The sequence below is a fragment of the Limanda limanda genome, chromosome 2 (genome assembly GCF_963576545.1).
Source record: "Limanda limanda chromosome 2, fLimLim1.1, whole genome shotgun sequence".
Taxonomy (NCBI): domain Eukaryota; kingdom Metazoa; phylum Chordata; class Actinopteri; order Pleuronectiformes; family Pleuronectidae; genus Limanda; species Limanda limanda.
In genome coordinates, this window is record NC_083637.1 from 23603798 (window position 1) to 23878506 (window position 274709).

Consider the following 274709-nt stretch of genomic DNA (forward strand, 5'->3'; position numbering starts at 1 on the left):
TATTGTAAACAATGTTCGAGCAAAGCTTGTATCAATAAGGGATTAAATTTGACTCCGCTCCGTGCTTTTGTGTTATCCGGACCGGATTGAGATAAAGCGGGCTCAGGTTAACTTGACACTGCCCCCTATAGGCCTGGCGGGCTAAACAAATGCACGAACAATACTGGAAATACATTTATATATTTATTTGAGATATTTGGTGGTTGACGTATCTTAACACATTATAGCCTTTGTTCAGTTTGAATCAAATCCTTCGAGTTTGCAACAAAACACTTGTCGTTAAGGTTTTAGTTTAATGCCAATATACTGTATATCTATATTTATAGATTTATATATTCAATAGTATGTTCAATAACAGTACTGCACAACAATAGACAGCAGATATGTCACAGCAGTTGTCACAGCAGGAAAGGTGCAGGTGAAACCAACAACAATGATGATAAATCTTTTATAACTCAAATATCAGTGAGCTGCCATACCTCTGAATTGTGACACAAATACACAAATAATCATAGTTCTACCATGTATGCATCACAAATATGTAAAATACGTTTTCAAATATTCCATCAATCCAATTTTGTTTGTCTTTTTGTTGTTAGTAAATGGTATTTTTTTTTCCTTTTAATGAGAAACATTTTCAATTAAAATTATGTTGCGTTGAATGTGACTGATTAAACTCAATAAATGACTAACTGAAACTATGGAAGTTTGTGACATTGGTTGAGTGAACATGATACATGGATGTAATGTATTTAGTCCCCCCCTACTTTTTCCCGTATGGTAGTGTTATAAGACTGGTTTGGGTTGCTATACTCTTTTTGCGTTGCAGAGGGTTTTTTCATGATAAAAAAGAAAGAACATAATATGTCTAGGATAATAACAATAATGAAGCATTTTTGAACCTACCAGCACTGAACTGCAGAGACTGCTAAGGAAGATGGAGATTAGTGAGATGGTGCAAAATTACATGCTATCCGTGCGGAAAAACTCTTAAACAACAAAAAGAAGAGAAGGAGTGCGCAGTTGACAGATAAACTGCAAATGGCACAGCTGGCAGCGCATCAAAACCAAGGGAATGGTCACAGATGGAGAGGAAGGGGACGGGGAAGAACTGACGCCTGTTACAAATGTGACAAAATTGGGCATTGGGCAAGGGAGTGCCCTGGGAATTGACAAGCAGTGGAGCTGAGGACATTGAAGGATTCATCTGGTGCGGAGGCCGAGATGGAGAGTTTCAACCGAAACATCACTATCACTATGTCTGATTTTATAGTAGACAAGTATCAGAAAGTTTTACAGACAAATTTGTGTCGTGAGTGGTGTTTTATGTGGATATTTTTTTCCTTTAAGAAATATTTGTAAACCCCACAGAGAGAAATCACATTTGTGAATTTGAGCAATGCAAATAAACTTTGATTGATTGACTTAATGAGTGATGCTGTCTTTTTAATACTAATGTGTGAAGTTGTCGAGCTATTATTTCAGGTATCGCAGAAAAAAACCATACGAAGTGAATGTGATTATTGAAAGTTTATATCTCCATTTTGCATGTTAAAGCCCTCAAAAAGCCAATTCATTTGCCTGAAGAAGAAGAAGAAGAAGAAGAAGAAGAAGAAGAAGAAGAAGAAGAAGAAGAAGAAGAAGAAGAAGAAGAAGAAGAAAAAAACAAAAAAATAAAGTTTCCTTTGATCTAGGAAGACTGAAATCAAAGGATTCATGGTCCATGTATGTCCGCGTTACAGAACATCGTGTTTTAATGGCGTGTAATCAAACTTTGACGCCACGCCGCGGTCACACCGTGTGATTAAAAAAAAATCCGTCAGTCAGTTTTTATCTCCATCTTGTTGTGATGACACTCATCTCAATTTGAAGTTGATCCGATGAAAACCCTGGTACAAGTGTATCAAAGAAAAAATGTGGAATATGGCCAAAATGGCCACTAAATATAAAATAGCAGGCTTCCTGTTTTGTTTTTACAATTGCACCCAGAGACTTTTTTGTTTGTCTGGTCATGATACACATGTGTATCGATTTTTGTGAAGATCGGTCAATGGGAACACCTTCCGGGGGTCTCGGGCTGTCTCGGGGGGCACCGTTGAGCCATTTTGCGACGCCCATTGAAAATTCCTTCAGAATACGTAAATTTTCACCACTTTCTAACTTTCTGCAAATTTTGGTAAGAAGTTGAGCATGTTAAAGCCCTCAAAAAGCCAATTCATTTGCCTGAATAATAATAATAATAATAATAATAATAATAATAATAATAATTATAGTAGACAAGTATCAGAAAGTTTTACAGACAAATTTGTGTCGTGAGTGGTGTTTTATGTGGATATTTTTTTCCTTTAAGAAATATTTGTAAACCCCACAGAGAGAAATCACATTTGTGAATTTGAGCAATGCAAATAAACTTTGATTGATTGACTTAATGAGTGATGCTGTCTTTTTAATACTAATGTGTGAAGTTGTCGAGCTATTATTTCAGGTATCGCAGAAAAAAACCATACGAAGTGAATGTGATTATTGAAAGTTTATATCTCCATTTTGCATGTTAAAGCCCTCAAAAAGCCAATTCATTTGCCTGAAGAAGAAGAAGAAGAAGAAGAAGAAGAAGAAAAAAACAAAATTAACAATATATATACAAATATATATACAACTAAAATATATGAAAATATAAAATTTTTAGGGCTGCAAAGCAGCACTGGGTGGGCCCGAGCACATCCATTTTGAAGCGTTGCATGCTTTTTGTCTGAAAAAACAAAAATAACCAGTTCTGAGAGAGAGAGAGACGTAACCTTTGCAAGACATAAAGTTTCCTTTGATCTAGGAAGACTGAAATCAAAGGATTCATGGTCCATGTATGTCCGCGTTACAGAACATCATGTTTTAATGGCGTGTAATCAAACTTTGACGCCACGCCACGGTCACACTGTGTGATTAAAAAAAAATCCGTCAGTCAGTTTTTATCTCCATCTTGTCGTGATGACACTCATCTCAATTTGAAGTTGATCCGATGAAAACCCTGGTACAAGTGTATCAAAGAAAAAATGTGGAATATGGCCAAAATGGCCACTAAATGCAATATAGCAGGCTTCCTGTTGTGTTTTTCCAATTGCACCCAGAGACTTTTTTGTTTGTCTGGTCATGATACACCTGTATATCGATTTTTGTGAAGATAGGTCAATGGGAACACCTTCCGGGGGTCTCGGGCTGTCTCGGGGGGCACCGTTGAGCCATTTTGCGACGCCCATTGAAAATTCCTTCAGAATACGTAAATTTTCACCACTTTCTAACTTTCTGCAAATTTTGGTAAGAAGTTGAGCATGTTAAAGCCCTCAAAAAGCCAATTCATTTGCCTGAATAATAATAATAATAAAAAAAAATGTGGAATATGGCCAAAATGGCCACTAAATACAAAATATCAGGCTTCCTGATTTGTTTTTACAATTGCACCCAGAGACTTTTTTGTTTGTTTGGTCATGATACACCTGTATATCGATTTTTGTGAAGATAGGTCAATGGGAACACCTTCCGGGGGTCTCGGGGGGTCTCGGGGGGCACCGTTGAGCCATTTTGCGACGCCCATTGAAAATTCCTTCAGAATACGTAAATTTTCACCACTTTCTAACTTTCTGCAAATTTTGGTAAGAAGTTGAGCATGTTAAAGCCCTCAAAAAGCCAATTCATTTGCCTGAATAATAATAATAATAATAATAATAATAATAATAATAATAATAATAAAAATAAATATGCTAAAATATATGAAAATATAACATTTTTAGGGCTGCAAAGCAGCACTGGGTGGGCCCGAGCACATCCATTTTGAAGCGTTGCATGCTTTTTGTCTGAAAAAACAAAAATAACCAGTTCTGAGAGAGAGAGAGAGGTAACCTTTGCAAGACATAAAGTTTCCTTTGATCTAGGAAGACTGAAATTAAAGGATTCAAGGTCCATGTATGTCCGCGTTACAGAACATCATGTTTTAATGGCGTGTAATCAAACTTTGACGCCACGCCACGGTCACACTGTGTGATTAAAAAAAAATCCGTCAGTCAGTTTTTATCTCCATCTTGTCGTGATGACACTCATCTCAATTTGACGTTGATCCGATGAAAACCCTGGTACAAGTGTATCAAAGAAAAAATGTGGAATATGGCCAAAATGGCCACTAAATGCAATATAGCAGGCTTCCTGTTGTGTTTTTCCAATTGCACCCAGAGACTTTTTTGTTTGTCTGGTCATGATACACCTGTATATCGATTTTTGTGAAGATAGGTCAATGGGAACACCTTCCGGGGGTCTCGGGCTGTCTCGGGGGGCACCGTTGAGCCATTTTGCGACGCCCATTGAAAATTCCTTCAGAATACGTAAATTTTCACCACTTTCTAACTTTCTGCAAATTTTGGTAAGAAGTTGAGCATGTTAAAGCCCTCAAAAAGCCAATTCATTTGCCTGAATAATAATAATAATAATAATAATAATCCTTACAATTTCAATAGGGTCTCACCAGACACCTTTGATGTCTGTGCTCGGGCCCTAATTAAGACATACAACATAGGTGGCTTTCTTTTTTAGCCAGATTTACGGCATGTTGCTTTATGATTATAAAATGCCCCTTATATATTCTTAAAATATTCAAATTATATTTAAGTTCACCATCATGTTAATAATTGTTAATAAAAAACAATAGATGTCAGAAACTACTCTTCCTGTATTTCTGACTTGCACAAGACACAGTAGAGCTGTTTCATTTTAAAACATGTTTATTGGTCATATACAAAATAAAGTAAGCTGTTTATCAACAAACATACAGTATATACATCAATAAATTAAAAGATGCATCAGACCGATGATGAAACAGTTAATTTCATGATTACCAGTACCTTGTCATCATCACTTACATATCTACAAATTAAAAAAAAAGTACAATAATTTAGTCGAAGATAAATACTTACAAAGACCGTCACATTTTAAGTATTTTCCCATAGAAAGTACTGTCGTAGAATAATTTATTACACCCCATACAGAAATATTACAAAACACAGAATTATCCTATAACAAGGGCTTTTCTGAAAAAGCTACGCCATATTCACACAAACTCACTACTTTCCTATAGCTTTAAACCGACCGTTATATACTTTTAGAAAAACACAAATATATTCCAGCTCCCCGGAGCAACCTAGCCGAATGCTCACCTCATTAAGAGAAAAAGAAGAATATGATGTGATACCTGGGTAAGATTTTATATTAGAGGTTGGGACAACAGATGAGGGCAGGGGCAGCAGAAGGGGGTGGCAAATCAAATCCTTTGCCTCATTCACACTCAACAACCTGCAGCATAGCTGGGTCAAAGGACCTTTAGAACCCGGTGGTGTGATCCACTACACAGAAAACAACCGGATGACTTCATACTGATCGGCCGCACAGCAAGATAAGGAGTTAATGATTTGTATCTTCCAGAGGATTTGGGTGTTTTTGAAGAAGCACTCGCTCCAGTTCATTTGCAGACACTTTGTAAAATAGGGATGGGATAAGTGGGGTGGGAAGTGGGTAAGTGAGGTTTATCAGATGTTTCTCCACCGCTCCTCTCTGCCGCTGTAAAATATTTATGGATGTGGTTTAGGAGTGGTTGCTCGGGTTTGTGATGAAATGGTCTTTTCATAAGGAGGGTATGACCTCTGTTCAGGCAGCGGAAACAAAATAAGGCCAGCGGGTCTTACAAGCTCATAAACTCTGTTATGATAAGCCACTAAAGCTAACCCCTGCGTGATCACTATATGTCCCTGCTGTCATCTCCTCATGTTTGCTGAGTGAAAATTAGGATTAAACTTCTGCAAGAGACCCGACACACTAAATCCACAAGATACTTATATCTGGAAGACAAAAATAACAACATTATTAAGTTGGACTGGAGGCATTGCATGACAGCTACAGTATATTTTTGCATCCTGTTTTCTTCTCAGTTGGCAAAAAAAGATAATTGATGATTTCATGTTTTTCACAGTTAACTTTTAAGAGACGGTAAAGAGTAATACAGAATAAAACAAGGATAAGCCACAACACATAAGCAAGATTTAAACATAGACAAACTGGCGCTGGTATTTATAACAGAGTATAAAATGCAAAACACTCTGTATATAAGCCTTTTAACCTTGTCACATCCAACTGTACCTGTGATTATAAGACAGACAACTTGACACAACGACTACGATAGCATCACTGCTCCTGTGTGGCAGGAGTTCTAATTTTGCCCCACACAGTTAGTTGCATAATTAGAGATGTCCATTTAAGAGCGGTCACCATGTTGACACAGTACACGTCCTTTTAAAACTAGAGAAGCATCAAAAACACAAAGAGGGGGAAACATATCTGGTGACAACACGTACAGCTTGACAAAGCACCTGTAGGTTTCATGTTTTGCATTGAGTTGTTACAAACCTAAACATCAAGTGCCTTTGTATTTTATACAACACACCACAGCCCTACCAGGATTTGCTGGTTAATAAAAAACAACTGGATAACATCATTCAACAAGCAAATGTAAAGACAGACAGGAGGCCAGAGAGGGACAGAAATAAAGGATATATGAAAGAAAAATAAACAAAACAGGTAAACCTTTTCAAATATAAAGAAATCCATGAATACAATGGGTGCAATACCTACTGTATAGTCCTGTGATAAGACATTTTTAAATAAATGTATTGGAAATTTTCATTTGACATTTGTAGTTCTCTGGTTTTACGCTCGACTGAACATGCAAATGGTTATCAGTGGAACGATTATAGAGAAATAACATTATTAATATCTCAAACCCGTTCCCTTCCGTCAGTGCTCAGTGTTCACCTGTTTGAATCCCATTTCCTGTTAATGTACTGTACAGATGAGGACACAATTTACTAATCTTAATAACTGCACAGCAGTAGGCTCCATAATCCTTTTTCTTCACAGTGGAAAAGTAGCGGTTCAGGTAAAAAGGCTGCATGGATGTTATGTTTTTTATGACATTGTAAATTGCTTCTCGTACAGTAAATGACTCAATTTAAATCTGGGTTCCTACGTTGAAAAAAATGTTTTTGAGGCAATCATACTTCATGATGGTAAACCTCACTCTTTCACAGGTTAAATGGCAGAATAGATTTTCTTTGCTTCATAAAACACTAAATATAATAACAAATCTTATTTCACTTCCCTGACACGTAACAACAGTTCAAAAGCAAACAAAACAAGAACAACAATAAATATCGATAACTATATAAATGTACACAGCAAAAACAAATACCTTGATCACACACTACAAAAAACAACTTAGTGAAAGAGAAAGGGTGATGCACAGACTCCATGTTTAACATGTCTGTTATCAGATATCCTGAATACACATGTTCTGAAGCTTGTGAGGTAAACCAATAATTGGTCATGTTATTAGCGATTATGAGCGTTGAACACTGCAATAACCAAATCAGCGCCACAAAGGCCTGTCCAGAAACACGGGGGGGGGGGATCATTTCCTAAAATTAACAAATAACAGCTTCAGACCACGAGCAGATTAACAACAGATGAAACCCGACTGCAGTGCTGGATAACATGGCCAGGAGGACAAAGATTTCATGATTAGAGTAAAGAGTGCAGTTACCAACGGTGTCATCACCCACTTCGGCCCGGAAATCAAACAAAGATTGAAAGTCTTATCCAAGAAATAGCGAACATCATAGTTACCTCGTCACATACCTACACAGCACACACCACACGCTAGTTCACGGTTACACACACGTGCCTAGTCACTAGAGAAGAAACAAAGCTATTCAGTAGTTAAGCCACTTTTGGTACAATTGCAAAATAGAGAGATACTGTATATCAAACAGATTTCGCTATACCTTTTTTTTTTAAACAGGTCGTTACAAACAATGCAAAGATAATTTGTCTTTATAAAACTCCAGACTCTACCATACATAGACAATGATTTTTTATAGAGTATAGAACACCACATAGGACAACTTTTATGGCAAAGCTTGTGTGAGATGCAGCTCATTTGTGTGACTGGAAGTTCAGAGAAATACCTTTTTTTTTTTATCCTGCTGCACCGTCAGTAATCACATGTTGCTCTTGCAGAATGAGCTTTGTGGTTAAAAGCGAGAGGGATGCAGCATAGACCGTAATCACATTGCTGTAGGCGTAATAACCTAGATTTTATATTCATATTCGTAAAACACAAGAACAAATTAACATCAAACAGATATGGGTTCTCCCTAATCACAGAATATAACCTTTCCAAAAAGTGTGCAATAAAATCTAGATAAACATAGACTCCTAGGTAAGTAATTGAACTTCCAAATCACATAAATGGCTGTTATTATTATTATTATTAATCCCGATGGCTATGACACAGCTCATATAACAACGCTTGGCGAATGTCAAATGTTAACTGAGTCCTGATTGGTCAGTATGTCCCAACAAGCGCAGGTATAAGCAACCATCTCCCCTCAATCTCCATCGTCCTTCCACAGTTTCTCATGTCCTCTTGACTTCATCTTGATGCATATCATTAGGAGACCAACGCACTTGCCCGTCTAAATATCCCAACTGTTCTGAGAGGAAATCATCTTCATCCAAGTTTATCTTAAACAACCATTTTCCTACAAACTCTTACAAACTGAGACTTGTAATACCGTCGTCGCCCTCTTTCTACAGTATGTTGCTTTTTCCTATTTTTTGGTAAATATCTATTTATCTATTGTCTTGTCTCTCCTCTTTCAGATAAATCCAGGAAATACTGTACGTAAACCAGTCGGAATTTCAAATAAAATGGAAGGACAGAGAAATAACAGAGATAAAAGAGAGAGCGAGAGAAAGAGAGTCGGACATATAGAAAGTGAAGAGACCGTAGAAAAAATACAGCTAACTAAATATAGCGATACCAAAACGAACACGCGTCACAGAATTTCACAGAATTCCTGATATATAACAATTCACACACAGAGAATACACTTTGGACCTCATGTGAATGACAACACAGTACAAAAACAGTAGAAATACAGTTACCACCATTGTGTAATATATATTTTACTATAGTACTTATTCTGAAAAAAGTTCTTGGCTAGGTAGAGCAAGATGGAACGTCTCTGCAGCCACTGAAATCCGCAGGTCACACGAAATCTTGGTTATTCTTTTGGAGGTCAGGGAACATGTGGTTTTAGAATATGTTTGTTTGTGTAGCTGATTTAAATCTCGTATTAAGATCTAGTGTGCAAATGTGTGACAGGATGATTCTGCATTTACAGATATTTAGATCCACCACCAGTAAAACCTGACACTGAACATTTGCATGGTTTAAATGGAAGATGAAGAAAAATTGCATGATTTTTCCATAGAAATTGGGGGGTTTTGTTTTTTCCCCACATTAAATTCTCAGATTCCCTGACTGTACCAGGTTTTCAGTGACCATAGGAACCCTGTCTATCTGTGCTGTGCTAAATTATCTTTCGCCGACCAAGGGCCTTGCATCTGTGTAGTCTCAATAACCGTCCTCTGCCTCCCTCCTTTCCTTCATCTGCACTGATCTGAGACGTACTGAGGCGAAGTGATGGAGATTGCCCAGCTGTTTTGGAGTCAATGCAGGGGTGGGGGGGGGAGAGGGGGACGACAGAGAAGAAGAATTACTGGGATGCAGCTGAGCTCCATCCCGACACACCCTCATCTATCTTTCCCTCCCTCAAGACCGTGCATCTGTTTTTGACTTTACTATTGTGATTACACTCGTCCCTGTTGCCACCTTCCCCGGTATGAGCGGACCCATGACTGATGACGCCATCCCTCCTCCGCCCCCTCCGGCCCTGACCCCGACCCCGACATTAGGGCTCCGTGCCACAGTCCTTGCGAAGGTCTGCAAGGCCTCATACTTGGACCTCAGAGCGTCCAGCTCAACGCGCATGGAGGCATTCTCGTTGGCCAGTTTGTCCACCTCCTCCTGCAGCTGGTCCTTCTGCTTCTCCAACTCCTCCTTCTGGGTGACCCGCTTCACCCGGCAGCTGGCGGCGTAGCCCCGGTTCTTCAGGGTGCGTCGCCGCTGTTTCAGCTGCAGGATCTCGTCTTTGGTGAGACCCCGGAGGTGCTGGTTCAGCTCCCGCACCGACATGGTCACCAGCTCATCGTCTGTGAGGCTGGTGCCATTCTCCCCCGGCTCACGCTTCACCTGCAGGAAACAGGGAGGAGGAGTGAGATAAACAGGGCAACATATCAGAAACAGATGCTTCAGGTTTAAAGGTGCACTCTCTTACCTTCAAGGCTTTATTTCCTTTGTTAGTCGTCGTCATGCCACAATTAACTTGCTGTTCTGAACAGACCTGCGGAGAAGCAGGAAGAATACAGAACATAAGCAGACAAAAATGACAAAGAAAGACCCTCCTTTGTTTACGCACAGTTCTTTAAAAAAATCAATATAAACCTATTCATTAGAGATCAGTCTGCTGATAAGGCACTCCTGTGAGAGCATGTTACAGTGCCAAGCATCAGTATAGTTAGTTGTGTATCAGAGTGTATGAGTGAAAGGGACTCAAACATTTCTTAGAATTTCCCTGACTTCCTGTTTCCTGGTGGTTACACAGACAGTGCCCACCACCTTTGTGTTGTTGCACTCTTATTGGCTGGCTTCAGACCAATACTAATGAAACGAGCGTGAAAGGAGGAAGTGGTAAATCTGTGGGATGAACTCCAGGGGAAAACCAACAGTTAGAGTTCACACGCACACACACACACACACACACACACACACACACACACACACACACACACACACACACACACACACACACACACACACACACACACACACACACACACACACACACACACACACACACACACACACACACACACACACACACACACACACACACACACACACACCTCCCAAGAGACTGCAAAGAGAATGGTGAACAGTGGGAAGACAGACACAGACACCAACTAGTGATACAAAATGAATACTCCGCAATGAGCACAGCAGATAAAACGATGCACCAGCGTGTTAACAAAGAACAAAAGGACTGACTGAGTCAACAAAGAGGCAGCGTGGTGCAAAAGTGCAAAAGATGAGATCAGTCCTGAGAGCACACAGCTCCACGGACGAGCATCTCAAAGAGACGCTTTGTGTGGTGGTGCATTGGTCTGGCTCCCATCTCTCAGACCTGTGTGTGTGTGTGTGTGTGTGTGTGTGTGTGTGTGTGTGTGTGTGTGTGTGTGTGTGTGTGTGTGTGTTCGATAAAGGGCGGCTATTGTTGCTGCTGCTGAGCGATCATCATGCGACCAGTCATGATGACTCAGCAGATTCCTCCTTTCACCCCCCCAACACCCCTCCTCCTGCCATGCTAATTTCTGCTCTCCTCTGTCACTTTTTATCCCCCTCCCTTTCTTTTCTTTTTTGTCTTACTATCCTACAAATGTGACAGTATGCTCAAAATATAGACAGAGGCAATGGATTGACAGTTAAATGCGGTTGTAGTCAAAACATTTAAAACCTGCCTCACCTGATACTGCTGAATCAGTGTTTAGCTGAGTTAAACCAGAGGCAGCCTCTTCTCTTACTGTGCACATTTATACTCTCCTGTGTATTTCATAAAAGGACAAGTTAAGATATAACTAAGAGACAGATTTGGGAGGAAGTTGTAGTCCTTTAAACATTTACAAGTTCTGTGATTTGAAATAGCTGCTTATTTGAGGCAGTGATGATACTGAAGTGGCGACGCGTCTTGTTCATTCTTATTCTTTTCTGCTATAGGACACATGCCAGTGAGCCTCCCCCACAATGAACCTCTAGTCTGTATGTCTGTGAGGCTGTGTGAATGTGTGTGTGTCCAACAGTTATAAATAGCTGTAGATCAAAGCAAAATATACCGTCAAGCACATGCATCCTGTGATGCACAGCACACGTGAAGAGCACAGCAACTTAAAAATCCTGCCTCGACTCGGTGTAAAGATGAAGAGTATGGGAAATCAGCATGGCTACACTTGCTTTGATAAACCAACCGCACTGCTTCCTTCACAACGTTTAGTTTCAGCGCTTCATAGGTCAATAATAAATGCTCTTTCATTTAACTGTGTACATAAAGAGCTTCTTGTAAATACTCGTGAACCACTGCGCTCTCTTGTTTTGTTTGGATGCAGCCTCCCACAGCTGGAGGTGCATCATCGCACAATAGACGGATCAGAGAGAATCTAGTGAGGGTGGCTGCTGGGGGTGGGGGTGGAGAAAAAAAACAGAGGGGGCAAAAGGAGGTTGTTATCCTGCCAGGCACTGGTTTATTTCCCCAGTGCCACCCCAACCCCCCATCTGCATACAAACAAAAAGCATGACGGCAAACACACACACACACACACTTCCCCTGCCACCATGCCAGTGGGGCACGATAAAACACACACGCAAAACGGTTGACTGCAAGTCCGCAAATGTTTAAAGGGCTCAGACAGTGCGTGATACATGCAGAAATAGAATGCATATTAGGGATTTTGTTTTCTTAGATAAAGACAGCTGACAAACAAATTATTGCTGCTGCACAAACGGTGATGCAGCTCCTCTTTCCTCTGCAAATGGTTCAGTGTCTGTGGTTTGTAATACATTTGTTAAATGAACTTGAGAAAACTGCAGTCAACAGGATGTACCAGGTTTGGTTGTAATCAAGGTAACTGGATCTGACAATAACTGAACTGGTTATCATGACCACTTAAGAAAAAGATGATGTTGGTATATTGCTTTTATCTTAAAAAGTCTTTGTCTTTTTAAAACTGCTAATATAAACAAAATGTATTATTGTTGTTGTTGTTATTATTTATTATTGAGAAGGAAATGCTTAATAATAATATTATTAATTAATTTACAAGCTGAATATACCGTAGTATTGGAATTTCAATTCTGAACAATTCTTCCATAGCACATCCCTTTCTATCTCTCCATGTGACCTGTTTGGTCCCGAAAACAAAGACTAGCACTTAGTACAGCACACACCTCCAACAAGGCCCAATAGTCTCCTTAAATTCAAACAAGCTGAACCAATTTTCACAAACTCCTAGATATCAGCTCCTAAAATATGCCTGTGTTACTTCATCGAGATCCATCTGATTTTCTTACAGAGGAAATCTGTGAAAATGTTAAAAAAAACTGCCCATTTGCAACACTAAATGTCTGCACCCTGATCCCGATCCACACCAAAAGTTGTGACCCATACCACAACCTTCCACCGAATTTCATGGAAATCCATTCAGGTTTTATTTGCATTATTTGGCTCCCAAAAAAAAAACAACCAACGAACAGACAGGGGTGAAAACATAACTTGCCAGAGGTATTAAATGCCTCAACACCAATTTATTATAAATCTACTGATTAATGATTTACCTGTAAATTGTCTGAAAAATATTACATTTACCCATCACTATTTGTCAGAGCCTAATGTGACATCTTCAATGCTTCTTTTGTCCAACCAACTGTCAAAAACCCAAGGAGCCCAATGCAATTAGAGTTACCGGGTTTTCAAAGTTTGAGACTGTCGTCCTAAACTCAGGCAGCTTGGAGAAGGAGTCCTCTTTACTCCACTGTATACTCTACTTGCTTAGTGTCACTCATATTCTGGATGCCGATATGATCATTATGCTTTTTGATCGACACTCCACAGTTGAGCAAAGAGAGCCTAACATTGCTGTTTGACATAACTTCAGGCTATAAGGTCCTGTCCTAAGACATTTATATGTTTCTGACTCTTAAACAGTAAAAATCCCTTAAACTACTGTATCAACAAGAACAATCTCTTTCACAAGATCACACATATTTAAGCTATTATAATATTTTTTGCGTTTTTTTGAGTTCAGGCCATGTGAAGGTCACCCAGATAATCTGCTGAGCAAAGGTATCGCCATTTATCATGGGCACACACACACACACACATACACCCTCCCAGTGCCAGAGGTGTCCTTCCCATAATGCTGGCAGGTTGGTCGCTGCAGTGTGGTCAATGCCACAGCCACTGTTGCTACAACAGACAGCTTTTTTGCTGAGGCAGGCAGTATTTTTATGGAGCAACCGAAAGAACGCTGACGACTCAGGAGCAGAGATGCTTACGGTTACAGTGGAGAAACAACACTCACAACCACGGAGAGGATGGGACACGGGGACAGGGGTGGAAGGAGAGGTGAGAGGCAGTGGAGATGAATAAAATATGGATGGAAGAGGAGAAAAGAAAGGGAGGAGGGCGAGGAGTTGGTGAGATAGCAAGGTGAAGAACAACTAGGTAAAAGGAAGGGGTGGAGGGGGAGCCGGCGGTGGTGGTGGTGGTGGTGAGGGAGGACTGAAAGAATGCTGACGTCTCCAGAGCTGATTAGCGTTACAGCAGAGACATCACACCCACAGCCCAGAAAAATGCTGAGTATGTATGGGAGGACGGGGCGGGGAGTGCAAATGACAAGGGAGGAAGAAGAGAAGAAAAAGAGAGGCAAGTGAGTAGGGGGGGGAGAGGAGGAGGAGGAGAGAGGTGAGGAAGGAGGGAGGAACACTGATGAGGAAGAACAGGAGGGTGAGGAGGGGGGCAGAGACAGAGGAGGAAGAGGGGGTGGGAAAGCGTTTGGGTGAAAATGCATCCTCAACACATTTGTAAGAGCTTAGCTTGTGTGTCTGTGTGTGTGTGTGTGTGTGTGTGTGTGCGCATGGAGGGGGCTGGTGGATGGAGGAATGGATGGAGGGGGATTGGGGTTGAAAAAAAAAAAAAAGCCTGAACTCAGCAACGACCAGGACTAAAACCTCCAATTAGAAAAGTTCTGAAGCTGATCCAGTGTAATGAAACTACTGCTGACCACCTCTCTCTCTCTTTCCCCTGCAACCTTCTGCTCCCTGTCTCTCTCTCTCTCACACACACAAACACACACACACAAACACACACACACACAAGCCTCGCATCCTGTCATGTTGATAAATCAAGTCCTGAAGAAGGGATGAAAACAGGAGTAATGGCGAGGTGGAGGGTGAACGCAGAGATCATGGGGTTTATAAAGATAGATTAATGAGCACAAGAAACAACACAAGTCATAGCAGACTTTTTATTCACGTGCATGTGCAGACAAACAGGATGATGAAATCTGTGTGTGTGTGCGTGTGTGTGTGTGTGTGTGTGTGTGTGTGTGTGTGTGTGTGTGTGTGTGTGTGTGTGTGTGTGTGTGTGTGTGGCTGGCCCTCAGACAGAGCTCTAATTAATCTTGTTTGAGAGAACCTTTTGCTCTGGCCACAGAGAGAGGGAATTTCTTAGAAAGAGACTTCATGCTTAAAAGCTGGTGGCACACAGACACACAAACACACAGGAAAATAAATAGCCCGATTAGGCGCGTACAAAAGCGACCTGGGGGCTGGTGTGTGTGGCTGTACACGAGCACAAGAGGGCCAGCGTTCAGAGAACGACCAACAATAGATCGTACGAGTCACAAGTCATTTGCGATCCAAGTCTGTCTTTATTGAATAATCCGACCTTAACAACTGACTTAACTGCGCCTCCTCCCTCAGGCAACTCTCTGAGCAATAATGGAGAGCACAAAGGATGGCAGCAGCAGAGTGAGGCAGTGAAGCCACACAGCAGGACACAGTGCGGACTCGATGGAGAGGCGAAAAGAGATCAAAATATGAGGAGTGTGAGTTAAAACCTCAGAGCCCCAGAGAACTGAGCTCCTGGTCGGCTGTCCACCCTTCATGTCTCTGTTTAAAAAAAAGAAGACGGAGCAGTGCTCAAACTCACTGATCTACTGAGGGCCCAGGGTGCTGAGGGAGTTGGTAAATAATTAAAGATAAGCACCGTTTGGAGGCTCATTGAGAATTAGGAATCAGATCAGCGATAATGGCAACCTGTGTCTGCGAGGGGGAGACGTACAGTCCCAGCAGAGATACAGGACCATGGAGAGAGGAAGTGAGGGGGGAGAGAGCACACCAGTTCGAGGATCTGTGTGTGTGTCTGTGTGGAGAGAGAGAAGGAAGCTATTAACTGGGAGGTATGCAGAGCGTGAAATAAGCATGATAACACAGACAGAGAGGAGAGGAGGGAAACACAGGGGGAAGTGAAGGAGCAGACATGCAGGAGAGTCGTAGTCTGGCCCCTCATATACAGTATCATAAGCAGAGGGACAAGTGAGCGCTTTTAAACTGTTGCCAGAGTTCAAAAAGGAGATCCTGTGTGTGTGTGTGTGTGTGTGTTTGTGCGTGTGTGTGCTGGTTAAGTGTGCGCGGCACCGTGTTTGTGCAAGTGTGTTATTAAAGGCGAGAAAAAGTCCTGGCGTCGACACGTTTTTCCCATTCCAGGTAGTAAGTCGGGGTGTGATGACAAATTTTCCAACACAAGCTAAAAAAACTGCACTGTCAGGCAATTGAGCTCTGGCTCCTTTTTTTCTCTGCCCTTTTTGAAGAGGAGGGAAAGCATGTACCGTAGGTTAAGTTTGTTCTCACTTTGTGTGTGTGTGTGTGTGTGTGTGTGTGTGTGTTAAACGACACCTTAAACTTTATTTCCCCCCAGACGCAGCACATGCCTCCCTGGTCAGCAGTACTAACCTGAGACAAAGACAAAGGTCCAGTGCAACAGCAAAGTAAGCACTGTGTGACTCTGCAGAGATACGGTCCTCACTATCAGACACACTAGTGAGGACAAATCATCAGATGCTCCTCAGCAAACATTTTGACAAAAGGAATACACTCACACACACACACACACACACACACACACACACACACACACACACACACACACACACACACACACACACACACACACACACACACACACACACACACACACACACACACACACACACACACACAGCACATCAAAAACACTTCTAGTGTTGTATGTAACTACAGATGCCTTTACATTTACACAGTTTATGTGGAACTTTTCTTAAAAGTTTATGCTAATGAAAAGGCATTTAAATGTTTTTTATGTAAATAGAATTAACTGATTTGACTTTCGAAAATTTGGTGAATTTTTATTTTTCTTTGTCTGTTATGAGAGAGAATCTGTTTGTGCTCTACCAATCTAAAAACCGACATTTTTGCCAAAAATTAAAATAATCTTCATCTAAATTGTCAATAAAGACAGACATGTTAATGGTAAATGAATATCCTCTTTTTGCATATGTTAAAAAAGCATCAGAGACAGTCAACATGCAGTGTTACACAACAAAATCCAATCAGGTGTCATGTTTAAAAATGGTTAATGAGTAAAACCTGTTGCCATTTATATGTATATATATATATATATATATGTTTAGTTTCTAAATTAGACTTTCATGTAAATAGAGAAATTCAAAACTCGAAAACAAACACTGCACGGAAGTGATTTCATGCCACAGGTGAAGTCAAAGAGCCGGTGCTACACTTGAGGCCCACTCTTATCTTTGTTCCCCCTCGTTACCACTTGGCACCACACGTTGGTCCGCGTGTCTGTGTGTGTGCATGTGTGTGTTTCATTTAAAAGGTTCAGAAACTCATACCGCAATTCTGGGTTCGTCACACTGCAGCTAAAAAATGCGGCAAGTTTGCGCATATAGATGATGCAACTGGTAGACAACCGCTGGTGTGGATGCCCCTGTTACCAGGGCCTTGCATCTCCACAGCTACCCGCCATTCTCAATATCTTAACATTGCACGCACACACAAAAAAATCATCACTATGGGTTAGAGTGTGTGTGTGTGTGGGGGAATGAGTAGTCTCCTCAAATGCAGCCTTCTCAAACCGCTCCAAAATAAACCCACCGGTCCTCAGAGGAACACAAGGATTTGACTGTAAGAGAATCGATCAGATTGATTATCTATAAGGACGACCAGCTCGCTATTTCACCACATAACAGCCCTTTAAGGTCGCATGGGCACGTTCAGTCATTGGAGCCACTTGAACTAAACTTAAACTTTTTTTTTTTTAATTTTCTAATCCCTTTGACTTCTTGCGGCTGTTGCAGTGGGATTTATCTTGATTTCATACATTTTCCGCTTCTCAGGGAGGTTATGTAAATAAGGAGTCAAGACACTTGTGGAGGGGGGGGGGGGGATTCTACACACATAAACACACACACACATACACACACATACTATCTCAGAATACACAAGGACAAGCAGCACGCTCCCACAGAAGTAGAAAAAAAACAGTGGAGCACAGCAATGATTATGCACCAGATCTGCTTACACCATATTTCATCATTACTGTGGAGAAAAAACACTCAACTATTGATCTGCCCCACTGCTTCCTTTTCTCTCCGCTGCTCTCTCTCTCTCTCTCTCTCCCTCCCTCCCTCTGATTCCATCTTTTATTCCTGCTTTTACTTCTCTCTTTTAACTCCTCTCTCGCACTCTGAAATTTGCAAGCATAACAAGACTTTTCTGAAATGGATCCCAGTAGTAAACAAGATCATAAACATGCAGACGGCACTTTGGAGATTATTTCCCAATGTTATCTCTCCTACACACACTCACACGCACACGCACACACACAGGAGGTGGACACAATACTGTGAACACCTGTGCAATCTAATGCAATCCACCACCAAAACCCTGCAATAGATGCGGCCGCTGTGAACCATGTTCAGGAGATAGAGGATTATGGAGCGAAACTACAGGAGCATGTTTCAATGTCATGGTGCATAATTACAAAACGTGATTGATAATTAAAAACCAGCTCATAACAATAGATTTGAATGAACACCTGCCTGATACTTGTGTATAATGAATCTTAGTCAGTGCATTTTTGCTAACGACTGCAGTACCCCAAGTCTAAACTCTGGGCTCACTTCATTCTTTGGTCCTGTTTGAATATTCCTTCATCAGATATTTCCGGGGTTATATCATAATTGTTCTTGTTTTACAAATAAAACCTTGTCATGGTGTGTGTATCAGGACCGAAACTCAGGTCAAAACAGAATGAAACTCATCCACAGGAGATAGACAATAGAACATTATCCCCGCCACACTGGTAGGACAATGGTATTTTCTTGTGGCTAAAAATGCCAAAAAGAGAAAGGTGCTCCAGGAAGTAAACAGTGCCAGAACACCACGTCCTGTTTAATAACCATGTCTGGCCCACGTATTTCAAAGGCAACAGCAATATGTTTTTAGAACAATACACGGAAATATGCATTTAATCATCATTTTAATCAGTAATTTAATCTGTGATTTTACAATTTCCTTTGACCCAAGCTGACACTGTTCAAACATCTTGTTTTGTCGGACCAACAGTGCAAATCCCTAAAGTTGCACTATAATTAGACTCCCTTTCTGAGTCTTTTTGTGTTAAAAAAAAAGGCACTTTATAGATGAAAGCTCTGGCCGATTGATTCTCCAAACAATCAGTTTATCAACACAAATAATCTCTTTCTTCTTGAATACACACCTATTCAAAAGCTTCTGTCCTATTCATCCTATACCCCTAATGCAGGGAGTCAAACAAGGATCCATGAGACCAGAAACACACACACATAGACACACACACACACAGTTTTCTGATGTTGTCAAACAGACTTATTCCTTCCTCTTGAGGATCGAGACTTCAGATGTGAAATGAAAGAAAGGAAACAACTGTCAAGTGCAAAATGTTGAAATGGCCAACTGATAGTAGAATCATCTTCCTATTGCTATGTCTACACACACACACACACACACACACACACACACACACACACACACACACACACACACACACACACACACACACACACACACACACACACACACACACACACACACACACACACACACACACACAAACACAAACACAAACACAAACACACACACTTTTTAACCTTGGTGCTTACTTTGCTCTCCTACTTGCAAACCCTACAGCAACTAGATCTTTATAGGTGGTGTATCTCTTACACTCTTTGCACACCGACACACACACACTCACACACGCTTACACACAGTCTCTCTCTCTCTCCCTCACACACACATACGGCAGAAGAAACTAGCTGTGGTAAGTAACAAGTGAAAACGCCATCTGTCAAGCGAGAGCGCATTTGCTTCGCCTCAGCATTTTCAGGGGAATGCCTTGAAGACAAAAAGGTCCTTGTTCTCAATCTCTCCGCAAATCCCATCTCTCATTCTTCCTCCCTCTTCCTTCATCCCCGTTGCTCTGTGCGCCTTGCCGCTCCGCCACCATCAGCAAAGTTGCACACATAAGCATTGGTCAGCGTTCAATTACCATGAACACCAGGGAAGTGGGGAAAGTACTTGACAGAGAAATGCACTTCAAGCACTGATTAAATACTGATACCAAGTATAAAAAGCTTAGCCCATAGGTTGTGTGTGGGGGTGTGTGTGTTGGCAAAGAGAAAGGGAAATTGGGAGAAATGTGTGTGTGTGAGTGAGAGAGAGAGGGAGAGGGAGAGAGAGTAAGGGGGGTAGGAGGGGTGCTCTTCTCTTCAATACTGATACAACTGTTTCATCATTATGACCCTCTATTACAGTACTTGCCAACTTGCTTACTACATACTTTTGATACTCTCCGCAGAGTGCTGACTGGAACTAAAGCTGCTGATATGGAGTCATTAGGGGGGTGAAGTTTCTGTTTTTCTTGTGCCCACAGAGCTTCCCTATTACTCTTCAGTGTTTAAGAGTTGCAACGCTCATAGGTTACAAGCGGGCGAGCACATAATGGCCCGGCTACAGGAGATCAATCAGAGCAGCTTCTGTTGCAGAAGGGCGCTATATGGTTCAATGAGGTGCTGGCTTTTTTTTTAGCACATGCAGTGGGTCCCTGTGTGGGTTCATGGGCAGTAAGTGTCCAGGAAAAAGTGTCCTTTCCCCCCAGCTGTCATTTGTGTTTGACCAAATTTTGACCAAACACACAAACACTTGTCCCTCTAAGGATGTGAGGTCACTCATTGACATAATGCATGTGGACTAGTGGAAGAAACTTGGACTATGGGCAGAAAAGGTCTCTGGTTCGACTCTGGTTCGACTCCACGGAGAAACAACAAAAAGACGAACCTGGATTGATCTGTCCAAAAATCCAAGAGGATTCTCCCTACCCTGTCTAGTGCCCCTGAGCAAGGCATCTTATTCCCCCAACATCTGCTCCCCGGGCGCTGTACACGGCTGCCCACTGCTCTGTGTGTCCTGCACCAGATGGGTTAAAAGCAGAGGTTACATTTCCCTCCTTGCATGAGTGTGCTTGTGTTTGGACAAATAAATGTATCTTAATCTTAATCTTACCCCATTAACCATCACAGCTAACCCTAACCCAATTCAACCCATAACCCCAAAATCAAGTCTTAACACTCACACAACTTTGAATTTGTGAGGACCAGCAAAAATGTCCTCACAATCATGGTATTGAACCAAAATTGACCCTCACACACACACGCACACACACACACACACACACACACAGGCCAATGTTAGATCTCGCAGCCGTACACATTTGGTGTGAATTAGAAATGAGCCCATCAAGGGAAGCAGGTGCTTTGTCTGCTTGTGACGTTTGTTTTACTCCACCTCTTTTCTCTCCCCTCTTTCACCCCCCCCCTCCCTTTCTCTCCTACCGGTCGAGGCACATTCACTTTATACACATGTTCATCTGTGAGTGTGATGGTAGTGATTTGTCCCAATGCAACTGTAACTGAATTGAAACGAGACCCCCCCCCCTCCGTGCACCGTCACCCCGCCGCCACGCGCACATGAACCGGGCCCGTGCACCGAGCTCTTCCTTCCCTCGCGCCAGACCTTTGTCCCCCCCCCCCCCCCCCCCCGGTGGAGCCATGTTGCCATGGCTCCCTCGTTCCTCCGCGCCGCTCATAACGACGATGTGATGAATCAGCATCTCTGCCGCCGGTGCACAACACAACCAGAGACACACGCCGGGAAATAGACCGGCTCCCCCCCCCCCAGTCTCATAGCGAGGGGCTGGTCGCTCCGTGTTGCCGCGGAGGGATCGAGCCGGTGCAGCGGAGGCCCGGCTGCACACAAAGCAAATGTCAACACGGTCCCCGGCAGCAGCCGCGGGACGTGGAGCGGTGTCCGCCGGCTCTCACAACACAATGACATCTGGGGGGGGGGGCTGCTTCTGTCTTTACCCCCCACACCCCCACATCACATTGTACTGAACCGAACAAGCAGCGACCGGACTGTCACCTCCGGAGCCGGAGCGCAGATTAAGCCTGAGTTTAACAGACCAGCGGCTGACCGGTCCTCTTCCTACCTGACCGGCGGCGGACGGACACACACCGGGAGGCAGTGAAGCGGCGGCTCCGGAGCCCCGTGCAGGCGGAAGCGCCGAGCTGCTCCTCCAGGGGTTCCTCTCCAATAAGTTGTGACTCTCCGCTCGGGTTCCTACTGTCGCTTCTCTCTCTCTAGACATTCAGTCTGCTAGTCGTCAGACACCGAGGGAATCCCCGGAGCCGCTCGCTCCTCTAGCACCGACACATGGCTTCAGCCTGACAGCCTACACCCCCACCCCCCCCTTTGTCTGTGTTGTTATGGAATCACCGGCTGACGAGTCGGCTGCCGAGCGACCGACCCCCGGTGTCGGTGGAGCACGTCCGGGTCCGGGTGACGAGCCGGGATCGTGATGACTCAGCAGAACCCCGCGGAGGCTCGGACCGGACGGGGCGGCGCAGCGGCGGCGGCGCACACCGGGAAGCAGCGGCAAGGTCCACGCCGCCGTCAACCCGTGCACACTCAGCAAAACAGCGCGTCTCTATTCAGCAGTTTTCTTCTTCCTGCAGGTGAAATAAATAAAGAGTTCTGCGACTCACCCAGAAGTCGAACCGGCGCCGCAGCCTCGCAGGTCTCTGGTTCCGCCGCTCGGTGGGTCGACCCGGGGAGGAAGAGGAGCCGAGGCAGCTGGAGGAATGTGTCTTTCCGCTCACGCCTCCTCGCAGGTCTTTAGATTCATCCACCGCTTTATGGTCGGAGGCGCCAGACGTCAAATGATGTTTGGATCACATGGTTTCATTCATGAAGCGGCTACGCAACCCGCATTTAAAGAGACACGAGACGCTACTACTGTGTGATGGAGCTGCTTCATCAACACGAGCCTGAGAGGAGACGTGGCACCAGGACCCCCCCACCCCTCTGAGGGGCCACACCAGGCCCCGGGTCCCCGGAGAGGGAATCACACAGGACACGATGCTCTCACCGTTACTGAGTAGCAATAAACTCAATTTTATACAGCACCAGATTTGACTGCATTTTTTCCATCTTGTGTTTCTTTTATTTTTTTTTATGAAAATGCACAAATCCCCTCCTCCCCCCCAAAAAGGACAGCATGAATGTGCAAAGACAGACCCCAAACAAATAGAAGAACAGATACATTCAATCTGTATCCGCACACATGGACAAGAGATGCACTAAATGTGAAGCACTTTCCACAAGGATCGGTTGATACGTCCAAACAATTCTATATATTGTTGATATCAGTTGACAACAATAGTTATCATGACAAATTTCACATTATTATTTCCGTTAGGTTTAATAGAAGGATTTTCTCTTCTTTATGGGAGGAGACTCACAAACACGGGACAAGGAAATATTTTTATTTTGAGATTAAATTTACAAATCTGAGGTAGAAATATTATACCTCCTCAATGTGCTTAAACAATAGATCTATCTATTAATATATATTGAACCTTAGTTAAATTGCTGCTGATAAATATGATATTGAGATAATTGTTGACATTGTTTTATCGCCCTCCCCTACTGTCTGCACACACACACTTTTCTTTCTTTCTTTTTTAAAGCTGTTTACCGATACAGAAAACAAGACAAGTGGATTTTTATCATTGTCACTTCCCTTAAAAGAACATGAAATGAACATATGAAAAAAATCTCCAGACTTCCACAAAACAAACCATCACTTTTCACATTCAAAAAAATGTGCCACATAAAAATGTAGCCTTTTCCAAGTTGTAAAGAATTTTACTCTGGAAATAATTTTTTCGTTGATTTTGCACTTTTACAGCCAACTCAGATTTTTATATTTTGTTATCTGAATGCATGACAACTGAAATATTTCCTGTTTTTAGTGGTAAAGCTCATTGATAGACGGAAGAAAAGCATGAACCTCTAGAAGCAGATCATTCATCATACTCCATCCATCCAGATTTACAACACGATTTAAAAACACATCTCAACAATTCCGACTAATTATTTATCAATATTCTATTTCCTTTTCTCAGAAACTAATGACTTCCCTTACAAGAAAGCACTCAACCAATACCAGCAGCCTATTACCAGATAATGCCACACAGTTGCTATAGAGTTGGTGGTATTACATATTCATTAACTGATCAAACTCCACTTGGACGTCTTTGAGTAAATCTCTGAGAGGAAAGATTCTTTATGACATATCACATGAATTTGGCTGAAAAGGACGAAGACAGGGGCAGAACATAATCACACAGCATTTTAGGAGCAGATTTAAAACTCTTTCCTGGATCTTAATGGCAGTTTTCCTCGGAAAAAGCATTTTTGGCAATTTTCCTTCCGGAGGACCTCCAGACGTTTCATCAGCAAGGTCTGGACTGTTGCGTGCAGAGCTTTGCCCTGAATACTCTGTGGAAACACCTGGAGTATAAATATTCCATATGCTGGCAGTTTTGAGTAGATGCTATGTAGGGCTATAATGAAGTACAATTTGAGGTTATTAAAAGGTACTTATTGTTCTAATCTATGTTTATTCTATGCTTCTTTATTGCAGATAACTTCAGAGGCCAATGCTGTAATTTTAACACCATCATATTCTATTGACAGCTTTAGTTATTGTGAAGATTCAGATTATTCTTTTAACAAATAAATACATGTAGATATAATGAGCCCCAACTTTAACTACAACATCAATATTTATATCCAGTATTACAAATACATTTTTTTCTGAAATGGGCTATTATGCATAATGATTACTTAAGCTTTTTGTATATTTTTATACTAATGTTTCTAAGATAGTATTTCTACATTGTGGTGTAGAAGTGCTGAGTTCTTCCTTTCTTGCCTTATTGAAACTAAACCCCACAAAAACTGTTGGGTCAGAAACACAGTGATGCAGTGAAAACTGGAAACTGACCACATTCACTAAAGTGCTGTGTTTAAGTAACACTTTGAGGTCAATTCTAGTATTATGAGCTGAGTATTACAATTTTATGCTACATTGCATTACCCTATATTTCAGACAGAAAGAATGTACTTTTTACTCCAATACATTTATCTGAGCTGAATTTGAGTTGTCTGGGGGAGATGGGAGGGGATGTGGGGGATAAACAGTGGTTGCTTTTTTTCTTATTGGAGAAGTAGAAGTTACAGTAAGGAAACAGACTCAGAAGAATATAAGCAGTATAAAAAACTCATGTATATTGAGATTGTTTAAGTTTAAAAGGTTATTTTCACAATGCATCGCACAATAATTCAATCTCAAATGTACTAGTGATAGTTAGCCTCACTGTGAAAGATAGCAATGTGGATTTTAAACAATTGAATTCTTAATTACATTTTTTTAAATTTTCTTCATTCTTCTCTCCTCATTGGCTGCCAGTTCAATTAAGGTTTGATTTGTAAAGCTCAGCACGGTCTGGCCCCCAGTTATGTTTCAAAGGAACTAACTCCCTCTGCTCCCGGCAGTGATCTAACATTTCCCAACCAACACTTGGTAGCAGTTCCAAAGTCAAGCCTGGTGACTCAGGCTTACCAGGCTTCTGCCATTAGGGCCCCAAGACTCTGGAATTCCATGCCAGGAAGAGATTAGACTTGTCAGCAGTTAATTCGTTTTTTAATAATTTCTTAAAACTTATTTTTAAAGGAAAGCCTTTTACTGCCTGATTTTAAAAGATGTTTGTTTTTAATATTTTCTTTTAAGTTATTTTATTCCCATAAATCTTGTAAAGCACTTTATAACATTATAAGTGCTATAGAAATAAAGTTATATTATCATCATTACTGTGTGTAGACTGATGGGCAAAATGGCATTTACAATAAAGTATGTAAAAGGTGATGTGGTCTGAACACAGGTGTGTGTGTCTGAGTGCACCCTGGAGACCTGTTCACTTCACATTGACACCAGACAGAAGCACAAGCTGCAGATTCACTGACTATGTGGTAACAGTAAGAGCTTCCTCTTTTCCGCAACCGTTTCGCCAGACAGCTGCACCAGACTGATACTGTATCAGCCCAGAGATCACAGCTACACACACACACAGACACACACCCACACACACACACAGTGCAAAAACACTGAAACAGGAACATGGACGACTGCCACCACAAACAAACACCTCTTACTTGTCTGTTTTTCATCGTAAAGAGAATGAGGGGGATGTCCTGTGGAGGTGGTGATGGAGGAGACAATCAAATAGCAAAGAAAGAGCCTTTCCATCTCTGTACTCATCTTGGTTTCTGGCTCTCCTCCTGGCCCTGATACCATATGCAAACAACCATGTTGCAAAGGTCAGTGATTGCATTGATTGAATGGAGATGACAGGTAGCATCTGGCCTACCTGTGGACAGAAATCCCATGCTGGGCTGGATCAGCACGTGCTCACACAGTCACAGAGACACAGACACACACACAGACACCAACACACACACACACACACACACACACACACACATTCACAGTCCAAACTTTCCAACTCTAGGATTATCCGCCACTGAACTGCCATCTAAGACGCTCTGCCAGTGTCAAAATGATTGACACAGAGAGCAGCCTCCTCACCTTGGGTGGAATGGAGGCACTTAAATCCTCCGCAACAGAAGTCCAATAATGAGAGGCAAATGGAAGTCTCCGCGGGAATGGCTAATCTTAACGCAGAGCGACAGGAGCAAGCGGAGAATAACCTTTTGGCATAAAAAAGGGATTAGCAAGACACTTCAGTGGCGGAGGAAAAACCATTGCACGCACAAATAAACAGCCCAAGAGCACTAAGAGCATGTGGGTTGCAACTTAATCAAGGGACACTGGTGTGTGTGAGTTTAAGAAAAATAAACTAATCCTACAATAGGTACTGAATAAATTGTTTCGATAATAATGTGGACATGGCTCTTCACAAGCCATCACTTTTTCCTTTGCCATTATGCACCTGTGTTTTGTCATTCCAACACAGAGCAGCATCTGTTCATCCACAATGTAGCAGCCTGGAGCATATTGGACCCAAATATTTCACAGACTTCATGTCTGCTGGAGCTGCTGCATCTTCATGTACCTAAATGTGCCTGCACTTCAGCCCTCTACTAACTTACTGATATTTAGTTTGGAAGCTCACAGTGCTCATTGGTAAACACTGAGCTTAAATACAATTTAGTACTTAATGCTTTTACTCGGCTTAATTCATGAGAATTTGTTACTTTTAGAAATGATCAGATTATCAATTAATCCATCCATCGTCTATTGGGCTTGTCCATTGAGGGTTGCAGGGAGGAGCTGGAACAAATTCCAGATAGTGGGCGAGAGGCAAGGTACACCCCAGACAGTTCGCCAGCATATTACAGGGTCAACATACAACCATTAACACCTACGGTCAATTTAAAGACTCCATTTAATATAACCCCCAACTGCATGTTTTGGACAATGGGGAGGAAGCCTGAGTACCTGGAGAAAACCCACAGACACAAGGAGAACATGAAAACTCTACACAGAAAGACTGGGAACCTTTTTGCAGCGCCATTGCTGTCCATTTTAACATTTTGTTTGTATGAATAAAATGGTTATAGCTCATAAAATCAATGAATGCAAAAATAAAAGCAACCATTTTGACTCGTGATCATTTGGAAAAAAGCAGTGGCTCTTCAGGGCAGCATGTCACGTTTCAGATCTGTTAACATTTCCACTAATTCCCCTCTCAATTGCCCATGTTGTTTTACTGAGTAGCAGCTATAACACTTAAATATGATGTATAAATATAACAATCTAATAATGTCATATATAATATTAATCTCTGGGGCATTTCTGTTTAGAAAAACTGCTTTTGAGACTTGAACAGTGTTTTTCTATTTATATTTAGGACCTTAAACAAAGTACTTTTATTCACTCACATATTTTACTTAAAGGTTACCTAGCCATTGACAGCACCCGTGTTTCTAAACTGGTTAAGTAATAAAGACATGAACACCTCTGAGGAAGAAGAGCAGAGGGAAATTCATGTTCGCTCACACACTGGTCATATGTCCTGCTGACGGAAAGCTTCTAAAATTGGACTGGGCTTCCTCTTAGCACAGCCAATCACAATGCATCTCCAGGCCAGCGAGGAGAAACACCTTCACCATTCATATTTATGACATATGCAAAATCTGACTTTGTGAAGAGGCAGTGACTGACCAGCGGAGACAGAATAAGACAGTGGGAGTGTTTTGGATGGACAGAAGGAAACATGCAACTGTAGCGCTACAGTTAATGCTTTGAACCAATAAGTGACGTGGTGTAGTTATATTTGATGTTAGGCCAGGGTCAATTTAGTCCCTCTGAACTGGCAGCTGTGTTGAGCGTAATGTGATCTTCATGAGCATGTGCAAATGGTCCATGATCACACAGCACCATCTGCAGGCCAGGGTGCATATTAATGACTTCACTGACAGAGCAATCTGGTTCATTCTCGTGCAAGAGGAACCTTAAACCACACAAAACATGTGGAGCCAGTAAAAAGGAAGTGGACACTTCATTTTTGAAAAGCAACCCAGTAGAGTTCGTGTAGGGCTTTAAGAGTAAAAATTGGTATCACATTAAACTCAGTCCTGGACAAACAGCTTAGGAAATATGTAAGCATCTGTTTCTTTAATATCATCTTTCTGCCAGGCACACCAATTCAGTGGTTGATATGCTGAACCAATGCGCACATAACATCTAGCATTGATGGGGATAAAAAATATACAGAACACTACAGGACGGATTGATGGCTGATTTTACGCTTTCATTACCATACTTAAATATTCTTCAGCAAGCGGTTTGAATGAAATACTTTCTTTCAGCAAATAACAGAAAACTACCCTGTGACAGAAAACACAAAAAAGTGGCTTCATGGTGAGAAACATTTGAAGAATCAGGATAACAGGTCAAAACCCACAAGGTCCTTAAAGCGCAACAAAAACATATGAAACGTTAACAGAAGGATCCAAGGAAAACTTTTGACATCAGAGGTTTAAAGTTTGGAATGACATTAATGTTTGAGAAAAAAGTTATGGGTCTAAGGCACAATATTATTAATGTGCTAAAAATCCCAATTATAAACACAGGGAAGGTATTTTATCCATGAGGACCATAGTGTTGTTATACGATAAGAAAAATGAAAAGGTTGATAAACCCATATTCGGTCTTTAACAGGACAATACTGTTGGCTTAACAAAGATAACTGCACCAACTAAAAAAGGATAAATGATGATTAACATTGTAGCTTCATGTTTTTACAAGATAGACATTAAAGACATACATTGACATTAACGGCTTGATGATTCCCAGCAGCCATCTGCTGCCTGGTGCATACTAGGAGCCCATGTTGGCCCACTGGGTCATTATCGTTCAACTGCCCAGATAGCAAATTGTAAATGCACTTTTGCTCCTCAGTGTGTGTCTGGATTTGTGTGTTTGTAAACAGTAATCCTAAATCACGACATAAGGCTGTAACTGTGAGCACCCAGAATACACTTGTGCTTGTGTATAAACTGGTGGTGACACCATCAGGTCCACTGTCCAAAAGTCATTTAAGTATGAATAAATTATTTAGCAATTTGAATGTGATTTCAAGACCAGTCCAGAGTCTGTTTGTTTAATTCTATGGCTGAATAGTATGTGTTTGTTTACTCCATGTGTACAAATAGTACACTTAATCCTGTAACATGTGTGTGTTTGTGTTTGTGCCCGCCCCTATGTGTACTCAGTTCTTCTTCTTGACCCCAGAGCTGCGATTGTTGAACAGGTTGAGCCCCGACCTGCCGTTCCCATTAGCTCCTCCGCTGGCCGTGACTCCAGGCTGCTGGAGCACCTTGTCCAGTGTGGTTTTCTTAATGGCTGCTGGAGAAATACGCTCCTGGTCTGCCAGGAACTGCAACTCCCTGTGAGAGGAAGAGAGGCCTCACGTCAGCTGAGCAGTACACATGAAGGTTTGAGTGTGCATCACGTTTCATTAAATTGTATCAATGATAAGCAAGAAGATACCAACAGCCCAAAGTCCTTTGTGACAAAAGAGTAGGATCAAGAGAGAATTGTATTGTATGGTGTAACTTTGAAATAAATCAAGTAATTAGGAAATATGCAATTGCTTTTATATATATATATATATATATATATATATAATGTATATTTTAGCTTCTCTTCATGGTCTTTAAACCAGAATATAAAAATAAAAATTATCATAGTAAGAGCCAAACAATGATACAATGACTTGTCACTTGTGAAAAAGTTCAGTTTTGGCTCCTTTAACCTGAGCATTTCCATAACTACCAGGATGTTCAATTTGGCAAAAATGAAATCTGTAGACACTTCTCATTATTTTTGATATTTCATAGACAGAAAAGTGTGACCCCGACTGAAAATTGATGGGGTTATGCAAATCTTAGTACCCAGGAGCAAAGAGATGGTGGTGTTGTACATGTGTGATATGCATTTTACAAGTATCTCACTTTGTCCTGATGCACGAAGCTTCCACTGCGTTGATCAGGAGGCTGCGGAAGCCACCACTCTCCAGGACGTGCAGGGCATGGATGGTGGCGCCCCCTGGTGAGCACACGTTGTCCTTCAGCTGGCCAGGGTGCTGATCCGAGTCCAGTAACATCTTTGCTGCTCCCTGAAGAGAAACGCAGGAGATGAGAATTTGTATGAAGGAAAACTCTGTTGAGGAATCCATCCTCAACAGTGGAAATCCCTCTGTCATCAAAATATTGAATAACCGTTCCTCCAGGAAATCAAATCCATCGAATCTAAGAACATTTTAAGATTTTCCAGGCAACATGGCAGTAGAATGTGCCAACATGACTTTACTACTACAGTGCCTTCTGTAAATGTTTCAGACAAATGAGCAAATAAGAGGAGACTCCCGGAGCATTCATCTTCACTATGTAACAACACCTGAAAGAAAGCCAAACCGAAAATACTGCTCCCAAAGATGCAGAGAGAAGCTGGATACCGAGTCTAAAGAAGCTACCACAATTACAAAAAACAGTGTGCTATTCTAGTTGTTTTTTAAGGTCAGGACTTCTGTATTTATTTTGGCTATTCAGAATAACGGGCAAGCTTTGATATATAGTCACATCATTTTTAGTAGCAATTCAATCCTAACACACAGATGGCCAACGACTCAAGGAGACTAAATTGTAGAGAATCAACACACAGACACACACACACAGACACACAACTAACCAATAGGGCTTGAGCTCCAAGTCTGACAGCCAGTCTCCTGGGCAGACCCATCTTTACTCCTCCGTCTGCGAGAGCATCCAGGGCCGTGAATGCCTGTGAAAAGATTCATATTTTTCTTTAAAAGCAACGTGTCAAATCTTCACAAAATGTAAAATATAGAAGTCTGTTCTTGTGCTTCTTGCTTCTCGATTACTTAACTTTCAATCTTCATAATATAAAGTAGAACAATAAAATTTACTTTTAAAAACCATCATCCAAAAATGTCCTCAATATTAATTAAAAAAAAAAAACAACTGTAAATCTCAAGCTTAATATTGAAAACAGAATAAAACCTGACACTCAATAATTTTACTTTACACAACCACCTGGCATTTACTGCAGGGGGAAAAAACAAAATGAGTTGTTGTTTAATCAACTACATCAATCCATACAAAAAAAAGGTGACTTGTTAAATACTAATATTATTTATTTGATAGCTAGAGTTATGAAGATCACTTATCTGGCTCTCATTATGAATTTAATACGTTGATATCTTATAGACAAAATAATGAATCTAAAAAAGTGATAGATAACGAAACATTGTTACTTTTATTTATACAGATAAATAACGGAAGCTTATCAGATCCGTCCTGCATTAGTATAAATAAGTGACTTTCTTAAAAAAGAGTTTGGAAAATTATAAGACAGCCTAACTAGAATGGTACAAGATTTGAATAAACTGTGACGCTTGACATGACGTAATCACCGGCTGAGCAACTTTCCAAAAGGATTACATGGATTACTTTCTGCATGCCAGACCGCTCAGTCACAGCCAAAATTGTTTATCTTTGACACCTTCTATTCAGATACCGGGTGGGTCTGCTAACCTCACATACTGCACTGTCCTTTCTGACAAACACAGAGCAGTCAGTCACTTACGTAGGCTGGTCCACTGCCACTCAGCCCGGTGACGGCATCGATGAGGTCCTCCTCCACCTCGGTGCAGTATCCTACACTGGACATCAGCTGCTCCAGCAACTTGCCATCCTCAACCTAAGAGGAGGAAAAATGAACGGCAAAATGTTCATATGTCATATATAGTATAGTCTGAGTAAAGACTGAATAAAAACAGAATAAATAAGTCCTTCCTATTAAGGGATTCATAAATAATTTGACTCTTAAAGTCTCTGTTACCTCTGCATGTGTCCCAGTGGCGTACACTGTAGCTCCCTCTTTCACCACCACTGGAGTATTCGTCATACACCTCATGACTTTAGGATTGGAACGATACTGAAGCAGTTTCTGTGAAAATTACAACAATGGAAACAGAGGATAGGTATTAAGAACATACATGGTGTAAAACTATTTCTACTCCAGGATTAATGACAAACAACTTCAACAAAAAGTGTCCAAGAAACTTGAGCAGATTACAGAGCAGCGACAGAGAGAAATGGTGAAGGAGGCCGACCTTCTCTATGGAGCTGATGGTGACACCTGCAGCACATGACACAATGAGGTGACGGTCCTCGATGTCCGGCCCGATCTCATCCAGAACGAAGGGGATGATGTGGGGTTTCACAGCCAGGAAGAGAACATCGCTCTTACTGACGGTCTCTTTGTTGCTTGTGGTCAGGTTCACCCCCATTTTCTGCAGAAGAAGAAGAAGAACATTGAGGAGAATTGGTGATGGGAAAGTGAGAGGATGTTGAAAGGCACTGAGAAAATAAACTGATGTTATTACAGCTGCATGCACAAATGATAACCTTTCAGACACGCCCCTCATTCGCACACCACCACTTTTCATTTTCAGACAGCCCCCTACAGCCATGCAGAAACGTGTCCTCTCACCCTCAGCCCTAAAACCGTTGGCAGGTCTGTATCTGGAGAGCTGGCTGTTATCCTTTGTGTAGCAATCACACCTGTAGAGGAAGTGGAGAGTGAGGAATGAGGAGGTAAACTGAGATGGGAAATAACACCTGTCTCCTGATCCCGAGCAGGAAAATTCACATGTTGCAGCAGTAAAGAGACAGGAAGAGGATAAGGACTATAAAGTAAATAAACAAGTCAAACTAAATAACATTCACGTTTAGTAAGATCATAGATCATTATTTCAGAATTGTGGAAGTACATATATTTGGAAATCACTGGTCTACGGGTGCAGCCTTGTTTTATAACTAGTGTATAGATGTGACTGCTTCCTTTTTCTAGAGCCTGACAGATTCATCAGTTGGTCAATTGAATCAAAAAGAGCCTTTCACAGAAATATCAGTGTTTATGTTTAATACTCATCTTACAGAAAAAACTATGTAGGAAAGATGCAAACTTATGTCTACATTTTAATTTTTTTTCTTAATTTAATTGTATATTTTTGTGTGTTTTCATATTAAGTTATTTATAATAGAAGTGTATAGTTAAACTATAATATCAAGCCCCAGAACATATTTTTTTAACCAAAATTTCGTTCATTGGCATAAAAAAATAGAAAAGTATGTGTCTGCAAATATATTGGTATTAGAAAAGTTTCCACCCAATATAGCTATTGACGTAAGCCCTGGTAAATCCATATTGCTCAGGCTCGGATGTTCCCCTTGTCAAAGACGGCTGATGTTGGTTTAAGATTTCCCATCAGTGATGCAACAGTCAGTGCCTGGTGGACCTTGCATAATCAAGAAAGTGGCCTCACCTGCAGCTGTGAACCCTTTCACCAGGGCATGAGCCAGCTGGCCTGCTCCGATGAATCCAACACTCATGCTGTCAGATGATGTGGCCTCTCCGTCCTGCAAATAACAAATCTGTTAGTGACAGCCATGCATTTCAGTAGACTAAACTTATGAGCTGAGTTATGTGTGTATCCAGTTCTGATTCAAAGCGCACAGGCAGACTCTGGTGATGTGGAGGAAAATGCTGGAGTGGTTCCAGAGAGAGCAAGGGGAGGATGATGAAACATCCCAGAAACTCTGGTTTAACTGGGATATGGTGGAAATCACTGCTCTTCAGTTGGCAGGTTTACATTAATGGGAAACTCAGTCTTTGTTTGAGTGCAATTAAATGTCACTTCAGGATCTTAAATCTTTGTTTTCCATCATAGTGAGAAACTGAGTTTGTACTTTAATTATCCAACCGTACTGTGGGATAAGTGTCAGTGCTGATTTCCCATTGTTATTGTCTTAGTAGATGCTAACTAGCTCTGCTCGATGCTGTTCTGATGGTAGCATGATCTAGCTAGCTAACGTCCACCTGTCCTGGGCTAGCGGCTCTGGGAGCTAGCCGCTGTGCTAGCTGATGGAAGCGACACGTAACCATGGCCCTGTGCTCGTTACCTTTCTCTGGATGTTTCTCTGGAGCTGCCTGAGTTCACGGATGTTCACCCGACGACGCGACCGTTACCTCCGGAGGACACACACACAATCTCCGGCATGAAACTCCCGGTCCGTGTCAACGTGGCTTCCTCTCTGCCCGCTGCGCTCCGTAAACTTGTGACGAGCGGCTACATGGGCCAATCATGGCAGGGGCAGCCTCAGCGTCTGACCAATGGGAAAACTAGATTGCGGGATCTGGGCGGGGCTTACAGGTTGCATCAGTTGTGTGGGTTCATGCAGCCAAATCAGAAGAGAGGTAAAGTGTTGTAAGGGCTGAGACTGACAGTATCTATTCATCCCACATCTGACTGAGTCAACACGGGCTGATCAGACCTGTACTGAGGTGTTGTAGTCAGCAGACTCCCAGCTCCTGTGGATCCAACTATTAAAACCACCTAACTCATGGCTGCAATGTGCTTATATACAAGGAAGAGATGTTCAAACATCAGATCATGATATACAAGTTCATATCATTGATGATTATCATAATACATGTCTCATTATTATTTATTAGAAGTTGTTGAACTCTTTTAATATTTGTAAACAGGATCATGTTCTACACACACACACTGATTACATACAAATGTGTATCGTTTTACGTTCACATGATGTGTAAAGAGCCACAAAATCATGAGGATATAAAACATGAAGGCATGTGCAGCAAGATTTTCTGAACACTGTGAACACAAGATGGTACACGTGAGTAACTCAAAGTATGAGCCTGTGATCAATAGTCTACCAGGTAATCAATAATACATCATCAGAGATGGTAGGGCACAGCTTGCATTGGATACAGCTGGGATGGAGCAGGTGAAGTGCAAATACTGTGTGGGCCATCTTTTTCAGTATATTTACTTAATACTGTAATCATTTTATCTGAGTACAGTGTTGGAGTATTATTTCCATTTGATGCTAATTTATACTTACATAGACCACTAAGAGGAATCTTTTTTTTACCATGCAAATGTAAAACACACAATCAGTTCATGAGACATGACACATGGCTACAAATTGAACAAACAAACAGTTTATAAAGTATTTCTAATTAGCTACACTTAGTTAATGAATGAATAATAATACTAGCTGCTTATTACCACATCGTGAATGGAGGAAGTCTACACAATGAGTACTTTAAATATATTTAATATCATAATACTTTTCTAACCATTTACTTGGTGGAAACAATACTTGCAGAACATTTAATAGAGTATTTTCTTTACTATGTGTTATGAGAACTACTCGATGAAGACGCATGGACATGATGTAAAAGTGCAGAATAATAGGCTAATAATAGGGTTTCAGCATTTACCTCTTTATATAATGTTTGTGTATGTTTTTTATTACATTACATTACATTTCATTTAGCTGACGCTTTTATCCAAAGCGACTTACAATAAGTGCATTCAACCCCGAGGGTACAAACCAAGAACAACAAGAATCAAGACAGTACAATTTCTTCGAAATAAAGCAAAACTACAAAGTGCTATAAGTAAGTGCCATTTTAGTGCTACCAAAGTGTCAGTTTCAAAAAGTGGTTAGTTTTTTTTTTTTTATTCAAGGTACAGTCGGAAGAGGTGTGTTTTTAGTTTTCGGCGGAAGATGTGTAAACTTTCAGATGTCCGGATGTTGAGTGGGAGCTCATTCCACCATTTAGGAGCTGTCTTGTAAAATCATGTATAGACATGCAGCCGCTAAATTAGTATTTATTAACTTTTACATTAGTATTGGTACAGGTGCAGTTGTCAGAATTCTTTTCTTTTCATGGTTTTGCACATAAAAACATCATATTTAATTTTCGTATTCCTACAAACTAAATCATCCACATGAATAACCCAGGTCCATGCTCAATGCTGATCATGGTGAATGCAAATACATTGAGCTTCAAACCTGAATCAGGGACACATTTCATGAAACCAGAAGAACCTGAATTTGAATAAGGGATTGTTATTCTAACAGGTGACTGTGGACTAGTACTAGATTTGACAGAATCTGAAACAAAGCAGACTTGGACCCCAGATACACTAATGAGCCTGGCATGGGAATACGGTTTGGCCTTCTATCCCTGAGCAATTCAATGCATATTCTGAAAATCTGCCCTGGACTCGTCTTGCTACTGTCATTTTAATGCTAAAATCTGCCCTCTGCATGTTTTAATGGGAGCGACCCTCCTCTTGTCCGTCCGTCTGCCTCTTCCTTTCATGTGTCTCCGCCATGCCAGACTAAATTTACACTGCAGCATAGGTCCTGCATGTCTCCTCTGAGAGGCCACATTCCATCTATTTTCCCACAGTGCTGCAGGACTGCCTGAGGGATGGCATATCCTCCTGTCTATATATAGAGCAGAATGCATGGCCTGAGGTTGGGCTTCAGCAGCGGCAGCTTGACAAATTGATACATATCCTCAGTTATCTCTCTACAGGTGTCTATGCAAACACCTTTAAATCAACATTTACTTTGCTCAGAGTCTTTGCCAGTAATTCTAATTGTGGAATTCTAGGATTCATCAATTTTATCTTCTTCTATGATGGTATGAATGCTGACTCTCTGCACAGCAAGGATGTCATTCAGATGGATTAGGATGCATTAAGTTTAGCATCCAATGTTTTGGGGGCTGGACTCAAACAAGAAATTGAAAGTCAGGAAATATCAGTGACTCCCTAACCCTGACCCTGACCCTGACCATGACCTTGACCTTGACCCTATGTTAAAGAAAGTGAAAACTAAAAAATTCTAAATCTGCTCCCTGATTCTGATCTGGATCAAATTTAATGGGGTTTTCTGTGACCCATACAACATATTTCCAGCAAGTTTCGTGGTAATCACTCAATTAGTTTTTGCAAAATCCTGTTGAGAAACACACAGACAAACAAACAAACGCTGATGAAAACATAACCTCCTTGGCAAAGTTAATCATTTGATATGTGTTAGTGCAAATCTTCCACTTCTCCTCTGTCAATATGAACTTTTGAATTTCCCCAAACGACACAAAGGACGTGACGCTAGTGTCGTCACATTGTAGCTTTTCCCCTGTTGCTTCGGTTTGTGGAGTAATTACCCACAAAACAGTTCTTCAAACCTAATCTCAAACAAGCTGAAAATGTCTGTGATGTATCCCCACAGCTCTGCCTACATACACACACACACACACACACCCACACACACATACACACACATACACACACACAGTCAATTTACCACCGCCTGCCTCTGCTCTATCACTCAGTTTGGGCATGTGCGCTCAGGCGTGACAACACTCATTCCCTCTCTTTCTTCTTTTGACAATTGACAAAACCCCGAGAGGTTTATTAAAAAATACCAGAACTCACAAATCTGTGTTTTGCTCTTTTTTTTTTTTTCTTCTTCTGTTTCTTTTGGGCACACAGCGACAGGCAGATCTTGCTGAAGCGTTCACAACAATTTGTTGCTGGCAGTGATTACAGCCCAGAGCTGTGTTTTTGTGTCTTGGTGTGAAAGACTGAGAGAAAGTGCTCGAGAAAATCCAAGAGAGAGAAAAAAAAGCAGTTTTGCGAAGTAAGAGAAGATGTGCATATTTAATATCCCAGACCGACAGACAATCTCTCCTGAGTGTTTGTACGTCTCCCGCCTGCAGTCTGAGACAAGACTGACGAAGACGGAATACAAAAGAAAAGGCAGAAAATAAGTTAAGGCTTCCAGTGTAGCCTCAGCCGTCAATGTTATGTCAAAGCAAAAACTAATAAAGGATTTCCCACAGCGTTTCACAACATCGCCCAGATCGAAAATCCCAAAGGACGCTGCAGTCGGAGAGAAGCAGCAGATTAAGTCATATACTTCTGTATCTCTTTCTCAGTTTGCCAGGTGTGCAGCACAGAGTGATGATAAAATGAAGTAAATCAATCAAAGAACACAGCGTTTCTTGACAGTGTTCTTTACTCCACAAACATGTTGAGGGAACCAGAAGTATCAGGGTCATAACTCTGACAAGGAGGTCACAGAGGGAGACTTGTTGATTCCTCATCTTTCTGATGGTTCACCGGTGTCCACCAACACTATAACTAAGTACCATAAAAGTTGCCAGGCTGCTCATCTCTTTTCTTTGACCCTCTAATGGAAAGGTGCCTGCTTCGTATTTAATAGGCAATGAAGCATTATGGGGTATGCGTGTGTGGAGGACAACAATTTATTTTTTTGCTTTCTGCAAAGAACCAGTGTTTGAAATTATGTCTTTTGTTGACCGGACAAGATAAAAACATGGAGAAGACACACAGCAAAAGCCCAGGTTGGAACCAAACCTGCGGCCGCTGTAGGGGGAGTCAACCCTCCGTAGGCAGGGTTCCACCATGCAGGCACTACCTCACACCTGAAAACTAACCTTTGAAAGATACAGGCAACAGAGAAGTAATAAAAAGCGAGAAATCGATGCTTGAGTTCGACTCAAAAATGTCCATAACAAGCTCATAGAAAAACATGCAAAAGACTAGTTTGAGCAAAATCCAGAAATAGATCAAAAAATAATCAACCTTAATATTCAAACCAACGTTTTAAATGTTACACTCAAATTAGCACCCGTATTGTTTTATGTACAGACGCTTCTTACAAGATGCCAAACCATTGATTCAAATCCTCTGGGATCAGAGATGTCTCACACAACATTTGGCAAAGCAAGAGTCAAGAGATGTGAGGGGAAGCTGACATCAGCAACATGTGGCGTCAGAGATAAGTCAGGACAGAGAGCCAGCCGTCCCCCGACGTCCCCCAAGCGGGAGAATCAGGAGGGGAACGGTTGTGATGGACACCTGTCGCAGCTCATCACTGTCAGTTCATACACCGTGGGCTGTGTGTGTGTGTGTGTGTGTGTGGAAATGCAGCTATGTTTAAGACAGAGGCCCACAGGGAGTGAGAAGTAAAACGAGTGCCAGACATGGAACAGCTGCTAAATGGGGATCTGCAGAGGAGCAGGGAGTGCACAGGCCCGGATGGAAATGTCAGTGAGACAGAAGAGCTTAAAGAAATCATATTGAATGAGAAAAAAAGGTTGTGCACACTCGCATTTGTGCAAATATCAGTTTAATTTGCAAGCTTTCAGTCAGAGACCCTCTTCGAGGCATAAACCTCATTCACTCAGAAGAATAGTACAGGAGATGTATATCCAACCAACAGATGTATATTCTGCAGGATTTATCAGAGGATTCATTTGTTTTCAAACCAAGAAACACACACAAGAACAGCAGAAAGTACATTTTTGCAGCAAAAATCACCAACAGTTTGCACAAATCCACTTCTAAACCAATGCCCATCTGCTCCTTCTCTATGTTCACTGTAGTGTATTGACTTAAAAATTAACTCAATATGTGGCAATGGATGAAATCACGCTCAGTGACGTCCTCGGCGGTCTTAACACAGATTTGGATACGAGAGGAGCCACCTGGTGTTGGATTTGCTGCTGAGCACTGTGACAGGTTCGGTAGACGTATGCTGTGGTACAGTGGCTTCCCAAGGACTTATAATAATACATCCACAGCACTCAGAGACGTGACAGGGGAACACATTGATCCTGGATTAGAGAGATGACCAGAGATCAAAGCTGAGAGGAGTGGAGGATGGAGAGAACCAGGAGGAGGAGGAGGTGGGGACTGAATTAAAAAAGAGAGGGAGACAAAAAGTCATCGAGGGAAAGAGAACAAAGATAGACTGAACGGATCAGATCTCCTCCTCTGTTTTATTTCTGGTGGCAGCGAAAGAGGCCTCCGTCTCTCCTTCTTCATCCACAGAGGGTACAGGGATAACGGGATAGAGAGTCACACTGTCTCACAAATGAATGATGGTTGACTCGTCTGATGATGCATTGCATCGTGCACTTAAATTGACCAGACTCGTGTCCTGAACCTGAACCTGGTGGATGTGGAAAAAGTAACCATAGAAACTTAATCAAGCATATACACGACACAAAGTGAACCAACTGTATCAAGCATGCACCTTCTGCAAGGTTCAGGGAGAGGATTCAGAGCTGGGTGAGGTGACGGCTTCTTGAAATATATCATCGCCTGATGAACGAGATAGAAAACACAATGATGAATGGGGGTTGTTTCTGCGATTTCACTCAGGAAAGCATGAATACAACTTTAATATATTTGTGGTCTGTCTGTGTTTCAACATGTCAGTATTTGCATCTGTAGATACAACGCAGCTGGTGGCAGGAATGAATGTGAGTGTGAATGTGAATGTGGATGGGGTGACGACACACACTTGAACACATGGACACGATTTTAATGTTTATTCTACAAGGACAATTTTTCATGTGATGTTGGACAGATCTGCTGGACATTTCAAATGTTCATGCTCATGCTCATGTCTTAAAATGTCTGGAAATATGAAAAGTAAGACCACTTAAATCATTAAAAAAGCATCCACCTTCTGTGTATAAACAAAACTCAGTATATAAGATAATATAAGAAGTAAAAAGAACACATACCTCCCGCTGATTAACCATGTTAAATCAGATACATAAACCATATACCTTTATATTTTCCCTTAATTAAATCTGATGCATAAGTTAATGCTTCCTGGCCCATATCACATACCTCCACCAACTTAGAACTGAATCAGTAGTTTTTGTGTAATGCTGCCAAGAGTCAGACAAACACCAATGAAAACACATCCTCCTGGCAGAAGTCATTGCATTTCAAAATATTCTGTCTCCACACAGGTAACAAATTATATCATAATATAACATTATTTGTGTGTCACAGGCGAACAAAATGAATGCAATTTGCTCTCATGTCTGCAGACTCAACAGATTTACTTTAGGCAGAACTCAAGCTGATCTGAATTCATTATTCAAAGCTGCTAAATGCTCCACTGTGTTCACCAGCCAACTCAGTCTGTGTGGTGACGTGCACAGCTGATTACATAAGAGCATCTTCAACAAACACAGCTTGAGGTGAGAAGTGATGTTGGTGTGAGTCTGTGTGTTGCAACTACACAATGAGCTCAAAGATATAGATTAAAGCTGCTTTATGTCAATAAATGAACTCAGCTTATTTGAGTGTAAATCATTTCAGATCTTTTTTAACTGCCAGTGTAAATGTTGGGAATGGAAAGTAAATATGTTTTTGTTTTACATCAGACCCGTTGGTTATAGACATGTCAGGTCACATTTATCTTCTTCTGTGAGGGCAGGCAAACATTCCTTGGTCACACTGACCATCATCAAATTATGCAACTGTGAGTATTGACTTGAAAAACTTTGGGTCGGTTCAGTATTAGAGAGCTATCTGATTTTTGACATAGTTTGTATTTTTTATCATAGAGTGACAGAAACATTTCGTAGAGAGGCTTTCAAAATGTCAGCCTCTTATAAATGCTGTCTCACAGCTCCAGTATGAGAGCAGACAGCTCATGTTTATTTTTGGCAGCCTGGGTAACGTCTGTAAATCGCTGGTGGGGGGTTTGCAGATGCCACGCATGCCTATATCAGATTTGCTGTTAATATTCGAGACATCTATGTAGTATTTTGAATGTAAATACAGTATAAATAGCAAGTTAATGTGTTACTCCCCAGGTCAAGAGCACAGGAAGGGTCTGGTGTTATGAGGATTGGGGCCTGGCTGTTTGGAGGAAGATGGTGGTTCTCCCTGGATTTCTAAGAGGGCAGACGGGTCAGTCAGCAGGATGGGGTGTCTCCTCAGTGGGGTGTGGCAGAGGGGTCATAGTGGCACAACTCATTGTTCACATTCCACAGCTCAGATTTAATTTGGGGTCTCCGGATGCCTCAGTGGCACCACGTGCAGCACCAGTGATGTGCAGGGCCTCGTATCTATTTCTCCCCCTCAATCCTTTCTGTCTTTTTCAATTTCAAACATGTGCACTCGCAAAATCACAAGGTGTGAACTAAAGGAAAAACCTGTTGAGCCAGTGTTGGAAAATAAGTTTTCCATGTGGTGCTACGCCCGTGAGAAAGTGGGCACATGTGAGGAGACAAATTTTGTCCTCTGAGAGTAGATCAGGTCCACCAGGTACAGAACAAAGTTGACGAAAGAGAACACAGCCACCACAACCTTGCTGTCCCACGTACACTTCCCCCGGGGACATGACGACGGTCTCCATGGCGACCCGTATTTCGTGTCAAAGCAGAACACGGGCCACACCACTGATGCACTCAGGTAGAGCAGAACCTCCAGGAGGGTGCACACCACTGTGAAGCGGTCAAAGGGCATGCAGCGCACGGCTTTGGTCCGGCCACACACGGTCATGATGACCACCAGAGCAGTCAGAGCGAAGCAGAAAGCGTAGACTACCACGCAGTAGATCGTGGCAGCGTAACGGGAATACTCGCTCCCGTTGGCCAGAGCTCCGAAGATGATGCAGGTGACGAAACCCTGCACGACTTTGAGGAGGCCCGAGACCGTGGCCATGTAGCCCACAACAGCCTGGCCCGGCCTGGCCCGGCACAGAGCCACCTCGGCCCCGTAGGCCAGAGTGGCCATGATGGAGCAGACGGTGACGGCGATGCGGAAATCTCGGACTTCGCAGCCGGCGTAGGGACACTCGATACGAACAAAGAAGAGAGGGTAGACCACGGAGGCTGTAACATACCTGCAGGAGGAGACAGAAAAGGATGACGTCATCAAATATATATGATGGAATCAAACCAGAGGGAAAAAGTTTTTCTACCATTAGTAAAACAATAATGATTACACAGCTGCTTTAATACATTTCTGGACAAAGTGTGACAAAGTTGCCTCTATTTGAAAATGAACAACCAATGAAAATATGGCGATAACAGCTTTTTATCAGGCTATTGTTAAAACTTATGTAGGATTTTGAGAAACTTTCTACACTGAATCAGGTTGTCATTTCACAGTACCACAATATAAAATGTGAAACATATATTTCAGTTTAAAAAACAAAGAATATTCCAGGAAAATTATTGCCTTACATAAGGTTGGTAAATATGACACCAAACTGATTTACTTACTATTGTCACGTTGATCCAACTGGTAAGTGAAATAAACTTACTCTTTTAATTTGAGTGAAACCAATTGGTCTGACTTAACTAAATAGTTCAGTCCAATTACATAGAAATATTCGGACTTGGCAAATATCTTTAGTTTAGCTCCATACTGTTCAGTATGATACTGTGGTGCACTGGGATTTCACAAATTCAAAGTCCCACGAGGAGAGAGTGCTCTCACAGGAGTTGAACATTTTGATTGATACACTGAAAAAATTAATAAATGAAGTTTGTTCATCTTTAAGTTATATTAACAATATTTCTGATTATATTTGAAAGAAACTTAATTCATTGGTATGTTTTAAAATTGGTTAAATTTTTCCCATCACCATTAGAGTCAATTTGTTTTCTACCCACACCTTTTCTGGATGTTAACCGTGCACAAAGTTTCACTCATGGTACCAAAATCCATCTTTAATAACAGCAACTGCACTAACCATAATGAAAAAAACTTAAATTCTACTGGTAGGCCTATATTCCAAGTAACATAGGCTGCTGCTGCACTTTTCTCTTCTTCTTTTAAAATGTTGTATTTAACATGTTTTAGGTGCTGATGTTATTCCGTCTTTACTTCTATTTATTATTTCATCATAGTATTTTATTATTCAGTGGTCTTATACTTCAGTCTCTTATTCCTTCTCACGTTTTACTTACAGGGATTGATTTCCATTCTTTATCATTACTTTTCTACAACTGTTTTCTTGTTCATTCTATATCTTTATGTCTTTTATCTAAATTCATAGATTAAAAAAACCTTAAGCTTCATCAAAGGTGCTTTATAAATAAAGTTTATATATAATACTAATACTATTTTTACGTTTACAGTGCACGTGCATTAAACACCTCCTACTGCACTGACAAAACGTTTGGTTAATAACAGAAAATGGAAGTTTTAATAGAAAAGTGTAACTTCTTTCACGTAACCTTTCTGTTAATGCAACCTCAAAGACACAAACACGCATCCTGACTTACACCTCAACATGTGACTTACATGAGCGTGGCGAAGGCGGCACACGTGACCGTCAGGTTGTCCCAGGATATGGGGAGGCAGCTGTGGAGACGGGTAGCATCCAGAAAGAACACCACCACCGTCATGGCGAAGCAGAAGCACCACGCCGCCATGCAGAACACACCATGTGACCCGCTGTAGCCGGCACTGTGGGCTACCATGGCGATCACAGCACAGCCCAAGGCCAGCTGGCAGAGGCGGGCAGCACCCAGAGGTGAGCAGAGGGCCTTCTTGTTGAGGTACGGACCAGCCAGGGAATCCATGGCTGGGTGAGTGCAGGAGAAATCCAGAGGTCTAGATTTAAGAGGTGACTCAAGGCCTCAGAGAGCTGTGGGTCGGCAGTAGTACCACAACAGAGGATGATGTGGAGTCCAACCAGTTCAGAGTTTCTAGTTTTGACGTATTGATGACATCGATCAGACAAAAGCAGACAGAATTAGCCCTGGTTCCTCTCACCCCACGATGGAGCTTCTCTTTCTTCTTCAGTCTCTGTGTGATCTCCTCATCAAGTTGAAGATGAAGTCACAACACTGTTTTAGTTTTAGTTTAGTTTTTAGTCATCTCCAGTCATGACTGAATGACTCAGCTTTGCTCAAACAGCTTCCAGTGTCTTCAACGGACGTGTTGAACGATAAGCAGGGAGTGGGCACCGAGGTCGTTGGTGCACTGTTATGCTCTGTTGGGTTTACTCACCTTGTGGGGACTCTCCGATACTCTATTTCTGTGTTGTTGATTCAGAGCGAAGAATTTGAAACGCAGAGGAAGAGAAATCTCTGGTTGTGATGTGGGATAGCTCAAGCTGTCCAGATAGGCACACTGACCCATCGGTCACAAATACCCACACTTAGCACTGTGCTCCGAGCAAACCACATTAGACGGGTGAAAAGTTGTAGATCCTCTCTAATTCCAGGATGTTTGTCCAGAAGTTGTCGGTCGAGTAGAGTTTTCCAAACACCTCCGACAAAACCAGATCAGAACCTGCGGTGCTTCGACTGGTCCAGGCTCAGGATCACCTTCATTTGTCCAAATATGTCGCACACCCACGTGTGAGCTCAAGACGCCATTGGCCCTCCTCCGATATCAACTCTCATCCTCCGACTTTCTCCCCGTCTCGCTCACTCTTTCTCACTCACTTTCTCCGTCCTCGCCGTCCCTCCCTGTGCTGTGAAGTGGGGGTTCGTCCTCTCAGTCAGACCAGAATGGAAGTTATGTAGGGTTGGGTCCTCACACCCATGTTGTAGTGAGGGGTGGGGGGTGAGGGGTGAGAGCAAGCAGACATATATTCAGACCCTGTGGAATGAGGTGAGATGTCTGACCCCCGTGCTTTCAGGAAAATCTGTCAGCACATCCAATAATCAATAACAGTAATAGATAATGAGGTTACACTTATAGGTAATATAGATATGTTTGACTCCTGGGAGAGTAGAGAGTGTTCAACAAAAACTGTAATAAACTGTGTCAGATCCTTAACCCTCTGATACACAACATGGGTCAAAAGTGGTCAAAACCCTTATTTAAATTTTTCCCTCATTACTTTGGATTAAAAAAATTTTTTTGATAAACTTTACTTACCCGTAAAAAATAACTTATTTATTTACTGTGTTATTTCATGCATTAGTGTTTCTTTGCTCTATGTTTGAAATAAATTAATTTTTATCATTTAATGTTCCTAGTATTCATTAAATATCTTGTTTTTGATTACCACAAATCATTGATTTCCTTTCTTACTTTATAAACAAACTTTTAAAGTTTGTACTTCTACATCACTTTTACACACATGGGTCAAAAATGACCCATACAGTACGTATTCAATACGAAACACCTATCATTCAGTTCACACAGCTGCTTTTACACATCATACTTACGTCATCTTACATAATAAGTCTTATTTTACAATCCCTTGCTGGTGAGAAAGGTAAATATGTACAATACTAACTTAAGTACAAACATTTTGATTCTTATGTACTTTTTTATACATCTTTATTCTCTTGTCTACCTAATTTCTGAGCTGCTGCTGTAAAAGTGAGTTTCCCCGGTGTGTGGATCAATAAAGTTTTTTGTATATTTGGATTGGATTGCAACTTTATATTCTTTCCTGTTTTCCTTTAAAACCTCCTTTCTTTGTCTGGTTTCCCTCTGTTTTTCGTTTACCTCAGGGCCAGTTTATCTTGTCAATTCTTCTGTGATTATTCCTCATTTGTATATCAAATGCAAAAACCAAATCAGAATTGTAAACTGGAATCCACTATACAAGTGGCCAACTCTAACTAACACACACAACATAGAAACACAGAAGGAGGAACAGACAGACACAAGAGGAAACAACAGGAGATTCTGGATTTTAATCACCTGAAGATGGGCTGATGACAGCGACTTTGATCAGAGTCTGATCAGCCGGTTTGTTGCAGGTTTAGAAAACTGTACAAACTGAGCTGGTGAGGTTTCAGTTGTCCTTTGTATCTGGTATGTTTTGGTATGATGCCCCAGGTAAAGTCTTACACCTCGACCTATTTGTTCATATCTGGTAGCTAGATTGTTCCTTTGTGATCTGGAGTGCTGGTATCCATCCTGTGTGTCTGGATGCACCATTGTTTATGTCTGGCTGTAAGTACCATCTTTTTCTTTTCCTTTTTATCGTTAATTAGAAGACACTCGTAAATGCATTTTATAGTAGATGGATGTAGTATGGATCATAGAAGAACCCAATATATTTTTGGTGCTAATCCAGAATTCTTTTGCACTTTCTGTAATATTGAGTGTTTTTACAGATTTCCCAGGGAATAATTGATGGATCTTGATGAAAAAATTAGTTACTTAAGTAGTGTTTCTGCTATTTCTCAATAGTCTATCATGTGAGTACATATACTCTCTGAATAAAGGTGTTAAAAACAGATTGATGGACCTTCTCTCAGCGACTGAACCCAAAAAGAAACTAGAGCTAAAAATACTCGCGCTCCAGGAACTAAGGCCCATTGGAATGTTCTTTACAATGACATCGACACTCCACTGTAGCAGGTGTGTGTTCTGTAATCTGTGGTGTCTGTCTGTTATAGTGAGCGGTTTTAATCCAATTTGAATTAAACTTGTTGAACTTGTTTGGGGTAAGGTCAGGATCAAAGTTTTGGCTTAATACTATTGAATGGGAAATAGATTGAAATCACATTTACATAATTGAGACGGCCTGCAATCTATTTACAGGTTGTATAAATACATATTTACACATTTTTTAATGATGTGACTTTTTTTTAAACATTAAAAACATGAAACAATACAGCATTGATATTGATACAAAGCATTTATACAAAATTATATATTCTGTTCATCAGGTTTTACAACCTCCTTCTGCAAAGACATTATAAATGTATTATTATTATTCAGGCCCGCATCCTTCATATTTGTAAAGTTAAAATTTATTTCATGATTTGCAAAACCAATAACATTTACCTGGGCTTGAAAGTTAAAAGTTTTGATACCTTACCTATAATATTGACTGTTTTATGTATTAATTATAAAATGTGGTAACAATTTAATAGTGTAGAAAACTGAATATTAAAACGCAGGTTAAAACGCAGGTGAAGAGTTTTTTTTATCTCTCATTTCAGATTTAATGAGCAAAATCTGAAACATGCTTAGAAACATCACATTGAACATCAGGTCTGTTTTTCTTGTTATCGAAGTTATGTTATTGGAGCAGTTATAAATTGCAGAGGGATTTGTACCTGTGGTATAGACACTGTACAAACTCAAACAGCTAAACTCAAAATCAGTTCTATCCCTTCATGTGGGTGTAACACCACAGCAGCAGTCCGCTCACAGCTCCATATCCATGTATGTTAATTATCTGTTGCTGTGCTCTGTCTTGATCACATCACTCCTCCGGTCTCTGTCTCCACCTGCAGGTACACTTTACACTGACAGATGTTAAAACATCTGCATCTGAATCACGTCACCAGGCTGTCACGTGTTCATGTGATGTGGTCCAAGACTCAGGCAGGGATATAGAAGTGTATGTATGCCCCAATTACTAACTATATACTATTAAGTAAGTCCATCCATGCATTATCTATACAGGATGTAATTTTTAAAGGGGTCTGCTGACACTGGGCGAGAGGCGGGGTCCACTCTGCACAGGAACAAATCAATCAATGTGGAAATGTACAAATAAATGAGTCAATACTTGCAATTTCCCTGCCTTTGTCTCTGCTGAGACAACACTGATAAACAAGGTCTGGCTTCAAAATAACTCGCATTCATTCCTCGACCTGCAGCTATTTTGAGGGCCGGTTCCTTCCTTCCCCTAGAAGGGGGGGCTGGCCACACTGGTTATTGATTCAGTGTGGTGTTCCTGTAAAATGTCCAGATGAGTTGCCTCATCTGTGGGTAATGAAAATTAAATGAGCTTTGTGAGTTTCCTCGTGTGCACATGTGCAGGACATGTGTGTGCACGTGCATCTGTTTATATTTATTGTGCATGCTTGAGTGTGTTGTTTGTTTGATATGCACCTCTTTTGTAACAGTAATTGTAGGTCACACACATGAGTTTCACACTGTGCTGTCACGGTTGAGTTTTTTTTATTCCAGTTCTCGCCACAGGCAAAGCAGATTTATTTGTGCCGAGCATTGTCCTAGACAGAGGTCGTTCTCAGCACTAAAAAGCATAAAACACAAACAACATTGTAAATAACAATGTTGACACAGCTCAAGAGAATAAAAAAGCTGAATCTCAAAAATCTTGTGAGTAATTGTTCCCTGGCTAAAGCTACAGACGTCTCAGCAGAGGTGTAAAGTAACGAATTACATTTACTCACGTTACTGTAATTGAGTAGTTTTTTGTGTACTTTTGTGTAGTTTTTGAAATGGGTAATTTTAATTTTACTTTAGTAGATTTTGACTGAAGTATTGTACATTGGAAATTACATCAGTTACTGAGTAAAACAAAAAAAAAAGTTCGTAAAACAGGATTTTTATCTCGGAAAAAAATGGGGGGGGGGGGGGGGGGAGTTCGAAAAACAGGGAAAATCCTGTTTTTCGAACTTTTTTTAATTTTTACCCAGAGCTTTTTTTATTTTTTTCAAGTGAATGCAATACGCTTCCGTACAAGGCAATTCTCAGCGCAGCAGCGGTAGATGCGGTTGAGTGGATGATGGAGTCGATGCGAGATAAAAACTCATCTTCAAATCTGCGCAAGCATGTGTTGGTAAGTACAGTATTTGTCCCTTTCAGACAGCGTTGTTGTTGTTTAGTGAGCTCCATTAAGCAAAATATGCGTTTCATGGCACTAGTGGCCTTATTTTGGCTAGCACTTGCAACCGCCCTAGTATGCTAACGTCAACAATGACGTGCCTGCGTGCACTGTGATGCTGTTGTGCACATGCGCAGAATAAACGGTCACTTGAGTTCAAACCAAAGGTTCAAACCAAGGAGACGAAGGTGTGCTGTCCTTTTTCTCCCGTGAATATTAGCTACTAGAAGAAGCTACTCGCCACTCTGGTGACTGTGATAACGATAGACTGCTGCAGAAATGTCTAACTACACACACCCCTCGTGTCCATCCTTCTGTTAACAGCCGTCATCCAATAATAATTCCATTCCTGTCTTCCATTCGTTTCAGGTCATAGAATTATTATGTTCAGTATCTCATATTGTGTTAAAAACTGCAGATCAGTCATTAGCAATGAAGTACACTACACTACATAAACTGATATAAGGCTAATCCTTTGGCTGCCTCCCATGCCCTGAAACAGGAACGATGTGAATGCACACACCATCGTTGTCAGTCCGTGGACAAGTCAATGTCAATGTGTATGTCGTTATCTGGAATTTATCACGATGTTTAGTAAGATATTGACAACAATAAGTGGTGGCTTTACAACGTGTACGTCTTTCATGTTCATGCTCATGCTCAGGGGTCTCAGTTAGCAAGAATTGAGGATTATGATTTGTGATGGATGTAGAAATAGAAAACCTTATGTCAATCAGTTTTAATGTCAGTGTGTTAAATTAACACCACATCGGTTTACATACTGATGGAAACATTTTCTTTCTTCACAGAGGAAACATCCAACTAAACTGACGGAATTCAATCAATCTGTGATCCGCGAGCAAACCGCAAATCCGCCAGCAGCCACCTCAAGCAAGCAGGTGAAAATAAATACTGGATTATCAATGGGTGGCCACATACGTGTGGCACAGGGAGAGATTGATAAGCTCCTGGTTAATTTAATTTGTGAGGGTCTTCATCCATTTTCTTTGGTTGAACAGCCAGGCCTGCATTTAAAAAATGAATATCAACCCTCAACCCCCAATGTAAGGTCCTTTCCAGACCCACGCTTATGAAGAGAATAGAGGGAGCTGTCAGCCACATGAAAACTAACTTGATATCTCACCTAAGTAAAGTCAGTTATGTTGCCACCACCACAGATTGTTGGTCTGCGCACCGGCAAAGTAACATAGGGGTTACATGTCATTGGATTGATGAGGAGACTTTGAAGAGGAGATCTGCTGCACTTGCATGCAAGAGGTTAAGAGGGTCACACACCTTGTGTGCCAGTCTGAGGATGCAGAATCAGATAAAGACCAAGATTCTTCAGATGAATCCAGTGACGACTACCTAGACACATTCAGCATCCTAGAACAAGATAATGGCTTTGAGTACCAGCTTCCCACACACCAAAGGTGTGCATGCCACTTGTAGAATTAAGTTGCCACGACAGATGCTGACATTGCAGAAGAGAAGAATGACACCTACAAGAGGCTGTCACGTGCAGCCTTTGGGAAATGTCAAGCCATGTGGAATAAGTCAGGTCGCTCATACAAGGCAGCAGAAATTGTGGAAGATAAATGCAGTCTCCAGCTCATTCGACCCAATCACACGCGATGGAACTCAACATACATGGCCGTGGAGAGAATCATACGGATCATTCAAGAAAAAGGGGAGGACGCCATCAGGAATGTCTGTGAAGAATTTAAACTGAAAATGTGAGTTTTAATTTGTATTCCAAAAGTATGAAATGTTAATAACAAACATTACTATTTAATGACAGATATATAACAGTGCCTGATGCTACAAGTATATTTTGTTGTGTGTTTATGTGTATATATATATATATATATATATATATACATATATATGCAATCATTAGAATGCACTTCTACTCAGCTAAACCTTCCCTGTAGGAAATGTATTAACAGTTTCATGTATTTGACTTGTGTTGTACAGGTTGTGTCCAGCGGAAGTTGCTTTCCTGACCGAGTACTGCTCTGTGATGAAACCTGTGGTAAAGGCCTTAAACATTCTTCAGTCAGAGACCAACACACACTTGGGGTGGCTTCTCCAAGTGATCTTTGAGTTATGAGCAAAACTCAGCAGGCAGGAGACATCCTCCAAGATGTGCCTGCCACTCATCAGAGCGATTCGTTAGGGTGTCCAAAAGCGCTTTGGAGAGATGATGGAAGACCCAGAGCTGATCGCAGCAGCAATCCTTCTACCAAAGTTCAAAACTGGGACTGAGAGGACTGATGTCATAGAAGCAGGTATGATTTCATTGTTTAATATCATACTGCAACCAATCGTTTACTGTACTTCTCACCTTCTTCAGCCAATACAATGTTATAAATGCTATAATTCTGTATATACTGTAGGTATGTCATCTCAAGTAGCTATTTATAGCTATTTCTGTGTTATGATGCACTCTTGATGGCAGCTCAATACTTAATTGTCAGGAATGTTGTTTGTCATTGAACAGGTCTAGTCTATGTCAGACAACACCTTGACCAGATGGTAGAGGCTGGGGTGGAGCAAGTTGGACAACATTCATCAGATGAAGATGATTTCTTTGCCTTAATGAGGTCCAGAAGGTCAGAAGGTACATGGGAGTTAGAAGGGTACCTAGCCTGTGTCTCAGTCAATATGGATCTGCTGAACTCCTTTCCGAATATCAAAAAACTGTCCCTGAAACTCAATACTGTCCTACCTGCCTCGGCCACCTGCGAGCGACTCTTCAGCTGTGCTGGATTGCTGTTCACTGCAAAGCGAGCCTGGATGACCTTGAAAACCAGCTGCTGCTCAAACACATTCAAGTTGTTGGAAGTAACTAAGTAACTTTTACTTAAAGTACATTTTAAATTAACTACTTTTTACTTGAGTCGATTTTTGGATGGGTACTTTTACTTAAGTAAAATTTCATCAAAGTAAAGGTACTTTTACTTGAGTACAATATTTCAGTACTTTTTACACCTCTGCGTCTCAGTGACATAGTGAAAGAAGATAATTTTATTTCCTAGTTCAAATCCTGTGTTCTCATATTAACTGTCTTTCTCGTCTGTAGGTATTTATTCTAAATATTTGTCAAAAACTATATCGGAGTGACTGACTCAGTGACAACATGACATTAGTGCATTAGTGGGATGAAACAGAGTACATTTACTTTAGTTCTGTACTAATGTTATATTTTTCATGTACTTTACTTTAGTAGATTAATTTTCAGATCGTTTTCACTCGACTACATATATCAGCAAATATCTTTACTTTCTGCTCCAGCACTAAATGTATCATGTTCACATTGTTTTAAATATCTTTTTAAATAATCAATAATGAGAGGGGAATTGGTCATATGATCCAATCAGAGTGGGCAGGTAACATTAGGTTTTTTATTTTCAGGACTTCCTTGAAGGAACGGGCTCTTATTACAAAAACAAATTATACAAACTGTACTTATGACAGATCCGTAATAATCACATGAACTGATTCAAAAAACGTCCCTTCTGTTTATCCCTCAGCTTTATAGTCCTATCGGTCTGTCTCTCGACTCACAAACCCAACGAACTCTTCACAGCAGCCACCTGTCGTTGCCACAGCTACCACCAGAGGGCGCCATTGTGGCAAAGCAGACGCTCACTGTGCTCTGACGACAGCTTGTCAATGTGGGTGTAACTGCCCCCTGCTTCTCCATACACAACGCTGAGTTTCTTCACTGATGTTTACACGGCTCTTTATTGTTCACATCTGACTTGCCAATTTTACTTAAGAACACTTTAGTTTATTTATTTGAGCTTTTACTTAAATATCTGAACACTTCACCCACTGAGTATTTGTCCAAGTACTGGACCTTCCAAATAGGCCGTTGCCACAAACAGTAACATTTTCAATCATCGGGTCAACACATCCTGAATTGTTCACATCTGGCTTGCCGTAAATACACCGTAAAACTGAAATAACAGTTACAAGTACACTATTTTATCCATAAAACAAAACACAAACGTTAAAATACAATAAACAAACAAATCACCACGTGAGACACACCTGATGACTTAACGTGACATAGAGACTCCCTTCCGCGCTGTGTCCTTTGCTGCAGGTAATTATGCGAGGGGAGTCGCTACCTGTTAAATACAACAAAATAAAACTGAAACTAACACAAACCCTAGTTGAACATAATAACAAAATAAACCCAACCCTAAAATAAAAGAATAAAAAACAGTCTGCATAAACTGGCCGGTTTAGCTGACAGATACAGTGGGCTTTAGCCAATCAGCATAGACTTCAATATTTTTGACTTAAAAAAAAATAATGGAAAGATAGTTATAGATAGCATTAACTTAGATGTCTTGTTTTTCAAAACAATTTCTCTGTAATTATAGTTAAGTGGTGTATGGCAGAATTTGAGAGTAAAGTTGAAACAGTGTAAAAGCTCCGTCACTGACACACAACCGACACCAGGCCTATAAACGGCCTGTGTCAGTGCCCATCGCTTTATTTGGCATCAAAGGCTCCGGGGACAGTTGGAAGTAATTAATTTGCAAGAGGGAGAGAGTGTGTGTGTGTGTGTGTATGCGTGCGTGTGACAAGTGGATGGAATGTACTCCTCCCTCACACTCCCACCACACACACACACACACACATATGGAGAGAGTCCTGCTTCCCTCTGCGTTTGGCCTCTTTTGAAGTCCCTCCACGATAAAAAGTGAATGAGGGGCAGCAACGTGTTTCGTTGTGTGTGTGACGTTGACAGCCTGTGAAGCTATGGCCACATGCTGCTTGTTGACTTTTACCTTTAGGTGCCCGGATCAGTTGGGGCATGTGAGATGTGTGTACTATGAGGTGCATTGTGTCAGATCAAAGCTGTGGTCGCCATGGATCCAGGAAGGCACCAGAAAAATGTTGCGCAGCTCTGTATTGCTGGAAACACACACACACGCACACAATGCCTTTGTTGAAGCTGCAAAACCCTCTTCAGACATAACCTCGCTTTTTTTTTTTCTCAAACTTTTATTAGAACAAGTACCTTGACAGTGAGTCTCACACAGCATGTCATGCAATATTACAAGTGAAGATAAAATAAAAATAAAACACAATTGACAGAAGAGTTATCCCAATAGGTTCACATAGTTTCACATTCAGTCTAGCTTGTCCAGTCAAATGTCAACAGAATGTTCATTTTAACAGATACATTATCACAGGTGTCCACTTTGCAAAGTAAATGTCCATCCGGAGTCGTAGGCTTGCAGTTAAACTTTCCATGCAATCCACAGCCTGGAGCCTCTGGACCCACTGGTCCACGGTAGGTGGGTGGGGCTTGAGACAGTTTACTGTGATCATTTTGTGGGCAATTAGCATCATAACTCTGATCATATACAATTCGTTTTTCCTTAGCCCCCTTGAAGGTGTAGTTCCCAACATCAGCTGCTTTGGGTCCATCGAGCTATCTCACGTATAGTTCAATAGTAGTTCAATAGTAGCTTTATTGTCAATTTACTTTACATGTTCATACATACAAAGAAATCGATAAAACGTTTCCCTCTCTCCCACGGTGAAACGTATAAAGTGCACAGGCACAACGGATAAGACAGCAAGACATTTCCTAATACTAAATAAACATACAGATAAATAAACATACAGATTCTGTTAGGCGTGTTCGTTTATCCTTTAAGAGAAGATGAGCCGAACTTGGTTATTTCAATCAAAGTATTTATTTAGGAGACAATGAACAGGTTATGGATCAGCAAAACAATGGGCTTCCAACACGTTAGTCGTATTAGAGCGCCACAAACATCCGACGCTTGTCCATTTTATAACAGTAGATCTTCGTTCCTCCCTCCTCGGAAGTGTGCAGGCGTAAGCCATCCTCCTGGCATTTGGAATACGGAAGTAGACAGGGAGACACTCCCAATGACGTTCCTACTACTCTGATAGTTGCTAGGCAACTCTATCCTGACAGTCTCCTAACCAAGCCTTGAGTAGAAAATGTCATGCTCCTGCCATCTTGGCTGCACAAAATGAGCCATAACAAACTCTCTCTAGACTCTCCTATCAAGACAGCTGTGAGACTGACCATCGTTGTGACGCACACACATTTGCTGCTATGACGACTTAATTTCCCTTCGGTGATGAATAAAGTAATCTATCTATATGAATCGGGAAACCAGCCTATCTACGAGCTTAAAAGTAGACACCGGGACAGCAATAGGAAGAGAACAAAAGAGAAATAACAGCCTTGGCAGAACATTCATCCTAATGGTTTCTACCCTCCCAACCAAAGAAAGGGTATTGGATAAAATGTTCACTCTCATTGTCCTGGAAATCTAAGCAGTTTGTGTATATAAATTCATATATTCTATTTATACAACCCTAAAGTAGAGGGTAGTAACTACAGTACGGCATTAGGAAATGTTGTTATATCCTTATTTCATCTGCTTATTCTCATCCCAAATATCAGCACAGAACTTAAATACCAGTTGGAATAGCCAGTCTGTTTATAGAGATAGACGACAGATCTCCACTTCCTCCTGTTTTACAATAATAAAACAAAAATATCTCAGATATAGATACTGTCATCTTGCTCCATCTTCAACCAACAATTTCAACCAATGAATATTTCAATTTGTGGGAAAGCTGCTTTAAAGTTTCAGTGTGTAGAGCTTAGTGACATCTAGTGGTGAAGTCGCATCTTGCAGCTGAATACCCCTCACCTCACCTTCCACACCTGAGAGAGAACCTGTTGCATTCAGGATTATTTTGTATTTAATATCTGCCAATTAACGTTGTTAAGCTTGCTCTTGCAGATGTCTAACAGAGCCTGTTGACTGTACTTGTAATCCGACGCAGACAGACGAGACGAACACGACAAACTTTCGGACAAACACTTATTAACGAAACAAAACACAGCGTATTTGGAAGCGTGAGTAGCCGCTGCGTCTACACGCGCCGCCATCTTAGAATCTCCATACATAAAATGTACAATCGACAAGAGAACAGGATTCCTAATCTCTCTGACAAATGTGATTTATTGTGTCCAAAGGTCAACTTGTATAGCCATCTCCCTCATTAACTCCTCCCAGAACTTCTGCAATTTAGGGCAATCCCAGAAAATGTGAGAAAAGTCGCCTATTAGACCACAACCTCTCCAGCAGAGAGGGGAATACTTCTTGTCATATTTTGCTATTACTATGGGTGTTTTAAAATATCTCATTCTTAGCTTCCAACTAAATTCTCTCCAGGTTGGACTACTTAAACATTTGTGCCAGGACACCCAAGAGCTTTCCCATTCATCATCTGTAATAATGGTATTAGCTTCCAATTCCCATTTACCTTTTATATCCAATGTGTCAATAGCTGTATCCATATGAATTCTTGTGTATAAACAGGATATTCTATGTTTTGTTTGAATTCGATACTCAGCTATCTCCACCCAATTGCCTGGTGTTTCCCTAATTTTGTCCCATTCCTTGTGTGTGGTCAAATAGTGCCGAAGTTGGAAATATCGGAATAGATCCTTAGCTTCAATACCATACTTTGCTTGAAGTTGTGCGAAAGCCCTGAGAGTAGTTCCTTCAAATAACTGACTTATTGTTGTAAAACCCTTCTCCGCCCATTTACTAAAACCACTGTCTAATTTAGCAGGCAGAAAATCACTTAGAGCAGCTATTTTTGTTGCCCTAGATACAGATAACGGTAGGTTTAATACCTGTCTTATTTTCTTCCAAACCTTTAATGTAAACTTAACCCATTCATTTTGTATCTTGAGTTTACGCCATTCATTTGTCGTCTGAAAGAGGAGGGCTGTGAGTGATGTGTTTACTGAACTTTGCTCTATATGTACCCATTTTGTATCCATATCCAATCTCATCCAGGAAACCAGTACTCTAAGTTGTGCTGCCCAGTAATAACTTCTGAAATGAGGCAAAGATAAGCCGCCCTTCTCTTTATGTGAGCAAAGAGCTTTGAGTCTCACTAAAGGCCTCTTGTTCTGCCATATGAATCGGGAAACCAGCCTATCTAAGAGCTTAAAAGTAGACACCGGGACAGCAATAGGAAGAGAACAAAAGAGAAATAACAGCCTTGGCAGAATATTCATCCTAATGGTTTCTACCCTCCCAACCAAAGAAAGGGGAAGCATCTCCCACCTTTCCGAGTCATTTTTGATCTGGGAAATAATTAACCTCGCATATTAGAAACTTTTTAATATAAAATGCTCACTCTCATTGTCCTGGAAATCTAAGCAGTTTGTAAATATTTAATTTCATATACTCTATTTATACAACCCTAAAGTAGAGGGTAGTAACTACAGTACGGCATTAGGAAATGTTGTTATATCCTTATTTCATCTGCTTATTCTCATCCCAAATATCAGCACGGAACTTGAATACCTTGAACAACCAAGAGAAAAAAACTTTGATAATCTTCAATGAATGAATGAATGAACACCATTTTTCCCATTGAAACCTCCATTGTTAAATTTAAATGAAAATTTGTCTTGATTGACACTAGTAAGCAGTTTGCTATAACCACACTTCTTCTCGGCCTATGCCTGACACGGACCAATGATATTAACGTCATGTAACAAATCAATTAAATGAAAAATATTAGTTGCTCCAGGTCATGTATGTGATCCTGAGGTCAGCCGGACCAAACGTACAAACATCAAGTCTCATGGACTGGGCTCAACATCACCACTCCAGATTCTATGTGATAGCTAACAAAACTTCCCATGTAAGAATAATGAGCTACTCTCTTCTCTTCCTGGTGCCATGAAAACTTGTCAACTTATTTTCTTCAGTTGGAATACCCAGTCTGTTTATAGAGATAGACGACAGATCTCCACTTCCTCCTGTTTTACAATAATAAAACAAAAATATCTCAGATATAGATACTGTCATCTTGCTCCATCTTTTGAACAACAATTTCAACCAATGAATATTTCAATTTGTGGGAAACCTGCTTTAAAGTTTCAGTGTGTAGAGCTTAGTGACATCTAGTGGTGAAGTTGCATCTTGCAGCTGAATTCCCCTCACCTCACCTTCCACACCTGAGAGAGAACCTGTTGCATTCAGGATTATTTTGTATTTAACTTCTGCCAATAGATCCCTTTCACCTATATTTTATACACTGGACTTTTAAAGTTAATATTTTCTTTGTCAAGAATAAATGTGACTTTAAACTTCAAGCTAAGACAACGTGAGGCACATTTTAATTCAACAATCTTTATTCACTTTCTAATGTTTTCAGCTGCTGAATAACCGCAGCCTCTTCAGCACGCTCAACCGGAATGAAACAGCATTAAACTTCATGATCATTTCTCTGTATCACTCAGACACTCAGTTCATTACTTTGACTTTATGAAAAATATTAAGCGCAGGCGTCAGGATTAAGTCCACTGTTGTCACAATGTTGAGCCTTTGTCATGATCTCAGCAAAGGTGGAAGTGCTTCTTCTCAGCCTGCGAAGCGGAGCTCGTCAGACGTATGTAGTCGGTCCTCACAGTCTCACTTCTTACCTGTGCAGGAAAAACAAACAAAAATGAATAAACATTACAGGTGGTTTTTTCTATGTAGAGTTTGCATGCGTCTGCGTGTCTCCTCCAGCTTCCTCCCTCAAAACATCGTCCTAACATTAGGGTTAGGACGATTGGAGACTCTACATTAACCGTACGTGTGAATGTGAGTGAGACTGGTTGTCTTGTACGTTGACCCTGTGATACACTGGCGACCTGTCCAGGGTGTCCCTGCTTCTCGCCATATGTAAAAAAGATAACCGCTATAGATAATGGAGGGATAGAGGAATCATACCAGGACTTGACTTCTTTGTAGATTAGCTAGAAACCAGACTCCATGGACAATGGCCACATATTCTGCTAAATTGTTTGCATCCAGCCAATGTCTTTTTATTCAATAAACTCCTCTGTACAATGGAGTATCAGGGTAATTCGGGAACATTTTAAATCTGAGATTAAGAGAATAATGCTGTGATTTTATAAGAAAAAAGTCCTATTACAAAAATACACTTGTTATTTAAAGAAAACAATATTTTCTTAGGAAATAAGCAGCAAGGAAAACCTGCGCTTGCCAGGAATCAACTCCTGGATCAAAAATCTTGAACCGATCTCATTGTTTGTTTAGAAACTATGAAACCCCTTCGAATACCAACAATAACCACACCACCAAACATTTCCTCCTCCATATAAGACACATTTCCACTAGTTCACTCTGCAGCTCAGTGACGGAGCGGCTCCATCACTGACCGCCAGCGGCGTTCACACACGCGCACACAGTCACACACGCGAACACACAGCCACGCACACGCCGACAAACATTTTCACTCTTCCTGTTACAGTTCCTGGTTGATCACTATCTAACCATCATCTATTCTGTTTAGCTGTGGAGCGACCGAGGGTGCCCACTCGTCAGCTCCGCATCTGGCTTACGCACACACACACACTTACCAGCAGCCAGGGAAGCAGCGCATTCAGCTCGCCGTCAGCGTAAAGCTGGATGGGACAACCCGGACACAACTTCCTGTCCGGTTAAGTAGCTTCCGGTTGGTTTTTGTCTTAAGATAATTAGCAAGAGTTGTACTGTTTATGTTGATACCGTTTTGTTTAGAAAAGTCATGTGATTTGTTTAAAGATGTTTTATTTTGGTGAAATGTAAAGAGGTCATTGTAAACTCGTAATGTTTGTTTCAAGCACTAGCTTTAAGAGAAATGTGTTGGAAATTGGTAATTAAGCCGGTGGGAGGGGCTACAGGTTTAAAAGGGCAGCTCAAAGCCCTTGAGTGTGAGTTACAGAGAAGGTAACATCAGAGCTCAGGAGAGCATGGGATCAAGACTTTTTCCTGTCGATTCGATTTGATTTAAAAGTATTTTCTTGTTTTTGAGTAATTCTTGTAAGTGTCCACAAGAGCATCTTGGAGCCGGTTGAAATAAATTTGAAACAACACTATGTTTGACTACGCCTGTGTTTTCACACTCTTTTGAGGAGTTTTTAAGAGAGACCCCGCCACAAGCTCTTTCTCCAGAATAGAGACAATTTATTGCACAATCTGTTCCAAGTCCTGATATTTATGATGATGTGGAGCTGAGGAGCCAACAGATAAACTTAAGAGTAACTTCAGAAGTTAATGCAGGCGACAGACTGATTCCACATCTAACATGACAGGAAGCCTATAATTATGACTTAATTCTTGCAATCTTTGATTAGTTTCATTTTATGTGGCCCTAACACTCTTTTGTCATACTTTATGTGTATAATACAAAAGAAACAGCTATTTTCAACAGGAACGTTTATACTTCTTGTATGCAATGTATGGTACAGGAAAATCCTGTATATACTCTGCGTGCTGCTTCATAATCCGTACTGAATTTGAAACACCGACACTGGATATCCATTAAAAATCATTTTGAAAACAAGCACTGTATCATACAGAGACGGCTGCTTTTAAAAAAAAAACAAAACACTGCAACACGAGATGTGTAATAAATCATGTCATCACAGCACACACACAATAGCCATCATCATAATGCAGGAAGGAGCAGAACGTTCTATTCGGGAAGATAAGGAGCGTTTTTTGGTTTTGCCAGACGGTCAGCAGATGGTCCTAGAACAGGAGTGTATCAGCTCAAAGCTCAAATCCTCCAGTGCACGTCATTTAACACAGGTTACACTGCAGGACAACTTCAGGGAAGGACAAACAGTCTCAGATAGTGTGTGGAATTCTGTTGAGTGCGGGCGTGTGTGTGTGTGTGTCATCCGCAGGGTTCCACACATGAAGTCCGTCATTCCAGATTCAAACCCCCCCCCCTCAGCCTTTTCCTTTTAACTTTCCTCATGAAAGAAAAAGTAACCACAACTTTCTTGAGAGGCGCACACACACACACACACGTGCACACACAGACACAGAGACACACACGGCAAATTGAGCAATATTATAAACAAAACCATCAATAGTGGCGACTACAAGAAACGCTCCAATAGAACAGCACAGCAGCACCGTGCCTGAACAGACCACAGGGGCTCGTGCTGTGTGATGTGGCCGGAGCAGTGAGATCTCTCCCTGGGCTCCGAGTGTGTGTAGTGGTGTCCTGAGCCGCAGGGGATGGCCATCTGAACTAATCGGTTCATCCAAACACGCATCCTTATCTTCTGAGTCACGAAGAATTCTGCTTTCAAGAGGCCTTTTCTCATGAACCGTGGTTTTGGGGTTTGCGTGTGTGTGGTTTTTTTTTTTTTAACCATGACAAGAATCGCGTGGTTTAAAGGCCTTCTGTTCTTTCTCAACAGAATAGATCCGTGAGGAGGAAAGGGATGATAGATTTGTTTCTGTGTTGTGTGTCTACAAGTGTTTTTAAGAGCTAATGAGTTTTGTGTGGTTCAAATGAGGTCTGGTGTGTTTACTTCTTTGCTATGTTTGATATATTCGGGCTGGTGGGAAAGCTGTCAATCACACAGGGGTTCAGACTTAACAGCAGGAAGGAGAACGCCTGAAAAGGTGGGTCCTCCGGTCTGGTGTAGTTTGTTTGAGGTTGAAAAGGAAAGCAGAGCAAACACTTGAACTATTTGACCCCTGAACCTTGTCCACATGTCCTCGTTATATTTGTATTCTTCATCTTCCCTGTCCATCACCTATTACAAAACATCATCAACATGAACTCGCTCATTTAAAATTTCCTAGAAATGTTCCTGCTGTATTCTCACATGGGCATTTTCCAAATATTTTACATGGGGACGGTTTCAATCAAACCATTTTATCTCATTAAATGTGATTAGTTTTTTAAATTGTGAATCTCTCAATAAAGCAACTTTTACTGAGAGCAGAGTGTGTGTTGCATTATGGGTTGTTTGTCGGCCAACTCTTCTTATATTTTTTGTGTAATGTAGTCAGGTATAAAAGTGTTACTGATGTCTAGTATGAAGGTTCGTGTGAGACGTTTTTCTGCTACAGAGGAAATAAACGATTGACATGCAAAAAACATCTCTCGCTTTCACTACAGAAATTGACCATGCACCATATGAAACATGGCGTGGGGAGACGTGAATTGACTTGGTGATGGTCTGACACTCATATGACTTCCTGTTTACACCTCGCACTTTGGAGAAAGAAACAGTGTGAAAACGAGCTGGCAAAGAACCACATGTCAACATTTAACATCACGTGTCCTGTCCTCACCTGGAAGCTTGAGCCACTTGGGCACTTTCCCCCGGTCAGATTTGGTTGTTTTAGCCGCCTGGGGGGGTGCGGATGGGTCTTGCTCATCCTGTGCCGACCCACTGGTGTCTGACATCTGCTCAGGGGAAGGCAGCGGCTCCTCTGAGTCCACAGAGCTGCAGGAGGGGGTCGAGGACTGGATCATGCAGCTGAGGTAGAAAAAGGGATAAAGAAAAAGGTGGACATTTTTAAAGTGTCACAAGGAAAAGTAGTTTTGAGAATTCCAGGATATTTTTCAGTTTTCTTTAAGTATTTAAAGCAGCATTATCTTTTGGAAGAGGAGCTGAGCCAGAAACTGAATAACAAAGTGAGATAAAGATCTAAGAGCGAGGAGGAGTGATGACCTTGTTAAAGAAGCAAGAGAACGACAGGTGGGGGGGTCACTTTAGGGAAATGGGCTCTATCTTTAGAAGGAGTGGAAAACTGTGTGTGTGTGTGTGTGTGTGTGTGTGTGTGTGTGTGTGTGTGTGTGTGTGTGTGTGTGTGTGTGTGTAGGAAATGAGGGTGCATAGGGACACCTGCTGTTTAGGCAGAACCTCAAAGGCATTCCAATGATGACAGCTTTGTGACAGGAAAATAGGCCGGTTGCCGCAGGCTACAAGTGCATATATAAATATATATTTATATATTTTTAAAAATATAAATATACACACATGGCCAGGCGCTCGTTTAGAAATGCATACCTCGCAATGGTCTCATTTGCTTGCAAGGCTGAGACAGAGGATTGAAGGAGTTCCCTCTTTATGTAAAAATCTGTGGAGGAAACAAACAGGCACAAAAACAACGTTAGCTATTGTTCTATTATATTACATTCCTCTGTAATACTCCAGTATCTAATTCAAATCAGCATGTGACAGAAAAGAAGAGAAGAGACCCCCATTAATGACCTGTCTTATCGTCGGAGCCGAAGTAAACCACCGCACCAGGAAACAAGTCGGCCTGCAGACAGACAGAGAGAGAGAGAGAGAGACAGAGGGGAGGAGGAGAAATGAACAGAAGCCTTCAAAAATGTTTGGCATACAAGTCAATTTATGCAAAACACAGAAAAATCTGAACAAAAGTGGCTCCTGCTGCACACAAACCAAGTGCCGCCGCCACATCCAAGACAAAGTCAAGTTGATTTCTGGGGATGATTCATTGCTCGGGGATAAAAAGCAGAGACTGTGGTTCTTTGAAGCAAAACCACAAAATGAGCGCCAATCAAATGGTTTGTGAAAACACTTTCACCCCTCAAGCACAACACTCCTCTGCAGTGATAGTCTTAATGGTTATAATGGACCAGTCGCAGGCTGATATTATCAACCGTACAATTATGAGGTAGAACCACAGACAGACAGGCAGGCAAGAGGGGCACATGTCTGATTTAAACAGAGAGCAGACAAACAAGAGTGGTTCAAAGACCAACTTCTCCTGCTCATGCACACATTCAGAGTATCAGGTCAGCAGGAGCACAATGTTGAGTGAATGTTGTGGTTAATACAAACACTACGTTTCAGCTGGTGGTCTCCATGTGGCCAGAGACAAAGCTCAAATTCATTGCATTTAGCATTCTTTAAATTGTTTTTTTTTTAAATGTCTTCATGATGTAAAACAACCTTAGAACAAATAGGCCTCATGATGATGTTTACTATAAATTACATTTAAATATAGCAATTTAAATTCTATATATTTTGTGGAATATGTATTATATGTGTATTTATAGCTTGTGGTTACACTGTAATATGTCAAGGCTTAATTCAAGTTCTATCAGAAGAGTTTGATAACAACATCTTAGCATGTGGGCAGCTGTGGCTCAGGATGTAGAGCACTAACCAAGAGGTCCTGTTGCAGGACACTGTAACACAAATTGCCCCTGACGGCTGTGCCAGCAGTGTGTGAGTGATGTGTGATAGAGAAAGTGCTGCACTGTATATATACTGTATAAATGGCAAAAGCGTCATGTTAAGTGCTTTGAGTGGTCATCAAAACAAGAAAATCTCTGTATAAAACACAAACCGTTTAGCATTTGTAAACATTGCCATTTTTTGTACTGATGTTTGTTACCTAATCAATACAATGATGGTTCTCACAGACACTCTGGACATTGATTTGTCACTTTAACAAAACAGTCACCTGCCCCCGAGTCCCTGTGCATTAAACTGTGTATTAAACTTCACCCATGTATCTTTTTTTTTGTTTGATTGATGACCTCATGTTAGCAGTTTGATGTTCGCCGGGTGCTCTTTCAGACCTTTATGATAAAACACTTTTTAACAGCTTTTCAACAGATGTCAAACATGAGCTGTTGAGTTAGTTTCTGCTTGAGAAAACACCAGCGGACAAAATACTTTATAACCCTCTTGGATGTGGTGCATCATGATATACTCTCACATGGTTCTATAATAATGTATTCAATGTTCTGGTAATTTATCAATTAAAAAGCCAGATGTCTGCTTGTAGCTGAATGTCAAATGATTTGCTCTCTTACACTATCACATATGAAGCCTTCATGTGTTCATTAGAGACGACATTTACAAGATTCCTGTCTCTAAATCAGTTGGCTTGAAACATTAAAGTGGCCCTGAGCCTGCGTTTGGAACCATCTCCTGGATCTAATGTTAGCTTAGTGACCTAATACATGGGAGCTGCTGGTGACGGTGAGCTACAGCATCATTTGTCTTGTCGGCCGACAACATCAGAAGTCGTTGGGACTGTAAAGCCGGTGAAACATTTTCCACGAATCTTATCCCCACGCTGTTTCTAACCGGCAGTGTAAAAAGAGAAGGTATGACCGTGGCTGGGATTAGGTGGGTTTACCCTCCGCCACAACCTGGCATGCAGGCACGCACGCTGTCCTTTCTGTCTTTGTCCCCCCTTACCCTCACTAACTGGGTGCTAAATTGGGACGTGCTGGCCTAATTGCTATTATCACAGTCCTGTGAGCAGGAAACAATGCGTTACAGTGAAACTACGGACATTCCTGATAACTCTGGCAGCCACGCTTCCAGTCGGGATACGACAGGACAGCAGGACAAGATCTGTGTGTGAGTGTGTGTCTGTGTGAGAGAGGGGGAGAGAGAAAGAGAGCATGATATATAAGAGAGGAATGAAGAAAGAAAAATAAAATGAGGCAGAGCAAATCCTTATGGAGGACAGAGGGAGACACGGATGAGGGAGGGGACGCCTGGTATCAAAGGGCTTCTGGGTTGGGAAACATTCCTTTCTTGACATGATAGAAAGTGATTAGAGTGTGTGTATGTGCGTGTGTATGTGAGAGACAGACATAGTACATAAGCATGTGTTTTTATGTAAAAAAAAAAAAAAAAAGATTCTTTGAGTGTGTCAGAGATTGATGTATTGACGAGGAAATGGAGCCAGACGAAAGTGTGTGTGCACGACATGACACCAAGTGGAATAAAGATTTTGTTTTCATGCAATTTAGTGCTTTTAAGTCCCTAATGGCCAGAGACATGGTGGGGACGACGGGAGGGGTGGAGGGGGGCTGGGGCACAAGAGAGGGATAGTAGGGGTGGTGTGGTTGGGGTACAGGAGAGGGGCGTGTAGTGAAAAACAGACACGGAGGGTTCAGAAAGGGACAAAAACATGAAAAACAAAGCGACAGATGACTAACATCACAGCATCAGATTGGATTCAGAAATGGTGGCTCGAGAAGGACACACACACTAACCATATTTCAAAGTGAGCTTTTCACGATCATTATCTTTTTTCCCTCTGAGGAGCTGAATTTTACTTCGACACGATACATCACTTCAAACGACTCGCTCTACCTCCCCCTCATTCCTCCACTTGTGTGCTTCAGGTTCCACGATATAAAAAGGTGGGACTCGAGCTCTTTTTAAGCATCAGTCAATGTTACTATTAATTATGGCATTTAAGCAAAGATCAAATGCAAGTTGACAGTCCATGAATAGGTTATTAAGGTCATGTTAAATTGATGCATCTTTGTCCCCTTATCTCAATTTGATGTGATGTTGCAAATTAAGCTGCCGTGAGGCCGAAAAAGTGAGTGTGTGTGTGTGTGTGTGTGTGTGTGCCAGAGAACAACTTTTTATGTTTTTTAATTTGTATCTCTTCGCTCTCGATTCTAACTGTGCAGATCGCTCTGAACTAGAAAGCAACAAAACATCAAGGCTGCCCATTGCTCTGGGTGTATGTGTGTGTGTGTGCGTGCGTGTCAAGATCAAAGCGGGGCCTGTATTAACCCCATGTGCCAGCCTGGGAAAAATCAAGCCCAGCTGGGGTCAAGGACAGTGGAGAGAGGGGGGAACAAGTGTGAGAGTGTGTAGGAGCGAGAGAAGAGGGGGAGAATGGGAATGTGCTGGGGCTTTGAAGAGGAGAGAGCGACCAGCAGATACATTTTACAGTCAGTCTGTGCATGTGTGTGTGTGTGGATGCATTGGCTTCTTTTACTGTATTCATCAGGTCTAAAAACCAGTAGCCTACTATGTTTGTGGGGTCCAATACCCTTTAGGAGACCAAGTTAGAAAACAAAACAAAACTGTGAGTCAAATAGTTGTCTTTTGGAGTTTGATGCTACATCCACATTACTCTGTTTTAATCTGAAAAAGCATCAACTCTGCTACAGATACGCCTGGGGTCTCCAAAGTATTTGAGCCATTAAGACAGCTGCTCCCTGATTTAGATGGAAAACTCCAGGGCAGCACTTTAGTCTGTACGTTCAGAAACTAAGACGATTGAAAACAATGAAGTAGTCACTCACAACAACTTGCATTAGCCTCGGCTACCATTGTAGAACACAACATGGATAATCAGTTAGAAGCCTTGCAGACCCTGTTGTCTTTGCTAACAGCTGTTGTTCGGTTAAATTCTGAATTTTACAATTATTCAAGCAATCTGGGACAATTCCAATGTCCATCGGGACACACATGCCTTCCTGTTTGCATGCACATGCCTAGCGCATGTGAGTGGTCATGCGGATGGGAGCTAAAACTGAAATGCTGCAAAAATGCTTTTGTGGAAAGAGATCATTTTATGTGCTAAAGTGATGTCTTCATACTCAAAACTTCAATGTGAGGACTCTTACCTGGTAAAGTGAAGCTGAAGGGTCGTCCAGAATGGTTTTTGGGGGTGTGATGACTGAAACAAAGTTTTAAAGCAAAAACAGGGTTAATTACAGACTGGGAACATTCTTACTAATGAACACGTATCCTAGAACCAATGGAAATGTATATTTGTCATAGTTATTAGAAAATGGACAGAAATTATTGATGTAGACATGTATTATGCCAAACTGCAGGGTTTCCCAAAACAATATGATCAGTTGTCATTTAATATAAATGCTGAGGAACATTGAACAGATTGAACTTCTTTTTTTTAGGAAACGATGACTAAAAGCAACCCAGAGAGGAACCCATTAAACTCTGGGGCAGATCCGGATCAGGAGGCTGATCCAGGAATTTTTCTATTATTTTGTTCAACAAAAGGCATTTTTCAACATATTCAATTATTTCTTCATTATTCATTGATAGTGTGGATAATTAATTTGCTTGTTTAAAACCTGTCTGATTATCCGACTGCTACTTGCTGCAACAGAGCAATTATTCTGATGGGTGCAATGTTATCACAACTGAAGAAAAGTGGTCAAAGCTATAAGTACAAGACCTGAGTTAATAAACCCGGATTATCCTGTAAATAGACAAAGTGTTAATAGAGAGAAATATAATTCAATGACACGCTCAAACCTATGCAACATGGTTGATGCTGGTGCTTAATGATGTTGTGAAATGAAATGAAACTTACACAGGTAGAAACTAAGCTGAGGATTTTCCAGATGACTCTTCACAAAGCTCCTCACGGTACCAACTGGAAAGAAAACACATGGGACATGCATCATTATGCATCAACAAACAAACTGTGTCGAGAAAAATATATTTTTCTGATGGAAATTCCCATCAATTTGTTGTTGTGCTGCTTGTCTTGTTGCTGTTGGGGCTGAGATGGATCTAATCCCTGGAATTACAGACCTGTCTCATTCTTTCTGTCTCTCTGTCACTCTGGTGTGGCTACACTCATACATGTGGTGGGGAGGCCGCAAGTAGCTTGAACATTGCAGCCATACCTGTGGCTAGCCAGCTGAAATGAACACTCTCCACATGGCATACACAAACATACACAGACACACAAAAGGAAATGCACACACCTGTCTCCAGGGGCCTGAAGAAGCCTTGTAGGACATGTCTGTCTGGAAACTGGACCCTCAGGACCACCTGGAGGCACATGAGTGTTCATTGTGAAATCGGTGCATTTCACACAAGCAAAAGACATTGTGGTTATTTGTTTGTCTCTTTCTCACTTTGGGATATCTGTACATCTTCTCGTTCATCTGGTTTTCTCTTTGAGATTTAGTCATCAGTGGAGCCTCCTCCAATACCTTCCTACAGAAAGAGACGGACCGGGTTACAATGAAATGAGCTGTGAGACACAAATGCAGGTTTTAATATCAGTAATATAAAAGATGAACAGAGAGGAGAAAGAGAAAATATTTCTTCTTCTGCCTTGACTCGTGTGTGGCCGGATATGTGTGTGTGCGCGTTGGCGGTAGAAATGAATTGCTGTGGTCGGCTTAATTCCCCCCTTGGTAATTGTAGTCACTGAAACAGTAGTAGCATCGGCATGATGCAGCCAGCTAAGTCAATATAGATGGAGATTAAAGGATGTACACGTTGGGGTCTCGACCTGACGGTGTTTGGTTGATGGCTGGAAGGTAAACGTCTACACACAACAGGCTTATCAATTGCTCCCTGTATGACATATTTAGACTCTTTTGTAGTGTGCGTGGTGTCTTATAAATGAGAACATGCTTGAAAACACCCACACACAATGTTTCAGCAGCTGTGGTCTACAGCAATCACGTCCAGAGTAAACTGGCCTGCATCTGTTTTGAAGAAGCTCTCATAAATAAATAAAAACTTCAAACTCACAATAAATAAAAACTTCAAAACACACACAGCCATGCCCGACACTCTCCCTGCCTATGGCCTCTCATCATCATCGCTATGGTATTCTGCAATTAAAGATTATACATGGACCAAACACCGCACGACCAAACGCCAAACTGACTAATTATCTGTTACAAACAGAGCAGGATCATGTTTTATCTTGATGTGTTTCTGCAGCAACAAATTATTTATACTGACTATCACACACAGCCCTCTGACCTTTTATCAACAACCTCCATTCAAATCCTCCTCCTCACCTCTCGCTCTTCAGCTGGGCGAAGCGCTTCCGCACGTCATCCACTGTTATTTCAAAGAACTCGTCTGGCAGATCCCTATGGTCCGCAGACTTACGGGACATGGAGTCCAGGTGGTAGATGAGAGGCTCCCTCTCCACTGGCTGCAGAGGGAAAGTGATAGAATGAAAGGATGGAGACTGAAAAAAGACGACACTGACGGTTTCATGTAAAGCACCCTGAAATGTCCCGGTTATTTCTGTAATTATAATAAGTTACAAATATCAATCTATGTCCATTCAAGGTGGAAATCCATTAAAACGAGAAGTAGATAAGGAGGATAAAGAGCAGAAACTTCTGACACAAATGTTTACCTCCAGGAACTCCTCCCCATGATCCATGTCCTCATCTGGCTGGTTGGCAGTGCCATGACCCTATGAAAGGAACAGAAAAGCCTAGAAGTTTTACCCAGTAACATGTGCGGAGACCTTTTTGTCTTCTCTGTTCAAAGGTCAAATATGAACTTTTAATCCGCAAAAAGTAATCTAGATAAATCTGTCAATGGGAAAAAGAAAATTAAACTTTTTTAAAGTTATATTGATTCAAGCTGAGCTTTATTTGCATGGAACAACTCTATCCCCTCATTTCCTGTCTATTTCTACACTGTCCACTATTAAACAGAAAAAAAGTATCTTTCGATATCTCAGATATAAGCGATGACACTTCAGAAATTTAATAACTAGACGATTTTTCCTTTAAACTCAGTTTTAGATACGATTTATTTTGTTGTTTTGCTATGAAGCTGTCATGCTGTTAGAGTATAACACCCTCAAATTATATGATTATATTTGCATTGTTCTAACTGGTTTTGGAATCGACCTCATTACTTTAATAAGGAGCTTTGTGCCGAGTTTCACTTAAAAGATAACTTTGATAATTTGGGAAAACAACGTGTTAAAACGCCATCATTGGCTCAGAAAACAGAAATAAATCATCCTAAAACAAGATCGTCAGATTTTCTTGATTTGCTCTACTTGTAATGAGAAGTCTCACCTTGGTGCCCGAACCGTGGCTGGATTTGGCTTTCTTGGCTTTGGGTGACTCCACTACCACAGCGGACAAAGAGGGTGATCGTCCGACTGCTCCTCCCGCTGGACCCCCGAGGCGCTGACCCCCTCCAGAGAAGGGGATGAATGGGGCTAGGGGAGCGGAGGACGAGGAAAGGGATGCATGAGAGCTTAGTCCTGATGGCCCTGCTTCCTCGCCATCGTGTTCTGAGACCCTTCTCTCTACAGGGGGGACTTTTGGCCGAACTGCATCCTTGGGGTTCAGAACCTCTTTCTGTTTTACAGGAACTTCCTGTTGAACAGGAAGTGAGCTTGCGACAGAGGCAGGAGTTGGCACAGGCCGGATATCCATTGGGCTATCAGGCCTTGAATTTTGAACTTGCTGGTCTGCTGTTGACGTCGCTGGATGTGATGAAGCAGGATCGAATTGTGATGATGTGCTATGGGTGGTTTCCTTGGCAACAGGGGTGGTTGGAATAGCAGCTGTTTTAATGGCTTCTCTGTCATCTTCCTCTTTAGGAGATTTGTCCTTTTTGAGTAAAAACCTTAAAAAGAAAAACATCAGTCGGTTTACATGATAAGAACCCACTTCAAACTTGACTTAGTTTTTTCAATAAATCATTATTAAAAGCACACAAAAAACATGTAAAAGATTTAAAACAAGCAGGTTACCGGACAATGGCACTTCCTCCTGTGAGACCCAGTGACTTCAGAGTGGTCTTCTTTAGTGCTTCTTCCCCACTCACCTAAAACATGTACACACACACACAAACGGTTGTCTTACCATAAAACCCATGTTCCATGTCTTGAAAAGAAAGTTAAAGGAACATTCCATACCTCATCTCTCATGTAAACACAAACAGGAGTGGATCCTGGCTCCGACAGCCCTGAAACACTGGAATAGGTTGGTGACAGGAAGAGAAAGAGATATCAAAATTAATGGTGATTGATTTTTATGTGCTTAAGCTGTGAGTAAACAAAACCCAGGAGTGACTCTCTTGTTGAGGGAAATCAATCTCTGTGATTTTACAACAAAACCTCATGTGTAGCAGTGGCATGCTGTTTGCATGTGTAAACCATGTGTGCACAATCTCGTGTAGAAACTAACTGAACCATAAACGTTTTACTATTGTTTCTGAAACATCTAAGCTTACCCCTCTGCTTCACAACATTCCCAGAGCTTACGCTGGTGTGGAGCTAAAATTAATTTCATGGAAGTGTAACTTCCTTGGAAAAGGATTAGGATACGGAGTGATGTCATTTAATAGAGATGAGATGAGGGCTGGACAGCAATTGAGCACCTGGGACCTCACAGCTGGAACTACTGAGTAACAGCTGCATGTGTGTGTGTTTAAATGAGCAGTGGTGATGTGTGGGAAAGAGCAAACTTCAGAAGAGGAGTGGTGAGAAGAAAGGATGGTATCTAACACGGCGTTGTCTCTGAACTCATTCCTGCACAATGACCACCTTCACCGGGCCGAGTGGAAAGTCAAGGAAACTCGCAAAGACACACACACACACACACACACACACACACACACACACACACACACACACACACACACACACACACACACACACACACACACCTTGGTCCTCATAAAGACAGAAACTTTGCACATGCACATGACACACACCTAATGGAAGGGAAATGTGTGAGCAGCTCCCACAGACTTTGTCCACAAGAGAAGGAACCCTGGAGTCGAGAGCCGTCCTCCATCTGAAGAGCAATCCGCACCTGAGGGATATGAAACCACAACTGTATTTTATATGTGAAAGACAAAAATAGACTTTACAGATGGACACACAGGTCAAAGTGATCTCTTGAGCAGCGGCTCTAACTATAACTACATCCAGTGTGTAGGAACTGTAATGGTGTGATAAAGATGTGACACATGTGTCCTGAATAGATCTGATCCAGAATCATATAAACGTTTAAGAATCCAAGGCCACAAGGATTTTCTGATTTTTTATCCTTCACCAAAGAGGATATGCTTTGAACCTAGTCTGTGGGTTAGTTTCTCACCAGGATTACTAAAAAAACGACTACATGGATTTCTACGTTGTTCGAAGGACGGGACATGTTCTAAGGAAGAGCCCAATTCATTTTGGCGCACGGCAATTCAAAGGGGCAGATGTAGAAAAAAAAATGTAATCACTTCTATGACATAAGTTTGAGCTTTTTTTCTGACATTTTCACTGATTTTCAGAAATGATTTATGAATCTTGAGACAAAACAGGCACGTTTAGGGAACTGACATATGATGCAATTTTATTTGAGGGGACTCTTGAGCCTCAGTAGAGGTATTGGCTCTGCTGAGTGCCATAGAGATTCCATTTACCAAGAGACCATGGAAAAATATTCACTGGAAATAACTTATAAAAAAGTAAATAAGAAGAAAAAAGCTAAACACACATTTCAAACATATGTCCAGCTGAATAGAACTCAATAGAAATGTGGATTAAAAAACTGCTCCTTAAACCTTTCTTATTGTAGGATTGTGTGAAGGAAGTTTCCTTAAATACAGAAAAGGAAATGCACTATATTATGCATCAAATCCCTATTTCAAAGCTCTTGGCTCAACAATCTCAGTCAATTATGCAGGAGAACAATTCTTTGCAAATCAAACTTGATTAAGCTGCACATCTGGACCTGTCTCCGTCTGACGAAGAGCAACCCCAGACATCAGACATTTTTGGTGTTGTTCTTTCTTTGTCTGAGTCACTCAACAAGTTGTTTGTGTTTACTCAGCAATCATGTAGTCCAGCACAGAAAACCTGCTGCATGTCGGCACACCGGGAGAGATGAAATGAGCGCCATGGCTGTCAACGGCCAAACATGAAACACTCTCGTACACCGGCTTGGCTGACGTTAACACTCTGTGTGTGAGGATGTGTACGGTGCAAGGGTGAGAAGTCTGAGTGCATCGTATCTGTGAGGTATCAATGCTCAACCATCCATTAAATGAATAAGAACAAGAGATCAAACCCAGCCGGGATTTTACAGCTCAGATTATGATGCCATGATGTCATAGGAAACTACAGCTCACTACAACAAAGTGTTTTTGGATGCGAATCAGAGACAGAGAGCACAGATGGAGAATTCATACATTTTCAGGTACTGACCAAAATATTGGAACAATATTGATATTGAAATTGCAGGATACATATCATCTGGGATGTTTTTTCTAAGAGATAATTATGGGTATTATGTGCGTTATTGAAGAAAAGGAATTTCCTTTCTTTCCACAGTAGGCACACGGTTTGACTGGTGATCTACACACTGTGGCGTTCACAGCAACAAGATCTTAACACATCACTACAGTGCTCTTAACTACAGATGAAACAGTTTGAGGTTTCATAGTGAAATTCTCTGTTGTAAACTGTAATGTTTCAAAGAGAAATTATCATCAAAACTGTGTTTAGTTACTAAATAAAAATAAAAAATACTGCTCAACATCCGCCAAATTCTGTGCATCCAGTAATGTGGGCTTATTAGCATTAACTGAAAACATGGTGGAAGGCATTTACACCACTCCAGATGTCTTTCAGCCGTCGGACTAGGTCTGAAGTGTGATCATATTTTGCTTTTACAAGAGTCCTGAAAAAAACCCGATTGAAGATGGTCACCTTGTCTGCAGAACATGCAGAAAGATCCTTTCAAAACACTTTGAATGTAAAAGAGGTAACTATCCTAGTCAGTCTGTCTAACATGCTCATCCCATCTTGTAACTACACTTCACATATTTGTGCTGCTGTGATTAACCTGTGACTTTACTCACCCATTACACATTATCCTCATAAAAAATTCCAACAGTGGATTTTTAAAGTTTTTCAGCAAGAGAAACATTGTAGTGTGTGTGCATGTGTGTGTCTGCCTGTGTGTCTGCCTGTGTGTGTGTGTGTGTGTGTGAGAAAGAGAATAAAAATATAAATAATAGCAATCATAATTCAACAACACCACTTTTGCAGCATTTTCTGCACAGTCTAATAATAGTGATATAATATTGATAGCCATGATATTGTTTGGTCACTATGATCATGTTATACCATTTTTATTCTATTCACCACCATCATCAAAATACCAAATAAGTGAGTAAGTCTTCAGGAAAAATGCTGTTCATCCCTCCAGCAGCATCCAGAGACTTGGAGTGTTTTTCTTTTGTTTGCTGGTCCATGCTGACTCAGTCAACTCATCCAGTATTTCAAACATATTTGACAGTTCTACATCAATATATGACACCTAACAAATGGACTATGTATGGATCCATCTCAATGCGAGACATGTGCTAATGAGGAAACTTACAGTTTCATGTTTTACTAAATCAGACCTGGGAACCAGACCTCTGTGCTCTGACTAGCAGAGACTGTTACACATTGTACTTCAATAATTCAGTTACTACTATCATATGTAATTATTATGTGGTAAGACACAACAATTTGACACTTCTATCATACTCTCTGTCCAGATTCATCACTCTTTCACTCACTCACTCTCACTCTCACACGTATTATTGGAACTAACCTGGCTCTCGGCTGCAGGTTGTTTCCTTGTAGTTGTAACCATTTCCAATTTAGCATTATTGGGCAGGTTGGCAAACCTCAACGGCAGCGTCAGGTCGATGAGAGTCCTCTGAAACCTGTAGGATGACAACAGAGGTGAAATGTGTGAGCATCACTATAAAATACCTTTTTTATTTTTATTCTTTTTGATAATCAGAATATCCAAAATATCTCTCATCTAATGCTGCTGAAAGCTTAAAAAGAAAAAGAAAAGAAAAGGATCCAGACACTGAGAGCAAGTTAGGTCAGTGCATTAAAAATAAGAAACACATTTTGCATTATCCAACATAACATCTCACACGAGATACTAAACCTGATTCAGTTCACATGTGGTTTAATATTTTAATAATGTATCTATCACTGCCTTAGAGATATTTAGAGATATATTGTTTTACAGTCATGGGCATGAAGTAAAATAACAGAGTCTATTGACAAGGAATAAATCACATTTGTTACCTAATATATAATATATCAGCTGCCAATGAACATAGAAAACAATGGTATTACCTATAATAAAGTAGTCTGAATGTTTGGCCTGATCATGCTCTACACTACAAACACTACGAATGAGGTCATTTGGTCACAAGAAACATTTGATTTTCACAGAGACATATATTTACTGTCACCAGGGACATAAGAGTTACGTGTTTGTTAACGTCATGACTGTGACAGCAGCTCTGGACGTATATAAACCATACAGCTTTAAGAGGCAACCAGTCCATTACACACTGGAGACTGGAGGCTAGCCCTCTGACAGCTACACGAACCCAGTGTCAGCCTCACTCACTTCAAACCGTGATCGTCCGGGTTGAATCCATGTTTCCTGCACACGTCCTCCAGCACCTGAGGGTGACACAGAGCAACGTACATGACACAACGCAGCTACATGCTGTGGTTTCATCAGAAACTGATCTGTCACTGGCTAGCTGCTGCTAGCCGAACATGCTAGCTCAGAGGAGACCAGTTCGCCCGCAGGAACACTAAAGGACAGACTTTAACCACGTTGTAATGCCAGACTACGTGAAACGTGCAGTAAACTGGAGTTACCTTCAGTAACGGGGTGTTTGGAGGCACTTTAAATGTTTCTCGTCTCCCATTTGGAGTGAGGATCGTCACAGCTGTACCGCCGGCTGCCATTGTGTGTCGTGACGTCACAGTGTTTGTTTGAAAAAACTTTATTGACCCTACGCCGTCACAATGCTTTAAAGGAGCAGTTCGCCAGGGAGTAAGATGAGGCTTTGATTTCCCATGCGATCAATAATAATAATCATCATCGTCATCATCTATATTTGTAGGTCACTTTTCTTGGTTACAAAGTTACTTCACAAGAAAATAAAAACATTTAAACAACAATACAATTAAAAATTAAAAATGATGACTAACAACCCAAGGAACAAAAACTATTTATTTATTTAATTTAATTTTTAAAAGAATTTTGGAGACTTTGTTCAATGAAAAAAAATGTCAACGTTCACTTAACAAATTTATGATGAAAAGTTTCACATATACTGTATATATATATATAAATGATTCTCTCTCTCTCTCTCTCTCTCTCTCTCTCTCTCTCTCTCTCTCTCTCTCTCTCTCTCTCTCTAGTATATATATATATATATATATGGCTAAACAAGCCTTTCCACTTCACGCACAGTGACCCACACGATAGAGCCTGTCTGTAAACTGGCCAACAACATCTCCAATCTGTTCCCCATATGGAGGACTTCATACATGATGTGCCATATGCAGCTCGACAGGCAACCTTTAAAGAAATGTACAGAATCATGGCTGTTTTCCCTCAGAAAGATTCCAATCAGATCAAAGCTGGAATCAGAGCGGACAGACAACAGGACACATGGTGCCAACAGATGGAGAGGTGTGAGGCCTGAGCTTCAGAGCGCCTGCAGCTGACCGATCGACCACCTCACATACAGTCCACCTTGGAGTGAGAGAGAGAGATGTGAATACAGCTCTCAGTTCTGGGGAGAAATAGCCGCCGTCTGAATAAACAAACAAACAAACAAACAATCTGTTTCCTTCCTTACTCAGCGGGATAGGAACTTCAACAATTTGCCTGTATGAAATTCAAGCACATGAAGGCATCTGTGCTGGGAGTTTATAATGTTCCTACACGTTTTCACAAAAACAGAATTCACAGACCAATGAATGGCAAACAGATATGCATATTAAATAGAGGGTTTTTACTTACTTGTAAAAACCCATAAGAGTCTGGAAACAAACTTTTAATGGCAGCATGTTGCTGAATGTCAGACTTAAAGTGGATGCTGAAAGTGGTTATGATCTTTTATTGCCTCAATCAGAACCATTCGAGTTCTTCTTCATAATGTGTGTTGTTGTTTCAAATACACTAATAAGGCCTTCGATGAGGATGATGCAAATTAACTTCAAAAAGACAAACCGTCAAAAGTGTCTGGAAACGTTTTACCAAACAACAGCAGCCAGCGCCCTTCCACCATGGTGCTGGCATGTGTGACGCACCAGTGTATTATCTAATGAAAACATTATCACACTTCTACTGTCATACAGAAGGTTCAGTGATATCGCCGCACGGAAATAATGACTCCAATGAGATACTTCATTGATTTAATGTTGCTCCTCCTAAAGGTTCAGTGTGAGACACATATTCAAAATAAAAATAAATAAAAGAACGCTCAAAAGTGAGGCAGCAGAGGTAGAGAATGACTTTTACTGTGGCTAAAGGTCAAATCCACTCTTAGGGTATGGATGAGATATGATGCAGTTCATTGAGTGGTGAGTTTGTGTGTGTCCACGTGCATGTGTGTATGTGTGCGTTTCTGTCAGTGTGTGTGTGTGTGAAACTCAAAGAGAGAAAAAGAAAGAGAGAGATGATAATCAATAGCCTACATAGTTAATTCCATGTGTCGGCACACTACCACAACTTGTATAAGGACACGCAACTCATTCCTATAAACATATCTTCGCCAGCCACAAACAAAAGCCACGATGCGGATTTCCTTTTTGGGCGCATTCCTCCAGAAAACCGCAAAACATGCGCCTGATCACAGTCTGTGTCTGCAGCGGATCCTTATGTCCAGCAGCGACACTTCAAAGGCAGCGTGGCCATTTGATGAGCCCAACATCAAAGGGATCGAGTGTGTGAGCGAAGCGAGCGCAGGGGCGTGCCAGGCATACGCGCGCTCTCTCTCGGTGAGAGACCGACGCCCCCCCCCCCCCCCCCCCCCCGGGAGCATCAGCCAACGATAACAACGATTGGCCCGCGAGAGTGAGAAGCACGGGGCAGGGAGGGGGGGGGGGTTGCTCCAAATAAAGCCCCTTCTCCCTCCGCTGCTCGTGAGGACCAGACCCCAGAGGCAGCAGGTCGACCACTGCGCCGGTGCAGCGGGGTTAACGACGGATTTACGCGCGCGTAATTACGCATTCCGACTGGATGAGGCGCAGACAAGTTTGGGACATGAAATGATGCAGGAGCTCAATTTGGGGTGAATTTAAAAACAATTTAAAATACGGCTGTCAACACGTTGAGGCCCCATGGAGAACTTTGACCTGCCGTCATTCAGCACACCTTGCGTGAGCGATCGTTTCCAAGAGGCGTCCGTGCGTTTTCAAACCTCTCCCCTCCTCTGCGTGAGGACATGCTGTGTCTGATCCGGACCCCTCGCAGCCACTCGAGAGACGCTTTCCAGTAATAGAGATGCAGGGCCAGCGTGTAGCGAGAGGCTTTGCCGGTCTGTCCGCGGTGCGCTCCTGCAGCCTCCTCCTCCTCCTCCTGCTGCTGCTGCTGCTCCACCTGAGCGCACCGGTGGAGGCGAGGAGAGTGCGCGGCGGACGTGCGCAGACTCGCCGGCTGCAGCAGCTCCAGCAGCAGCAGCTTCAGCAGCTTCAGCAGCAGCAGCAGCCGGCTCATGCGCACAGGGAGCGGGCGGAGGGGGCAGAGAGCTTCCCTTTAGACTTCACAGCCGTGGAGGGGAATATGGATAACTTCATGGTGCAGATTAAGAACTTGGCGCAGTCGCTGTACCCGTGCTCTGCGCAGAAACTGGAGCAAGACATGAAGCTGCACTTTGTCAAGAATGCGTCTGTGACGTGCAATGATGGGTCGCCTGCAGGGTAAGTGTCTAGACCTAACACATGAGTGTTATTTAAAATCAGCTGTCACTGTAAGCCTATCTGGAGATTTATTTTGGATAAACCATACGGAGGCGTTACCCAGAACCTTAGTTGCGCTTCTTTGCACCAAACATCCCACCTGTACTGTGACCACAAAGGATCAAGAGCTCCGATCAGAGAGAGAGAGGGATAGAGAGAGAGAGAGAGAGAGAGAGAGAGAGAGAGAGAGAGAGAGAGAGAGAGAGAGATAGAAAGAGAGCAGTGCACACTGCCAATGAGCTATAGACTGCAGAGATGACATGTTATGGGTGGACCAAACATGGATTGAGAACTAAAGAAGTTTTTGACGTTAATCATTTAAGATCCTTAAATGATTACGGTATAGTCCACTAGATGGATGCGCGCATGCAGTGCGACCAAAGCCACAGACTTATGCGTAACGCAATCTTCTCTCTTCAGACATTCGTAGCTTTGACAGATTTCTGTTGTTATTCCGAGCAGCTAGAATACAACAAGGAGGAAATTACTTCTAAATAAACTGGCCCATCCCTGCAGTATTCCTCTGCATCAGTAATAAATAGACTAATATTACTTTTTAAATCAGACACTGGGTTCCCAATTGTGTTTTAACTACTGTACATTTAAATCATGAATCAAATGAACCGTTGTGATATAGTGTGAATAGGAGGATCCATCTCACCCAAGCTGTCATTGCTGTGAGTGTGTCTTCTGCCAACAGCATCATCACTTTCCTCTCCCCATGTTTTTATAAGCAAGTACAGCTCAGAGGGGAAACAGGATCCTGCAGAGAGTGATCAGAGTCCAAATCTTTCTTATGAGCATCAAACATAGCATCCCAATCGCAGCACTTGTGTTGGGCTTGTTCTGTATATGTCTGTGTGTGCATGACACAGACACACACACACACACACACACACACACACACACACACACACACACACACACACACACACACACACACACACACACACACACACACACACACAAACACACACACACACTCAGTGACTCGTTGTGGTGTTCTCTTGCAGGTACTACATCAAGGAGTCAAAAGGAAGCAAGAGGTGGCTGCTGTTTTTAGAAGGTGAGAAATAAAGCCGATACTGAACACCAGAGAGTGCTCAACGCAGTGACAGATAACTGTCCCTAAACTGTTAACAAGCTTCTGTGTGTGTGTGTGTGTGTGTGTGTGTGTGTGTGTGTGTGTGTGTGTGTGTGTGTGTGTTGGTCAGGTGGATGGTACTGTTTCAACAGGCAGACCTGTGTCAGTAGGTATGAGACCATGAGGAGACTGATGAGCTCCACCGAGTGGCCACAAACCAGAACAGGTAACAAAGCAGACACATTATTGACTGCATAATCATTGCACTCTGTGTCATATGCACAAACACACATGAAAGTGTTACACATTTGTGCAGCTTTTGAAAAATCTCCTCACAGCCCCTGCAGGGCTTTTGCCTTCCTCTGGAAAAAAGAAACATCCCCTGAATGGAAGAGATTCATAGACTTATTTATGTTTCCTTTTAAGCTGAGCTTGCGTTAATCTTTTAAAGTCAGACTCTCTGGTTCTTTTCCCTCCGTCCATCAGGGAACCCCTTGTTTGTTTATGACTCCTGGCCTCCAGCTCCCTCTCTGTGTACACTTTACACTGGTGGCCAGGGCAGCAGCCGCACAGCTCTTCAATGGTTGCATGTAATTGCTGACCAGAGCAGAGAAACTTAATGACTTGTTTACCACAGGGAAACACACACACACACACATCAAGGTCTGTGGATTTTAACAAGTAGCCTCAAGCATTTGAACTCCTTTCTCTCTTACTCTGGCTTCTTGAGTCTGTGATGAGGACATTTGTGCAGAAAGTAAAATTAAACGTTAGATCTCATGTGTTTTTTTCACAGGAACGGGAATTCTGTCTCCCCAGCCAGAGGAAAACCCGCACTGGTGGAACGCCAACATGGTGTAAGAGCTCACTTCTTCAGTTTAGAGTTTATACTCTCCTGTGTTCTGCTTAGTTTTCTCAACTAATCCAGTTCTCTCACATACTGCAGTGATAGTGTAGGGTGCACATACATGGGAAAGTACCACATGTCAATCTTATTATTGGCCAACATTAACGTAAAGTGTTTATGTTCATGTATTATTTTCATTTTTTCACATACTGCTGCTTTATAGGACTATTTCCAATAGACTTTCTGTACAGCTGTGTTATGTTGACTTTACATCTGATTCCACGGCGTCTGTGTCGCTGTCTCTCTCCTGCAGGTTCATCCCATACTGCTCCAGTGACGTGTGGAGCGGAGCCACCCCAAAGACACATCACAGTAAGAGACAGTAAATGAGATGACACGTGACTCAGTGTGTGAGCTTGTGTGGCTCTGGTTGAAGATATTTATAGAAAGAATGATCAATGTCTTGGAAATGACAAGGCATAGGAAATGGGGAAATGAATAGAAGAGTTAGAGATCAAACAAATCCAATTTATCTCTGTCAGACATATCCTTTGGAACTTCCTCCATAACTTACTTACTGAAATGTCATAAAGTGTTTTTTTTGGGATACTAATGAATAAAATAACACACACACAATATGCTTTCAGCTGAGTCAGCTTTTGATTATATGCTGATAAATAAACAATATTCTTACTGACAGGTGACTATGCGTTCATGGGCTCACTGATCATTAAGGAGGTCGTGAATGAGCTTCTGACAAAAGGTCTGGACAACGCCAAGGTTCTTCTTCTGGCAGGAAGCAGGTCAGTCCTGGACAAACTGTGTGTGTGTGTGTGTGTGTATGTGAGTGTGTATGTGAGTGTGTGTTGTTACCAAAGATAACTGCTCAGGTGCACCCCTCTAACCAGACTCCTCCTGTCACTAGTGCGGGCGGCACAGGGGTCCTGCTGAACGTGGACCATGTTGCTGAGCAGCTGCAGTCACAGGGCTACACGGGGGTGCAGGTGAGGGGCCTGGCGGACTCCGGATGGTTCCTGGACAACAAACAGTACAAGTTCACAGAGTGCCTGGACACCATCAGCTGTGCCCCCACTGAGGCCATAAAGAGAGGTGTCAGGTAAGGCAGAGATGGTGACGGATGGGCAGACTGGTGGAGGGACAGAGGAGGTCAGGATTCATGTAGTGATACTTTGGGCTTGTGCAGGTACTGGGGCGGGCTGGTTCCTGAAAGCTGCGGACAGGCCCATGTTGGAGAGGAGTGGAACTGTTTCTTTGGATATAAAGTTTACTCCTCGTTAAAAAGTGAGTGAGAAATCACCCTGAACTTCTCCATAAGCCTGACGTAGACATTAAAGACAAAGGCTGGTGAGTTGATAGAAAGTCTGACCTGCGGAGACGTCCTCTCTCCTGTCCAGGCCCAGTGTTCGTGGTGCAGTGGCTGTTTGATGAGGCCCAGCTGACTGTGGACAACATCCACCTGACGGGACAACCCGTCCACGAGGCCCAGTGGAGGTACATAGAGACCCTGGGGCAGGAGCTGAGGAGCACGCTGCGGGACGTACCGTAAGACTGACACACAAACACACCCAGCTTCACAAGCACGCACATATTCACACAAAGAAGAACATTAAATAAAGCTACTTCTGTTAAATGTGTGTTTCTGTTTTGATTGGTAGGGCGATGTTTGCTCCGGCCTGCTTGTCTCATGAGCTCATAACCAGAAGGTGAGTGAATAAAACTATACTAACATTCTGTTATTGATTCTATACACACAGCTTGTCAGATTAATGAATGGAGAACTGTTACAACTTTACTCATCCCTATTTAATAAAATATAAAACATATAATGAATATAAAAGATAAAATATACTATAGAAATAAACTATAGGAACTGCAAATGCTGTCAAATGCGTTTGTTGGGCCTAGGTAAGACATACAGCCTTTGTGATGTCAACAAGGGGTGTGTACTCTACACTCATAGTAATTACTAATATATATAATAGCGCAAGATCTATACAAATATTTTGGTTCAGTATTTTTTTAATCAAATTGAAATGAAACACTATCTATAGAGAAAATAACAGATGGTTAAGTCTGTCGTGGCAATTTCTACAATCCCACCTTAACAAAAAGGAAAAGAGACACAATTCTCTTACAGTATTTTCACACTTTAATGCTCAGAGCATGGTGCATACCACAAAGGTTAGTTTGTGGTACAGATGGAAAACAGTTATTTGTCTTTATACATTTGGCTAATCCCTCCCACTCTGGTTGGGGTTGTTACAAAGTCAAAGGTTGGGATCTTTGATCACATGAAACAACAATGCCTTAGTTAAAGCAATAAGTTCAAGATTCATTCAGTAGTACAGGATACAACATGATCAAGGTTACATTATATGAGATTCAATCATGATCAATCAAAGGGGAAATAAACATGATCATATTGTGGTCACATGTTACATTTCCCTAACACACCCATAGATCTCAGTTCCCAAAATGTAATGGGTCTTCCCTGGCCCACACTGCATCCTTCTAAGTGTCATGGAAATCCATCGAGTACTTTTTGTGTAATCTTGCTTAAAAACAAGCAGACAAACGGACAGGGGTGAAATTTTGGCAGAGGTACTTCAAATACAAATACAAACAAGTGTAAAAACATTTCATACATTAATATGTATGATGTCTACAGCATTTTGAGGGCGAGAGTTGAAATTGAATCAAAGTATCTCCTGTTTCTTCTAAGTCTCTCTTGTCGACCTTTGACCCTCTGTCCCTGTGTCCCCGCCCCCCAGTTACTGGATGGACATTCAGGTGAAGGGCACCTCTCTGCCCCGCGCCCTCCACTGCTGGGACCGCAGCCTCCAGGACAACCTCCACATCAACGGCAGCCACGGCAACCACAGCCACCACAGGCACAAGACCCCGCCCATGAGGGGTTGCCCCCAGCATCTGATTGACAGCTGCCCGTGGCCTCACTGTAACCCCACCTGCCCGACCATCCGGGACCAGCTGACGGGACATGAAATGAGTGTGATCCAGTTCCTGAAGCACTTGGGCTTCGATGTGCAGAAGATGGCTCAGCAGCAGGGCATGGACCCCAGGAGGCTGCTGGGAATTCTAAATAATGGGAACTGAGTGAAGCCACTCTGCAGAGACGAGGGAAAGTGCTGAACATAAATGGAAGACGCAAACAAAACCGATGAGAAAACTGTCAGTTCTTCTAAACTACAAACAAAATTAACTCAGCATTTTCAAAACTGAGCAACTCAAAAACTCTCAAGTGCCTCATGAGTTTTAAACACATATCTTTGCCATTATTGTGAGGTGTACACAGGTACAATGAAAGCTGGGTACAGTGTGTTTGTGTGTGCATGTAATGTAAATACATGATGTGTATATGCAGATGAGACTCGTGGTTCTAATCTGAAATAGTCTGATGATTTTCGATGGGGAGGTACCGGACTGAAAGCACCTCTCAGTTTGTGTTGTGGGGATTTGGTGCTCTCTTCTGTCATCTCTCAAAATCACAATCACAAATCGATCTTCGGTGCTGCTGTTTCCACCATCCGACAAATATGCTGCTTCTCATTTTGAAAAAATAATTTAATGGGTAATATTTACAAATAAAAGGTACACAGATTTAAGATGTATTTCTCTAATATTGTCCTTCAGGCTACTTCAAGGTGCTTGTGTATTTATTTTTTCGACTGAAAATATATTTTATTTAACATACAGTTAGTCTAATGTCTCAATAATTTTTTTTATTTGCATGTTTGTAAAAAAAATAAATCCTGTATGCTAACAGTACATATGTGTTCATATTATTTTTAAGACTGATTTTGTAACTTATAATTTCTTGCGCTGTAGCAGTGCCCACACTTGACAAAAAATGCAAATACACACCAATATCATAAAAGATAATTTAATTTAAAAAGTATGACTTTTTCAACCTAAAAAAACAAATTCATAAAAAACATTTACAGTTAAGTTCCTCACACCCACAACAACAAGCTTACCTACAACATAGACACTGTTAAAATGTTATTTATAAAATCAAAAGGATAAAAAATGTTCACAGTCAGTATGAAAGTGCTTCTACGGGAGATGTTTGAAATCTTTTTGAACTGACAATATCAGTTTCAAGATTTTCATAACTATACAGGTGCTTAGTTTGATTTTTAAAACTTAAAAACTATTGCAAACTGCCTCAGTGATTCTGTCTGTTCTCAGTTCCTCTTCAGCAGTCATCCTTTCTGTGGACAGTCATGCACAGCTAATGTTGTTATGGTTGTTCTGTTTAGGAAGCAGACAGCTATATTACGTCTGGTGGTTTTGATTTGTTTGTTCGTCCTCTAAAATACTGCAGCCAGTAAAAATACTTCCAAATTTAAAAACTACCAAACGAATAATATATTTGATTTTGGCTGTATTTCTTGCAGCTCCTTTCTGATGATATTCCAGTTATATTCCCATGGGTGTAAGATTTTTCCAGACCTCAGTCAGTGATGAGAGTTTTCAGAGCTGCTTCAACATGAAGAGTCCTGGAAAAGAAACAAAACCACCAGTAAGTAAAAGCTTCAGACAGGACTGAAGATGAGACGCTAAAGTAAAGACAAACAAAGGAGCATCACAGACTCACCTGACTGGAGAGTCTTTGAGTGGGCGTTCGTTTCTGCTCATGGATGGACTGGAGGCGAGTGATGAGAAACTTTTTATCGTCTCCCTCCTGAACAGAGACAATGAAGACATGTCAAAAAGAGGAAAACATTTTCACTTGAGTCTTCTTTATAAATATCTTCATATTTTAACATAATGAGAAACAGATATCTAAATTATGTAGGTGCTGTCCTTTTGCCCCTCATTATATCACTGATCTCCTGGTGTCAAACTCGGTCACTTAAATCGTCCTCTTAAAAACTCCTTTCAATCCCTGCTTTCTTGAGATTGAGCTTTCTCTGTTGTGGCCCCTAAACTCTGGGAGAGTCCACCCCACATTAGATCTTGGGAAACTTGCTAATTCAAAATTTCTTTGGCTTAAAAACATATTCATAATATAATAAATATTATTTCAAATGAAAAACCTACTTTTTTAATGTTGCTTTTAATTCTGCTTGATTCTGTGTGATGATTCTGCCAATGTCGATTTTATTTTTCAATTACATCTTTCTCTGTTTTTACTTTCTTTTAATCCATACTTGTATCATTTCTTCTTCCCTATGATTGTAAACCACTCTGGCTCAGCTCCTGTTGTTATAAACATGCTACAGAAATAAATCTGACTTGACTCGTCTTACATTTTCTATCTGCTCCTGTAGTAAAGTGATGATCTTCCTTTGACCATCCACCACCTGACTATGGAAGTAGATGACGATCCTGAGGGACAAAAAGGATAGAGTCGATTAGAGCAGAACAACCAGCGCTAGAGAACATTGATCTCAATGATAATGTAGTGAATAATACAGTTTGATAATGTATAAAACACACCAGAGCTGCTGCGAGTTGTGTGTGTGTGTGTGTATGTGTGTGTATGTGTGTGTGTGCGCTCACAGAAAAATTCCTGCCCCCACAAACAGGAAGAAAGGGTTTTCCACCAAGTAAGAGTGAGCCCTGGCCAGAACGGACAAATTGGGATTATCTTTTTCCAGTTCTTCCACCCAGCGTTTCCCCGACTGGAACATCGTTTTGAGTCCACGGAATGGACCGCAGGACGAGGACGGGCTGATACTGAGGACAAAAGACACATGTGGGGATTGTACTTTGGAAAGTCTTGATTCTCAGACCACAAAAAGAACCTTCTCAGGGACAGACACACAGCGCTGTTCATTCAGTTAATCCCCTGTAATTGAGGAGAATTATGTCATGACCAGGAAAACCTAAAACAAAGCTATGATGCATGACTTAACCAGTGTTTTAAATCCTCGAGACTTTTAAACTGCAGGTAGAGAATGTAAAGCGTGTTACAGAATTCAGAATTACAGATTCTATGGATTAAACTGACTACAAACAAATAAAAGGAATAATGATCACATAGGCCCGTTTTTTAATCTCTGGTTAGTGACCTTGATATATGAAACATCTCACTGTGTATCATCACTTACATGGCAACAACTGAGCAACTTATTTAGTGGCCATTTCATGGTCGTTCTAGTGTGTGAATGTGACACGGTTGGGGTTACAGTGGCTCAAACATTGTTGGTGTTTATTTCAACTAAAATCTAGAATCACAATTCATAAAATCATGAATTTTAAGGTTCAATCAGATTTCAAAACACTGCACTACAGTTTATAGTGCAGTGAGATTTCACAACTCTGGAATCTTCAAGACACGCACTGAACTCCACACATTCTCCTGAAATGATCCAGAAGGGCTGCATGTGACAATGCAAATGTCTGAGTAAGTTGCTCCAGACTTTTTCCGAGAAGTTTATTGCCAGCCCCCAAGTAAATGTCTAAGGAATGTCCGAGGTAGTGGGCTCACGTGAGAGTGCAGCAAGATGAAATGAAACGCAATGTCGTAAAGGTAAAGTGAATTAATGCGTCATGTCCTTCCTCCTGCATTCTCTACACAGACGCCCCCCCCCCCCACTGTTGTGGACTTTCCTGTTGCTCTAAACATGTCTGACCTGCCCTATCTCCTGCTGCGTTCTTCATATGTGAAAGGCAAACTCTGGAAAATGTGCCGGCCCAATTGTCCTTGTTACCCAATTGGTAATTTCTGAAAACAGCTTAAGTAACTGCAACAATTGTCTAAAGCTCAGTCACAGTGATCGGTAGATAAAGGGTATACATACATACAGTGTTAATGTTACAACATAATCTACCAGAGCTGCAGCTCGGTTCGACAACGAGGTGACATGTCAGATTAAATTTTATTGAATTATGGCAAAAGTGGAGCTGAACGGTTACTGCACAATAGGTTAGGGTCCCCAATAAAACAACACTGTGGCTTCAATGAGATGAGTAAGCACACTTTGTTTTCATATGACCTACAATTAAGATGAAGGGGTGCTATTAATGTGTTTTAGCGGTTATGATTAAGTCCACACTGACTTAATATAAATGAATGTAGTGTATGTAGTGTGAATACCTCCACATGGTGTACGTGACACACACAGAGGCACCGAGGAAGGAGGGGAAGCAGAGGAGGGTGATGAAGACGGTGGTCATCTGGCTGACTCTATATGGTTTCCTAGGATTCTGACAGTTCATCATCACACTGCTCTGTGGGAAAACAAAATCAGGTTGAGGTCACAGGTCCTCGCTTTCATCCCAACTCAAATCTGACACAACTAAAGGACAGTAGAGATTTTGTTATCAAACTGACTCCAGGGTAGGGCTGGGCGATATTACTTCAATTCACTACTGCAAATGTTTGTGTGTGTATGTGTGTGTGTGTATGTCTCCTCGTCTCTGTTGCGCTACACACAAACCAACACACTTGCTTGATAATAAAACGTACAGGAAATACCCCCAACACCCATTTACAGCCTACACTAGGGTACACTAGCAAAACCTGCAATGTTGTATCAAGCAACATCACAACTGTTACTCTCCTTTCACTTCTTCAAAAAAAAGTTTATTTTGTGCTTTTTAATTGAAATCTTTTAGTTCAAATACCTTTTTAATGTAGAAGAGCAGCAGGAGTTTGAGAAGCTGCACTGCAGGCAGGAGAGGAGTGAAGAGAACTCCCAACCTGAAAAACACAATGTTCATCATCATTGCACAGAAACAGTTTGATTTCCCTCAGCTCTACCGTGCGAACTTCACTGTAAGTTTCGTACCAGGCTAAAGTCTGTCCATAGATGAGGTCAAGGACATTCCTGGCGATATCAAAAACTGGTTTCCTCTTCCTTTTCAGCACCTTCGTAGAAAACAATCTGCAGAGATCAGGAGCAAAGAAGAAGAAACAGAAATCAACGGAGAAATAAGGACAGAGAAATTTTGGGTCCAAGTTTTACTGTGCCATAATTATTGATAAAAAAATATTTTAAAACCATGAGAAAGATATATAGCACTTTTCTTAACAATAATAATAAACAGGCAGAGTAACTCAAAGTAACATGAGCAGAGAAAAATAGATTTGTTAATAGATAAGATCTTAATTAAGTAAATAGGATGAGTCACTGTTAATTAGAGCCAATGTCAACTTTTTGATCAAATTTTGACAAAATAAGTTCAAAGTAGGGATATAAAAGAAGTTGTAAATTGAAGTCAGAGTGCATTGAGCAGTAAATCCCATAACATGGAGGCTCGAATAGCAAAAGATTAGATAGAGGAAGAGAAATAAATACAAAGAGCTTATTGATGCATCGACCCACCTCCACAGAAACTCTCCTAACAATGTGTCCAGCAGAGTGAAGATGAAATCCATCAGCAGGAAGCGATAAAGCTCCTGGCCGACAAAACTCTCCCAGCACTGATGTGTCAAGGCAGAGTCAGAAACAGTCATTAAGTAACACACTGAAACAGAAACTCAAACAATAAGATTAAGCAAATATTCCTTGATGCAGCTTTGAACAAAAAAGTGCGACAGTGAGAATGGTGTCTAAGCATTAATTTTACCATTTGAGAGTCATTGGCCACCCGACCCAGCCAGTGGTAACAGAGGACGATAAGAACACTCACTTTTAACATCAAGTTCCTAAAAAACACAGACAGCAAAAGAGTAAAAACTCTAGAAAATATTATCCAGAGGATTCACCGCAAACAAGTTGGCAGGTTGTAATTTTTTAAATCAAAGGAAGTGAAACTCTTTTATGAAAGATAAACTCCAGAGAGTCCAGACCCAATAATTCAGACATTTCCCAGAGTTCATGTCTGCAAACTGCTTAACAGCTTTGCATTTTCTTACACCTCACATAACTCTGTGTCTTTCCATACAGGTTCTCTGTTGTACCTGCCAATGGCGACATATGTGCTGACAGAAGGTGACTGATAGTCCTCCATCCAGGCTGCAAGGTTGAACAAGCCGGGCAGCAGCAGGTTGATGAGCGACACCACCACGGGCAGAGCCAGCAGGCTGGCCTCATCCAACAAGTGGTTCTTGTTGGTCGATGGACTACGAGCTCTATACTGGAGGTCCTGTGGGGATAAGAGACAAAAACAGAAAATTTGGATGATGTCTTTTCTTAAGTGTCACTGCAGGTTGTTGCCTCAATTTCTGCTCAGCATCTTTTCGATACCGCCACTAGGAGGCACCAGCAAGGCAGCAATTTTCAAATAAATAAATAGAATGCCACTGAATGGAGATCTTGCCTCCACAAAAGACCAACATTCCCCTTTATTTCAACCTCTAAATATGCCAGATATTTTCCATCAAGATTCATGAATTTATCCCTGGGAAAATGGGGAAGATGTTGAAAAATGCTCATCAAGAAAATGTAAGGGGTTCTTCCATGACCCACATACTCGCACGCATTTTTGTGGAAATGTGTCTGCTACTTTTTGTGTTTTGCAGACAGGGATGAAAATATACTGAGGTTGTTCATTACAGATGCCATTTACTTCATAGCTGTCTTAAGCTACGTCAATAGAAAAATGTCCTGCTTCTACAACAGTGATTAAGCTTTGTATCGGTCATATTACATCTCCACTTTAACAGACCAGGACTGCGTTCAGTCCAGAAACAGTAACAAAGTGATTTGAGATGAATGAAGATTAATGTGCAACTGAAAATGTGTATCATGTGGCCAATCACGTAAACTAGGCGTGTGTGTGCCAGTGTAAACAGAAATCAGATTGTCGACTGTGCAATCAGACGCTTGGCTACAGATAATACAGCATTATAAATGAGGAACAGTGATGGTGACAAGTAACAGCAGGGAGTTGTTCTCTTTGAGCAACAATGAACAGTTGGAACAGTTACTGACAGAAAGGGTTTACAGTCCTTTTTTATTCCAGTGAGTTGATGTTCAGTTACCAAGTGACGAACTGGTGAATGCGCCTCACCTGGTGCATGAAATCAGAGAAGAAGTAAATGCCGACCACACAGGCAATGGTGCCTGCTATGCAGATAGCCCACGCTATACAGTGGACCATCAGTCTCCACAGATTCTGGCACAAAGTGTTCTTGACATGTTTATGGTTCACCTCCGCTAGCAGCTCCTGTAGAGAGAGAAGAAGGAAGGGGAGAGAGAGAGAGGAGAAGGATATTTTAAGGGAGGGACAGAGAAGAATGCTTTAGATCATCACATTCCTGTAAGTCTTGTGACAGAGACGAAAACAAAGTGAGGAAAGGATGTTTGTGTACTTGTGCCTATATCTCATGGCACAACCATCATAATGACTATAATCAGAGTTTTGTGTGTGTGCGTGTGTGTGTGTGTACCATGTACCTTGAGCTGGGTGCAGATATTCTCCGACATGAGTTTGACGGATGTTCTCTTGATGACCTTGAAGTCCCAGGAGCAGAAAACCTTCACAGCCAGGATACTGTGAGATTTGTCGATTCTGAAGCTCTGGCCAAACGACTTGGACATGCTGTTGGGAAGTTGCACATTCAAAGGATGCAACAGATGTGTCATTCAAAGCAAGTCTGAAGTAGAAATGTTTCTTATTAAACCCTATAATGTTGATTTGATTAGAGTTCATGCTTCTCTTAAAGACCACTCCATACCTGTACACAAGGATGATACAAGTGATAAAGAAGGACAGTACTATGGTGAAGAAGTACGCAAGAGGCATGTTGTAGGACAGATGCTTGGTCGGGCAGTCCGGCGTGGTTCCATTGGACACAGAGATGTCCTGCCCTCCACCATCATCCCTGCACTGTTCACGTAGGGTGTAGTTACTGTAGTAACCATAGTACATCACTGTGTCGGAGAAATAGCCCTGAGACAAAATGACAGGGACACACAGCCTTTCATTATCATAATTTGTGAAGTTTAAAATTACCGAATGAACATTAATACTCTAAATGTTCTGCTTTGAAGACAAAAGTGTGTGATATATTTTTTTCCACAAATTTCACAAATAACAAAATACTTGGCTCATCAGCACTACAAGCATCAGAACTAAAAGTCTTGGAGGAAATTGCCTCTTTTGTGGAGAAGGAAATATTTGGTAGTGGTCAATGGCAGATCTGTGGGATATTCAAAGGTAGATTCCAAAGAAACAACGAGTTTGGTAATCAAGATTTTAGATCCAGAAGGCAGAAGGAATGGAACCTTTTCTTGATCTTCTTTAATCTTGTAATAGTATACATTTTTCATGTATCTTCATATAGCCCTAGTACTCTGTTGTATTGATCAGTTTGAATAGAATATGTCTTGTTTTTGGGATCTCATCATATTGATTTATAGCTTATAAACACACATCAAGTATGTCTGGGGATTCGTAGCGTGAGAGAGGTTTTGAAACAAAATGTCACCACAGAACACTACTTACTGCTCCAGTGAGGAGCTCCAGTCCAGAGAAGGAGCGTCTGTCAGACGGTAGAACTGGAGGATGCACTGCCTGAGGCAGCACCATGAACGCACCCATCACAAGGAACAGGAAGAGGTTGAAGAAGAGCAGGGTCTTAAGGAACAGGAAGTATGAGAGAACTCCTGTGCCAAAGCGCCCGCTCACTCTCTTGAGCGCCATTTGCCACAGCTGGAGGGAGTGCAGGAAGGAGAGCCAGCTGTACCAGCCCTGTCTCACAGCCTGGGGAGGGACAGTGGGAAAATGTTTATAGTTGTACTTGTCGTAGCACAATTGTACAACAGACTTTATATAGGTGCAATCACAAACAACAGACAATAATTTAAAGAATACAAACTGTATTGATTCGGGTGAAAGCATAATAATGATAATAATGATAATAAAGATAATAATGTATGTGTATGTGTATTCGAGAAGAAAAATTAGATAAAAATAACAAATCACAATAGTTAGCAGTAGAATTACAGTATACACGTATTTGTTGTTTAGCTTTTGTGAGTCTGAGGTATTTGTGTGGGCAACAGAAATATTACACTTGCCTGATAACAAAACCAAACACCCTTTTAAAGCCTCAGGGTACACTAACAAAACCTGCAATGTTGTATCAAACTAAATCACAACTCTTCCTCTTCTTTCACTTCTTTAAAAAGATTAATAGAAAACTATTCTGTGAGATTGAGTTAGTAATGTAGTTCATTTAGTTTTGCGTAGGTGCTGGTTACCAAGCATTGACAATAATATGGTCAATATTGCTGTGTCTTGGTGTGGGAAAACAAATACAGGAAGTAAAAGACAGACAAATATTGCTGGTGGTGTAACTTACTATTATGATGTAATATTTGAGTCGACTACAACAGGGGATCTGACTTCCAGCAAATGTGCGTTTCTCCTTTTGTAATGCTAACCTCCTGAAGACAGAGGTGAAAAGAGGGAATTAGACTGATAGACCAAAAAATACATTTAATCAAAAAATGAATAATGAGAACAAAGATCTTTAGAACCTGAGTTCACTCTTCTCAGCCACACTGAGCGGCATCGCTCGGAGCATCCTCACTCTGTCGTTAACGGAAAGGTTCTGCAGGTTGTTCACCAAACGTTCCCTTTTAGTCACTGTAAAACATACAGACATAGAGAGGGTGATCAGTGACGTGACGCTACACACAAACACAGTCAATACTCATCTGAACAATTGACTTGTAGCCAGTGAACCTCCTCACCTTCTGCACCCTCTGCGTCGGTGCTGTCCTCCATGCCGTAGCCTCGGATGCTCGGCCTGGCAGAGCGTGAGAAGTCCCGGATGGCGGGTCGGCTCTGCTTGTGTCTCCGCAGCTGCATGGTCCTGTTGTAATACTGAGAAATAATGGCTCCCCTGCTGCGGCCTGATGGTCAGAGATGGGATCAGATGGGTCAGAGATGGGATCAGCACCATTCAAGGCACTGGGACAATTGGGAATTGTTTTGCCACTTGTTACAGACAAAGACTTCAAGTTTAACTGAGTTCAGCAAACATTGCTGCGGGATTTGTCATCTGTAGCTCTTGTCTTTCCGCAGGTTTGGAGTGTTATGACCACATCATGACAAAAATAGGACAGATATGCATCAGCACCAATGGCTACATCCACAGGACTAGGTTTTATTTTGCAAATGCATCAATTCTGCTACGAGTACGCCTGGTGTCCACACGACTCTGGAGCTTTGGAGCCACTACGGAGAAGTAAGGAAATACTGCTGGCCCCTTTGTAGTTTGAAAACTTTTTAGTCTGGACAAGCAGAGGCGGAAATGTCGAGAGACAATGATGTAAACACTACAGCCGTTTGCTGATGGGTCATTGCTGTCACAATGTATTCTTCACTGATACATCAGGCTGTTTTGGGGCATTTTGGTATGGATGGGGATTCAAACTGACCCGGAGCCAAAATGCTTGAGTGGGTAATTTTCATTTGAAAAATGTATTCAGATGACACACAAAGTGGTTCAGGGTGACGCAGTGTATTTAAACAGGAAAACTATTTTGACCAGGGAGCACACTTTACCATGTAGACTTGGCTGAGAACAGAGGGGTAGCACTGAAACATGAACAGTTATCTCTCTTCTATTTCTGATGTTGAAAGTCAAACCAGCAAATATATATCCTGTGTGGCACAGCTGGTAAATCGGACAGCAGCTTTGGAGCACCTGACGTGCCCCAGAACCTGACAGGAAGGTCGCACACCAACTGCTTCCCCATGAAACTCTGCTCGACCGAAACAAGTCTGTTTTTACAGCTCAACGTGTGAAGCATGTCGGCCCTGCAACTGGGTTAAACGCCAATGTTCCACTGAGGCTGAGACACAGTAAGTTACTAATATGGTGGTTAGGTAAAGAACTATAAATCACTTTCAACGATCGCGTAACATACAGCATTAATGCCTATACAATGAAACTTTTTATATGTAAATTTGTTCAGGAACTACGATAAACAGCTTACTTCCCAGCAGACACTTTTTTGCTGAGCTTCAATACGTCTGAGCCGGTAGAAGTTTTAACCAAGTATCGATGAGCTTGAGATATTTAAAGTGATTTTTAGACATGATCTCCAGAAAAGGTCAAATAATGTTGCTCTGGACATTTTCATTGGTTGTTTGATGTCTTCAATGAGATGGTTGTATTCTCTTTGTTTTAATTAGTTTTGTGTCCATTGCACATTAGAGACATAATCAAAACGGCCACTCAGTCACTATGAATGCTCTGGACATTTTCCTCCTGTATTCTCAAATGGTCTCACTCAGACAGGGACTGGCAGGAAATGCTGCAGAGCTACTGACCTCGGACATTTGTGTTCTCACATACAGTCCCTCCAAAAAATTTAAAGGAGACATATTACGCCCATTTTACCATAGTTGATATGGTTCATTGGGGTCTTAATGAAATGTCTGAAACATATTTTGGTCAAAATACCACAAGGATCATTTAAAACAGTACCCTTTTTACCCTGTCTAAAACAGCCCTCCTCAGATTGACCTGAGTGCCCCCCCCCTCCCCACGAGATATTAGCGAACGGATTGAAATAATTAGTATCAAATCAAAAATATTTATCAAATCAAGACTCACTTAGACACATTTCTTTGTCTGGTATTCACTCACATGCGCAGTAGATCTAAATAAACAGCAGTAATACACACGTATATATACATATCTGTTTGTTTGTATCATCTCCTCTCTGCATAATGTTTTTAATTTCTGCAGTACCCACCGATGGTGCGACTGGGCATGGACGACAGGATCTTCATGGTGGCCGAGGACCAGCGTTCCCCTTGGTCTCTGCCATCATCATCTGCCGAGTCAACCTCTCTTCCTCTATGCCTCCTTTCCCTAAGATCATGTCCAGGGTTGGACAGGTAGGGCACAATATCTGTGGAATAAAAAGATATAAACAAAAATATGACGATAAATTTAATCTCAGATTTGATTGAGAATGACCACAGGTATTCAGATGATATTTAGACACAAATCTAAAATCTTTATTTTACTCAAAACATATAGTACGTAAATATTTAAACAAAATCCCAATACGACTATAAACAGGGTTAGGGTTAGTTCCAAAGTTCCAAATATCTTATCTTATGTAGGGGACAAGGTTTGACAGCATTTTAGCAAATTCATATCCAGTGTCAAATCCATGGGAACTTGAATCCTCTTTAATACCTGATTGGATCTTATTATGTTTAAATTTGTGACACTTTTTTTTTGTTGACAAATTAAAAACCAAACAATGTTTGACAACAGCCTAATCAATGTTCAAGAAATGTACCTTCAACCTAGAAATGAGATGATATATAACATGAAATATTTTTTTAATTTTTTTAAGGAAGATGGGGAGAGATAGATTTTGGTCTTATTAGATTTGTCAATGTCAGAGGAATGAATCAGAGGACATTGCTGACCACGATCCAAAATGAGACCAGCTGTCTGAACCCACCCATCTTATATGTTTTATTCACATTAGAATCACATAACACACACCGCTCTCATATAAACCCAGCCCTTTGACATGCAGACATGCATCTGTGTGCGCTGTTAAAAAGGCACAGTACCTCGACCCTCGTCGTCCAGTTGTCTCTGCAGCTCCTGTAGCTCGTAGGCTTCAGACAGTCTTCCATTCAGGCTCTGCTCTTCTATCAGCTGGTTGAATGAGTCATGAACCCCTTCCTCATCCACTGGACTCCTGACAGGAGGACAAACAGACTGAATGAAGACTGGATGCCATGACAGGAAATAGGAGGATAGGGGCTCATCTAGATTCAAGAGGCATTCCAATAAAGATCCACGCTGCTCTGTTTACTGTGAGTCACTGACAACAATACACAGACACTACAGACCAAACACAACGGCGTAAACATTCTCATGGGAGGAAACAGCAACCAAACAACCAAACAACCCAAGAGGAGTGTATGAGGTCATCTCCATTCGACTGGGAGCATTTCAGCTTTTCAAAGACTGCCTTCAGTGTGATCTTCTTCCTGTGTTATCTACAAATCAAAGCCCAGCGCACACACTGTTTCTGTCTTACAGCAAGAAGAACAAACACACAACAAGTCCAGTTCCCTTTGACTTACCCCTTACAAATATCACACAGGAAGAGTGACACACATGGGCCAATCAGTCCTGTTTTCGAATGGAAACATTCACTCACAGAGGGGCCAACTAAAAACACACACACATACAAACGGTGTGGAAGTAAGAAGTTGGTCACTTTGGTTTGAAAATAAAAAACCTGGAAGCCTCTGGGAAGAATTTCCCTTCTGATCTGCCCTCTCGCTCACGGTCTGGCCTCCTCAAGCAGCGTGAGATAAGCAGACAGCTGACAGCAGCCAAACAAAACAGAAAACCGGAAAAACAGGCCAGACGCGAACTTTGACACTTACTCCAGTCCAGCTTCCATGAGAGGGTGGTTCAGGTCCAAGTTAGCGTTCCGGGCCATTCTTCTTCTTCTCCCTCCTCCCAGACAGTTCAGATCTGTGCGGACGTCAGTCACGAAGCGCTGAGGGATCACACCCTCACCTGCTCAGAGCGGCACTCCACTCCCACCATGGTGCTTTCTCTACCTGAGAGAGGCGGGGAAAAGGCAGGGCGATGAGCGAGTTACAGGAAGAAGGGAAAAAAACACGCCAAGCTGACTTCCTTGGAATTTCAACGCTCTGGTCATGTCACTGCTTGTCCTGCACAGCGTTTTCAACAGCGTTTGGAGGAAATGTGTGTACATGACTATGGACTGTGGCACTTCCAGCCTGAGGTCCTGTTTACACTTCATACTAATATGCAATCTTTATCTTGGTAAAGATACAAATGGGTAATAACCAACAACCCTCCGACGAAAGAAAAGCTCTGTTTAACACTTTATGTATATTTTTCCCTGCAGTTAACATTCAGTGGCGTTTACTGTAATTTAGGTGTCCATTTTTGTCGTGAAGTTGTCGTGTCATGAGGAATTACGTAATTCTTTTCAGAATCCACTGTGGCACCGCTTGTGATGGGGACTGTGGTCAGAGTCAGATGGTGCAGTGTCACCAGTGAAATGAATATTTATGGACAGAGACAGAGCAATGCATTGTGACATTCGTTGTGTCATATGGAAGATTTTGAGGAAGTGTGGTGCTTCTTGTGTTTGTGTCGTTTTTAATGACCTGAACTTTGCTCCAAAAATCTGCCCACAGTTATGAGCAACAACTGCATATAACATTTTCATCCAAGTCCCAGTGAGGACGTGTCCTGAAGTTTTAAAAACCCTAATCACACAAGGCATAAAACAAGGCACTAGTTGAGTGTATGACATTCTGATTAATTAAATCCAGATATTCATTAGTGACTAATAAAACCTAAAAGTAAACACTATCTAAAGCTGTGACAAAAAACATTCACGCCCTAATGAGAACTGGCTGAGGACGATAGATGAAAATTTGCCTATACAGCTAACTCTGGCTCATCTGAGTATTTTCTCTGTTGATCAATGAGCACTGTCATAATTATGTGAAATAATTCAAAAATAAACTTCAAAAGCTTCTATGAGTATTTGAGCAGAATCAATTATTTAGAGAGACAATAAACAACGGTATTGAATGATGACCATTTACTGTTAAGTAGCACTTTCTGCTAAAAGTCGGAATTAGTCTGAATTACCAATTGGCAGCTTCTCTAAAAAGCCTGAAGAAAGCAATTAGAATTGTTCATGAGATGGATAACTGCTCTAAGTACATAACATTTTTTAATCTCCACTTAGGTTTCAATAAATCCTGTAAACACTTCCTGTTTGCATGCACCCACGACAGAAAATGAAGAGTTCACCAGTCAACTAACCTTCAAACTGCATATGAAAGCATTTGTCAGAAAAATCCCCTTTAAACTGATCTGTTGCTTCACCACTAACAAGCTCAGTCTTTCCCAGACACCAGTTTCACACAGGACTCTATCCTCTCATAGTCACTTTCAGAAAACCAAGATGAAGGCATCCGCTACGTCACAGGTACAAACTGGATGTTTCTGTTTACTGCGAGTGGGCAGAGTGCACTGACGCAAGAGCAACATGCATTGAGAGCATGTTGTAATGATTATACATTGTGTGTGTGTTTTAGACACCAACACCTGGATTTTTTACTCAGAGCGGAGGGAATTCTGGTTCTGGTCCTGAGTGAATATGATATCAGCAGCGTACATAAAGCAGGGCGCAGCTCTGAACTCCAGCCAACACGCTGACTACATGACTTAAAAATGTCATTCTGGTACCATGAACCTTAATCCTTCTCTTGAGCTCAATCTTTTCAGGCCTTCTTATACTGAACAATCCACTGCATACATCTGTTTCTTCTTTTCTCATCACCCGAGGACTCAAAGGTGGAATTACAATTTTCTTTTAGTGCCTGTTTCCCAGTCCATTTATTCCTTTATGTGAATCTCTTTTTGTGCACAATCTTAACGCACAACAGAAAACCTGGAGTCCAAAGTCCTTCTCTATAGGAGAGTGGGTGTTCAGCCGTGCTTTGTGTCTTATCTTGATGTCTGAATATTAGATAACTAAAACTGAGGCAGTCCCCTGAGACTGTACAGGCAGGGGATGAGATTGTGGGAGGGGGACAAACGCTCAACAGAGCTGGACCGGGGGTCAGAGTGGAGCTGCATGACTGCCAAAATCAAATATGCTGGGAAACCGAGCAGGGGACAACGGAATACAGTGTGTTTCTGTGTGGGTTTAAGTTGGGTCACTTACAAGTTCATTGGAGAACTTCTTTTTGCTTCAAAAGAGGAAATATGGACTCTGGGACAAAATCACTGTAGAGCTGCAAGATGTCTAGCAGGGTAGTATATTCAAGTCACAAACATAACACTGGCTAATTTCCCATGTGAAGTGAGGCAATTACCAAAGGGAAAGGCGGTTATCAGTAGATATAAGGTCAACGCATATGGGTGTGCAAGAATCTGTCCACGCCGGACAACTCTCGACAAGTGCAAGGCAAACAGTTCCCAACTGTGCTGACAAAAGCCAACAAAGGGATCAGGGCGGCACCGAGCCACAGTAAACACACACGGCACCGAGGCGAGTATTTCAGTACCCCGATCTTTTCAGATAAGCATCACAGTTGAATCCCTGTGAAATGTGGCTATGACAGAGCGAGGAGGAAGAGAGATAAAAACCTGGAAGTCAATGCTTTAGTGCAAAGAAAGAAAAGAGCAGGCGGAGAAAACAGAACCAAACCGAGCACCACTAACAGAGGAGAAATAAGAGCAGGCAAGAGGAGAGCTGCTTCCAATTTAAACAACTCTGCTGTCTCTATTAGGTTCACAGTACACGTGCACAACTACAGTGTTACTGAGGGCCAGAACACTGCATGCCACTCGGCCTTCATTCAGAAAAAACGCACATCAAATTATAGGTTCACTGCTGCCAACATCCCAGACACTGGAAATGTGTGTGCTACAGAAATATCTTTATATCTATGTATTTATACAGTTATATAGCCCAAAATAATCACACACACGTATATAAACATGTATACATACATATATATACTTACATACATTAAAACACATACCTATACATACAAACATACTCACAAACATATATACACACATCTATGTCTTTCTATAGTTATGAGGGCCAATTTTAGTTAGTTTGAGGGTTAAGACTTCGTTTGAGGGTTAGAAGCAAGGGGACGCATTACTGTAAGTGTAAAGAGACAAGTGTGTGTGTGTGTGTGTGTGTGTGTGTGTGTGTGTGTGTGTGTGTGTGTGTGTGTGTGTTTGGGGTGGGGGGGGGTTGTTAAAGTAGGACTCAACAAACCCCCAGTGGTTGCCCGAGAGACAACAAAAGCTCACTCAACCGAAACACTGACAGTAGAAGCACCTCCGCAGACATCACCAGTGAACACACTGTGAACTCAGAGAAACACACAACAGACCGACACGGTATCACTCCTTCAAACACTTCTCTCTTTTTCTAACCACTTTCCTAACCACTCGCTTGCCCCCGACCAGCGGACTTGTCAACCTGTCTCACGGAGCTGTCTCTCTCGGAGCTGTCTCACGCAGACCGAAGACATGTGTGTGGTGTTATTAACCCGGGAGGAAGCCGAGCGGAGTCCAGCAGCTTGGACACAAACACGTAAACACGGGCCACTCACCAGTCCGGCGGATTCTCTCAACTCTCCGTAACTTTGTCACAATACAGTGCACGCTCGGGCCGGAGAGTGCGGGGCAAACCATCTTCTCAGAGGGGCGTCCGGGTCATTTATAACTACAGCAGTCACGCTGACAGGTGACGTGTCGGTCACATGGTACAGTCACTCTTAAAATTTCCATATTAGTTGCACTCTCAAACAAAGGAAAGATTTTAACCCGCAGCCTCATATAGCGAGAGTGGGGTGGCGTTTATTTGACACCCCTACTTATGTGGTGATCGTGGCACAGTCCAATTGAGGCTTGACGTCCTTCCAGACTTGTTCTTCTACTCCAACAATGCAGAAATAAGTCTGAACATACTTCTTAGAGACCTTTAAACCTTTAATGTGCGTTACATTATCTTCTATAATATTCTATTGTCCACACAGACAGTTGAGAAACGTAACCAGACCCATGAGTGGAGTAATGGAAGACACATTCCGACGGGGACAGGAGCCAAAGCCCCACGAGTGAATGCAAACTACTACCTTGGTGCCTGGGACCTGGAAGGACTCACCTGCACCCATCTGACCACACCCAGGCTGTCTATAATATATAGATGAATCTGTATGAGTGACCAGCTTCAAGTAGGCTCATGGATCGAGTGGCCCTATAAGGCCCTTTGCACTCATTTTGGCACGTCACAGAAGGAAAAGCACCGATATGAACTAGAATGTCACTCACGACAGTGCACACCTCCTCCAAGGACCAACGGTTCCCTCATGAGACCACGTTTAGATAAATAGACAAAATATATCACACACACACACACACACACACTCACACATGAATATCAGTCCCTATCACACCAACAAATCTATATGTTTGTTCCTGACACAAACTGCATCCTTCCATCAAGTTACATGTAAGTCCCTAGTTTTTGCACAATCCTGCAAACATACAAATAAAAACAAACATTACTTCTATTTTTCATGCTGGGTTGTTGATACTTTAAGTGTGTTTCCTGCAAATAACTCAGTGTATTTTAATAATAAAAGTAAAAGTCTGAATGCAGTATTTTTGTTTGTAGTTATGTTTTTTTACCTTAAGATTGAACTGAAGTACCAGAATCTGAATTCTTTATGTACTACTGCACGTCCAGTTTGTGTGCTTATGGCCTGAGTGGAAAAATACCAGCAGGTAAAGATAAATTGTGTTCTTTTCAACAGTGTCCCCACTTTGAGAAGGAAAGTTTCAGTAGAATTGAAACCAACATGTCAAAGTATGCAATCACACCCATACTCATGTTTCTTTGTAAATGGTTCTAACTGGAAACCTCAAATGTCTTTGTGGGGAAGAAAGTGGGCGGAAAGAGCCTCTCTCTGGCATCATCCTGTACATTAGATACAAATGCAGTTTCCAAGGGATAAAATGCTTGATAAAGTAAACTGTTTTTTTTTTTATATAGGAAACAAAAACCTTTGGAGCCTTTGAGCTTTGCTCAAAGGTAGAAAGATCATAGCTCTGCCTATGCTGCACTGTGAAACAGTTAAATTCATCTGAAGCGAAGTGGATCCAAACCTCAACCTCACTTAGTTAAACATGGTCCTCAACATTTTCTCAGTCAATATAATTTCTTAGCCGCAGTTGTGAAATTATGTATGATATTTTCAGCCAACAGTGAGGCGCCTCTGTCGACATCCTGTAACGTGATTTCCTGTGAACTGTCAAATCAGCCACAGTCTCAGTTAGCCAATGTGTGGACAGATAACAACTGCCTCAAAGTGAGCCACACCAACAGGGCTCGAGGAGTAACAAAGACTGTGTGCCAGCTGCAGTCAGTTCAGTCTTCACGTTAGTGAGATGATGATGTGGGGGGGCGGACAGCAGGATATTTTGGTGCAAATTTCGGAAGTGATTTTAGAATAATAAGTAGGGCAGTCATGGGTGTCGAGTTGAACTGAGAAAAGTTTCTGTTTGCTGTTAAAGAGGAAGTTCAGCGAGAAAAATGGAGGAGGAACACCATGTGAACTTCATGAGACTCTTATCAGGTAACAGAAAACATTATATACATTTCTAATTGGTATCCTCTTTATTTATAATCCATTCGTAAGTGATTATCTCTGTGTGTTTGGGTGAGAGAGGACATCTTGCTCAACACTGTTGCTGAATTTGTGAATGTGTGTGGGATAAACCAGGGTTAAACGAATATATGTATATCGCACATTTGCCTGGAGTTAGAGCTAAACGTAGCAAAGAGACCCCATCACATTGTTGTTGTGTGAATAGTATAAGTTGCTGGTCTATGTCTAGTACGGTCACATCTAAAACTACATGCAAACACTGTGGCAAGCTGTTTTTGTATCTACTTTGAGGGGAGACCAGCTGGTGTCCTACAGGCAGCTTCCACAATGTGGGACAAGAGGGACGAATGATGCTGAAAAGCATCTGTGCTAAATATCAACATCCTGCTCAGGTCTAATTCATTCAAATGAGGAGGTTTATATTCTAGTGTTTTAATTGTGCTCCGATGTTTTGTTGAGACATCAATCATCAGAAAAGAATGCACTGATCCACGATGTTATCTACTTTTATTTTTATGTCCTGCACCCCGGGGTTCCTCTGCAACACTGTTATAATACATGGAGGAAGCATAAAACCAAAAAGGAAAATAAGTCGACATATGGTATTGTATCAACTGGTTGACTTTATTTGGTAAAACTAAATCAAACATACAGCAACTGAAACATCTAGTCAATAAATCGATCTGTCAATTAACAGAAAATAAATGGAATTTGAATGACACTCTAGAATGGATTCAGCCGCCAAGGCGTAACAATGGAATCACATTCACTATTCAAATTCACTAAATCCAGATTTAAGTTGGATTTAAACCAAATTTTACACACTCATAAATGTCAGTCCCCTTAATATTCCTGACTTTATTCATCAAGATTCAAGAGATTTTCTATGAGAAATCGATGGAAATGTTCAAAAATGTCTCGCGTCAAAAAAGTTAAAGAAATTACTGGATCAGCCTCCTAATATGGATCCACACCAAAAGTTAATGTGTTCTTCCCTGACCTCCTTCCACCATGTTTTGTGGTGATCTATCCAGCTAGTTTTGTCTCATCCTGTGAACAAACAAGCAAACAAATGCAGATGAAAACATAACCTCCTTAGCAGAGGTAATACTTTGGATTACTGTATGTTTCCAGCAGAAATGGTTGTTGATTGTTGGTTCTATCTGAAACTGGATTTGCTGCAATTTCTGTTAAACTGTTGTTTGTTTTTACAAAGCAAAACATTTTCCAACATTTAATTTACAAAACAATGAAAGCAATCTGTAACAAAAGCTGAGCTCAGTGAAAACACACATGTATGAGTGTCACTGTTTATTTAAGTCCGAAAATCCCTTCTGTCCTTCTCACCACAGATGAGAGCACTCACTCCACGCTGTCGGAGGACTCCTGTGAGTACTACCAGACAGAGATATTTGATCAGCTGCCCAGCATCCAGGCTTCACGACCTGAGCCGAGGAAACAGGATTTTTCGGAAGGCTGCGAGTCCTACCAGGGCAGCACAGAGCCGAGTGAGAGGCTCCGCAATGGCCACCTGTCCAGAGGATCCAGAGACAAGGTGTCACTGCAGCCGCTTCGGAACCTGCCCATGTGTATTCAGGGGAAGCGAGGAGCCAGGTGGGAGAGCTTTTTATATCCTCCTCCTCCAAAATTCAAGTGGAAAAGGTTAAAGGTCCTTGGTTAAATTAAACGAGAGTTCATAATCAGTTCATTTATTATACTACAATATTCTATCATGTGTGTCTGCAACAAACAATTGTTTGCAGTCTTTTTGGCCTGTGAATCAATGAAATACATTTTTGAATTCTAGTGAAAGGCTGCAAATCTAAATGCATGGTGACCAATTCAGTTATACTTCCCTCTCATATCATTCTATTTCAATCCATCGGGCCTACATTTAGAAAATAACTGAGTAAGTCACATGCAAGGGAAAATAGAAATGTCCTCTCGATTAAGTTAAAATACATTTTTTTAAATTTATTTTTCCTAAAGCAGACTCATAAGCACACTCTGTCATCATATTTGTATTGATGAATTAAAAGGGTATCCGACTGATTATAAATGGGATTTTAAAAGATTTGGAAGATCAAAATGTACAATGAGGGCCAAAATGTCCTGATCTTTAATCCAAGTAAGGATCTAGCTTAAAAACACAACAATTCCCATGAAGAATCTGTCATTACACTGGTAAACACACGGGTCTTTCACACCTCTCCAACGTCAAAGTATTTTAATACTAGAATCAGTGAGGTGTACCTCTAAACCTTTTGTTTGGATTCGGCTAGGTGGTCCGAGATGTTAAGATGTAAGGGAATTAATGGAACATAATGTCTATGCTGTTGATTAGGGTCAGGAGGAAGATGCAAATCAGCAACATTGGTTTTTGGGAATCCTGGAGGCGGAGCCAGAGCATCAACAGGAAGAAGGTGTGGGAGCAGATGGGAGGAGCTCTGTCTGGCTTGTTGCCATGGCAGCGAACTCTTCATTCCATTGAAGGTGAGGAAGGCCTGTGGTCTATGGGCTTGTGTCGACACCTCACAGTAGCTATTGTGTTGTAATATAGAAACCAAATCATCTCACCATGCACTTTGATGTTATTTGCAGAATTAAATTCTGAGTGTTGATGTGTTCCCAGGCCGGTTTGGAGATGGCGTGAAGGCCTACTTTGTTTTCCTCAGATACTTGATTTACTTGAACGTATTTCACTGTGCTCTTATCGGGGGATTTATTCTTGGGCCTTCAACGTTTTATGGCAATAGCAGTGGTGAGTCACATGTATTGTCGGATCACAGCAAATCTTACGCAACAAGATACAGACTTCCCAAAATACACTGATGATTGTTTGTGTTTTACAGAACCTTTGAAGTTCGGAGGCAATGATTCCATTTTAGATTTCTTCCAGGGATCGGTAAGAGTGTGTGTGCATTTGTTAATGTGTGTGTTTGTGTGTCTATATATATATATATATATAGGACGCACACAAGTATATGCAGCAATGATCTGACTGCGGACCATATATGGGTGTGTGAAATTGTGTGCGTCCTATTCATCTTTCTCCTCTCCTCTGTTCAGGGCTTCGTGGATCGTTCTCCGGTCTTCTTTGCTTTTTATACCCCTGGTTCCCTGAAATTTCCGTGCTTGAATACACCCCTGCTGTACTTTGCTGGGATCCTCACCATCCTCTTCCTCAGTCTCATTATGGTGGTCCGCAGGTCAGTCGTCTGTGACAACACGGCAAAGAAAAACCTTCAGTTGTTATGTTCCTTGCATCTTCCAAGCAGTTGATCGATGTGTCACCCCTGCATATCTCTCTAATAGAACAACAGTCGGCTTCAAGCACAGGTGGATGCTCGGGAAGCGTTACAGTACGATTGTGAGCTATAAGGTCTTCTGTGGTTGGCCCTTCACCATCCAGGACCCGAATGCAGCGACTCTCAAACAAAGCTTCATCACGAACGATCTCAAGGTGCCTGGAAGGATGAGGAGTGCCTGCACACATGATCTCATCTCTCCATATATTGTGGTCTTTGTCCAGATACTATGTAAAACTATGTTCATACCTACCCAGGCTGTAATATCTGAAACACTGCTCAGTACAACTCAATACTATTCAAAACAAAGCTCTGCATTCACAATTACCATTATGTTGAACCAACGACTCGAAACCAGGTTTCAACTAAATCTGGAGTTGTATAAATGAAGGGCTGCTGTATCTGATGTTTTTAATGAAAGGTATCAGATAAACTGGCAACAGAGTCTAAATCTTCATAAAATAAAAATCAGACCTGGATGAACATACACAACTTAAACTATTGTAACTATTGTAACTGTTTAAGATGATTATCACTGTGGTCAAATATAAGTTACAAGTTATTCATGTAAAAATCGTTGCTAACAAATAGATTTGAGGTTTTCCAGCGACCGTCGCATCCGCTAAACTTTGGTTTATAAAAGTCTCTGTGTCTGTGTGTCCTCAGATCTTCCTGGAGGAGCAGAGCTTCTCCCTGCGAGAGGCTCAGAGGACTATTGGACAAAGGATCCGTCTCTACCTGCTCAGGTTCTCCTTGAACGTGGTCGTTCTGTCTCTGCTGGGTGCAGCCTTCTACCTCATCTACTTGGCCATAACGACACCACTGTCTGAGGTAAGACCTTTAACACTCAATACGTTCGGGTCTGTCGCTGCATGTCCTGGATTGGGTGAACAGCTGTCTGATTCACGTGTGTTTCTCAGAGCTGGCACCCCGGGTTTGTCAGTCTGTTCCTCCAGTATCTTCCTCCCATCACCATCACCTTTGTCAACCTGCTCCTCCCCCACATCTTCCATAAGATCTCGTCTTTTGAAGATTACTCTTTCACCACGCAGGTTAACACCACACTTGTGAGGTAAGCACAGAGATGCAAACAAATGAAAACCTATTGCATACACAAACACATGCACCTGCATAGATTCACACTGTCTTCTCTTCAGGAGCATCTTCTTGAAGCTGGCCTCACTGGGGATCTACTTACATTACTCTTTCAACGACGCAACAGACTCAGTGAAGGTAAGTTGAGAGATTTTCAAAGTCCTCCTGCTGGACCTGTAATGAGGGATAAGTAAAGTAACGCTTTCTACACTTCATGATTATGTGTGTTTCATTTGAGTTTTTTTGTTTTGTTTTTTTGCAGGATCCGTGCAGGGAGAACCGGTTTGGCAGAGAGATGTACAAGCTGTGTATTTTCAACTTCCTCGCCACCTTCTGCAACGCCTTTCTGTTTAGTTACCCCAGGAAGTGGGTTTGCTCGAATCAGCCATCTCTCTCTGTCTATGTCTGTGACACTGTTGTGGTTTGAATGACAATGCATGCGAAGTGTTTCTTTAACCTGAATTCAGGCCTGGGACGATTCTCCCCCCTCTGGGCTCATGAAGCTGATATCTTCCCTCTGTTTGACAGGCTGGTGCAGGAGAAGTACCCCACATCCTTGCTGGCCCGGTTGTCGGGGGAACCACTCTTCTTGATCCCTTTCAATGTGTTGGATCTGGTGTACGGTCAGACTGTGTCCTGGGTGGGCATCTACTACTGCCCTCTGCTGCCTCTGATAGGAACTGTCACACTGGTGGCCACGTTCTACATCAAAAAGGTCTGGAACAGAACAGTTAAACTACACATAAGCAGTTCAGTTAAATATATATATATACATATCACGCTGTTCCATATCTCTATTCGACCTAATTTAAGGTCTGTTGCTCTCCTGTGACCACCGGTTGTATTTGTCCAGTAATGTCCATGTGTCTCTCTTTCTAACTCTGTCTCCAGTTCACAGTGATGCGATGCTGTGTTGCCGAGCAGCACATGTTTCGAGCCTCCACGTCCTCGGTTTTATTCCACTTCATGTTGCTGCTGGGTCTCATCATGTCTGCATCCGCAGTGGGCTTCAACCTCTACCGACAACCAAAACTTGTGTACTCTTCTTACTGCAACTATGATATCTTGCATTTTGACAGTTATTGTTAGAGAGAACAGAAGATGTATTCCTGTTTCTCTATTACACATTACTGTTTCCTCTCCAGATCCTCCTGTGGTCCTACTGGAAATGGAGAAACAGTGTCTAATGTGACGAAAGTTTGTGTGGGTAGTCTGCCCAGGCTGGCACAGAGCACTCTCAGCTACCTGGCCTCTGAGGCCTTCGCCCTGCCACTCATACTCGCTGAAATGTAAGTGTGGAAGCTAAACTCCAGCTCTGTATTAGCAGTTTCATGAATTTTCCCAGGTACATTTTCTTTTCAAAAGTACATTTTACTATGACGCTGTTTCAGCCTTAGGGGGAAGGAACACCAGTAGAAGCATCGTGTGTTCAGTTACATGTGGTGATCATCAATGAGTAGAAGTAGTGTTGAAAGTAGACGTGCAGTACTTTACTCTTTGAATGTAACATGAAACGCATTGTGTTCCCATTAGTATAATCTTAACGTCCTATGTGTCACGGGGTCGAGCCAATCAGAAGGCCATTGAGAGACTGAAAGACATGCTGGTCATGGTAAGTCACCTGTCACCAAACAACTTACATACCTTGAAATTAGCCACAGGATGAAAAAAGCGTAATTAATTTGGGGTCAATACTTATGTTGAGCTTCTCTACTGCGCGTGTGTAAATGTGTACGTGTCTCCCTCACAGAGTAGCTCAGATAAGCGTTTCCTGGTGAAACAGCACACCACAGTGCTCAGACGTCAGAGGGCCAGCCGCAGAGTGGGTTCCCCCGGCGCCACCGGAGAGGACGCCGCCCTCAGTCGCAGGAGAGACCCCCCCCATCGCCTCACTTAGAAGCTGATTCAAGGGCTCAAGTTGTCAGGCCTTTCTGTCCACAGACTCCCATTAGCATTTCCTGCAAATTCCACAGTTGTCTTTTGAATGAATGTTCAATTTAACTGCAGAATGTGTGTGAATTTTTATACTTTGGTGTTTTTGGTTGTGTTTGTAATAGGGATAGTTCACCCAAAAATGAAAATTCACTCATTATCTTCTCATCACTGTGCCAATGGGGGGGTGGGCTTAGGGTCAAATACAATAAAACTAACTGGTGACCACTCTTTCACTATAAGAAAAAGCTAAAGAAAAAACATAAAATGCCTTCATACTGCACCTGTTGTGTCATCCAAGTGTCCGAAAGCCCCGACATTCAAATTCGACTTGAAACAAATATATTTACACCATGTTTTAAGCCTAAATGCCCAAACGCAGAGAATATCAAAGGACATTTAGGCTCAAAACATGGATTCGGCTGCAAAGCTGTTTACCCCTGAAACTCTAAAAAAGTTTAGTGGACTCAAACACTTCACCCACCCCTCCATTGGCATATTGGTCAGTAAATAATTGCTAAATCTTCATTTTTGGGTGAACTATCCCTTTAAGCTTGTTTTATCCAATTTATATACTGGGTATGTCTTTCAGTGTTAATGTATGAAGATCTGATATAAAGAGCTGTGATTATAATCTTAATTGTTGTACTTGTTTTAAGTTTTTTTTGTTTACTGGCTTTCACTTGAAATTGTTTATCAGTATGTCCCCGTTGTTGTTGCTGATGCTTTTTTTCTTCCTCTTTTTCTGTCTTTGTAATTTAACTTGATCAATCTTTTCTCGGGTATAAACAAAGGTTGTAAAATTGTTAAATGTTCTTAAGTGTCACTTTATGTGAGTGTTTTTCAGATACAATGCTCATTAAAATCTGTGTGGTTTTTGCTTTCCAAAAAAACGGCTATTAGTGTTGTTGTTATTGTGCATCGCACAGACCGTTAAAACGATGCCAAATACGCGGCCTAATATGTTATCTATTAGCAACACATGCGTAACACCCCTAACTCTGACACAGACACGCACGCAAACACACACGCAAACACACACACAAACACACACAGAGTCACGCATGCAGATACACTTATACACAACCAAGCTAGAGAAACCATGTCAAAGATAAATACTCAGCCGTGTTATGAAGAATCTACAGACTCTTTATTTGTTGCCTCTTTTGGGTAAGTTTTATTTAAAATGACAACAAAAATAAATGATTTAATCTTATTATTCTAATATTCTTAATGCAACACGTTGTTGATTTTGTTTCAGCTCTGGCAAGTTTGTTCATCAATATGAGTAAGTGCTTGAAATATTGAGCTCAGTTTTCTGAGATCTTTTATTTGGCTTTATGTACAATAACCATAGTGGTTCAGAAGCTTGGTAATTGTAGGTCTAATACAAATGCTAGATGTCATTTATTTTATTAAAATGTGTTATATACAGTATATTCCAAACCATTTCCACTACTTCATGTCTTTCTTAAGGTGGATCAGTTTCTCCTCGCCCAGTCCTGACCGGCCCTCACATGGCCTACCTCAACTCGAGGGTGGCTTTCCAATGTATTGCCCCTGACTCCTCTCCACCAGTCACCTACCAGCTGATGATAAACGCCAGTACCCCAATCTTCACAGGCACGGATCTCCAAGGAGACCAACCTGCATCATTCTTCCTGAAGGTCGCTGCAACATCAGAGGGGTCGTACCACTGCAAGGCAACGGCTGAAGGAAGCACAGGAGTCAGCAACATCATCACGCTGAGTGTTGTCAGTGAGTACCACACATTGGTTGTTAGAAAGAAGAAATATTCCCAAATGTAACTTCTTCATTCCCTCCCATCTATAGTTCCAGCATCAAATATCAGAGTGGCCACTGAACCTTTCCCCCCAGTCGCATACGAGGGGTCACGCATCGTTCTGAAATGCAACGTCACAAGGGGCTCCCACTTGTCCTACGTCTGGTTTTTCAACAGGAAGACAGTAACATCTTCAACCTCTCCTCTTTTCCACCTCACTGGTAATGAGCTGGTGATGGAGCAAGCCACTCCAGAGCATGCTGGGAACTACTACTGCATGGCCTGGTCCATGGTTCAGGACAACAGCAGGTTTTTAAGCAGCACCGAGGTCAAGGTGACAGTCAAAGGTACAAATCTACAGATATATTAAGATTTTTTTTCTGATTATATGCAATAAAATCTCTATTTTCCACTGTTTAGGAAAAGGTTTTATGAACAAAATAATAATTATGTTCTGCCTTGGCGGAGTATGCACTCTTCTGAGGGCCATTGTAGTTCATGGTAGTTTTTAACCATATTGGTCGTTGGTCAATACAAATATTAATATGGACTTAATATTAATCAGCTTTATGACCAAATAGCTCCTACATTCCCACCAGCCTCGATTGAGCTTCGAGGCTAGCACTGATGGCAGATAGTATGCTAACATGCTGAACCAAAATTTGACAATGGTTAAGACTGTTTAGCATGTTAGCATTGTCACTGTAGTTTAAATGGAAACACATCTCAGTCATGATTAAAAGTTATTTTTTGGTAGTTTTTCCTTACTCTTGTTGAGGGTTAAGAACAGAGGATGTCACACCTTGTTGAGCCCTTTGAGGCAAATTGTATTCTGTGAATACGGGCTATACATAATTTGATTGATTGTCATTTTGCCTCCACCAGCTTATGTATCAAAGCCAAACATCTCCTTCACCATCTTCAAAAAGGGAGACCGTTACCAAGGCAACATAACCTGCTGGTCAACCAGAGGGAGCTATCCGGTCAACTTTTCTCTCTCAGTAGATGACAAAGAGGTGGGATCCATCACAGCGAACGAATCCCTCACTGTCTGGTTCCTTGTCGCCATGGTACCCGGGATGGACATGGGCGTGGCGCGCTGCTGGGTGAAAACTGAGACGCAGGAGTTGATGAGTAAACCTGTGACTCTGGAAGTGGGTATGAGCTACACAGACATGTGAGGGAGATGTGTGATTTTTCTGTCATTCCCTTCCTCTAATTTCCCTCCTCCTCCTCATGAATGTTCTTCTCTCCTCCACGTTTGCTCCCAGTCCCAGTTGGAGGTGACGTGACAGCGGAGGTGGAGTATCTCTACAGAGCCGACTCCAAGCTTGCCGCCGCCAGGCTGAGGTGTGTGGTCGGCAGAGGAACCTTTCCTCAAATCTCCTGGCTCCTGAACGACTCTGTCCTTCCCTTCGCGACACATGTGGACGCGCAGTCTCAGGATGACCTGACTCACGTTGCCCTCGCCAACCGTGGACAGACACTCGTCCTCACTAAGCTCACCTCAGAGGAGTCTGGGTATTACCACTGCAGGGTCAGGAACAGCTATGATGACTCCGGGCCCTGGGTGCAGAGTGGAGATGTGCTGGTCCGAGTCACAGGTAAAAAGATCATCACTCAAATGAAAGTAATACGACTGTAGTATAATATACCACACACACGAGGGAAGTATCGGTTTTCTCATCTAACTCTTGACAAGATGGCAAAAGAGGATATTACCCCAAATGTCAAACTGTTCCTATAATACGTGTCTTTTTCATAAATGCCTTCTGTGTGGGGGGGCCTCTGCACTCTATCATGTATTTTTTACTTTAAATCAGACAGGATCCTTAACTCCATGCCTCGAGCAACAACTTCCACTGAAACACCACCAAGTAAACAGCCCATGTTGTATATTGAAATGACTCCCATGCTGACACCACAGTACGTCATGGCTCACTGTTCATGTCCCTTCTCCTTCACAGAGGTTTTCATGAACACAACAGAGATCATCACCATAGCGTTCTGCGGCTTCCTTCTTCTCATGTTGGCAGTTGGTGTGGCCTGTGTTTACAGGATGTTCGACCACAACCAAGGTGTGTGTGTGTGTATGTGTGAAGGATAAATTCACTATACACCATTTAACTATATAATTCATTATTTAAATTTCCCTTTATCTCCACCTCTGACTTCTTCTTCAGCTCATGCCCACATTGCTGCGACAAAGTAAGCTTTATCCCTATGGACCTTAGAAAGTTTATTGTTTCTGTGATTAAAACCAACCTGTTAAACCATGTTTGTACCTTCTCATGTCAGTTCTGATCCACTTCCTCTGACTACTCGCTCGTCCCAGTCGGGAGACACGCAGGCCGGGGTCTCCTCTGCAGACTGTGACTGTGTCCTGAGTCAGGTATACAGGCTGTCACGGCAGCACATAAATACAATGATTTTTAATCAGTGATGTGACTCTTCTCAAATTCATACTTAAGTGAAGATTTTAAAGTTATTTTATGTGTTTGGTTTTCATATAAGCCATAACTGAAACATTCTAATTTAATTGAGAGAACATTTACATTTAAACAGTTAAGCATTTCTCACTATTTATCCCAATCTACTATTCTCCTGATTTTGTATGTATGGACCAATGATATAAAGCATTATTCAATTAAGACGTTTTAAGAGCACCACAATTAATATTTTTATTTTTTTTTTATTTTTTAGCTTTTAATGGAGCAATTCTTTCAATCCTCTCCATCAGGAGCTTTAAGATAAAAACAACTTTTTGTATGACAAACAGACCAGGTTCTAATATAATGATATAATTATTTGTGTCTCCCTGTTTCAGACCATAGAGATCACAGTATGACACAGCATGAAGATCCTGCACCTCTCAAATCATAACAACCATCACTTTGTGCAAATATTTCATTTGAATACTGCAACTTGTTCTATACTGCATTTGATACTTTTCCTGACTTGTAAAGTTACTTGGCTTAAGACTGGTGGAAAATTCAGAGATTCTGTTTTTCAGCATAACCACTGAATATGCTCACGTTTTTTTTGTTCCAATAAAAGGTTTACTTCTAAATGTTGTTGTGTTTTTATTAAACCAGTGAAACAAAATGAATGCTTGACTACATCACTTCAAAATGAGTCAGGCTTAATATTCACATTGGTATGCATCTGCACCGGCTCAGGTCATGTGATGTTTACACACACATATTGAATTTCCTTACATCTGGCCCAAACATTCACTTGGACTCAGGGATGACCTGACATCAAAGATCAACGTCACTGTGACCTCAGAAAATGATTTGTTGCCCCGTGAACACATCCTTTGAACGTCTCAAGAGATTCCTCTCAAAAATGGCACAAAAGTTCACTTTAAGGGTCAAAGGTCACAGTGGCCTCACCAAAATGTTTTGGCTTCTTGCACATGATATTCCAGGTCTGGCTTTGAGCACCTTCTTCAAACAGTTATCATTTGGCCTCATAGATGAACTGATTAGATTTCAGTGACTAAAGGTCAAAGGTCACTGGGACCTCATATTAACCTGGAAAAAAGGGCATATATAATGTAACTGCCTTGGTTGGCGGACACATTCAATCGCAATGCCGTGTTTCTAGTTCAAAATATAACAGTTTAACAGTTAAGACATGAGAGGAGGGAGGGGTAGTGTATTGCTATCAGTTATTTGCACATGTTTCTCAATGTGTGTGTGTGCGCGTGTTTGCATGTTTTTTATCCACGGTGTGTAAACCCCTCGGTTCAAAACTGGAAAAACCTGATGCACTACAGTGCAGCAAAATCATGTTGGAAGTCAGCAGTTGTACGAAAGTCAGTCATTTTTCTTTGAAAATGTTTGCTTCCCTCCTCGTGGTCACGCTGGGTGAGCTAACACAAACCACACAACAGTACGCAATACAGTACCTCAGTTTGAGACTTTTGCGTTTTTTTTATTTCTTCTTCCTCTCTACAGGGTTGTGTTACTGCAGAAAGGACAGCAGTAAGTTTGTTTTATGGATTATGTGTGTGTGCAGTCAATTGATAGAAAATATGAGTTTAGAACCCTATAAAGCATTTGAGTGTTTGTGAAATTTTGATTTGTTTTTAATAGATCAGACATTTCTGGGGATTCCACAGCTAATTGGCCCGTCAAAGGCTGTTCTGGGAAAAATTGTAGTATTCAAATGTGTAATGCCAAGCCACCCAAAGAATGAATCTGTCCTGTTGCAGTTAATCAAGTGAGTAATAATACTGTATTCTAAAATAACCACTGTAATAAAAGGAATAAAAACTCCTCTTACTATCGACCCTTTCTAGGAAGGATAATGCCAAGCAGCTGGGTGAGTATACCTCCCTGTCTGGGGAAGCTGCAACCTTCTCCCTGGTCACCAGACTGTCCTATGAGGGCAACCTTGAGTGTTGGGCCAGAGCACAGAACAACTCTCACATCAGGCCCACTGTCAGCAGAACACACTACCTGAGGGTGGTTGGTGAGTCTATTTGTTACCTGAGATCACTGTGCACATTAATGTGTGTCATCACTCAACACATCGAGAAACACACTCCTCAAAAAGAGTAGTGAGATGTAACAAGTTTCTGTACTTCAGTACATTTTTCATGTAAGTTTAGTTTATAAGTAGATTTACTTTTGGTTACTGTTCACTTTTACTCCACTACACATATCAGAAAATATCTGTACTGTACACTGTACACTGCATTACATTACATGTTCACATGTATCACTGGTGAAGAAGAAACAAGTGAAATTGATTCAGACACTACAATGGTTTTCAGTTGCATCATCTGCACCATTATTTTTAATATAATATTTGATAGTCTGTATTATTGGTGCATTCAAATATAACAGCAGTAATGATGTAGTGAATGTTGCACTAGGGAAAAGGCAACGCTCTTAAAGTACAAGTTATTTTAATACTAAAAAAAACGTCATATATATCTATAAATACATATATACTAGGGCTGGGCAACGATTAAAAGTTTTAATCGCGATTAATCGCATGATTTCCCCGATTAATCACGATTAATCGCATTTGTATACGCAAAATCCAATAATGAATTAAAAAGTAGTGTATAGCGCAATTTTATTTTCAATGTTCTGTCATATGAACGAAAGTGCCATAACATTTGTTGTGCAAACACTTTTAACATCAGCATTTAATACAGTAGCAGTTACATAAAATATTCATTATAAATCTCAACTTAACAATGTTATCAAAGCAAATACAAAATTAAAGCTCAATGCCACTGCCAGGGCATTAATGTTATCCTCTTCGTTGTGAAAAATGTATACTCCTCCCTGCGTTTTTCGAACTGATAATGGCAGCAGATGACAGTTACGATATCGGTCAACACAGTTTTAAAAATAACTACCAGAGTTGATTTGAAATAAGAGTGTGATCTAATTGTGCTGCTGTGCTTGTCCTGCAGAGGGAGTGAAGGGGGCACATATTGTTGTTCGTTCTGGTCCAGTAGAGTTCTTTCAGGGCCAGAGTCTGGAGCTGCTCTGTGAAATTACTGCTGGAAAAAACGTGTCCTATAAATGGCTGCAGAATGGTCAGCTCATCTCTCCGTCTCCTAGTCTTCATCTCTCAGATAACCGTCTCTTCATCTCCAGGTCAGTGGAAAACCCATTTGTGCACTCCATGGACAGCTGCTGATGTTTCCCCGAGTGGTTGCTGTGACACTGTCCATGTTGTTGTGAGCAGTCAGAAAAATGTGTTTGATTATTTGATCACTCTTCTAAACTGTGTTTGGGAGGTACCAAGTGATTGGTGGGATGTTGCTCTGTGGTTGCTACGGTGATTTTGAGTAGCTTATAACTAGTATCAATGGATATCTGTATATGAAGATGTACGACAGGACTGCTCCCCAAAAGTGAAGCCAAAGCCTCTAGATCTCCCCCTGGTTGCTGGCTGATATAAAGGTCATAAAACCTGCCTCTTCCATGATAGTGGATTGGACACTGGCCAAACTGCGAAGCCAAATTTTTTATCACAAAGATGCTTTCTGTTATTTTAGGTAGTTCTAATAACATTGATGTTTGTTAAAGAGCTAATTTGTTCAATCAATTTTGGTATTAATAAATTATTTGATACAATCTGTATTTGATTATAATAATAATAATTTGGGTCTTCCTCAGAACCACTTCAGAAAACACCGGCAACTACACATGCATTGCCAGCAACTACTACAACCATACAGTCTTGTCAACCTCCAAAAGTCCTGATGTTGAAATCACAGTCAAAGGTGAACTATTTTGACTAATGAATACACTCTAAAGATTCTGGACAAAAAATTATCCTCTCACGTCCTGCTCCCTCAGACGTGGTGTCAGCCCCTGATATCTCCTTCACTGTGCTGAAGGAGGATTCCTACAACTACTCTGCTGTGGTCACATGTTTGACATATTTGACATAATATGATTTAACATAACCTTAACATAAATAACTATACACAGAGAAAATAATAATTTGACTAAAGTCAAATGATTGACTATCTCCTCCAGCACTGCTCAAAAGGCAGATTATTAGTATTATTTGGACTTAAAATTTCGAACTTATGGCAGCAGATGACAGTTACGATATCGGTCAACACAGTTTTTAAAATAACTATTAGAGTTGATTTGAAATAAGAGTGTGATCTCATTGTGCTGCTGTGCTTGTCCTGCAGAGGGAGTGAAGGAGGCACATATTGTTGTTCTTTCGGGTCCAGTAGAGTTCTTTCAGGGCCAGAGTCTGGAGCTGCTCTGTGAAATTACTGCTGGAAACAACGTGTCCTATAAATGGCTGCAGAATGGTCAGCTCATCTCTCCATCTCCTAGTCTTCATCTCTCAGATAACCGTCTCTTCATCTCCAGGTCAGTGGAAAACCCATTTGTGCACTCCATGGACAGCTGCTGATGTTTCCCCGAGTGGTTGCTGTGACACTGTCCATGTTGTTGTGAGCAGTCAGAAAAATGTGTTTGATTATTTGATCACTCTTCTAAACTGCTTGGGAGGTACCAAGTGATTGGTGGGATGTTAACCTGTGGTTGCTACGGTGATTTTGAGTAGCTTATAACTAGTATCAATGGATATCTGTATATGAAGATGTACGACAGGACTGCTCCCCAAAAGTGAAGCCAAAGCCTCTAGATCTCCCCCTGGTTGCTGGCTGATATAAAGGTCATAAAACCTGCCTCTTCCATGATAGTGGATTGGACACTGGCCAAACTGCGAAGCCAAATTTTTTATCACAAAGATGCTTTCTGTTATTTTAGGTAGTTCTAATAACACTGATGTTTGTTAAAGAGCTAATTTGTTCAAGCAAGTTTGGTATTAATAAATTATTTGATGCAATCTGTATTTGATTGAAATAATAATAATCGGGGTCTTCCTCAGAATCACGTCAGAAAACACCGGTGATTACACATGCACTGCTACCGACTACTACAACCAAACAGTCTTGTCAACCTCCACAAGTCCTGATGTTGAAATCAAAGTCAAAGGTGAACCATTTTGACTAATGAATACACTCTAAAGATTCTGGACAAAAAAAATCATCCTTTCACGTCCTGCTCCCTCAGACGTGGTGTCAGCCCCTGCTATCTCCTTCACTGTGCTGAAGGAGGATTCCTACAACTACTCTGCTGTGGTCACATGTGAGTCGGCGAATGGGACCCGGCCTGTCACCTTTTCACTCTACAACAGGACAGAGCTGGTTGCCAGTGTGACGAGTGATAACAGGAAGGCCATATTTAAGTTACCACTTGTCTTGGATCAGTACTCGGGAGAGCTCCAGTGCAACGCGGACAACGGAGCCCAGGCTGCTCACAGTCAGTGGCTGCCCTTGGAAGTTGGTATGATGGCATTGTTTGAAATCGCTGACATGAAGCTATGATACAGATGACTTCTTAGTAAACGTCAAATCTCTGATGTGTCCTTCAGTCTCAGTTGGTGGGCCTGTGACCATGCACTACGACTCCGACATTGGAGAACACTTTGCTGTGATTGGCCTGAAGTTGTACTGCAAGGTGGCAAAGGGATCTCATCCACGCTACCAGTGGTTCCTCAACAAAACCCTTCTCCGTGACAGAGGCAGTTTCTACTACGTGGTCGACCAGCCGCCAGAACAGTCAATACTCCTGCTGTCTGTGGGGAGGAGCAGCGCTGGGACGTATCGCTGCCAAGTGTCCGACAGCTTTGACAACACTACTGCAATAAGCAGCAGGAAGCGATATTTGGATAAAGAAGGTGCAGTTGATTAATTAACGTAAAGCCTCTTTGTCACCAGTGATAACTGCATTAATTATTTTTCTTCCTGCTCCTCCAGTGCTGAACCGTCTCCCTGTCTTGGTAGTGGCAGTTGTCTTCGGTTGTTTCACAACTCTGATTCTCCTGGTGTCCGTGTGTTGTTGTGTTGGAGTGGTGTACAGTAAGATCACAGATTTCTCCTACATTTTAGAGTTACATTTTTTTCTGGTGTTGATCCTTCTCATTTGCTTCTGGAGATGGGGGTCTGAAGATGGAGAGAATGACAGTTGCCTACGAAGATGAGCTGGTTCGTCACTCTTTCTGTATCTGCATCATTCAAAGCTTCAACCATTAATTTACTCCCACAAGAGCAATTTTCACAGCATATTGTTGTATATCCGTTTTATCTTTGAAACCATGACAGTGCTCTCTTCTCTTAGGAACTGTGTGAATACGGTGAGGATGCAGGTGTGGTGAGATCAGCCAGAGGGGGTGAATTTGATCAGGTAAGACCAGATTAACCAATGAAATCCACCAGTCAGTCATGTCAGTGACATAAACAAATCAAAGTCGCATGTCTCCTGCACTCTTCAGACATCTGAGGCCTCTGCAGATGAATGGCCCCAAATTGCAGAACAGAAGAAGACGCTGGAGGATGAAACGTTTGAGGCGCTCTGAGGACTCATCATTTGCTCCATATAATCACACTGCTGTGGTTAAATAAACCCCTGCTCGTGGTGCTTCATGTCTGTTCAATGTTCCAACATTTGTATTGTACAAGGGCAACGCGGTGGTTAGAACTGTTGCCTCCCAGTGAGAAGGTTTCCAGGTTTAAAATTCCTGAACGTCCTCTTTCTGTGTGGAATTTACATGTTTACTACACATTCACCAACAGTCCAAAACATAGGTAGGTAGGCTGGGGTTAGGTTGTGACCCATTTATTTACTTTACAACACTGTTAACTTTGCTAATCCTCATTATTGTATTCGCCTTCACACAGGTAAGAAGCAGTCTGTACTTTAGTTAATCCCAGTCCAATTTTCCATTAGCAATTTCAGTTTAACACAACCCAACCGGAGTACTGCTCAAAAATGAGATCAAACAAACAAAAACTATATGATGGCTCCAACAGTAGTGTGATTGCTAGTTTGTCTCCACATGTTTGCCTTGTGATGGACAGAAACTGGCTCGGTCAAATGATCTCTCCCCCCATCAGCCCCCCTCCTTCCCACCCACCTCTCCCTTTGTTCTGTAGCCAAATCCAATCCAATACGCATTCTAGGCTAAAAACATGATGTCAATAACCTTGTTTTGAGTCAGAATCTGAATGTCGGGGCTTGAGGACACTTGGATGACACCCCAGGAGCAGTATGGAGGCATTTTATTTATTTTTATGTTTTGTTCTTTTTTTGCGTTTAAAGTGGTGGTGACCTTTACTTCAATTGTATTGGGTTTGGCTGCTAACAGTGCTTGCTCTTTGTGTGAACTGTTGGGTTTCTTTAATATTGCATAGTCTCAACCTTTCTTTGTAAAGTCCTTCCATCCATCCATGCATCATCTATAGTGCGTATCCTTTAAAGGTTCAGTGTGTAAGATTTAGGTGAAAAGGATCTATCGGCATCAATTGAGTATAAATAATCCTATAGCGTTGTTTTTACTGGTGAGTTTCATCTAAACTGTACCAATTGTTGTTTCCTTTACCTTAGAATGGGCCCTTTATATTTAAACACTTTATATTTACATCTGGCGTGAGTACTCTCTATTAAGGCCACCATGTTTTTTACAGTCGTCCAAACTGGACAAACTAAACACCTTTTGAGTTTTTATCACAGCTGAAGACTACCTCAGGTTCTCTTTCTCTCTTCTCATGTTTGGAAGGGAGGGTGAGGTGAGGGGTAATCAGCTGAAACATACAACTTCACCACTAGATGTCACTAGATTCCACACACTGGGCCTTTAAGGGATGTGGGAGAAACTGGAGACAAATACGAAATAAAATTCTTAAAGACAACGAACGTTGTGATTTATTCAAATAAAAGTGAATTGAGTGGAATCGAACATGACCCGTGACCCCTGGCTGCTGATATCCGCCCATCTCTGTGGTCAAATCAGCCGAAACAGAAATTCTACTGCACTCATATACTGACACTTATGGTAAACGCATCCAAAACGCCCAGAAAGGGGACGGCAACGGAGTACTCGAAGTTAGAGGAAGAACACAAGTAGGCCTACGTCCGGTTTTCAAAATAAACTGTTGACATGGAGCTATACAAAATGCAGATTTGCAAAATAATTTTTTGGATTAAATTAACAAGAAGTATATATTGTCTTACCTGTGTAATTTTTATGAATAGCATTTTGACAATATCAATTATGTGATTTAAAAAAGTAGGTAATTTCTGGATACTTCAAAGTACTGTTAAAAACACTTTGCTCAATAAGTTCAGAGAGATACTGATATGCCTGTGTTCAGGACCTCTCTGACTACATACAAACTTAATATTAAACATTTTTACTGTATAGATTAAGAGATTTTTAAAAGTAAAGTCAAACATTTTCACTGTGGAATAGTTCATTTCTGACGCGCAGCCGCTGGCGCGCAGCTCCTGTCCTACTGGCTCGACCAGTCCTTCTCTGCAGGAGGTGGGGACAGCAGCGGCTCTGTCTCAACACACTTCAGTTCAGCCGCCGTATCGTGCCGTGCCGTGCCGTGCTGTGAGTCCAGGTCAGAGCACACTGTGGACTCCGGAGGAACTGCCGCTGAACCGGGAGAGACATGGAGGACGCGGGCGGTGCCAGTGTGTACGGGGCTTCGCTCGCCGGAGGAGGCTTCGACTTGAACAAGTTTGTCCGCCAGCCGCAGACCATAGTGCGGCTGCTGAGCTGGGTGAGTGCCGCTGGAGGAGGTAGAGTGTCCATGTGTCCATGTGTTCATGTGTCCATGTGTCCATGTGTCCATGTGTCCATGTGTCCATGTGTTCATGTGTCCATGTGTTCATGTGTCCATGTGTTCCATGGTGCGAGGGGTGGAAGGGGACATTCAACATGTCCTGGGAACAGGTGCGTTTGGCGAGGAGCCCTCTGACTGACTCTGTGGAACGGATACATCTTTTATAAATATATTTATAAATATCATTTTTAGCCTTTACACATATGTTTATCTTGATCCGTGTTGGCCAAAACAACGGGCTCCTATCTGCAGCGCCTCCACGGGGGGCGTCATGTTGCGTGCAGCTGGTGTGTGACAGCAGCTCGGTGACAGCACAGGTCAACACTGCTGTTGTCAGAGGACAAAAGACAGGAAACACACACAAGTCTGTACTTCTATCCTTGAGGGCACTCATTAGCACAATACATCCCATCGCCTCTTACCCTAACCGTAACCATCCAGACTAAATAAACTTAGACTTTACATAAACCTAATTCTAACCCTGAAACACAGTCTTAACCCTCAAACAGTCCATTGGAAAAGTGAGGACTGGTCAAAATGTCCCCACTTTCCCAAAATGTCCTAATTTGCTTAAAATAAAAAACTGTCAAAAATATACAAGCACAGGAACCCACACACACTGGAGGCTTACCAGTTGAATTATGGCTGTATTATAATCTATTGTTGTCTTTACTCTGTTGTTGTGCTTACAAGCAGCAGTTCACTTTTCTATTATAACTCTTGTAAAGACAGTTGTTTATAATTTGATAATTTAATGTTTTTAAAATTATTAAGAGACTGTATAGAGACATTAATAGACATTTTTTATTGGGAGTTAGTAAGAAGTGGTATTTGCATCAAGAGGGGTACTCGCATCCCAGGGAAAGTTCTGGGAAGTTTCTGCACACGGCGGAACACTTGTTGCTAGGTAAATCAAATGGCACAGATATATTTTATGTGGTGATGACACTGATCTGCTATGTGTAAAATGAAACTCAGCCAGACAGGTTGTGGCATCACATATAGGACGCTCTGAGTGTAATGGAGCTCACAGGATTAGATTTGATATAGCTGTCCTTGGCTGCCTCCTTGGGGAAATGAAACTATTAGGAACCTCATTTAATGGGAGTTTTAGTGCTTTCATTTTGTTACAGGAGGATCGCTGTGAGTACGGTTGATTTACAGGTCTTTAATTCTCGTGAGGCGTAAACCATTTGTTAGGCCTCTGGCTAAGGTACTGCAGGGTCAGAGTGAGGGAAAAACACGGCTTAACCTGAACACTGTGGTGGATAAAGACTGAGGACAGAATGTGCCCTCGGTTGCCACAACAGTTGTTTATACGTATGCACATGTATGTGTGTGTGTGTGTGTGTGTGTGTATCAAAGAGAGATTAGATATGTGTCTCTAGTAAACATGGGCTGGTGGGCAGGTAAGGTGATACCTTCCCTCGCTGACCCTCTCTTAGTCTTGGAAAATGTTTGTGTGGGTCTCTCTTTCTCCCTCTCTCTCTATCTTTTACACACACAAACAAGCGCACACACACACACACACACACATACTTTGCAGCTGTGTCCAACCCACCAAATATTCGCCTCGTATGCCACCCATCTCTGGTGCTTTTACTCTTGCTTCATGGACCAAGTACCTGCAGTAAAAGAAAACTTTGTTTGCTCTGTAACCCCGCCTACATGTCCCACAATGCACCACACCCATTCCCAGAACAAGGAGAGTCTTGTTCTTGGAACAACCATCTCAAATTCTTCAGCTATCTTGACTGTAGTAAATGCAGATCTGGTGGTTTTAGTTTGTGTAAAAACAAGACACCATTATCTCAGGCAGAGCTTTGTAACACCCACCGAAACAATATACTTTTTTTTCACATTGGACATTAAGTCGTTTATTTGACATCTGTCACTCAACACTTTCCATCTGTGTGTTTATGTGAAGCGACATCCATCTGCTCCTCTAACAGTCCCCATCTCACTTTGGTCTCTTGTTTTGGAAGTCCCCGGGTTCCTCTCTCAACGTCCATCCTGCTCAGTCCATTTACCTTTTGTCTCGCAGGATTACGGCCTCTCCTCCTTCCCACGCGTTAAACAGTCCCTGTCTATCCTCCTCCCAGATCTCATTATGAGTGTTGTTAGGGAAGTGGTGGCATCTCCAGAGTCACATGGCAGGCAGCTGCACTCAGAAGTAGGTCACATGGTTAGGTGGGTAACCAGAGCAGACAGTAGCAGACCACGGGACGCTCCGAGGGACCTGGCAGCAGTTAACGCTCTTCGATTTCTGAGCACAAGAACTTGAGGGTGTTTCAAGAGTCAAGCAACAAGAAAAGACTGTGGACGGCGTTGCTTAATAATCTATGTTGGATCTGAAGTAGAAATGGATACAGGTGTTTGTGAAATTGTTTTTCATTCCAAACTGCCTGTTTGGAACGTTCTGTCTGTGTTATTGCGTGACTTCAGAATTATTCCTCGTCATTTGGGACTCCTCAAACAGTTCTACAATCTAATTCTACAATTGTTTGTGTGTTGGATGTTGTGTGCAGAGCTTTTTATAAACAGTCTATGGAGCAGAGTGAAGTTAGAAAACTTTACGTTCATCCTATCTGGTTTATCTGCAATGAAGCTGTTTCCCATAATCAACCGGATTCTGTTGTTGACAAAATATTTTGTCTGATGACTGTACTCAAAGTAGACACAAACTAAACTTGAGGAGGTTTGCTTATTTTGTCATGTTGTGATTCATTCTAAGGATACTAATGTTGAGATCGCCCTCTTTTGATTTCCATTTGGGCGGCTGTTGTCCTGATTGCAGTCTTTTTAAAGCGAGTCAAAAGAGTCAAATTCCAAATGTCCAGGTGTCTGTGAATGCACCACCAAGGAAGAGTTTACCAAATCATTCCTTGAACAGAAAGGAGGACACTGATGTGAGCTTGACACAAACTAAAGTCGATTATCTGTTTGATAAGTCTGATTGTAGCTTTTCATATTGTACTTGCATGAAACAGACTTGAAACATTTAGTTTCAACATCTGGTGAGGAACAATGTACGGTATGCAGTGTGAAGTTAATGGATAAACTTAAAGTAAACTGCGAAATGCACCTTTAACTGAGGTAGTTGAATTGAGCAAATCATTGATGGTTTAACAATTTGAAATAATTCTCATATTCCTTCACCTTACATTAATTGCCACCTTCCTCCTCTCTGTGTTTGTATGTAGATATTTGCCATGGTGGTGTTTGGCTGCATCACAACAGAGGGATACATCAACTCTCCCCAAAGTGCAGAGGCAAAGTGCATCTTCAACCAGAATAACTCGGCGTGTCATTATGCTGTTACCATTGGGGTGATAGCCTTCCTGGCCTGCGTGGCCTTCCTGGTGTTAGATGTTTACTTGCCTTTCATGAGCAATGCACAGGAGAGGAAGTACGCTGTCATGGCCGACCTGGGATTCTCAGGTGAGCAAAAACTTTATTGTTTAAGACTAGCATTAAAACTACTCAAAACTAGCATAATCTCTATTTTTATATTAGCAATGGATCAAATAACCATGTGTCGTCTGAAAGGTGCCACTGAGAGTGACAAGCCTTTATGAAATGATTACTAATTCTGCAGTAACTTACAGGTGTGCACTGTTATAGCTTCTTTCAGCTCATTGTTTTGGTTAAACAGCTTCATCGTGTGAAGTTAGTTCATACCTGACCTTACCTAAGCTGCTTTCAGACACGCACTTAAGAAAGTTTCCTTACATTTTCTGGAGGATCTGTATTTGAGAACACAAATGTCGAAGTAAGTTGGTTCGGACAATTTCTGGAACTGTTCCTGCCTGCCCCCCAGTAAAAATTATGATAATTTGAACACGAAATGAATGCAAAACTGAAAATAAAACCAATTTCAGGATGAAAAAGGTGTCATAAATGTAGAAGACGCAGACAAAGAACACAACTGAGAAAGATGTTAAGATTCAACAGATTTTGATGAGAAGAGCAGATGCTGGTTTTGATATGTTGTAAATGAAAACCCTGTGTTTTCCCAGCTAAAGTTATAGGTCATGTCCTGCCTCCTGCTCGCGCTACTCTGGTGCCACACCTCACCTAAATGTTCCAGACATTTTCCTGTTGTTGTGAATGCATCTCCTGCTGCGTTCATAATAAGTGAAAGGCAAACATTGTTTATGTCTGAATAAGCCTTTACTAAGGTTAGCAAACAACTAGAAAGTCTTGTAAAATGCCTCATTTTGATGCCATAAAACTTGTATAACTAGAAGAGATTGTTTCACATCTTAAATCCTCCTGTCCTGTCTTGATCATCCTGCAGATTTCTCCAAGGTTTTGTTGCCTGACAACAGATGCGCTGCAGATAGCCAATAGTTCTTTACTATATTCCCAGAAAAGCCATGAAAGCCTCAGTCAGTAAACCCTATAAAGAAAATCTGCATCCTTCCGTTCCGAGTAATAATAAGCCCATACTAAACCTGTCACCTTTTACTAAAATCATTGACAATGTTGTTTTAAGTCATTTCTTTTTGACAAGACATTTGCCATCTGTATTCTGACCCCACCACAGCATGGAGACTGCTCTTATCAAGGCTCTGAATGACTTCATCTCTGTCCTCATGCTACTAAACCTCCTTATTGCTTTTGATACAGTTGACCACAGTATATTAAAAAACAGACTGACGCACTGTGTGGGTCTTTGTGAATGTGCCCTGAACTGGTTCAAGTCCTACGTCCATGACAGAGACTACTTTGTATTATGTGCTAGATGCCTATCAGAGCGTCTCCTAATAACGTGTGGAGTGCCGCAAGGGTCGATTCTTGGACCTCTGTTGTTCAATCTTAATACGCCTCAATTAGCCAAGGTGATTCAAGATGGTATGATTTCTTATCACATGTATGCAGATGAAACACTGGGCCAACAAACAACTATAGCTCATTGAATTCCTTATTACAGTGAATGAAAGACATTAGTAGCTGGATGCTTCAAAATGTACTGCAGTTAAATGAGGACAAATCAAAGTTATTCTCTCTTTATTGCTGAAAGAAAGACTCAGACTCTCTCCTGACTTTCACAGCCTGTCATTGAACAATCTAAAATCAAGCTTGACACCATGTTGTTATCCTCAATAACAAAATCAGCCTTCTCCCATATGGCAGGGATCATAGACTTGATGTAAAAACTCAATCTGGAGAAATGTGTACTTCCATTTATCTCCAGACAGCTCTAGGCGTACCAGAATACTGCTGCCGTATGAAGAACCGAAATAAGCTTAACCAGTTCTCAGATCACTTCACTGGTTTCCTATCTCTGAAAGAATGGACTTTAAAATGATTCTGCTGGTTTATATATCACTAAACGACCTAGGTTAAAAATACTTGTTTGATCTACTGAACCATCTGCTTGCTTGCTTTTAGTTGTACTTTATAAAGCAATTTGAGTTGCCAGTAGTATGATATGTGATTTACAAATACATTTACCTTTCCTGGCATTGGTGAAAGCTTGCCTGGATAGAGATGGTTTCCCTTGTAAATTCCATTTTAAAACTAAAACCAAAATGCACTGTAAGTCTATGTCTGCTGAAAGCCTATTGCCAAATGTTTGATAATGTGTTACCCACAATTAAGAAGACTATGTCTAAAAAACATCCTTCTTAGTGCAGAAGTAATTAAATGTGGTGGTAGTGCTAAGAAGGGCTTGCAGACACAGTGGCTGGTTGTCAAATATTCTCAGGACACTCAGTTTTTATCTGTGTGAGAGACGCAAATGTTGATTTGACCCCAGAAAAGCTTTTAAAGGATGAAAGTCATGAGAGGGCAGTATTTTCTAATCACATTTTTTTCTCCTCAGCATTATTAACCGTTCTTAGGCCTCTTGAGTGGTTGTTTCTCCTCATAAATTCCCCATCTGAGTTGTACTTTTCTCCTTTACTGTAAATGTGAGCCTCTTCGTACAGAAAGCCTCTGATTGTTGGTGTAATGTGGGACAGACCGCCTGTCTGTGTTCCTGACATAACACAACATGTAGGGCCTATTATTCATCAAAGAGTACAGTAGAGGAGCAAGCAGCAGGTTGGAGGGAGTAGAACAACCTCACAGATTCTGCTAAAATGCAAACAGCCAAATCACATTCATCCATTCATCAAGAAAAACAAAGAAGTGGTAGTTTGTGAAACAGCTTGTGGTCATTCGAGCAGATGGCGACAGGAGAGACCTTTTTGTTCTGTTGACGCTTTTCTTCCTTTGTGTGGTTGAATTCATTTTCATATCATTTTCAACTGAGTGCTTGTGATGTTGTTTCACACAGTGTGGAAAAATGGTCATTCATTCTGCATCTGCGCATCTGTGTGTTTTCTAGGGGCGTGGGCCTTCCTGTGGTTCGTTTGTTTCTGCCTGTTGGCCAATCAGTGGGGTCGCACTCAGGATGTCAGCGCTATCCCCCACGACGCCGCACACGCCACCATTGCCTTCTCATTCTTCTCCATCGCCACCTGGGTGAGCAGGACTGTCTGTGTTGTTATTAAAACAGCTGAAATGTTACCATGTCACTTCAACACTGAGCTACAGCTGGAGTAAGAAGTTTAATGATATGATTGTTGCCCGGACTAAGATCTGACACTTAGGAGATAACTAGTGGTGCTTTCTGCCAATGAAGTTTATAAATTAGTTTCAGTTTTACCTCCAATGCAGATAAAACCAAACTTTTTCTTGTAATATCCATTTTGCAAAGAGAGAAAATCATTGATCATCTAGGTAATCCTGCCTCACAAGTATATCCAGCAGTGAAAGGTCTCTGGGTTACTCTTGACTCAGACCTTAGCTTCAAAAACCATGTTGATAATATTACAAAGCTGCCAAACTGACTCATGCCATTATCTTCTCATGATTAGATTAGTGTAACATCCTGCTAACTGGCCTCCCCAAGACACAGTCTACTACTGACCATATCACTCCAGGACTCACCTCTCACCAGGAACCTTGTGTTTATTACCAGAATGTTCTACCAACCTTAGTTGACTTGATCCTATTTTATTGGTCATATCATTTTATTGTCTCTGGTTTTGCAGTGACTCTGTCTTTTATTATTTTATTTTTTGTATTGTTTCATGCACCTCTAACTGTTTTTATGCTTTTACTTTTTTGTGAAGCACTTTGAGTGGCATGAAAGGTGCCACATAAATAGAATTGATTATTGTTATTTCTCACTTAAAGCCGCCAATAACTGCAGTTCTTGCAAGAATCTCACCTAAAACCTGTTTGAAATCGTTACATGTAGGGCTGAAATTAATTATTATTTTTATCATTGATTATCTGTTGATGATTTTCTCAATTAATTGATAGGTTGTGTAGTCCACAACAATTTTGGGAAACCCTAAGATGTCCTCCTCAGATGTCCACAAACCCAAGATATTCACTTTACTGTCCACAGAGGAGTAAAGAAACCAGAAGATATTCACATTTATGAAGCTGAAATCAGACAATTTAGAATTTCTCTTAAAAAAAGACAACACCTAAACCAAATAATTGAAAATCAAAGTAGTTGGTGATGAATTTATGAGTCGATCACTGATTAATTGTTGCAGCCATACTTATTGTGTTGTGTTAATGTCGAACCTTTGCCTGCTAACACAGCTGAAGTCACTGATAGTACAAGGTTCTCCAGGTTGGTGCGTTTGACTCTTTTGTGTCAGCAGAGAAGTTTTATTGCAAGCTACTGTTCTAAAGTTGAGCCATAGACTTCCATGCTGTGTAGCCTTTGCCCTCCTTCAATAATAGATGAACAAGAAAAGGATTACCCTTATTGTCCACATTTTTAACACATCCTCAGCATTAGTGTGAAGTCAAAGTGATTCATCAAAACGATGCATAATCTTTCAATGGACCTGGACTGACCTTTACATTTCTCATCTCACTGTGCAGGGAATCCTAGCCTACTACGGGCTGGTTCGTTTCCGCCGTGGTACGACTGAAGTTACGCTCCCGACCCACGCAGAGCCGCCATCAGATCACCACACCCCTTACCCTCCGACCTACCCCCCCACCGCCTACAACCCCACCACCTACACCCCTACCAGTTACGGAGCCTATCCCAGCAGCATGGCCGACATGCCTCAGCCGCCTCCCTTCTCCTCGAAACCTCAGCCGCAAGGAGACGAGGGCTACCTGCCACCCAACTACTGAGGCCAAGGGAGCTGACGCGGGCGAGCTGGTGTCCTCACTCATCTGTGGAGAGAGTGATTGGAGTTGTACTGCACAGGCACGGAGCTGTATCATATTGATGTGGTTTTACGTTTGATTTATGAAATGTTTTGTTCTCAGACGTGAGAACCTGAGCAGTGCAACTGCGAGTCACAGATGTGGGACACTGCGGTTTACTTCAGACGGTCTGCGGTCGGATCTTGATACGTCAGGCCGGAGTGTCGAGATTAGTGCTGACGATGATTAAGCAATCTGACTTTAGACCTCTATGCAAAGATGCAACTCTTACCTCAAATGGGCCGATCCTGAACGGGAGAGTGATGATGGAATGTACCCAGGAGGTCAAAGGTCACATCATGTGACTTTATGAAGCTCCAGTCAGAGTGGAAGAAACAAAGCACGTGATGTGTTTACACTTTACTCTCTGTTGGAACCTGAGAATGTGCATTTGTACATAATTGTCGCTATGCAAAGCTGGCATTTTTATGGTTGTATGTGCGATTTACTTTCTTATTTAGTTTAGTGGATTTATTTTCCCCCTCAGTGCAGATACAGTATCTTGATGCCCTGTACATAGTTTAGGACGTACAATTAAATAGTACAGTGGGAGACAACCTCTATAAAGCCAAATGTCCTGTGATTGTGGGCTAGGGCTGGATTTTGCAGTTAGCCATATCACCATAAATACCTTTTCAAACAAAGTTTTAGGGGTTAAATAATCTTTGTACTGCAGTAAAACCATTACTGTGTTCACCATCTCAGCTGATACTGGTTTAAAAACAATCTTCTGGTTGATGATGACATGAAAGCAACCCCCCATTTCCTGAGCTGTGACGATTGCTTTAACGGCCTTAATGTGTTAAATTTGCCAAACTGCCGAGTCATTCGTGGGACGTGCGTAGTCAGTGTTGCTCTTTAAACCTGCGGCTAACGTTCAGATAGTAGATAACCATGCACTTATTGAACAAGTTTATCCACTGAGCATGTCCTTTTTCTGAAGTCATTCATTAACCACTAGTAACAATGCTTCTTCTTCTGTGTATGAGTAGTTTGACCTCACACCTGCTCCAAGGTCTCAGTGACATGACAGGTCCTGTTTACACACCGAGCTGTTGGAGGCAGACTGCAGCGTGTGTGTCTTTGAAGATGACAGGTTAACACTTTAGCTTTAACAGCTGTCCTGGTTTCCTTTTTGCCAATCATTGGTGTTTGTCAGTTTAACACTTCAACCGCCTTCCGGCTGCCGTAGCTCAGCTGCAGTGACAGAGAGTAACTGGCCTGAGATCAGTTTCTTTTATTGTTCCATGGTTCTTGTGGAGGTGTAGGCTGACTTCAGACATGACACCATTATCTGAAGCTATACTACAAATTGAATGTGATTACATTCATCAAACTTGTCGTTTGCAATGATTAAAAAAACAGATTATATGTTTTGACCCACCTACAGTGCATAACCTACTGAACCCACAATATATGATTAACACTGCTGATGATTTGTCTTTTGTATCTAAAGGAGAAAACTGAACTAGAGTTTTTTGGGGAAATGAAAGTGAATGAGAGTTAACTGTCCCGTGATTACATACTGACACTGTTATATTTCAGTTAAACAGCTGTGGGTCACGGCTGCACTTGAGTGATTTTCTTTTGCTTTGTTTCATGCTCTGGAAAATCAAGATAAAACTATTGTGAAAACTTCAGTGTATTAATGTTAGACAACTGTTTGTCTTGTATAACTCAACTGATCATAAATTTCAAAAATTGTTCCTTTGGACTTTGTCTCCAGCATCTTCCTGCACACTTTTGTAAAGGTAATGAGGATGTTGACTCATGAGCACACATTAAATTTACAATGAGCTTGCCAAAATAACTTTGTTGATTTTTGTGGTCGATTGTTATATTGTTAGTTCCCTGTTTTAGATGTGAGAAGACAGGAACTTGTCTCATTATTCACATCATCTCAGATTGATTTGATACCGCCTCCAAAGAGAGGCCATTTGTTTACCTGTCAGGATTACGTAAAAATATAGTATTTTTCCATGAAGTTTTGTGGAGGGGAGAATCATGACCCAAGATAAACCTTACATTTGAGAGAATACGGATAATCAGGCAGATCCAGGAATTCTGTATCCCTCTATCCAATATGGTCGGATACAGTGTTTAACCATGGTGCAGCTATGCACTCTCAAAGTGCCCTTCTGGTTTTTACAAATATTTTTTTCTCAAATCACTGAAGTTGTGATGCTGCAATTTGCTTTCATCTGTTGATGTAAGGAGAAATATGTTTTTCAAATCATATTGTTTATATAATAAAATCACTCACAGGCTGTTCAGACATAGTGATAAATATTTTTGACTTTGTCTCTACTACAGGTTATATATAGTATAGCCTTCCAGGATTTTAACAGGTTATTTTGGTCCACGATAGCATGTGAGGGCTTTGGATTTCACATCACTGAAGTATAACAGCCAAAACACTTACTTTTAATACATCTGTGTAAAGATCATTTCAACTGTTTTGAACCCATAAATTGTACTATTGTACAGCTCCTGGTCAGCCATACATAGTGAAACAGACTTTTCCACAAATTCATAATAAATGATGGCAACACATACGTTTAAGATAAAATAAATTATAACTTTAGTCACCAGAAAAATCTACAGTTAAAGAAGGTACAAATTGCATAAATATTACAGATGTTGATTATATTGTAGTGAAGCCTAGGTCAGTGAAATATTAGCTGGTTCATGCATTTCCCACCCCAAGTTTTTCAAGTGCACATCCCCATTAATCAAGTAATAAAACACAGAAAAAGTAGGTCAACACTGTTGGACACCAAATTCATAAGAAACAAACTGAGCTGATAACTCAATTCCACTGTAGACGCATCAAGATACCTAAAATACAAACAAACGGCAATCATTTCAAAGTATGTCAGTTAAAAAAAATAAAAATTGTCCAATGCGCTTGCATACGCACACACAACTCTCCCCAGATCGTGTGCTACATGTCTGGTTCTAGAGTTCAGATATGGAGAGAGGAGAAAGGTTTCCGGGGAACTCCACAGTCTAGAATTTTCCCCGAGGGATGTTGTGGCGTTTCATTCATAAAGGGAGTGCTGTTCTCTTTTTCCTCCATTAGACCCCCGTAACAACTTCTACACACCGCCTGATATTTGTCCGCTCCGCCGATCACTTCCACCTACGGCACAAACAAACAAGAAATGTCCCGTTAGAAAAGTATTGAAAGACAGAAGAGGCAACTTTCTTTATCACATTGTCTGGAAATGCACCAAATCTACTTGCTCTTCACTTAAATGTGGGGAGGTTTGTGGCAGAGACACAATATCTCAATAATGTTCAGTAATTATTTTACTCCTACAACTAAAAAAGAATTCAAAGTTAAATATAATCACTTTAGATATTAATTAAAAATATACATGGTCAGGTATTTCAGATGAAAAAAACCTGCCCTTCAAATAAAAGCCTTTTTCAGACCCTCATATTAACATCTGTGAGAGAGATCTAATTATAAGAAGGAAACTAAAAGTGTGTTCACATCTGGTATTAAAATGGGTCCTTATTGCATCTCAAGCAAGTATTTAAGGTGAGATCTGACTTCCCTGCTGTATGTATGGACAAACATAATCATAAGCCCTATTTGTGTGGTTTTACACAGTCTGACTATACAGATGTGTCTGTTGTCAAATCAATGTGCTGCAGTTTACAATGAAATAAAAACCCATCAGGAAAAAAAGTAGAAAATTGTTAAGTGGCAGTCAGTACATCACACGCACACAAAATGCATCAATACATGGGAAAATCTAAGAAGTTCATTGTCAAACTGTAGAGGGTCAAAGGACGTCAGCTGAGTAGGCGGTCCTTAATGTGGTCCAGGGTGCATTTGCATCAACACAGCTCAAAGAATGTGACCAGATTCAACCTGGAGCACCTCAAAATCAAGTGCTTGAATCCACAAATCACTTTTGGAGATTCAGGGGTAAACAGCGTTGCAGCCAGTCGACTCGAAGCGCCGTCATTTCCACCACAGGAACAGTATGGAGGCATTTAGTTTTGTTCTGTTGGTTTTTTTAACATTTGAAGAATTGGTTACCATTTACTTAAATTGGATTGGATTTGGCTGCAACGTTTTTTACCCCCAGTGACCCCAAAAGTGGTGTGTAGATAATGAGTGAATATTAAGTTTTGGGTGAACTATCCCATTAAGCTGTCCACCTGTAATTGGATCATCCAAATTAAACAGTTACAGCAGGTCTGAAAAGGGCCCAAATATTGTTCAGTTTATTGATGCCTCCTCACCTCCTTCTCTGCTCCTATCCTCTTGGTGTAGGCAGCTTCTCTGTAACACTGCATGCAGACAGCGTGGAGCTTCACCACGCTCTCTGCCAGAGGGACAAGATTCAGGATGTGTCCAAATGGCTGCAGGAATGCACAAGACAGCAGGAAAACAGTCAGGTATAATTACATTACAAGGACAGAAAAGACACTATAGTGTGAAATAAGGAGCACATTGAGAGAGTTGAGGAGCTGCGCATGCAGATTGTTCGCAGTACATCCTCAAAAATGTTTGACATTTTGTTGTTTCTCAACCCATCGTGATAGTCCGTCTGACCCTCGAGCATCCACACAGTGTCTGTTTGTTAAGGAGAACCAGCATCACGCTGATGGGGAGACAAACAGGGACACTTACCTTTCTCTGGAAAGTTCCATCCAAGGCAGCTACAATGATTGTCTTTCCTAAATTGGCCATCTCCTCACAAAACTCCACCGTGTCTGGAAACTACAAGAACATAAAAAAGCACAGATTTAGTGGCCGACCTCCAAACACTTTGTTCTATAGAAATATCTGTCTGATAAACACTGGATCTCAAGTTAAGACGAAGAATTTGTGACACACACACACACGGTTCCTCTAAATTAAAACTTTTCACAGGTCCAAAATAAAAACACGTTGTGTTCTTCCTGGAGGTGAAATGTTTCATCTGAAAAAAAGAACAGGGAAAATATAGAGTTCATATACTTACAAACTGTCCTTCATCAACTCCAATGACAGAGGCTTTCAGTGCCAGAGACCTCACATCCCCCAGACTGTTGGCTGGTACAGCCTCCATTGTGTTTCTAAAAGATAGACAGGATAAAGGTTAGATAATTGTGGATAAATGTTTCACACATTACTTCCTGCTTTTATACATATGAATAATATATCATAAGAAGCTACATAGTCTCACCACTAGTGGTCAGGTTTTGCTCAAGTTCATGGAGCAGATTGGTGAGAGACAATGCAATTTCCTCCTTTTTTTCTATCCAAATTTAACTTTAGAAAAGAGGGAAACGCTGTACATTTTCATCATAGGAACCCACCCCCCATAAATCCATTAATATCTTTTGGATCCAAACTTGGCTGCACGATTTTCTTCTCTCCTCTTTGTTCCATCATTTGTAATTAGGTATGTGCAAAACAAAAATAGTCTCACATTGTTAGTAACAAGGCTTCTTTCCTATTGACTTCATTTGTACGTGTAGGTCTGTACATGTGAACAACTTAGTGAAATATAAACTTACTTGTCATGTGTAGCCATGCCTGTGTCACTGTATCGCTGGTCTTTGGCATATTTGATCACCAGGCAGTTGTACTGAGCTATCTGGAAGCGGCGCACTCTCCTCATCAGCTCAGTGCTGCAAAGTAAATGACAATCATTTTTTTAACTCCAGTAAAAAACCCATCCATGTATTGTGTTCATGAAAACACAACTTATATCAGCTCAGCTATGTGACAGTGGATCTCCAACACTGATTTCATTCTACTGTAGCTTTACAATCAACATTTTGTACCATGTTGAGTATGAAGTACAGAATCGGTATGAAGTGACATTAGAACCTTAGGTGTTAATATGGAAAGTGGACGAGCTGCACACTTTCTAACATCCGCTTCGTTCTGCTCCCAGTGATGGGAGTGGGTTCAACAAAGCAGATTTGGCGGGATGGTGAAGTCTGCGCGGTCTGTGTGGTTTTAACTTTACTCTTAAGGTTTGAACATAAAGCGAGCAGCTAGCTCCACATGTACCGACACCTGGTGTTTTAACTTTGTGAATGAGTAACTCACCTTTTGCCTGAGAACATGGGACCGAAGATGACCTGCAGGAAACAGCACAGACAGTTCAGGTCGGTGGGTCTACAAGCACCGTGTTCATGCACATGCACAGTGACGTTAACATGAGCATCGTGCCCTGTTTGTTCCTCATGTAAATACTGGTAGTTTGACTAAATGTTGACATGTTTCACACAATGACGTGAAAGTGACACGAACCTGAATCTGTCCCCGGGCTTTCCTCGGTGAGGTTGGAAGAACTCTCGGGAAATCCACACAGTCCATTTCTATGAAAGGTTTAAATATCAATAAAGATGCCAACAATAAAAATAAGAGTATAGCTGCTGTTGTGTTGCTCTCTCAGAAGCAGCAGCTCAGAAACAATAAGTTGAATGTGGCGCGCCTGCAGCTATCCGCGGTTGTTTTATACCGGAAATGAATTCGACCAATGCACGTACAGGAAACAGAAACAAAGTTCCGCCTCTACTTGGGCAGGAAGGTTATTGATTGGTTAGGATTAGGGCACAATGTGAGGGTAAGCCAATCAGAGGGAGGAAAGGGGCGGGACTCTTTTCACCCATGGCGGGGAAAGTAGCCCGCCTTTACAACCAATCAGATGTGTGATAGCAGCGTGATGGTGCCACCCTCGACCAATCGGAGCACAGAGTACTGGACAGGCGTGTGTGTTTGGCTCTCTGAGTGGTTTGAAGCGAACAGCTGCAGCTCTCGTTCATTCGAACATTGCGCGAAAACTGACATCAAACCTCCTCACATGATGAAGACACAGCGGTCCTGTGCATGTGGGGGGGACACCTGTCATCCGCTATGTTCTGTGTCTTTACAACACAATGCAGAGACAAGTCCTTATTAGAGCTCAACAGGGAGATTTGCTGTGATGCAGCAGCAAAGGTGACAAACAAACAACAGACATCAGAAAAAATAAACAAGGAACGAACACAAGGAAATAAAAAGAATACAAATAAACCTGTCTACTGGATGCCTCAATGTCCTATGGGGAAATCATTACCATGGGCAGCCCGACCAACCACAGGCCACTGCGCCTGCGCGTCTCCAGAGGCAGGGGGCAAACGAGTAACTTGTGTTTACTCAGTAACAGAGTTTTGAATGAACCGAGCAGCTCAGGACAGACAGAGCTGGTGGTGGTGGGGGGAGTTTCCGGTCACTTGGCATGTGCACTGTGCTGCAGGTTGACTGTGCAAAGTGTAAGGTCCAGGTGTTCAGTCAAACCACCACCAGCAGCACCAGCAGCACCAGTAGCTCCACCAGGCACCGAGCACAGCTGGGTGGTTGTATCCGTCAGCACTCTCCTTGTGATTTAAACCACTTCAAGCGATTAAACAATGTTGCACTGGACTGAGATGACGAAAGATGTAAGTGTTTACATTGTTGACAGCTTTTTTTCTTTTGTTCTCGCCTTCTGGGATCAGTGTGTGTACAACAGGCTTCTATAACTGTTTGCATTCTTAAGCTTCCTTTGTTTCACTATTCCTTTTTTGACAGCTAAATAAAGGAAGTGATTTAAAGCAGTAAGAGATTATCCCCTCACAGAAGCAGTGGTTTAAATATGAGCACTAGGGGGCGCTGTGGCCCGTTTCAGCGGCTCACGGTGGTGGGTGTCCCCGGGTGTCTCATGGCCGCCCAGCTGACTGTAGTGTGTCACTGTGACAGGAGCTGGAGCGGCAGCTTTCCCCCAGCCGGTGGACCCCCAGGATGTCTGCGGACGACGTGGTCAAGGCTCACGTCAAGGCGCTGAAGGAAGGTCGGTGTGCTGTTTGACTCTAGAGGCTGATTCACCAAAAATACACAGGAAAACAAGCCGCGGAGGATATTTACAGCAGTGTAGGAGCAGGTGTCGTGTCAAATGTTGTATCCCTGTGAGGATCTGTACCTCTGTTGTATATATATGTCGTCCCATTAGGTCACTGGAGGCTGTGAAACATATAACCCAGGCTACTTTTTATTCGCTATATGTATGTAATATACAATTTGGACATATGCCTTCGATGTTTAAACTATACAAATGACAGAGGGATTTTGGGAAGATTTCTGTAACAACTTCACCTTTTGTTTTATTTTATAAGAAATAGCAGAGTACAAGCTCGTACTCCTGTACATAGTCCACACAAAGCGACATATTTGGGATCATGTTGAATTCAGTGAGCATGCTGTGCCAGCTTCTGTTGTCACAACTTCAAAGAAGAAACTGGAAACAGCCAAAATATGTTTCCTGTTCCTTTAGCAAATAAAATAAATCCTTAGTTGTTACACCATCGTCATACTAGATGTAAATTTATACACACATTTTAATACATTCAGTAGTTTTGGAAGGTATCATAACTCTTTATTAGAGAGCTGAGAGATGCTACATACAACAAAGCTCCCCAGCCAGAGTTTTATCAGGGATGTTTCTGTTCATTATCAGTCAGCACCTATAAGTCAGCAGCTAATTGAAAAGTGTTTCTGGATAAAACAAAGGCATAACAAATTCTGAGGTGAATATAATAACTAACCAGAATGACATTCATTTGAGCACAGATCTCTGTCAAGTTCATAATCCGACATATGGTTGTCTAGTTCTAGAAATAGTAAAAAATAAAATAAAGATAAAATACATTCTAGTGGAAATATAAAAGCATATAGAATATAAAAAAATCTTTTTACCTGAATGATTATTTTTCTTAGAAATTTTTAAAAATCCAGGATCGAGGACTTATCCTGCAATCTCACTACAATTTTAAATGAGTTCTTCTCAAAAATCCAAAAACTTGGATCAAATTGATGGAAAGATCATTCTTAAATCCACAGAATGATTTGCAACATTGCCTCCAATAATCTAAAACGCCCAGAAGTATAAAAAGAGTATAGACAATGTAGCCAAAGACAAATATGTACATAGTCTCATTGTACATATGTTGATAATGTTGTGCTTTGTTACCACTTGCTGTTCAGGTACACAGCGAGCCCGTGGTCTGGCTCAAACTTTACTCAACGTGCCATACGGTGAGGGAGATGGAGAGAAACTGGATGTCTACATACCCAAAACCAACTCTTTGGGTACGGACAGGAGTCGCTGTCTTGACACGGCAACCTCACTCCATCATCTTCAAGTATTGAGAAGTTAATGTCAAGCATGAGAACTAACAGGTGTCATTCCCTCTGTTCCAGATGTCCCTCTTGTTATTTACATACATGGCGGCTACTGGCAGTTTCTCAGGTACAGCATTGCACTTTCAGAAACCTCTGAACTGTAACATAGATGTATCAAGAACCCTTTGTCATGCTGATGATATGTGCACAGTAAGGAGGAGTCAGGATTCATGGCCGTTCCACTCATCGATAAAGGTGTGGTGGTGGTTGCCGTTGGCTACGACATTGCCCCCAAAGGTAGAATCTTTTCATTTCTGATAAAGTTTGTTTCTGTTCTCAGGGAAAGACGGAATATTTAAGGGGGATAAACTGATAATGTCAACTCTCTGCCTGTGGCCTTACTTTCCCTTTTCAGGCAACATGGACCTGATGGTGTCTCAAGTACGCAAGAGTGTTGTGTCCGTCATTCAGCAGTACTCTCACATCAGGTACCTTTGCTTGCTTTCCCCTGTTACCATCACCCAGTTTGAATTAAGATTGTTTTAATGCATCATGTTATTATGCTATTTGTTCTATCCCTTCTTCTTTCATTCACACAGAGCCAAAATGTCCCCATTTCCATCATAACTCCTCTGTGTTGCAGTTTGTGTTTCATGAAATCTCTGATCTGATCCGTCTCTCAGTGGTCTGTACCTGTGTGGACACTCTGCTGGGGCCCACCTGGCTGCGATGGTCCTCTCCACTGACTGGTCCCAGTACAGCATCACCCCTCAGATCACAGGTGAGTACGACCAGGTGAACTGGGATGAGTGCGAATACGGTAGACAATGCTTGACCTTATTATAATTAGCAGCACAATTAAATGGAAGCAAACAGAAATACAAGGTTGAGACACAAGCTGCATCATCAATGCATTGTTTTTAACTTTTTTCATAATTATCTTCCAGGAGCTTTCTTGGTCAGTGGCATCTACGACCTCCTGCCCATCCTGTCCACCTACGTCAACGAGCCTCTGAAGATGACAGAGTATGTAGAGGGCAACGTTTAGTGCAATAACATGTACTTGTGCAAAGTGCCTGATCTAAACTTACCTGTTTGGAATGGGCTATTTGTCTGTAGTTTTAGTGAACATGCTGTTGTTGTGATGGACAATGTCACCAAAAGTTATAGAGTCCCAGCCCCTGCTGCAACAGAGCACTGGTCACCTGTTCATTTTTTATATTCATTTTTAACGTATCTAGTGTCCACATTACACCAAATTCAACACTGCACTTCCTTTGGTTGTATCAGTGCTAGATCAGCCACTGCTAGCATAACACTCTCAATTCTCTGACTGAACTGTCAGCTGTCGAGTTGCATTGTGGGAAATGTAGGGACCAGGTTTGACAAGGAAGAGAAGTGTGTGAAAAGATTAGATCTGTGTTTCTGCTCCATCAGTTTTTATTCTTGTTTTATAACCATCTAGAGGGCGACATTGTGCAATGCTACATTGGTGCAAGGGTATAATCTGATTACTGACCAGATAGACTAGGGTTTTACAGTAATCAGACTTTAACAACATGTAAACTCATCATGCCCTTTCCTACTTACCCAGATTACTCTTAGTAATCCAGAGTTTGTCAACCTGGACACCACATGGTGCCATATATATATACACACATTTCTTTGTTAGATACTTCTTAGTAGAAAGTGTAATGGGAATGTGAGTATTGTACTCGTTTTGTATGGAAAGAAAAAAGTAACAAGGAAGCGTATAATATTTTCAGGAAACTACATTTGAGCTCATTTTAGTTCATATAAAAAAAAACTTGAGAAATGTTACTGCTGTGTGTGTGTGTGTGTGTGTGTGTGTGTGTGTGTGTGTGTGTGTGTGTGTGTGTGTGTGTTGTGTGTGTGTGTGTGTGTGTGTGTGTGTGTGTGTGTGTGTGTGTGTGTGTGTGTGTGTGTGTGTGTGTGTGTGTGTGTGTGTGTGTGTGTGTGTGTGTGTGTGTGTGTGTGTGTGTATTTGTCCTCCGCTGCTCCGTCGTGCCAGTCAGTGTCTGACTCCTCTTTCCCCCGGGTGTCTCCTGTGTGCAGGGAGGTGGCGGTGAGGAACAGCCCCAGCAAGCTGGTCCCTCAGCTCAAACTCTCGTCCTCCAGTTGTCACATGGTTGTGGCCCTCGCTGAGAACGACTCGCCGGAGTTTCGCAAACAATCAGAAGAATATTACAAAGTCAGTGCTGCTGATTTACTCCTTTGTCATTTTTTAAACCCTAAATCCTTTTGTTGGAGTTATTTCTTTTTTTCACTGATACAAATTATTAAAGTCTCAGTTCAAGTTAAGGATTCCTGCTGATCAACAAAGTAACAAATTGTGTTTGATTTGTTATTTAATAAACATCAAGTTAGCATGTTTCAAATGGTATGTTTAATATTTGTGTCTGTATCTAGTATTTCCTCACTTCTTCCTGTCCTGACCTCTGACCTTCTGCCTTAAAGACTCTAGAGGCGTCAGGACTGAAGGTGACCATGGAGGATGTGCCAAACACAGACCACTTTGATATCATTGAGCAGCTGGTAGATGGGGAGTATCACCTTACAAAGGTAAACAAGCACTCGACACTCAAATCATTTGACCTCTACGTCAATATGAATGTCAATGATGTTTTCCAGAATGTCTACATTCACCCTCTGATAATTAACTGTATTATTAATGTATGGTATACATGTACAACCTTGAACAATAAGAAATATTCTGATACAAGAATATTATCCTGAAAACGACATTTCAAGAAATATAACTATAAAAGTTTAGTCTTCAAAGATTTGTAATAGTCTTAGAACAACCGGATGTGTTTTAATTTCTTTATTATTTCCAGCTTCTTTTGAAGATGATGGGAAAGAGCTGAGGTGTCTTCGATCCGTCATCTAATATGAACATACCGCCGAATGAACACACACCCACCAATAATATATAATAATATGCATTATTTAATTATCTCGCACTGTGGTAAATGTACAATCTATCCACTTTGAATGATTAAGACTAATATGGCACAGATTGTTTTGAAGGTTTCTTGATGGTTTCATTGTTTTTGCTGAACTTTGTTCGCGGTAGTTACTGTGCTCAGAAAATGTCCTAAATAGGCTCAATGGGTCCAAACCACATTAACATATAGTAAAGACATTGTGTGCCTCACGCTGAATCACTTCAAGGACGGTGAATCAATCATAGAACTGATAAACCTGCTGATTTGTAAACAGTGACAATCTACAGCACGACTTGATGTCCTCAGAAAGGACAATCACAGCTTAACGACAAACCCTCCAAAGTGAATGAATCTTTTTACTGCAGCCTCCACAGTGATGATATGTTACACAGAGACTGTTAATGTGTCATCCACAAATGGTTAAATATTGATAAAGAAAACTATATATTTGCACTTTTTATTTTACATTAATGAAGTAGCAGAGTACTGATATCAAAAGAGACATATCTTTAAAAGAAATGTGAATAACTGATGCACATTGTTACGTCCTGCCCTCATTATAGCATCTTTATTAATCCTTTGCATCATTGTTTATACAATGTTCTGTTAATCATCACTGTAGATTATTGAGAATAATCACAATAAATGCTTTATTTGTGAACTTGTGTTGGCAGTTGTTTATGTATTTGATGCACTCATTTTCTAATGTATAATCTAGTCACATGTTACATATCGTCTCCAAATATGCCACAGAACTATTTCCCCTTATTATAGCTTCATTATCTTTATTTGAAAAAGCTGTGCAAGTCATACGAATGACGACTCTAATGTTTAATAACGTTTTTGACAGATAAGACTCATTGGAGATACATTTTCATCACTGGAACCCTTATTTCAGGTTTGTGTAATAATAAACAGCAGACTGGAACCATAGGGACCATTAGCAGGTAGGGTGAAAGGGTCATGGCCTGATGGCTCGTTCCCTGTTCTTCTCAGAGAAAGTAAGATTACCCTTAACATTTATCTCAGCTATGAACTTAGTCAGTAGAAGTGCACTGTTGGTTACAGAGTGGCTTTGCCTCTGCAATGCTAAAATAAGACAATCCTGTATTCATCTCATTTCGGGGAAAGTTTTGTTACAGCAACAAGTTCAAATAAATTCAATGTTATTTGTATTGCAAAAAATCTCAACATTCCTTATGCACTATCTCAAGTCTCCTTAGATTGTCATTACAGAGACCCAACAGTTCCTACAATGAACACAGACTTGGCGATTGTGGTAAGAGAAAACAGGCGAAGCCTCCAGCAGAACCAGATTCAGTGTGTTTGACCATCTGCTGCTTTCAGCAATGGATGGTAAAATTAGAAACATCAGTAAAAGTAATAAATATCTAATAATATAAGTGTGTGTAATGCATGCCATACATATTATACAGTGTGAAACGAGTTTATTTCAGGATTGCACTTAAGATATATTGAATTTGCACAGATGGAATATGAGTATTACAGTTAGATGAGTCAGAGCTTAGTGAGAGAGATATGATGCGTGCTGCTGCTGAGGTTCATTCTACTCGGGTGTAGCTTTTGACAGTGTGTATTTTCACAGTATATTCAGTAGCTTTAGACAGCGACATCAGCTGATCGGGTCCACGCAGCTCATACAGTCCACGGTCTCCAGGCAGGAGGAGCTAGCGGAGAGAAGCCGCCGACAGCACCGGTCCATCAGTGGAGCCGAGCCGAGCAGAGGAGCCTCTCCCCCAGGTGAGAAGCACGAAGCCTGCACACGACACCCAGGGAAGACCCGGGTTCACGGTCACTTCAGCTAACAGCTAGTAGCTTTAGCGCCGCTAGCCTGTCAAAGGTTAGCGCTAGCAGGCTCGAGTTGCTAGCAGGTGTTAGCCACACGGCTAACACCCCCAAACATTAACCCCGCTTGTTTGTATTTCTCGTTAATGATTCGCTAACGGTCTCATTCTCAAGTGTGTCGGTGTTGAATGCTTTGACTTCAACCAGAGGAAAGTGGTGAACAGTTCTCAGGGTTAAACTTGTTGTGTTTGTGAAGCAGCAGCCGGTCAAAGTTTGTTGGGTCCCTGCCTCCGTGGCTGGGGGTCCCACACAGGGAGCAGCGGATCGAGACCCCATTATTAACTCATATCTCAATGAGGTCCCGTTACTGCCGTGGCCTTCGATTTCAGCGTAACTCATCCAGTTGGGAAACTTGATCTGCTGTAATGGAGAGAACTAGGGAGGAGACTGGTTGAGAGAGACATAGACCAGTTCTTCGCGTGGGACAGAGACAGACGCGGGGCTGCTGGGACGTGGAGTTCTTCACGGGATGCGTGACAAGGAGAAAGGGGCCGGATGGGAACAGCGCGTCCAGTTTGTTTAGTAAACTCTCTGCCCGGAAGAACCAAACAAGGCGTGGGACGTCCCCGGTCCAAGCCCGAGGTGAGTGACCCAACTACCTGTTGTGTGATCGGTCCATCCTCTGAGTTGGGAACAAACAAGAAGCGTGTTGACTTATTCTTGTTGTACTCCCAGTTGCACGCACCCTGGGGATAAGAGGAGGGGTGGGGGGGTGGATCATTGATGTGGGACGGAGACTCAGGGACGCGCAGAGTTCATTATGCGAGGCGATCAGAGGAGAGCGGCGCCATGGTCACAGCGGGTTCAGTGGAGAAGAGGCGAAGGAAGGGTGAATACTGACAGTCTTCATACAGTCAGCCACACAGACAGGAGGGGGGGCGTACAATAGTGACAGTAAGGGCATTGTGTGTTTGACATGCGTGTTACATAGATTGCTTGTTAGCTGATGAGGCTGAACTTCCTGATGAAGAGGCAGAGAGGGGGGGAAAGTATGTGATGTCAGGCTGTGTGTTCCACTTCGTTAATACTGAATCACAACCGTTTGCTTCCTCACACATTATAGAGCATTCTTTTCTCTGTCTTGATCCTTTTTTCACTGATGCTGTTGTGGCATTTATTTGTTGGTTTTGCTGAATTGGGAAGATTGATCTGTGGTATAACATAAGTGCTCTGCCAAACCCAGGCCCGCCTACATGTTGCTTCAGCTCCACCATCAATGTTGCTCAAGATTAAGACTGCATTCATTACAGTAGTGTCTTCATGTCACGTTATGTTGCAGCCATAAGTTTCAGGCTCAAGCAATCATGTGTAATTGCTGAGGAAGTGGTTCACCTTTGGAGGAAAATAGTTTTTTTGAACCTTGAGCATAATTAAAGGCTGTTTGTGCTGCATTTTCGGTTTGAGAATATGACTATAATTTTCTTAAATATTTAATATGTAACACTTCACTGTCTAGAATGAGTTTGTTATTTTCTACTGTACTTATAAAGAATAGTTGAAAATCCTGATGACAGTATCCGGTTCAGTCTTTAAACTTATTATTATTGACTTAAATTGTTTTTTTTGTAGTATGGTAATTGTTTTGGCCATATGGTCAATCCATATGCTTCATGTAAGTTTATTTTATTTACAACAAGGGAGGTCATGCTTTGTGATGTGTTTAACTATGTTTTACAAGTGATGCTAAGTTTTGTCTGTAAAATGATATGAACTGGAGAACACCGTATTATGTGGCTCACTACAGGTGAGCTCAACCTATGCCAACACCGGATCACAGTTACTGTACCAGTCGGTTGCCCTTGACGACACAAAGGTTGAGGGTTACCTTGGTGTTCAGAGTCTCCCAAAACAAGCATGTATCTCGTATTTCAGTGGGCCGGGCGTCTGATGGCGTGTCATCCCAGCCCTATTACATAAACCTGAAGTATTTTGAAGGGCCTGTTTGTAACTCAAGTGAATGTAGACAACATCTTCTTTAAACACACAGAACCAAAGATCACATGTTAGTTAGTATATTAGTGTGAGTTTGTGAATTTCTGCATTTGTTCAGCACACTTTTAGATTTGGACTTTTGCTTCTCCTGGATTCAGGCTTGACACAAATTATTCATTACACAAGACTCCAACAGACATGTGAGGTGTCAAACTCATGCTTAAGTACAAGGCAGAATTATGGGAGTAGACGACAAGTGGAGGCGGTCTTTATTTCACATACAGGGGCTCAACTCTGATTTCACACTATGAGGAAGTAAAATGTTGGGTTATTTAATCCCTACACTAATAACATGCAGTTATAATATCTAAAGACCATTTTTGTACCTAAGTAGGACAAATTATTTAGCATCAAAATCCAAATAGAGCAGGGTTCATTTATCATCCTGTGGAAGTATGACGACCCGGCTTCGTACTCGGTTTGCATATTAAGAGGTTCTGCTTGAACATCACAACAAAGCCCTGTTGTGAAGAGAGAACAATAAACAAGAGCCTATTTTCAGGGATCTTACTTCTCCGTTGCTACGCCGGATTTCTGTCAGTTGGATTTTAAAGAGAGAAATTGGAGTGTCTGCCTGCAGGGCTCCTCTTTTGTGTGCATTTCGTGTCCTGAGAGTGGAGCCTGCACCTCAGACAAACTGCCAGAGGAGCCCTGCAGGTAGAGAACCTGTATGAGCTCAGTGTGGAGCTGAAGAGGAAAATGAAAACCAGGTGAGCCCAGTGGCTGTGTGGAACTGTTTAGTGTAATGGGTAGAGAGTGTGAAAGGTAAATAGACAGTTAATAACCCAAATGCATATGTTCTTGAAGGTCAGGGGTGTCTAGCTACCTAATGTTATAACTGCCTCTGCCTTTTTACATCACAACCTATGGTAAATGAACACCTAATAAAAAAAGCCCTCCTGCCCTCTCTGTGTGCCTGTCATTCAGGGTGCACATGAGAATCCCAACCAACTTAAAGCAACACTATGTACAGTAACCCTTACTGAGCAACAGCGCCTCCTGCAGCCACACAGTGATTCATTCCGTTGGGCTCCATGTCCAAAGTCATTAAATTGTTTTCATGTGGATAAAAATCAATGTGTTGAGCTCTGACTGTAGTCGCACTCACTGAACTGAAATTCAACTGAATGGTGGATATTACCCATGATCCCCAGCTTCCCGAACCAGAAGAGCTGTTGCTGTAATAAATACACCAACTATGTTTAGAATATTTAAAAAGTTTCCTCACTGAATATCGGCGATAAACGCTGGTTTTTAAATACTTGAGTCTTTTTTGACTGACCGCATTACTCTCGAGCTTGCCGTGTCGGATTCTGGCAATCCAAGCTCATTTGTCAGTCAGTTACGAATTCTCGCAGGAGATCACAGACATGTGTTGGTGGCACCATTCTCAAGTCAGTTTTCTATCAAACTAAATTTGAAACAGATTTTTCAAGGTAAAAAAGTAGTATAGTGTTACTTTAATGATCCTTAACATTCCACACTAATGTCAAAGTAGTGTGTAGAAGTGTAATCAACGTGTAATCAACCATGCAGTATTGTGCAACAAACTTATTTTTTCTCTTAAAATAAATAAAGAACCAATTAGTATACCATTAAAGTACCACATTAATAAGTAGAATCAGTAAGACTGTAGTACTTTAAAAATTATCTTAGAGGTCATGGTTTAACCTAGCTGTTTTCTCAATGAAGTAAAAGAGATGCAGTTCTCTCTCCCTTAAAACCACATCCTCCATCATGCCTTTTGCCTGATCTTTTTCTCCCTTGTTCTTTCCAGATCCAGGCCATGATAGTCATCAGCCCAAGTCTACGCCTGATGTCGAGAATGAAGACAACTCTTCCATGACCTCCTTCGGTGTGGCCGTCCGAGGCCTCCCTCTGGCCTTGGCGTCCATGACACAAGCTGCCGCCTCTGACTCACGCTTTCACCCAAAATGGCGGGCGATCACTTTGGTGACCCTGCTGGGATTAGTGCTCATATTGTACCTGCACCTGACGGTAGGGGACAGAGACACTCCTACCAGAGGTTACTATCGCAACAGGGCTCACAATTTGGAACTGTACAGAGAGGGTCAGGATGACATCTTCAAGGACGCTAACAGACAAACTGGCCGTGGCCTTGATGGCCGTCAGAAAAGGGAAAAACCTTACAATGACACTTATCCTTTAAGTCCACCCGAGAAGACAAGCAAAGGCATCCGGTACCGCATAGGTGTGATCGCAGACCTGGACACAGCATCACGCAGCTCTAAGGCTCAGACGTGGTTCAGCTACATGAAAAGAGGATATCTGACAGTCTCAGAGAGCGCAGACAGACTGCAGGTGGAGTGGGACGCGGAGACCGTCACCCTGGAGAGTCATCTGGCTGAGAAAGGACGAGGTATATGGTCTTGTCAATTTATAAGCTATATTCTGGGTATATGTTAATGTGTTCAAATCAATGTGTGAGTAATCTAATTTCATTTGACTATATCCTGCTGCAGGAATGGAGCTGTCGGAGCTTGTGGCATTCAACGGGCATCTGTACACTGTAGATGACCGTACAGGTGTGGTGTACAGGATCGAGGGAAACCAGGCTATTCCCTGGGTCATATTAACTGACGGCGATGGGTCAGTGTCCAAAGGTCAGTGTCCAGTTGGCATCTAGAGTATTGCTTCTCCTCAGCAGCATAAATTTGGTAGAGAGCTTACAACTGAACGACAAGCAAAGTTAAGCTTTCTTTAACTGGGAAAAATATAGTTGGCACTAAATAACTTTAAAATGTTGACGGTAATTTCCGCGGTGATCCACATGCCTCCTCACAGATCTTTACTTTCCTGTGTGTGCAGGGTTCAAAGCAGAATGGCTGGCAGTGAAGGACGAGCACCTGTACGTTGGTGGCCTGGGGAAAGAGTGGACCACGGCCACTGGAGTAATTGTCAACAACAACCCAGAGTGGGTGAAAGTTGTTGGCTACCATGGCGACGTGGAGCATCAGAACTGGGTACCACACTACAATGCACTGCGGAGTGCGGCAGGAATCCAACCACCAGGTGCTGACAGATGGTTTTTGTTTCCACTTCATAATCTTATCTATCAATTTAAAATTGCCAAGTAAGGCATGATGTAATGCAGAGTGACAGAAAAATGTAAACTGACTGGAGTGTGCAGTTTGGATCTACTTTAAGAGAAAAAATATCAAGCAGTTGATTTAATGATTTCTCGATATCAGCGACAACCCTCCTGCTTGTGAACAAAAATGACATATCATATAGAACCCATCTTATTTTAAATACACTTTCTACAGTTTTTAGCAAGTTGTCTTAAAAAACTTAGAAAGCTCAGAGAAATGAAAGCTTTCAATTGCACACAATCAGCTCCCATTCATTCTGTTGCTTCTCACTTCTACAGGCTACCTTATCCACGAATCCGCATCGTGGAGCGAGCGTCTCCGGCGCTGGTTCTTCCTCCCTCGCCGTGCCAGCCACGAGCACTACGATGAGGTGGCAGACGAGCGGCGTGCCACCAACCTCCTGCTGTCCTGCCCGGCAGACTTCAGCCACATGAGTGTACGGCACGTCGGACCGCTCAACCCCACCCACGGCTTCTCCTCCTTTAAATTTGTCCCAGACACGGACGATCAGATCATTCTGGCCCTAAAGTCCGAGGAGGACGCGGGCAGGATCGCCACCTACATCATCGCGCTCACACTTGACGGTCGCGTGCTGATGCCCGAGACAAAGATCGGGGACGTGAAGTATGAAGGGCTTGAGTTTATTTGAAAGCGACAGGACTAAAGGTGCACATGTTCCTGAAAGCAAACTTTGCAGGGGTCCTTCATGTTTCAGAGGATAAAGAACTGAACTATTTATATGCAACACTGTTGTTTTAAGTTTTAAGTATACATTCTCATCTCTGTTCTACTGTGCAATACTTTATGACACAAACTTTTATATTTCATAATTATATTAAGATGACTGAGAGGTGCAACCGAAGATAAAAGTGCAGGAGAGAGCCACACAGCCAGGGGAAAACAAATAAGTCCTATCAGCTGCAGACCTATATGTGACTGATGTTAGACAGCAGTGACTGTCAGCCCACAGCAGTCACCACCAAATAAGATTTTAAACTAACTTAAGTCAGTGCAGGTAAAATTATGGAAGCCTATTTCTGCCACTTAGTCGAAAAAAATCTTGTAAATCATTAGAACGAGAATCCTTCTCAATATAATGACTTACTGTCTGGAGATTAACACGTTTATATCCCAAATTAATGAGTGACCAATGATTTCCCCGTACTATTTTATATATTTTTACTTTTTAATCTCATTTGATTTAGCATCTTTTTTTGTTTCACTGGTGGATATTGGCTTCCTTATAAAAGAATACAGTCTCTTCATGGAGTTCCGCAGGACTCGCACACATTAGATGTGTTAATGCTTGACAGTGGGTGTGCCCAATATTTTGTGCTGTCGCAATCATTTTAACAACAATTTAATTCTTGAGACATACAACATAGTTAGCTTTCATGCTAACATGCTATGCTAGTTATCAATACTATGCTAAAGAGAGGTAAGTGGTATAAAATAAAATCCACAACCAGATGAACACCAGGGTCACCAGCTGCCTCTGCCTCCTCTTTGAATCAACATTAACATACAAACGGTATTAAAGGGATTTGATTGGCTGGTGCCTTCACTGCCATATAAAAAGTTTAGGGCTACACAACCACACAGCACGATGAACATGTAGCAACGAAACCACAATGCAGATCGCCAGCGAGGGCCCCACCCACAGCATTTCCATTAAATATTTCAACACACTCATGCGAGTCCTGCATTAGACCTCCTGGTTTGATGAGACACTTCTGACATAGATATCCACCAGGTCGATGTGGACCTCCTCCACTGCAGCTGAACTCTGCTGGTGGTGAAACACTCAGGGGAACAAGGTGAAACAGCAAGTTCCAAAGCAAAAAGAAATGAATGTCCTTAAATTACTTGAAATATTGAACTTATTTGTTGCTTTTAGATTTTACTTTGACCTTTTAAGACACTTGTTTCTCTTATTAATTTTGTATTGATTTATATATTAATGGGTACAGCCATTATCTTTTTTATTATAGCAAACTCTTCTGTTAACCATGATAAATTATTCTGGGCAAGTCCTGCTCAATTGTTCACTCTCATTTTAATAAACTGAATATTATCAGCTTTTCAAACCAGTAGACGGAAAAACCAGCGACTTTATACAAAGATAAACAATTAATATATTCATTTTGTATCATCTGAAAATACGTATTAAAATGTCTTCTTTTCTTTAATCGACTTATGTTTGTGTGGACCACCTGCAGACGCCTGTTTGATTTATAGTGCAAAGTGTTTATAGTGATCAACTGATTATATGGGTCAAAAAGCTAGGGACACCTCATTCTTGTACAAATTCATTCAAAATAATTTGATTAGTTTTCATTTGGGGTCTTTTCTTTACACATAGAAAAATTCATTTTAAGCTGCTGTCACATCATTAGGCTCTTTTCTAACTAGCTCAGGGTTCTGAACTGCTAATGTGCAGCGACTGCTCCTTCCTGCTTTCCCTACACAAATTTGTTTTGCGTTAAATTTATTCGTGCACACTAGTGGAAAATGGCTCAGGGCCTTCTTGTCCTTCAGAGAAGGCCAAACAAATCTACATTTTAAATGTTACATTTAATCTCACTTAATATTATAAACTTGTGTTTTGGGACTTTTACAGTCTGTTATTAACGTCTTTGCTCTCTAACACCAACAGTTTACATGTGTTAGGTAAATAATGTGAAATGTTTTCACCCTGACCATTCAGACTTGGGGCAGTAATTATATTTATGTAATAAATATAAAAAAATTACAAAAACATGGTAGTCTGGGTAACAACTTCAGAAAATGAAAAACTAATAATGATAATTTTACCTGATAAGAACAGATCACTGTACAACGTTTTCCGCTGTTCAAGAATGAAAACGTAAACACACCATATGATATTAAAATGTTTATTATTTTCAGTTACAACATTTTTCTCTAAAACACAATCACTATACTTTTTACAATTTCCATGGCTACAAAAATCATTCATTTTGCATTCCACGTTTAATCATACAAGAGTTTGTAAGACAAATTTAACTCGGTGATTATTCACAGAACAGTTTGATCTCAACAGTTCAAACCTGAGTAAAATAGCGGTGAACGGCTTTGTTCACAGGCTTGTTGCCATGGCGAGGATGTCTTGAGGAAGACCGGCCACTTTAATGGGTTTGAAGGAGCCCAGTTGAGTGTAGAAGTCGAGCATCCTCCGATCGCTGTGCCTCGACTCACAGAACGCTCCTCTGGAACCTGAGAGGGAAACAAGATGGTTTTGAGATTGTCTTTTTGGGATGAAACGTAAAGAAAAAAAGTTCAAACTATCCAAAAACGAGTTGCATGGATTGTATTTAAGATGTGCAAAAATAACAGAAGCTTCAGCTTTACACTGGATCAGTATTACAGTTAATACTTTCTTTGACTGGATCAACACCAACACTACACATGCAGAGTACACACAGATATTACATTGACTGTCAAATAATAAGGCACATATTGTCTGCATAGACTGTATGTAAAACATCTACTGTTGGCAGTTGTACAACTGTTATGCAGCCTATTAAACTTGTAGATGAGGCACATCTCAGAATAATCACAGGCATTGTGCACGGCCTGGACTTACCAGTGCTCCTGATGGAGGACAATAGCTGACCAATCATACGCTTGGCTGGAGAGGGGTCAGTGACCCGAGGCAGCATTTGCACAGTGATCAGGGATGGGAATTCCTCAAACACTGAGTCACTTGTTGCCCTCTAGAGAGGGCAGATAACATACAATGAAATAAGATTGCATTTTTTCCATTGGCTCATGTTCTGGAAAATGATTCTTGCACATTAGCTCACCTGAATCTTGGCTGCAGCCGATTTGGCATCAGTGAGTGCCAGTGCATAACCGCACATGCCGATCTCATCCTCCAGGACGAGAGCACACTGAGGGGAAGGGGAGATGTCACCTGTTGACAAACTGCAACAAGGCAGTGCAGGGGTTAAGATGGTATTAATGCATCAATTCTCAGGATAGAGTCATTGATTAGAGTAATTGGTTATTTTCTAACCTATCACAGATAAGTGGTGGCTGTGTCATCGGGGGAACTTTGCCCTCTCCTGCTTTCTGCATCTCTATGAAAATCCTCTGCACCTCCACCTAAGACAGGAAACAAAACTATGCAACATAACTGCAGAATTTAAACCAAGATGCATCAGGACTTCTGAGGATCTGCCCTCTTTACCTTGTCCTCAGGGCAGTATGGTCGTATGCAGTATACTGCCGTCATGGGAGGGTGTCTGAACAGGTCCCTGTTACCGTGTCCGGGCAGCATTCTCTGTCAGTGCAAGTGTACAGTACATTCACATTTATGAAGACAAACATTCAGAAATCTTAGATAACAATAACAATATTTACAAGTTGTATCGACCCATTATTGACAATTATCATGGTTTATTTAATGGGAAAATGGCATATTTAGTTTTGATTCGGTTTGATTACCTGGAACTCTCCGGAGAGTCCTCCTCTGAAGTCCCAGGGTTCAGGGTCTCCATTCAGAAGCTGGGCGGAGGGTCGCCCCCGTACTCCTATGGAAAACAGAAACAATGTAACGCTTTTCATTTTTGGTATGATAACATTTGGAAGTCAAAGACCAGTAGCCTCCAACTTCAGTCCACATTTTTTGCTAAACTTTCTGTCCTGTCGTTTTAATCTCAAACATTCCTGCCTGAATACAGTTTCTGCCTGCAGCACAAAGTTTGACATGTGCATGGATGAAATCCTGATGAAAGAAAGGCTTCCTGAACTCTGAAGATTCTCCTGAAACTTCTCTTAGGTTGTATGAGGGAACACATATGTCCGATTCAGTTGACCAGAACATTCTCCAGAGGTTTTTCTCCCAACCTCTCCAGTAAAATGCTGCAAAATGTCTCAGTGAGCCCATGTGAGAATGCAAAAGGAACACGCAAAACTTAAAAAAACATAAAAGATAAAAGTGGAGCCACACATGTAGAAGACACTGAAAAAAACATCAACTTTTTTTGGTGATAAGAATGTGGTGGCAATGTGCTGTAGATAAAAATATTTGATTTCCGGGGCAGAATTTATCAGTTATTTTCTACTTCCTGCAGGCTCTGAAAATGGCTTTAAATCACTGATCAAATCAACACTTCAACAGCTCAGTATCTTTCTTCTGCACCATGACATGCTCCATACAAGCAAATTTGCTGTGAACAGGAGGAAGTCCCATACCACCCCCTGTCAGTGATCTGAGTAAGTGCGTGTAGATGGAGTAGGACCGATTTGATCCTCTTGTCTTTTGAATACTTTATACCTACAGGAGCTTTTTCTCTGACATTCTGTATTTACCAGCCTGTGTAGTTTGATCATCACAAGAAGACTTCCATTTTCTCACCCAGTGTTTTCACATAGGTTCGGGCCAGGCCGACTCCACTCTTAATGTCACAGATGTAGTTGTAGAGGTCGTACAGAATGCTGCGGTTGGGGGCGTTTGACAGGCGGTTGAACATCTGCACCACCGCTTCACACATGTCGTCAAACTGCTGTGCTCGTGAGCACCACTCCGCTGTCTGGAAAACACCGGGGGGTTGTGTGAAAAAGAATGTGCAATCCATCATTTGCATTTGAAAGAATACTGCAGATACACACAGCATTACCTGGTCTGTCTCTGCAGTAGCAGCGCGGCTGTTGCTCGTGAGCCAGTCCAGCTGCTGGAGCATGGTCCTGGCTGTGCTCCCGTGCTCGTACGGCAGGTAGAAGAGGTCTGACAGCAGCTTCAGGTCGTCCAGGGTCAGAGGTTCTGCTGTGTACAGCGGGTTCTCTCCAGGTCCAGGAACATAAGAGCTGTCTCCCTTGTCTGTCTGCATGGGCTCCTCATCCATTGAGTCCTTCTTCAGATGAGCTGGAGGACAACGCGGGCCTGGAAGAATGAGAAGGGAACCAAAACACTCTGTCTTTTTCTTACATGGCTCCATCTATTTTGTGATATAAACGGTGTTATGGAAGTTTTCTGAAGCTGATGAAAGGAGATCTCAGGCAGCAGCCGATGTCTTATTCAGAAGATTTTAATGTAGACTTGATGCATCAAGGAGAAGGTGGAACAATATACAAACGCTAACAGAGTAACATGATCAACGTCTGAAGATGTCTCCCACAACATCTCCGTATCTCTTCCTTTACTTGCATCACCCATTATAACCACTTATCCATGAATGGCTAGAATTGCTGTCACTCTCTATGTTACATGTAGGTGTTCGCATCCTATTGGAGGTCTAAATGTGCATTCCTAAATAACATTGTGTCCTTATATCTTGCCACTGGTGAAATACTTAAAAGAGTTAAAGTTGTTGCCTCTCTGTCTGGCACATATATGTAGTGTGAAGGTCCCTAAGAGTAGACACTACAATGTACTATTGGTTGCCACTTCATCGTTAAACTGACCTTGGGTCCTGCTTAGAGGGAGAAGGTATCTGTGGAATTTATACAGGCACATACGGTAATGTGTGAGGATGGTCAAAAATTCCTCAACAATTGTAACAACACATTTAACTGTGAAAAGTTTACTGAGAGGTGTTCTGTCATGAGACTCTACCTCCAGGTTGATCCGTGCTGAGGAACTCCTGCAGCCAGTCCGTGAGGGCCAGGGTCAGGGCTTTGTGGGGAATGTAGCCGGGGTCCTGCTCCTCATCGTCTGCTGATGAAGATCAGGGACAGTGAGACACTGTACAGGCTTGTTTTTTAGGGTTTGTACTTTATGTCAAACTTTCACACTGACCCATTTCCACATCCCTGGGTCCTTCATCAGCAGTTGCTTTGCACCATGTCGCCAAAGTGTGGATAGCCACAAAGTTCGGGTAGAACTCGCAGTTAGGATTGGTGAGCACTCCTCTCAGTTTGGGAATCAGCTCCGTGGGTCGGTACTTTTCACAGAGGACAATGAATGTGTTAGGAAACGGATCCAGGGTCTGGACCGGGGAACATTCTTATAAGACCATCTTTTACTAATGCCAGTGTTGACAGGCATGTATTTACCTTAAAGGGCCCAAGGAAAATTCTTTGGGGATCGTAATCGTTTGCGTGGATGTTGTCCCAGATGACTGGCGCCCTCTTCAGGACAGAAGACACCTCTTCAATGGACTCAACTGAGATTTTGTGAGACACCACTTTAGGACCTAAATAATAAAAAGAAGGGGCATAAATAAAAGTCGGATAATTAAATATACATTTTTTAAACTGAAACAGTGATTGCACCTGTCAGGCTGTGAGGCTGTGGTTCAGTGTGAGCTTACCAGTCCACAGTATGTCCACACCAGGCAGCAGCTTCTCTCCCACAGTGTGCAGGTAAGACGACTGGGACACGTTAGGGGTGCAGAATCTTGCACAGTAGTCTGGGGACACAACAGAATATTGAATAAAGGAACTGTGCATGGGTGGATATGGAGATATGTATAGCTTTGTTTATTTATTTTTACAACAGCTATTTTAAGTATAAAAGCAAGGAAGAAGGACAATGTATATAAAAAAAGAAAATATTGATGTGACAGCCAAGTGAAATGTGGAATGTTAAAATGGATTTCTAAACAAAAGGATATTTAAAAAAGACAGAAAGATAGAGCGCTTTATCATTATTTTTTACCAAGGAATAATTCATAAATTGCATTCATTAAGGGGACTGATATCTATGAGTCTGTTAAATTTCTTGCAGCTTGATTGAATGCAACAACACTGTTGGAGATTTGGAGAGTTATGTGCTCAACTGAGTGATATCGTAGTTTAGAAAATGTTTTAACTTTCTGGTTGTTTTTAAACTGCCTGTGAATCAAATGTATTAATGTTCTCTTCAGTGATGTTCTTATGCAGCTCCACTCTCTGACCTGTCGGACAGAAGAGGAAGGTGTCGGGTTCCCCCAGGTGCTGGTACACCTCATTAGTGACGGCCACCTGAGCGTGGGCGAAGGAGCTGAACGCCTTCTTATCTGCCGGACACATCTCGGCTTCAATGTCGTCAAACAGCAAAGAGAAGGACCTGCAGCCAAACCCCTTCACCTGCCGAAATACCAAAAAAAATACTCGATCCTCAATAATTTAATTTAACACTTGAACAAACAGGTTCAGCTAGAGTCTAAATATTAGCTTCAGGCACTGGATTTGTTTCTTTGCTTGTGCACAAGGTTTTCTCAAAAGGGTCCTTCAACTGGGAATTAAACCCATTACCTGCAGCGAGGTCAGGACCATCACATGCCTGTTGACCTACTTGCTGCACACGAGATGTTTCTATTTTACTGCTGCCTGTTTCATACAAAGTAATGTGGTGTTGAAACAAACCCTCAGAGAGCCATAAAACTTAATACAGCTGAGATTAAATTATCTCTCATGCTCCACCCTTCGTCTCTCCGCACACAAAGTCCTACCTGATCTAATTTCCTCTTCAGGGCAGCGACCTCTTTGGGGCTGGAAAAAGTAATATCCAGACCTGGAGAGATTGCGTAGATGAAATCAACGCCGTGCTGCTTTGCTGCTGAAATTAAGGCCACGAGTTGTTCTGGGGAAAAGAACAAAACATGTTGATGAGGAAGTTAAGATGAACAAGTTCAAGGGTTTGGATTAATGAGCAGTAAACGGCTCCCAGCTCACTTGGTCCTCTGTAGGCCATAAGAAATCTTAGAAGTTCACGTACAGAGGGTTATGTTAATCAGGTTTGTTCACTTCCATAACGACAATAAGGGTGGAGCAATTTCATTTGTCATAACCTGGCATTTTATTGGTTGGTGAATTTTGACAGACTCCAAGAAAAATCCAAGAGCAGAGGAAAAAAAATCCATGAGCAGAGGAGAAATCCCCGAGCAGATGTTTTAGATGTGCACAGGAGCAGCGTGAGCCCGAGGAGAAGAGCTCAAGCGGGAAATATGTCTGGGCAACAAAATATCTGAGCTCGAGCGCACAGTGTGAGCACAAGCAGCGGATATTTCAGTGTGCTTTAATGGTTTTGAGTGGAACTATTATAAAATCAAAACATCAAATCAATATGTCTTGCTCTGAAAGACCACGCACTATAATAAAGATAATTATATTTATTTGAATATTATATTATTATACACATATTTCTGTGGGTACTCCGACTCTATATTGACTTTAGTACAGCCTTCGGACCACTTTCGTCAAAACTCCTTTCATTTCAGTGATGCAACAGTTTTATTTGGCAGTTTGCCTCTGTTCTGGGACGTCCCTGCCCTTCAATGTGCATAGGTCCAGGAAAGATAAAGGATGGAAGGATGATTTGTTTTGATTTGCCCAAAGTCCGCTGATAGCGTCTGCACTTTAAGAGTCTTCAGAGACATGATAGTTTTAATAGGTCAAACTTCAAGTCCTCTTCACTGACCTTCAGTCTGTAACAGTACTGATAACATCTAATCAACCAACGGAGACAGCTATTAAAACATTGTCTCTGTGCAGATAGTGAACACTCCTATGTGTCTCTACTTTGTTGTTTTGGTTACATTTTCATTTGCACTTATTCTACACAATCATAAAAGAGGATCCTGATGTTTTTCGAGATATAAATACTGCCTGAGCTCAGTGTAGGGTCCATAGTGTGTGGTTGGAACAAAGGCTTCTGATAGGATAATAAACTAAGTAAGAATAATGAACTTTTTTTTAAATAATTGAGGTTGGCTGGAAGAGTAAGGCGTCTTAGTGCACAAACAATAAGAAGAATGAAATAATGATTTCAGTGTGAACATTTGAGGGAATAAACCCACCGGCCTCCTCCGCAGAGTACATGTCTCTCCAGTACATCCTGTGTTTGTAGTCGTCCTTGGGGGCGTACAGGTACGTGTTCAGACCCCACCTCTGCTCCCTGTGAAGCCCCACCACACAGCAGGTCAGTTGTCATGTGATTTTAAAAGTGGAACTCAAACTAAACTACTGGATCGGGGAGGATCTGATCACAGTGAGCAAAGGAATTCAAAATAATCTTTACTAATATTTCCTGTTTGACAAGTCAACACAGATAAAAGTAAACATGAACGCCAACAAATGACAACACCTAGAAAGATGCTAAGTAAACACTTTCAGGCTGCATCTGTGCAGTTATACTCACGCACACCTTTTAAAGAGCTCTGTTCTTTGCTCCATGGTCCACGGTCGCCCATAAAAACCTGCATCAAGCAAAGGTCAAGTTATTCTCCACAAGATGATGTGTTACAGGTGATCACGAGCGACAGCCAGGCTGCATATACATCGTGTGGAGGTGGAGAGAGCAGCCTGGTTACATGGCTGCAGCAGGGGGGGTCAGGGGGTCAGGGGGTCCAGGTCGGGCCCCTGGACCCGGGCTTGCTCACCTTCCACCACTCCGGAGATGAAGCGTCCCTCCTGGCCCTTGGCTCTGCGGGGTGTCGCCATGGTTCACTGACAGTACTTCAGAGTGTGTTTCCTGCAGTTCCTGGTTGTGACACAGCGCCACTGACACTCATGTCCTTTTATTTGATTCCCCTCTTATTGGGCCGTCCTCTCGCGCCTGCGCACAAACAGTGTGTTGGTGTAAAAGCTGAGGAAGAAGCAGCCGCTGTTGTGACAGGACTGAAGTTCACCTCACGTCACGGCGCAAGTTGACTGAACGTGCTCTGATGGCTCGGACTACCGGGTGAACGTCTTAAAGGGCCCTCGTCCCTTCGGCTTAAAGGGATAGTTCACCCCAACATGGAAATCCACTCATTATCTCCTCACCACTATTTACCAATGGAGGGGTGGGTGGAGTGTTTGAGTCGGTGGATGTGGATGGAGAGGCGGCCGTTATCCTGACATATTCCATATTTGTGGAGGACTTAATTTGGAGGCTCCGGTGGGCCCTTTGGAGCCAAACCTACGGTCAGCGTTACAACTAAATTCTTTAAAAGATGTGAAAATGTCTGTGTGTGATTGGTCTGTGAACACTTGATGTCAGAATGTTTGTAGTATCAGTTGGGAGTGGGCAATACACACACACAAACACACAGGTGAAATTCACACATGGAGTCCCCCATCAGATGATCTGGGCCAAGCACTGACACAAACACTGAACATGTATTTTTAAAATGAGTGCAGAGGAGAGCTGGTGGTCTATTAATTACATTCAGTTTTTTTTCCATGACTGATGAATACATACTGTTCATGGCATTATTTCTACAGGTGCTGAGCAGTATTGTAAAGATATATAACTAAATATAATATTAGATAATAATGATCAAATACATATTTTGAATTAAAAGGGGGAAAAGCTTAAAATCAGTTAGTTAGTGCTTCATCTCTGTCTGTACATGATGCCTTCAGATACTGTGCTGACTGTAGGTCATCTGCACTTTGGCCTCATTTAGAACTCAGTGCACAGAGAGTTGTAAATATATGGATGTGTATTTTTATGCAGCACACTTGTTTGAGTTGGACAAGTAAAAACTAGAGCTGATTGTGTAGAGTCACTGAACAAGAAGCTGATCTCAGCAAAACAAGGAGTGACATCAACATTTCAATTGACCATTGATAAAAACGGTGTGTAATTGTGTGCTCGGCCTGTCAATCACTTTCGGATCAATTAACCATGTTTTCAATATTAAAAGGGGAGCATCTTTTAATGTTTAAATTTGAATCACAGATTTGTATTTAGAATGTAAATACTGCAAAACAAATCATAGAAGAATTGAATGCTCTAAGATTAAAGACATTCTGTGGCTCTGATGTGTCATGCAGCTCTTGACCTTAATCATTCCCAATGAACCAGCCTTTGATCATTCTGAACATCTCACAGCTTTGAGACAGAAAACTTTTTGATAAACAAAATCAGGCATCTGCTCAATGACAAAATCAAACAGCAAGATTACTGCTGATTCAACCTGATTCAACCCCAGGAAGAAAGAGCAAGTTGTCCCGCCATGTCACGATACAAGTTGAATTCTGAAAAGAGAGGGAAAGAAAGATATTGGTACAACAGGAATGAGTACCAGGGCCTTCAAAAAGAGATCAGGGATCTGGAAGACCGGTTGAACAACGAGAAGGACAAAACTCAAAATGAACGAGAGTGGAGAATCCAGGCCTGCAATGACCTGCTGGAGACCCAACAACATTTGGAAAAAGAGAAATCCCTGAATGAACAGCTCATCAATAGGAAAAAAGGATCTAGGTCACCCTTACACAAGCAGAGGATGATGGACAGGGACTCTAGAACTACCAGCTCCATGGAGAGGGTGACTGAGCTACAAGCTGAGAAGGAAAGATCCACAGTTTCCAGACAAGGACGGAAGAGACAGACATCTTCCCAGGCTCTGATCCCCACAGTGAAGCAGCAGCACCTGAACAGTGACCTTCGGAATAAAGTCAGGTCTTCGACAGAAGAAGAGCGAAAGCAACAGCATGTTTCGGACTTCAGGGTCGAGCAGGATGCTCGCTGCCAGGATTCAACTTTTGCTGCTAGGCAGGTAGAAGATAGGCTCTCATTCACGACTGACACAGAAGAAGACTGGGCTCCCAGACCTAAGCCACAGAGGTCTGCAGTTTACACTGAAACAAACCATCGGCAGCAGGGACTTTTTAATTATAATGAGGTGGAGGAATCCTTCAGAGATAGAAGGCACACCTGGCAGAATGCCAGAAGGTATCGGCACTGAGGAAACCAGATATTGACAGCCAGCCTAAGATACTACGTCAATATTTGCATATGAAATTATGTTTCATAATAAATCCTGAAAATGAATGAATCATATCCTGCAAGCGAAATCCTTCGCACTCCGCTTCATCGTCTCAACCTTGTGCCGTCTTTGATCGGACAATAAACAAGCTTGAACTTTCCATTCTGCGTAGTGCTCTGTGTTCTGTCTCTGCGTTGGGGTTTGAACAAGCTCTTAAACACGACACCTGTCAAATGTAGCACCTTGTCTCTCGTAGTCAGGCTCTGATATGAGTTGTCACAGTAGATGGCGGTAATGCACCTTGACGTTATTTTCCAACCGCCAATGAAGAAGAGATAATAAGAAGATTCATGTGGAATGGTGATCTTTGCTGGATCTGAAGGAACAACATTTTGTTAAGTCGATTTTTAGAACATTGAGATGGAATAGGGGCTGGCTTCGTCCACTCTACAGATCAACGTAGTAATGCAGTGCCTCCAGGAATGGTGCACCAACTCGGTAGATGGCGGGAAGGCACCTTGACGTTGGTTTCCATCTGCGAATAAACCGAAAGAAGAAGAAGAAGAAGCAGAAGACTGGGAACAGATCAAGCAACTGAAGCAGGATGTCCGCAGTGGCCTTAAATGGATAGTTCACCCAAAATGAAAATTCCCTCAGTATCTACTCACCACTTTGCCGATCGAGTGGTGGGTGAAGTGTTTGAGTCCACAAAAGATTTTTCTCACTGGTAGACAGCGTTGCAGCCAAAGTAAATGACCACTACTTCAGACGTAAAAAAACAGAAAAAAAACTGACAATGTCCCCATGTTGCTCCTGTGGTGTCATCCGAGTTCCTGTAGGCCCTGACATTGAAATTCTACCCCAATCTGCATAATATACACCATGTTTTCAGCCTAAATTCCTTCTGATATCCTCCACCTAGTAACTGCAGCAGTAACTTGCTGATCTCATCTTGCGAGAACTCTCGACAGCATTTAGTAGGAAGCTAAAAACATGGTGTAACCGATAGTGTTTTGTATTTGTTGGGTTTTAAAGACACTTGGATGACACCACAGGAGCAGTATGGAGGCATTTTCTGTTTGTTTGACTTCGATGTATCGATCTCGGCTGCAACATTGTTTACCCCTGAAACTTCAAAAGTGTTACGAACAGGGAGAGTTCTCTCTTATACAAAGAAGTACAGGAAAATGAAGAGAAGATGAGTGTGGCCAAGTAGTGAAAGAGAGGAATACAGCTGAGGATCTTAAGAAGAACTCCTACTATGCATAATTGAACTAAGTATAAACAAGTGCATGCGAACATTGAACAGTTTTAAGTTATTGTCCCATGCAGAAGATTGGCTGGGGTGTCGAGCTAAGAGCCCCCCCACAACAGTTGATTACATTAGCCAACAGCAATGACAATTTTTGAAAACCTCTATGATCTTCTGCAGGAGACTACAACACTGTGGTCAGAAACCCCCTAACAAGGCCTTCTGTCAGCGACTTCCTGCCAAAAGCTGAGATATGGTTTGCACTTTAACTTTACTATTATTTATGTAAATGCACATTATGTATCATTTGAGCTGGGACCACTGAACTAGGACTGCGAAATTCAACGTGTGATTAACTACACTCATGCTTTTCCCTTAAATCACAAGTCGGAGACGCCGTTCCGAACCTGGTATGAACATCCTTCCTGAGTGACTAAATCACAAGTTCAGGTCTGAACACATAAAAATTCTTCTTCTTCAATGCATGTGGCCACTTTATTTTCATTGTGTGGACACAAATGCATCCTGGGACATATATGGACCGCCCACTCAGCTGACGCCTCAGACCTGATACTTTTACTTTGAATCAAATGTATTTTTACTCTTCTCAGTGACCATACATTGATTTGTTTGTGGCTACAACATCAACACTGATCACCACATGAACGTTCTTTTCCTAAATTGGTCAAATCTTTCAACAGCTGCACGAGATTCATTCAGCCCCTGGACTCATCTCTCTTGCTCATGCCAACACACAAACATCGTCATCAAACCCATCTGTAAACACCGACGAGTAAGAACAACTACATAAGTATGATATTATACATCTTAATGAGGGAAGTGACATCTGATCACAAGTCACTCATTCAGGACTCATAAATAAAAGGTGTGAACCGACGAACTGTTCACTTCTGATTGGATCTCCCAGGACGCAGCCGCTCTAAAGAAAGTTTACTTGTAGCTCTTTAAGAAACCATCTTTATTCCTTTTATATATACAAAACTTTATCAGTGTTATTGAATGCATGAAAGACTTTAACTTGTTCCATTAACCCATTAACACATGATTTCAAATTAAGAATGCATATTTACTGCATACATAAAACCAGCATGCATATAACAGTCACAACATAAAAAACAACAGTAACATATGAAGGTTTGCTACATAAGAAAAAGCTCTGAAAAGCTCTGAGGTTCATGAAAAAAACAAAAACACGTTCTTCTTGTCGTCGGCAGATCCTGGGCTCGGTGCTCTGCTACCTCTTCAATCCTTTCTGGGCTTGTTTCAGCAACGAGTCAAAGTCCAGGTCCTCAAGCCTGCTCCTGGCAGGAGACGGGTCTGCGTCTCTGTTCGCGTCTGAGGAAGAGACGGACATTGTTTAGGTTTTGTTGACACTGTCACTGAAGTGTTCAGAACATCTGTACATTCTGAGGGGCTCAAAGTACCCCGAAGTGGAGAATCAGTTATTGTTGATGTTGTGATGAATGAGCTGTTGTCCTAATCGACGATGGTCCAGAGCGTTGGTCGCCGTTTTTCCCCAACTTAACGGTTTCAGGCGCTCAAAAACTCACCAGGACGTCAGGCACCAATGTAGAAACAGTGCTTTTATTTTTTAACTAAAATGTAGTAGTGTGGCTGTAGCCTGAGTGTGTATATGTGGTTCCTGACCATGCATGTATGTGTCTGTGGACGTGAAGTCCCCTGCAACATATATTATGGTTCCTCTGGTGCTGGTCACTAAAATCACTGTGATTGGGCAGGAATAGTTGTGCAAAGACATAAGGGAAACTGTTTTCTTCAGTGAAGTGATGTACTTGTCCTTGTTTGTCTCACCTAGATCAGAGTAGTTTGAATTACAGAACTGTCTTCTTCCACCGAAGCAGATGTCAAACGGCAGCTCATCAGGCTTCCGTAGTTTGCAGCCGTTCTCAATGGCTGCAAAGGCAGCTTCCATGTTGTAGAATGTCACAAAGCCGTAGTGGTCGCTATGGGAACCGAAGTTTCAGGATTGAAATACTGATGTAGTGATAAAAGATGGAAAAATTCACAAGTAACAGTGAAGGCAATAGAGACGTACCCTCTTTCTCTGAAGTGAAGCGACACATTCTCCACCTCTCCTAACTGAGAGAAGCGCTCTGTCAGTTCTTCTTGTGTCATCGTCCTGCGGATACGGCCGACGTACACCACCCTGCGCTCGTCCTGTTGGAGAGTTTAACAATCACTCACCATTCATTGCTTATCTAGATGAAAACAACACTAAGTGTAATATTTTACTCACTATGGCTTTAAGTTTCTGGATTCTGATCTCGTGCTCTCTCCTCAGGCTCCTGGACTCTCTGCTGCTGCAGTGATGAAGGTGGGAGGGGAAAAACAAGATCACAAAGGTGCATCCATAATAAGAGACAGAAAGAGATAGAAAACACCCGCATATCAGACGACAATCAAATTACAACATTAACTAACCTGTAAACATCTTTCCACTGCCTTCTACAAATCTGCAGGGATGGTGATCTGGTTCTGGATGGGGACCTGGACTGGGACCACGATCTAGATCTTGACCTGCTGCATCTCGATCTGGAGTAAGACAGCCTGTAGCGGCGAGGCGGTGAGTGAGAAACGGATCGGCAGGGGGACGATGAACACGAACTGCTCTCGGAACGCCGGTGATGGAGTCTGCGAATTGAGAATTGGGAATGATGCACTGATGACAGATAAGAGAGCAACAATGAGCGTGGTTAACAGACGATGATTACCTCCGTCTCTTTGGAGAGCGAGACGCAGAGCTGGAGGAGGAAGATGAGGAGGAGGAGGAGGAGGAGGAGGAACGACATGAGCTGGAGCTGGAGTCAGAATGGGCTGACCGTCTCATATACCTCCTCTTGTCCCTTCCTCTGTCGGGAGGACTGGGTGGAGGTGTAGGGAGGGTGTATGGGGCCGCCTGCTCTTCACTTGCACCACCATCTGGAAGCTGCACAGCTGTGTCTGTGGATGGGTTTGATTCTGAACCGGTGGTGCGTTGCTCAGAGTGATGAAGCGACACCGGTTTTGTTTGTCCAGTCGAGGTCTGTGTTTTTAATTCAGCAGCAGCACCTGAGTCGAGAGGAGTCACCTGCAATTCAGGAGTTATTTCAGAAATATCCTTGAGTGAAGAGGGCCTAACTCTGTTAGGCTGAGCAGCACTTGTTACTAAAGGATCCGCAGAGCCACAGTAATCGTGATCAGAGCATACAATTAGATACATGTGAGCGGAGGTGTGAGCAGCAGGGGCCTCTGAAGGGCCGATGTGAGTCTTCCTGGACGGCAGAGGGCGGGGGTCTATGATCTGAATGGCCTTAGATGGAGGATTCCTGCGTCTTGCAGGCTGCTCCTGAGTTCTGAGGATGATTTCCGTGCCGAGGGGCTCGGGGATGTCCACGCGCTCTGAGGTCTGGAGTTGTGGCTGATTCCTGAGGGGGTTCAGAGTCCTGGAGGATTCCGAATTACGTAGAGGTTCAAGTGCTTCCACAGAGGGGGTGTGGAGTAATCTGGATTCTGGTCCTACAGGCGTGTTTCTGTCCAGCTGCATGCATCCATCTGTTAGCAGGTTGGGAGGTGGAGTAGAGCTGCTGAGATCGGGCTGGTTCTCACAAACTCTGTCCTCTTTAGCTGGAGCAGGGAGAATTAAAAGAGGTTAAACAACGGTTTATCAGCATCTAAATAAAGTGCACCAGTCATCTGATCACTCACCTTGTGTTTCCTCGAACTGTTCCAGCAGACTGGTCACATCAGGGGCTTCAATCACTGAGGTAGAGGAACAGTAATATTTACTCAATACATCAGCTTAATTCATAGCTTTAGTGCCATTTTAAGATTTTACTGCTGACTTTTAAGGCCTGAATCTCTGCTCTATTGCTCTGTGATCTTCAACTTACTTTAGTTTTTTCCCGGTAAAAGAGCTTGCAACTGTGTTTTGAAAGGTGCTTTATATATATATATATATATTTATATATATATATATATATATATAATACTCTTTTTTATTTATTGTATCGGATTTGCTGACCACATCTCTTTTGGTTTACCTGAGTCGGAAGCTGCAGTCTGCGCTCTGCAGCCAACCTGAGGCGAGGGTGGGGTTTCCTCTGGAGAAGAGGAACCCTGGGATATCTCTGGCACCTTCTTCTTTATCGCTGTGAGAATATCTGTTTGAGAGGGTGGCAGAGCGGAGGGTGGCAGAGCGGAGTGTGGCGTGAAGGATGGACACTTTATTTGCCTCTCTGTGTCTTCACTTGGTGCCTGAGGAGTCTTTGGTTCCAGCTCGGTTTGTTTAGTCGGACCGGGTGTTGGTGGCTGTGGTGTGTTGCACTCTGAGGCAGGTTCGGTTTGTGTTGTTTGAGGACACAGTGATAGAGGTGCAGAGGAGAGATCTGAAACGATCCGGGTAAAGTTGTTTTTAAATTCCTGAAGCCGCGCGGTGCCGTCCTGGCTTAAGAACAGCACCCGGGGCTGTGGCTCTGAAGAGGATGGCTGTCTTTCAAGAGGTGCTGCTGAGGATTGTTTTTGGCTTTTGTGTGTGGTGCAGTGGAGGTCAGAGTCGGTGCTGTGGAACTCCACTTTGGACTCTGAGGAGGAGGGGCCAGTGGATGGGGGGGCTGTTTGGCTAACCTGGAGGGTAACGAAGACAGGATTTGGGGGATCGATACTTATCAATGTTGGTTTCTTTGCTGGACTTCTTGTGCTTTCAGGCACCTTCCCATTTGGGTTAGTCCGGTTGTCTGGCAGTGGACTGGCCGGAGAGACGGTTTTGGATTCAGGTCTCGGGCGCTTTGATCCTCTGTGATGCAGATGAGAGGATGGCTTTGCCTCTGAGGGCCTCTTCGACAGAGATGCATGATGGGATACAGTCTTGAAGCCAGGTTTATGCAGATGATCAGTGCTGCTTCTGGTCTTTGGTCCACAGGTGCTTTGACTTTGTCCGTGTAAATTGAAGATGGGGGTCAACTCCTTGGGGGCCTCAGAAACCGAGGGCCACTTGGTTGTGTTGCTTCCCTGTTTCTCCACCAGGGGCTGTCTCTTCTGGCGCAGCTGTCTGTACTGCTGGAGGCTCAGTGACTTGGCCTTCGTCTCACCTTTAGGTGGCACCACGTCTGCCTTGTCACTGTTCGTTTCTGCAGACGCTGCTGTCTGAGGTTCAAGTGTCGATCCTGCTAAGTTTTCCAGTGCTTTACAGAATGGAACTGACACAGTGTCACTTGTGTTCCCACTCGTTAGATTTGTCTCAATCAGTCCCTGTTCCACTGGCTCCTTAAAAGAAGTCACTTGAACGGGGCCGAAGCTCACTCTTTTCCTCTCCCTGGATGGTGGCGCTCTCTTTCCATTCAGCAACACACCTTTCAGGAGTTTCCCATCCTCTCTTTTCTCCTCTCTCTCCCCTTTCACAGGCTCCTCATCGTCAGACACCACATTTATCTCTTCGTCGCTCCCTTCGGTCGGCCTCTCGTACCGCCACACCTCCTCTTGGGAGAACAGCGTGTGGTCTTTCCTCTCTTTACTCCCCTCCTCCACGTACAGCTTCAGACAGTAGGGGTGCATGAGCCTCACCAGGTTGACCAAAGAGGTGGAGGTGAAGATCTCGATTTCATTCTCTGCTTTTGACTTGGACTTTAACGATATTTGACTTTGTTGTGTGAGCAGCTGAATATTGCTCTCATCTTCCTTTTTTCCATCCGTCTTTATAGAGAAGGTTACCTTTGGTGATGTGGGTCTTGCTGTAGGTCTGAGTGATATGACCTAAAGAGAAGGAGAGGGAGGTTTAGATCTTTAGTGTCCAAGCTTTGAGAACCAGAAAAGTCAGTGTCTCTATTTAGCATGTCCAGTTATCTAAATAAAACCAAGTTCATGTATCCCAACATTCCAAGTCTATGGATCCGTGAGCAGTTCATACTTCACAACTCGCCTTTTTGTGATCATGATGTGCTACAAATCACTATTTCAAACTTTTGCCTCGATTACGATTAATGAACCATTCTGTTATTTATTAGAACGGTACGCGAGCCAATCATTTGATCTGGTCTGAGTGAAATTATTGGTTGTGTTTATCACAATCCTGCAAGGGCCACAGACAGCAACCTTTTCTTCATTTTGTCCCAGACAACTTTATTTATAGATGGCTATCAGGAGGTGAAGAGAAACATAGAACATAAAAACTGTATCAGAAACACATTACAAACCCTAATTTTAATACCTGAAAATAACACACATACAATTTGTGGCTTTTTGTGACTCATACAAGAACTTAGCCTACTACTACTTTGTGTTGATACTTTGCACAAAAGCAATATCCCTTAGTCAGGGGGCACCTCACCACTACATTACCCTTTACATCATTTATCTCGCCTCCACCCGGATTTGCAGTAAAAGCTGCGATTCGCCTGCATATTTTTATCGATTATTGATTGTCCAAATAATTTAAATTGTTATGTTATCATACACCATAGCAGTCCTGATAAATTGTCTTTTACCCTAACACATTAAAGATGGTGTTGAGTCGTCTCAGACTGATGCTCAGATTCATGAAGCACTAGATCAACAGATATGTCTTTTAATTTGTCTCTCCAGTGTGTGTACTCACCACTGGGTTGTCCCTGCACCTCTGGTGGGAGAGGAGCTTAGTGTCAGGCAGAACATCGAAGGGAGACAGAGTCCCCTCGTCATCCCCCACGCTGTCCAGCATCTCAGTGAGGGCCGACAGCAGGGACTCGCTCTCTTCCTCCACTCCACTCTTATCCTGTGAAGACCCAGCACAGTCCAAATGTTCTGATTTAATAAACTCTATCAAAACTCTGACAGGTGTTTTACACGTCTGAACACTGATGATGGGGAGTCGTTCAGATTGACAAGGTTTAACACTGACCTCTGTTGTGACTGTGGGGTCGTCAAAAATGGACAGGATGGAGTGATCCGTACAGGACTGTGAGTCCATGGCGTCAACATCACCTCGGCTCAGGAGCGACTGCAGAGACACAATCCGAAAAAAACGACATCAAAACCCAGGTTGTGTACAATAAAGACTGTGCACGCACAATGATCCTGTCTACATTTACCTCCTGCAGTTTTACAACACACTCCTTCTTCTGGGTGGGAGCACAGACTGAGGCTCCGGACGCAATGAGCTTGAAAATTAACTTTCTCAGCATAAACAGGAAAAGCTCCCTGACAAGGCTGCAAACACAGCCATAAAACAGCAGTGAGGCCGAGGTTTACTTCACGTTTGGGACCTGCCGCTGAGATACACTCCTTAATTAGCCCGTCACCAAATATACAAATACCACACAACTGTAATGCATCAAAAAAAATTTCCCCTTTATAAACTATTGAGTATTTTTGATTTGGTAAATGGCCAGAAAGTAAAACATAATACAGATCAAAATCACTTTCAGCCTACATTTTCATATTAAAATGTCATAGTTTGTTATACTCGCAGTCGCAGGGCCAAACTCAAATATATTGAGTTTACTATCGCTAAGGACTAGACACATGTTGGACAAACTACAACCGGGGATTATTATTTTAAATATCAGAACTGCCGCTGTGGAATTTCTCATCTCTCCGCTCCTCCGTTCATCACTAAAACTCAGCTGCAGACCTATTTGGACATTTATACATACATCTTCAATACTATAAAACCAGTGCACCCTGAAAGTGTTTTGGTAGTTTAATTATAATTGTTTAACAGCTCATGACTATTGCAAAACAGTAACTATTGCCGTGTGTAGTATTGACCTGTACTGTTAGTTTATAATTAAGATTACGCAAAAACTCCAGGACAGATTATCACGGAACTTGGTTGAAGGAAGCAGTATGCGTTGGGAAATTGCAGAGATTTCTTTCGCTTCCTCTAACATTGTGAGATTTCATTGATTCATTTGAGAAAAATTTGAGAATCTGGATTTCAAAGCAAAATCTAATCATATTAAGGGGCTAACATCTATATGTGTGCATATAACCAGAGTTACTGTTACACACAACACACACACACAGCTGTTTTACTTGTTAATGAATATTAACGGTCACCGCCTATTCCAGAAAATCTCTGCACCTTAGCACTGTACGTGCCCATAACTCTCTCTCTATATATATATGTTGTTTAATGTCTGATTGTTATTTATGTGCACCAACCACACCAAGGCAATTTCCTGTATGTGCAAATATACTTGGCAATTAAAAGAATTCTGATTCTGATTTGCTGCTGTTTCAAATAAACATCTGTATCTGGTGAGGGAACTGTTGGTGGATGAATATGTTCTACTGAGTGATATTTTAGTTATTAATAAAATTGTTTCTCTCATCCTTCATTTTGTATATTCAACTTCTGAAAATACCTAAGGTGATGAGATCAGGTGCCATTCATTTTTTAAAAATTATCATTATTTTACTGCCAGGTACAACAAGTAGTCGTTGATTCATTCTCTGATGGACGAACTGATCAATTTACTTACTGCAGCACTTCTATTGTACAACTTCCTCAGTGAAATAACATCTACACATGAGCCACAGGTGTTTAGTCTGTAAACATCAGGATGAAAACTGACACCATCAAAAAGTCAAACTATTGACTCTTTGCGAGGCTTCAGGACCATTTCTAAGTAAAGTAAGAAGAGAGTGATGTAAAGTTTATTAGGACAGAGGTGTGCAGGAGAGAGAGAGAGGGGGGGGGCTTCAACAGGCCTCAGCTGTCACAACCTGAGCACCATCTCTGCTGCAGAGAAACAGGAGCTCAGAGGACCTGACCCGGGACAGTCACCTGTCTTAACGTGACAGGAACCAGCCTGTAGACAGACTGAGCTGCAGCTGGAGACAGCAGAGGCAGGAGGGTGAAGAAAGAGCAGGACTCGGTCGGTGGTCTGACCAGGGACCAGACCAGGGACCAGGACACAGGCCGGATGTGAGCACGGTGTCCTCCCGAGGCTAATGCCCGCTCCCTGTCCGCTCTAACACGACCGTTCTCTGCAATGTGGGACACGATCACAGACCCGATGATGTGACCCAAAATGATAATTACTGTGATTCTGTCCCGACACCCTCTTAACCTGCTGCGATCCCCCCGACCACCGGCCCGAGCTCCGCTAGCCTCCCTCTCCCTCATTCAGCCACGTGTCGCCCGGCGCACATGTGGCCTTTGCCCGCCCCGGGGAACCACTTCCTGTCGCCCGATCCCGCCCGCCCCCCCTGATCGGGACCCCCATGCAGATAGAGACTGGGACCCGGTACCTCGTGGTGGAAGCTGTGGCTCAGGAAGTCGCTTCCGTCGGCGTTTAATTCCGCTTCTCTCCCCATCCACCGCGCCGCCATCTTGCTGCACCACATGGTCCTCTGGCAGGCCGGACCACGTGGTCCCCGGCTGGAAGCACGTGGGGGGGAGACACCGACCCAGGATCAGTGTGTGGTCCCCAGACCCGCGGTGGAAAGTGAGGAGAGGGATGTTAATCTGATCCAAGGTCAGCTACATCCATGCTTAACGCTTTAATCTTTAAAACTACTTATTTCACTGCAAAGACACACGGATCAGCGAAGCGGCTGTTTGTGTTCTTATGTGTTTAATTTAATTAGTTTTTAATTTATTTCGAGATAATCAACACATGCTTAACACTGTCACTTGTGTTTAGTCACATTATTAATCATATTTGATTTTAACTGATTTATTCTACACATAATAAAACAAAATACATATGGAGATGTAAGATAAGAGGAGATGCCATCTTGCACCTGGATTACAATATATAATACAGTGAATATAACAATAGAGTATTACATCTCAGCAGGAGTGAAAAAGAATAGAAATGAATATAACCGTGTAAACTGCACTAGAAGTTAAATAGAAAATAGAGTGTTCAGGGAATATGCCTAGAATGCAAAGTTTCGGATTTAAATCGATCTCTTTTTGAACATATTTCCAGAAATCCCAGAATATGAATATTTTTTTTAATATTTCGCTCAAAAGTGACACCTAACGTCCAAGTGACTGAACTACAAGCTGAGCAGTCACATAGCTTCACCTCGGGTTTTATGTAAGAGTGCGATTTTCCCATACTATGTAAAGAGTTTGGGAACAAAATTCCAACTCAATGCAGAATATAATGTATTATTACCATGATATTTTTTCTTTTGAAGGAGAATGTTTCTTCAAGCTCTTCTTTTCTTATGTCTGCCGATTCTGCATTTGTCAAAAGGGGAAAATTAATAGATAGAATTTTTTAAATTTAAAAATGAAGTCATTAAAAAGAAATTCCCGGTACAAATTGATTCAGTAGAACCAGATTTTACAAGAACGCATCTGTAGGCTAAAACGTCCCTCCATGTTTCTTCCGTTTATTAAAAATGCAGGAGAAATAATGGTAATAGCAGACAGATGCTCTGCTCGGGGTGTCTCACACATTATGAATTTAATGATTTGTGTGAATCAGTATTTTTCCCTTTATGGCAGGAGGCTTTAATAGAAGCGGCACCAGCAGAGTAACCGGGAGTTATCTTGAAATTGGAAGTTACGCTGTGTAAAGCTGTTAAATGCTCCCAGGTGCTACATTATCTCCCACTGCTGAGCGCCTGCACCAGGATCTTATGCAGAACAGTCGGTGGCAAGTCGAGCTCTGAAGTGGCGTCGTACGGCCGAGCAGAGAGCGTTCCTGCTTCCTGGGGGTCTGCCTCATCCCCAGATCAGACGGAGATTACCTGCATGCTCAGACATTGCAATATTGATGTGTTGACGTTCCTGATTAACGTGTGTACTCGCCGCATCGCTGTTGGGGTCTAACGACGGCGCCAGACCCTTGGTGAGAAATGGCGCCCAGTGAGGCCCATGTTGAAGTCCTCACATGAATTTAAATGTGCTCTGGCCTCAGAAGGCATTCGCACCGCGCACTAGATCATTATGATTGAAGACATTTGAATGCGTTTATTGGTTGTGTTCACATGACTTACTGTATTGCCGAAACCCCTTCGTGACTCTGCAATCACATGAATCAGAAGCAGGGCTGATTCATAACAAATCATGTTTTCTTCCTCCCGTGCAGCTCCACACTGTTTCCTGATATATGGAGAATAATTATTCTATACACCTGAATAATAAATACGGATGTCTGAACCAGTGTTTGCGTTTTCTCTCTCCAGCTGATGAAGCAGCACCAAACCTCATGATCCACGGAAAAATTATATGATGATCTTTGGATGGTTGATTACATTAACATATTCAGCACAGCAGCCAAGTGTTTTCCTCTCTCTTCCCCGGGCTGCTCGAGCCATTAAACTACCCCGATTCCGATTGTGCAGTGATGCTGAGGTTGTTCTCTACAAAGTAAATCATTTCTGCTGGAGTGTCTCTGAGAGCTGAATCCGGTCGGACCAGTCTAACATGGAAGACACACATCATACTATGACATTTTCTAGCCTCATCTTAACCAGGCGAGGCTGATCAGTAGCGTTTGAAATCACTGAAAATAGGTTTTCACTAAAATACGAAAAACTGAAATCACACTAGAGCAAATGAAAAATGGAATTGTCGTAAATCTTCTGTTAATGGTTTCTCCGGTCTCTCTGGAAACTGCTGACCTGGCTCTGCCTAAAAATAACAACATATACTCCCGGCACCGGCGCTGTAATTAACAAATTATAATGACCTTTTTTAATCCACAATCATTAATGAATCCACTTTTTGTAGTCATTATTGGAGATACTAGTAGGTGGCTTTTGTTCATCCTTTTTCATTTGAACAGACTGGCTGTGTGAGCCGTCTTGTATGCAAATGTTTAGCTTCACAGGTGCAGATGATGATAATATGTATTAGACCTGTCGTAATTCACACTTTTTGTTTCCCTTTTCTTTTCTTAAACATGTCCTAGCTGTTGACGCGTCACTCAAAAGAGCCTTGGCCCTTCAATGGAGGAAAGTGCTCGAAATTATAACACTGACATCCTTTGATATATTGAGTTGATAGGCCTCCAGTGTCATAATATACTGAGTGGAAATATTCTGTTCAGGACACTGTGCAAATATATCTGCTGTTATTTATTCTCTCCACTAGATGGTGATATGTCTGTATCACCTAATTAGTTCCATACACGATGTTATTTGTAAAAGTTGTGAATGACTTCACCTCCAGTTAGCTGATTGCTCCATGCGAGCCACCTTTTCACAGCGGAGGCCAATCAGATATTCAAACATGAATGAAACGGAGCTTCATTTGTTTGGCGTTATCTCGTGTTATCTCCCGAGTTTTTCTGCGGAGGACCGTAGATGTGTCTGGCCTCTTATCTCGTGCATACCAGCCAGGAGTTGACCTTTTTGCTGAATGTCATGGTGGTACACCGAGTCAATGGGGATACTAGATTACTGGGGAGAAATATGTGCGAAGACAGCCAAGGCACCACGTAGTCCCTTTTTATTTATTTTGATCCAAAGGGTGACCTGGTGTATACTTCCCATGTTCATCGACCCCATCTCCTCAAGCCAAGTTTCTTTTAATTACATATCTTCTTCTCTACTGCTGCCACATCTATAATGTCCGTCTCATGTGCAGCACACAAACTATAAACAGTGACAGTACATTATAGAACTGTTCCAGGAGGACTCGCTAATGAATCATTTTAATGTAGCTCAGGAGCATTAACACAGGCCAAGCAAACAGTCAGCTTCTAAACAGGCACTGCAAGAGTCTTAACACTGGCACACACGCACACGCACACACACACACACACACACACACACACACACACACACACACACACACACACACACACAGACACACAAAGCACCACATCCCACCTCATCTCAGTCCACTCTCGAAGCACATTACTGTATAAAATGGGGCCAAACCGTCCTCCAGTCTGTGGCGGGTGAGGTGACTTCAGGGGTGTGCAGCGGTATGTGTGTGTGTGTGTGTGTGAGGGGGGGGGGGGGGGCTGTCCTTGTAAGTGGGTCAACTTAATGCAGCATCCAGTATCCAACCACCATGTCAGTACACGGCCGCACACGCACAAACAGACGCACACTTAACCCACACTCCGTACTTCTTCGGCTCGGGCCACGGTTTTTTGGCAGGAAATGAAAAATTCACTCTACCGCTCGGTTTTAGTGTGCCAGACTTCACTCCCTTTCCTGGGGACGAGGGAGGAGGAGGAAGAAAAAAAAACAAGTCTCTGTCCTGCTTCCCTTTCATGTCCCCCCCCCCTCCTCCTGTCTGCCTCTCATCCCGGCCTCACTCTTGACCTGCAGGATGACTCCCATGGTGCTCTTATGGCATGTTTGAATTTTTAAAGAACCCCATGAGGTCTTCGGGCATATGCTTCACTCTCTCTGCCCCCCTCCACCCCCCCCCCACACACACTTGCTGCTGCTATTTGTGTTTGTATATATGAGCATTTTTCTATACAACTTTGAGTCATCTTGGCTGCTTCGTGCTTGTGTGTTTATGCACTTCTATGACCTTTCACATATTGCATAATGATGGGAACGTTGTGTTACAAAAAAGCAACAGCCCTCTGATCTTTAACTTGACACCGTCTCTACAGAGGAACGCAGCGCGCACACGAGAGCCGAGCCGCCACAGAGTTGTGTTGCCGTCGACCTTGTTTGATTTTTCTCTGCTTCAAGTATGTCTTTTTCTTTTTCTTTCACAGCGGAGATGAGGAATGCCCTCCCAAATGGCGCAGAGAACATCTGCTAGTGAGAAATGAAAGCCTGAGAGCAAAGAGAGAGAGAGAGGGGACTTAGTTTAATACAGGAGAGAGAAAAGAACAGATGTGAAGAAGGAACAAGAGAGCATGCAAAGAGGAGGAGAAGGAGTGACACGACTTCAGGTGGAGGAGAACACCCTTCCTACACAACGGCAGAGGTGAGACAATATCCAGCGGATGGTAGAGTGACTTACAGGTGTACACGTTCACAAACACACACTCAGCGGGGGAACAGAAGCCTGCATCAATAATGCAGCTGAGAGAAACAGGATGCAGATTCGTCCTTACATAAGAGTTCACAGAGAGCTGGCTGGCTGAGAAACAACCTCTTTCATTCTCTGCCCTCAGGCTGGATGCACACAAGATTTCTTGAGCTGATCAACAGTCCTAACAACTTTTCAAGTGTGCAGCAACAAATGCACAGGAGTGCCGCTACAGCCATTTTTAAGCCCGGCCTTCTCACTTTAGGTTATTTGTTGCCCCCTGTGGAACCATTCTCTTAGCTGTGTGTTCTACACTAGTTCCTAATTTTCTGGAGCTTACGTTATCGACAACAGGCTTGTTGGTAGCAGGCGTAGTTATTTTGTCCTTCAACATCAATGAGCAGAAACATGAACTCTGTGCAGGACAAACTGGTCCAACCTGATGAACCGAATCATACTGTTCCTCCAGGTCTCAGCGACATGGTGCAAGTTCAGCAGGAGTTGTAATGTACATCTGATAGGCTTGATACTGTGGGAATAATCAAATTGTGAAACACACTTAGATGAAAATTTGCCTCATTAACATTTACAACCACTAGAGCAGAGCTCTTTCTAAACCTGCTTGTGTTGGATATTGGGCACAGAGCTTTTTATATCCAGTCTGTGATGTAGGGTGAAGTTTGTGTTCATCCTACCTGGTTTATCTGCAGTGAAGATTTTAAAAGTCAGACTCTCAGACGTTTGTGGAATAAGATGCTAGCAGCATGACTGTTAGCCTTCTTGTCAGTCCACTACTGGTCAAGATTTCAAATATTTCAACATCTACAGGCAACGAAAAAAAGTTTAGACATTCAAGTTCCCAGGAGGATATATCCTGCTGAATTTACTGATCCTCAGATTTTTCCTAAAGCACCAACACAAGGTTCACATTTGTGGTTCTGAGTGAAGTATCTTCCATTGGATTGATCATAACACAAATCTGTCACAACTGTTTCCTTGTGATCAATTATATCACCTGCCTGAATACTTTAACAGTCATCATACAATCATAAAGTTCAAATTTAAATTTTTACATTATTTTCGTTTTTCTGACCAAATATCTGAAAAATTAGTGAATAGTATCATGCCATCTGTAGTAAACTGTTTAATCTGCTAAACATCAGTTGATTAGCAAGTATACTGACATTCGGTTATATATATAGTGTTAGTCTCGTGGCGTGATCACCTAACACAGTGCATTTTAGCCTCTGTCTTTTTACAGACTACCACTTTACTGTAATGATTCATCTTGCTTCTCCCGTGTGCCATTTAACTGATAAACCCACTGTACACCACCTGTACAGCAGAGAAACCCAGTAAGCAACACGCTGCTGGACACAGTGGAGCATCGGCAGCTACAGAGTCAGATATTTCCCTCTGGAGTTGGTAGAGACCAAACCAGAGCACAAAGGAGGTGAATATTAGACCAACTTACATTAGAAATTATTTTAAATGGGAGCTAATGTTGGTGTAACTGATGAAAGCATACTTAGCCACCGCCACACTTTATCCACCGCAACTTTATAATGTCCTGATGCATCAATCTATTTATTACTTGAATGTTGTAAAAAAAATAATTATTTTATAGAAGACCTCTGTTACACATGGCATCGATGTGAATCTTGGGTCACTCCCTGACGTTTCTGTTTAAAAAAAAAAAATTATGTTTGGGTAGTTTTTCCTCACCCTAGTCCAGGGGTGGGCAAACTTTTTGACTCGCGGGCCACAATGGGTTCCAAAATTTGACAGAGGGGCCGGGCCAGGAACAGATGGATGGAGTGTTTTTGTGAACTAATATAAATGACATTTAAAAATCATTACATGAAAGGATTTTGCCTTTACCAAGTAGCCTAGCACTTATTTGCAAGGCCATTTAACAAAAACCCGCCTTCAGAAAAAGGCTTGCTAGCCTTTGCTATTTCGAATGCCCCCCAAAAAAGATGCCTTGGTAGAATACTCTTTAATCGCAGTTTGTCTGTGAAAAAAAATGTTGCTGAGTCTGTTAATAAGTCGCCAACATCTGAGCTGCAGCCACTCCTTCTTGCGTTGACTGACTTCGTAGCAAAGTGACGGCTGATGTTGTACTCTCTGTAAACTGTGACAGTTTCTTAGCATTTCAGGCATACAGCCTTCGATTGGACTTCAGTGAAAAAGTATTTTGTTGTCGACTCCGTGTTAAACACTCTGCACTCATTGTCCACTTTTTGTTTCCTTGATCCGCTCATTTTACAGAAGGGCAAAGGGAAAAAGTGAAGGGAGATCATGTGCCCTTTCGAGCCCTATACACCACACTCCTTGGCAAATTTAATTTAGCTGACAGGAAGAAAACTTGAAATATGCCAGCATTTGCTTTCCTGTCCTTAATGTGCTCCGTCTTCACTTTTCTTATCCTAACTCCTTTTTCTTACCTCCTTGTTTTGTTTTGTGTTTATACCGTCTGTCTTTTTACTCTAATCTCCCTCCACGGCTTTCTCTGCCACCGTTATCTGTTTAATGTGGGTTTTGACTTTCCGCAAACTGTTAATGTTCATGTGTGTGTGCACATGCACCCGCACGCTCGTGTATAAATATCATGATGATGTGTACTTTGTGCACACATCGGCTTGAAAGTATGAACTTGTCAAAACTGCCTCCATGAAACTGTTAATGTGGGCAGATATTCTGCATCTGTGAATCACAGTTTTCATGTTTAAGTGTGTGTATGTGTCTGTGTAAGCTCATCATGCTTGTGCTATTCTTTTTCTGCCACATTGCCATGGCGACAGTGCCCTCCCAGGGTAATGGGGGACGAGTGCGCCAGAGCTATTTATTCTCTCTTCCCTCCCTCCCTCCCCCCCTCCTTCCATCCATCCATCCATCCATCCATCCATCCATCCATCCATCCATCCATCCATAACCCTCTCTTTTCCTCTCTCTCTCTCTCTCTCTCTCTCTCTCCATCCCTCCCTCCCTCCCTCCCACTCCCTACATCCCTGCCCTCTTCCTCTCGCAACCTCTCCGTCTCTCTTCTCTCTCCATCTCCCTCCTTCTGCTGCTCTTTCTTCCCCTCTCTGATTGGCTTAACACTCTCTTAATGAGACAGAGGGTGAGGAAGAAGAGAGGGAGGGAGACAAAGAGCAAGTGTCTTTAAAAAAAAAAAAGGGAAGTAGAAATATGTGGGGGAGGCGATCTATCCAGACTTGTGTTCCTCTTTGCATGTTAAGAGAGAACCTGATCTGACAAAACCGCAATGTCATTTTGGAGGGAAACTGCATGTACAGAGGTTACACATAGAAATATTTGTACACATAGCTTTCTGTCTCAGACGTGTGCATGTGTGTACTGGGATGTGTATATGCAAGCAGTTGGCTTGGTTGGGGTCATGACCTTTGATAAGATTTCTCTAATACCTAAATGAGCAGAGTTTATATATCTTTTTCAGAGCAGTGTGTGATAATAAACTTTTGGGGACTTCTTGGAGGAGCAACTACTTCCTGCGACCTCCTGTAGAGTGAGCGGTTGGTGTTAGCTTAGCGTCGAGACACGAGGGTCATGTTGGATCTTTTTCAGTGACTGCCGCTGTGAGTAGCCCCAATAGTCTACTCAAGTGTGAGGCTAATAAGAGGTGTGTGCATCATTTTTTGACCCTGAGAGATGTGGTGTGTTTTTGTTATGTTTTTTTTGTTATGCCAATGTTACATTTTTTCTGACTTTGTGACACATTTTTTTAATGAAGCATGCCACGTGTACAAATCGACCGAACAAGCTGTGCATCAACAGCTTAAGCTCTAACTCCACGTGGGTACTAGGTACTGACCCCCCAACTTGGAAATACAATAATTTAAAGGATAAAGCTGTCAATATCATTCTTATACTTTTCTTACTCTCAAATAATCGAATGAAAACATCATCATCTATAATATGTCTGTCTCCCAATATGCTACTCTCCAACTTGCCCATATCCTGTATATTGCACTTAGCCACAAAGTTGATTAATGTCCATTCCAACAGGGATGGATCCGGAAATGGAGCCGGGGGGGCCTCACTGACCCCAGCTGAATTCTGTCCCTGAACCTGCTCCTGTCATGTCAGGAGTCTTAAAAAAAACCAGACAATACAAACATAGACCAGTCATTCACAAACAATACATCTTTATTTTCTAAGCTTTTCTGAAGTACACATGTGCTCTAATAAGTTTTTCCAAATATACTCAATGACGAGTGGCTTTGAATCAAAGTTTTAAAGGGAGCAGTAAACAAGGAATGACTTAAATGTCCACCTTACTGAATCAGGACATGGATGTTGGACATATAATTGTCCATTCAAAGTGTAAATTGTGGCCACTTTATGGCCCCTGATTTAGAAATATTCAAAACCCGCCACTGTATTAAAATACTATTGTCTTCTTTAACTCTACCATTTTCTGCTTTGGATTCAAACCCATTTGTGCAGGTGGGTCTGACTCCTAACAGGTAACATCGTCCATGTTCAAACTAATGAAGGAACAGGATGCCCAGTGCAACAGTGTGAGTGACTGATGTGTACTATAATAGGAGTTCTTCTTATTGGGATCAGTTCATTGTTGATTTTGATCTTTTCATGGTAACTGTGGTAAAATATCACCACTTATTCTTCAGGTGTCAGCGTGTACTGTATATAACCTGGATCTAACTGTTCCCCCTCTTTCATCCACACACACAGACACAAATTTGTGCATCAAACGAGAAAAGACAAATGACATAGTGATGGAAGAAAGATGAGAGTGAGATGGAGACAGTGGGAGGGAAAGGTGGAGCGGAAGAAAGAGTAATAAGGACAGAGGGAGAGACAGTGAGGGAGGGAGGGAGAGCAGGGGAGATAAATGGCTGAGTAGACAGGAAGATGAGTGAAGCGAGAGAGCAACACAGTGTGACATACTGCAGACAGAAAGACTAACGGAGCGAGAGAATGACTGGGCGAGAAAAGGAGACGACGGAGAGAGAGAGAGAGAGAGAGCCGAGGCACGTCAATCGCCCCCTCTTCTCTTCTCTCCTCCTCCCTTTTTCCTCCCCCCTTTTTCCTCTCCCCCTGCCCTCCCCTGCTATGTAGCAGACCTTCCCTGGATGGTAACAAGCCACTCAGACGTGTGTGTGTGTGTGTGTGTGTGTGTGTGTGTGTGTGTGTGTGTGTGTGTGTGTGTGTGTGTGTGTGTGTGTGTGTGTGTGTGTGTGTGTCACTGGAGCAGCAGTGGTAGAAAAACAGCCTCTACATATTTAAAGGGGGGAAAAAAGGACCCACATCACATGGTTGTTATTCTCTCAAATCTGCCTCTCAGGTCACTTTGACAGTCCTCTCTCTCTCTCTTACACACACTTTCTCTCTCTCTCTCTCTGTCTCTCTCTCAAGCACTCAGCCTCTCATTCCCTCCCTTTCTCCCTCTCTCCTCCCACCTGAGCTGTAATTTGCAGTACTGATGAGGGTGAGGGCAGAGCAGAGGCAGGAGCAGAATTCTCCTCACTCTGTTACACACACACACACACACACACACACACACACACGCTTACACAGACTGTGTGATTCACAGTGCACAGCTACAGTACAACTGAGAGAATCCGATCCTTTGTGTGTGCGCTCTTTTTTTTAACCTCTTCTTCCCCTTTTTCTCCCTTGTCGTCACTCTCTTCTCCCTCCCTCCCTCTCTCCCTCCCTCTCTCTCTCCCTCTCTCTCTCTCTCTCTCTCTCTCTCCCTCCCTCTCTCTCTCTCTCTCTCTCTCTCTCTCTCTCTCTCTCTCTCTCTCCCTCCCTCCCTCTATCTCTGCTCCCTGGTGGTGTGTATGTGTCTGTGTGTGTGAACCGTGGGGATAACAGACGCTCATGTGAGCAGCCTCAGTGGCGGCAGCAGTGACTGGCGAGAAAGAGGAGAGGAAGAGAGCAGGGATAACAGAGCCACCGCCACCATCGTTCTGATCGGATTCACACCAGACATGTGAGAAGATGTCCGTGGGCGGCTGCGCGTGTCCCGGTAAGTAGCTGTCGTGGTGATGGTTGCCGTTAACAACAGCCCTGCTGCTGTTGGCAGTCTCTGACTTTTTCTGGTCGTTGTTGTTGTTTTATTTTGGTCAGTGAGTGCAGCCGCTGCTGTGGCGTGACTGGAGCAGAGGGAGAGAGAGAGACAGGGAGAGAGGTGCCCTGGGGCCCTGGGGTTCTGTTTGCAAAGGCTCATGGGAGGTTGCCCTCTGTGATAGCTGAGAGGACGGAGAGCAAAGAAAAAAGCAGAATCGATGGATCAACATGTAGTCTTCTTGTTCCATTCTCACTTTTTCATTTACTCTCCGCTCTTCACAGTTTGTTGTTGAGTTTGAAGAGGAAAAAGATCTTTCTCTGGTGGCGCAGACATCTGTGCATGAAGTTGTTGCTATGGCACCACTAATGCTACTTCATCTCTCCCTCCGCCAGTTTGTTTTTGTTCTCGTACTTTCTGCTGCTGCTGATTTCTGGCTCACAGCAGTTCTTGTAAGGTTGGCACAGATGTTGCACTCACCGAAGCACAGTGGTCATCCTGAGAAAGGATCAAAGTGTGACATTTAAAGGGCAAAGGTCATCGGCTCCGATCAGAAGCTTGCATGATTGATTCTGCACCTCTTCCCACATGAGAGTTATTAATGAATGTTTGATATTTCACAGCTCACACAGGATTGTCATCTTCAGTTAGGATGAATGACGAGCTTGATGAGGATGGTGATGCTTCCTATTCACGTGTTGAAGCAGTTTTTTGTCACAAATATCACAGTGGAAATGGGCATCACTACATTTGTTTGAGTGTCAGTGGTATATGAGTTTAACCTCCTTAAGACGTACTCTCACTATTGTTCCTCAAGCGTGACAGAGATTTATAACAAGCTTTTCGATTTTCTTTTACCCGATACTTTTCTTTTACACAATATTGTATTACATGTCTTTGCCCTGTCTTGACCCGCTGCTGTTTTCAGGAGGAGGAAGAGATATCAGACGGTCAACCTGGCTTCATTTCTCACCTAATGTAAAAGCGAATTAGATGACAAAACTACTTAGGGGTCAAGGTTTTGTCGTGTGGTCCTTCTTAAAGGTTCAGTGTTTAGAATTTAGAGACATCTAGTGGTGAAGTTGTATGTTGCAGCTTAATACCCCTCACCCTCCAAACATGAGAGAACCTATGGGAGAATTACAGTTGTTATAAAAACTCAAAGGGTGTTAAACAAACATGGCAGCCTCCCTAGAGAGGACCCGCTCCAGATGTAAATATAAAGTTATTAAATATAAGGGCACATTCTTGGGAAAAGAAAACCACAATTTGCACAATTTAGATGAAACTCACTAGTGAAAACATCACTCAGATTATTTTATAATAATTTTATGCCAATAGATCCCTTTCACCTAAATCTTACCTTACACTGAACCTTTAATAAAACTGGTTAAAGTTGAGTAACAGCCGCGGGGGCTTCTGGGAGCAGAGCCACAGAGAGCAACCTGTAGGGACCAATATCCGTCATATTAGACCACCGTATTGAGAGGTGTTCCACTTCTGCAAGAGCCGAGGAACTCCCCGCAGCCGCCGACCAGTTGTGTGTTTGGGTGTCGAGCGCCTGACAGCAAACAGATAATTCTTCTTATTTTATTGACTTTAATCAGATAGAGGAGGAAAGAAAAAGAGGAATCAAGGTCTAGAAATAAACCCTGCGCCACTGAGCTGCAGGCGATATATTATTAAGTGTTACAGCGATTTATGTTTCACTTCTGATAGGATGTGTAGAACATAAAATATAATCCTATAGCTGAGAATGCATTCATAATCATGATAGATGTACTCAGAATCGGCTGCCTTACTTTATTCAGGAGCAGGAGAGGAGGAAGGAAGTGTGACAGAGTTCACTGTGTGTGTGTGTGTGTGTGTGTGTGTGTGTGTGTGTGTGTGTGTGTGTGTGTGTGTGTGTGTGTGTGTGTGTGTGTGTGTGTGTGTGTGTGTGTGTGTGTGTGTGTGTGTGTGTGTGTGTGTGTGTGTGTGTGTGTGTGTGTGTGTGTGTGTGTGTGTGTGTGTGTGTGTGTGGTGCTGTTTCACCCTGACGTGGCCTCTTCTCCACTGCCTACCAGCCCACAGTGGCCGCTGTGGTCGACCCTCAAACGGCCGGGATGTGGATAGAGAAATTTCAGCCAACCACGCATCGAGGATCAGATTTCCCCCAATGCCAATCTCGCCTTTAATCATTAGAAAGATAGAAGCACTAAGTGGTCCCATGTTTTTGCGGTTTTGAAAGTCTAAAAATGGCAGATTGTTTTGCGGTCAGAAAGTTTCAGAGGAACAAATTAAGAGACATTACCAACTCATGCTGGGCTCAAACACAAGCTAAAGCTTTCTAGACTGATGAGTGGATGATGGAATGACACGGGACAGAATGAGATGGATCGTGTGTGTGTGTGTGTGTGTGTGCGTGTGTGTGTGTGTGTGTGTGTGTGTGTGTGTGTGTGTCCATCAAACTAGATGGATCTGGTATCAGCAAGGACAGAACTCTAGACGCACCACATGACGAGTGTGTGCTGTATTTCAGTTTGGATGGAGCCCACAATGGCAAAGGGAAACATGATGTACCTGTGTTCACTGTCACTGCACTCGCACAAGTGTGTGTGTGCGTGTGTGTGTTTTCAATCTCTACACAGCGCCAAATGCTAAGAAGGCAAACGCTGCCACCTCAGCCGTTAAACAAGCCTGCAGAGGCGGGAGCGTTTGTTAAGAACCGGGCCTGAGCTATCCTGCGGTCAGATTGCATACTTAATCAACGTGGTCATGGAAATTTCCAAAAAGACATATGACCACACTGTTGTGCACTTCACTATTGCTCTCATATTGTTCTCTCTCTTCTCTCCGTTTGTCTGCTTGGTTTCTTTTCTCCATTTACAGCAAAAAAGCAGATCAGACTTGCTTCTCTTGAAATTCAGCTCCTTTTGATCCTTTCTCAACTGCTGGTTTCTCCGGCTTTGTCGGAGATTTCAACACAGATTTAGTCAAACTGTAAAAAAGACCACACAAGTAAGTTTGAAACTTTCACAGAGACCTGCTGTGGTACGAGTGTTTCAGTGTGTGGGCCTTAAACAATACCTGCACTCAAACGTACACAACATAAGGTCACTAAAACCCAATGTAAACACTGCCTCCAAATATGGAACTATCACTTCCTTTCACTTAAGTCAACTTCAGATGAACCCAGAGCTTGACCCTGCAGTGATGCTGGTACATTTACTGCCAGGTTATCTCCCTCTGCTGTCTTTATACATTTAGTCACAGAGAATCAGGGGATGCTGCTCTGACTGACTGTCAAAAAAAATAGAATAGAATAGAAAATGTGAGAATTCAGAGTCACTCTCTCTGATGTTGCTCTCGGTTGTTTACATTCCAGAGGCGTGTTCAACACAGAGGGATCCTCCCCCTTCTTGTGTGGGCTCCGGGTTTGTGTGTGTGTGGACGTGCACGCACACAGCATGTGCCCCAACATGTGGATGACATAAACAGTGAGGCAGAGTGTGTGTATGCGAGGGAGGGTGTGTGTGTGTGTGTGCGTGTGTGTGTGTGTGTGTGTGTGTGTGTGTGTGTGTGTGCGTGTGTGTGTGTGTGTGTGTGTGTGGATGTGCTCTCATCAGCGGTACATTAACAAAAAGACGTTGCTGTACATTAAGCTCTCTGAAGATACAGATGTTTCGAGCGTTGTGGTCAATCACTTTCTGCGCTGACCTACCCAGACCTCACATTACACCCCCTCTTACTCACTCTTTCACTTCTATCCTCCCTTCCTCTTCCTCCCTCCCTCCTCTCACTCCCTCTTTCTCTTTGACTCCTCTGATTGCTAGCGTATGTTCCCTGGCTGGCTGGCTGGCTAGATTGAGGGGTGAGGAGGGAGGAGGCGAGGGAGGAGGCGAAGGAGGGAGGGAGAGAGAGGCAGGAGAGAAGGGGGAAGGGACTGTGCCCTCTCATGCAGAGAGTCACATGGTGTCCCTGATTGGAAGAAAATGAGTAAAGACTGCAGCTCCGGCTGAAATGGCAACAGACAAAAACGCACAAAGGCTGAGCTGTTTAGAAGCGGGTTGCACAACACAAGGGAGCCTGAAGAGGAGGAGGAGGGTGTGACGGAGGGGAGGAGAGAGAGAGAGAGAGAGAGCGAGGGAGAGAGAGATGATACTGAGGAAAGATGTGGATTAAGAGAGGAGGAGGAGGAGGAGGTGGGGAGGAAGAGAAAACAGGAGAAACGTACGTGAGGTGACAGAGGGGGGGGGGTGTAGAGCGAGCGAGAGAGGGGGAGAGAGAGGCAAGTGGGAGATGAGCACTGTAGGAGCGCAGGAGGAGTGAGTGAGTGAGTGAGGGAGGGAGGGAGGGAGTGTGGGTGAGACAGAGAGTGAGAGAGTGATCAGACTGTGTTTTTATGTTTTCTGCAAGGCTGAGCGGTGACGTGATTGGCTGTGGGGGGGGGGGGGGGGGTGGAGGGATGGATGTGGGGGGGCAGACCTGACTCTGAGATCAGAGACAGACAAAATGGCTCCCAGAGAACAGAGAACGCAGCATCAGGGCACTGTCATCCCCCCCTCACACAGCTGTCAGCAGGCACCAGCCGCCACACACACACACACACACACACACACTCACACACACACAAAACCTCACACACTCAGCCACCTGTAAAATGCCAGCATGAGGGAAAAAATCTGAAGCATAATCAAATTGATATATATATAATGTATATATATAGTAATATTAATAATAATAATGAGTAAGAGTTGCTATAATGTGGATTTTTGAGAAACACTTTTATGATACACACATGTGTATTAATGACACACTGACACATACCAGCCTTCTCTTTTATTTAATCCCTTCAGCCATCGGCCTGTTATAACAACACGTGATGCTCTGGCCCTCTGAAGTTCCCTTGTTGCAGTGAGCCTGTGTTCGCCTGCCAGAGAAAACCCTGAGCTGGGAATTCACCCAGTGAGAAAATACTGATGGACAGGATGAAAACAAACACACTAGCACACTGCGGCCACAAGAGGACGCTGCCGTCAAAGGACTTCCTCTGATTGTGGGTCCCATCTATGATGATGCTCCTCTGTAGAATTACAACAGCATAATTTGCATACACTTGGAATCCACATTTGCACAACAGCTGTGATTGGCGTTGTTTTATGTAAAGTTGTTCTTTTATTTTCTCCTGCAAAGGAAGTTCATCGAAAACTCTCTATGACAGTTGAGTTGTCCAGTTTAGATTCTTAAATACAAGTATCAACACAATATTTAAAAAAATACCTAACTGCAAGTAAAAGCCCTTAAACTAAGGTTGTAAATAAAATACTTAAAGTATCCAATAAGAAAGTATTATGCATAAAAAGAGCCCCTGTGAGTGTGATGGTATATTATATTTGTATTATATTTTATTATTCACTATGGTAGTCAATGTACAGTGTAAATATAATCATTTATCACTGTATATATACATTTTAACCACAAAAGTGACAGTATGTTAATTTATTACATTTTCTGAAAAATCTATGGAGAAATATTTATGGCTCAAGCAATCTTAAAGGAATTTTTGTGTTTGACTAATCCGGATATTAAAGACATAATAAATCAATGCAATCCATTAGGTAGTCGTTATGGTTTCTAATCAATTGATGGCTTGTTGATAAAGTAATTGTCAAATAAGTCAAACAGGCCATGAGAATTGTAAATTGTAAAATTGTAAATATCAGCCAAGATGGATACGCCTCCTCCATGACAACCCACAGGGCCAAATTTAATTTTCCACTTTATGTTTGACAGGAGGTCAAGGTGACCAGTATCAATGATTATTATAAAATATTTGTCCTGGTTTTGAAGAGGAGAAAACAAATTATTCAGTCATTAGTCAAAGATGGTTCCGAATGAATCAAAGTGCTGTTATATTCGTAAAAAAAGATCAACGCTAGGAAAATAAAAGGGATAACCACTCTCCTACTTTTTTAAAACATACATTTTATTGTTAAGTATGTGCATTTCATAGACTCATTTGCTTTCCTATTCTCCTGTACCTACAGCAACAAATGTCTCTGTTGACTTTTTCACATTTCACTTTTTTTTGTTTTTATAAAACTGTCCATATATCACAGAGTCTTCAAGGAATCATTTCCATGGAATAAACACGGAGGCAACAACACTGACGGACACATTAACATCGTCCTGTGGTTTTTCTGTCCCACGATGGCAGAGAGCATTGCTTACAAAAACATTATGAAGTTGGAGAAAAGGGGGTTTTAAGTTCTCAGGGTGAGAGCACATGAAGTAATACCTTAATTTAATGTACTGTCAGACTCATTACTTCATTATGACAAATCATTGACGGAGATCATTATCTCTATTTAGTTGAGATGTTTTCACACGCCATGACTGGAGCCAGCTGCATCCTTGTTAAAGTGGGATAACAAATCAAATGGGAAAGATGATGCTGATGACTGTCTCTCACCAGCTCACTTTACCTGAGTTTGTCTCTGTAGTTTTATCTGGTTGTGATGGTTTTGACAAAAAATGCAGTTAGAGCAGTTTTTCTTTGTGGGGCAGTGATATATCATAAAATTGATCATTTCAGTATTTAACTTGTAAGTAGCTTTTTCATGTTGTTATCTGAGGTAAAAATACCTTTACAGAAGATTGTTACCTCAGCCAAAAAGGTTCTGTTTCCATCCGTTTGTTTGACTGTTAGTTTGCAAGTTGCTGGAGGGATTTCAACAACACTTATTGGAAAGACGCAGTATTGGTCCAGAGAGAACCCAATCAATTTTGGTGCAGGTCTGGATCGGGGGAAGCACTCTGGAATTGATATTTAGAGGACTGATACGGATGAGTGTGTGCAATTTTGTGCCGAATTGTCTAAATACAATTTTCAATAGGGTTTCTGGTGGGTGTATTTTTTCAGCTACTGCATGGTAACACAAATAATTTGTAACTTCCATCAATGTGAAGCTAAGCAAAGTGATTTGGCCTTAAATATAAGGAAAGGACTGTTCAACCTTGGTAAAGGTATGTGCCCTATTGCAGGGGTTCTCAACTATTTCTCAGTCAAGGACCCCAAGATTTGTAATCATACAAATTGCAGGGATCCCCTTGGAATGAGTTCTACATATAGTTACGTGAAAGACAACTATAAAATAATTGTCTTAGAAAGATATGAGACAAAAAATAGTTTCACATAGTCAGCAAAATACCCATACATCATAACAATTTTAATAGATTGCAATTCCACTTTCGTAGTGTTGCATTTGTTGCATAAGTAGCTATGCAGCAGCCAGTTAAATTCGATGGAGTGTATATATGGTAAAATATTGCCTCTGTGATGAATACAACTAAAGGTATAAAGTAAAATGGAAGTACTCAAGTAAATTAAGGTTCCACATCAAACAATTGTCTGTGACTCAGACTGAGCTGCTGCTGGCCCGTTCTCTTTAAATTAAAGCTGATGCCTCCAAAAAAGTGACAGCTTGTGAGTTGGATCTTTCCTCGGAGCTGAATCAGGCAGATAGATCTGTGTCCTTCCATCTGATCCACTAACGGAACAAAGACGCTGAGCTACCAAACGAATAAAACCTGTCCGACAGTGATCACTGAGTGGATGCGTGGGCAGCTTTCTTATCAAGGAGCCGGCCAAGCTGTCATATTGACAAATACTATCAAGTGGTACAAGCTATGAAACATTCCACTGGGAGAGAGAAATGTGAATCTAATCAATGAAAACAGGAGTGGCTTTGTTTTTTCCCTGTTTGGGGGGAAAAGGAAGAAACAATACTCAGCTGATGTCCCTGTCATTAAAAAGTGAGCTCTTGTGGCCGTGCTTGGATCAGTTCAATTAGGGACTTTTCTGCAGTCGTACCAACATGTGACTGTTCTCAGATCAGTGTTGAAGGCTCCTCTCGAGGGGAGGGCGTCTGGGACGGTTGTTATCAGAACTCTGGCAGATGTGTGTGCCGTTCGGTTTCCTGTTGACTAGTGAGTGGAAGTGGCCCGCTGCACACATTTGCACATGAACACGCACACACACACACACACACACACACACAGACCGTAGGCATCTTCCTCCCCCCCTCCTCGTGCCCCTGAGCCTGACAGTCTGGACATGAGAGATATCAGAGCGAGGAACAGGCATGAAAACACAGACCCAGCCTGCGAGTCAGAGCAGTGTTTGGCTGTGAAAGTGCATTTGTAGGTGACAAAATGGCGATGTCAGAACAGCTAGAACTCGGGGACGGTAAGTTTATCTCGCTGACCTTTTCCTTTTTTTGTCTTTCTTATATTGTACCTGATTCATTGACATAAAATAAAACAGAGGTCAAGCAACAACAAAAACAGCAGGGAAAAAAAGAAACTGGCTTTCTGAGGATTCTTGCTGTTTGTTGCAGAGAAATGCTGTACAAGTTTGGCCCTTCGCGTTTTTAACCGACTTTGACAAAGGTGAACTGAACAAGTTGCACTTGTAGGTTTAAGTGTAAGCTTAGTGAAAGCACCCCACTGTGCATTTAAGGGAGTTTATTCAGGCACTGCACACTCCGGCTTTAATCACATATTATACATGGACTTATGGCTTTAGGTGTGAATGTGTGACTGCAACTGAGGAAATGAGGCAGCGTGCTGGTGGAGTGAAGGTTAGGCAGCTAGGTGTGTCTGTGTGTGTGTGTCTGTGTGTCTGTGTGTGTGTGTGTGTGTCTGTGTGTGTGTGTGTGTGTGTGTGTGTGTGTGTGAGGCTGGCCGCGGTGCTGGTTGAAGATAAGGCCTGCCCTATGCCAGAGAGCAAAAGAGACGGTGTGTGTAAGCCCTCCAAGCCTTATCCTGATACACCTCCCACCCCCACCCCCCTCTCAATCACCCCATCACAATCGCTCACACACATGCACACACACACACACACACACACACACACACACACACACACACACACACACACACACACACATACACACACACACGTGCACTGGGGATTAACCCTGTCATGTACCATTTCAATGGGTGAGCTTTGGAGACACACTCACACACACACGCACACACACCCGGGATTAACCCTTGTGTGTCCACTTCCATGGATGATTCTTAGCCTCTCTCTCTCACGTTGTGACAACATTGACTGCTCGTGTTGCCATGGCTACAGGGGCCAGAGAATGTAAGATAGGCAAATCCACATAAGTCACCCACAACAGACACTCTAAGCTACCACTGACTACACCTCCCCCTGGTGCTGGACACACAAAGATGCTGCAAAAAGACTGACAGGAGCCTTGTGAGCAGTGAAGTGCCCATGCCACAGGCTTACTATGGTCAAACCAATATATATAAACTCCCATCACCATCTTTCTTGCTGGTCGGGTGAGAGACATGCCTCGGAGCAGCTTATCCTCTCTACATGTCTGGCTCCCGGAGACACAGCACTTCACCATACTCCAGATTTCACACATCAGTCTGTGAAGAGGTCCACATTTGGGCTGAAATCTTCATTTTGCACACGTAAGGAAGTTATATTCAGAAAGTGCATATCCTTCTTGTCTGTCTGTTTGTTGGTTAGCAACATTACACAAACAGGAAGGATGGCTGCAGCTTGGTTCATTACATTAAGTTGCAGATACAGATTATATCTATGAATTTTAGAGCAACAGGCCATTTTATTTACATTTTCACAGTTTTTCCCAGGGACAACTTCATGGATCTCGATGAGAAGATCAGGCACATTTAGGGAACTGATATCTATGATTGAGTGTAAGGGGCCTGTTGGGCCTTGGCGGAGGTATGTGCGACATTATAGTCATTGTTGTTTTCATGGTTAGTGTGGTCAAGTACCACTTTTTACAAATGCATATGACAGTCCTTTTTTTCATGTTTTTCTTTAAATATATGGTCCAACTGGGGACATATTTCAATACAGGTAATCAGAAATGTATCGTACATTTTTTAAATACATTACATCAAAATTCCAAAATCATATCATGCTCCCAATATCCGGATTCTTAAATGTCATACCAAGTGGAGCTAATTCTTAAAATGCTCTGGGCCACAATTTCTTGTAGAAACTAGATTCAATCATCATTGATAAAAAACATTTTGTTTTGCGATGTTTCAGATAATGATCCTCATTTCTATCACTGTGAACTACATATCTTTTTTAAATTAAAACAGCTCTTGAGCATACACCATACATCAATGAGTCACGCTGTATAAAATTGTGCACCTAACATTGAATTATGTTGTAATAACATTACCGATCTGCTCCAGTGAAAGCCTCTGTGAAAGCCAGGTTACTGTTTCCACAGAGCGGCTCACAAGAGCAGCTTAATTAGTGAATACATCATTTATGAAGCATTGTGTTTTCACTCCCTGTGTATACGGGTAGTGTATAAATCTGGACTAAGTTCATACTGGTGGCTGCTACTTCTTTAAATAGTCACCAGCTGGGGAAGGAACCTGCCTCTGTGTTCGAGAGGTTCAAGTATTTTTCAACCTAAGTGAGGAATCACCAGTCAACAATGCTGGAATGATAATAACAAATTAGCAAATATTATGAAGTGCACTTGCATAAATATCTGTAAAGCTCCTGACTTGACCTAATACTACTTGTTCTTTTTATATCCCATCTTTGGACATATGGGTGAGACCTTGCTGGCTGTGATCTGAATATCTGATTATAATTTGAGGCGATTTAAGCAGATTTAGAGGCCTATCGGATTCTCCTTTTGGCTTAGTGCTTCCTGAGTGTGTGTGTGTGCGTGCGTGCATGCGCGTGTGCGTGTAGAGGAGAGAGATAGAGAGGGACAGAGGCCGAGATGCTCAGTGATATTGGATTTACTGGCCTGCCCTGGAGACAGTTTCAGTGTACAAACCCAAAAACACGATTAAATGTAAACAACCCCAGTGTGTTGTCCTTACATGAAAATTCATTTATAGGATCTTAATTTACTTTAGGCTCTGATCGTGTGTGTGTGTGTGTGTGCATGTGTGTGCTTGTGCGTGTGTGCATGTGTGTGCTTGTGCGTGTGTGCATGCATGGGGGGCAGTCACATTATATTACTTCCTTAAAGAGACACAAATCAAGTCCCAGATGAAAACATGTTTTAAAGTTAGGGTAAGGCAAGTAGTCACTAGGGTTAAGGTTGGGTAAATCTCTGGGAAATCAATGTAAGTCAATGTTATGTCCTCTGAAGTGATGGAGACATGGAGGCTTTGTTTGTGTGTGTGTGTGTGTGTGTGCGTTCATACTTGTACTTGTACAGATATCTTGGTGAGGAACATTTTTAGCCTAGACCTCTGGACATTAAAGGAAAGTAGGAACATTTTGGCCTTGTCCTCACTTTCCGACCCACTTTCAATTGGCTGTTCGAGGGTCAAGACTTGATTTTAGAGTTATGCGTTATAATTAGGTTTAGATTTTAGGATCAGGACTGGTAAACCCAGCAATGCAGTACAAGCAATAAGCACATTTAAATAAAAATACTGTAAAAAGGGCACAGTGTAAAACAAATGTGTGTGAGTGTGTATGCATATGTGTGCGTGTGTTGTATATTTAGCATTTGACTGTGACCAGGCTGTCACTGTCTGACTTCAGCTGTTTGCAGGAAGCTGATGTGCTCTAATTAGGCTAACATGAAAAGCACTTTGCATGCATCATGATCGTTGTTTCTGCACACACACACACACACACATACACACTCACACGTCTCCACTCGGCTGCGTTTAGCCAATTCTCATCTGTGTCAGTTACAGGGAAATGATGGGATGCAGGGAGGAGGAAGGAAGAGGGGAAAATGCTTAGCAGACAAGCTTTATGTGCAGTTGTGCATTAGTGGGGGAGGAGTAGCGGGGACAGAGAGGGCGGCTGGCGGTGCTGGGCAGAGGAGAGAGGAGTAAATGCATTGCGGAGGGAGAGGAGGAGGAGGAGGAGGGCCCACAGCTATTGTTCATGTCCTCCCGTGAACAAAGGGCTCATCGGGGTCCGTATGTAAACCCACAGCAGGCTTCAGCCCACTGACAAGGCCTCATGCGGGACAAAACATAACCGAGCTGCTCCGTGATCCAGGCCCTGTTCCGTCCCGGTGTTGAATCGATCCGCTTCCGAGGAGCGACGTGTCGGCGCGTCGCGTCCAGCCAACCGCCGTCCAGCGGCCTCTCCGTCTTTACGCACGGAGCGTACACACGGTCCATCACCACGGATCTGTAAACAGCCATTCTTTTCTGACCGGACTTCTTCGCAGGTAAAAGAGTCGCTTCCCCCCCGCACACATATGCACTTGGAGCCCGGCAGCCAGCGGTGGAGGTAGCGGCCGGGGCTCCGGGGACTTTCTCCTCCCGGGTCGGTGCTTTCGCGTTGAGAGGGGATTTAACGCTAAGGCGTTAGCAAGCAGGCTAACGGGCTACTAACTGTGCAGCGGCTTGCTAGCGCTAGCTCGGCCTCAGAGCCCGTGGAGTGTCGGTGTTCCTGGGGCAGGAAGCGGGGTCAGTCGTGGTGCTTTGTCTGTGTTTACATGGCCGTCGGTTGTTCTTCAAATCAGTGCATGTTTTGGTTTGAAGCGAAGCTCCTGGATCACCTGTTTTATGGTTAGCTTGGCTGTAAGCTAAGTGTTAGCATTATGCGCTTGTTGCCTTTCTAATTGCCTTTGTAAGCAGCCAACTCCTCGGTAAATGTGCTGTGATTTCCACGCTTACGAGCTGCACGGGTGCTTTAACTGTCATTTAAAGTGTAGTTCTATACAAAAACTCCACATCGAAGTCGTGTTTTGTTTATAAAAGTTTTCTAACACGGGTCAATGCGTGATTAAAACCTGCATCCCCTTCGGAGAGTTGACTCGTCCCCTCACAGCCAGGGTGGCAGAGCTCCAAAACACGACACGCTATTCCTGTTCAGATCAGAGACTATAACAGGTTATTCTTATTCCGATCAGAGACTATGATGCTTGGTGGACATCGTGTGTTTGAATGAGATCTGGTGTTTTTTTTTAGCTTCCATCTCTGAACGTCAGAGGTGGAGATTGGCTCTGAGGGTTCGTCGAGTATACATCTCAGAGCCAGGAGGATGTGTGCATGTATAATGTGTGCTTGTGTACAGTGTACTGGGAGGGAAGAGGGGAACATGATTCCCAGTGGAGGAAGTGGAGTCCAGTTGATGTGATTGGGACTCCCTGTCATTAACCGCTAACAGGAGAGGAGAGGAGCTAATGGAGCTCTCAACAACTAATGGACACATAACCATCGATTATTTATTTATTTATCAACCCCATTTGTTTTCCTCTGGTGCTGCATCCAGCCCATGGTGTGGTGTTGATGCACAGTAAACAACTTGTTTGTTTCCCACAAAGTGAAGGCAGGGTTCTTTCCTGGCACAAGGAGCAAATGCTGCTCTGATTGTCTTTGCTATTCAATAAAAGACTTCTCTTACCATTTATTTAACCATAACAGGAATCTGTGGCTGCTTTGACACACACACAGTATAAACAAACTAGTCTATAAACTAGAAGACTCATAACTGCTGCTAGGAGGAGTGCTTTATGACCACCAGCTTCATGTGTCTCTCCTCCCAGTTCAATGTTGTTCTGGGCTGAATCCAACCCAAACATGGGGATCCCGGATATATCTTAACTTAAACCCTTTACTTAAAATTGTCTCAACACTTACATATACTTCCCATCACTGCTGTGCTTTCAAGTCTCAATTTCCCCTTTAATACAATTGAAGCCTTTCCCCCCCTTTGTATATCTCCAGATAGACATCTCCCTTAAACACACACGCAGATATGTTTAATATGCAGAGACAAGACGGGGAGACATAAATGAGGAGGGGCTTCACCATGGTGACGGCCGGGGTCGTGACCTAGAGACTGCTATGCGTGGATGGCCTTTATGGGAGAGCTGGGCAATTAGAGTACAACAAGGGATGGAGCTGTGTGTGATGGTGATTGAGTGTGAGAGAGATTCATCAGTGCTCTTTGTGTGAGTGGACTCTGAATTGGTCTTCCGTGGTTTGGTATTTCATAGTTGTTTTTTTTAATAATGATTGGCTGATAATTTTGCATCTTCATTTGACAAGATTGGTGTACTGGGATGACCAGTAAGTGGGTGTAGCCATCTGAAACGGGACCATACTGGTTTGTTCAGACTGTTTTTGCCTCCGTCCCTCACATAAAACAATCAGTTTGTGTATGTTTCACTCCACAAATGAACAACTAAACCTAAAAGTATCACCTAGGAGTGTAGCAAGTTGCGTGTGTACTGCCACACTCTTTTCTTCTTTTTTTCTTATAATTTATCTATTATTAACAGCTCAAAACGACCTGATTTTCTATAAATATTTGCAGTGTCAGTCATTCAATCTGTGCATTAATATAGACGTTGTTCTTAAGTTTGGAAGTTTAATCATGTTATGTCTGCTTAAGCTCTCACACAGGCTAGGTTTTCGTTGGTGTAATCTGTCATTTTTTATTACCCTTTTTAGTAACCTCTCGAGCGATAACATTAACATAAACATTGAAATTCATGTTCTGTCTCATATTCTGTCTTCCAGGCTGTTCCTCCAAGTCGTTCAAGCTGTACTCCCCCAAGGAGCCCCCCAACGGTAGCACTTTCCCCCCCTTCCACCCCGGCACCATGCTGGACAGAGACGTGGGGTGAGTTGCACGTCTGATTTCTGTGTTTAAGAGTCGGCTCTAGATGAGGAGCTCACTACACCAATATTCCAACCTTATTTAGAATATTATATTATTTTGATCATGGTGTTTACATGAGTTGCCAATAGAATATTTCAGTAATATGTCTGTTTACGTGTTACAGAGTATAGCTCGATTCATGACTCACTTTATTGGCATTGCATCCAATATTATAATTTTTTTAAATCCAACCTGCAATAGTTTAATTTACACCGACCATTTTGGGTGTTTTCTATCTAATTTTGCAAAAGCTACCACTCCTATGAATGTTTCCATCACCCAGAGCATATGTTGTCTACCAGTTTGTAACTGCTGTATGCTAATGTTGCAAAATGCTGTGAAAACTTGAATAATGCAAATACATATACATTTCTACATAAAATGACAATGTCAGAATACTCCACATGTCTTAACTCGATTATTGCTGAGTTGAGAATATTGATTATTATCAATGATCTTAGAATCAGAAAAATTGTGGTTACATGAAAGTGGCTTATTCAGATTGTTGTGTTGTTCATGTGCACATTGGAGTATTGGTATCCATTTATACATGTAACTGTTCTATCTTCTACACATGTTGGTCTTATTGCATGAGATCAGTTCTGCAACAAGATGCGTGTCTGGAAAAGCCAGCTTGGTATCTGGTTGGCTGACCAGTCAACAAACTATAGGAAGTGGTTTTGATGGAGTTGGTTTTTGAATTTGAATTGTGTATTGAGAGTGACTGCATTTGTTTAGCAGATCATGAAAAAACCCTGAAGAGGTTGAGATGAATCTCGTGTTGTAGGAGCTGTTTCTGATGTCAAACTTTAGGTGAATAGTTCAGACAGAGGTTGATTGTGCCTGTTGGTGCTGGAAGGTTTATTGGTGATATTTTATCAAAGGTTGGGGAAAAGCGGTTCCCATAGTCTGTTTAGTGTTTGATCTCCTACTATTAACACCACCCATTATCAAGGTAAATGCTTGTTGAGCTTGAGTGACAAAGTAAAAAATTGTAGACCGGCTGCGTGAGACTTATATTTAATACTGAAATTGATTTGACTTGACTCGCATGGCTTGGTATGGTTAGGGCTTGTGACTACAGACTTGTGCGCAATATTTCACAGCTTGTCTTTGCAGTAAGCAAATCAGCGACAGTTGATGTATGTGTATTTGAGGAGTGTTTCTATTTACTGTCTCCTTGTATCATCTAATTTGCTCCATGCTTGGCTCACGTCCCAGGGTCATAAAGATGGACAGGCTCCAGGAGCAGTGCATATTAGATCTACAGCTGAGTGTAATAATCTCGTTGTCTCTTGTTTCTCCAGTCCCACCCCAATGTATCCTCCCACATACCTGGAGCCAGGAATGGGGTAAGAGCTACATTATCCCCCCCTATCTCCAGCTGGTGTGAAAACCGCAGTAATTACACAAGTATAGATAAGGCCGTGGGAAGTTGTGTTCTTATCTTCTTAGTTTAGTCTGCGACGAGGCTCGACTAAGTGCTGAAACAGCCCTAAAAGTACAAAAGCCCTGAGAGCAATAACCATATAGTGATCAGAATGTTTTCTTTATTTCACCTCAGTGTTTGCCAAAAGCTAAATGCTGTCCTGCTTTTGATTCCTCCTCTTCCTCCCCTGTCTTTCCATGGTCAAACAGGAGGCACACGCCATATGGCAACCAGACAGACTACAGAATATTTGAACTTAACAAACGGCTACAGAACTGGACAGAGGTTCGTAGGCACACACAGCCACATGTTTATATACACACACACACACAATCCAGATGGTGTTGGTGACTGATTCTTGGTCCCCTCTTCTTCCTGTAGGAGTGTGATAACCTGTGGTGGGACGCCTTCACTACAGAGTTCTTTGAAGATGACGCCATGTTGACCATTACTTTCTGTCTGGAGGATGGACCCAAACGTTATAGTAAGAAGCAAAGTCACGGCAACATATAATCTGTCCCTGTTGCATATCATACCTTTAGTCCTATAGTCACAAATGGACGTGTTTTGTGCCAGATTACTTTCCTCACACACCTTGTCTCTCCCTCTTCACCAGCAATTGGCCGGACGTTGATTCCCCGGTACTTCCGGAGTATATTTGAGGGCGGTGCCACTGAACTCTACTACGTGCTGAAACATCCCAAGGAATCCTTCCACAATAACTTTGTCTCCCTCGACTGTGACCAGTGCACCATGGTCACTCAGAATGGAAAGCCCATGTTCACACAGGTGTGTATTTGTCCATGCACAGGGACTGGACACATAACAGTCATGACGAGTAATCTATAACGGTGCTGGTTTCAGATTTAAATGGAATGTTGATGCTCTATGTCCATGTGTTTGGTTGTAACTTAAATCCTTAATCTCTCAATAGAAGTGCAGCATGTCCTGTTCCTTGTTCGGATTTCTCTGCTCACCTGCTTGTTACTGACCCCGGTCCTTTGCTCTTCTCTAGGTGTGTGTAGAAGGGCGCTTGTATCTGGAGTTCATGTTTGACGACATGATGAGGATAAAGACGTGGCACTTCAGCATCAGACAACACCGTGAACTCATCCCCCGCAGTATACTGGCCATGCATGTGAGTGAATGCACACTGGCACACATAAACTGTGTCTGTCATAGGCTACATTTGGGGACAAAGATCAGACTTAAGACCAGTGAATTGGGAACAAGAGCTGTGTTCCATGTCCCACATTGGGAAATGGCAGATTTTTGCGACATTGGTTGAGGTCATGGTTAGGTGAGGGTCATCCAAGTACTAATCTCTATAAACCGATTATGCATGTGAATCTGCTGAATCTGCAGGTAAGAGATTTCGATTCTGGGGCCGGTAGCCCTCTGGTTTCTGTTTTGAGTTTGACTCATCACGTTTGAGTAGGCTGAACACATTGAGGGAAATGCATTGGCTATTAGCTGATTGAAAGAAATGAGCCAAAATTTGTCTAGACCTAAAACGCAGACAAAAAGTATTGCTGTTTTTTTGTGTGGAGAAACGTTCAACTCGTGTTAGAGAAACTAGGCAGACTGTAAACTGTGAACGGGACATAGAGCTAATTTGTCAGGGCCAAAGGGCTCTGAGATTGATCCAGAAGTGGTTGGGGTAAGTCTCCAGGAACGAAATGCCAGTGTTTTTATAACTGTTTTTAATTAATTTCCCAGGCCCAGGACCCACAGATGCTGGACCAGCTGTCCAAAAATATAACAAGATGTGGCCTGTCGAACTCCACCCTTAACTACCTCCGAGTAAGTTGAGAACACGTTCACCATTTTAATTTAAGAATATTGTGCTACTTGAGTGTTTTTCTTTTCATTGTGTTTGGATCATGGTCCAGTCATCATTTAGTAACGGCTTTGAATAAATATCTCTTATCATTATAGGCTTTCAAACTTCAGCAGTACCTGATTCAAATGTCCAAAGTTGATTTCATATTTGTCACCCACCTGCATAGACATTATGCACAGCCTTGGTTTTTAACATTAAATTTCAACATATTACGCATATTAATATTGTATAGTTTGTGTGTTTCCCTGACCATAAAAGACACCTGGCATTATATTTTTCGGTTCTTTCGGCCCAGACACTGAGCGCAAGTCTTACAATTGTATGTTGCCAGACAAGCATCCCAAACCATTTTTACCTCTGTCTGTGATGCCTATTAAATCGACTTGCCAGTTCAGCAGTGTTGCTGGTAAACCCAGTTCAGTCAGTAGTTTAACAGCACCACACTTGTTGCATCTGGAGTGCCACCATGGTTTTGTTGCTGTTGTTAAAGTAAAAGTTGATGAGAAACTGTGGCTAAAGGCTGCTGCTCAAAGAGTTTTTCAGACACGGTTCTCAGAATGTACGCTGACACACGCCTCAGTGCCCACCAGGTACTAGCTGTCAAAATACTGTTTGCACGTCTGCACCCGGAGTCCTACACAGGACTCGGGTCCACAGGAGATTGATAGAAATACAAATGAACAGGAACATTTTTTCACCTGAGGATTTCAAGATCCACTGGTGATGTAATTTGTTTTAGAACACCAGCCAATAGTAGCGAGACCAAATCAATTAGAGCATATCTTGTGATCTTAAACAATGTGCAACCTTTAACCTGCTGCCTCCCTCTGTTCCCTCCTCCAGCTGTGTGTGATCCTTGAGCCCATGCAGGAGCTGATGTCCAGACACAAGACATACAGCCTCAGCCCCAGAGACTGCCTCAAGACTTGCCTCTTCCAGAAGTGGCAGAGGATGGTAGCACCACCCGGTAGGTGAACCACACACACACGGACACGCAGACACAAATAGTTTTGTCTATATGTATTTGTAAGTCACTCTTTTTCTCTCCCCCGCAGCTGAGCCATCGAGACAGGCCCCTAACAAACGGCGGAAGCGCAAGATGTCAGGGGGCAGCACCATCAGCGGAGGAGGAGGAACTAATAACAACAACAACAACAAAAAGAAGAGCCCTGGCAGTGGCTTCCCTCTATCCAGCCAAGTCCCAGTGAGTACTTCACTACCATCTAGTGTCAGCTCTCTGCTATTTCACCTATGTTCACTGAAACACTGCTTCATTGGTTTAGTGAGGGAAATTCTCATGTCACATTGAAACAAAATGACAACATAAATAAAGTTGTTGCAACGGTTGAAAGTGGTACACACAGTATGGAATGCAATGCTTTGTCTGTACATTGCCTATAACAAGTAGTCCCACTTGACTAACTATTTAACAAAAATAGTTATTTTATAAGTAAGATAATGGAGATAGCTTGATTGGAATGAAGTGTGACAAGTTATTTAGGAATAAATACGACTGTTATTATGAAGGTCTAACAGTTGGTCAATTTTCTGGCAGAAACTACACAATGAAGACAAAGGCACAGTCAGTATAAACAAACAAACAATTTACACGAAAAACATCAGTTCACCCCCTTTTTGCACATGATATTTGTCGCACCATACCTCCGCACGCCAATAACTCTCTCACTTTATCCCTGCAGGATGTGATGGTGGTGGGAGAGCCCACTCTGATGGGAGGGGAGTTCGGGGATGAGGACGAGCGTCTGATCACGCGGCTGGAGAACACGCAGTTCGACGCGGCCAACGGCATCGACGACGAGGACAGCTTCAACAACTCCCCGGCGCTGGGCTCCAACTCGCCCTGGAACAACAAGGCCCCGTCCAGCCAGGAGAGCAAGAGCGACAACCCCACCTCACAGGCATCGCAGTAGAGCCCCAGAGCGCCGTAACCTCAACACAAGCCCTTGTCTGTCACTCCTCGGCCCCCACCCCACCCGAACCCCTAAACAGCCACGAGTGCAACAGCAACAGTCCATCGTCTGCTCACCAACCGAGACATCACTGTAGAGCTCAGATTCAACACACACACACACTAACACACACACAGGTAGCCCGAGGGAGCTCGTTCTGTCCTCCTGTGCCAGAGGAAGTTTTACAAGTTTTTAATATTTAGGCACCGTGTCCCACCTCCATCTCCCATTCCTCATCTCATACACAAAACGTCCCATCTGCTCTTGCTTATTTTCAGTTTGGACAGTGACCTGGTTAGATGTGACCAAGCAGGAGTGGCGGTTAAATCCAGGGAAGAACTGTGCACACTGACCTCTCCACGCTGAAGTTTTACACACAGGAAGGGGCGGGGGTACAGGGGATTCAGGGCAGTGGGGCTTGGCGATGGCGGCGAGTTGCTTCGGGATGACTTGTCCGACCCGTTTCTCTAAACATGTCTCTCAGTTCTGGTCCGCTCTGTTGACGCGCATGTCACTCGTACTGTTTGTTAATAGAGTATAAGTGTGTATGCGAATGTGTGTGAGTGTACGCGTGAGGAGAGAAAAGAGGCAGTGTGAGCTTCTTTGTGGCTTTTGCTAAAAGCAGATGGACCAGAATTTAGAATCCGTCTCTAAAACCATTGACATTCACACACGAGTAGGACACCTTCGATGTGGCACGAGGGAAACATTGCATACACACACACACACGCCCAACTAAACATGACAATTGAAGGATTTTGTCCCGCAGTGCCCAAGCCATCTCTGACTAGACTACAGTAAATGCAGTCTTTCAAACAGAACATTTACAACACACGCGCATACACACGCACACAGACACACACAGTTACACATTTTAAGAGTTTTTATACAGTATATATTTCCCTAGAATGTTTTTTAATTTGTATTAAACGCCTTCATTTCAATTGTTACTTTTTTATTTTCTACCAATACTGAAAAGCTACAGACCAAGGAGCAACACAGGACTTTTATCCCTCCCCCCTAAAATATATTGTTTTTATCTTTTATGTTTATAAAAGAGAAATAATTTAGCGTGGATGTTTTTATTTTGTCTTCTGTTCCGTTTTTGGAGATTTGAATTTTTGTGTATTTGTGCTTGTATATTTAAGGTAGTAGCAAAGTTCTGTCTGACTGTAATAAAATGTATTCTTACTTAGATTTACCTAAAGCCATCCCGATCTAATGTAAAGAAAACAAAAATAGGAAAAAGGAGAAAAAACACTCATGAACCTGTCCCCTCTATCTTCCATCTGCTCTCTTTCCTCCTCCCTCTTTTTTAAAACTTATGTAAATTAAATTACAAAAATCCCCAGGGGGTACAGTGGCGCCATGAAGAGACGGTTTTACCGTTTCCGCTGATTTTTTTTCTTTCTTTTTCTAATTTATTTTGGCAGAAATTCATTCATGCTTTTAGTCTATACAGGAAGTGATTTTTCACTTTCTGATCATCCCAGTTCGCATTACTGATGTCAAGTAAACGTGCTCATTTAACCAGTTGATTTCATGTTTTGTCACTGGCTGAAACAGAGATTTTTATTTAATTTAATATTTGTCTAAATCATCTTCATTTCTGTGAATTCTCATAAGCAACTGTTTGAAACCATCAATCATACACATCTTCTAAAACCAGCTTAACATTAAGTTCAGCTGGCAGCAATTAGGTAGCAAATCTGTAAAGTCTGACTAAATACAGCTGAAGCTCTATTATTTTTGTACATTTCCATTTTGTTACAGTTGATTCCAGCAACGGCTCTGATTGAGTTTGAATGGTGACTTGTACCTTCTCCAAACCCTGTAGAAAAAATCATTGTTTGATATATATTTTTTGATTTGGTTAGTTTCTGCCCTTGATAATTAATGTATGGTACAAATAAAAAGATACATTTTCACTTTAAAAGACTTTGTGTTGTCGTTGGATTTGTTATGACCACACACCTTTTGTTGATCAGTAGTGTTTCTGGGTTTTGGTCATTAACACTTTTTATTTTATTTAGCTGTGTAGATCAGATGAGTCCTTGACTTGACAAGTAAGGGAAGCAACATTTTGCCCACTTGATTTGTCTGACTGGATTGTATTACTGAAGAAGAGAACCCAATACATTTTTTTACAGCAGGCAAAATATGTTCCAATGTAAGCATGGTTGCCTAAACTGCTGTCATGTTCAGCTTTGCAATATGTAAACCTATCTTTCAACTAATGGAAATAATGGGAGTTTTCACGACGGGAAACCTGAAACTTGAGGTTTTGTTTAGGGTTCTCTCTGCTCCTCTGTAGCTGGGACCGTAAAAAGTCTCAAGGATGAATCCTCTCTGTGGATACACATGTTAAAAATCTGACTTTTGAGGACAATATGGGGTCCTTTAATTACAGCAAGCAATACTTACAGTGTGACTACTTCACTTACATTGAATAATTGTACCTTCAATTGCCATCATATAGTTGAATACCTTGTTTTTACCTTCTGCATTTAGTATGATAGTCACAGTACAAAAGAGCCTGGAGACAGGGTGAGAGTGTGGTGGAGAGATGCTCCGACTGGCTGGGAGCCAAAGTCGGGACCTGCTGTGTGGTTGGCACCCTAACCATTTGGCTGCTGGGTCAACGTTGGGGACATGCGCCTCAGGCGGTAGAGAGGGTCATTCACTAACCAGAAGGTTCCAGTCTTGCCCAAGTGTCCTTGGGCAAGACAGCGAACGCTCACATGCCCCTGGCGGCAGTGTCACCAGGGTGTGAATGATGGTTGATAGAAAAAGCGCTATGTATAGATGTGCTCAATGAATGTGTGTGTGAATGTGATTTGTACTGTAAAGCACTTTGAGACTACAAGAACGCTACATGCTGTTAATAGAGGCCATTTACCAAACACCTTGAAAGGACCTGGAAACAAATGCAGCAAAGATTTTTCAAAAAGTGTGTGCAGAGGCTGAGATAATCTCACTTTGCTTCCTAGTATTGGCTTCAAAAACACAGAACATATACCCAAAATGTTTGCAAAGGATTATTTTCAGTCTAAAGGCACGGACCAGTTCTCAAAGTGAGTCTTCTTGAACAAGAAGGGGTAAGGGAACAAAGCTTGACGTGTGGAGTGGAGTGCTGGTGGTAAACAGCTGCATTCATGCCACACGGACAAGTGATGCGCCGCCTGTGACTCTTCCTCTCACCTCTGTGCAGTGACACCTCTCTGTAGTGTGACTGTTGTGACCCGTCAGTGAAGTGAAGCTGTGTGAAGACAGGCTGGAGGCTGTGCTGCAGGCTGTCCCGGAGCTCCTCAGATCTCCTCCTGAAGGCACAGACACATGCTGCTGCTCGGTGCTTCCAGCTTGCTGGTAAATTGCTTCCTCCTGTCGATCCAGGTCTACAACAGTCCTGGAAGAAAAAAGGCAGCTACAATGAGAAGTGGATGGGAACACAAGGAGCCTCTCGAGGGCAGATTGTAGATCAGTGCTCTGAGGCCTTGATCGGATTCACTCACATTCACTCAGGATACTGTTAGTTTCCTCTTTCTCAAACTATGTGTTGTGAAGAAGATGTCACAGCTGGTGCAGTTTGAGAATGCATCTAGCAGTTCTGTCATTGCGGCACAGAAAAGTGTGGCCCAGTGTGTGTATGACTGACCTGGAAAGATATTTTTGTCCTTGCATGCAAATGCTTTATTGTCAGTTTTGCTAGACATGGTGGCTGTGGCAAAGTAGGAACAGCGGGTTGTCTACTAACCAGAGTTCTACTGGTTCTATCTCCGCCTTCTCCAGTCTGCAAATGTCCTGAACCCCACTGAAAATCCCTGGCAGTATGTAAAATAACGTGTGACCGAATAAAACTTGTACCATAAAGCAGTAGGAGTGAGTGTTATGACCAGAAAAAGTGCTACATAAATTCATTCCATTCATTCTGTAACAACCACACAGGCCATGGTTTGTGCCCTGAGTCCTTATGATGGGCCGTCTACTCTTGTCTGAATCAAACACTTCTCCATTTTTCAAACCTACAAAGTGAGGAGGACGAGCAGCACAAGTGAGAATCTCTTTGACACTGTGCTCCGTCCACAACCCTCCACTACAGTCTGCGTCACACAAACATCCCACCAGGCAACTCTCACACTCCCTATTCAGGCATTTACTGCGCCCACTGTGTCACAGTGTAGCAGCGGAGCTGTGGGTGAGAGTCCCAGCTGCCTGAGACACTGAGCCACTCCGACATTGACAGACACTCTTTGTTCTCCTTCTGGATCATGGTGTGTAAGGGAACTCTACTTAATAACTACTTACTTTACTTAATAACTACTCATGCTTATAGCAGACATTCCCATCTTGGGTGCAGCTCGACATCCTCTATTCATGTCTTGCAGAAGTTGATCCTGAGGTCACCTGAACTCAACGGTGACCTATTGCTGTACTCTGGTCGACCTCTGTTTATCCTTTGTTCGACAAGCACCTTTGCCACACATGACACTATTTCCTGTCCAACACATTTAGGATGCAACCCATAGGTCACGCCTTTAACGACTATATGTTCCAGACACAGAACAATACATTCACCCCCCCCCCCTGTGTGTTTTTGATCAGGGCGTCACCCACACAGAGCCACTTTAATATGGGCACAGACACTTTTTCATCTCACTCACAACATCCACCTTGCCTCTGTGATTTTTTCTGCAGAAATCTTTTGCAAATAAACTTTCAAAGACAACTTGTCTCAGAACCTTGTTTATTGACCAATTCCCAACACAACTGATACAGCACTTACTTCCCAATCCCAGTGAGACAGGGTGGGTCATACCTTGGCTCATATTTCTATTGTCTTCCTTTCCCAGCATTTTAATGACCTAGTTGTTGTCCTTCCATGGTCTTTTCTGAATTTGTTAGAGAACTTGTTCTTCTTACCCTATCATCTATTTAAGGATAGAGTAATAGCAAGTGTGAGGATCTCGATCCATCTCCAACTTCAACTTCTCATAAGTGAAACCTCAGGCCCTGAACAGGCTTACGACCACAGATGATGCTGCTGCAGTCACCTCCTTCCAAACACACAGTGTGTCAGCTGTTGCTCCAGAGAAACAAATAAACACTTCCTGGTGTCATTTTACATTTCTAATATGAATTCTCTTAATCCATGTACAGATTTCAGGAACGAGTATTTCCATTTTTCTGCTATTCTCAGATAAAACTGTTTATGTTTTGCATCAACTAAATAAAGTCTCTGGAGTTATAAGAAACAATTAGTGAGACCATCACAGAGATAACTCACAGGCTATTTCCGTTTGTCAAGTGGAAAAACGAGGAGAAACTAAAACCATTTGTCTGTTAATATTTTAACGTCTTTGATTTAGTGCCCAGCGTTGATCCTCATTCTACATTGACGGCGAAATGGCTGTAAATGTTTGGGTGATGAAGTGTGAAGTCGGAGAAGAGCTGCACTGATGTGTTCCATTTGATGAACTTCTAAGGAAGCGTTCACGTTCTAAAACTCAGAGTATGCACATCAGTGAGACATAAATCACAACAAAGTGCACATCAGGGAGAAATCCTATCTCGCAGGGCCACTTCCTCTTTGTCATAACTCTCACCGAAAGTGCAATTACATGCATTTAAGATACAGAACTTACGGAAGGTCGGGGGTTTTATCGTAAAGATCGTAAAATTGTAAACGTAAAGGGAGCTTAAGTTAGGTGAAATAGCTTCAGGTTAGTGCACACATATATTCTATTATTATACTCACTGTAGGCAGACAGTTATAAATACAGCCATATGTATTTGTCTGGTGTTGGTCACAAGCTGAGTTAAAGTTCGTGCTGCAGTGTGAAATGTAGTGGAGCGCTGTCTTTCAAAGGTCACAATGTGCATGGACGTGGGACCATGCGGAACGACAGATTTATTGAACCGTTCTGACTTTAACTCTTTAGGTTTCCCCAGCAGCATCATACATTCCTCAAGGTATAACCCTATGCTCTTTGGGTCTAAACAGTTTCTGCTTGACTTCAACCGGGCAGGTGAATGCTCAGACTGTGCGTGTGTTTGTATGTAAAGAAGGTTTGTGTGTAACACATTAATGTTCCCTCTCACTCCAGCCCACACTGCTATTCGTCTGTTTTTTACTTCTCATTCATTATACTCCATTCGTCTTCCCCTCTCCTGCCTCCTCTCATCTCCCTCTCTGTCTAATGACACAATAAAAGCAGAGCTCGTCTCATTTATTCCGGAAATTGAGGTGCTCCGCATAGTCTGTAGCAGAAATATTGCACCCCTGGTAGTTAACTTAATTTACCCGGCAAGGCATAAGGTCAAAACTGGCAATCAGCAACTGTTGCTTTAAACTGAAGATAAAACCATCAGGCACTTTACAGTATGAGTTAAGTGCAGAGAACAGAAATATGGACAATAATTCTTGTTCAAAGACGTCGACAAATGTGAATCAACAATCTGCTGTAGTTAAAAAGCAGTGATGTGATTTTGTATGTGGCTGACTCATCGAGTTTACTGCGTTTGATCATGTTAATGCCAGAAAACTGCCATTAAACCTCAAGCTCCTAGAAAAAGGAGTATCTGGGATGAGATTAAGCTCCGTCGTTTTGATTTCCTGAATAAAATTTAAGGGGGCTCATGTGCGCATTTGTGAGGAGGAGCAGCTCAAACAGAAATCCTGGTTATTTTCTGTGTGCTTCAAATCAGCAACAAGTGGCCACATATTACAGAGACAAGGGACTCTTCAATCACATCCATGTGTGCAGCCTCTCCATAATTCATGTCTCGACAGCATTTTGTATCCCCAGCCTCACCCTGATGATTTTCTCTACATTAGAGGAAAACATTGCACCAGCAGATGTTCAGCCTCCTCGACAGGACGCAGATGGTTTATCACTATCATTCTTCTCTGCTGGAATCAGCCAGTTTTCAATCACCAGGGTTAATGGGAACACAGAGAGCACAACACTTTGCTTTGAGGCGCGCTGCTGTCAATCACCCACTAGCGATTCTAGACAGAATCCCCCAAAACTCTCCCCCGTAAATGATGAGACATTTAACTGCACGATGACACACAAACAGTCTAATCACTTGAGGTCTGTGTCTCCATGGAGATCCAGACGCAGCACTCAGTGTATTCAGATCCACGGATTACAGATGAAACGACTCATGCTGATGCTCAGACTGTTGCAGGGACATATTGATCAAGGTCTGCATGAGCTGTCAATGAAGGAGAGCCAATAATAACAAAGATACATTCTAAAAATCATTCTCTTTAAAAAGAGAATTGACACAGGGCAAGAGAAATTTGAAAACCAGGATATTAAGAGAAAACTATACAAATCTATAGGGCCTGGTGACTTGGACAAAGGTTTGATCAAGATAAAAAAGTTAATTTAAAGAATATGTGTTTGTTATACCTCCTGACTGTGCAAACAATGTGCATGGGCCATATATTGATATACATAGTGAACTTTTGTTATGTTGCTATTGATGGAAATTGTGCATATTGTTCTAATCCCCGGCCCTACATGAATCATGGCTCGCGCTGCTCTTCAGTGAGGAGACCTGCCTGCAGGTTGTCGTCACTCGTGATTCTCCTGAAACTCTGTTTTTATCTGCTTTACCGTCAATCAAACCTTTCAATACTCAACACTAATCCAATCACATATCTATGATAGCAGTACCAGTCCACATTTAGCAGCCACTACTATCGTTCTTTTCTCTCAGGTTTTAAGCAATTATTTTAATTCTTTAACTAATTTCTAGTCATTCATTAGATTAAAAGGATTTTAAATGATCAATATTAACACATGGACTTTTTTTTCTTATTTGATATTATTATACTCATGAATCAGTGAATTATTTTATAACGTAACATGTGGATACTTTTTACATCATCTCACAGAATGTCACACAGTTGGTAAATTAAGCTGTTTGATATTTATTTCATCTCATTAATATATACATTATTTAAAAGGCATCAACAGGCAAATCTAATCTTCTTCTACTTATTATTATAATTTTCAACACATTGAATGGACTTTGTCAAGTGAGGTGTGTATCTTATGTATCTTAAATAATAAATATTATTATGGGATAATATTTGATTATTTGGTACTATTATTCTACACTATTACTTTATTTCATTTAACAATATGTGGAAGCATAATTTGGATGATTAGTCATTTCACATTATAATTATCATTATTATAAAAAAAAATGATGTGGTTGAAATGAAATTAGTTGTGTGTCATAGAGAATGTGTGTGTGTATTATCTGCGGCTGAGCAGCAGGGGGCCACGGGCAGCAGCAGTATGCTAACAGAGGCTAGTGTTGTCACAAGGATTCACACATTTGAATTCTTCCTTTGAGGTAAGAATAAAAACACTCTTCACTAAGCTGGGACCTGTTTGAACAATCTAACACATCCATGTTGTCAGTGAGCGCAGCCACACGTTTGACAGCTAACCAGAAATCAGTGTCTGACAGGCGTTTGCTAGTTAGCTAGTTAGCTAGTTAGCTTTAGCTGGAGGGACTGAACGTGACGGTGTTTTTCCTTGTGGAGACCAAACTGCTGATAAACACTATGACTGTCTACCTGGAGTCGACTGAACAACAACACGTGTCTGTGAAAGGGAACCTTCTGCTGTTTACCTGTGAAACACCGGGAGGTAGAGATTGGTCTGTTAGCTCATGCTAGCTAGCCAGCAGGTTGTATCATGTGCCATCGGCTTTAACAAATATCAGCTGATTTTATTCAGGAAATCTAACAGAGCTACTCACAGTATTCAAAAGTTGTTTTTCTCTACTAAAGTGACCTTCATGTTTCCTGTCCACTGCTCGACATGTCAGTGATTTGAAGTGTAACACAACACCAGCCCAGGACAGACACAGTGTGAGACAGTCTGGAGAATAGTTCTGAAAGTAGCTGTTTAAATCAGTGGTCGTGACAGATGTTTACCATTAAGGTGACACAGCAAAATGACTCGATATGAGTCTCAGATCCGTCGTGACAGGAGAGTCCAGCTGTGAACAGCAGACTGACACGGAGGCTTAATGGCACAGGCCGCAAGTTAATGGAATCAGTGACAGCAAACATCTCGATCGCTGAGCTACTTAATAATGTGGCTTCACTGCTGAGGGGATCCTCTGATCCTGGAGCAGGCGAAGCAGAGAAATCACCAACAAATCAATCCTATGAAACAACTAATAGAGTTGATCCATGTGACAAATATTGTCTGTGCAGCTTTTATCTCTCTGTCATACAGTTAAATCTTTGGTCCATCTCCTGGGCGTCTTTGCCTCCTAACCTGATTTAAACCTCAGCTTTTATTCTATGTGTTTAATAATGACATATTGTAAGGTGTCCGTAGGTGTATAGAGGCGCTGTGAATGTTTTTATTATTATTATTATTAATAATAATAGAATACAGTGTTACACCACTGAGTCATTCTGAGTCAAATCATCGCACTTTTGTTTTGCACAGATCTTGTTGAAAATGTTCATTGTGAGTGATTATAAAAGTTGAATTGCGGAAAAACTCTTTTAAATGTTATACATTTAATTTAAGTAGATATATGTTATGTCATCAAGAATACCTCCTGCAAGTTTTAGTTTATGAGTTGTGGCTGAGATATCGTTATGTACACAGGCGATATTGTTCATTTTGATTGAATTCCTTATACTTAGACTGTCCTCTCTGCAAACAACTCTATGTGCAGCTACTCCACGGCTCGAATATGATATTAACTCTGATTTAATAGCCTTTACTACCACAGTGACCATGTTTCAGGAATATATTTATTTATTAAAATGTATGCGAAAGTATTTAATCTTCACCTATTTTATAAAAATGTACGTCCTTAGGAATGAATGGGCCTCGAAGTGTGATGGTATTCAAACTTGCTTGGATTAGTACTTTTCTCACTCATTGTGCCTCTTTTCAGACTCAGTCATGTCTCAGGTGGAGAAGAAGGCCGGGCTGCTGAGACGGTCGTCGTCCTCTAAAAAACCCTTGAAAGAGAAGGTGGTGCTGATGTATGATGAGATTTTTGCAGTGAGTATATCATTAAAAGAAAGTGAGTGGTAAACGTTTTGAGAAATAAATTCACGTTCAAGTGTAAACAGTGTCCTGTCTGCTCTGTTTTAGAAAGAGGATCCAGCCAAAAACAACCCTCGCTTCTGGGATGAGCTGTTTCTTATGAAGGTAAAAGAAAGAGAAAGATACTTGAGTAGAAATGTTTGTGGCAGAACAGGAACTCTCTCATGGTTCTCTTTTGTGTCCTTCTGTGGTGTTCTAGGTGAACCTTGAGTACCTTGAGACCAAGTTGGAGAGTGTCGATGGGGAAGAAGTTCAGCGAATTCAAGACAACATCAACTCCCTGTTCCACCACTGTGTTCAGGCTCTGGGTGAGGAGCACCAGATCAAAGTGGTCAACGCCCTGCAGGTAATCACACCTTATCTTTACATTAAATTTTCTGATTCAAAAAAGCACAATCTCAATTTATATTTGACACTGTGAACAGCACATTGTAATTTCTATGAGTTGTCTATTTTTTGTGGGAAAATGTTTAAAATTGCGTTGCAGGTCGATTTAAGCTGTGCCCGCCCCTAAATATTCTGCTTGTGTTCCTAACATTTTCAGTAAGGAGCTTCAGTGCTCCCAGTAAAAAGTTGGTCTGGAGCTCTGCCCTTAAGGATGATAACAAGACTGTAACTGTAGTCAAATGAAAGTCGACTCATCTGATCTGAGTGATGGGAATTCATTCACATTCTCGTGCTCTTCTATCCTCTATCCGCAGACTCTGTGTGCACTTTTCCGAGGGGTTCATCAGAAGAACAAATCGACGTCTGGCTTTGACATCATCAACATGCTCATGGGGTTCGACAAGGCCGAGCAAAGGATGAAAGTATGTGAAAAAAACAACTTGGGAGTGGATGAAAGGAGCGAATGAGATTGATGATAAAAGGAAGATCATTTTCTTGTGTGTCTCCTGCAGGACCTGATGGAGAGACTGGACAGTCTTCTGTGTGGCGACGGCTCAGAGAGTCTCAAGAGCCTTTGTCTCAAACTGCTCCTGTGTCTGGTGACGGTGAGAACAGAGGATTTATAACCTGATGAGCTTCGGGAAAAGTTTGTTGTCCTACAAAACACGAACGAATATGTGAAATTTGTCCACAGGTAACAGACAATATCAGTCAGAACACCATACTGGAATATGTGATGATCAACAGCATCTTTGAAGCCATTCTACAAGTAAGTGATGAGTGGACGACTGTGTCTCATTCTTTTTTCTGGAGTTTTTAGTATTTTTTATTATAAACAATCTTTCCTCTCCTATCTGTTCTCTTCAGATTTTGTCTGATGTCTCCAGTAGAGGGCAGCATGGTTATGATGCTGTGGTGCTTCTGGCCCTTTTGGTCAACTACAGGAAATATGAGGTGTGTACATACAGTCTATGTATTATACACATATGATGACTATGTGACTGAACTTGTTTATATGATATGAAGCCTTTTGGGCCGCAGAATGGTGCAATACAATTGTTGTTGGCTGTAGAATAAACACTCGCCAGTGACGACTGTGCATCTAAAAACATCAAATGAAAACTACCCTCTCTGTTTGACTCTAAACTGTTATTTGAGCTGCTGTAATAGAGGAAACAGTTGGAGCAGCTCGCAGCTCTCTAAGACTCTTTTTAGCACAAGATGTACAGCTGTGGGGTGTCATCTCTGTGAGCTCTTTTCAGTTCATTGTTGCCCTATGTATGCTCAAGGGAAATGAGGGGATAATAAGAGAGTAAGACATTCATGAAGCCATTGAAAACCTGTGTTTAAAGCAGAGTCATTTGACCCTGGAGTGAATGCTGATTGTATGCATTCTCACTGCAGACGAAAGCCAGATGTTAGTGGATGTTAATGGTTTTTGGACCAGTGGTAAAGTATGTTGATAATAAATGATTATGAAATGAGTGGCAGATATTTAACAGGTATAAAACTCTCTGATTTTTCTGTTAGTCTGTGAATCCATACATTGTGAAGCTGTCCATTGTTGACGATGAGCCAACACTGGATGTAAGTATGTTGTCCCCTACTTTATCTTCTTACCTGCAGAATAAGAATATAGCTGATTTGATGTAGGCGCTGGCTTTCACTTCAAGTACATTGTCACAGGTTGGATTGAACCACCGCATTTGTTGTATTTCTCAGGGAATGGGGATGGTTGTCCACCACGCTCTGACAGAATATAACAGGTGAGAGCTAAATCTGTCCAAGTGTTGTTTTTTAATGATCCACTGCATTGTGTTCGGAGGCCACTGGCGTCAGCAGTTTGGTTTGATGTCTCCCACAAATGTTCTATTTCTATTCTCCTGGGGAAAAAAACAGGCTTTTTATTCTTTCAGTTATTTATATCTGACAGTTTTCTTTGGCGGTCGTTAATGTATTTTGGACGAGGCAAGGTTTGGAAATAAAAATGCTGTTTGTGAAGAAGGTCTGGTCTTTCTAGATGTGTGGAGACAGATGAGTCACAGTGATGGATGACAGCTTTGTACAGTTTTTAGTTTTTGTGTATAAACCGAATGCCCCGCAGATAATGAATAGCAGGGAGGAGATGTTAGGTAAATGTTTGTGTGTTAGGTTACAAGTTCTGTGTTTAAGTGAAAATGTCTCTGCGGTGTTCCTTTTTTTCTCCCTTTCCTTTATGTCCTTCGTCTTTTTCTCCACCTTTCAGGCAGTACAAAGATAAGGAGGAGGAGAACCAGGGTGGTTTCTTCTCTACACTAACCAGTATGGTAAGTTTTTGTTAGTATCTTAAATTAATCTGTATTTCTTCCATTTTGATCTTTTATTTGTATTTTAGGAGTTTCATAGGATGCCTTGTATGTGGATGTTTTGCTGTCTTTTAATGATAAATCCGTCGTTGCTTTGTCTATAGGTGGGCAACATGTTTATAGCAGACGCTGATGAGAAACTCTCTGTGCAGTAAGTGCAAAGTGATTTTTAGTTCCTACCCATCAGTCAAACGTAATTGCATCATTTTCTACACTTTGACTGAGGATCCATTAAAACCACAGTGTTCTATTTTTGCCTGCTGTTTTGTCATGCAATATCTTACAGTAAATCAAAGTTTAAATTAATTTAATACCCCAGTGGGGAATATAAATGATCATGTGTTTTGAATGTTTTTGAAGAATACTGAGAAAAATCGGTAACTGTTACAGTATATACTCAAATTTGATTGGTTCAAGCATAACTTCAGCATTTGAGTGGGACAGGGCAGAGTCCTGTTCTGTACCGGATCTGCCTGGACCCGTAAACATATGACCTGACCTGTCCCCCGTGATGAAACACACAAGCTCTATACACAGATACTCACATGAAATGGGTGATGGCCTCCGTGTCCTCCCTGTGCTGCTGCAGCTGTCGGTGTGTTTCCTCTGCAACAATGTGCCTAGCCTGTGGCCATCAAAAGCAAATACATTTTGGCACTTTTAAAAATGTTAAGAACGTATTCAGCTCTGACTATTTCGTCTCCATGTATGTGATCCATTTGTAAGAACTAGCAATTTCACAGTTGGTCTTGACTCAGATTTGAAGCGGTGAAAGGTGGTGTAATGGGTTTTGACAATAAGAAAATCCTTCTGGCTGACCAGGCTTCATACAAGACTGTGAATGATTTGAACAGCTCAGTCCAATCTTATGTGAAGATTTGACTTAAGAAATGAAAGAGCTCATTCAAACCATCAACTTCTCTCATCTCAGGACAAATGAGGCGATTCTGCTGGCACTGTATGAGGCCGTGCACCTTAACCGCAACTTCATCACTGTATTAGCTCAGGTAAGGTGCTCTGCTTTTACTTTTTCTCCCGTGGTTTTACTGTTGTTAAAAACTTGGATAGAGGCCCAGGTGGAGATCATTTCCCACTCACTTTTATTGTATCAAAGTCTCTGTACCTGTGTTGTTACCCAAAATAAAGTTTCACCTCTGATAAATTTATGCTCCCAATAAATGTTTTCAAAATAAGAGTATTTACATACTTGTTAAAGGTCGTCATACCTTACTTATTATAATTGGTCACACATCAAAACACTCAATTTAAGAAAATCCAGATATTTTGTGAACACATTTCTTGAAGCTTTTTTGAATCTTAAAATCTGCATTTAACGCTGGTGTATTTTAAAAAAAGAAATGGTAAAGGTTTTTTATTCCTTTGCCTAATCTGCTGCCAGTCATGACATCTGCAATGTGAACTGACATCAGATAAAGATATAAAACCCTGGACAGTGGTTAGAAAGTAGGAGACAGACCTTAATTCTTCTGACTGTTAAATGTATTATTTTTTCGGTAGGTGCTCAATGTCAGCAGTAGAGTTGATACTGTGTTGGTATCAGTGTCTCTTGAAAGGTGAAAACAACTTCATCACTGTTTATTGATCCGCACAGTGACATTCATACACATTTACTACTAAGCAAATCCCTCTAAGGTGTAGCCAGGTCAGATGTTGTTTTAATATCATACACAGAAGCTGTCAAGGCCTTTAAGATCAGTGAGCATCAATGATTAATGTTAACTTCTGTGTAATTATTTTGCACTACAAAGAGGGCTGTGAAATATGAACAGTTATTTGACAAAGTCTTGACAGTTCAAATTGAGGCCATGTTTTTCCAGATTTAACTTGTCAAAGCACCCATGATCTTTCATGATTCTTTGCCACAAGGTCAACTCCTGTCCAGTATTATGCCGATGTGTCACATTCACTCTCCTCCGTGTTTAATTTAGTTGCGTTCATGCAAGTTTCCCACTCACACCTGTGGATGAACAATATTGTACCAAAGAATGTAATTTATTGCACAGCCCTGCTGATTTGTTCTCCCTGTCCTTGTTTGTTTCTGCTGTACAACATGTTTTGGTATTTCAGTTTGTGAAAGGATACAAGGGTCAGTTATTGAGTTATGTTTGTGTTTTTTTTTTCAACAGAGCCACCCTGAGATTGACATCCCAACCACACCTACCACCCCTACTCCAATGACACCGACATCCCCACTCGGCACAACGCCGCCCTCCCTAGACAGTAATCCATTCTCTTTTGAAATACTTTTACTCTGACAGTCAGGCAAACATGCTATCATCTCTGTGACATTAGCTACTGTATACATTTTTTGGGGATGACGCCAGAGCTTTGTTGAGGAGGAGAGCTTTAGCCCATCTGCTCTGTGTGTTCACAAATGTTTTGTATAACCTCCTCAACTGTGAGCAAAATGGAACTACCCACCCTAAGATAGGTTAAAGGGAGTCCGCTCTCTAAAACTTATGGCAACAAGGGTCTCTTCTCTTTGCTCTTATTTAATCCTAACTGTGTCCATACATTTTTGATAACCACTTCAAATATGGCAAATCCCTTTTCATTGCTGCCTTGAGCAGAAACTCACACACACATACAGTACACCTACACCAGTACCACCTTTTCAAATATTCACTGGATTTTAAGTTCATATGAAAGAAGTGATATACTGAAAACACACTTCTAATGTGGCTTTATTACATTTTCATGTGGAAATGATTACTGTAGCCCAAGTGCTTACTCATTTCTGAAACTGGTGCATGGCTTTAACTTCAGGTTATGTTGCAGGCACATTCAAGAGCAGGTCATTTAGCATGCGCACACGCTGTAACCATCTAAAGGTGCATGTTTCTATCCCTGGCTAGTTCTTCCTCCATTGATTTGAACCTAAGAGCCATTTTGTATATAAAATATTTACCTCCAGCTTCAGATACAGATGAATGTTTCACATGCAGGGTGCATTATGACATGTGATGGGAGCCTCAGCACTTAGCGGGTCCTGTGCTCGGACCAGAAGCATTTGCACACACATGCCTGCATCACATGTCAGGAATATACTTTGTTCCTTCCACGGGTTTCCCCCTGCGTGATGATATGTTTCCTGACAGTGTGAGATCTTCTTTCCCACCACTCCTGCAGTGATCTGACAAGACAGGAGATAAATGAGGGTCTGTAGGGTGGAGGGGGAGAGAAAAGACCGGCTCATCATTTATCCATGAAACAAAGTGTGATTCAAACTACAGAGATTTTTAAATGGATGAACCTGATTGTCTAGACAACACAGCAAGCTACAGTGAGGCATTATTGGGACAAACAAATACTTCTTTACTCGTTTATTCGTATAGTTAGGCTGTAGGGACGGCTTTTTTGACAATATTTTTTATCAAATTACAAACGTTTGACTTCTTGCACATGTTTTGATTTAAAGATCAGTTTATCATAATTATGTTCTCTCTGTTTATTCCACATAAAAAGTAAATCCTCTTTCTCCATAAGATGTAGAAAGATTATTTGTAAGAATTTAGGTTGCACTGATTGTGTCTGAAGTTTTATATATACTTGTGCTTTATAGTGATGAACAACCCAGAACTGCCCCTGGATCCCAACCTGGGGACCAGCAACCTCCTCATCACCTTCCTCAAGTATGCCTCCATCGTAATGCAGGACACTAAAGGTAAACGGAAACCTTCACATCCTCTCCTTTGTCTCTTCTTACCCCCTGAATAGTTATCAGCCTGTATAACATTATTATATTTTTTATCTTTTAAGAGTCTCATGTTTGTGTTTGCAGATGAGCATAGACTCAACAGTGCCAGACTGTGCCTAATCATCCTCACCTGCATAGCAGAGGTATGAGCAGCTCATGCTTCCATGTGCTCCAACAATCCATCTGTGGCCCTGTTGAGACCCGGTATTTACATCCGTCCTGAGAGATCTGATCACAAGAGGACACATGCACATGTGTTCACAACTGACATTAGAATGTGTCCTGAATGCGTCTACTGTGGACATTTGTGATAAGATCTCACTTCCTCACTATATACAAATAATCACCTCCGAATGTGGTGGGACTGAGTGATGGGATCTCAAGACGCAGTGAGGACTGTGGGTGTGTTCAGACCACTTAGAGCTGACCATTTGTGATTGGATCTCTCAAGATGGACGTCAATACCAGGTCTGAACCGGGTCTTTGTTGTCATGGTCTATGTTCTAAATCCACCTGTGTGTGTGTGATAGGACCAGTATGCTGATGCCTTTCTTCATGATGACAATATGAACTTCAGAGTCAATCTCCATAGAATGGTGAGTTTATCATCAAACATATGCAGACACTTTCGTCTGTCAGCGTTAAACTCTGTGATATTTTTATTATGTTTAACTGTGTCAGGCATGTCTTCCATAAATGATCACTAATTAAAGCTGATATATACTGACAGTATTCTGATACACTGGTCCCTCACTTGTGTACAGTATCCTCACACACACAGACACACAGTAACACACACACACAGTTTTCATTAACAGAATTTTCCTGGTTGTCATGGAAATTGTTGTGTAATAGTTGTTTTTAATCATTTTAGTCATGTGATTAAGACACATTGGTTGCTTTATTGGTTTATGGCCACCTATTAAACACCTTTAGCATGCAATATTGGTCAGATGATAACAACTGAATGATCGTCCATGATAACTGAATAAAATCCACAGATAAAGAGATCAAATGTGGCAGAGAGCTCTGTACAATTCCCAATAACGAGTAAAGTCCTACAAAAATGTTCTTTTCTACCTAATTTATCTTTTTCAGCCCATGAGGCACAGAAAAAAACCAGTGGACAAGAACATGCCTTCCCGGCCGCTGGTGTGTGCTGTTCTAGGTATGAGGCAGATTTATAACTGGGGTTTTCTAAGCACTGGAAATAATTGATCATTGATATTTTTGAATGCTAGTTAGTCCACTATAACCTCTTATTAGCTTTCTGAGTCTCCCATGGCAACTGGTTTAGTGGGAAACCAAATATTTTTATTTAAAAGTTGAGGACACACGGTTAATTAGTCCCATGTATATGTTCATTAGATATTTTTCAAATAGGTTTTGAAGTTTTTTTCCTGTGATTTTCTTTTCCTCCCCGGAGTCCTGCTGAAGCTTTGTCTGCTTTTGCTTTACAGCTGTAACCGATGATTTTCTGTCTCTGTCTCTCCTGTATCTTTCTTTAGACCTGATGGTGGAGTTTATTGTCACTCATATGATGAAGGAATTCCCCATGGATTTATATTTGTGAGAGCACACACACACATTATTCAAATACTAGTCTTATACAGACATCTGCTCTGTTTGTCACAGTTTCACATATTTTTTATTTGTGCAGGCGCTGTGTGCAGATCATCCACAAACTCCTCTGCTACCAGAAGAAATGCAGAATCCGATTACACTACACCTGGAGAGAGCTCTGGTCAGGTATAGACAGCTCACTTTAGGTTAGGTACATCAGATTAATGAGTGATAATTAGTTGTAATGATTGATCTTGAATTTTACACTTAATTATGAGTTATTTGCAAGCATCATTTTATAACTAGTCTCTTCAAGGTTTCATGACAGGACAGTTTAGAACCTAATTGATAAAAACATCACCTCTTCAGTTGAGTAAAGAGTTCCTGCTTTCACAAAACTAAACCAATCTCTCTTTGAAGTCATTGGGCCTGTTATTGTGTAAATGTATTGCATCATTGAGACTGGATAATGAGCCTCTAAAGGAAGAACAATCCATCCTAGTGGCCTTGCTTTCAGCCTGGTCAACACACAGTAGGATAACGTTTCAGCGTGTAATGGCCCCATCGCACCGTTTCTCATTTGAATACACATTTTCTCCAATCAGACCAATAATCTGCTTAATTCCCTGAATAACATGGCCCTCTCCTCCTGGTGGTGATAATAGTAAACCATGAAATAGGACTGCCTTAATAAAGAAACACACTGAGGGAAGCAGGCTGCTGCCTCTGCTGGTAGACGGCTATCAGCTCTTCAGATTATTTAATTAATGCCAACATATCTGCCCCTGCACAGCTCTCATCAACCTGCTGAAGTTCCTGCTGTCAAATGAGACCACACTGCTGGGCAAGCACAACATCTTTCATCTGGCCTTACTGGTGAGAAACACCACACTCGCACATACACACTCCCAAAACACACAGACCAGAGCCTGACAGAGTGCAGCCCACAATGCTGATTGTTTTCACAGAGATGCGTGTATTGTCTTGGAGAAAGACGACAGGATGAAGTAAATGTGCAGCTTTATATTCCAGCCTATGCATATGAAATCAAACTCTTAAAATGGTTTAAATAGTATTTTTTATTAGTATTTGTAGAGGAGGAGAAAAACCCAAACTCACTGTGTTTGCATAAACTGTCAGAGCATGAATTTACACAGATCAGCTACAACATAAAGACCAGTTACACGTTTTAATGCTGTAGCTGATCTGTGTATTTTTAGTTAAGCCTTGAAAAACTATTGATATACTAGAACGTATTTTCTATCAAGAATTATAAATTACTAAATAATATTCAAATCACATTACTGATGTTGTAGATCAAATATCTTTGTTCCTATCTCTTTGAGTGTGAAAGTGTTGTAGGTACATTCAAACTGTATGTGTTTGTGTTTCCTCATCCAGGTAGTGAACCTATTCAATATGTTCATAACGTACGGTGACACGTTCCTGCCCACCTCCAACAGCTACGACGAGCTGTACTATGAAATCGTCCGAATGCACCAGGTCTTCGACAACCTCTACTGTATGGGTAAGAAAGTAGACTGTTATACTTTAGTAGAATTAAGTCACATGCCGCCAACTGTGGGTCTTCAGCTGGCTTTAAGAAGAAAGCTCTGTATTGTTAGTATGGACATAATAGCAGAGTTTTTTTTATTTGTTCAAAGAGCATATAACAGGCTTTGTTTGTTATACAGGAGCTTTTATCTTCAAGAGATGCACTACTTCAATAACCTTCAGCAGTTCAGACTCTGAGCCCAGCAGAATTTAAGTGTGCATACTATGCTTTTCAGGTGCCTTAAAGGTCAAATTTCTATTCCTGACTTTTTCCCTTTAAGTATCTACATGTTACCTGCCCACCAATCAACTAGTTCGGCTCAATTTGGATTAGCAGAAAAGATGCTATGGCTGCTATGGCTATAGTTAAGTTTATGGCTGATCAGGAAGCCTCTAGGTAAGGGACGTGATGTTGCTCAGACAAACTCTAAGCAGTTGACCAATCAGAGCAGATTGGGTTGTTTTGGAGGGAGTCTGACTCACACCCAGTCTGTTTCAGACTGGGTGTGAGAAGAAGAGACAAATGTGAACATTACAGCAACCTGTTCTAGAAAATCCCCCAATTCAAATTATGAACCTTTAAATTACCAAAATATGGGCCCTTGAATATGGATTCAAAGGGGGCGCTTTTGCTGCTCAGCTAAAGTAAATTGGTGTTGCTTTAAGTCATTTATCAAGTTGTCTTTCATTGACTGTTTGCAATTTGTGTGACTGCACATGCATCTGATTCTGTTTGTTTCTCTGTCTTCTAGTTTTGAGGGTATCAACCAACACGGGCCAGTGGAAAGAGCCAGCCAGCAAAGTCACACACGCCCTTGTCAATGTTAGGTAAAAACACACACACACACACACTTAGCTTACATATACTGTACGCTAAGAGGGAGAAAAGGGTCAAATTGGATTGCACGGAATTGAAAACAAGAACATGTCGGAGGAAGGTCAAAGTAAAGGGAATGAAGTAAAGGCTTTGGAACTATAATTTCTCCATCCCTAGCCTGCTTCTTTTTTTTTCGTCCCAGGACTCGTCTTCTCGATCATTTTAAAGCCTTTATCTCCTTCACCCCAAACGGACTCCACACACTCAATGTTCCTCTCCAACAGTTTCCTATTCCCATAATCTCCCTCTCCTCCTCCTCCATCTTCTCTGACGAGATGATCCTCTGAGGTCACCCTGGCTCGGGGGCCCCCGTGGGCATCAGAGCGAGCGGGTATACTCCCCCTGGATTCAGCAACTCAGCTGGTCTCCCGATTGAGTCGTCTGCACTATTTAATCAGCAGTCACAAGGGTTCAGGGAAGGCAGGAAGGAGAGCGAAGGAATAATGAACAGATGAATAAATTAATTAAGGTAGAGTGGTATAAAGAATCCAGAGAGACAGTGTTGAAATCATCTCAAATGAAGGGACCAATTTCAATTTTGAATTCCATTAATTTTATCCTTCACGTTGAAATGACAGCAGAAATACCACTAACAGAGAGTTCTCTGCATTTTTGTCATTATAATTTATTTGATGTATTACTCCTTCTAACCCAGGACTAAATAAGCCACTTCATCTCACTGCTGTGCTTATTGCATCAACTTATATATGTGCTATAATGCTGTTTATTTCTGAGAGATGAATGGTGATGCTGGAATTGCATCTGAATTTACATCTGAACCTCCCTGGTGTGCTCACACAATATGAAGGACGCACTAAGATAGAATTCAATGGGGTGGAGAAATGAGTTTAGTGTTAAACAGGCTGTTAAAACATTGCTTGTCAAAGATCAAGTTAAAAAGGGTCAACACCTTTTTATAATAATTCGTTTTTTTATATTCTTAATTTGCTCCTAAACAAGAACTTACTCCATAAATAGCTTTTCCAGAAAGCATTAAAATGGGTGAAAGTCTACAATGCCGCCGTAGCCAGTCCAATGTGTAGTCTTGCATTTCGTAGAGTGGTGTGTATATTTAAATAATTGTTTTTACTTTATTTGTATAGCACTTATCTAAACAAGGTTACAAAGTGTGCCAAAAAATCCATGGCAAAAAAATAAACGAGTAAAAATCAAAGTTATTCAAAATCATTTCTGTATCATTTCAGAAGTGCCTCTGCTTTTGTCTTTAAGGGCCATCGTCAACCACTTTAACCCCAAGATTGAGTCGTACGCTGCCGTGAACCACATCTCCCAGCTGTCAGAGGAACAGGTAAACACGCCAGACTCCAACTCCTCTTACTCTCAAGGAAATACAAATAAACTTCACCAACATCCCAGGGCCATCCGGGCTGAACTCTACTGAAACCTCATCGCTGTCATGTCAAAAGACAAAAACACAGAAATGACTACAAACACTCAAACAAGCATGCCGGGCCAATAGTTGGTGACACATCAATTAAATATCAGGGAAGAATGCAGTTGTATAAGTAATATTGGGCGAGGCCTCTGTGAATGCTGCTAATGTGTTGCAGTGATGCTAAATCTAGCTGCAAACTTGCAATCAATTGTGAGGACACTTCTCATACAAAAATCCTGCAACAATGTTCATGACAGATCCCGACACACACATTTTGGTTGTTGTCACTTATGGAGACACTGAAACACAACAGATTTGATACAGTTTTTATTAAACACAAACAGAATTCACCTCCCACTGTGTTTTTAAAACATTACCCCATAAGGAAAGTTTGATTTATTGTGATTATAGATGTTTGTGCTATATATTTAGAGAACAGTCATTGTTGCGGTTTCTCTGATGTCTTCAGACACTCGTTGAAATAACGAAGCACACAGTAGGAGACCCGCTGCAAAACACACAGCGTGCGAAGTGACTCATTAAGCATCTGGACAGCTTATGAAATGCTTGAAGTTATTCCTTTATCATTAGTAGAAAAAGTTGAGTGTGGACTGGAGGGAAGCTGAACAGTTACTGATAGTGCTGTGAGCTCCACTTTAGATCCTTTATCATATATGTCAAATCGGAGCGGAAAGGAAAGCCGCCAGGAGTCCCTTTTTTTAACAAGGTGATAAGAGAGTGATGGATTTGGTCATTAAACTCCCCAATTACCTCTCCACTTTTATCTGCTAGATTTATTCACAACAAAGAGGGAAGGAAGAAGTTGGCTTCAGTGTCAATGAGCTGCCAGTGCTTTATATGATTTCCCACTTGTGATATTAACTCATTAAATAAAGTGACTTTGTTTTTGAGTTGGTGGGTCCCAGCACTTTTCTTAACATTAGTAGAAGTCGTCATAGAGCTGCTGAACACTGGCAGTAAATTGAGTATTAACAGAAAATGGTTTAAAATACACCTAACCAGGCCTTTAACTGTAGCCCTGTATTCTAATGCCCTTATTTCCTTATATTCACTCATATTAGTTATTGGATATTTTAAGTTTCCCCACCATAATGTTAACATGTAGAGTGTTGTTGTAAAGGAGGATTATGAACAAACATGAACAACCTAATGACAGGATAACCAAAAGTATAAACCATAGATAAAACCATACAAAATTGATCATATCTTATGTTAGCTATAAGACTTGGTCTGTTTTCTAATACTCAGCTTTGTGCTAAAATAAAACGGAGAGCAGCATGAACAAATTACCCAGGGCTGGGAAACCTTTTCAGGCTGTTTCAATCTTTCAAGGGACATGCTAAATTATTTAACAGATATGTTAGATTAACCTCTTTAATTCCAGGGCTAGAACCTCTTATATTCAGCCGGGTGCCTGATGTCAGAACGTAGTGATGGTAGAATCCACACTTCAGTTCATACCTGTTTTTCGTGTGTGTGTATGTGTGTCTGTGTGTGTGGTGGGTGCGAAAAAAAAAACAGGGGGCGGGGGGGTGTTTCTAGGTTTAATTATAACCACAACAAGCGCAACACAGTTAAGTTGATTCCAGTTCAACCAAGGAAATGGATGCAACAAAAATCAATCGTTGTGGGTTTTACTGCGTTTTGAAAACATGCGACAGGCTGCACAGCTTCCAGCCCGTGTGATGATACTATTATCAGCTGGTTTCCCAGGTCAGGGTCAGTCTGTCTCAGAATTTTGAGTCTTTGACAGAGACATTGTTGTAAATCATCACATTTGGTTGAGCCATGCATGGGTTTCAAATACAGTAAGTCCTCCCTCTTAACCATTTGTCAGTTAACCTACTAAAAAAATGGCTTGTTGGGCAATATTGATCATATCTGTTGTTTCATCGCAGGCCAGAGAGAAGGGAATGCACTTTTCTTTCGCTGTCCTTCAATCTCTTTTCAATATCTTCAATTTCCAATCATTTGTCCACTTTGCAACAGCACCTGTGAGGCCCACACACTAATTCTCCTTCTGATTGAGATTTCAGCTTCTTAGTTATTAGCTCATTAACCAGCATTACCCCGGGTCTGTCACAATGTGGTCTCGTTGAATCTGTGTGTTGACACACTCATTCCACTGAAGATCTTTGAATTCATCGAGAGTGTTTGTCCCTGTAACTCGTTAGTTTGAGGTTTTCAGTTGCAAAGATGTTGAGATTGGACCTTTTCATCATGTAACCATATTCTAGCAAACTAGGGACACTAGCTTTTCTTTTATTTCAACAACAAGAAATTAGTTTGTTCTTTTTCTTTTGAAAAAATCTAATATTCTGCATCATGTCTTCTGTCACTGTGATGTTTTTCTGCTATGACACATAAATACTAAATATCACATATACATAATGTCTTTCATTGACCCTGACTGTGATCTCACATCCTCCCTGAACAACATTAGTCAACAAAACCTTCTGACACAATCTCTACACAAAGATTGTACCGAACCCTGCTTGACCAAATGTCGAGCACTCAAATATATCATTGTTAACGGCCAATCACACTGTGGTTTTAATATGTAGGAAATATAAAAGTACTGATAGTGATTATTAAGTGATTTGGATCAAGAAACAAATTTTAAAAAAACTTGTTTTTAAACTGCAGTAATTTTACACTGAATTAATGCCTATTGATTTTTCTTTTGGAAGGTAATGATTATAAAGTACTTACTCGTGTTGAGTAAGGAAAGAGACGGACCGAGGATGTCTCACCTTGTTGAGCTCAATGAGACAAATTGGGATTTTTTTAATATTGGCTATACAAATATAATTTGTGTGATTTATTAAGATGGTATAATGGCAACAATAATTTTTATGGCTTTGATTGATGATAAACAGTTGTTTTGAAACTTTTAGATTCATAAAGTGTCAAATGTCCTTTATAATTTAGAAAAGAATTGCACTCTGCAAAGTCACACACATAATAAGAGAAAAACATCGTATTGAATAATCCAAAAATGTTCATCTCGCTTCTTGCATTCCACTGATTACGTCAAACTATCCAGAGCATCTTGTGTCTGTGGATTTGAACCTGTACGATAGAGCAGAGCAGCGACAGAGAAGTCGAGCACAGATGATGAATTGAATCAGTTTAAGGCACGTTCACATTGTCACTTCCCACTAAGCCTTTTGTTTTTCTGCCGTCTGCCTCCCTCCATCCTTGCTTTTTAATGAAGTGAATGTGATACAGACTTTGCATTTTCATCCCGCGTCTTTTGACATACAAGCCACGTGCAAGCCAAGCGCCGGCGGCACGCTCGGTCCCGACAGTGACACCAGAAGATGGATGGCCTCCAGAAACACACACAGCATCAAAACAGGCTGCTGTAGTGTGTCTGTCTGTCTGTCAGACACAGAATACAACATCAGAGTCAAGGCACACTCCAGCACACAAGGCTGCTTTTGTATCCACGCTTCAAGATACACATACTGCCAGCCGTGTGCACGTAATTCCATCTGCCCAGTGATGCAGAGAGGAAACAGCCTGAAACAGAGACCACGACGGCTTTTCTCTAATTCTCCTTTTACTTAGACTTTATTTTAAACTCTCGCTGCTAACCAATTCGTCATAGCTTTCCCCTCCTTTACCCCCTCCGCTTCTCTTTTGTTCCCCTCCTTTCCATTTGTTGCTAATGAGAAACAAACTTTAACACACATTAGTTGAGGTTACGATTCAAACCTGCCTCCACATTTCCACACACACAGAGAGAGAGGGATGGGGGGATGATTTAGAACTGAGAGAGGTATGCGGATGAATTTTTCATCAGCGTACATCAGAGGTTGAATATAAACAACAGACCTTTTATTCCTGAGCAGAGCTGTATAATTATAAGAGTCAAATAAAAGGGAGAATGATGAATGATTTACACTTCTTCATCCTCTGTCAATAAATCTAAAAATTATGATTTAGCTGCACATAAGATAAACTGCAAAGGCCACAGGAGAATATGTAGAGCGATAAGAGCTGGCACGTGTGTGTTGCGGTGCTCAGGGAAGCATGACAAGACGCGGCTCATGCTGTGCAGAGTGTTGCAGGGCCATTAATAAAATAATGAAAGCTCTGCTCAGGGCCTCTTTCCCCACTGAATGATAAAATGACAGGGATTCAAATGCTGTATCTCACTGCTAACTTTACTTCAGGCAAGTATCCTGTGCATAACACACACAGACACACACGCACACACACACACACACACACACACACACACACACACACACACACACACACACACACACACACACACACACACACAGAAACACACACAGACACACACACACAGAAACACACACAGACACACACACTGTTCGAGTGAGTTGAAGGGACCAGATATGTTGCTCCAGTATTGCAACCCTCTAAATGATCTCTCATGAATATAAATGTTCTATTAAGGTATTACACGCTAATTGTATTTGACTGTTTGAGTTCACTGTAAGATGCATTAGACAGTCGTGCGTGTTGTGCGGTTAGAGGTTATGCAACAGTTGTTTAGATATTTCTCTCTGTTGTCATCAGGTGCTGGAGGTGGTTAAAACCAACTATGACACACTCACCCTCAAACTGCAGGATGGTCTGGACCAGTTTGAGAGATACTCGGAGCAGCCCAAAGAGGCGGCTTTCTTCAAGGAGTTGGTAAGATGAAGAGCAGTGCATTGTGGGAGTATAGGGGTTTGATGTTGTCTCCACCTAAACAGCTCCTTTTAGTGATTTGTGGGCACATAACAAGTCAAACTGATTCATGAAAGAGTCCAAGGTGTAGAGGATGTGGTGAGCAGAGGTTGATAACATGGCACGTGGATTAAATGTCTCTCTCTGTGTCTCCAGGTTCGCTCCATCAGTCTGAATGTGAGGAAGAATGTCTCTTTGAACACAATGAGTCAGGACGTCCTGCTCAAAGAGTTCTCCACCATCTCCTGAGAGACACACACACACACACCCACCCACCCACCCCTCAGATGGACACAGACCGTGAATTGAATGTGCGTGTGGACATGTACACATACTTACACATTCCTCACTTGTTCTCTCCATCCGTCGTCTCCACTTCTCACCCTCTTGTCTCCTGTAAAGCGAACAGTGGAAACAGAGACGGATGCACCTTAATGTGTGTGTGTGTGTGTGTGTGTGTGTGTGTGTGTGTGTGTGTGTGTGTGTGTGTGTGTGTGAGATCCTTTTGGGAAACCGTATTGCACTGGATCCTGGTGTGCAAGCTGCAGTATTGGCCGGACTGTTAACAGACCCATTCGGTTTGAATTTAATATTCAAACAAAAGTATTTTCAACCCAGATCATCATCTCTACCTTTTCAGCCACTGCTGATGTTGTAAGTAACTCCTGCTGCCACAGTTCATGATTTATTAATCATCTCTCCTGAAGTTATTTCAGATTGTGGATTTAAGCGTAGGTGATAAGGAGCCTTTTGAATTTGAATCGTACCGTAAATCCTCCTGAATTAGATCATTCATTTGTTTCCTCTGCAGAAGAATGCTTTCTGTTTCTGTTTGAATGTTAACAATTGTCCACATGTTCCAAACAGAGGTGTTTCTGTATCATCGTCTTTGCGGAGTGGTAGAACATTTGAGTTGCGGATGCTCTGAAGTGATTACAACCCTTTTTATTGTTTATGTTTTTGAACCAAGCCATGATCAACTTTCACTACTGTACATCACACAGGTTCTTTCTGAATTAGCTTTAACAATTTGATCTGAATGTTTTGAAGTGAGTGGCCAGTCAGACGGAAAACTAATGTCACCATTATCGCTGGTGTTTCTGGTGCAAGTGAAGGAAAAGATCCTGACATCTATTGGAACTCCTCCTTTTATCATTCAGAACAGTTGAAATTATTTTTTGTTGTTTTTAACTGGAAGTGGATCTTAATTATGCATTTTCTTTTAAGCGTACTCTCTTCATTCTCTTCATCTCTAATTCCTGTTAGTTATTTATGTTTCTGGTCTTTTAAAAAAAATAAAGATTGGTTTCCTACTATACTACGAGTGATTCCTTTTTTGAAACCTACTCCTATATGTCTAACAACAATATAATCATTCTTTGTATCAAAGTGGACCACCAGTCGTCCTCATCAATCCACACACACACACATTCACACACACACACATTCACACACACACACACACACACACACACACACACACACACACTATCCTCTGCTGACATTGCAAAGAGTCAGATTCTGCTACATCAGGTGTCAGTATGAAGCTGGAGCTCCTATGCTGATGGACTGCAGAAGTGAAAGACCACTTATCATTCAATGAATATGCTCTTTGACAACAAATGGTTTGTCCTACATCATTTCTTTACTTTGCTTTTCCTGTCGAGCAAATATGAGCTGTGACTTATGATTTGGTGACTAAGAAGTGATGAAAGGTGATAAAACGGTTGATTGAATAATTTTTGGTGAGAGAACAAGAAATTTGCACAATTTGCTCGCACTGTACACTACATGTATCTCCGGAACACAATTAAGGACTTAAGGCTCCATTATGCTACTCCGAATCCGTTACGGACGGACGAACGGACAGATCGGACGGACACTTTTTCATTTATACTTCTACTTGCTGAAAACAATTCACCGCCAGAGCAGTAGGTGGCGCAACAGAAGACAAGCTTGGAGAAGCCCACCTCACGAGTAATCAGAAGAAGTCCACGCTGTGTATTGACTTACTCTCCACTTTCCTCACACACAGTGTAGGCTACGATGGCAACTAAATAAAATAAAGTGACACACAGCAGGTCAAAATGCTGATGTAATTGTTTCTTAGCGCAGCGGTTCCCCGGTCTTGTTTCCGTACTGTGTTGCTAATTCAAGAGCTTGAAGCTACACTGAGCTAGCTAGCTTCCCCCCCAGCTAGCTTCAACCCCATTTCCACACACAGTCAGCAGGAACTCCCGACACTAACTACTACCCAGTTTTTGCTTCTAACCTGACGGTATTGTAGAAACAGTGTCATGATAGAAGTGGAATTACAGTCGTGAAACGATTTTTTTGCACTGTTACCACTATTAGCATGGTTTCTAGCCTGCTAGCGCCGTTATGAAAGCTTGTTATAACCGTCTGTGACCGTGCACACATGCCGTCAGTGCTCTAACGAGCCACCGTCAGCCGGACAACTCCGCTGACTTAACACACACGTCAGATTAATCGTAGATTCGTAGGTGTGTTTGGGTTTTGGGTACGGAAATGTTGTCGTTAGCGGACCAATCACAGCCAAGGGCTGTCCGTAGGCTATCAGAAATAAACATGGACCGAGTCGGGCGGTCTGTCCGTGTCCGTCAAAGCGGAGTATTATAAAGGAGCCTTAAGAGACAAACTAATGAGATGTTTGTGGTCAAAAGTCACAAAATGTTCTTTTTGGCTCATGAACTTGTTTTTGCACAAATGTTCATTTCCATTCATGGATCAACATTTTTTTTTCTTGACATTTCAACTTTACTCTCAAAATGCTAAAAAAATATGTTTTTATGCCAGAGAACTCTTCTACACGTCTAAACACATGAACCTGAGCACATGTTACGAGAGGAACACATTATTACAACAGAACTTCTTACATTATATTCAAACATTTTTTTAAAAGAAACTCCTGCACAGTCATGGTCCACCAACACTTGTTTTCTTTTTCTCCTGCTGCTCTCAGGTCTGTCTACAGACTGACTGTACCTGATTGAGATTGCAGTTGTATTTGTCAGGGCAGTGTGATTGGTGAATTGATGACCATTTGTTATTTTCAACATAACTCGGGCCAACATCCGCCTGAATCACTAGAAACAACAGGCCCTTTAAAGAAGGCAAAGTGTGGGACTATATATATTTTTATAACAGTAAAAAACTTGATTACTAGACTCAATGAATACAAATAAAATAGTTGTATTGGATAATGTGTAAAAACAATAAATTAAAGCTTTCCATTATTTCGTTATTGGGTAAATAAGTGGAACTGATAACATGAAGGGCTCTCTGTGTGCATGACTTTATATTCACTGTACATCATGTGTTGACTCTGCATTACAGAAGTGTGGACATTCACTCTGGGAGACTGCAGGTGAAAATGAGGGAGGAACTGGAATCAGTATTCTGCTCGTCACTAACTGTCTGCAAGTGCACCTTGACTAAATATTTGAATCGATAAATTCAATATTTAAGTGAGTAGATGGGAACTGTCAGTGCCGGGGTCACGGTCGCTGATGAGGTCACGGTCGCTCTGAGAAAAGTAGCAAACTGTCTCTCTCCCCTCAGACTCGCTGCTCTTCCATCTACCCCCCCCACCCCCACCCCCACCCCACCCTGTTGTGAAAGTAATTAGCCTGTATCTCTGATAAACTTTGTCCTCCAGCTTCTCACTAATGATGTCTGCCCCCTCAGGCTCACACAGGCAGCACACACTGAGCCCTTTGTTTGTCGGAAGCTGCTCAAAGTAACTCAATCTCTTGGATGTGGGAGAAATACGCGCAAAGGTCAGAAGAAGGGATGAAATCAACTCAATCAGAGGCAAATACAGCCGGACGGAGAAGGTCTGAGGTCTGATTTTGGACTTATTGCTGACGAACAGAGGTAGATAGATCCACATTGTCTTTGCATTCTCCTCTTTTGGAAGCTAGTTAGTGACACATTAGGTAACAAAACAGAAGGATTTAAATTGATGCTGAATTACCATTGGTAAAGTGCAGAAGTTGGCGCGCAACACTTCACCCTAAAATCTGATTTAAATCAGTGAAGAGTTAAAACTTTTTTTGAGACACCTCTCCCTGTATGTTTGACACTGTTGGTTTGTTGATGTGTTCTGTCATATGACACCTTCTCATCCAGGGAGGGTTGTCCCTCACATGCAGATCTCTCTCAGGCTTCTACATGTTTTCTACCAGTTAAAAGTTTCCCTGGAAGTTCATCTTCCCTGTAGTGTATGTCACACCTTGTAGAGACTATTAGATCCTATGCAGACTGGGATTTGTGAATACAGAGAATACTACGGTGGCAGAGAGAGTTCAACGCTCGATATGGCGACACATGAGCTGCAAAAAGTCACAACACATGCAAATAGAAATGTGCTGCAAATTGCAAAAACGACACTGGAAATGTTTCCAGTGGACCCAGAAAAGTGATGAACCTGGCTGTAGTTCAATGCTTTGTGAAGTTCCATTACTTCTGACGAGTAGCAGACTTCAATCATTTCACAAAGCATTGAATTTGATTTGCGTTGTTAATTTCTGCAACGCATTTGATGTCAGATTGATGGAGAATTGTGTTTTTTCGATGTGCATGTGTTTTCTTAAGTTGCAGTGCGTTGAGATCTCTCGGCCACCGCACAATACAAATCAAATTTGATCACCTACAGTGGGAGGCCCTATTGTATTTCGAAGGATTGGTATTTCCCTTTTGGGCTTTTTCAGGGCCTAGACATGCTCAAATTCTTACCAAACTTTGCAGGAAATTCCAAACCCTAAAAAGTAATTGTATTCTCGAGTAATTTGAAATGGGCGTGGCAAAATGGCTCAACAGAGCCATCTAAGGAAAACCCCCCAGTTCGCTTTCACCGATCTTCACAAGAATCGTAGCCCAGGTGTATCATGACTAGACCAAAAAAAAAAGTCTGAGGTGCAATGGGAAAAACCTGACAGAAAGCCCGCCATTTTGGATTAAGTGGCCATTTTGGCCGTTTTCTAAATTTTTTCTTTGAATTACTTGTCCCAGGGTTTTCATCAGATCAACTTCATATGGACATGAGTGTCATCACAACAAGATGGAGGTATAAACTACCTTGAATTTCGAGTTTTCATCACACCGTGTGATCGTGGCATGGCGTAAGAGTTTGATTACACGCCATCAAAACACGATGTTCTGTATCTCAGACATACATGGTCCAATCGAGTCCAAACTAGACATGTAGGACAAGAGTCCCGGCCTGATGACATCTACACAGAAATTATGAATTAAAATCACAGCGCCCCCTGGTGGCAACAGGAAATGTGTTGTTTTTGGAACATCTTACACTTGGAAGTATTCCTCCTCATCACTGACTGCAACCATGTCAAACTGTGTCAAAAGTGTCTGAAGACGTTGATAATGGCAAAAGATTACTGGGATTTTCGTCAAACACCATATTAGTGGCGTGGCGTCAAAGTTCATCATTTCACCGTTAAAACTTCAGTGTTCATGCTTCAGTCTCCCTCAAAATACATTTGTTTAACAACAGCACCCCCCTGAAGATATTTATATGGTTTTATGGAACAGGTGTGACAAAATAACTGACTAGCGCCCCCTAAAGTGAAGCCCCGGCACTTAGATTGGCCGACATTTACAAAAATCGATAGGGACATTTGGAGATATAAACTACTTCTGTGTAAATGATTTCATCACACGGTGTGACCGTGGCGTGGCGCGATGATTTTGATGATTTTGATGATTCGCCAAAAAATAGGGATTTATTATAACTCCTCTGTGCATTGTTCTTTCAGCCTCAAACCTCATTCACACATTCACAGTCCCGACCTGATCAGATCCATATCAATATTGACTCATCATTACAGCGCCACCTGCTGGCTACAGGAAGTGACATGTTTTCAACTTTGATGAACTGCTCTTGGCTGTTTTACAATATACAGCTCAAATGAGCTGTATATATAAAAGAACACTTCAAAGGATTCATTAAGCCAATAATTCTTTGTTGACAGTTTGCTTTAATGTCACAGTGTCAGTGATGTTAGAATCCTTTGATGTCTTAGATGCAAAGATGAACGATTTATACGATATAAGAGAGAAAAGAGTGTTTTTGACCTGAACAGATCTATGAGTCAAGTAAAGTGATAGCGATAGCTGTTACTGTTTGGAGGAAGTGAAACTGTTCTACAGTCGCTGGCACCAGCTGAAATGGAGCAGCAAGAAAATCAACTGGACAGAGAAAGATTCTGCTGTTCGATCTGTGTGGATCCCTTGAAGGATCCGGTGACTACTGGCTGTGGACACATCTACTGTAGGAGCTGTATTAACACCCACTGGGACAAAGAGGAGGAGAGAGGAAGCTACAGCTGCCCTCAGTGTAGACAGACCTTCACACCGAGGCCTGTCCTGGTGAAAAACACCATATTAGCTGATTCACTGGAGGAGCTGAAGAAGACTGGACTCCAAGCTGCTCCTGCTGATCACTGCAATGCTGGACCTGAAGATGTGGCCTGTGATGTCTGCACTGGGAGAAAACTGAAAGCTCTCAAGTCCGGTTTGGTTTGTTTGGCCTCTTATTGTAAAAAACACCTCCAGCCTCATCCTCAGTCAGCTGCATTGAAGAAGCACAAGCTGGTGGAGCCCTCGGAGAAGCTCCAGGAGAACATCTGCTCTCTTCACAAGGAGGTGATGAAGATGTTCTGTCGCACTGATCAGCAGTGCATCTGTTATCTCTGCTCTGTGGAGGAACATAAAGACCACGACACAGTGTCAGCTGAAGCAGAAAGGACTGAGAGGCAGAGAGAGCTCGGGCTGAGGAGACAAACAATCCAGCAGAGAGTCCAGGACATAGAGAAAGACGTGAAGCTGCTTCAACCGGAGGAGGAGGCCCTCAATGGTTCTGCTGATAAAGCAGTGGAGGACAGTGAGGAGATCTTCACTGAGCTGATCCGTGTGCTGGAGAAAAGAAGCTCTGATGTGGAGCAGCAGATCAGATCCCAGCATGAAACTGAAGTGAGTCGAGTCAGAGAGCTTCAGGAGAGACTGGAGCAGGAGATCACTGAGCTGAAGAGAAAAAATCATGACCTGAAGCAGCTCTCAGACACAGAGGATCACAACCAGCTTCTACACAACTACCCCTCACTGTCACCACTCAGTGAATCTACACACTCATCCAGCATCAGGTTCCGTCCTCTGAGGAACTTTGAGGACGTGACAGCAGCTGTGTCACAGTTCAGAGGTCGACTACAGGACATTCTGAGAGGGACAGAGACACCGATTTTACAGATTGTGTCTCAAGTGGATGTTTTACTGCGACAACCAGAGCCAGAGACCAGAGCTGACTTCTTAAGATATTCACAGGAAATCACACTGGATCCAAACACAGTAAACACATATCTGTTATTATCTGAGGGAAACAGAAAAGTAACATATATGAGCAAAATACCTTATTCTAATCACCCAGACAGATTCACTTATAAGCCTCAGGTCCTGAGTAGAGAGTGTCTGACTGGACATTGTTACTGGGAAGTGGAGGTTGAACGTTCGGTGATAGGAGAAGTTGGTGTAGCAGTCACATACAAGAATATCAGCAGAGCAGGGAACTCAGTTGAATGTTTTTTTGGATTCAATGATAAATCTTGGTCATTATTTTCTTGTAGAAAAAGTTATTACTTTCTGTACAACAGGATCGAGACTCCAGTGTCAGGTTCTTGGTCCTCCAGAGTAGGAGTGTACCTGGATCACAGTGCAGGTGTTCTGTCCTTCTACAGAGTCTCTGACACCATGACTCTCCTCTACAGAGTCCAGACCACATTCACTCAGCCGCTCTATGCTGGAGTTTATCTTTGTAGTTATGGATCCAGAGCTGAGTTCTGTAAACTTAAATAGACTCGAGTCATTAAAAGCAGTGATTAAGATTCTGTGTGTAAATGTTTAACTTCTTTAGTCTCCATGTTTGTTGATCAAAGTTCGTCGTGGTGACGTTTCTGCTCCGCACAGACATCAGCTGTCAATCAAATACTGACCTTTCTTTATCGCACATATTTACTTCTCACTTTTTAAAGACAGAAATCTATAATGACACTGACATGAATGTGTTTGAAAGAACCCGAGCACCGAGTGGTGGGACGTCCTTTTGTATTTCCAAGGACTTGCATTTCCATGTAAGGGCTTTTTCAGGGCGAAATCGCTTCGGTGTTTGAGGTTCAACCTCCCTCAAAGTGTATGTGTAGCAACAGCCCCGGTTCATCCTTCGCTGCACATCAATGACAACATTGTCTCCTTTGGCGAAGGACACTATGTTGTCATAACTCCACTGTGCATTGTCCTATCACCCCCAAACTTCTGTCTCATGATCAGAGACTAGGGTTGCAAAATTCCGGGAATATTCAAAGTTGGAAACTTTCAATGGGAATTAACGGGAATATACGGGAATTAACGGGAATAAACGGGAATATTCGGGAATTAACGGGAATTAACGGGAAATGTTGTGGGTAATTTATACTAACTGTATTTACCTTGTCATATACAGACATAAATATAAACATTTAGTTTTGTCATAGGCTGATTTGAGCCCTGAGGAAACTTTGGGCACTTGACTATATGCTTCTGCATTGTTGTGTCATTCTTAACATAGGTCCAGTATTTGCAAATGTACACAGCCTTTCCTTCTACATTGGATGGGGTGAAATGTCTCCACACATGATATAGTGCACGTGGCATTGTTCAGTAGAATAAGATGAGAAAAAACTTTTTAAAAAAACGCTAATGCAATGCCAGAGATATAAATAGTTAGCCAAACAATTGGAATCGTCTGTAAACATATTTTATAATTGATGGATAAATGAATGGAAATAGGCTAGATGAACAGATGAACAATTCTCAATCAGCATGCTAATATATTTTCCCCAGTAATATCATGGAAACTGACCTGACTAGTTCTGCACACTACAGCAGGCCTCAATAACCCTGCTGTAGTGTGAAGGATGCTGGGAATTATCTGTGCATGTGATGGAAGAATGCACAGTGGAGGGTTGAAACTCAATGTGCAGCCCGGTTGCATTCCATACATCTTTAAAATAGAGTTTTTAATGATGTTTTTATTGCTCAGCGTTTAATTTGCGTATAATTATTTTTTTCAAAATTCCCAAAATTCCCGAGCTAAACTTCCCATGGAAAGTTTCCGGAAAGTTTCCGGAAATTTACCGGAAACTTTCCACCCCTTTGCAACCCTATCAGAGACTAAGCCTGAACAGCTCTATGTGTCATTATGCGCTTGGTCATCGATCGCTCTCTCCCCCGACCGCAACAGGCTTCAACGTGAAGGTGCTTGGGCCCACAAGTGCTACAACGCAGCCCTAGTTAGACATTTAATCTTAATTGATCATATATATGTATGAAAATGAAAATGATTAAAATTTGACATTTAGAAATCCTGTCTTCATTACTGAGTTCTTAGTTGGGGGGGCCTGCAATGGTGGCCAAACCACTGCCCATCAGCTCCTGACTCCCAGCTTCCCTGGTCTTGCCTCATCCACAGCCAGCAGGAGGCTCGTTCTGCCACCTCCACCCTCCCACATGAGCTGCTTGGTGCTTGCTCTTTCCGTCCAGGCAGGGAGAGCCGACAGCAGCTGCCATGTAGATTTGGCTTTGAAGCCTCTACAGCCGATTTCAAACAGGGAACAGCCAGATCTGCCATCCCTTGGACCTGAACTCTTCAAACAGACACCGACAGGGCCCTCCTCTCATGGGCTGAGAGAGGTAAAGTCGGAGTACGTTTCCCCGACCAATCCCCCCCGTTTGTGTCAATAAAATCGTTTTTGTTCGACCTTTAAGTTCTGAAGAAGTTGAAAGCAACATCAAGATTTCTTTTTTTCTACAAAGGAGCCTCATGTCTGTTGAACCTCAACAATAAAAAGTACTTCATGCATTTCTAGTTGATGGGACGACATGCAGATCCACATGTGGCCTCCGCCGGCGCAGCAGTAGTGAGACGGTAAACATGATTACAACCTTACTCTTCTTCTCCCCTTTTTGCTTTTGTATCTCTCTTTCTCTCACACACTCACTTGGGTGTGTGTTTGTGTGTGTGTGTGTATTTGCTGAAGGAAATAATGACATGTGTGTGCAGTAACTCAGTTTTAGAGATGATAATGTGCTATAATGTGACTGGGAATAATGGCTGTGGAATGGGAAGTGGGCGTGTGTTTGTGTGTGTATGTGTGTGTGTGTGTGTGTGTGTGTGTGTGTGTGTGTGTGTGTGTGTGTGTGTGTGTGTGTGCTACCGTAAAATACTTTTTCAGAGATTACTTTGTGCAATGTCTTCTTAATTTGGTCGATCTGAATCCCTTGACAAGAATCTATTCTAAATCCTTTACTTTTGTTAGCTATACTGAATATTAGGCAATATATCAACTTCCTGATATAATCTGTGCAATGTGTGTGTGTGTGTGTGTGTGTGTGCTGACAACAGCTTAGATGCTCAGACTGAGCCCTGCTATTTTACTGTGTGAAAATCCATTAATGCATGTGGTGTATTTATAACGTTTCATTTACGCATATCAGCCTCCTCATCAAATATTCATTTGAGGGGGATTGCCTACTTTGTCTCGGCTCAACCTTCAGCCCCAACCCCCCCACCCCTCCCTCCGTCACACCCCATCCCTTCATTTCTTTATCTGTGCATCGTCGCCCGTATCTGTGTCTGCACAAAATGGGAAAAAAAAGAAGAGACTGCATTTTTCCAAGGATACACACGAGCAGAGATGGAATTCTTGAGGATGTGTGGCACTGTCTTTATTAAAATGTCTCCAACTGAATATTACCTTATGTGTTTCTGTGCCGGCTCACCTGTCTGTGCGGTTCTTCTACTGTATCTGTGTGTGTGTGTGTGTGTGTGTGTGTGTGTGTGTGTTATTTGTCACCTGTGTGATCATGGCCCCACACTGTTTATAACTTCAGGCATCCATCACAGCTCATTACTGGTTATCTGTCGGCTCCACCTCTCAGCCTGCAGCAACACTGAACTTCTCAGTGAACCCCTGTGGGAGACAAACACCATCAACACTCTGAGCTGTAATCCATTCAAATACCTCTCCGCTTTATTCCCTCTCTCCTCTGTTTCATTTTTCTATCAGATTGTCTTCATGCTCATCCTCAATTTTAAACTTCACCAGCTTCCTCTTCCTCCTTTTCTTTCCTTTTTCTTCTTCCTGCTCTTCCTCCTAGCAGCAGCTGATATATTTTCTTCGTCTCCTAACGGAGAACCTGGTAATCCCTCACTTGTCTGCCCATCTTAAAGGAAGCTTCACAACACCATTCATCCCCAACAAGCACAGTTCAGTTTTTCTTTGCAAAATTAAATTTTTTTAAACTCCAGAGTGAAGGTTAGAGAATGATTTTAAAGGTCTGCACAATTCAACGATGATTTTATCTTATGTATGTATCTGTCCTGGGTTGAGTTGGAAAAAACTGAAGGGTTATGTAGCAGAATAATAATTACCTCTGCCAAGGAGGTTTTATGTTTTCAGCTGAGTTTGTTTGCATCCGGGATATTTGGGCTTCATTTGTCGAAAGTGGGAGTAATTGGAGACGTGTCCTCCATATTTATTTAGAGTCTATGGTTGAAGACGTTGTTGTTTTTGGTTCTGAATGACATACGTTGACAGCTATGGAAGAGTTGCCATGGTATTTGATACTCATGCAGTCGATGAAATATGTAATAACACATCTTCCTATACCAGCCTCCGGTTATTTCCCCCTGTGATACATTTCCATTTTAATGAAAACTTCATTTTCTTTGCAAAGAAACTTGAACTTGAGGAATAAAAATCAGTCTGGGTCATTAAACAACATGAAAAGCTCTTACAAGGAGTTGCACTGATATGAATGACCTTTTGTTTCTTTGAAAACAACCTTGTATGTAAATTCTTGTCCATCCAACAGAATTAAACATCCCCAGAAAGTGGGAGAGAAAGTAGAATGAGGCCACTGCTTCTTAGATGTACTCAAATGAGGAATTAAATATAGCCTTACATCAAAAAGCTACTCCAGCACTTTAATCCTTCATGACGTCTCCAAAGTCTGACAAGTTTCGGATGGGAAACAAACCTGCTGACATCTTAAACTTTTATCCCATAAACCAGCCTGTGGCCTCCCCTGTCTCTATACAGATTATTGTGTGTAGGCTATTTATATTATTGAAATGATTTTTCTGCCTCCTTTCGTGGCCTTGCTGCTTCTCTTTCCTGAAATATGAGAGTCATCAGTTAACTGTGCTCAACCACCTCAAGGACGTGGAGCAGACAAGGTATTGATCCGCAGGTATTATGTCTTCCTACCTGCTCAAAGTCCGGAGACAAGGTGAGAGCATCCGGCAGAGGACAACACAGCATATATATAGATATATTCATATATAGACTTGTATATAAACTCATATAGTCAATCACACATGCGTGTATTAGTATCTGTATGTTTTTGTCTGTCTGGCTGAGAGAGAAAGAGTGTGTGTGTGTGTGTGTGTGTGTTTTTGTTTGTCTGTTCCACCCCTGTCTCTTTATTCTATATCAATCCTCTCAGCATTAGGGTTTCCTCTCTCTCTCCCTTCCTCTGTCTCTCTGCCCCCCTTCTCTCTCTGTCCCTTACTCACCCCCCTTCCTCTCTCTCTCTCTCTGCCCCCTTTCTCTCTCTCTCTCCCTTCCTCACCCCGTTTCTCTCTCTCTCTCTCTCTCTCTCTCTCTCTCTCTCTCTCTCTCTCTCTCTCCCTGTCTCTGCCCCCCCTCTCTCACCCTCTCTCTCTCTCTCTCTCTCTCTCTCTCTCTCTCTCTCTCTCTCTCTCTCTCTCTCTGTCTCTCTCTCTCTCTCTCTCTCTCTCTCTCTCCTCCCTCCCTCCCCCCCTCTCTCTGTTCCCCTCACAGCTGCAGAGATACAGATGTTCCAGCTGTCAGCTGATGTTTACAGATGTGAAGTCAGCATCAGAATACCCCCCCCCCCACGTGTGACCCTTGACCCCTCAGGATCCTCTGTGGACGTGAGCGCGCACTGATACTGAGGTTTGGAGCCGGGGACGCTCTCCCCCCACGTGTCTGCGCTGTGCCCGCAGCTCACGCGGGCTGGTGCGTGAGGAGCAGTGAGTTTGCGGGGCAGTGATGGAAACAAGTGGTAGATGAGCTGCGGCTGCCACGCACGCACGCACGCACGGATCCCGCAGGCTCAGCTCGGTGCTCCTCCGGATCACAAGATGAAATCCCGGAGTCAGGATCAGAGTTTGTCCGACTCCACGGAGCTGGACCGGTCTCACGACCCGCTCACAGGTAGGTGCACGTCCCGTCTCTGCTTTACAACTGATCTGGTGTCTGCTCTGCTGCTGTTTGCACATCTGCAGCCGCTGTGAGGGATCAAGAGGATCTGTTGAACTGTGAGCAGGATACTTTTTAAAGAGCTAAAATCTATCTGTGCAATATTTTATTGAAGTATAATGTACAAAGTACGAAATATAAAAAGTAACAGGGGAAGTCAGGTTTATTTTAGATTCAACATTCCCTCAGTGTGACTGTGTGTGCAAAAGTGAATGAGACTCAGAGACAAACACATGAGTTAGGGCGGAAAGTCATAGGCACTTAAAAGAGTGAATGTATGAATGACTGAATGTGAAGTGTGATGGATTGTAACTAGGGCAGGGATAATCTATAACAGGTTTAATATGATGCTGAAAAAACATGTTATTACATTATTTCTCCTGTGTTATTGATCAATTAATCAATAAGCTGCTTTACAGGAAATGTTTTTGATCTCTGAGGATTTGCTCTTTTTTCTGTTTGAATCATAAAAGTACAAAAAAAATCTTTAGGACTTGAACTTGTACATTTTCTAGACTGAACAAGAAACTGATTGATTGCAAAATAATTCAAGAGCTTGATGGAGGACACAAATAATAAGTGACAGCCATAACATTTCAGAAAATAAATCAAAATTGGTATCTTGTTGGTCATATTTTTATGTGTTTGTGCTGTCAGCTCTGAAAAATTTAGTGTAGTGAGAAAATGGGAAAAAACAAGTTGACAGGTGAAGAGTTTGACAAAGACGTTAGAAAAACAACCGTGAGAAAAACAACTGTCATCTGTTACCATCATGGGAATAGTTCAAATAAATAATACACTGGTGAGGCCTGAAGAAACGAGACACAACATGAGAAGAGTCCTGTTCATCTCTTGATGTGTTTAGATCAGTGAGTCACACACACACACACACACACACACACAAACACACACACACACACACACACTAGCACACACACAAACACACACACACACACACACACACACACACATTTGGTGCTTTGCAAGGTTCATGGACAACTTCCCGAAATAGACGTTTCTATTAAAAATAGCCTTATGAGAACAACTCCTTACACAAAGAGCAACACAGGGTTTTCTGTCTTTTTTAAACTAACATTTTCTAAAGTGGAGTATCATAAAGGGGAGGGATGTGCAGCCGGGTGGAGGCTGTAGTTGATGCCGCCACAATAGCGTGTGGTGGCCATTCAGCAGCAGGTTAAACAAACAGTGAACAGGTGCATGAACACTGAGGCTTCAGGAGGCGTTCACAATAACAAACCTTTTTAGTGTCCAACAACCTGAGGCATAAAACTGTGCTGTTTGTGTGTCATATACAGACTGAACAGTCAAACGTGTGTGGATGAACCAATAACTTTCTTTGTGAGGAGGTCTGTCACAAGGGGGTTTCTCATGGTCTATCAGCTGCTGAAGTCACCTTGTTGTTTTTCTCCCGTGTTCATACATTATGCAAACTGGTTGTCCAGTCATCACTTTCTACAGCACTCTTCACATGTTAGTGTGACCCTGACTGACTGTCAGGCTGCTGTGGTGCAGCGGAGCTATAACGCCATATAGACTCACTGTAATATCAGAGAATCATAGGAATAGTGTGACACGTATTTTCTTTTGGTGGAGTAGATTGACACCATTCTCAAATCAGCCAGCAAGAGCAGCCGGTTAGCTTAGCTTAGCATTAAGACTGGAAACAGGAGCAGGAGGATTTTGTTACTTTTGTACAGAGGCAGTCAAACAGTTTAGATGTTTACAGTCTTTATGCTAAGCTATTTGCATGAATACATACACATTCACATACACATACACGTACACATACACATACACGTACACATTCACGTACACGTACACGTACACGTACACGTACACGTACACGTACATATTCACATTCACTTATAAACAGTGATAACAGTCTTCTCATCTAAACTCACAACTAGGAAGCAATTAGGTAAATTTCCTGGAACCCTTCCTTCAAGGTTCATGTTTTTGTTTTTCCCTATTTGGGCTTAGAGTTTAATCTTGACACAGTCTTCCTCTGGGCTGGGATGATATCCACTTGTACAGTATAATCATCATTTCAGGATCATGCCACTGCTCCTTCATTTATAACTGAAAGTTTTTTTTGGATGCAGTGTTGGGAGAAATGCTCACATCTTTTTCCTTACATGAAAGTAACAGCAGCTACGAGCTCATATACTCTGTTCAAGAAAAAGTGCTACATTCTGTAAAATACTGCAAAATCTACTGGATGTATTAGAATGGAAATGTACTTAATGTACCAAAATAAAAGAATGTTACTCTGTTATTCAGTTCAAAGACTTAGAAAACATAAAAAAAACCACCATCAAAGTTAAGTGAGTAAACTTGCCTCTTGAAGCAGCAGAGGTCGCTGTTGTTCTGCAAAATGGAGCCCACATAGTGTTGTTTTGATGTTAGAGCAGGTGAAGATACATTCTTGACATAGTGCTGGTTCTTTAATCTATAAAAATACACAATTACATTTTGTATCAATAATTTAAATTTACAACGTTACTACAGCTGTCCGATTGATTTACTTAACAGTATTCACGTGAATTGTCTTTCCACCTCTGATCATAATTTATTAATCAGCTTGTCCTTTTAACAGGAATAATAACATAATATGTTTTGCTTATTACAGAATAAAAGCTGCATGGTTTTCAAGTTGTAGGTGCCAAATGGAAACGGCTTTAGTCTGTTGACTGCTGTCATATTGAGATAGATGATGTGTGACAAAAATATCAAGGAGGACCCTGCATAACTTATGAGGTGACGTCCGTCTCTGTGTGAGGACCATCTCTGTAACAAACACTGGGGAGCCCCTGATGTCTGCAGGAGGAATAGGAGTGTGTGACTTCAATTGTGTGTGTGAGTGTGTGTGTGTAAAATGTCTGTCTATAATCTGAGCCGTGTCCTTCGGAAGGATTATAGTAAGCACAGAAGCAGCTCCATGAGCAATATTAACTTACAAATATTCATTTAGCACCGTATGACCTTCCTTAAGCTGCCATGACCCCCCATAGTTAACACACACACACACACACACACACACACACACACACACACACACACACACACACACACACACACACACACACACACACACACACACACACACACACACACACACACACACAGAGCGAGGACAGGGTCAAAATATAATGAACATCACCAATTTCAATTTCAATGTAACATTTGTATGGATTCACAAATGCCTCTTGTAGTCGTTACAACTTTTGAGAAAACTTTTTCAGAGTTTTGGGACAAAAGGTTTGGATTTGTCTTCACAAGGCCAAGTGAGAAAACCAAGAAACAGTCATTATGCATAAAGCATACACATGCAGCTTCCACTTTGAAAGGCTTTAATCCCTCCACTGCGATTTGTTTTATCTTCTAAGTCAATGTTTTCAAGCTCTTAAACTTTTATTTCTAAAGCCCATTGATTAGACTTTACTTCACAAGTTAGGAAAAAAACTTAAAGGCCATGTCTTAGGCTTCAAAAGACTAAATCTGGTTATGGGCCTTTGCAAAATCCTAAATCGAAATCATTTGTAAAACTTGTGAACCTCAGAACTGTTTCAATGCCCTTCAGTCATGTTTTGTTCTTTTCCCTTCGCCAAGGAGTGAATGTTTGTTGGTTTGTTAGCAGGATTTCACAAAAACTGCAAATTTCTCTGAGAATAATTCATAGACCTTGATGAAAACATAAGTCACATTGAGGTGACTGATATTTATGAATGTGTGCAATTTGTTGCAGATCCAAGAAAACATCTGGATTTAGTGAATTCAAATGTGGTTTCATAAGGGGACTGTCCCCAGGAGGAATGCACCCTCCTGAGTGCCCTTCAAGTTTTCTTATGAACTTGTCTCAGTGACTCCTCCACAATTTAAATACTTTGAGCCGGAGTCGTTTGCTAAAATAGTCTCTAAAAGTGTTACTAGCAGCAGGGGAGTGAGAGAGTGTATCGATTGGCCTTGGAGGGCTGCATTTGTACTCATTGATTTGTAAAATCAAAGTCACCCTGATTGACCCTGAGCTGAACTGAGGATGAGCTGCTGGACTATTAACTGTTGAGTCAACAGATGAACTCTGTCCACTCTGTGCTGTGGAACACTTTGAAGGTTATATTTCTTTATTACTTTATTATCAGTACGTTATCCCAGAAGCGGAAAGTGCGTCCATAGAGTTGAATTAAAAAAGCTGGTTGTGTTTTACTCTGACAATATGAACATACATAGGAAACACGTTCATGTCCCATGAGAATCACATCACTTCATGGAATAATGCTGCAGCTGAGCTCATTGTTGATAATCAGCGTCGTCTCTGAAACCTCAAACAGTCATTTGAATTTGTGAGGACCAGCCAAGAGAGGAGAAGCAGCTGCTTTATTCCAAAAATAATTAGACTATAATAAGTTATTGTTATGGTTATGTGAATCCAACGATTACGTTTTGAATAAATATTTAAATCTACCTGAGATGCATGTTTCTTGTTAGATTAGCTTAGATTAGATGGAACTTTATTCATTCATCGGGGAATTTCACTTGTTAGAGCAGCAATTTCTCACAGTGAGATACTGAGATACCTCGTTTATGTTTTCTCTGAATTAGATTCGGATTTGTATTCTGTGGTTCAACACTGCCTTCTAGTGGCAGGATGGACACATGGACATCTGGAGATGTCAGTGAAGAGGAAGTACTCAAACAATAAACTTACAGCTAAAGTTACAAATAAATGAACAAAAGGTGTTTGTTTTTTATTTGCAACCCTGACCCAAGTGTTAGTTTGGCAAATTATATAGTTCTGATTCATTCACGTCAGTGTTGGTTCCTTTAACTGTGATAATACCAAGTTTAAGGTTTTACCTAATCGATATTTACAAGTGTTACTATTCATGATCGACTTGAATTCTGTATCCATTGCAATATGTTGTTTGAATATCTTTTCAATTTGTGATTTGTTTCCAGGAAATATTGTATTATGTAAAAGTACCACATTCACTTTTCTACTTGATTAAAAGTAAGTAAGTGCTTGCCTTTAAATATACTTCAAATATTAAAAGTACTTGCTGAGTGAAGGCTAGCTCCTAATGCAACAGTCTACTACATTATTATGGCTGAGTTTCAGTTTCTTACAAATCCATTTCATGAAACTAATGTTTACCTGCACACTCTGAAGTACTGATATTTGTTGATATATTTAGGACTAAAAGTGAAAATGACCTGAAAATACTACTTTAGTAAAAACTTTCTATTTTAGTAAAAATACATGAAAAATGTTCTTAAGCACAATAACTGAGTAAATGTTTTTTGTTGGATGAAGTTACAATTATATACAGAAGTTATTGTAGCTGTAGATGCGAGAGGAGTTGACTGAACTGAAGGCTGTGACATGACTGGAGGAGAGTCGGAATCAATCTGAGATGAGGAGAGGAGGTGAAACTTTCGAGGCAAGAGATGAAGACAATACTCACATCAACATGACTTTGTTCTCCAGCTGTTTTGTGTCTACCTAAAGTCTCTGAGCCAGGCTTTGGTTCAGAGAGACTATATAATAGAAATGCCTTTAGGAACCTGAAGCATCAGACGCCATGAAACAGCACAAAGAGAATTAAGGAGCAGCCAAAAGTCTGAGAACAGACGAGCGAGAGGATGAAGGCAAGCTTTGTGTTTTGCTTTGTGTGTCTGCGCTCTGCTGCTCCTGCTGGAGGAGAGGAGGAGCGGTGAAGGGGAAGGAAAACTTATTTGTGTTTTATTGGATCATCAGCTTGATGAAAATGGAAAGAGAGAGTGTAGTCCATCATAGGATGGCAAGACATGCCGCTCTGGAACAAGTCATTAGCTGGCAAATGTCTAATGGACACAAGATTGGATTCAAACGGTGAGGAAGGACAAAAGAGGAAAAGATGAGCAACACAACTCACAGAACAGGAGTCGACAAACTGATTCCAGAGGAGAGAGAGGCTCATCAGATGCAACATGACGAGGACTGAAAACTGAAGAAACAGAGACAAACGTGTTTAGAACAGACCAGAGATACATGAGATATAGTGGCCTGTTGAAGATGAGCTGACATGCCTGCAGCGTCAATGGGTACTGTCAGGCCAGAGGTCAGAGGTCAGAGGGAACAAGTGAAAGGTGTTACAGATGGAGCATGGGGTGTTTTCCTGTCATTCACTGTAGTTACAATCAATACAGACACCTCATCCTCCTCCATATAACCTGCAAGGATGTTTTACTTATTACATTTGTAGTAATGTAGAATGATGTTGGTGATATTTAGTGGGTGAACTGAATTACAACTTGAAGTAAAGCTCTGTATCAGCTATGGTTAGTTTTATGGTATTTGAAATTACAGATGTATCTTGATTGGACAGACAGAGAGGAGAGAGACAGACAGACAGACAGACAGACAACCATGGTCCATTGGCATTTATAGATGTCACAACTAGACTCACTTGACCTTTCGGAAACACTTTCAGCATTTCCTCAAACACAACGACTCACTTCTCTCTGTGTGTGTGTGTGTTTGTGTGTGTGTGTGTGTGTGTGTGTGTGTTTGTGTGTGTGTGTGTGTGTGTGTGTGTGTGTGTGTGTGTGTGTGTGTGTGTGTGTGTGTGTTTTGATACACATATTCCCATTCCACTTAATTCAGTGGCACATCCATAAGAACATGGAGTCTGGGTTGATTATTCTACCCGGTGTAAAGATCAGATAGCTTCAATGAAGAGATGGAACAAGATAATAAATATATATATGAAACTACCAGTGTGAAAGAAATTAAATGATTTAAACATTGGTTTCGTAACTTGGTGGGAAACTGTATGTTGTAGAAGTTGGTCTGGTGTTGGTCAGATGGTCCTCTACTTTGAACCAGACACAATTGTTTCAACAGATATTGGATGGATTGGATTGGATTGGATTGGATTGGATTTAGTAGAGTAAAGAAGCTGCTGTTGATCTAAACTGATTCAGTTTAAATAATTTGATTTTATAACCAAATAAATTACCTTGTAGAAGAGAGGTTTAATTACAAATTACCCACTGGTTAAATGGAGGATTTAAAAAAGCATGCCTTCCCTAGTTAACCTAGTTAAATCAAACATTTAAAATGACAGTGTCTGGCCTCTCAGACTCAGCTTCAGTCACATGTCATTTCTCTGGGCCTCACATGCCGATGCTCTTCAAACTGTTTTCGTCTGTCGGGTCACGCTGGTTCAAAGCCAGGTCAGCAATCTAATTTGCTCGAACCAAGTTCCTCGGACATGTGACTCCAAGTATTTGAGTGGAGTTTGGCATGTGTTTCATCCATTTGACATGGTCTCCACTATGTGGGGTGCTCTATCTGCCTCTAATCTCTGCTGTGATTGGTTGTTTACAGGTAATCCTCCGTACAAATCCAATAAAAAGACCATAAAGCAGCGGTTCCTCAAACTGCTCCCCTGCTTTCGCTCTGGGTCCAGCGCTTCAGACAGTCCAGGCAAGTGTCCGGACACGCACACACGCACACGCACACGCACACACACACACACGGATATCACTCACATTCCCCTGATATGAATTCCATCATTTTGTCACAACAGCACCTCATCCTTTTACACACTAACTTCATATCTTGTCACTTTTTTTCTTTTCGTCATCGTATTTTCTGCACTGTCACATTTTCCCCTCAGGACACAAGTCTTCAAGGATACTTGTGTATCAGAGCGAGTAACTGTTTCATCCCTCCCTCCCTCCGTGCAGGAAGTATAGCTGATGATGGAGAACCGTCCACAGTGCGTTACCGACCGGAGGGGCTCGACCGGCTCGTACAGCAGACCAGCTTCAACAAGAAGGAGCTGCAGGTCCTTTACCGAGGATTCAAGAGCGTCAGTCCGAGCCTCCTTTGCATTATTGATCTTCCTTGAATAAGCATGTATATGAATATACAATATCTTAATACTGTAGATTTGTGTCTATTTTCCTCATGTATATGTGTGTTGTTTCTTACAGGAGTGTCCGAGCGGTGTGGTGAACGAAGAGACCTTTAAAAGCATCTACTCCCATTTCTTCCCTCAGGGAGGTCAGTCAGACTCACATTCTTACTTCCATCTACTTCAACAATTACCCCAAACATTACTTATATTATGAATCTGTCAAACCTGAGGAATCTCAATATGAAGTGAGATCCTGGATACTTCTCATTCAGTGTGATTAAACCAGAGGTGCAGTTTACCATCATTTGTCATGACCACAGGGTTTTATTCCAGTCAAACACTGCATCAGATAATAACCAACTTTCAGTCCATACTCTTAACTTTGAGTTCTACTTAATGGAAAGGTCACCTACTGTTGTCTTTACCAGAGATGAGATTGGAAAGATGTATTTTTAGTGACAGAAAGATTTTGAATCCAGAAAAGTGAAGTGAAAACAGACCAGGACCAAAGCAGGGCCAAAGTTAAATTTCTAATTTAGGTGTTTATGTGCGTATGTGGCTTCAGTTTTTGTGGTTTTCCTGTTACAATTTGAGAGCAAATTTCATTCAGCTTCCCATTTCCACGTCCATACATCTGTTCGACAAAATCACAGCTATTAATTATTCAAATTTATGAAGTATGATGTACAAACGGTATATAAAATATGATATATAAAAATCATGTTTTATGTTTCTCATCAGTTGAGGCAATAATGACACAACTTCAACAGTATTGTTAATAAGTGTGAAGGCCACAAAGAGACACAGAGATATTTTCGTGTTCACTTTGACTTCTCCTCCTTTCAGATTCCAGTATGTACGCACATTTCCTGTTTGAAGCTTTTGACACCAACAACAATGGAGCAGTTAACTTTGAGGTGAGAAACACTCGCTCACCAGAAACTGTTCTAAAAGCTAATGTGGTCTCCACCAGCGGATAAACAGTCTTCTTCTTCTCTCTTTCACTTTCCTATGCACTGTGATTCACGTGCTCCTCGGAAGTTCCCACTTCCTGTGGCGTGAAATAAACTTTGGTGTGTTCATGTTATTTGAAGTCAGAATATGAAAGAAAAAAATTATACTCTTGACACCTCTTTTCAATATTAGCATTTTAACAAAGCAAAGAAACAGGGTCAGGTGAAACAGGCGTATAAATTGTTTAAAATGTAGGAAAGTTAATCATTAAACATCTGTATAGGCTAAAAGATTTGGTTAAAAAAGTTCACATTAAAAGCTTCTATTTTAGAGCTAATTGTCAAATGATCTTACTTGGTTAATAATTGATGATGTCGGCAACTTCTGTACCAGACTTTTTGCAGACGTTCCGCGGCGTTCACTCATTTTCCCTATTATACCGAAGCTCTTTCACTTTGTTGTTTTGCTGATGTTGGTATTCTCTCCTGCTCTCTGTCAATTCCTTCTGTTCTTGTCTCTGTCGCAGGACTTTGTTATCAGTCTGTCCATCATCTTGAGAGGCTCCACCATCGACAAACTCAACTGGGCTTTTAATCTGTACGATCTCAACAAGGACGGCTGCATCACCAGAGAGGTGCTGGTTCCATCCCTTGTTAATGTGAACAATCTCATTTTTTCAGCTCATGATTTTACATTTCCCTTGTTCTCCCTTTTTTGTGCAGGAGATGACAGACATCATGAACTCCATCTATGACATGATGGGGAGCTATACGTACCCCAACATGAGGGACTGCGCCCCCAAGGATCATGTGGACAGTTTCTTCCAGGTAAAACTCACAAATAAGCTACAGTGTATCTTAGTAGAGAAGTATATAAAGAATATTAGCATATAAAAATGGACGACCCATCTCCATTTCCTCCCACTATCCAGAAAGGAAGTATATTGGAACCAGAATTTGCACTGTAGCGATCAGGGGATGGAGCCACGGTACCAAGGTGTTTTTATAGCATCAAATTAAAATGAACTTGAACTAATAACAGAGAAAAAATAACAGAGACCCTCTTTTAGAGAATTATATTTGTTGTGAGACCTTTTCACTTTGGTCCATGTCCCATCCACTAACATGGAGGAGGCAGGGTTTATGACCTGTACTAGAGCAGGCCACCAGGTGGCAATCGTCATGTGGACCTCTCTGTGGAGAAGATGTCATGTGGTCCATCTTCACATACAGTCTCCAGTGATCATGTTTTGCTTTTCTTCAGAAAATGGACAGGAACAAAGACGGGGTGGTCACCATTGACGAGTTCCTGGAGACGTGTCAAAAGGTCGATAGAATTTTGAATAGTATCAATAATACATCACATACACATTTAAAGATGTAAACTACACCTTCACCCACAGTTATTGAAATAATTCGAATTTTTGTTCCTCTTGTCCAGGATGAAAACATCATGCAGTCCATGCACATGTTTGATAACGTGATCTAAACCTGATTGGACGTGGATTTCTCTCCGGCTTGGAGCTCCTCTGTAGTTCAGTTCTTCAGCCCTGTGGACGGAGTGGGGGGTGTCTCTGAGAGTGGAGACCTGAGGACATAATTACTGTATATATATATATATATACACCTCAAACCAGCTTTTCTTTTATTATATCGGTGAACAGATTGGGTTGAGGGAAGGAGGTGAAGTTTCGCTCCTAAATGACTTGACTCATGCGTAATTTCTTTTTTTGGAATGAGTGAAGCGAATGAAAGGTGGATTCTGGTATTTCAAGATATTGATAAAAGCTCAACATCAAAACGCATCAATGGACAGCCGGCGGTTCGAACATCCTGGGACTTCTTCACTGCTATAATGATTATTTCTTTCTTGCATGTATGAAACACATGAGCGACTGAATGAGCAGACACAAGGTAATATGGAATAAAGCCCATAATGTTAAGTCTCACACACACTTTCTATACTCAGAGTTATACTATAATATTGAATTTTAGCAATAATCTTTAAGTAACATGTTATCTTCTCCTTTGTGTCGGGTTCACCCCTCACGTTTATTTTGACTGTATGTTGTGTCTGCATGATGTGTCGGTTTTCACTGGCCAATGAGATGTTTAGTTAAAGTGTGAATATATTTTCTATATGGACATGATGAAGTTGAATAAAACCACACAGTCCTTATGCAAAGGCAAACAATCAATATATTATTGAAGACTACAACATACTGAAGCCACAGTCGTCCATAATGTCTCCAGACTTCAGGGTCTGAGGTCATCCTCAGTGTTTTATACATATTTTATTCTTCTGCCAGCTATGAACTCTCCCTGAGGGTTTTGTTTGTGTGCAATGCAACACAAAGTCTACTTATCTTAGTTTGTCTGTTAGTTAGCAGGATTACACAAAAACTCCTGGAAGGAGGACTACGAAACTCGGTGTAAGGATGTGGTGCAGATCTGTGATCTCTTCTCCACTGTCTTTAACTTTGCGGTTTAGGGCATTTTGTTTTACATTTTCCTTATTTTCCAGGGGACAATTTATGGATCTCTGTGCAACTTGATTAAATTTAAAGAGACTGTTGTGCCTTAGTTGAAATATGCGTTCTACTGAGTGCCATTTTAGCAGGTTTATCAGTTTCAGTGATCCACACTTAATGTATTTCTCTCCCCATTTGCATTTTGCTGTCATAGTTTTGTACCAAACTCTCTCTTTATTCTGCATGAAATGTCAGATGAAAGAGACGACACATAAGATAGTTTAAATTCTTTGAAGGCAAATAGAAAATCCAGCTTAGCAATGCTTTGAAGTGAGTTTTAGCTATTATAGGAAAAATGAACATACTGGTTAGTCTTTTATGCAGAGCAGAAAACCAACAAAAGAAAAAAGACAAATAAAAAATGATTTAGTGCTTAGTGAGCGAGAGACTGATGTAAAATAAGCTGAAAGACACTGATCTAAAAGCTGGAGAAAAATACAATATATGTGTTTTTTTGCACATCAGAGAAAAAGACAGAGCTGGAGTTAATAACGTACAAATCTGAAGTAACCAGCTATGAATGTGGAACAGAACTGTAGCTATTGTATACTGTTTTACATGTATGATTGTGGTGTCACCTGAATGTAAGCTTTTAAATTTGACAGAGGTACAGAGCTGTTTTTCTTTCCCTTTTGACATAAAAAGGGAATAAAAGCCCTGTAGTAGTAGTATTAGTAGAAGTGGGCGGAGGAGCTACAGGTCTGCACCAGTTCTATGTCAACATCAGTTATCCAGATATAGCTCATCAGGAGCTAAATTCCTTGCCATGCATCAAGGTTGAAAGAACATGTGGCTGCACAGAGCAGGAACTGAATTTAGCTTCATAAATATTATGTTTTGCACAGATAGAAACAGACCAAACTAGGTACAAATACCAAGACCTGAGTGTTGCACAGGTGGAGCAGTGTATCTGCAAAGGCTGGAAACAGGAAGAACATTTAATAAACATGGACACAATAATATGCTTAATATATCCTTTATTTTTATTAAACAAAATTTCAGTAAAAACTCTTATTAAGTAGAAAGACAAATTTCCCTGTCAGTAGTTTTTTCTCTAGCTGTAGGGCCGTCCCCAACTACACTATCTCATCTGTTAGACAAGTCTTTAAAAACACGTTACCCACACTGTTGTCCTGCTAATCATTATAGTCACAAAAGATCACCTCTTTAAGTTCAGTTTCTAATCAAACGTATGTTAATATTCTGGTAATGTGAACCTTTACCAGTAAATAACTTATAAAAGATGAGAAACAATTCATAAAAAACACGGACAACCATCTTGTTCACTTAATAATCAGCTGATGACGCCACAGTGGGTGCAGCCCTACACTGCTCTCTCACGCGTCTACATCCATCCAACCCCCCCCCCCCCCCAGTTTGTTCACTCCTACTGAATTAGTGCCCGAGAAGAAGAACGACTCTGTGTTAACCAACTCTTTATGCGACTCCTGGGTCACAGCGGCAGAGAAAGTTGACAGAATATAGCGTCAAAACCACAGCATAGACAGCAGCGTTCATTACAAAGGCATTAAGAAAGAAAAGAAAAGAGAGAAAGAGCGGTGAGCAGGTGCACCGAGCACGTTGAGCCACCTCTGGCAGTGTTTTCAACTATTATTCTGTTTTTGTTGTTTTTTTTTCTTATAAAAAAAAAAGAAAAAAAAGGAAAAAAAAAGGAAGCTACATGATTATCGTCACAAAATAAAATCTCTTTGGCATAGAATACCCACCCAAAAGCACAAACACACACGCTCTCCCACACATACTCACAGGCACACACACACACACACACACACTCGTTCAGAAGGTTCTCTAACAGAAACCTACAAGCTTTGCCATCGTCAGAATTATAATCAGAAAAATTAGGCTATAAAACAAAGTAGAGCCCTGTTAAGATTATGAGTCCATACTCGGCGAAAATTGCATATATTACATCAGGCTGAGAGCAGAGGGAAGCATCTCTGCTGGAATCTCTATATTCTCTTCTTCTTTGTCCCATTATGTCCTCTGTCACTTCTCTCTTTCTTCTGCGTCTATAAGAAGATGAGACAAAGAGAAAGGGTAAAGGTTAGTTATATTGTTACATTTTATTATGTTATCAGCAGACCTTTGTCCTCCCTATCATTTGACATCACCTTATTACCTCTGCCAATGTTTTCACCCCTGTCTGTTTGTTTGCGAGCAAGATTCCATGAGACAGATTACCATGAAACTCGGTGGAAGGGTGTGGTATGTGTTGGGGTAGATCTGGATCAGGAAGAGGATCCAGGGAATAAATAAAAAATTGGGCATATTTAGGGAAATGATATCGATGAGTTAGTGCAATGTGGTGCAGCTTGATTGCATTTAAGGAGACTGCTGGGCCCTGGTGGAGGTATTAAGTCAACCATCCCATTCTAGTTGTTGAATAAAGCATTTGAATCAATGGAAAAAAATAAAAGGACTCGTTTGTTTCCAGGTCACTGTCAATCAAATGTGATCACACCAAACTCATAATAAATACCAGCTACGGATTTTTTTTGCTTCTGGTTTTGCATCTTGCTCAGTAACATTAATGACAAAGATAAAGAAAGTTATGACCCAAGTGTCCTGATAGGCCGAGGAACAATCCAAGCATGTACTGACCTTTAATAAGGGTACTGCTGCTGCGGCTGTCTGTCGTAGTTGCTGGGTGCGTATTCATCAGGCATCATAGTTCCCTCCATGCCCTCCATGTCAACTGGATATCCCCCTCCGTAACCTTGGAAACCACCATCCAGCTCTGCAATTTGTTTTTCCACAAGTTATTTACAGGACCAACTGATTATGTCATTTAGCTTCCTGCGTAGCATAGTCTGAGGGTTTATTTACTGCTGTTGTCACTGCTTGTTAGAAAACGCGACTGGAAAACCGAAACATTTCTACACATTTTAGGCAGATCTCTGAAACATTTTGATCATGGAGGAGAAGCTGATCCCTTTTTCTGTGAGTCCTGCTGCACAGAGTAGGAGACAGAAAATACCAACGCCATAAAAGGAGAAAAGCCAAGAGACGGAAAGAACAGGAATTAAGAGAAAGATCTGAACGATGCAAACACAGATATGGAAACACCAGGGTGGAGCTTGATGGAGAGAAAAGCTTTTAGACCGACTTAGCAATGAGGGATAGGTTGTGTTGTGCTGAGAGAAAAAAGGCAGAATAAAGAATAAGAACTTTTCTAAGATGAAAGAAAAGTTGGAGGTAAGACAGAAAAGAATCAGGCTACGTAGTAACGTGTGATATATCTATTTGGATTATCTGGTGAAATGTGACTAGAGCAAAAGAAAGCAACGAATTGTGAAACTGAACAGATGGTAGAAGACAAAGGAATGATTGATTTGAGGAGCTGAAAGTTACAAGGAGAACTGAAATCTATGTAATGTAGGCCTGTCTAATTTGAGTGACTGAGTATTTTTAACTAGTCTGACCAAATGATGATGGTAAATGAGCAGCAGCCTGGAGTCAACCTGCTAATACATGACAGCATGTTAACACCATGTGGTGCATTGACCTAGTGCTGAGGAATGTGCTGCATGTGCACATTTCAGCCATAATAACTTACCATCTGCATAGTGTGCATCCATGGGGACACTGTTGGCAGCCTGCAGAGATCAGAAGAGAGCAAAGGTCAAACAAAACCAACAACTCTTATATAGAAAGCTTATTAATAGTCCTGAGAGCACCATTTTAAATATATTTTATTACAAGAAGTCAGTTTCTTAATTCACATTACTTCATGTCCAGTCCTATACAATCCTTAGTCTTACTTTTGTTACATAATAATTGAAATATAAATTAATGGCAATAAACAAATGTCTCAAAATCGACTTAAGGTTGAGCTCTCGTATCAGCGGAGGGCGCCAGACACTCACCATCTCCCAGGCCTGGGGGTCGTGTTTGAACAGGGAGTGGGTGAGTTCCACAGACACTCGCTTCTTGTAGTCAAGGTTCTTGTCCTCGGAGATTCTGAAGAGCACAGCTGCAGCGTATGTAGCTGAGGGGAAACAGAGCAGGACACATTCAGAGGTGCACAAAAATAGTTTAATCCCTTCAAAAGCTAAATGTTTATGCTAGCTAAGCTAAGATAACTTTGGGTGGTTTCATATTTACTGAACAAACTCAAGAGTTGTATTTATCTTATTGTCCAAAACTTGGCAAGAAATTGACATTAAGATTAAAAGATAAAAAACAACAATGAGATAAGAAACAGGTCTTGGCATCTTTCATCCATCATTTGTAAATGTAAAAACAAACTGCTGAATGAGTCATGTTAAATAATGCGTTTGTGGTTAGTATTTGCACATTTCAGTCAAACTAAGAGTTTGACACTGAACCTGATTAAATGTTTGTGTTGTTTATTTTTAATGTTGAACTTCATTATCTCATTCTGAAAGTCAAATTAAAGGGACTTGGACTAAGTGGGCAAAGTCATGTCCAGTGCAAGTACCAGCAAACTGCCCTTACAATGAGAACAGCACTTTAAATATGACTCAATGCTACTTTACAGTAAGCTAATCAAAGTACATTATATGGAGATCCTACCAATGCCCTCGTTATTGGAGTGCAGCAGCTCCATCAGTGGAGCCGACGCCCCCTCGCTGTCGATGACCTCTGCTGATTGTTTGTCCAGGGCCAGCTCGCACAGGACGCCAGCCGCCACACGCTTCACGTTGTCCACTGGAGAGTAGAGCAGCTGAGGGGGAAGACAATTTGTATTAATTAAAAATGTAACCAAAATAGTCGAGCTAATTATCAAGACACTGACGGCGTCTTACCTGCACAAAGAGTGGAATGGTCTGCATGTTGGCAATCTCTGCTCTGTTGATGGGATCTCTGGCCAGGATGTGCAGTGCTCCTGTGCAGCCCTCAACAATCTCCTCCATCCTCACGCCATCCTGAGAACAAATATGAACACAATGGAAATATGAATAAAACGCAACTACTAATTTCCACTAATCCTAAAACTATAGTTTCATCCCAAGGCCTTGGCTGAGTGACGTCTCTGATAGGTGGACCATGTAGTTTCAGCATAGATTTGAAAAATGTGCGCAGCTTTCCAGAGTCCCACCCACGAGCAGTTGTTGGCGGTGTGGGGGGGCTGCCTACTTTTGATTAGCGGGTGTTAACCTTTTCAAATATATTAAAATGTCATGACATAGAGGTGCCACCAAATGGTTGAGTCTATCGGCCCTGGCAGGTCCAAGACGGTTTGAAACACTAAGTGGCGTTATGAGCAATGTTCAACCTTTAAATGTAGATATTTATTTTATTTTGTAATACATAAAACCAGCATTAATGTATTGCATCAAAAACAAAGCAATCATTTATTTTACAGCTCAAAAAACACATTTAAGGGCAGTATCTCTTGAAAGGCACACAGTGATGATACACATTCCTTTGACCCGAGCCTGTCATGTACCTGGTATGTCTGCTGGGCAGATGAACCATGTTTCTGTGCGTCCTGGTGAGCTTTGAGCAGCAGGTTGACGAGGCAGGGGATGGATCCTGCGTCCCTCAGTGGGGCCTGGTTCTCTGGGCAGAGGGCCAGGTTACGGATCAGGCCGACCGCAGCCTTTGGACGGGGAGCAGATGCAAAGATACGATCAGGATACCGTTCACTGTTACAGGTGCACAAATACAACTAAGCTTACAAACAGCTTCAAGACTTGAAGTTGATAAATGTAACGATTGTTGTAATGTCATAATTTTCCCATCTAAAGTCTGGTTCTGTAAAACATACTGTTCCTGCTGTCATGAGCACTTCATGCTCTTTTGGACTAACTGGGGCTCTGGCTTTCATCCCTATCTGACATCCTCTTTGTCCATCTGTCCACTTTTATCCATTCCCCCCATTCTCATCTTCGGAACAAACCAATAACCCCTCAACGTCATTCACTTCAATTTTCCTCAATGCCCTGCTTCGCAGTCTATCACCCTTTCCCACATCTTCATGAAACCACCACACATCATCTCTTTAGCAGCACATTTCTCCAGTTTAGTCCCCTCGCCCTCTGCCCCTCCCTCGCTCTACCTTGATGACGGGCCAGTAGTAGGGCTGGTTGAGCAGCTTGACGATGGCGGGGATGCCGTAGTGACTCCTCACAGCATTCTGCGCCATCTCGGCATGCTGGTGCCGTGAAGTCAGGTGGCGCAGGGCGCACACGGCAGGTTCAGTCACATCCTCCTTCTCACCAGCGCGCAGTATGGCGTGGATCAGTGCCTCCACGCCATTGCTCTGGGTGACCAGGGTTTTGTTGTGGGCGTTGTTGCACGTGAGGTTGGACAGGATGCCGGTGGCACACGTTAGCATGTTGATGTCATCGGAGCTGAGCAGGCCCACCAGCTCCTGCAGCAGGCTGTCCATACCCTCCTGAAAACAGGAAAACAAAGTGTTTACAGACAGTTCTGTGTTTTTAAATAAGGGAAACAAAACTGAAAAAAAAGAGGAAGAAAGTTTATATTATCAGTAAATGTGTACCTGCTTGGTAGCAGCGTCAGACAGGTTCCTGAGGGTCCACAGGCAGTTCTGCATCAGACGCTGGCTGGCACCTGTGAGGTGTTTTCCCAGAGCCTGCATCCCACCTGCAGGGAGCAGAGAATAACTCAGCAACATCTCATAAAGCCTGCTGTCATGCTGCTCTGTGGTTGACAAGACGCCAAAGGCCACTTTCCAAGGCAGCAAAAGTTGCCACACCTGTATGACTGCTTTGTACTCACAGGTGTGTGCTGACAGAGAAAAAAACATATCACATACCAGCCTCCACAATGGCGGGTTTGTTGCTGGGGCACACAGAAAGCACTTTGAGCACACGGCTTGTGGTCCACAGCAGCTTCTCATAGCTGTTGTTTCTCATGATTTGGACCAGACCCTCGGGACCACCGTTGGCCAGGATGATCAGCTGTGAAACAGAGGAATTGTGTGAGTATGCAAGGAGCAGATTATGGGAGAACAACTTTTACTTTTTAATCACCAGGTAACCTTTGTGAAATAACCCCTTACGTTTCACAACGCACCACGTTGAGCAAAGCCGTGACTTGTCCAGGCAGATAATCACTACAGATAGTTAATCCTCTCACTTTACTACTCTTAACAAATAACTACAACCACACCCTATCTGTTCCAGCACCTGAACAACTCTGTTCACATGCCGCACCCACAACAAAACGTGTACACACAAGCAGAACAACTTCAACGTCTCACGTAAGAGCTGTTGTACCAGCTACGGTTTCAAATTCACAAGCACAAACTCTAAACACACCTTGCTCTCCTGGTTGCCGTAGGACAGAAGCTGCAGACAGTCGGTGGTGATTGCCAGGAACTTGGGGTTGCTCTTCTTCAGCAGGGGAACCATCCTCTGCAGGCCATCAGCCAGACGCACGGCCATCTTAGCTCCCTCCTGGTGCAGCAGCAGGTTGTGGAGCGTGGTGATGGCGTAGAAGAGCACAGACTCCATGGGAGAACTGGGGGAAAGAAAACAGGTGTGATGAGTGTATCACAAAACCAATGGCACACCATGTAGCCACACATATAAGAAACACTCTCCCCATTGGATAAGCTGACTGTTAGATACTACTAACTAGCTTTAGCATGAGTTTCTTGTTTTCTACACGAGTCTCCATGCTGCGTTCTACTGGAAGCCGAGGCTACTGCTGGTTGTTTTCTTCAGGAAGGCGGTCATGTGATCTCGACTGAAAATACTTTTTTTTTTTTTTTTTTAATTGTTTCCAAACGTCTCAGTTTCTGCTTGTCCAGACCAAAAGTGCAGCCTTGGAGTTTTAAAACAAACAGAGGATATTAAACTCCAGAGTAGTGTGGACGGCAGGCGTATCCGTAGAAGAGTTGATGTGTATTTAAACGAAAATGTAGTGGCATGGATGTAGCCCAAGAATGTGCCTGCTGCACCAACTAGATGTCAGTACAAACTGGTGAGTGAGAAGTGCTTGTTTTCTTCCTCAACTGAAGCTGCTCTGTAAAATATTCAACATGACTTCAGGGTCTGTGTGTGACTTTTTTAAACAAGCAAAATGGGCTTAAAAATGGAGCCGACATTGCCCCCTTTCATACCCCGACAAAAACAAAGGGCACATTATTCGACGTTTATATAAAACTACAATATCATTTGTTCACCTGAGCATGCGGACAAGAGCAGGGATGCCTCCAGACTTGAAGATGGAGAGCAGGCCCTCTCTCTGGTGGGACAGGTTGTGGAGGATGCTGGCGGTGGCCCGGGCGGTCTCCATGTCACTGGTGTTCTGCATGGCTCGCACCACGGCCGCCACCATCTGAGGCGACTGCATCAGCGCCCGGCGAGACGCCTCCTTGCGTGTCAGCTGGTTGACAATCTGCGCTGCCTTGCCGACCACCACCTGGGGGAAGATGTGGGGAGAAGAGGAGTTATTTTTTTGTTACTGGTGGAAATTAAAGTTACCGCCTTTTTAAAATGATATAGTGATGCATATGTTCAGTCTAAATCAATTAAAAAACTCACAAAAATATTAAATTTAACAAGTGAACAATTAATTGACTTATCATCTGTTGTTGATTGAAGGAATACTTCCACTTTTTTGTAAATCGGCTCATTTACTTTCTTGCCAATTGAGCTTTTATTCAAAATGTGGAAGTATCCCTTTAATCTATGATAGATGTGATAATTCATTTATTAATGGTTCACGTTCTTGCTTTCTTGTTTACTTTCATTAGCTGTCTTGCAGAGTGAAACGAGAGGATTGATGAACATGAAGCTACACCAAACATTCTGTTTAGCTTTGTTTAGTGTAAACCGGGTGCGCTCATTTCCTAAACTCTTGTCGTCACTATGCCTGGTGAAGAAATAGTCCTGTCGAAAAAACCCTCTGCAGGAGCACGAGTTCAGACATTCCCCCTTCATCACCTGGTCTTCGTCATTGAGCAGTTTGGTGAGCTCGGGCACGGCGCGTGTGGCCAGCTCGGCGTCATCCTGGTAGTTGATCAGATGGATGATGGCGGTCTTGAGCATCTGGGAGGGCTCTGCCAGCCGCTGGACGTTGGTCATCTGGGAAGCGTCCGTCTGAGTGGACAGGATGGTCATGCCTTCCTCCAACGTCTCTGGGAACATGGCAGCCCGCACCCGCTGACCTCTGGTGAGACTGTACTGGGTTTCTACAGTTAAGGAGAAGGGAAACAACCATTATAAAACAGATCATGTGTAACTTTGACAAAAAGGTGTGATCATATGCATATACATGTCTGCATATTGACCCTTGTTTTAAGACTTACCCGGTTCACTGGTGACAGTGGTGGTCATGGTGTAGTGCTTGGAGGTGGTGTAATCACCGTCTTCGTCTTTGACTGTGTTGGCCCCGGACTGGATGCCCGAGTCTATGCCATACATCGTGTCCTGCCACTTGGCCACCTTCACCATGCCATCAAGATCCCCCACTACCAAACACAAAGACCGGAATTGTCAGAAATATTGGACCAAACCATTATTCAACAGTCATTTCTTTAACAGGCCTGCTCCAGATTCAGTGGTGGCTTTGAATATATTTTGGGGGTAATACAACGCTTTTAATCCTTATTCCAATTTTCTCCCCCATTTTCTACAGAAGGACGACTGGTTTTCTTCAATGCCAAATAAAAGGAGGACAAGGAAGTGACCTCAGTATAAACACGTCAATACAATAGCTGGAAGTCGGCACGGTCATGAAGAAAATATTTAACCGACCCTCCTCTAAAAGCTGGAGAAGAAGGTGATCTCAACAAAAGTGAACCAAGAATTAATACAAATAAAATCAACATAAAATGTCTATATTGTTGAAATAGAATTACCAACAAAAGGAGGAAGAGGAAAAGGGAGCAACATGACATACAACATGAGTGATACACTTACTTTGCATGGTTATCCTCGTCTCCCGTTCTCACCTCAACAAAAAAAAACTGCAAAAAGAAAAAAGCTCAGGTCAGAATTGGACAATGATTGGCTTCACTACATATTTACATTTTCTCATGAATTAATAAAAATTGGGTTCCAGTGAGGTCTTCACTCTCTTGCACAACTGTCACTTTTTTTTTTTACGTATTATGACAGCTCATCAGCTCAGACTTGCACCCCCTTCAACCCCCAAACTCTGCACCCTGACCTTAAAATGACAACACCGAGCAGCAGCAGCGACTCACAGGGGAGAGAAGGCAAAGTGAGCGGAGAGACAGCTGTAAGGCAGGAATGCTACTCAGCCCAGGTGACCTTTCACCCCCAGGCCTCCGCCCATACAGCCGTGGGAGCAGCCTGCTGCTGACGCATGGCAATGAGGAACTTGCTCGTCAGGTTTTCGACCCCAGTGAGGAACCTACTGTGGGTGTGTGTGTGTGTGTGTGTGTGTGTGTGTGTGTGTGTGTGTGTGTGTAATGCCTGAAACTTAAATATATGTTTCTATCATTTAAAATCCAAGTGATCACTGTAGAATAATCAAGTCAAATAATTTGGTTTGAACATGTGGTGTGAATCCCCGAACACTGACTGTGCAAAAGAATAAGAAAAAGCCTGTTACTTCCTGTCAGGACAATGAAGAATAACATGTAAAATATTAAGTATGATAATTATTAATCAAACTAGGTTGTATCCTCTACGCACATATATGTGTTAAAATAGAGACCAAACATAAAAAAACAGATGATCCTTGGCTGCAGCTCCACACAACCAGATAACTGTCATGGCTGTTTTCCATCTCCACATTAAATCATTTTCTATCTTCCACATCATCAACCACAGAAATCCTCTTCATCACAAAAAAAAGGTCTGCATTTGTAATAGATGCCTGCTGCTTTATACGAAATGTGACTAATGGTACAATGCATTCACTGTGCTACAAGTGTTTTCAGATGTTTGAATGTTACTGACAGGAGTCGTTGCTGGGGTGCGTTGTGCCTGTGAGTGTGTGTACATGTTAGAGGGCGTTTTCCATTTTCTGCAGATGCACTGGAAGAACCACGACACTCCACACACAGCAAAGACAATGATTTAACCGACAAAAAAAGGGACAATAGCTCAATCTGTGAACCTCTGTTGTGTGACAGCTGGTTATACCTCACAGTTCAAATACAAAATGAGTCGTGCTGTAGTTGGAGTTGAACAATTTGGAGGCAAGGACCAGGAATCTGTGTAAAGATGAACTGCTTTGTCTCTGTGCCTTACACTCAGGCTGTTCGTGATTCGCCCTCTGGCTTTGCATAAGGATGTTTCGTGTTGTGTTTCACTCCCTCAGTGGGCCCAGCCCACTTTTTCTCCCCCAGGCACCAGGCATGCGTGTGTGAGCTCACACATCATGTAGCTCCGTCAGGGGGGGCTTTCATTTCCATATAATTTGTATGAAGACGAAACTGACAATAGTGAGTGTGAGTGTGTGCACCACATGTTCCTGATAAGTCTATCATTAGCTCTGTCGCCACGTTTTCTCTGGTCTTCCAAGTGCCATTTACTTCTTATATGCAAATGTACAAAATACATGTTCACCTGAACATGATGTTCAGTCCCAACATGTCTTTTGTCTTCATCAGTTGAGTTTCAGCTGCAGTCAGTCTGGCATGAGATCCCGCAGGACCAGGCCACAGAGGACTGTCTGTGCTTGCAGCTACATGTTACCTTACAGATAATCCACTGACTCATCAGGCCTCAGACAGAAACTATGCTCGCAAGCACGCAATAAAACGATGCGTATCCCCTCCCTTCTGACTAAAAGGTGTGGCCTCTGTTTTGAACACAAGCAGTAAGGTTTGTCCAGCAGGAAGGTGAGTGACTGGCAGACAAACACTAGTGGGAAATCAAGCGTCGGGCTCACCACAGCTTAACTTCAGTGGTTTTGAAACGGGACAGAAAAATACTTCTGATCCACTTGTGGATGCAGAGAAAGAGTGTTTTGCTTTAGCAGAACGACAGTATCCACAGGGTCCACACAGAGCCGTCCTGCTCGCTGTAAATCAGGGACACTGTTTGGCTAGTCTTTGTTGTCCTGGGCGAGGCAGCGGGTTCAGCCAACTGTTGCAATCCTGCGACACGCCCCGCATATCGCCTAGGTAACCGAAACTCCACTAAGGCACTGTACTGTGGGGGGGGGGGGGGGGGGGGGTTATCTACTGACCCATCTGATGTCTGAAGTCCTGCTCACTTGTTTACTGCTAAATGTCCCTCTTGGGTATTCCCATAATTTCCCATTTCCCCCCTCCCCTCACCCACAGTGATCATGGTCCATGCAAAGAAAAAATATGAAAAGTTTTGGCTTAAAATAATTAAACAGAAAAGTTTTTTAAAAAACAGCATTGAAATCATCTGTTTTTGTTAATTATGGTGAAAGTAAAAGTCAGTATTGAGGTTAATGTGCCAGTCTGCTGATTCCTCCTCAGTCCTGCTATTTGTATTGTGCACTTCTCACTGGACTTTGCTCCCTTACAGTTAATGAGTGATCCCTCCTTTCACTCCTGCTGTACTTTGCTCCATCACTGTCATTACCACCACCCTCCTCCATCCACCCACACACAGTTGCAGCAGTTACATAGAAGCCACCCCTTTTTCCTCGGGAAAACACACCCGCCGCCTCCCACTATCTTGTCTAGCAACGGTCTCTGCGGATGACTTTAGTGGGCTTCTTCCAAAAAAAGAAAATAAAAACCCTGCTCAGTAAAACCAGGAATGCGGATCAGTGAGAGCAGCCAGTGAGCGGGTTGAAACAGAAGAGCAGGATGGATACTGGTCAGCGCCTGATGCTGAAACACCAGTGTGACATTCCACACTAACATAGCATATTCAATGTGTCCCGTGTTTGACCGTAAATCGTGAGCTGGAAAAAAAGTGTGTGATATTTTACCATTTCAACACTACAATAAAAGTAACTCTCTGACTCATTCAAAAATTCATAAATCCAACAGATACCAGCAGCTAATTGCTATTGTGACAATGGATGAGTTGGATGTCAGTCATGAGAACAGATTGACTATCCTGCCCCCCCCACAGGCATGTCAGACAGGGAGTGTCTCCCCAGCAGTGACAGGCTCTCGACAAGGGCGTGGCGGCAGATCGTGTTGGTGAGCAAAGCGGGTGAGGCTGAAAACACCTTCTGGCCAGAGGGGCTCAACAGAACATCTGACATTCGATTCTCCTGAGGATATCCTCCAAATAATTAATAAGTTTTGCTGCTGCTGCTTCTGCAAACCAAGTCGAGCTGCGAAAAACATTCCAGCCAGCCAGATTTTGACTTTGTGGGCCTAAGCTCTTCTTTGTATCACAGCAGGAATGAATCAGGTCAGGGAAGAGGCCCAGGGGGCTGGAGATGAACTCGTATTCCAGAGCGGCTCCTAATATACGTCGCAGTGTTTGCGGTGATTTGTTGTTTAGCTGCATGCCTGTTTGGCAGGGGTGTAAATAACACGGTCCCAGCTTTGTGTCGCTTGTTCTTCTCGACTTTTAAACTCCTGCTTGAGACGATTAAGTTTGCAAAAGTGGTGTCGAAATTAAAGAAATAGCTGGAAATTATGGAGAAATATGCTTTCTGGAATTCTTTCCAAGAGCTAAATGAGAAAATGGATGTCACTCTCATGTCTGTATGGTATCTATTAAGCAACAGCCAGCTGCCATTATCTTAGCTTAGCAGGAATGGAAACTGCGAGTGTGGCTCTCTCCAAAATAAACAAAATGCACTTAGCAGCACATCTAACGCTCCTTAAAAGAGAATTTATATATGTCATCCTTACAACAACTGAACATTAACATAGTTGGTAAATTAGAATGTGTCACTCAAACCCTTAGGCTTACCTCAGTTTACGACCAATCACGTTTGAGCAGTGGGTCGCCCACAGGTAAACAGTGTGGAGAGCAACGTTGACCGAATTACATTGACTATAACTTTTTTAATCTATCTGCATTCATAAACATATAGCTGTAACCAGTGATGGCTAACAGAGACTTGGCCCAGACATCCACTGTCTACACTGGAAGCCCCAAAATATTGGCAGTGGCCCCCTGAGGCTTATCTGTCATCAGACGCTCGCCGATGGGCTCCTAGATTGATCCTAAACAAACTATCTCCAGGCTTTAGCTTCCTATATACAGTCACATGGGTGTGTTAACAACCTTCTCTCTAATTTTAACTCTTAAAGAAAATATGAGCATATTTCACACAAACATTTTTGCCAGCAGGGCGGTTTTATTTGTTTATGTTAATTATACTCTCCCACAGTTATCAGAACACTGGGGATTAGGCGTAGAAATGTGACCTCATCTGGTGGCTTGTGATTTCTAACAGGCTTGCTAATGTCATGTTTAGGTTTGACATGCAAACAAAGCAGATTATGTCTCCACACATCTGTACAAAGCTTCCGGCACCATCTGCCCACGCACAGACTATTTACCATACAGTATATCCCAGCCCTACACACACACACACACGCACACAGTCACATACATGTCCCCTGACATGCAACCCACCCTCCTCTCAGTATAAACACCCACATGGCTTTAACGCAACACCGTGCACTCACACAGGCCAATCCTCCTGACACCGTAAAGGACCAGTGCAGCCAGCTGAGCCTCTGCAGTTGCATTGTGCTCTCTGTATCTTCACTCTGCTTAGGTGGGGTGCAGCCGTCCCACTGGGATACAGCTCAACACCCCCACTAACCTTCCTGGTCCACAAACCACTCGTCCCTAAACCCCCCCCTCCCACCCCCCACTTGTCCAACAATAGCTGTTATGGCCATGCAATGGAGTCAGCGGGGGCTAACTGGATAGCTGGTATGTTATAAAATCAATAAGGGAGGATGTGAAGTGGTGCACAGCTAATGGATTTATTGTGATGGGTGACAGGAAGTGGTGGTCAACATTATCTGACTCACCAAACACTGGGGGGGCTGTCTGGTCAGAGAGGGGACGTTTATTAGGCAAAGCTGCACTTACACAACTCTCCCTTGGAACTGTGTACTCAAAAGCATGGTGACTACGGAACTATGGTGACAGGCTCTTGTTGTCTCTATCACGTCATGCACTAAAATGAGGAACAAGCCTGACCTCTAGATTTTAAGAACCCACTCACTCTTTGCGAGGGAGAATTCGAGAGCATTTGTCAATTGACTGTAACAGGCAGTTGATAAAATCCAGACCATGGCAACGTGGCTAAGCCAAGAGCCCACAGAGAAACAGACAATGAGATACGGCTGGAGTGAACTTGTGCAACACACAAACTGAGTTTGTCTTAATGTGGCAGATGCAGCAAAGCATGCCCCCCCCCTTCCTTCTCTCATCAGGCAACATTCCCAATAACTGACTCAACCACAGCCAATGCATAAAATAAACAGCAGAATGGATAATGGCCGCTTGATTCACTGCTGCTACTTGTTGTACGAGTTGAATCGGGCCAGTGGATGCAGCACTGTGAGTGTAATCTGGTACCAGGCTGTTTACTCTCTGTGGGACCTCGCTGTGAATCAAAGGAAATGTGAGCTGTCTCGGAGGAGGTGACTGAGCCCTGAGCAGGATCATGTTACACAAAGCTGATAAAGAAGTGAATGGGTAAAAACAAGAGTGTAGCATATCCCAATAAGATACACAACAACAAGAAAGTTCACAAAACTGTCCTTCACACATCACATAATGTCATGCAAAGATTGTCTTCCACATCAGGAGGACAGTGAATCTTAGAGGATGTTGAGATTCCACTTTTATCTTTTAAAAAAAAAGTATTAAATCCCAAATTAGTTTTATTCTTGGCTTTTGCGATGTAAAGAATACTTATAGGACTGTGTTTTGGTCTTTGGACCTACAGTAAGAAGGATGTGCCCCCCTGCATGCTCCATGGTATCACGGAAGAGGATGAACCAAGTCTCGGATACGGCACAGAGAGCTTCTGTGTTACTTTGTTTGGGGTGAAGAGGAAAAGACTGACCGCATTGTCCCATTGACTAGGGTCATAGTGAAAAGGAAACCGGGTCTCAAGTGTCCCCCACTGGAAGCCACCAAAGACGCTGAGGCACATCAAGATGGCGCTGCCTGTTCACGGGCCAAGTTTTGTAGCCAACACGGAATCCAAAGCCCTGTTTAAAGGCCTGACCAGGAGTTTTTTATAAAAACTTTGAACCGTCACCAATACGCATGGATGTGCGGCTGAGCGCTGAGGCGATGTGACAGATGATTAATTTTTCAGGGAGATTAGAGGCACGAGGGAACGGGGAGGAGGGTTCTTTGGAGAGCAGCGCAAACGTCTACAGGGACCCTGAGGAATAAAGCGATTCAGCTGACAAGTTCACCGTTTGTTCTTCTACATGGAAATCCCAAAAATAAATGAGTGAAAAGCTAGCTTTATCAAAAATTAGGTGACTTATCTTGCCAACAGCCATATCAATTGTTTAATATATATATATAGCTATTTTGGAGGTGAAACCCCTCTAAAATGTCCAAGTTTAAGGAACAAATATGCTGAAAGAGGAAGAATAAGCCTTGATTGTTTAAACGCCCATGCATTTTTCAGATCATCCACTGTTTTGATAAGTATTCCCAGGCCCCAGTGTTGCACAACTCAGCATGACATCCCCCGAAACCAAAGAAACCACAGAAAAACAAACAAAAAACGAGTTGTGAAATTATTCACTCAACAGTGACGACATGCAAAATGAACTTCCTTGTGAAAGGCTGACGTCAAGATGTGTCAAGCTTCCCTGGTGCTTAACTCTCATTTTTTTTAGCCACACCCTTGCTGTCCCCACTTTCCTCTATCTCTCATAGATGTGTAATTAAGGGACAGGGAGGAGGAGGAGAAGAAGAAAAACCAGACACCACAGGACTCATCGGAGTCACTATGCTGAGAAGTACTGCTCAGCCAAATCATCCAACTGTGAAAACATTCTCTTTTGAGTCAGCGCTGGAATCTAGTTCACTCCATCCCTGCTTGGATACGTCGTCGGTAATGAAAAAATTATCCATGGTAATGTATTCATGGAGAAAACAAACGGATTCAGCTCCTTCCAGTGTGCTGTTAGACTGATGTGACCTGACTTGAAATGACCAAGCTGGCAGACTTTCAAACAGCCTTTAAAAGTGCGAGTGGTGGGAGAAAGCAGCCGTTAGGCCTTCGACATCTTAAGTAAGGGACGTTTTCTTGCCCTCATTTGATCCAGCAACGTGAACTGTTGAAGGTAAATAATTCATTCCAGTGACTGTCATGTAGTGTTCAGCTGGGCAGTGCCGGCTTCACTTGCTCAGCACTTTGCCACAGCGCTCTGCTGGAGGCTCCTGATTTGATGTTTTGTCGCTGACAGCAGAAATCTTTTGCATGACTGCGTATTTTCCGACGATGCTGCCAATTATTTAAACAATGAGACTCAATCTAATGCTTGGTTGCACTTGCTTTACTTACTTTTATACATTAAAGCTTAAGACATCAGTTTCTAAAAGTAAATGAACAGATTCTCTTGCTGATAATCAGAGATAATCATTAGGAATCAAACACCGGGTGTCTTTGAGGCTGCAGGGTTGAATAAATCTGCTTTGGCTCATGGACGGTGTTGTCTGATGAAAATTTCCCTTCTAAGCCTCTGGAAGTTAACCCCACAGACACTTTGATGCCGTCACACCACCTTCCCTATGACTGAAACCACAATGACCCCTATCGCCGCTGACAGGAAACCTTATCTCTCTGCGTCTCCCTCTCCATGGGAACAGTAAAAACACAATAGAAGAGTGATACGCAAACACACAGCAGGTCGGACGACGTGCACACCGAGTGGCTGTAACCGAGCCCCTGGAAAGCACTCGGCCATGCACCACTGGACGCCGGTGGCGAGACGAGGTAAGACGGTGAATCCACAGGAACCGACCAAAACTTCCAGACACACAAAGAGGTTGGGGTGTATGCCATACAGTAATCCCCTTACGAAAGTGTAGTCCTATTTATAAACTGAAGGATCTCCTGGCCTCTTGCTCTGCTAATGTAGGACAGTATCAGGGAATTAAGCAGGGGGGGGGGGAGAGAGAGAGATTATCAGCGTGCAACCACAGCTGTAGCGGCGAAATCTACAGTAAGTCACCCCCCCCCTCTCTCTCTCACCGCCGTCCCACCACCCATTCACCCTCTTCCCTGAGGCCAGATGGGAACAGCTTTCCAGCCAGGGCGCTGTGGCCCGACGGACCGCTTGGTGCCACGGGCTGAGCTCAGTGAGGCTCGGCTGGCAGGAAGCACCGGCGCCCTGTCGTACTCAAAGTGACGCACATTCCCCGAGCTCGGCGGGACGCGTTTGTCTCTCCCAAACAGTTGGACGCCACGGGCTGTTTGGAGATGTTGTTGCTGCTTTGTGAGGGTGTGACTCGCTCATAATTCCAAACAATGAAACACTAGGATCAGTGAGTCAGTGGTTAGGGAAGCAGAAGCTCGGGTCAACTTCCACTTCTGATGTGCAACCATGTCCAATTTGACTTTGGATGTGAAAGTTGACAGTGGAGAACACAGCAAATCACTTATTGCACAAAAAACTAAATAAAAGTCATTTCACCCCGGATGCTGATCGAAGTGGATTAAGTCATGTAATCAAATGAAAAGATGATTGTCCTCCTGCGTTTTACAGAAGCAGGGTCGGCTGTTCTGTCAAATCCAGAGCATCTGCAAAGGTGATGACATCATGGAAGATTTGGCAACACCTGGAGACATCAGTGCTGGCAGGAACAGCACAGTGGGAG

The 274709-nt window shown here is 42.0% G+C and overlaps 20 protein-coding genes across 37 annotated transcripts in view; 11 read left to right on the forward strand and 9 right to left on the reverse strand.

Annotated features, from left to right (window-relative positions):
• Positions 1-6981: 6981 nt before the first annotated feature.
• Positions 6982-22925, reverse strand: mafgb (v-maf avian musculoaponeurotic fibrosarcoma oncogene homolog Gb). The gene is made up of 3 exons (XM_061083525.1): positions 22747-22925; positions 10272-10337; positions 6982-10186 (listed from the first exon to the last, which is right to left on the reverse strand). Exons 2-3 carry the CDS (start codon positions 10305-10307, stop codon positions 9707-9709), a joined length of 516 nt encoding a protein of 171 aa, XP_060939508.1. The 5' UTR covers positions 10308-10337; positions 22747-22925; the 3' UTR covers positions 6982-9706.
• A 5793-nt stretch (positions 22926-28718) lies between these two features.
• Positions 28719-34769, reverse strand: pycr1b (pyrroline-5-carboxylate reductase 1b). The gene is made up of 9 exons (XM_061089428.1): positions 34622-34769; positions 33985-34078; positions 33150-33220; positions 32770-32949; positions 32496-32603; positions 32241-32354; positions 31323-31415; positions 30587-30750; positions 28719-30019 (listed from the first exon to the last, which is right to left on the reverse strand). Exons 2-9 carry the CDS (start codon positions 34049-34051, stop codon positions 29842-29844), a joined length of 975 nt encoding a protein of 324 aa, XP_060945411.1. The 5' UTR covers positions 34052-34078; positions 34622-34769; the 3' UTR covers positions 28719-29841.
• Positions 34770-42582: 7813 nt separating this feature from the next.
• LOC133018948 (myeloid-associated differentiation marker-like protein 2) lies at positions 42583-44924 on the reverse strand. The gene is made up of 2 exons (XM_061085292.1): positions 44644-44924; positions 42583-43234 (listed from the first exon to the last, which is right to left on the reverse strand). The coding sequence occupies exons 1-2, from the start codon at positions 44922-44924 to the stop codon at positions 42583-42585; spliced, it is 933 nt and encodes a 310-aa protein (XP_060941275.1).
• A 14199-nt stretch (positions 44925-59123) lies between these two features.
• Positions 59124-77105, reverse strand: aspscr1 (ASPSCR1 tether for SLC2A4, UBX domain containing). The gene is made up of 17 exons (XM_061088215.1): positions 77008-77105; positions 76748-76803; positions 75923-76037; positions 73035-73135; positions 72235-72292; positions 72070-72143; positions 71384-71942; positions 70705-70764; positions 70355-70494; positions 69452-69533; positions 69299-69365; positions 68899-68961; positions 68183-68235; positions 64026-64077; positions 63822-63891; positions 63100-63287; positions 59124-59432 (listed from the first exon to the last, which is right to left on the reverse strand). Exons 1-17 carry the CDS (start codon positions 77095-77097, stop codon positions 59422-59424), a joined length of 1839 nt encoding a protein of 612 aa, XP_060944198.1. The 5' UTR covers positions 77098-77105; the 3' UTR covers positions 59124-59421.
• Positions 77106-79912: 2807 nt separating this feature from the next.
• On the forward strand, positions 79913-85169 carry notum1b (notum, palmitoleoyl-protein carboxylesterase b). The gene is made up of 11 exons (XM_061095020.1): positions 79913-80064; positions 81117-81169; positions 81318-81413; positions 81984-82044; positions 82348-82406; positions 82735-82837; positions 82960-83151; positions 83239-83336; positions 83450-83597; positions 83711-83758; positions 84827-85169. The coding sequence occupies exons 1-11, from the start codon at positions 79928-79930 to the stop codon at positions 85167-85169; spliced, it is 1338 nt and encodes a 445-aa protein (XP_060951003.1). The 5' UTR covers positions 79913-79927.
• A 771-nt stretch (positions 85170-85940) lies between these two features.
• Positions 85941-102162, reverse strand: tmc6b (transmembrane channel-like 6b). The gene is made up of 21 exons (XM_061088992.1): positions 102108-102162; positions 98361-98540; positions 97530-97660; positions 96689-96847; positions 94673-94834; positions 94457-94565; positions 94279-94363; positions 93420-93677; positions 92650-92864; positions 92369-92513; positions 91983-92138; positions 90931-91115; positions 90597-90675; positions 90353-90450; positions 89816-89911; positions 89652-89727; positions 89122-89255; positions 87582-87758; positions 87329-87407; positions 86674-86760; positions 85941-86575 (listed from the first exon to the last, which is right to left on the reverse strand). The coding sequence occupies exons 2-21, from the start codon at positions 98414-98416 to the stop codon at positions 86561-86563; spliced, it is 2502 nt and encodes an 833-aa protein (XP_060944975.1). The 5' UTR covers positions 98417-98540; positions 102108-102162; the 3' UTR covers positions 85941-86560.
• Positions 102163-103922: 1760 nt separating this feature from the next.
• Positions 103923-111293, forward strand: tmc8 (transmembrane channel-like 8). The gene is made up of 16 exons (XM_061092149.1): positions 103923-104135; positions 105521-105782; positions 106513-106661; positions 106801-106929; positions 107021-107073; positions 107238-107377; positions 107484-107631; positions 108143-108307; positions 108397-108548; positions 108634-108709; positions 108834-108937; positions 109100-109286; positions 109463-109608; positions 109717-109860; positions 110105-110183; positions 110322-111293. Exons 1-16 carry the CDS (start codon positions 104093-104095, stop codon positions 110466-110468), a joined length of 2124 nt encoding a protein of 707 aa, XP_060948132.1. The 5' UTR covers positions 103923-104092; the 3' UTR covers positions 110469-111293.
• A 251-nt stretch (positions 111294-111544) lies between these two features.
• On the forward strand, positions 111545-115337 carry LOC133020120 (Fc receptor-like protein 5). 3 transcript variants are annotated; one of them, XM_061086649.1, is made up of 11 exons: positions 111545-111673; positions 111765-111791; positions 111980-112261; positions 112337-112633; positions 113172-113444; positions 113558-113890; positions 114110-114163; positions 114254-114364; positions 114470-114494; positions 114585-114678; positions 115114-115337. In XM_061086649.1, exons 1-11 carry the CDS (start codon positions 111634-111636, stop codon positions 115132-115134), a joined length of 1557 nt encoding a protein of 518 aa, XP_060942632.1. In that variant the 5' UTR covers positions 111545-111633; the 3' UTR covers positions 115135-115337. The 3 variants fall into 3 exon arrangements, with proteins under 3 accessions (XP_060942632.1, XP_060942631.1, XP_060942633.1); XM_061086648.1 differs by having other exon boundaries at positions 114110-114364; XM_061086650.1 differs by lacking the exon at positions 114110-114163.
• Positions 115338-116056: 719 nt separating this feature from the next.
• Positions 116057-122538, forward strand: si:dkey-93h22.7 (Fc receptor-like protein 5). Of its 2 annotated transcripts, XM_061087715.1 has the most exons (14): positions 116057-116158; positions 116249-116275; positions 116387-116513; positions 116593-116765; positions 117724-117910; positions 118436-118542; positions 118966-119152; positions 119676-119782; positions 119861-120133; positions 120222-120527; positions 120607-120708; positions 120785-120834; positions 120968-121033; positions 121122-122538. In XM_061087715.1, the coding sequence occupies exons 1-14, from the start codon at positions 116080-116082 to the stop codon at positions 121203-121205; spliced, it is 1875 nt and encodes a 624-aa protein (XP_060943698.1). In that variant the 5' UTR covers positions 116057-116079; the 3' UTR covers positions 121206-122538. The 2 variants fall into 2 exon arrangements, with proteins under 2 accessions (XP_060943698.1, XP_060943706.1); XM_061087723.1 differs by lacking the exons at positions 117724-117910; positions 118436-118542.
• Positions 122539-123169: 631 nt separating this feature from the next.
• Positions 123170-133522, forward strand: syngr2b (synaptogyrin 2b). The gene is made up of 4 exons (XM_061086652.1): positions 123170-123414; positions 126681-126918; positions 129815-129951; positions 131377-133522. Exons 1-4 carry the CDS (start codon positions 123304-123306, stop codon positions 131635-131637), a joined length of 747 nt encoding a protein of 248 aa, XP_060942635.1. The 5' UTR covers positions 123170-123303; the 3' UTR covers positions 131638-133522.
• Positions 133523-134305: 783 nt separating this feature from the next.
• On the reverse strand, positions 134306-138102 carry tk1 (thymidine kinase 1, soluble). Its single transcript, XM_061094052.1, has 7 exons — positions 137981-138102; positions 137777-137808; positions 137236-137349; positions 136698-136791; positions 136364-136453; positions 135973-136092; positions 134306-134854 (listed from the first exon to the last, which is right to left on the reverse strand). Exons 1-7 carry the CDS (start codon positions 138044-138046, stop codon positions 134678-134680), a joined length of 693 nt encoding a protein of 230 aa, XP_060950035.1. The 5' UTR covers positions 138047-138102; the 3' UTR covers positions 134306-134677.
• An 848-nt stretch (positions 138103-138950) lies between these two features.
• Positions 138951-144499, forward strand: afmid (arylformamidase). The gene is made up of 11 exons (XM_061084156.1): positions 138951-139152; positions 139451-139541; positions 140732-140836; positions 140948-140996; positions 141081-141166; positions 141285-141357; positions 141553-141650; positions 141817-141895; positions 142946-143081; positions 143348-143452; positions 143728-144499. The coding sequence occupies exons 1-11, from the start codon at positions 139123-139125 to the stop codon at positions 143755-143757; spliced, it is 882 nt and encodes a 293-aa protein (XP_060940139.1). The 5' UTR covers positions 138951-139122; the 3' UTR covers positions 143758-144499.
• A 990-nt stretch (positions 144500-145489) lies between these two features.
• Positions 145490-152998, forward strand: cant1b (calcium activated nucleotidase 1b). Of its 4 annotated transcripts, none has more exons than XM_061083508.1 (5): positions 145490-145599; positions 149474-150076; positions 150180-150320; positions 150526-150729; positions 151088-152998. In XM_061083508.1, exons 2-5 carry the CDS (start codon positions 149539-149541, stop codon positions 151456-151458), a joined length of 1254 nt encoding a protein of 417 aa, XP_060939491.1. In that variant the 5' UTR covers positions 145490-145599; positions 149474-149538; the 3' UTR covers positions 151459-152998. The 4 variants fall into 4 exon arrangements, with proteins under 4 accessions (XP_060939491.1, XP_060939490.1, XP_060939489.1 ...); XM_061083507.1 differs by lacking the exon at positions 145490-145599 and adding an exon at positions 146128-146286; XM_061083506.1 differs by lacking the exon at positions 145490-145599 and adding an exon at positions 146438-146533.
• A 691-nt stretch (positions 152999-153689) lies between these two features.
• Positions 153690-161357, reverse strand: ogal (O-GlcNAcase like). Of its 3 annotated transcripts, none has more exons than XM_061083505.1 (17): positions 161135-161357; positions 160900-160951; positions 160553-160650; positions 159206-159336; positions 158669-158840; positions 158084-158182; positions 157827-157966; positions 157570-157714; positions 157387-157485; positions 156452-156714; positions 156190-156364; positions 155277-155362; positions 155020-155112; positions 154846-154934; positions 154634-154754; positions 154414-154543; positions 153690-154043 (listed from the first exon to the last, which is right to left on the reverse strand). In XM_061083505.1, the coding sequence occupies exons 1-17, from the start codon at positions 161193-161195 to the stop codon at positions 153907-153909; spliced, it is 2091 nt and encodes a 696-aa protein (XP_060939488.1). In that variant the 5' UTR covers positions 161196-161357; the 3' UTR covers positions 153690-153906. The 3 variants fall into 3 exon arrangements, with proteins under 3 accessions (XP_060939488.1, XP_060939487.1, XP_060939485.1); XM_061083504.1 differs by having other exon boundaries at positions 157387-157488; XM_061083502.1 differs by having other exon boundaries at positions 156190-156714.
• A 4324-nt stretch (positions 161358-165681) lies between these two features.
• Positions 165682-174040, reverse strand: LOC133022891 (peroxisome proliferator-activated receptor gamma coactivator-related protein 1-like). Its single transcript, XM_061089801.1, has 11 exons — positions 173952-174040; positions 171595-171693; positions 171313-171468; positions 168764-170471; positions 168429-168482; positions 167456-168347; positions 167166-167375; positions 166981-167044; positions 166780-166901; positions 166536-166687; positions 165682-166058 (listed from the first exon to the last, which is right to left on the reverse strand). Exons 1-11 carry the CDS (start codon positions 174030-174032, stop codon positions 165958-165960), a joined length of 3639 nt encoding a protein of 1212 aa, XP_060945784.1. The 5' UTR covers positions 174033-174040; the 3' UTR covers positions 165682-165957.
• Positions 174041-184495: 10455 nt separating this feature from the next.
• Positions 184496-206503, forward strand: ldb1b (LIM-domain binding 1b). Of its 5 annotated transcripts, none has more exons than XM_061088558.1 (12): positions 184496-184630; positions 199184-199286; positions 200633-200677; positions 200964-201039; positions 201136-201238; positions 201371-201543; positions 201770-201892; positions 202474-202557; positions 203441-203564; positions 203653-203801; positions 204153-204179; positions 204298-206503. In XM_061088558.1, the coding sequence occupies exons 1-12, from the start codon at positions 184603-184605 to the stop codon at positions 204526-204528; spliced, it is 1266 nt and encodes a 421-aa protein (XP_060944541.1). In that variant the 5' UTR covers positions 184496-184602; the 3' UTR covers positions 204529-206503. The 5 variants fall into 5 exon arrangements, with proteins under 5 accessions (XP_060944541.1, XP_060944532.1, XP_060944558.1 ...); XM_061088549.1 differs by lacking the exon at positions 184496-184630 and adding an exon at positions 192780-192899; XM_061088583.1 differs by lacking the exon at positions 184496-184630 and adding an exon at positions 196563-196881.
• Positions 206504-212864: 6361 nt separating this feature from the next.
• On the forward strand, positions 212865-231515 carry armh3 (armadillo like helical domain containing 3). The gene is made up of 26 exons (XM_061085840.1): positions 212865-212940; positions 214516-214625; positions 214719-214775; positions 214870-215016; positions 215372-215479; positions 215570-215662; positions 215752-215826; positions 215925-216011; positions 216588-216644; positions 216780-216823; positions 217303-217363; positions 217507-217553; positions 218334-218409; positions 219550-219643; positions 220986-221087; positions 221205-221263; positions 221651-221716; positions 222219-222288; positions 222629-222689; positions 222781-222869; positions 223477-223559; positions 224085-224211; positions 224990-225065; positions 226345-226423; positions 231086-231202; positions 231395-231515. The coding sequence occupies exons 2-26, from the start codon at positions 214524-214526 to the stop codon at positions 231485-231487; spliced, it is 2070 nt and encodes a 689-aa protein (XP_060941823.1). The 5' UTR covers positions 212865-212940; positions 214516-214523; the 3' UTR covers positions 231488-231515.
• A 5883-nt stretch (positions 231516-237398) lies between these two features.
• Positions 237399-239128, forward strand: LOC133025999 (tripartite motif-containing protein 16-like). The gene has a single exon (XM_061092810.1). The coding sequence runs from the start codon at positions 237449-237451 to the stop codon at positions 239126-239128; it is 1680 nt and encodes a 559-aa protein (XP_060948793.1). The 5' UTR covers positions 237399-237448.
• A 5350-nt stretch (positions 239129-244478) lies between these two features.
• On the forward strand, positions 244479-254963 carry LOC133024222 (Kv channel-interacting protein 2-like). 6 transcript variants are annotated; one of them, XM_061091246.1, is made up of 10 exons: positions 244479-244551; positions 245961-245963; positions 251987-252089; positions 252353-252473; positions 252598-252667; positions 253368-253438; positions 254002-254109; positions 254198-254302; positions 254739-254801; positions 254916-254963. In XM_061091246.1, exons 1-10 carry the CDS (start codon positions 244479-244481, stop codon positions 254961-254963), a joined length of 765 nt encoding a protein of 254 aa, XP_060947229.1. The 6 variants fall into 6 exon arrangements, with proteins under 6 accessions (XP_060947229.1, XP_060947238.1, XP_060947246.1 ...); XM_061091255.1 differs by lacking the exon at positions 245961-245963; XM_061091263.1 differs by lacking the exon at positions 245961-245963 and having other exon boundaries at positions 251987-252079; positions 252349-252473.
• A 2540-nt stretch (positions 254964-257503) lies between these two features.
• The window catches only part of jupa (junction plakoglobin a), an 18580-nt gene continuing 1374 nt past the window's right edge, over positions 257504-274709 (reverse strand). The window contains exons 2-16 of the mRNA XM_061066732.1: positions 265890-265936; positions 265277-265438; positions 264912-265159; positions 264149-264387; positions 263280-263481; positions 262775-262919; positions 262499-262602; positions 262052-262390; positions 261440-261592; positions 260796-260915; positions 260563-260713; positions 259893-260014; positions 259583-259622; positions 258628-258763; positions 257504-258035 (exon numbers count right to left, since the gene is read on the reverse strand). Of these exons, the coding sequence (XP_060922715.1) occupies positions 258630-258763; positions 259583-259622; positions 259893-260014; positions 260563-260713; positions 260796-260915; positions 261440-261592; positions 262052-262390; positions 262499-262602; positions 262775-262919; positions 263280-263481; positions 264149-264387; positions 264912-265159; positions 265277-265438; positions 265890-265896 (2166 nt within the window). The 5' untranslated portion in view covers positions 265897-265936 and the 3' untranslated portion in view covers positions 257504-258035; positions 258628-258629. The remainder of the gene's footprint in view (positions 258036-258627; positions 258764-259582; positions 259623-259892; positions 260015-260562; positions 260714-260795; positions 260916-261439; positions 261593-262051; positions 262391-262498; positions 262603-262774; positions 262920-263279; positions 263482-264148; positions 264388-264911; positions 265160-265276; positions 265439-265889; positions 265937-274709) is intronic.

What these genes read in the sequence shown, in the direction of transcription:
- mafgb (XM_061083525.1), bottom strand. Translation starts at nt 10,307, where the DNA reads ATGACGACGACTAACAAAGGAAATAAAGCCTTGAAG. An exon ending in AAGGAAATAAAGCCTTGAAG is followed by an intron (nt 10,187 to 10,271) that starts GTAAGAGAGTGC and finishes TGTTTCCTGCAG; the next exon opens with GTGAAGCGTGAGCCGGGGGA.
- pycr1b (XM_061089428.1), bottom strand. Translation starts at nt 34,051, where the DNA reads ATGAGTGTTGGATTCATCGGAGCAGGCCAGCTGGCTCATGCCCTGGTG. An exon ending in CAACGGTTTTAGGGCTGAGG is followed by an intron (nt 32,950 to 33,149) that starts GTGAGAGGACAC and finishes CTTCTTCTGCAG; the next exon opens with AAAATGGGGGTGAACCTGAC. An exon ending in TTGGAGCTCAAGCCCTATTG is followed by an intron (nt 30,751 to 31,322) that starts GTTAGTTGTGTG and finishes GTTTCTCTTCAG; the next exon opens with GGAGCAGCAAAGATGTTACT.
- LOC133018948 (XM_061085292.1), bottom strand. Translation starts at nt 44,924, where the DNA reads ATGGATTCCCTGGCTGGTCCGTACCTCAACAAGAAGGCCCTCTGCTCA. An exon ending in GCCGCCTTCGCCACGCTCAT is followed by an intron (nt 43,235 to 44,643) that starts GTAAGTCACATG and finishes CTCCTCCTGCAG; the next exon opens with GTATGTTACAGCCTCCGTGG.
- aspscr1 (XM_061088215.1), bottom strand. Translation starts at nt 77,097, where the DNA reads ATGGCAGCCGGCGGTACAGCTGTGACGATCCTCACTCCAAATGGGAGA. An exon ending in CAAACACCCCGTTACTGAAG is followed by an intron (nt 76,804 to 77,007) that starts GTAACTCCAGTT and finishes TGTCACCCTCAG; the next exon opens with GTGCTGGAGGACGTGTGCAG. An exon ending in GTGTTTACATGAGAGATGAG is followed by an intron (nt 72,144 to 72,234) that starts GTATGGAATGTT and finishes TACATGTTTTAG; the next exon opens with GTGAGTGGGGAAGAAGCACT.
- notum1b (XM_061095020.1), top strand. Translation starts at nt 79,928, where the DNA reads ATGGATAACTTCATGGTGCAGATTAAGAACTTGGCGCAGTCGCTGTAC. An exon ending in CACCCCAAAGACACATCACA is followed by an intron (nt 82,407 to 82,734) that starts GTAAGAGACAGT and finishes TCTTACTGACAG; the next exon opens with GTGACTATGCGTTCATGGGC. An exon ending in CTTCTTCTGGCAGGAAGCAG is followed by an intron (nt 82,838 to 82,959) that starts GTCAGTCCTGGA and finishes TCCTGTCACTAG; the next exon opens with TGCGGGCGGCACAGGGGTCC.
- tmc6b (XM_061088992.1), bottom strand. Translation starts at nt 98,416, where the DNA reads ATGGCCCGGAACGCTAACTTGGACCTGAACCACCCTCTCATGGAAGCT. An exon ending in CGACGCAGAGGGTGCAGAAG is followed by an intron (nt 94,566 to 94,672) that starts GTGAGGAGGTTC and finishes TATGTTTTACAG; the next exon opens with TGACTAAAAGGGAACGTTTG. An exon ending in GTCACGTACACCATGTGGAG is followed by an intron (nt 87,759 to 89,121) that starts GTATTCACACTA and finishes TTTTGTCCTCAG; the next exon opens with TATCAGCCCGTCCTCGTCCT.
- tmc8 (XM_061092149.1), top strand. Translation starts at nt 104,093, where the DNA reads ATGGAGGAGGAACACCATGTGAACTTCATGAGACTCTTATCAG. An exon ending in CAGGGGAAGCGAGGAGCCAG is followed by an intron (nt 105,783 to 106,512) that starts GTGGGAGAGCTT and finishes GCTGTTGATTAG; the next exon opens with GGTCAGGAGGAAGATGCAAA. An exon ending in TAGATTTCTTCCAGGGATCG is followed by an intron (nt 107,074 to 107,237) that starts GTAAGAGTGTGT and finishes TCCTCTGTTCAG; the next exon opens with GGCTTCGTGGATCGTTCTCC.
- LOC133020120 (XM_061086648.1), top strand. Translation starts at nt 111,634, where the DNA reads ATGAAGAATCTACAGACTCTTTATTTGTTGCCTCTTTTGG. An exon ending in GGTCAAGGTGACAGTCAAAG is followed by an intron (nt 112,634 to 113,171) that starts GTACAAATCTAC and finishes TGCCTCCACCAG; the next exon opens with CTTATGTATCAAAGCCAAAC. An exon ending in GCCCACATTGCTGCGACAAA is followed by an intron (nt 114,495 to 114,584) that starts GTAAGCTTTATC and finishes TTCTCATGTCAG; the next exon opens with TTCTGATCCACTTCCTCTGA.
- si:dkey-93h22.7 (XM_061087715.1), top strand. Translation starts at nt 116,080, where the DNA reads ATGTTGGAAGTCAGCAGTTGTACGAAAGTCAGTCATTTTTCTTTGAAA. An exon ending in AACCGTCTCTTCATCTCCAG is followed by an intron (nt 119,153 to 119,675) that starts GTCAGTGGAAAA and finishes GGTCTTCCTCAG; the next exon opens with AATCACGTCAGAAAACACCG. An exon ending in TTGTGTTGGAGTGGTGTACA is followed by an intron (nt 120,709 to 120,784) that starts GTAAGATCACAG and finishes TTGCTTCTGGAG; the next exon opens with ATGGGGGTCTGAAGATGGAG.
- syngr2b (XM_061086652.1), top strand. Translation starts at nt 123,304, where the DNA reads ATGGAGGACGCGGGCGGTGCCAGTGTGTACGGGGCTTCGCTCGCCGGA. An exon ending in GGCCGACCTGGGATTCTCAG is followed by an intron (nt 126,919 to 129,814) that starts GTGAGCAAAAAC and finishes TGTGTTTTCTAG; the next exon opens with GGGCGTGGGCCTTCCTGTGG. An exon ending in TCTTCTCCATCGCCACCTGG is followed by an intron (nt 129,952 to 131,376) that starts GTGAGCAGGACT and finishes CTCACTGTGCAG; the next exon opens with GGAATCCTAGCCTACTACGG.
- tk1 (XM_061094052.1), bottom strand. Translation starts at nt 138,046, where the DNA reads ATGGACTGTGTGGATTTCCCGAGAGTTCTTCCAACCTCACCGAGGAAA. An exon ending in AAGCCCGGGGACAGATTCAG is followed by an intron (nt 137,809 to 137,980) that starts GTTCGTGTCACT and finishes TGTTTCCTGCAG; the next exon opens with GTCATCTTCGGTCCCATGTT. An exon ending in GGATAGGAGCAGAGAAGGAG is followed by an intron (nt 134,855 to 135,972) that starts GTGAGGAGGCAT and finishes TTTGTGCCGTAG; the next exon opens with GTGGAAGTGATCGGCGGAGC.
- afmid (XM_061084156.1), top strand. Translation starts at nt 139,123, where the DNA reads ATGTTGCACTGGACTGAGATGACGAAAGAT. An exon ending in CGTCAAGGCGCTGAAGGAAG is followed by an intron (nt 139,542 to 140,731) that starts GTCGGTGTGCTG and finishes CTTGCTGTTCAG; the next exon opens with GTACACAGCGAGCCCGTGGT. An exon ending in CATCACCCCTCAGATCACAG is followed by an intron (nt 141,651 to 141,816) that starts GTGAGTACGACC and finishes ATTATCTTCCAG; the next exon opens with GAGCTTTCTTGGTCAGTGGC.
- cant1b (XM_061083506.1), top strand. Translation starts at nt 146,494, where the DNA reads ATGGTCACAGCGGGTTCAGTGGAGAAGAGGCGAAGGAAGG. An exon ending in GGAGAAGAGGCGAAGGAAGG is followed by an intron (nt 146,534 to 149,473) that starts GTGAATACTGAC and finishes TGTTCTTTCCAG; the next exon opens with ATCCAGGCCATGATAGTCAT. An exon ending in GGCAGGAATCCAACCACCAG is followed by an intron (nt 150,730 to 151,087) that starts GTGCTGACAGAT and finishes TCACTTCTACAG; the next exon opens with GCTACCTTATCCACGAATCC.
- ogal (XM_061083502.1), bottom strand. Translation starts at nt 161,195, where the DNA reads ATGGCGACACCCCGCAGAGCCAAGGGCCAGGAGGGACGCTTCATCTCC. An exon ending in TGTGGACATACTGTGGACTG is followed by an intron (nt 157,967 to 158,083) that starts GTAAGCTCACAC and finishes TTTATTATTTAG; the next exon opens with GTCCTAAAGTGGTGTCTCAC. An exon ending in TTTTCCTTGGGCCCTTTAAG is followed by an intron (nt 157,715 to 157,826) that starts GTAAATACATGC and finishes CTCTGTGAAAAG; the next exon opens with TACCGACCCACGGAGCTGAT.
- LOC133022891 (XM_061089801.1), bottom strand. Translation starts at nt 174,032, where the DNA reads ATGGCGGCGCGGTGGATGGGGAGAGAAGCGGAATTAAACGCCGACGGA. An exon ending in TCCAGAAACTTAAAGCCATA is followed by an intron (nt 166,902 to 166,980) that starts GTGAGTAAAATA and finishes ACTCTCCAACAG; the next exon opens with GACGAGCGCAGGGTGGTGTA. An exon ending in TTCAAACTACTCTGATCTAG is followed by an intron (nt 166,059 to 166,535) that starts GTGAGACAAACA and finishes TCTCTTCCTCAG; the next exon opens with ACGCGAACAGAGACGCAGAC.
- ldb1b (XM_061088549.1), top strand. Translation starts at nt 192,866, where the DNA reads ATGGCGATGTCAGAACAGCTAGAACTCGGGGACG. An exon ending in GGCTACAGAACTGGACAGAG is followed by an intron (nt 201,040 to 201,135) that starts GTTCGTAGGCAC and finishes TTCTTCCTGTAG; the next exon opens with GAGTGTGATAACCTGTGGTG. An exon ending in GAAAGCCCATGTTCACACAG is followed by an intron (nt 201,544 to 201,769) that starts GTGTGTATTTGT and finishes GCTCTTCTCTAG; the next exon opens with GTGTGTGTAGAAGGGCGCTT.
- armh3 (XM_061085840.1), top strand. Translation starts at nt 214,524, where the DNA reads ATGTCTCAGGTGGAGAAGAAGGCCGGGCTGCTGAGACGGTCGTCGTCC. An exon ending in ATGAGCTGTTTCTTATGAAG is followed by an intron (nt 214,776 to 214,869) that starts GTAAAAGAAAGA and finishes GTGGTGTTCTAG; the next exon opens with GTGAACCTTGAGTACCTTGA. An exon ending in AGGCCGAGCAAAGGATGAAA is followed by an intron (nt 215,480 to 215,569) that starts GTATGTGAAAAA and finishes TGTCTCCTGCAG; the next exon opens with GACCTGATGGAGAGACTGGA.
- LOC133025999 (XM_061092810.1), top strand. Translation starts at nt 237,449, where the DNA reads ATGGAGCAGCAAGAAAATCAACTGGACAGAGAAAGATTCTGCTGTTCG.
- LOC133024222 (XM_061091238.1), top strand. Translation starts at nt 244,479, where the DNA reads ATGAAATCCCGGAGTCAGGATCAGAGTTTGTCCGACTCCACGGAGCTG. An exon ending in CTCCCCTGCTTTCGCTCTGG is followed by an intron (nt 252,063 to 252,316) that starts GTCCAGCGCTTC and finishes TATCAGAGCGAG; the next exon opens with TAACTGTTTCATCCCTCCCT. An exon ending in ATGGAGCAGTTAACTTTGAG is followed by an intron (nt 253,439 to 254,001) that starts GTGAGAAACACT and finishes TCTCTGTCGCAG; the next exon opens with GACTTTGTTATCAGTCTGTC.